The following is a 281,133-nucleotide window of genomic DNA, read 5'->3' on the forward strand; positions in this document are numbered from 1 at the left end:
GCAAAGGAGTAGCTCATGCTTGTTGTAATGGTCTATGCGTGTAAATGTCGTTTGAACATTTGAATGGTTGTTTCAGTGCTATGAACACCTACTGGCACTTCACAGCAAAAGCTACTGTATCTGAAAAACATGAGACTGTGAGGTACAGTGCTGTGAAGCAAAATAAATGTGCCGCTAGAAAAACACCTAAAACTCAATATTGTTTTATTCCTTTTCTGTCACCATTTAAAGCAAGTGTTTCAACTTTCAGGCAGACGTTAGCAGCGGTATGAATACGGCCTGTGCAGCACCATGTTACAAGATACCCAAGCCAGCTCTGAATGAGTTGGTATGGATGAGCAGCGTAGGATGGCTCCTGTTGAGCCATCTACAGGAAATTTAATGTAGCTGCCTACATCTGGGATGAACTTGGCCTCTAGTAAGATTTGATACTTGGCTGCAGGGAGTTCTATTTTGGGAAACAACTGACTGTCATACTGCAAGAATAGAAGCGTTGGCACTCGCGTCACCCTGGCTGCATTTTTTAATGTTAACTTTTCAGATCTTAGGGAGGTGTCCGATTTGGGAATGGTAAGGCTTCAGCACACAGTTATCTCAGAGCTTTTGTCACCATTTGAGAAATAAGAGTATGTCTTTATCACAGGAGCCCTCAGGAAGTAGGGCAAGGATTTTATTTCTTGTTGTGATTATCCTAACTGAGGAACAGAAGGGGCAGGAATGCCAGATGCTCCCTTGAGACGGTAACTCTTCTACCCTCCAGTCCCACTAAACAGAGTGGAGAATCCGTGTCCCTTCCTTTCAAATCTGTAAAGCTTTTCAGGGAAATTTATTTCAATGTCAGTTTGAAGAGTTGTTGTGAAGCCTTCTGAGCTAGAAAGTTAGCAGTGATGAGCTCACAAATTAAACGTGTTACTGGAGAGAGGTGAGATTGGATATGTGGGCTGGCTGGGTGTGCATTCTCCCTAAGATACCACGCTTGATCACTAGCTGAGAGATTTGGTGACTGTGCTGACTGGTGCAGTGGGATTCCCAAAGCTCTGTACTGAGCCAAAGCGTGGTTCCCTGCTTTGCATGGAACTGCTCTGGGTGCACCATGGCTTTAGGGTGTTAGAGAGAAAGTAGTGGATTCTTCTCTAACTTTTTTCTTTTTGGATATGTTGGCTGGAGAGCCATGTTTGGGAAAATACTGCTTCCAATATAGTCAGAATAAACGTACTTCCCTTTAGCATATATTTGAAATGAACATTTATCCAGTGAATTTCATGCAGGATCATTCCATTGGTGAGGCATTACCATGCTGACATGTATCATCCATCCCACCTCCTCTTGGGCTTTGACCAGGAACTACCCTATGCTCATGAGCAGCTTGTGTCCCTGCTCACCACTTACTTCTGCCTGGTCCCTCTGACAGGAATGTCTGACGTGAGAAAAAATTGTTCCTTTTCTGACAAGTGCTTTACAGTTAAATAGTTGTAATACAAAATAAAGAGAGATCTGTTTTCAATAGGGGATAGATGTTTCCCCCCACCCAGGGGCTAACACTCTGCATGTCTGTTGTGTACACACATGCTGTAAGATGTCTGGCCTCTTCCTTTCCACAATAAAAAACAATAAATGCCAGAAGGTGTTTACATACTTTTTCCCCTTCAGACCCAAGTCTGAAGCTGTTACTTTACAGCGATTGCTTTATCCTGCTTCCATTAGGTCTGTGACATGTAAAGCGGTCAGGTGATGACCTTGAATCAGAACAGACGTCATAGCCCCAAATATTTGTTTCCAGTGCTACTTAATTCTCACTGTTTGCCCTAAGATAGCAAGTCAGCCTTTCTTATGGTAGTTTTCAGTTAGAAGCTGGCCTGCAAGAAGCTCCAATTTAAAGCTGATCTGATGCAAAGAAGTAAGCTAAACCATGGAGAGACTGCAGATAAAGTGAATGCTTTTCTGAAGTCAAGAATGGCTTTGACAGGATACACATACCAAAACCTCCTGTGTCCTCATGGCTTGGAGGGGAGAAAGATTCAGGTGCTTGGTTACGATTCACCTTTGAAGAACCGCTTCAGAAAACAGAGTCAACTTGATTTGCTCTTGCAATGCGAATTCTGAGGAGACATTATAATCTATACAGGATCTAGTGGTTTAGGCTCTGAACACCTGGGCAAAACTTAATCAAAGAGGAGAAAAGTAGGAACTGCTGAAGGTGTGTGGCATTTTGGTACTTGCTTTCGAGTGGCCTGTGCTAGGAACTCAGCTCTGCTGAGGTTCAGGATCTGTCTTAGATGCTTCCCCCAGCCCCCCCTCAGGAGTGCATGCATGAAGTACCTAATAAAAGTTTCATTCAGGCCAGGGAGATGGAGATGAGATGGAGAGGTATGTGCAAACTACCTCCACAGCTTGGGGTGGTGTTCACATTTGGCAAGAGAGGAGTAAACTGAGGTTAAAGAATAACTATTGAGGCAAGTCTGATATGTAGAGCTACAAAGTCTGCCTAGGATTAGTTTTGAGGGTTGTTGACAATTTTTGATCTTCATTGTGTAAATTTTGCCTCAAACAGTTAGTGATCTTGTCAATGAAACTTTATTAGTGATTTTTTTTCATTTCCCTTGGTGCAATATTGGTTTTGTCTACTGAAGACTTTATCAAATGAGTTTTTAAGTCCTAGTCCTCAGATCTTGTTCAACCCTGATTGAACTGATTTCTGATGGAATAAGTAAGTTCTTTTTTCTTTACTAACTAAGAAAATGAAAATTTGGGAAAGTGACTTTCCTCAATACCCTTTAATGTTACAGTCATCACTAATCTGCAAAAATCATAACATAAAACCACATAATAGTTGCTAAAACATCACAACTGAAACAGTGGCATTCGATTCTTAAAAACATGAGCTACTACAATGTAGGTTAGATCAGTCTTTTTGCTCCACAGCATTCCTTCTTCTGCTTTTTGGCTTCATTTCTAATACCCAAAAATAGCTAATACTTCTGATCATTAGGGTACTCGCAGAGATGCAGAAGGAATGGGTTTAAATCCTGCTACAACTGACGTGGGTAAGTGTCAAGTCTATTTTTGCATTTGCCCTGACTGCCTTGACAGGTATTTTTAGGATGGCTTCACTTTGGGTTGGGGCCTACTTAGAAACTGTGTCATAACCATGGCCAGAATTACAAACCCTTACAAAAAATTTCCCTGTCAAAAACCGATACTATTCTGTCTGGGGTGGGGGAGGTGGGAAATAGTCTAAATCTTCTTGTGAGCACTATAAGATCAGGCACTAACTTTCTTCCCTGAGTTTCATTGTATTTTGGTATTAATCAGTCACTGTATGAGGACCTGCCAAATATCCAGTTTAGGATAAAACTAAACAGCACCTAGACATTTTCTTCTGCTCTGGTACATGGACAAACAAAATTAAAAACTGTGAAGTATTTACTGGTGTCTGTGTTAGGAATTCAGGATAGCGATAAATCTTTCAAAAACTACCTTTATTTCTTATGTACTTTGAGTAGCTGGCATTTGCAAGATACCTTATGACAGCATGTTACCTTACTGACCTCTTCTGGCACAACGCACTGCAATTCCTTCATTATCTTTAATCTCTTTTTAATGCCATTAGTGTAACCAGTATGTTCTCTACTGCCAGTAGAAGTGACCAGTGATAATCTTAAAATAGTGTAGTCTGACTGTACCTGCTGTCTACCATCTATTCTTTTTGTGGGCCTCCAAAAACTGGGACATGTAAGCGTCACAAACCCTGGCTGTCAGTTGGCACGGGTACAGCCCAGTTGCTTATCGAGACTACAGTGGGTGAAATTAGCTGTGCCTTGAAAAATGTCATTGCATCTGCTAATGATTCATTCTGCAGCTGTACTCTCCGAAGTCAGGTAATATTCCTATGCATATGAGGCAGATGAACATTTTTGTTCCACTGTGTAGATGCTTTAATGTCTTCAAACTTAATAAAACTGAGACATAACAACATTTACCAGTCTCCGGGGAAAAAAAAAAAACCAGTTAATATTTTTCTGTCATTCACGTTTATCACTTTAGGTATTCATTATCTATGAGATCAGGCTCGGTTTGAGCAAACTTCATTAATTTCTTTTACAGAATATACTTGGACACCTCAGTGAAAGTGCTTTCTTGTATTTTTTTTTTAATGACAACTGCTGCTTTCTTGTGTTTTGGGCTTGGGAGGGTGTGTGATTTGTACCACTTTTTAAATTGCAATGTTTACAAGAATGGCAGAGCTGGGAGGTTTTGGAGCATCACCAAATCACATCACCAGAAAGCCTCAGGATCAATGTCCTAATTAGCACCTCTCATGAGGAGGTCACTAGCCAAAATTCACTCTGCTGTCACCTCTATTGGCTTGGTGCTATGCAAATAAAAAGGAAAGGTACTGCAGGTTGATCATATGGCAGTCTTGCCTCAGTAGACCAGAAATAACAAATGGAAAGAATCATCTCAGAGCAATTTCCTTCAGAACAAAAAGACTTCAGTGTGTCTTCTGAGACATCTGCTGCACTTCTGAACTAGCTAGTTCATTTGTCAAAACTTTAAAAATAGTTTGGGTTTTTTTCTTCAGGGTAAGATTGCCTAGTACGAAGGGACTGGGTCAAATTATACTGTTCTTCCACCCATGTGTGCTCTATTCTTTCCAATGTGATAGGCTTTGTTCCAAGCTGGTCCCTAGGTAAATGGTGATAAAAAACTGAAGAGGGCAAAGTGTGGGAATGTCTTGGCAGGAGACTTTGTGTTGGGGAAGGACTTGCTTTGGCTGCTTTACTTCTGTGGGACTTCTCTGAACGGGAAGGATCAAAAATCTGCTATTCTGGCTGTTGTATCTGAAGCACTGGAAAGGATATTGCCCTCCCGCCCCCCGAGTTTACACATGCATTCATTCCTGATGGCACATAACAGCAATCAAAAAGCTGTGAAAATGAGCTTCTTTCATAAAATGAAACTTGTAAGTTCATCTCCTCCAGAAATCCAAAGCATGATGGTGCAGCGTTGACCACTTTGTTGTCCTGTGAAAAGATGCCTTTGTTTTTCATAGTGGTCTGGAAGCCAAAGGTTAAAGGCTGAATTCTTCCTATGCTTTTTCTCAGGCTGAATCTCACCCAAGAGATCAACCAGATCCAGGCTTTGTGTCAGAAGCCCTTGCAAAAAAGGATGAGATCAACTTGGGAATGTGTGAGAAAAGCCAAGACATAAATGATTGATAGGAGAAATATGAGGGGGAAAGATTCCTTTTAACATCTATTTCATTTTGACATATAAACAAAGCATCTACTTCTTCATTTAGGTTTCCTCCAGGTAATGGAGGGAAAAATTGCTCAGTCTCACTGAACGTGTTATCCCACTTCCTCGCAAGTGTGCCCAGAGTACAAGGTCTCCCCTCCAGTGCTACTCTTGACCCTCACAGAAAAGCCCTAGGTCTCTGAGGTTCTGTGTACACTCTCTTGTTTATCAGAATAAGATCCCTTTTGTTTGGCTTCCTGACTGGAATAGTACCTGTGCCCTTAAGTTAGTAATGGCTGCTTCCCTTTTCACTGAAAGGAAAACACAATGCTGGGGGTCAGTCACTGTCACTTGATTCCAGCCCTTTTCCTCTGTCTTTGGGCTTGACTGTCACACTCAGCCATCCTGGAGGAGATTGTATGTGTGTCTAGGTAAATGATGTGCAGGTAACCAAAAGTCCAAGATTTAAGTTTAGAAGCTAATATTTGAATCAGCATAAGGTGTCTGGGGTGTATATGTCTTCAAGGCCAGTCTTTATTTCAGGGAATAGCAAGTGATATTTGAAGGTCAAACTTTGACTGCATCTTAGCATTTGCCACTAACATTTTTGCACTGGCTTAATCTATTTATTTATTTGTATTGTTGTAGAGTCCCCGGCTTGGACCATAATAAGAAATCTGTCCCATACTCAGGGAACATTTTGATGTATTATTTTCTGGAAGTGGTCCTTAGGGTAACCCTGTAATGAAGGCACTTTAATTTTCTGCACATATGGCTTTCTTGTGAACAAAATGTCATAAAATCAAAATAAAAGCCCTTCTAGAATGATCAAAATGCATTTAGAGAAAGGCTTTCTACCATCCTGGAAACAGGACACTTGCCAACTGCATCCACTAACAGCTGCTCCGAACTTTTTGTACAGCATTTTCTGAAAATGGTGTATTAGGTTTTGTGGGACTATGCATTCTTATCTAAGTTCAGATTTTCAGAGCCAAAGTAAATGGTTGTGGTAAGATTCAGAGTACTAAATTAGCAAGTAGAGTATTATAATAGTCCATTAGCTAGTAATACAGTACCTTCATATCAAGCCTAGAGCTGGAATTCAATAAAGAATTGTAATGAAAAGAACAGTACGTAATAGGTAATGCTTTTATATGATAACATTTTCCTTTGCCTTGTGAAGGTGTATCTTACAGGCAGAATACCTGCATGGAGGAAGCTGAAGTTCTGAAAGAACTGTGAAACAGCATTTATTGGTGGGGTTAGCCCCTTTTTAAAAATGTGTATGTGTGTGTGAATGCATAATAAAAAATATATATATCATTATTTTTTATTATGTTGTCTCAGCTATCATTGTACTCCCAGAAGTCCAGTTGTGACACTTTCAGCTGAACTGAATCTCTGGAAGTTCATTATTCAACAGGTCTAGATGCTTTTACCATCTATACCAGAACAAGATGCTGGTGTTCTGGAGCCTCATGACTTTTTGAAAACTGAATCTCGAGCAAGGTTCATGGTTTCCCTTTCTCTTAATGAGCCCTATTATTACAGAGCAAGAGAGGACAAAGCGCTGTGAGACCAGAAGGCATTCCGTGCATTTTCTGGAGTGTCCAAATAGCAAATAGCCATTCAGGGCAACAGTGAGCCAAGGACTTTTTGTTAGCACTTAAAAATAATAGTGAGGATGATCACAAAGTGAGAGGCATCATTTGTGCAACTCTTCAACCTCAAGATCACTGGTTCATATTGATTAAAAAATAACATAGTTTGGTTTTCTCTGGTTTGGGGGCCTCTTGGTAGGGAGTATTTCTGGTAAGCATGACAGTTTGTTTGAAAAAGTGTCTCCGCAGACAGGAGGACAGAGAGGTGAGTATTAAACCCCTGGGGAAACAGACCAAAAGTTTGCACTGAATCTATGGAAAGTCATAATAGTGTTTGTGCGAGTTCAGGAGTGGAATGGCTTGTGATATATTTTTATTTTTTAAGCTTGTCAGGCTAGCAATGTTGGGACACTTTTGGCATCATAAGCCTGTACTGTGTATACAGCCCGGTAAACAAGTTAGCTTGAGGCCTGACAACAGCCTGCTGTTTCACATTGGTTACCTAGATCTGTTTCTCTTCTAGTTGTCCTACACTGTGAGAACAGTTCTGCCATTTCAGGTACCCAGATACCTGTGCTAGTTATGAATGAAGTTGTTACTCCACCACTTTTATACAGAGAAGTGGATAGAAGGCATGGTAGGAAGGAAATCCTGGGACTGTCTCTGTTTTTTATTACTCCTTTTCTATGAAATGACTGTCTTATGTAGATAGCCTTTCAGGCTGTCACATGAACCTAGTTTTGAATTATTAGTTTTAATGTTTTCTAGATTTTTCCTTTAAATCTAATGAATTAAATATGTTATGGAAAAGCAAGTGTCGTTTTCCTCCTTCATCCAGAAAAACATACTGTAAGCTTACAGGAGTGCTGTCTGGGCAGATGGGCAGGTGCTCGTCAATCAAAAGGTGTCAGCCATGTTGGACACCTTCAAGAGTCGTCTGGACAGGGTGCTGGGCTATCTTGTCTAGACTGCGCTCTTCCCAGAAAGGTTGGACTAGGTGATCCCTGAGGTCCCTTCCCACCTGGGATTCTGCGAAACTTTATTAGCAGTCATAAATTGCTGTATGCTGTAATTTGCTTTTGTTGTACTTTCGTAAGCCTTGGGGCAAGGTATTGTGTGTAGGACAAATACTGCTCTATGTCCTTGTTGTTGTGTGTCATTTGATTAACTTATGGTGTTTAATCAATCTTGGCTTGAAGGACAGGTCCTGGTCAGGTGATGTTGTCAAATATACCGTCAGAGAGTTCTTGGGGAAGAAAGAGGAAGAAAATTACAGGTTCTTCATTGTTTCTCTCCTGCCAACAGATACAGGAAAAGGGGATAAAATGGATGTGAAAGTCTTGAGCATGTTCTCTATTGCTCTTGCTCAACAGATGTTTAAAAAAATCAATTACCTATTAAGCATTCATGCTATATACTTTACTTCCTTTGAAAGCAAGACTTCAGCTACCTTACAGCTTCAGAAGAGACCAGAGATTCATTTTCAATATCCTTGTCCGAGCATGTTGTCTGCCAGTTAGTCTTTAGATATCTGAAATTATATAAGCAGAGAAAACAAAAGATTATGTGAACTCATATACCACTTCATGTTGGCTGCAAAGCGTAAAAGGAAACAGGGAAGAGATTCAGAAAACAAATTGTGGGAAAAAATGTATTAAAATATGAGTGGAAAGGACCCATAATAGACACCAAGGCAAATATCTTTTAAAAACAAACAAAAATGCTGCTTTGGGGTATCACCGTGGTCTAGTTACCTTAATATACATTTGAGGAGAACCTCAGAGCTGCAAATAATATTGGACTACAGATTTTATCAGTCAGGAACTGAGTGCACTGGAGATCCCCACTGCAACAGGGCCCCCCTTGGGTCCCTGCCTGCTCCTGCAGAGTGCCAGCAGGGGTGAGCAGTGGTGTTGGCAGCCCGGTATTCGTCTGCAAGGATCAGCATTGAAAATGCAGACGTCAATTCTTGTCAACAAATGTGATAATATCAGCACTGAAATTTAGGGAAGACAGCGCTTCATGTTGACAGCTCCGTAACAGTTCAGCAACAACACTGAGAGTTAACAATCTGGTCAGACTCCCAGTTTGCTGCCTAAAGGGATTTTCACCTTTAAATTTGGTGTTCCTTATTTTTTCCCCATTATTTAACCAACTTCTATTCTGACAATGCTTAAGTAACCCACTGTTAAATCATAAATACAGACTGACATTTCAATAACTTTTGTATTTTAGAACAACTTTGTCTAGAGCCTTAAGGTAAGTGTACATTGAAATAACAAGGGAATATCTTATTTCATTAAAACCTTTTCAAATTTAAAGAGAAAAGCAACAAAATCTGACTTTTAGGTTGTACTAGTCATAGAGCTATGAGGGTTACTCATGAAGGTGACTTCTCAGAAGAAGCAGCTAATAAATGAAACTGAAAAAGCCTTCAAGATTTTGAAGGATAACTTTCCATTTGAGGTGCTTGGATTTTGATCCCAGATTGAGAGAGTCTTAGGAAAACTGTACTATGAGAAAAATACCCTGGAATGTTAGATGGTCTGCATCTGGATGCTTAAGTAAATATGGAAATTCACCAGTAGTTGGTTTTGAAATGTCTATGCATGTAATGGGTGAAGAGGGTTTGGAATAACCTAGGGAGGTGGGTGTTTGCATAGCAGTAGGAACGATCTGATCCAGATCAAAATAAAGAGAAAGACGAGAACAAGACATGCATGAAATTGTATGGACATGATGAGACTGAAATATCACCCAAATTAAAAAAAAAACCAAACTCACCATGGTTTACTTATAGCTCAGAGTTATGTGGATGGTAAATTCTTGGGCTAAAACAGGCTCATTTATGCAGGGTACTACCAAATAACCCATCTTCAGTGTTACCTGTGTACTTGTGGGGTCTTGTCATGCCTTATCTTCACAGGACAGGAGAACATCACAGTGCAGTCCTATGGACACCAGTCAGCACTTCTGAAGGGACATAAGAAATGGTACAATATATTAGGAAACTGTATTTTACAAACTCAGATATTTCAATGTGCATTGATGCTTTTTTCTTTCTTTTTTTTTTATTTTACATTTGGTCTATTCAGTGTTTTTATATAAATCAGCAGTCATACATATAGAGGCAGGGAAATGGGGAAACATCATGCTTCTGTGTGGATTATTCTATCTCACTTTATATTTGTTGCTTTTTCCTTGGCAAGAAATCTTCAGAAGAAATATAGTAATATATGTAGGTGAAGCACTAACAATAACAAACATGCCTCCTGGATAGAAAACACAGACTACCTTTGACAGCCCTCCAAGATTTATGCTATCAGCCAAATTAGTAGGGTTCCAATTAAAGCAAAAAGCTACCTTGCCGAGCACATTTCACACTTGTGAGATAGGGTCTCAAAATTACTCAGAAGTTCTCTGTGGTGGCTGCTGCTCAGTGTCCTGAGCAAGCTAGTGTGATGCAGAGAGCCAGGGGAAGTGGCGACTCCTCTGTCCCTTGCCACTGCCCCTTTCTTCCCTGTCGCCAATAGACCTTGCCTCCAAGGGTCCAGAAAAGAAGTTCTCTGGGTTGGGGGTTGGGGGTTTTGAGGGGTTTTTCATTCCTTGTGGGGAGGGGTTCACACATACTTGATGCAGTTTTACATTTGAAGACAGAGGAACTATTCTGAGTAGCCAGAGGAAGGTGCTGCCTTCAGACACCTCAATTTGGATGCATTGGTGCAGAAATGCTTCTTCCTTAATGATGTGGCTTGAACATTTATTGATGGTGGTAACTATAGCCTGGCAAACACATCTTTCCACAAAAATTTATTTGACTGCTTAAGTGTGCTTTGTTTGTACTTGAGCTCTGTTTGTATTTTCTCTCAACAAACACCCAAGCAAAAAGTATTACTTGCAGGAATCATCTCAGGAACTTTTAATTTTTAAGCAGTGATTGGAAAGAGTTCACAGAAAGCAAGACTTGATTTCAGAAATGCAGCAATTAATGTAAAAAAAAAAAAGTTGGTTAATCATCTGAATAGAAAAATCAACATGTGCTTGTGTGCATTTTCAAAATAGCTTATATTTTAAATGCTGTGATGTACGGTTCATGAATTATCTGCTGTATAATTATCATACATAACTTTCGTTTAAAAATATTTAACATGTAAAAAATCTGCTAAGAAGAAGCTCACAGCAGGATGGTATTGTTCTTGTTTCATTTACTTAAATTATCCATGTAGTTCTGAAATCAACTGTTGAATAAATGGGCTTCTTGAAATGCCAATGACATTTTCCTCATGTGAGCAAAGCTACTTCTATTGAAGCTAAAGACTTGTTCTTAGATGTTAGTAGTCGTTCTATAGTTTTAATGTGATGCATAGATATCAGTGCAACAAGAGCCACGAGAGGGCAATACTTTTGCATAGCCTGTACAGGGAGCTAGGGTTTGGGTGGCTTTCCCTATCTCAGTCTCCATTCCAAAAACTACAGGGCAGTGTAGCTTTCTTGGGAAGAGATTCATATCTTCCTCCATTAACAATGCACCTAAAAAGAGTACATTTTTTTACAGGCTGCCTACCTACGTTTCAGAACCACCTGCAGTCCCAGTAGGAACTGATGAAACTACTGACAGAAATGTCTAATTGGAGAATATTAAATTATGTTTTTAATCAAGTGGGGCTTTTTAGTAAAAAGAGTCCAAATGAACAGTGTAGTCTATTCACACTCCCAGCATGGGAGTAGTCTTGGCACAAAAAAGAATAAATAATTAAAGGTGGATTTGCAGTCCAGCTTGGTCCAGACTTCAGCTAACTTTCTGCTTCAAACACTGCTTTAGACCTCACATTTTTTTTCTGAAAATAATTATTTTAATTCCATACCACTGAATTTGCTGTAAGGATGTACTCTCTTCAAAGATTTTAGAAGTTAGTCGTATTCTTTATCTACAGGTCATTTGGTTGAATTCTTTTGAAGAAAAACTGTGAGAAAATAGCCTTAGATCTCAAAAGAATTCTTGACTTTCCATGCTTCTTACAGGTTTTCTTTTTTTTTTTTTTCTTTTTCTATATATCTGTAGGTGAGGAGCCCAGATCCAATTCTCTAGAATCTAACAAAACTTTTTCTTAATGAAAACACGTTAGTTGCTTTTTGGGGGGATTGGTTTTGGTTTTGCTTAATCTAGTCATAAGGCCTTTTAAAAAGTTAGAGATAAAACTACAGGCTATACTGTGTTGAGAAGCTAATTATTCTGTGTTCTTTTTATTTAAAAACAAAAGTGCAGATTAATTTCTCCTCCTCACTGAACCTTTTATGAGAACCATAGTTTACTGTTTTTTTTAATTATTTTTGCTGTGTAGAAAAATACCAGCCCACAAGTTTGATTTTTTTCCTTGACTGAAGGTATTATTTTAATTACTTTCCTCTGACCTCCTACAGATTTCTCTCTCGATAGTTCCATTATGCTCCTTCCAAAATCAACGGTTTTCCAACGTTTTCAGCAAAACCTCATATTTATCTGTGGAAAGTTTAATCTGAGCAATGTTGAAGAGCCTGCAGAGTTGGGGATCTCAGGGCAACTGAAGGATAGTTCCCTTCTCTGCCTCCCTACATCCCACTGATGCATAGTGAGATGCTCACTGCATCTGGGAAGACAGCGGTGCTGTGCCACCCTGCACGGACGCTGCCACTCAGCCTAAGCCACATGTGCTCTGGTACGTGCCGCATAAGGGCAGTCCCCAGAGAACTCCCTCAAGTGCTGGCAATAGTGTAGCTCTTGACCAGATTATCTTGGATCAAGAGGAATACTTTCTATAAAAAAAGGATATTGAACGTGTATTGGTCTACAAGCAATAAAGAGCTGACTTTTTTTAAAATGGTAGTTGAGTCTTATCTCTAGACTGCAAAAAGCAGTGATAGCCTTTCAGTTCTTGGAAAGAAGAGAGGCTCAGGTGAAAACAGTCAGGTTTTATCAGAATTTGTATCACTTTTGTAAACATGGGGGTGGGGGATCACAAATTTTGAGCTATGTGAAATTATACCCATTTTTACTTCTTAGTAATGAAATGATTTGCATGCAGCAAAAGAAGTTATTGCAAACTGCAAGAAGTAAAATGGGGAAAAAAGTAGTCTGTGGGAGACAAAGACTCTTTGTGGCATCTACAAGAGCCAAACAGAGCTTGTTTAAACCAGTTGGGCAGGTAGAGATTATCTTTCTTTCAACAAGAAATCCCCTGGAATTGTCAATTGCTCTTAAATCTAGACAGTAAGTCATTGTCCACTGAAGAAACAAAGTAAAAAAGCAGTTGTGAATATCATGGATAAAACACCTTTGAGAAAAGCCCAGAGCGTTGAGGACTGAGATGTAGGTGACAAACTGTGGTCCACCTCCAGCCTTAACTTCGCAATAGCTCCCAGCCTTTTCCAAAAGGGGGGGGGAGTTCTCTCTCACACAGCACCATGTTTTAGCGCCTACCAGACTAGCACTGCGTCAGGTGTGTATTGGGCAGGGGAAAAAATGCCTGGGGAGAATACATTTTTTAAGTTGAAGTGAAGGTTTCACAATTACTCCAGCTGCATGTTCACTAAATGCCTCCTGATGTTTACACAGTGAAAACCATTTGTATTGTACGATAGCACAATGGTGCTGAATAGAAAAAAAAAATCTCCAAATGATATTCCCATCTCAAGAGTGGTCTGCCTTTACCTGAAGCTAGCTGGTTCCTATTAGATGATTCGTTTTTAAATTTGCTGATAAAAATGCAGTGGGAAGAATGAGTTGTGCATTAGCAATCTTGATATAGCTCCTGTTAGGTATTCTAACTTGAAGTGAATACAAAGGCAGAGTCAGTAACAAATTACTTAAAAACTTCGGCCACTTCTCAGGTAAAAAACACTTCTTGGCAGAAGGACAAACTGCTCTTACTTGGGGTGTCTCTTTAAGAGCACTTAATAGATTACAAGCAGAGAGGCTATTTCTAGTCTAAACTACACTATTTCTTTGTAATCCATACCGACGGATCTAGGAGAAATGAAAGAACATCTGCCAGAAGAGCTGTTCTATTGGAAAAATAGGAATATGTGCCCTTATCTCTCTGCAAACTTTTTTTAAAAAAAACTTCTGCCTGTTACTGAAATATAGAGAAAAAATGATAACTTTCTGACTGAACCAGACACTTCAGCACAGCACGTGAATTCATCTCTACCTTGGGATGAAATAATTTTCTAGTACATAGAGCTCCTGCCAGTGTATGAAAGCATCTGTTGAAAACAAATGCTGCGGTTGTCTAATGGGTAGACTCTGTGCATAAAGTCTGAACAAAGATCTTCCAGTAAACAGCCTGCTTCTAGGCAGCACCTGCTATCAAATAGGTGAGCTTATATCTTAGAAAAGCTACAAGAAAGGCTTAGGGTGAAAACTGTGGCAATGGAAAAGACCAAATTGTCTGCTTTTCTCACAAAAATAAAATCTAATGTACATGAAAGAACAAAGAAGAAAATATTTCCTACTGTTCTCCAAAACTTCTTGCCAGTTATTGGTGGCAAGAGATCTGGTTCAAAAAGAAAAAAAGTTAGTAAAATAAGGGAAAAGGAGCACCACTGAAGTATTGCACAGTTGTTTTGAGAAGCATGACTGGTATCTCTTCATTCCTGATTCAGCTTTAAACAAAGTGCTCAGAAACATGCATTTGGCCCTCTGTGTTCATTTTTGGTTTAACTTTTATGACAAATCCACCCCTGAAGAGTTGATATGAAGTCTGAGCACCTACTAGCAACACTTTGCTCAAAGTATGTGTCGAGTTAATAGACCACTAATTTAATAAATTCTGCCAATGAGTAACAGTCGGCAATAAAAACTCAATAAGAAAAGCTGCCCTCAAACTTCAGGCGTGATAGTCTTCTGATGAAATAAACTCCTCCTCTACCCAAATTGTATAGTGCCATTAAAGATTTATCTCTTGTTGTGACTAGGTATTAAATTATAAAGAGAAGGCTGGAAGATGGTATATAAAGACTGAAGCTACTGTTTCAGTGTCTTGTTCGGGCACTGCTCACCAGCTGATTTACTTATGCCCTGTGCCGAATTACATAAGAGCGTACTGAAGACACAAGAATGTTTTTTCTCTGTGCTTGTGACTGGTTACAAATGCACCCAAAAATAGTTTCCTGAGCCCCAGAGGTGTTTTACTCTCTCTTAGCTGCAAATGAAGAAATGTCGGAGGTGAAGCACCTTTATTTTTAAGTGTGAAATGTGAAATAGTGATGGTGAAGTGTCTGAGAGGATGTAGCATTCTTTTATTTGGTGGAGGCAGAAGAAACTTAATGTCAAGTGCTTTTAGCATTTTTACTTCTTGCTTGTAAAGTAGCTAATAGTATCCCATATAATAATGCGCTTTGTAAAAGCCATCGCCTTCAATAGGTGATGTTGTCTTCACAACTGAAGAAAAACAGGTTATTTAGTATGTGTATACTGTTTGAAAAACAAAAAAACCCCCATGAAAACAAAGAAACAAACAACAAACCACCCCACCCACCCCCAAAAAAAACCCTGAACATCTTTTCCTGCTGTCTTGAGAACCTGAGTTCTCAACTGCTGGCACTGTTAGCCACCATAACAATTAAAGCAGTACAAAAAAGGAAGTTCCTGTCTGTTTTCAGATGCTGATGTTGAGAGAAAACCAGAGAACACTCAAGCAGTTTTTTCCAGGCACAAGTCTTTAGGATCAATACTTAGCAAGCTTACAAGCCTCCCAGTGGTTTAGATGCTAGACTAAATTAAGCCGTATTTAAGATCAGTTGCCTTAATTGAGCACTGCTGGCTCAGAAAATCCAAACTGGGGTCTGCTTTTCAGAAGTAGCTAAGTATGGGTGTTGTAAGTAGTCAAAATTGGTTCAGTGCAAACCCTGTCTGGCCAATGCATAAGAGAAGTGTAAGCAAAATTGCAGGATTGATTATGAAAAGGGCAGAGCAGCAGCATGTTTGGGCTTTCTTCTTTCCATCTCCACCTTGCTAAAAGTTCATATGCTATTTCTGCGCTTTACTTCAGTTGCAGGTAATAAGATATTTTACTCCTGATACCAAGCTCTTAAAATTGCAAAATGTTCCATTTCTTCTACCAGTTCTGTTGGGGAAATACACTAATTGCCTCCTTCACAGTCGTGTGCTAGAGCTATTCTGTTGGCAAGTGTGACCTTTTGGATTGTTCTGCAAGGTGCAAAGAGCTTCCTTTGGTCTTTGTTGCCCACTGGAGCCAGTAAGACCTGAGATGACAATGCACAGTGTAGGGATGTCGTTTGCCTTATGGAGAAACTCATGATGAGCAGCACATGCAGTACATGTTCCATGTATCTTTATCTTACACGTCAGTGACTAGGTAGTTGAACAGCCGAGGATGTTAGATGCCTAACTATTACACAGCAACTAAATCCAGTGTTGATCTGAAAAACACAAAGAGCTAAGAATTCATGTGGCTTGACCCCATTTTTACTGGTATTTCTTGTGGCCTGGGGTGATAAACCTATTTTTGTTGGCTCACTTTCCTCTTCTGTAAAGTGGACATAATACCTGTACTATTTCATAAGCATCTTCTAAACTTGGGTAAAGTGTTAACTGAGATGATTTGTAAAGCATGTGAAGATTTACTGGTGAGAAGTGCTATAGTCACTCGAGATATACTAACTTTTGAAACCTGCATGTGCTTATTAAGGTGACAAGACAGTAAGTTAAATACTAGAAGACAGGAACAGAGGTCCTGTTGGCATGCATTTGTCTATAAATCAGTAGGAAGGAATAAAACAAGTAAAGACAGCACTTAAATAAAGCCATGTTTCTCATTCCCTAGTGCTTCACTAGATATCAACATCTCCTTAGAGCTTCCATAAGGCTAACATTTCAGCAAAATTGTAATGTTCCCAAAGCCTGCAGGAAGAAATGTTAATGTAAGATGAGACAGAACCCTGCTTCTAAAATTTTGCATTTTTATGCATCTGAAAAGTACTTCCTTTCTTGCTGCTTTATGAAGACATAATTGTTTGTATCTCTGGCAGTTTTAAACTGTTTCTGTTTGACCCAAATTTTGATTCAAAACTTTATCTGAGTGCCATCACTCCAGTACAGATCTTGTTGCTAACTTTTTTTCCCCGGTGCCTTCTACAGCATTTTGCCTTTTTGGTCTTTTTTCTCACCACTTAAAAGCCATTAGTTTGTTTGAAACAGTCACTCTTCCAGCTGAACAGATGCAAGCATCGCATGGAAGCTCAGAGGAATGTTCCATGGCAGCATCTGGTGCTTCGCTTTAAAGCTTGTTTTTAACATGAAATAGTTATGAGCGTTCATTTGTAGCTGAAATTCTGTCTTCTCAAAGCAATGCAATTAGGTCTGACCCTTCAACAGGAGGGGAAAAAATATGAAGACATGCATTTTTAAGGTAGAGCTGTTACAGGCAAGCCAGAGATTTTGCTTTGTTATTCATCACATGTTTGTGCAGTGGTGCATATCTATGTATCTTAGATGCTAACACTTTCTTTGAAGTCAGGCTGTGTCAGGAGGGCTGCATCTTCAGAACCAAATGTCATCAAAAGCTTTGGCAAACTCTTTTTTATTTTTTTGGAAGTGTTTCTTATTCTAGTTTACGGTCTCCTTGTTGAAGGAAATCAGGTGCCTTTCATAGGTAATTATCTCCTTCGTCATTTTAGTGTGGCATCGCAGCGTCATTGGAACCACTGCAACTACTGCTGTGCATAAAACCGTGAGTCACAAGGGCAGGTACGATGAGATGGGAACTGAACTCCTAGGAAGCAGGAAGAGGCAATAAAAATGACTTTGTCTCAGTTTATAGCCCCTGGGGAGTCCGTGTGGGCTTCAGCACGGCTGGAGCACTGCAGGAAAGAATCACTGGGGCTGCCAGGGTGAAGCAGAGCTGCTCCCTGCTGCGCTCCCTCTGCTGTGCCCTCTCTTCAGGGCTGTGAGAGAGACAGAGAGGGTCCTTTCGCTGCCCGGAGCAAAGTGGCAGTTCCTGTCATTCCAAGGGAATCCTGGAGTGTGGCTTACAGCAGTTTTCCAGTCCTTCCGTGCCAGGGCTGGTGTAGGACAGAATCTCCAGCCCGTTATTTCCAGCCATGCAAAAGGACTGACAGGAAACATATTTAAGCAGATGTCTTGTGTTTTTAACAAAGTTTCAGTGAGTCATCCGCATGCCCTTAGACATTCAACACACCAGACAGCTTTTTAATGGCCGTGGCACCTTGCTCACAATCTAATATTATGCACACATTCCATACAGTTAAATAAAATCCACATCTTCAGCTGGGGAAGGTCTGTAACACTTTGCTAACCTTGGTAAAGTTGCTGTGTAACCGAGGACTTGGCACAAGAACAGGATGCCCAGTACAGCCTCAATCTGATTTGGTGTTAACAAGCAGAACCTGATTCTGGGCTGCAAGTGACATCGCTGTAGCAATCTTTTGGGCCACCAGCATTTGTTGTCGTTATACAGCCCACGTAGACAAAAGGCTTTCTGTGAGCTGGCTGGCAGCCTGTGAGGTACATATGCAGCTGTGCACTACATGCCTTTTCCCCCTTCTTTGTCCCAATGTGCCACTTGGAGACTGACTCAAAGTGAATTAAAAGGAGAGCAAGATGTTCTCCAGATTAGTATTTCAGCTGTTAACAACAGCAAGCTCTTTTTCTTCCATGGGTGCAAAAATGAATGTCCTAGATTAGGTAAAACATGGTCTTGCTGCATTTGACAATCCAGTGCAGCAGCTACTGAGGGCGATAAGGAAGTTTCTCTTTTCCATCTGGCTTTTTGATACTCACCTGCATCTTTTTTCTCCTCCTGTCTGTAGAAGTACAGCCTCATGTGCTGCAGTCCCCAGTTAATGCATTCTAATTCATTCATGCCTTCTAATTGATCAATCTTTGATGCTGAATGGAAGCAGTAGAGGAACACATATACGCAGGTAATGTTTTGACTACTGAAAGATCAGGGAGCATGTTTATACATAACCATGGCCTGCATAGCTGATAATGAACAACCCTGCCTGCTTGGTTCCATACTTCTGGCCCACCACTAAGCTTGGATGTGAAGCTGTGATTTCTTTATCAGCAGGAACAAAGCCATTAAGTATCTGCCTGGATGACTGCAGAACATTTCTTTGCACATCTGCTGTGTGCATACACCTGATAACCTGATGTCATGAAACCATTCCTAGGAATAAACCCTAGCTAAATCAAAACATGTTACAGAAGCATGAAAAAAAAAAAAACAGTTTAACAGTGCTAACCTGTGTGAGAAATAAACAGAGAAATTTATGGCAATGTGATGCCTAAACTGAATCTTACGCTGTTGCAGAGCTGACCTTGGATTAGTATAATTTGGGTTTTTTATAGGCATGCTTTCCCTGTTTCACACAAGCAACTCAATTACTTCCCTCTAAAAGAGAAATTAATGTTTTTTCCAGTCAGTCTCCTACTTATTCTGTTAAAATAGTTCTCATCAAATGTCATTTTTACTTATGATTATTATACCAGACTCTCTAAAGACACGTTTAAGTTTGCTATGCTCCTAAGTATGTTTATCTCCATAAACTTAACTTTAGAGGCTGCCTTGCAACTGCTGCTCTTGGGTTTTTTTGTTTTTCTTTTTTTTTTTATGTGGTCTCAAACAATGCACACTGCCTTTTTGACTAAGATGCATCCATTTGGGCAGTATAGCCCAGGTACTATGAATAGTTGGTTAAGCAGCCTCAAAACTGAGAGTAATTTCAAAAAGAATCAACCAGCAAGGAAATAAGGCCTTTTAGTTTCACCCTTTAATTAACTGCAAACTAACTTTAATAGACCTTAAGCCTTGACTAGGCTTTTCTCTGAACTGTGTGGAAACACTGCACGGCCTCAGTGTTGCTGAATTTCTGACTGTTGCTTTCTCAGCTGACTGGCACAGAGACCTTCAAACCTCAGGTTACTTCTGTGGCTCAAGCCAAGCCTAATTCTTCAGCATCCTGCAGAGAATTCATATTGAATCCTAAACTGATGGAGAAGTGATCTCACTTTCACATAGGGTGGTACCAAACCTTTTCTATTTGAAATCTCAAACTGCTGCAGCCTTTTTCTGAAAGGCTTTGACTTGCAAATACTGTTCCTGTATTGCAAACTGAAGTCTTGCTGTATCAGAGGATGGCTTGTCCTGCTATGTATACTTTAATTTAAATAGTTATCAAGGAGAGGGAGAAAAGAGTGCAGTTAATGTAAAGAACCTGTCTTTTGCAAATCTGGTTTATCACTGTTCTTGTGAATCTGAAGATAAATTATTTCATACCCATTTACTTTTGCAAAGTCTGATACAGCATGACATCTGAGGTTACCTGTATGAATGCCTCGTGCAAGTGTGCTTTTCTGGCACTGGTGGGGAGTGAACTTGCATGACTTTCTTTTAAGAGCCACTAGTGGAAAAAACAAAAACATGATCCAGATGAAGCCTTCCTTGCTCTTGAGTTGGTTTGCTATGAAAGTGGGAACAACAATTCTTTCCTGCATGTTGCTTGTGAGTTGTTCTCTTGCTGTGAGAAGGGGGGAGAGTTCGTGTTCATGCTGAAATTAGGTAACAGGCAGTGTAACTTACTCTGCATAGTGCATTTCTTTGGCTTCATTCTTTGGTATGAAACTAAAGGGAGTACCAAAGCTCCCATGGACTACAGTAAGCAAACTGCATTGGAGACAGCGATGAACTTGACATCCTAAAAGGCGAAGCTGAATGCACTGGACAGTGGCATCTCTGCATTATGCCTGATTGAAAGCCTCATTATTACATCCTGTACCAGAATTTTAAATACCTTAGCTTTAATAGAGTTATTTGAATCCAAGGTTTGTTTTTTTTTTTTTTAACATTTGGCAGCAATCAGTAACAAATTTTTATACTGACTCTGAAGATAGATAGAAAACTTGGGTTTTCTGGTTTTTGGCTAGGATCTGCTTTCTGCTCATACTGATGACTAACAGGACTCAGTGGTTTCAATATTTTCCTGAAGGAAAAAAAATATTCAAGACATAAATTGCATTTACTCTGAATAGAAAACTGTTCAGTAAGGTCCCTGAGGACACTGGCTATTCATCGAATAGGGTGATACTTTGAATCTGTAACCCCACTTTTTTCACATCAGATGTGGGTAAAGGAATATTGGCATCTGGCCCACTAGCATCCTTAATCATTGAGATCCTGCTCAGTACAAGTAGGGCTGACTGAAACAGGGTCTTTGTTTGCAAAAGAGCCCAAACAAAATCCACTGGACTAATTCAACAACTAAAGATACATATGAAGCCTGAAATATCAACCAAAGGGGTATGAACGAGGAGAAGCTTCCTAGGGCAGCTGTAAACTCCTTGTCACTTTACAGTAATAATACATAAAGTTTGCACAAATACTATAACATGTAAGTGTCTCTAACATTTATGGGAATTTTACAAAGAAACTGTTATAATAATTGAATTTAAAATGTTAATAGGAAGGGTAGTATGCTTTAAGAGTGCTAAGGAAGCATTGGAAAGATTGTGAAGTTTCAGGAAAATCTGGATAACATAGAGCTGTTGGTAAATTCCGCCCTGGGTTTGAGGTCAAATATTTTTGTTCACACAATGTTTAGTGGAAAATAACTTAGCAAGATGCACCATGCTGACTTCATCTATTACATAAATTACATTAGCTGTGGAATCTGTTACTGTGTTACAGAGAAGAGTAATATTATCCACAATGGTTATCCTTGAGCTGTGTGGAAATCAGCTGCTGCTGCTGGAAAATGTTAAACGGGAAAGAAGTTCTGTAGAAAGGTGCTGGTTTTAATGGAGAACTAAAATGAGAGAATCTTGACTATAGAATGAAGTATATGAACAAAACCTGCCCCCCAAAAAATGAAAAAGAATGTCATAAAAACAAATCCTCCAGTGATGTAGGAGTGAATAAATACACTTGATTCAGGCAGAATGCGGCTTATGATCAAGGTTTCCTTCATCACCACTACAGTCCTAAGCAAAGGGCCGGTTACTAGTGTGTAGTGAAATATGTCTCCCTGAGGTTTTCCCTCCAAACTTGAAGAGGATTAAGTTTCTAACTAATGTAGAAGGTGAACACCTTTGGTATTTGAATTTGAATAAGATAAAGGTATTTAATCTCTAATTCTGTGCTGAGGACCAAAGAATTATTTGCTAGACTCTTGCAAATGTCCAAACAATCTGCAGTTATGTGCACTGAAATTAAGTCCATTCTGGTTCTGAGCAGAAGGACCAGCATGACAATCCTTTTCAAGTATCATCAGTTCTTTAATGCCCTTTAGCTTTTGATCAGACGTGTCACGGTTTATCAGAAAGACATGCAAATGGAAGAATCCATCTTATCTTATATACACTATAGGTAAAATTTGAACAGCATTAACATGTATCATGAACATTATATGCCCATTGTTCTAGTATCAAGGTTCCTAGATCTGTAGGACGGGTGTCCATCTCCTATATAGTATTCTGGCAATTGGTTGAAAATTAATCTGCTTCCATTGTGTCAGTAACAATAGGCCCTATGTATGTATTTAATATTTAAACTTTGTAAGAATTGGCTTGAAATTAGCAGGAAGTTTTGGGGGGCTGGTGCCATTTCCTGAAATGTGCATCTGCAATATTGTCAGTGAATATCTTTTGGCTAGAAGCTTTACCTGAGTGAGTCTGCATTAGGAAGCTGCTCCTATTAATTTTTTCTCTCTCTTTTTTCCCCCATTTGCTTACGTTCTCAATAGTTGCTGTACAGAGGTTTCCTCTTCCATATTATTTGAATAGGTACCCATGGGATAGGTCTGATGTTTTGTGGATCCTAACATCCAGCAGTAATCTAAGCACTTTGTGACGAGGTACAGATTTATGTTGTATTCTTTTTTAATACCATCACTTCTGATAGACATCCTTGAATTAGTGCTTGTTGAATTCATTAGAGAACTGGTGTTTGATAAACAGCAGATTTGGTTAATAAATGTCTTAAATTCTTTTCAAGTCTCTTAAAATATTATTTTCGTCTTTGTAAATGTGATTTATTTGCAAACCAGGTAAGCTGACAAAGACTGTCTTTTGACAAGGAAAAGCACAATATAACAGCAAGGAATGGATTAAGTCGAAACGTGAGAAGCTGAGGTAAAGGACTACAACATTCAAGTTCTAGACTTAAATGAACTTTCCTTTTTATGCCTTTAAAAAAAAATTCTTTTGGCCTTCGGTTATTTTGCACCTTATTTGGACTATCTTCCTTGCCATTTGATATGACTGAAATTCCAAGGACATTAGAGAAGACCTTGCTGGTTTTTAGGCAAGTGACTTGCCAAGAACTTCTCTCTGCTGTTCTCAGTCTACACCAGTATTACCTGGACTAGATTTTATTTATCAACTACAAAGAGGTCCTGATGTAGGTTTCCACCCTGCCTAATGTATACGTTCTCAGCTATCAGAATATCTCCCTCCATACTTAATGGAGAAAGAAAGAGGGATTAATCTTTCCCTACAAATGAAGAAACTGGAGTGCTCTGAACTCAATTCCATCTCCTGGAGGCAATGTCTAAAGTAAGAGAGGAAGAACCTAGTTACTAAAGTTAAATGCCTGAAGGTAACAATCACATAATACCACTAAATTCAGTAAGAGTTGAGAGTATTAATTAGCCTGTAAGAAGTACTCAGGTCTTTGAGAGCTCCATGTGCTATCAAATAACCGAGATAACCAGCAGCTACCCTACAGCAAACAAGACTTACTTTCAGAGCACTTGTACTTTACTTATATTTTCCTCTCCCTGAACGTACTTCACAAGAACAACCTGCAGTAGATTTACTGCAAAGACCAACGCAATGGAATATCAGCTCTGCAGTCGCTGTCAAGACACAAGCACTATTACAGGGCAAGGTAACTGAGGGCATCACTTTCCTCTGCTTCTCCCTTCTCTCTCTTAGGCAGTAACTGTGGAAAGAAAGACTTTTTGCAAGGATCTTACACAGTCTAGTGAATCTTAAATGAGCTGCGGACTACAGCATTTAGAAGTGTTTTGAATGTCCACCATAAATTTCATCTTACACATAAGCATCTAAAGGATTTGAGTCTCCATCCCTGGAGGTATTTAAAAGAAGGGTAGATGTGGTGCTTGAGGATATGGTTTAGTGGTGGACTTGGCAGTGATAGGTTAGCGGTTGGACTCAATGATCTTAAGGATCTTTTCTAACCTTAACGATTCTATGATTCTATGATTTTTTTTTTTTTTTATTAACAGCTTAAGAACTGTCTGCAGGAGGAACAGGGGTAAAATGGGATTATCTGCAATGCTGTTGCTCCTATAAAGCTGAGCCTCGCAGGCCACCTGAAAGAGAAGTGGTGAGTATACAAAAATGAAAACAGTATTTTATAGCTGTAGTGAACCTTAAATGAGAATTACTTCTGTGAGCAAAGCATTTTCTTTAAGGAATAACTCTTGTCTAAAAGTAATACACTGGGCTTCATTCTGCCATTGGATGCTTACCAAAAATCCTTTTCAGCTATTGTCGTTTGCGCACAGCTGCTCCCACTCTTCAGCAACTACATGTGCATGCTGGAAAGACTGTAAGAAGAAAGATGGAAGTATGTTTGAAATGTTGCGCTGTTTTTCTTATTATCTGGTAAAGAAAGTTGAGTACCCACGAGCATGCATGTTATCAACAAGGTACACGCATTAATTACTGATAAAGAGGTTAAAGGTGATAATGCAAATTATCCCATCTAATGATTCTGCTGTCTGAGGGCTGATCAACAGTTTACCTATTTATTTGACTTCCACATTCACTAAATGATTGTATGCCTGGAAGCATACAAATGATCATTGTTTCTGTGTGCATGTTACAGAGAGCTACTGGATGTAGTTTTATGTTCCTTGATGTGTTTTCCCCAGTATGGGCCTCCTTACTGCAAAGGTGTTTTCAGATGTATCTGAAATGGGCTACCCTCTATAAGCTCTGAAACTAGAGGTAGTGAAACAAAAAAGGAAAATAAAAAAGCTTTCTTGTTCTCTATGAACACATGGAGCTGTTTGTCCCTGGGAGGCAGCAGCTGCCTGTGTGAAGATGATAGTGCTGGGTTTGCTTTGTAGGGCTCAAAGTGATTTTTGTCCGGGCAGTATGGGCATCCTCCTCACTTACTGGTGGGGTGTCCTATTACTCTTCTTGAGATCAGCCATGGTACCTTAAGTGCTTGTCTGTGTAGAGAAAAACTGATGGACAAATGGCAATCACCAGGAAAGTGTGACTCTCAGACTCAGCTAATATGCCTGGGAGCCCAAGGATACTTATCTTCAGAAACAGTACGAGCACTTCAGAGCTAAACATGCAGACATGAGCAGAGTGTGATGTGATGTCTGCACATGATCTTATCTCAATGCTCTTGGAGAGAAAGGGGATTTTTTTTTCAGTTGGTGGGAATCTGATACCTCCTGAGTACTTGTTAGAAATCTCACTGTGAGGCTTATCTGCTTAGACATGCATTCAGCAAAAATAATTTTTGTTTGGGGGGTTTTTGGGGGGATTTTATCTGACTAAGGATGTGAGAGGGCTACATTCCAAGTTTCAAACATTTTTTAATGTTGTAACAGGTTCACTCTACTTATTACAAAATATAAACAAATTCAGCTAATGAAATGTACTTTAAATGAACAGCTGTCTCTCTGAAGAAACCTGATGCCAGTTAGAAAACATTGCTACTTATTTTATAGACACCTAAGACATGAGGAAATCGTGTGGCATGGCTACAGTACCTTTTCTTTTCTCATGATGGACAATACTGTATTTTGCCTGTGGGCAAAATGTGTAATCTGTTTGCATAAGTCAAAGAATGGAAATGGAAACAATTTCCTTGGAGATACAGGATTCCTTATGTCTACTCTGGTCAAATATGCAGTTCATATTCAAGTAATTAAATCTGAAGAGACTGGTACTATGTCTGTGAGTGCAGTAATAGCAGCTCTTCTGTATTATCCTTTTTTTTTCCCCCAGATGCTTCTGGATCTTCTCTTTCTTGTTAAAACCAAATAATTAATGTGTGTGTGTGCGGTTTTCTACTGTGTAGAGGATGAAGGAACAGAGACCCTTGAGCACCATCCAGCAAACTGCTTTAGATTCTGAAACTGAAACTAGGATTTCGTTCAAGCAATCCCTCATACTTCTGAATGAAGCAAAAAGGCTGAAAAAAAGCATGGTAAAAAGCGAGTGGGATAAGAGAGAGGCATGAGATGCCACAAAACATTATCCCCACTTTCCATTGGGAATGGAAGTATCTCACTTGTTCAGTCGCATTGCTTGCCCAGACACCAGGCGAGATGGGTGTTATGCAAAACTCTTATGCATATAAGAAGGCTCCATTTTAAATTCTGTATACTTCTTCCAGTGTATTCCTGATGATGGGTGGGACCTTCTTCCCTTGAAATTTAAATATACTGGCTAGTTGGGTTCCATTTGTCTTTAAATGCCATGAAACATATGCTGAGAGTGTTCTCAGTAATAGGAGATTATTTTTTTAATGGAACTTAATATTTCCAGAATGCTTGAGTAATCTGTGATGCTCTCAGATGCTAATGTTTGTGTTCAGACACTGTGTTAGCACATATGCAATGTGCTCCATCCCATCCACCATACCAGCAAGGCATCCATCTGCCTAGTAACCCTTCTCAAATGGGGTAGCTGAGCATCATTTATATTCAGATCCCATTTCTGCTTGAAAACAGACAAGTACAGCACGGTCATGTGCAGGGGTTGTAAAAGCAAAATCCACTCTGGATCAGACCTGCTACCTTTGTGGAGATTTACCTCCTTGCAGAAAATAGTGAGCAGCCAGCATGAACTCTTGTCTGCAGAATGGAAATATCAAGCTGATCAACGTTTCCGCATTGCTAGCAAGATAATCCTTCATTTGAGCTGCTTATCTGAAATCTGTCTCATGAACCTGATGGGAGGATTTACCCTGAGTAGTTAATTATGGTGTTGCTGAACTTCCTCCTCTCTCCTTATTCCTTCACTTTAAGAAAAATTATGCAACTATGAAGACTGTAGTCTTCAACTAAAAAAATGAAACATCATCTAGCTGAACACTTATTAAGGCACCTGAAATTATCATTTTACTTTTGTTCTGATCTTATTACCTTCCCCAGATGCTCGCTGTTGGTGGCCTCTTTCAGAGCCAGGACAGTGGGCTATGTGGATTTTTAGTCTGAGCTAATTTGGCTTTGTAAGGACAAAGTGGTGGAGTTTTGGTTTTTTCCCTTTTTTAGTATGTTTGGGGTCTTCTGTTGCTTGGGTCTTTGGGTTGTTGGGGTTTTGTTGGGTTTGGTTTTGGGGTTTTTTTGGTTCAGATCTGACTTAGGGCACTTAGCTGGAGAATTCCTCTGTGTCAGACTAAGCCCTGTCTGTTGTCCTGGCTTGAACCTTGCTGTGAGGGAAGTGCAAAGACAGAATAAAGACATTGCCAGATTAATTATTTCTAGGGCATGTGAGAGTGTTATACTCTTCTGCTCTAACTTAAACTGCAGAGAGGAACCCTGGTTAAGGAATTTGGGGTTTTGTTTTGGTTTTGTTTTTAAGGTATTTTGTACCTAGCTAAGACTTATGAGGAAGCTTTAGTATGTTTTGCAATCGAAGTGCCACACTTGACCCCTAATGTAATGGTGATAAAGAATTGCAAAGACATGTTGTCATACATGAAGGAAAAGTACCACGATAATATGCTAAATAGTTTGGGGTTCATTTCTCATGCATGTAATATGTTTTGTCCATGAAGAAATGTTTCACTGGTTCAGAGTTCTCACCCAACCTCTTTAGGAAGATCCTCTTTAGGTTCTGTTTGCACACAAACTTTCTTTTCCCTCAGGATGAGCTAGGGCAGTGAGAACAATATATTTGTTTCGGTGCAGCTGCTGAATGAACATCCAGATCCACTGTGCAAGCGAGTCTGGTTTAGGGTGGGGCTTTTATGTAGCTTAGCAAAAAGTGCATCACACGAGACATGTGACAAAAACTGGAATTCAGGTAATAAAAGGTATCTTCATACCAGAGAAGAGATACCCATAAGGTTTAATTCTTACTCAAATAGTTATAAAAGCTTTCACTCTCCTTCTACTGAGTTGCTAAACAGGATAGCTCTGGATTTCATGTGGTGCCACTCTGGGCTCTTGGGAAGCTGTTGGGCACAGCCTTCCTAGAAAGCTCTCCTGCCCGGAGCTGGGTGTATCACTCTGTGCAACACAGGCCCTAGAGAAAAAGGAGCAAAACATACTTGATTGTTCTGGGCATGAAAAATTACAATCTCAGAGGGAGAAATGGCACCTGTCCAAACTCTCCTCCTACTAATTCCTAAAAGAGGCTAAAGTTTCTCCTCGGAAAGTTTAAGATTGGGGATGTTCTCAAATTGCCTTTCATCATCTTTACAACTATAGCTTAATTCTGGATGAATCCCAGAAGTTCCCACTAAATCCTCAGGAAGTTTCAGACTAGTATTTCAAAAGCTGGGGCATAAGCATTTTATAAAGGCACCTGCTTAGGCATTTTTGTGATTTTGGGGGTTTTTTTGCACCCCCATTCCCACATTCATCAGGACAGGTATTACATTGTTACCTCTTTCTCATGTTCCAGGCTGTTGTAAGATTTTCAGGAGCCTTTTGGTATGCAGTCTATAGAGTTTTTCCAAAGGTGAACTCATCTGAACAAATCAAAGCTTCTGGCTAATTGCTCTAACCAGGCGCTCTTCAGGACATGCTGAAGTGTTACAAGAACTGTGCCTAAACCATGACCGTAAGCTTTTTCCTCTCCCCCACCCCCAGATTTTGGCAATATTTTCTTTCACAGCATGTCAAATAAATGTTGCACAGGACCTGGCACTTTTACATCACCATGCATACAAGACCAAGTACTGAATTACAACAGATTTAGTATGAAACATAGCTTCAATTTTTGTTTGGTTGTGATCAGTTTCTACTGAGACCTGTGCTCAGAGGCTTTACCAGCCCTGAGGCCGTAGGATCCTACATGTGTGACCACTAGTTTGATGCCAAAGACTCATCAGTTCATGGACACCTCTGTGGGACCTAGCTTGGATTCCAGTTATGTTTTTAGCTTCTCTTGGTCATTGCTACACAGGGTTGTCTTTTATTCTTATATTTCATAGCAGCTTTGTAACTTGAGCAACACATCCTGCAAAAAGAATGTGAGGAAAGAAAATTACTTTTCTCCTCCTTTCTTGTACTAAAAAGTTATTTCTTAAGGCTATCAACTTAACTGCAGCTGCTGCCTGTGCCTGGGGATATTAGAAGAAATGACATTATGGCTCAGCACAGCAGCTTAATCTTTGGTTTCGATTTCTTCTCCATTTACCACCAGGCCCTTTGGGGCCCTTATGCTACTGAGATTGAGTAGATTGTTAAACGCCCATGCAGTGGCTGCTTTGTTTCCTCTTAACTGTTTTTCATGGTTGGTGGCAGGAAAGTTTCTTGCCACTCCCTTATCTGAGGTTTATGTAATGAATTGATCATACACAGAGCTGCCTCTGAACTTGTTCCAGTTTGGCTGAGCTCAGCTGTTCCTGAGTCACCACGACTCCCAGAGGAATTTTTCCTGACTTCAGATGTAGGTGGGCAATTTCTCCCTACTATGGGCATCTTGAAAAGTGTCCCCAGTGAGAATCCTGCTCTCAGATACTGAAATGGCACTGTTGTTCAGGCATACTCTGAGGTTATAGAATCTAAAAATATGGACCAGCTGTGACACAGGGACACCACCTCAAACTTTCTGCTGTGTGTGTTATACTTCACTGGACAAGATACTTGCTCTTAAGTGCATATTCTAGATACCTCTGCCTGCTGGGGTCAGTCTGAATCTCCTAACACTAGTCTTTTAACATGTGTTGCCATTTATGCACTCTGCGTTTTCTCATGATCACTGATTTCCCACAGACAAGCTCTAAGTGTATCCCCACCAACCCAGCAAATCACCAAACTCAACCTTTCACGGAGAAGTAATGATACCAGATGTAATACTTCTTGACAACAGCTCTACTGGCATCTTTTCCTGGAATCCTCTTGATACTGAGCAGATCAGCCTGGGAGAACAGCGATAAACAGCCAAAGACTCTGCAAATTGGAAGCTTTTCTTAGCGTCTACCAACCTGGGGTTAAACAAAAGCCAGAACACACTGTGAAACAATGAACAGTAAGTCCTCTCAGGAGTTAGAGGATGTGATACCCTGCTGACAGTCTGGTGGGCTTGCTTTGCAGCCAATGGCCAAAGCACTCCCAAGTAAGAGCCCTGGACTAAATCACTGTCACCCCAAACCAAACTGTGTGGTTTGGGCAGTGAGGTGCATTTGTCTGAGTATCCCTCTCAAGTTGTAACTGTAGGCCAGGCACGGTTGCTTACTGGCAAGAAGGTAACTCCCTCTTCTCCTCCTTGAATCTCTCTGGGAGTTTCTGATTCACTTCCTCTTCTCCAAAGAGACAAAAAACCCTCAGCTTGTGTGATACTATTGCTGCACACTCCCTGCCAGCCACTGGCAGACATGGCTGTTCACTGTCTTCGGTTCTCTTTCGAGGACTTCCTTTTTTCCTCTCCACAAACAGGTGGAGCAGAGACCTCTCATCTGCATTGCTCTCGACAGGAACCTTGCATTAAAAATAGTACACTTGCTTGTTTTGTATCCCCAGAGATGATCCAAAATCTTTACATTTTTTGCCAACTTGTTTTTACCACTTGTGTGTCTGTTCTCCTCCACTGGCAGAATGCAAATATACCAGATGGGGCCAGTTGTCAAGGTCTTTTTTTGCTCTCCTTCTAACAATTCAATGGTTGTAACACAAACTTCAGGGCACCGTCACTAAAAAAAAAAAATAAGATTGTTTACTCTTGAATGTTTGTATTCCTATACCTTCTGTAGGAAACTTTCTCCCAAACCTATGCTTTGATCCTAGATTACCAAAAAGCACCCTTACACATTGCCAACAGATCCAAATAGCATGTAAAAAGGTTGCACAACATACACATTCCTAAGAATTAATGTTTAACAATGGAGTGCCACTGCTGAGAAGATATCGGTAAACAGTGCTTGTTTATATGGGAATTCTGGCACTGAAGAGCAGATCTCAATAAAATTTACACTTGAGTTATACTTAGAGTTGTTCAAATCTTCTAATGCAGGAGAAAGCCAGCTTCCTGCAAAATGAGCGCATGACCTCACAAATGATCCCAGGGGACTTTTTGTTCACCACTCCTTTATTTGTAATTTGTTTTAAAGTATCCTAAATAAGGCTGCTGCATTTTAGTTGTATTTTGTCTTGTGCAATTACCTTAAACCAAGCAGAGATGTTCAGCTGTGAGATTGAGATTGCACTCATGAAAACACATATAAACTTCAGGAAGAGTAGAATTCAGGTGCATGCACATGGGCACATACTTGGCCTATGTTTACCGAGTTCAGCTTGGGCTCCCTGACATAGGATTAACAACTCTAAAACATTAATTGAGGCCAATGTCCCATGATTGAGTTCAAAGATCAACACAGGGGTTGAAGGGTGTCAAGAGCTTAACGGGCCAAACAATTTTAATATCTTATATACATGCAAAAAAAAAAGGAAAAGAAAAAAGTGCCTTTTTTCCTACATAGCTGCATGTATTTGGGCAATTCACCAGTGGATTGGGGCTGTTGGGCTGTGACCTCTAGAAGTTAATGAGTTACACAGCAATAACTCAAAACAGCATTAAGCTGGCAAATGCTGGAACTAGTGCCAGCTCCAGGGCATTTCAAGTCCAAGTGTCTTAGCTGCTCCCCTGTTTTACAGTACTCAAGGTACGCATCACTGCTTGAAGCTGTCGCTGCACCACCCTCCAACCACACCCCAGTCCAAACCGGGAAATCTATCTGGGTTAGCAAACCCCTTCTCTGTTGCTTATAACAACATCCCTCTTGTTATCAGATGGCTGTAACCTGGAAGGGGGCACAGGGAGGCTGTAAGCATGCTTGGGAGCAGCGGGGCTGTCCCTCTGGGCGAACCGCCTGCCTCACTGCATGCCATGCAGAGACAAATAAAGCTTCCCTGTGTGTGAAGGGGGGGGAAAAGAGGGATAGCTTTGCTGGGGACAGACAGGCAGGCGAGACTGCTTCTTTCATAAATGGTGCCAACTTAGATTAGCTTGAAGTGACTATGAAACTTTAGTCTAAATTAAGTTTCATCCAATGTACGCAGCATTATTAATAATTGGTCAGAGACAAGGAGTCTGTTGCAGTCTGGGATGGTATTTAGTTATTTTAATACATTGCCCTTTTTTCTTCTTATAATCTCCTTGTTCATTTCCTTTTCTAACTAATGAGATAGGCTATACTGCCTTAGTATATCCTCAGACTACATATCCTTCATCCTCCGCAGCAGTGGTAGCAGGGATCCTCTGGAAAGAGAAGAGTGCAGTCATTTCATTGAAACACTGCTCCTGTTGTTCAGAGGTAGCCCTCCTGCCAGGATGCGACTGGCAGCAACAAGGTCTGTGTTCAATTCGAAGGGAGTTGCTCCGAAAGCAGTGACTTGAGGTCACACCTGGACATCTGGGAAAATTATACAAAACTAGCTAATTTTTCCTATTGGCAATCATGAATCAAACAGTCAGCGAAGTTTTTTGTTGTTTTTCTAAGAACAAAAATCTGACCAGGTAGATAAACAGGGTGTTAGTAACTGACTGTTATAGTTATTCTTTAACTATAATAGTTCATAGTCATTTTTTCTAAGGAAGTAATTTCTAGGCTAGACCTTTTCCCATCATCTGCAGTAAGTGAAAGCTAAGTTTTGCTGGGCAATAAACTGCCCTGTGAAGCGATGCTCTGCTAGCTGCTTGGCTCCCTGCCGGCTGTGCCTCCGGCTGCTCCCTCTCCGCAGGCCCTGGCAGCTCTGCCGAGAGCCCCCTGCCCTCCGCTGCCTGCTCCCGACCCGGCACAGCCACGTGTGCGACTCCTGCAGCCCAGCTAACAGGCTTCAGGACTTCTCCTACAGTACTTTAGTGTTGAGAACTACCCACAGCCATCAGCTGAACTGAACTGAATGGGGAACTGGACATAGACCTTCAGGAGGCAGGGAAATTGTTTTTCTGCCTCCTGTGCTTAGACAGTCTGCAGCAGAAAATCTTGTGACCCCCCTCAAGCTAGCTAAGCGTAACTGCTAACCTCACACCCGCTGCTGGACACTAGTTATTGCCTTAGGCTGGGATAGCCATTTACCCAGATACATTTCACAAAGTTACAAATAAATTACGAAACTATAAATATTGTTGTTATAGTTGCAAACTTTTCCCCAGTTTGTAAACTCCCTTTCTTAGCAATGCCTTTCAAGCCTAGGAACACAATGTACAAAAAAAATCTTTAGGGCATGTCTATTGGGGTTTCCTGTTCGCCTCCCCCCCACCCCACTGGATGGCAAAAGAGCTTCTCAGCTGGGGCTTCCCTCCCCCCTAGGTTTCAGAGGTGTCGGCGGGGGGGAGGTGTTATGCTTTGATTTTTGGACCCAGCCATCAGGTTTAGGACTCAACAGGACTGAATTAAGGACCATTCTGCTTTCTAGATGTTTTCCGTTTATTTTTTTTTTTTTAAACGTAGAGTGCCTGGGTGTAAAAGAGACAGAAATACAAGTCCTTCACAAGTGGCTGAAATCCTTGTCCCACTGAAACAACAGGTGAAACCTCTGACTGCCGGTGGGTTCAAACTGGCCGCTTTAGCTCATCAAAGCAGCCACGAGCTCAGGAATTCAAAATCCTTTTACTTATTTTTGCACCTCTCCCTCATCAAAACTGGGAGCTCCAATGACAAATCTACCCAGGGCGTCCTTTCAGCTTCCTGCTGCAGCTTTGCTTTTATGATGGTGTTAGCAGGATCTTTCATCATCCGCCTCCCTGGAGCGTCCTCTTCATGCCCACGCATTTCGTTCCCATTTGAAGTAAGAAGTAAAAGCTGCTGTGCTTTGCTTAGAGCATAGCTGGGGATTACAAACGCAGATATCATGATTAAAATAAAAGAAGCCCGTTCTCTTTTCCAGGAGGTAGTGACACCCCACTTGCTTTACCACCTTGGGAAAGGAGTTTACCCCTCCTCCCAGAGCTGCTTATGGGGACGATCGGCCCAATGTCCCCGGGGAGCCGTGACAGAGGCCTCCCAGTGGAGGGGTGCTGGATATGAACATTTTAAAGCCTAATTCTGCAATAAGACCTTGGGGAATTTTTTGTTGTTTGGGTTTTGTTTTGTTTTCCTGCAGATTCCTCTCTTCCCTTTCTCAATCGTTAGTCCTTTCCAAGCCTTAATCCAATAATTGAAATGTTATTAAGACTTTCATAGGCCGTTTTCTTGTTACACATTGTCACAAGACTGTTGAAGAAAGCATGCTCATCAAAATTTTCTTCCCTGAGTTTTCCACAGCCTGTTTTTTTTATCATATTGTTGGTTACCAGCCCACTGCAGAACCACTGATTTAATTTTGAGCTTCTATGATAAAATTTAAACAAGGGAGGAGTTCCTATCTATTTGGTTGGTTCTGCTGTCGGACTCTATTCTGCTTCCCTTGAAAATCATCCATTTAGGAATAAGGGATCTGAATCCTGGGGTTCAGTTATGAGTTGCCCTCAAATGCCTTCAGTTTGCCAAAGATGAATCTGATATTCTGACTTGCGTGCACTCAGATACCCAAATCCTCACTTCGGCAATCAAGAATCACAGAGCAGTTTGGGTCAGGGGGCCTTTAAAGACCATCTAGTCCAACCCCCCTGCCATGGGCAGAGACATCTTTCACTAGACCAGGTTGCTCAAAGCCCCATCCAACCTGGCCTTGAACACTTCCAACGATGGTGCATCCACAACTTCTCTGAGCAACCTGCTCCAGTGTCTCACCACTCTCATCTTAAAGACTTTCTTCCTTATGTGCAACCTAAACCTACCCCCTTGTAGTTTAAAACTGTTACCCCTTGTGCTATCACTATGGGTCCTGGTAAAAAGTCCATCCCCATCTTTCTTATAAGCCGTCTTTAAGTATTGAAAGGATGCAATAAGGTCTCCCCAGAGCCTCTCTTTTCCAGGCTGAACAACCCCAATTCTCTCAGCCTTTATTCATGGGGGAGGTGTTTTATCCCTCTGACCATTCTTGTGGTCCTCGTCTGGCCCCCCTCCAACAGGTCCATGGCTGTCTTGTGCTGGAGGCCCTAGAGCTGGATGCGGTACTCCAGGTGGGGTCTCAGGAGAAGCCACAGGCACCTGGAGATTCCAAGTAAGTCAGTAGGTAAAAAACCCCACCCTAAAGAAAACAAAACTCTAGAATCATAAATTTATATATGTATGCATAAATGTATGTATTTACAGTCTATGTTACATCCATCTGAAAATTCCAGGTTTAGCCATGTTTAGCCTTTATTCATTAGGAAGGAATGAGGCATTCCATTCATAAAGCAGTAGGGTAGCAAATATAATTTTCAAGATCTGTATTAGACAACAGTTTGGAAATGTGGTTAATATGTATAAATGAACTGCATTTTGTCATTTTGTGAGGAACCACCTTAAAACTGAAAACACAGGAGCAATGTATTGTGGAAGTAAATTAAATTTGCAATGACGCTCTTGAGAATGTCGTTCTTTTCCAAAGGGTTAAAAATGCCACACCTCAAGGTACACAAATATTCTGCTGCACTGTGACATTAAAATCTCTCAGAAGGGGAAGGTTATACCTGCACTGGGGTGACCGTGCACTGGAGGCCTAACTGTTGTTTAAGGTACGCTGTGAGCTTGGCAACAGTTCAGCTGGGATTGGGCAACCCGACAGAGAAGGGTTTCAGTAGCAGCGAGACGAGGCTGCGGTGGGGGGAGAGCATGGAAACCTTCAGTTTGCGGTGCACACAGGCGTCTACAGGTGGGAGCCCACCATGTTCCCTCATCAGGGCAGGACCTGAGGTTGTCTTCTGCACGTGCAAGAACAAGGGCAAGCAGAGTGCTGCTCGCACTGAGCACCCTGAAAAATCTTCACAGAAGCGATGACTTAAGCTGCAGAGGTTGCTGCAAGACCCACAGCTGGTTACTCTTTTGCACACCTACAGGGTGTGCTGGAGCAGGCCCTTGCTTCCTAACCACTGGGGTGGTATGGCACGTCATGTGCAAAGTGCACGTGAACAATTGAAATGTCATTCTCTGGCCTTGTGTTTTCCCTTGGGAGCTGCAAGGAAGCTGTAGACAGTTTTCAAAATATGTTTTGAGTGAACGCCTGCAAAGATTTCCATGTGTACTTTGGTTTGATAGCACTCGCTGAAGCCAACATGACTTTTGTGACACTTAGATTTAAAGCTCCAACCAATGCTGTGAAAGCACCTCAATAGTGCATTAATCGAATGCATTTTAGGAGGATTTACATTTTCACTTGTCACCTTTCATTAAAAGAAAAAAAATGCAGGTAAATTTGTGAGTTTCTTGACTATTTCATCAGGTTATGAATAAGTATAAAAATTAAACAAACCAACATATTCCTTTAAATCTCTACAGGCACTACAGAGATTGTGGTTGATACTCTAAAACCTTTGTGGCTAGTAAGGCCTTTCTGTGATACTTGCATCGTATGACAAGATGGGTCTCTGCAGGACTGTTGTGTTCCTCCCTTGCCATCCATCTGCGTTGAGGGAGGAAAAGGTGGGGCTCTGGCTCGCTGCCTGCTCTGCTGGAAAACGGAGTTGTGCCAAGAGGCTGGGCAACGAGCGCTGTGCCAGACACCAGCTGCTGTGGGGAGAGCTCTTGCCATGGGGGCAAAGGAGGAACCAAGTGCAGCCCTTTGCAGCAGAGTTTGCTTTCAGGGCTGTCCCTGAAGCAACATAGCAATGCACCACCCTGTGTAGCAAATTCACAGGAAGCTTTGTAATCTGGTTATTCTAGTCTGCTACTGCCAACGGTAGGAAATTAGTTTTCTTTCTTTACAAGTTAGAGGTTCTCCATATTTATATTTCCACAGGAACTCTACAGAGCTACTTCATACTCTTAATCCCCTGAACTGGAGGTAATTTTCACGCTGTACATTTTCTGGATTCCTGCAGATGACTCACCTGAAGAAAGGGAGTGTTGTTTCATGTTAATTATGTCATAATTTATACCCCTCCCCTCAACTCAGATTGCAGGGTGAGGAGAGCTGGCAAGGCCAGAGAAGACAGAGAAATAAAAAGGTTCCTAAAGGTTCATCAACAACCTCAAGTCAGGTACAGGGCATTTAAAACACATGAGAGACTTTTTCCTTCATGTTGTGCTTTAGGGGCCAGTAAACAGCAGGTTCCTGTGAAGGTTCATGTAGCACCAGTACAAGTGGCTAGAGGTAGGATTAAGATGCTGTTAACCTCATCTTCAAGAGGAAGAAGGGAGGAAATGAGAGAAGAAGGGTTGTGTAAAATACCCAGTCATTACTGCCCATGTTTGCAAGTGATGTGAAAGACTTGGAAAAACCAGTCAGAGCCAGTAGAAAATCTCTGATTAATATCAAGTAGGCTTTGAATCACGCCAGTGATGTTCTCGAGATAATTCATATTTCCTCCATCCCTCTCTGCTGACAAGTTTAGCTGATCCCTTCCTTGGTAATTCAAGGAGAGTTTTTCTTGTTTCTAATTATGTGTTGCTTACAGGAGCAGGGTGAGGAAGGTGACTGCAACCCTTTCTAAAGAGAGAAGCGTTACCCTGTCTTGTGACTGCGTCTGTCCAATGACACCGTGGTGAAACAACCGTGTGCTTTGTCTCAGCCCAAGCTCTCCTGGATTAGTACCCCAGGACATCTCTGGAAGACCTCTGTTCCTCTTCCTTTGCCATACCCAGCTAACCCATATCTTCTGGAAAAAGAGATAATCAGCAGGATTGGTCTCAAGGTATGTTAGCAAAAAGAGAGAAGAGTATTACCGTCTTGTCACTTACTGATATCAAGGTGTAGAGCTTCTGAAATGTATGAAGGAAGAGGTAAGAAATCCTTGCTGGCCTCAGAAGGGTGGGTGGTGGGGAATCCACCCTCTGCACCAGTTATTGTGTCATGACATGGTGGTGGCTAGAAAAAAATTATTGTACATGATGTCAATCCAAATATGCCCAGAGAGAATTCTTCATGGTAAGTTATTTCATTATGTACCTCCTCACATTTGTAACCTGGGTCTGAATTATATATAAGACTTTATGTACGACAGTCTTCAGACTTCATCTGCCCTCTTCAGATGCTTTCCTGACAATAGCATCCATCGATGCTTTATCCTTCAGGGGTATGAGTCTCATATTAATATAATTCAGTGATTTTAGCATGTTCATGAGATCTACATTTGGGGTGGGAACGCATAAAAGGTGGGCCTTTGGGAATGCATGTAGTAATTTAACAGCACACAGCTATTCAAGTCCCTGTTCAGTTTATGAAGAATTCTAGAGATGATATGTCAGAGAGACTTATTATTTCTAAACAGTCAAAGAATATAAGTTAAGTGCACTATTGGCAATCTTTCACATGTGTGTAAAAATTCGTGTGCTTTGAGGTGTTGTTCAACTAAGGCAACCACAAATTAGGTAACTCAATAGAAATCGCAGCAGCACCGAGCCTGCTAGTTTCCTATTTTTACAAGTACCTACATACTTATCTATAGCCTATTAATTTTGATTTAAATACAGAACCAGGTCCTGTTTTCATTTATGTTGCTATCAATCAGCATTAACTGCTTTAAATGAAAGTTGCATCAGATGATGCAAGTGTGAAATGAGAATTACATACGTAACTATGAAATTCTGCAAAACTTATATTATTTACCCATCCCAAAACTTGAAAAGGAAACCTTGAGATACCACTACCTCCTAACCATGGGAACTTTCTAAATTTCAGTGAAAGACTGTACTGAGAATAATCTATTTAGAAGTGATAGAAATTTTAACCCAGTCTGTGAGCTAAAATACAGTTGTGGACTTTGTTAAAAAAGCTTATCTCATACAGTGTTAAATATTTATAGAGAGGACTCTGAGTGGATATAATTCTCCTGATTATAGCTTGGCTATATTATATACATGAAAATAGAAATAGCCTTCTTGAAATAGAAACCCTGGTATTGACTATTCAGCACAGACATAGCTCACTTGAGAATGGTTTTAGGAGGACATTTGGTCACAGTAGGGACTAACTTCAGGAGCGACTTCAGCAGTTAGTAGCTGAAGCCCCCCCACAAAAGCCAGGTTTCAAAGGCGGCAGGCACTCCTCGCTGCCCGCACTTGCCGCGCCAGCCGTGCGCGTTGGGAGGAGAGCTGGGTACAGTGCATGGGAGAGGCGCAGGCTGGTTGCAGCGCTGGAGCCACGTGGTGTTGTGTACACAGTGTGCTTAAGGAAAACTGGGAACATGCCATGTCCATAGCTTACAGAGAGAGCTTTCTGTTTTCTTCATCGCTGCACTAGGCACGTGTGGAGCGTCCCTTCTGCCGTCTCCTTGTCAGTCCTGCCCGGCTTTACAAAAGCCTGGCCTGTCTGTACTCCACTGACTGGAAAAGCGTCATGCCAAAGTCAAGTGCTCTGCTATGACTTCACGCCACTTCTAAATGGACTGTTTTCAGATCTGTGGAAAGTTATTTACGCAGAAGGCTCATTAAGTTTCCCCTACTGCTAGTTCTGCTGGGCTGAGTGGCCCAAAAGCTGTACTTCTCCTTCACAAAAATGATAAAAGAGAGGGTAACTCTAAGCATAGCACAACTCATTTTCATTAGAGTAAGAGGTAGGATGAAGGGAGTTTTAGTGGCACCAGCATCTGGGAGGCAGGGAGTCGCTTCTCTGAAATGCTATTTCACAACACCAGACTCTCCTTGGCATGGCAAACAGAGAGCAAAAACCTCACAGTGAGGAATGGCTGCGGCTGGGTCACCCTGACCATCACGCTGAGTGGGATTACCCAGTTCAGCACAATGAAGATACATTTACATGAATTAACTAACGTTTTGATTCAAATTTGGTTTGTAAGCTGCTCAAGGCGGCCCAAAGGGTTTCTTCAGTCATATAATATGACATGGTCTTGAAGACTAATTTTATATTTTCCTTGGATAACAGTGTTGTCTTCTCTGACACTGTTCTTAGATGAGTATGAGTCATGCAACTCTGATTTTGGGAAGCATCTTACATTAGTGTCTTGCCTAGGAAGGTTCTCACCACAGCAGAGCCCAAGAACATGAGCTCTGGCCCACTGAGTCTGCCTAGGTAAATATCCTTTCATTAATGTCAGTTTAACTGCAGCCCAGGCCTGGGGTCTCAAATCCTGAAGAAAGTTCACATAAGAGGAATGGTATAAAAAAGAGAGGAAACAGAAGGCTCCTTGTCCAAAATACACAGAATGACATGTTAGGGAAAAGCAACAGACTATAAAACTGTTGGGGAAAAATGAGGAAGAATGGGAGAATAAGCATATAATCATTATCTAGGCTTTAAAACAAAATCCCCAAAGTTCTACGGTTTCTACATTCAAGACTTTGTCAGCATATTATAGAGACGTATCAGCTTCAGTGTGGGTTATGCTGATGTCTGCTTTGTCCACTTTTAGCCACATTTAAAATAACCCATTTTTAATTTCCTGACGGCTGCGTCATTCACAGAAATTCCTCCTATCCTATTCACATCATGATTTTAAACCATTTCCCCATCTCTGTTCATGTATATCACATTCCCCGCCTTGCAGGTGTGCTCTGAAATACTGTCTAAGGCAAAAGGACCCTCCCTTTCCAGAATATTTTTACCTGGCATGACAGTGCTCGATCTGCCCTGCGGCTCCTGAGCGTCAGCGTTGGGCTGGCGCTGCACCACGCGCCTGCTCATCTGCCACGCTGCGCCATCCCTCGCTGCTTTCCAGACCACACCGCGGTTTGAAGGCAGGAGTGAATGGTCAAGCAGGGGTTTCCTCGGCAGCCTTTTCCATGCAGAGGTGGGGAAGGAGTCTCCAGCTCTCTCCATCACACTCCCAGTTCCTTTTTCTAGGTGTCTTAAGGCTAAATACCCTCCAAAGTCTTCAGTGACTTCAGTAAGTTGGGGAGATAAAAGAAAAAAATTCTTTGAAGGGATCTGTCTTTCAAAACAGAAGAGACTGAGAAACAACAAGACAAAGGGCAAGCTTCAGTATTTCAGAAATAATATGAACTATCTCAGCTAAAGCTACATAAACCTGTATCTGTATCCACGTGCTCTTTCAGATGGCTTCTTTGTCATGTTTTGGGGTGACTAGTATCTTTTTGGGTTCTTTCCCGGGGAGCTTTAATTGACATCACAGACTTCTTACACGTAAGGCTCTAAAACCGTGAAGAAAACTAAAATTGCCATTCTAAAACCCTCAGGTTGTTCAGGGCAGGAACTGCCTCTGCTCTCTTCTGGCTGCTGTACAAGTGCAGTTTGGTGCTGGGTCACAAAGGAGGCTCCTCAGCATGACACTAGATAAATAAGAGAAACAAAAGATGGACCAGAAACTTGCCAGTGATTCACTGTGCGGCTAGGGGCAGATCCAAGCACAATATCTTTGTTCCCCCTTGAGTGCCCCACTCACCGAGTCACAGCGCCTTTCTGAAGCAAATTCAGCCTCTTCAGTGGTACCTGATAATGTTGCATTAGTCTTGTACAGACCAGCAATGATGTGATATTTGTTCAAAACTACTCGTTGTTTTTATTTGTTATTTTGACACAGGCTTCTAAAACTGACATAATTTCCTCATCGTTATTTCAGGTTCCTAATAAAAACAATAGGACATGTAGGGCTAAATCCCAAAACAACTTTCTGAGGAAGGGGTGCTCTGGGACTCAAGGAAATGGTCTAGCAAGCCCTGAATATCTCATTTCCCTTATTTTTTTCTTCTTTTTTTTGTTCTGTGGATAGCAAAGTAAAAGAATTTTGTGAGCTTGAGGCTACACAACTCCAACTGATATAATTACATAGCCAGGAATTTTGTAATTGTACAGTAAGTCAGCTCTCTTACAGGGACTAATGCTTAAATTGCAATTTCTAGATTGCTTAGAATGGGAAAAGGATTTATGTGGTTCAAAATGTGTGTTTGCTGTTAACTAAACCTAACCACATTAACTAAATTCTATTCAAAATCTTTTCCTGCTATAAATTCAGGTTTGCTATTTTTGCCTTGGTTTTTAAGCTCAAACCTAATTTCCAATTCTAGGATGGTCCTCAAACAGCTAAATCATAGGACAAGATATGTGCTAGAGTGGAGAAAAGGCTTGGGTAACTGGTGCATGTTAGCTAACGCTAATTTTAACCTCTTTTTGCTACATTAGAAACAAATTCCTTGGTATTAGACTTGTCTTACTAGATTCCTTACATGTTTGGTTAAGTTTATAGTATAAACTCAAATTCCCGAAACATTACAGGCCAGTTTTAGCAGAGTTAAAATGTAGCCTTAAAGGTTTGATTCAGTAATACTACTAGCTGTGAAGGTGAGGAAAAACAGGAATAATGTTTTGAAGACTGTATAAAAGCAGAAATGTGAAACTGCACTGGTGATTAATTTTCTATTTTTAAAGGCCTAAATTATTTTGCAGCAAGGATTTTGTCACCTAAATGACTTAATTTTCTTAGGAAATATATTGAGGAGGCGCATCTAAACAGAGATGAAGCTATACAGACAAGGAAGGGTTAAAACCAGTCCTGGGGGTGGACTAACCATGTTCAGTCTCACAGACCTTTTATGAGATTGGCAAATACTCATGCAGCCCCTCTCCGAACTAATACCCTTTGCCTAACAAACGAGCACAGCACCCCGAATGTGGGGATTACAATGCACACCAGAAATGCCCCCTTTGACCAGTTTTTGAGAGCCGGGCCCAGTGCCAAGGAGCCTGGAGAAAGGCAGATTCCCGTGTCGTATCGCAGAGTGTGCTCCCTGCATTTCACCCAGCTTTTCCATCAGCTAAACGGGACTGAAGAACTGGGGCCCTGGGCAGCTGGCACTGCTGGCGCTCTGGAGATGTATTAGGATCATGATTAGGGAGATTAATAGGCTTTTGCTCTTCTGCTGTGCTGCATAAAAAGCCTGACCATAATAAGCAAATACTATTTTGTTCTGTGCTTTACACCTCCGCTCAGGTGTATCACAGGTAGAGCAGAAGTTACAGCTGAAGCAAGGGAAGCTTTTTCAGGTTATTGAAGTAACTGGAGTGGTGTTGTTTGCTAATGATGCAGGCAGGGGAAGGTCTGGGGGGTTCTGCAGAGGTTTTGTGCCCGTGCAGCTTTAACATCTGTTCTAGGATAGGGAAGAGTTCATTTGGATTTAGGTCTAAAAGGGGGAGATGAAAAATGACTGACTAGATGATGAACAGAGCTATGAAATCAAGCTCCTGTGATTTAATAGATCACCATTCATTCCTGGAGCTATGGTAACTGACAGCGTGCAGTCTCTGAACCAATCCACTTGCAAAATAAAGTATGTGAGAGAGCCTATTTATTTTCATAAGGGCGCAAATTAGGAACATGCATGTGGCTCATTACCGTGGCATGTGGCTCAGATGACCGGGGTAATTACTGAAGTGTGGTGACTCAGTCAACTCCTACCCATGGTAACAGGGAAATTAGAGATCAATGTTTTGCTTCTGCAAATTCATATTTTTGTTTCTCTACCTATGGCTAGGACAGCCAGCTGCCTCCCTTGCCCTTATGCCATCTATATATGTCAGGGCTGGAGGGGAGGGAACGGAAAGCAGCATTCTTAACTCTCTGTTGACGGGAATTAAGGGGAGACTTCAAGCTGTCAAAGCGAGAGAAAAGAAAATTAAGGATGACTATACCACAAGAAGCATTCTGTTACACATTGGGGTAAACGCACAGAAACGGATATTTTGATCATAATGCAAAAGCTTTGGTACAAGACAAAGGTGGGCATTTCTGGCAATCTTTCATTCACGTAGTACAGAAAAGATGAATACATTCTTCTCCTGTCTGTTGCTGGCAAATTAATCCAACCTCTGAATGTTTCAAAATATTTACAGTCTGCCTGGGATGGGGGTTTCTTGCAGATAGCAACGCCACCGCTCGCATGCAGCTTGTGACGCAGATTTGCCAAGTCTTGCTTGCTGAGAAAGAAGCTCTCACTTTTGGGGCCATTTTTGCATTTATTCTGGTCACCGAGCTGGGCAAGACACATTCCGATAGGCAGAATATGCAGAGATAGGAGCCCACGCCTGAGAGGAAGGGTTTGGGGAAAGGGGTGACCATTAACCAGAACGTGAGGGATGGTCACCAAGGCAAGCCTGGCAGCAGCTCCCCTTCCCCTCGCAGTCCCTCGCCCGAGTTTCTTGCTGTCACTTTACTCAGCCTGCTTGCTCCCGTCTCCTGGTGTCCATGTTGGCTGGTGGCCTGACCTCTCCACCATCTCTACCGTCCTCCCACCATGGCCGGGAAAGCAAGGTGAAGCAAATGGAGAGGGTTGGAGGGGAGCAGAGCAACTCCTGAAACGCCCAAAAGAGGCCAGGGTGCCCAACGGCGGGCAGAGCCGCGAGCAGGCCCACACTGCAGTAACGTAAGCCAGGCTGCTCAGCCTCCAGCTCGCTTCTCCTTTCACACACGAGCCTAGCAGTCGCTCTCCTTGGGGGCACGGTGCGAGGGGGAGGCGGCGCACTGAGATCGCAACGTGTCGCCCAGGCAAGCGATGTGAGCCTTGCCCAGGGTGCGAGGCCGAGGCCGCCGGGGTCCCCCCGCTGTCGTCCCCGCTGCCACCGGCTCGACGCACTGTGGGAGAAGTGGGCCATGCCCTGCCCGCCCCGTGGCGGCCCTTCGGCCCCGCTCTTGACTGAAGCCACTACTAATTTAAAAAGAAGTTGTTTGTGCTGCCTCCAAGAAAATTAAAGTCTGTAAGAATAAGGGTACCAAGGAGCAAGCCTCAGGCTGCAGCGCTCCGTGCTGGGCAGGGCACAAGGCTGCGGAAAAGCCTCTGCTCCACGCGGGGCTCAGCCTCGGGGGACGCCGCCCGGCAAGCCAAAAGTTTTGCCAAGTTTAGCGCCGAAGAGGTTGAAGAGGGTTTTCTGAGCTGAACCACCGCGGTGGCGGCGAGGTCTGTCGCTTCTCCCTCCGGCGGGTCTCCCCCATGCCCGCCCCCCCCCCCGCCCCGGCAGTGCCCGCGGGGCCAGCCACCGCCTTTGCCTTTGCCCCGGCCACTCACAGGGAAAGGGGTTTGCAGCGCCCCCGCCCGCCCCTCCGGGCCGCCGCCAGCCCCGCCGAGCCGCCCCGCTCCGCTGCGCTCGCCCGGGCCGGGCAGACCCTTCCTCAGCGGGCGCAGCCGAGCTGTCCGTGCCCGCGGAGCGGCGGCGCTTCCCGGCCGGCCCGGTAAGGCGGGCGGGGAGCGGCGGGGGGCCGCCTTGTGCCGCCCGGGCAGGGCATCCCCGCCCGCTACCGGCGGCCGGGCTGGGGAGCGGCGGCGGCCGGCTGGGCAGTGCCGCCCGGCGGCGGTGCGGGGAGCGGGAGCGGGGCCGGGCGGGGGAGGTGGGGGCGAGGGCGGGGGCGAGGCCGGCTCTCACTCCTCTCCTCTCCTCTCCTCCCTCCTCCTCGGTTCTCCCCCCCGCTGCCGCCGACCTTCGCCGCTGCCCCGCTGCGGGACTGCGTCCGGATCGGCCCGTCCCGTCAGAAGCGGCGAGGGAGGCCCGGCCATGGAGACCCTCCCGCGCCCCGGGGCCAGCAAGCCTCCCAGCGGGTAAGCCACCCGCCGCGACCCGGGAGGGACCGGCCGCCTCTCGCCTCCGCGGGCAGGAGCGGCAGCGGCGGCGCTGGCCGGGGCCTTGGCGCCCTCCCTCGCTCCCTCCGTCCCTCCTGCCGCCGCGGCCGGAGCCGGCGCGCAGGTGCCGGCGCCCCGCCGTGCTGGGCACAGCCCGCCCCGGCGGGCAGAGGACGCGGGGCATGGCCGGGGCTAGGAGGCGGCCCGGAGTGAGCGAGGGTCGGGATGTGGGGGACAAGTGTTCGCCTTTCCCCTTCGGAAGGGGCGCCCCGACCCCGCTGCCGTCGCCGCCCCTCCGCCTGCGAGACGGGAGCGGCTGGAGAGCGGGGCTCGGTTTGGGGGTTGTTTCTCGCCGAGGGGTGTCGGGGCTGGCCAGGCGCCCCCCGGGCAGCCGCCACCCGCCGCTCCCGTCCCGGGCCGCCGCCGCCGCTTGGAGCCGGGCGAAGGGGAGCCGGGCCGCGGGAGCCAAAAGCCTTCGAAAGGTTTATTGAGGCGCCCCAGCCCGGGCTGCCCCGGCCCCGCGGCACAGCCGCGGCAGAGCGGGGGAACCGCTGCCAGTCTCGGATTAAAAACGGCAGAGATTAATTGTCCGGGTTCGGTCGGTGGCGGCCGGGCCCCGGGCAGCCGCCGGGGCTCCCCCAGCGTGCGGTGGCGGGCACCGCTCTGGCAGCGGTAACGCTGCGCGGCAGCCAGCCCTGGTGGGAACCGCAGGTGGATTTGGGGTTTTTAGACAGAAGAAACAAATACAGAATATGCCGGCAGTGAATTTATTAGTCTGTTAATGAAGCGGTGAGAGCAGCGGCAAGATGAAGCCCTAAGTGGTCTCTTTTGTCGGAGCAGAAGCTGGGCAAGTTTTAAGAGCTGTGTGCTGCCTGCTCGCTGCGATTTACTGCTCTACTTCACACTGTCTGCACGGACTGAAAAGGACTGCGATTGCTTCAGCAGTTTTTTTTTAATTATTATTTTTATTTCTAACGTTTAAGTCATAAATTACTTTTCAGATAAATAGAAGACAGCTTTAAAGTATTTGCTGGTGGGGTGGGCTGCAGTACTTTTGGTTAGGTTTAATTTTCTGAGTTTCTGTGTTCGATAGCAAGTCATGTACTGCCTAACTTGGAAAGTAGAACAGAGAGCGGTGGGTGAAGGAAAGATGCCGTTGCTAGTGCTGTACTGATGAAACCCTATGTGTGCAATGTTTCCTCGACTCACAGAGCATGACATAGCTTGCTGCTCTTTTTGTAAATAAAATGCCTAATTCCTGTTAAAAATGAGCCTGTTGGATCATGACTTTTTAAGCTAACCTGCTATGAAAAGCAGTAAGGTATAATGTACTTCCCCTCTCTGTACCTAGCTGAGGTAATAGCATAGCTGCTTTCTAAAATCCTGATGAAGAGGAGATCTGGGATGCCAATTTACAGCTGTGCTTGGAAGAGTAACCAGCATTTCTCAGATGCAGCGCTGATTAAAAATTTGTCTTGATTGCTAGGTAGCCAAAGATTCATTGAGGTTTAATGTGAAATGAGAAAGCGTGTTGTTAGTGCATCTCAGAGGTGAGCACTGGAGTCTGAGGGCATTTCTGAACAGACCTCCTGAATCCTGTGTACCCAGTTTCAGCTGTGTAAACCCATCCATGGCCAGACTCGGACATCACATACGTGAACAGAAGTTACAGTAACTGCATTAACCTCGGTCGGATCGCTCCTGACCTAGCTCAAGGAGGCGAATCCAGCCGAGAGGTGAAGACGCACTTGCGATACTGTGCAGCGAAGCGCGTGGGTGCTAATCCGCTCCTGCGGAAGCTGATGGCAACGCTGGCACGCGCGCTGACGGGGACTGCCCGTCTGCTTTGTCTGAGCTGAGTTCAGCCTTGAGATACTGCTTGTCGTCTTTTCTTGCGAGTCAGAGGTTCCCAGCCTGGATGTGCCCGTGCTGTCAGCCGTGGGTTCTGCTGAACGGTGCGTAACTCCCTGAGTTGGTAACGTCTGTACTGGCAACCAGTGGACGTTGGGTCCCCAGTCGGGTGTTACTCGCTCAGTGAGGAAATCTGCGGGGGCCAGGAAGGGAGGGCAGCTTCGCCTGTCTTTGTTGGTTCCCGTATGAATCCAGACGTGAGCTGCATCTGTGGAGCGCGCCCGGGGAACGCTGGCCTTTGAGGCCACTGTGGCAGAAATACCTTCCTTTCATGGCAGAAGAAGTGCTATACACATTTCCAGATTATTGATTGAGTTTGCAGTTATGAAAGGGAGGTTAAAATGACCGCAGCTTCACAATTTTTAACAACATTTAGGCAGAGCTGTTTTGTCTCTGTGTAAATCATTAACAGCAGCATTACAAGTTTCCCGTGTTAAACAGCGTACAAATTTAATGTGTCATTTTGTATAGGGTAGAGCTGCTCTGCTGTGTGCTTTACACGGGCAAACTGACTACATGTGTTTCATGGTATGGCTGCTTGAGAATCGCACATTTAAAAGCAAGATACTGTTATGTTTTGGGGTGGTTTTTTTCTTTTTCTTTTAAATGGCAAAGAAAAAACACACTTTTCACTGGTGTTGCAGGGTTTTTCCCATTTCTCAGTTTCAAAAATAATTGTAGACTTCAGTACCAAGAATTTTGTAATTATTAATTGCTAGGCATGAGTTCTATCAAGCTTTACCAAGTCCATAATGCTTTATTTAATTAACATTTCCTTTTGCTTACAAAAGTGAATTTAAGACATTTAGTAGCAGTAGCAGAAATTAGGATTTATTCTTCTGATATCACGCAAGAGGTGCTAGAAGAGAGGAAAACACTCATTTAATACCTACTGCCTTGGTGCCTGCGTCTAACCTTACTTCATTAGGGAGAGACATCATTAGATAGGCCTCTCTGGGTATCTTGGTTGGTGACTTTTTTGACCGTAATGTGGCATAGGTGACCCACATTGGTCACAAGTGGCATAGAGGGCTCAAGCCCTCTATGAGGACTTAGACGATCAATTCTGGTTTGCTCCATTAGGAGCCTCACAAAGTGCAGAGCATCTTCCCCTGTCACTGAAAGCATCTCCATCTGCCATGGAAACCTGTGATTCCTGGGTCCTTCTCCATGCCTTTACGTCTGAGCACAGAAAAGCTTCCACTGGAGTCCTCACCAAGTGTGGGGAAAGTCTCTATATTAAACAAGATGTATGAGTCCTTTAAGCAGGACCTTTATTTTCTGTGCTTCAGTTTCCTCCCCTACCTCACAGGGCCTTATAGTACTAACAAATTGAGGCGCACACTAGCACAGATACTTTGGAGGGACTTACCTGCGGGATTGAAGTGACCCTGGAAGTCGGGTAAAGGCTGCAAAATGTCAGTAATGCTTACGTGGAGAACCTGGGAAAGCAAATCCCCAGGTACCGAGCAAGCCGTGCAACTCAAATTGTTGAAACCATTTCCTATTATTTTATGCCTACTCCACATAGTTAAGCGGGTTTCTTCGTGAAACTGCACATGCAGCTTAAAAAAATAAAATAAAAAAGAATAGTTGGTATTATGTTTAGTGTATTATTTGTAAACCTTGTAAACCTTTATAAACTGTTGTCCACAAAACGTCTGTGTGAACGGCTGCGTAACACTGCTTACACCGTACGCTATCTCCCCTTCAGCTGTTACGAGTTTTAGGGTATACAGAAAAAGCGATGAAGTAGCCTGCAAATCAAAATTGGAAAATTGGGCAATTTCTATATATTTCCTCTGCTTTGTATTTATACAAGATTTCAGTGCAGCGTGCAGAGGACTGGATGGCAAAGGATGGTGACTGCAGTTAGAAAGGTGGAATAGCGGTGTGGTTCCTGCTTCGAGGGTGGCTGCTTTGGCCAGTTGCAAGACTGACGCTTGTGCTTCTGGCATTATCCTTCACGCTGTGCCCCTGTTGTACGTGCACCGCTCCTGCAGAATTCAGGCGGTGCTTCATATGTGCACACCTGAGACAAGGAATTTCTCCGCAGAACGTTTTTCCAGTACTGCAGGCAGCATTAGCCTTATCCTCCTCTGACAAGTAGTTTGGGTCCGAAGTGTGTGTTTTTGTGTCAGAGGAGATACATCACATTAACTCGGGTAATGGTGACAGAATAATTGTACTTACTATTGCATAAAATCAAACAAGGCAATTTTTACTGTGTTTTGCACCTCCATATGAACGTAACTGTTGATGTGATATACTGGAAGACATTTGTGTTTTCAGTCATTACTAATATCTCAGGATTGCTGAAGATAAGCAAGCTAATTGTAAGAGTAAGTTCAGTGGTGAGATAAACGCAATGCAACCCAGTCCTGACAGCTGTTCTTTCTGAATTCCAGTTTCACACTTTTCCTGTCTTACTTTTCCCCCTTTTTTCCTTTCGCTTTCTTTCAGAAATCTGTTAGTCTTGTACCAGAGTAGAGGATGAAGTAGATATAAAGTCTCCTCCATTTCTGGGCTGCCTAGAATATTCAGGATTTGTTTTCACTCTTCCAGTCTCCCAGTCATCTCTCATTATTTTCTTTCCTGTGGATATCTTTTGTATTTTTTCATCTTGGCCTTTTGTGCTGCTCCTCTCACTATTAAATGAAATGGAACCTTCTCCTTCCTGCTGCCACCTGTCTCGTTTGTTCATGACTTTCCTTTGCGATTCCAGTTTCGTTTTTCTGCAGGTTTTGCTCCTATAAGTTTATATCTTAGTCAAATTGCTTCTCTTTATGAAAGCACTTCACGGCTCAGCAGGAGGTGGCGCTACGTTTTGATGGGACAGATTTTGTTTGCCACCCCATGTGGGCAAGCTGCAGCAATTCCAGGGAATTGCAGGATGTTGCACTAGATAAAGGTGAGGAGAGGGGGGAGTTAATTACAATTCAGAGCACTCTCATGGGTGCACTTTTAGATGATGCTGACCATTAAGGAAAAACAACTTCTTAAATACTTATTTTGAAGTCAGCTCAGTAAATACATGGCTCCTTTGTGTGTAGTTAATCTTGCTAGAGAAGTGGGATATTGCTTTTTGCTGAGTAATTCAGGTCACAGTGTATGATTATGGCCAGAATGAGGCAATTTTTTTTCCTTCAAAGGCATGAGAATTTTCTTGAGTACATGTATGTATTCTTAAACATCTATGGTGTTATAAATACTTAAGACTCCTGTTGTCACAGGCTTGAATTATCTTACAAGCATTTATGAAGGCTTCTTAACATTATTTTGAGTTAAAGAAATACATGTAGGAGACTCCATTTTATTTATATAGACAAAAGTGTGAACACATTTACATGACCTGCTCTGAAAGCAGCCAGGAGGCCTGTGGCAGAGTTAGGGAAGTACCTCACTTCTCCTGAATCACAATTCAGTGCCTTAACAAGTATTCCTCTGTGTCTGGCCTTCAGCTACTATTCTGTTAGCATCAGCAAACACTTGATTTTCTGGCAACAACTGTGTTCTGTATACTGCAGCCTTTTGTGTTGTCCTGGCATTGTGATGTCCATGAAAATTGACAGCTTTCACACTTTAGTGCTGCTTCTAAGAGATTGAGGGGTCTTTAGAAATTTATTTTTCTGTAGCAGCTTAAGCCAGCTCCTGCATTAGAGTTTAGGAATGGGAAAAGACTTAAAATCTGTGTTTCCAGCTAAAATTGTGATTTAAGGATCTTTTGAAAGTGGCTGCATTTCCAACTAATAGAAATTATAACCCTTATTAACATACTAATCCTTTTTATGTATAGAGTGTTTCCAGAGCTGTTAGTTGCCCAGTGAGCCAGGCTGCTTATCATTAAATAAGTGATGCTGGGAATAGTATATTGTTGTCATAGTTTCAGCATGAGAGTGTCAGCGAAGAGCCAGGGACTTAACCCATGCCAAGGAGTGAGTCACAGATATTGCGTGGCAGGGCTGTGCTGCGATGGCACTGACACACAGCATCTCGTACCCGCTTTGAGTCCCCATGCACCAGAAACGTTGTCTTTTCAGTTTCGTTATTTCCCCAGCTAACAAGCTGCCTAAGGTGCTGTGCATTTGTGCAGAGCAGTTGTTATAATCAGTGAAGTGGGGAAAAAAACGGTTTGAAAATGGTTTTTCTGTTTATGTTCCTTTGTTCTCACTACAGCTTCCAGATTGAGAGTTTCTACAGGATAAAAAAATTTTACTTCTTACTGCTGACCCCGTAAATTCAACTGGATGTTTGTGCACTAAGCTGTGCTTTATGTGTTCCTTGCAACGTGTTGTATAGAAGAGAGTTTACGGTCTCCTCTGACAGTTTCAGTGATGAAATGTGAGTTATAAAGCTTTCTCTGGTGGTCAAAAAATGACACAACACTGGCATATTTATTTTTTAAAAGTTTTTTTTTTAAGGCTGTGAGCATCATTAAAGCAAGTAGGATAGGTGCAAATGAAGGGAAACTTGGTGTAGGCTAGGCCTGAGGCACTTGCAGAGGTGCAGCCGACAGTCTGCGTTTCTGGGTTCAGTTCTGCGTTCTCTGGTGTCTTATTTTTATTAAAGGAGATTGACCTGTGCGTAAGTTATAAAGTTAGTTTGTGAGTTGCTCTGCCTCTCCCTCTCCATGTCACTGTGGCATATACAAAAAGGAATGGCTCAGGAAGGTGTGATGGAGAGTCCCTCACCTAAGTAGCCAGTAGCTAGGTAATTTGGGAACTTGCTGACAGAAAACCAACATTCACCGGCCTGCTTGGCACGGGAAAGGCTGAGGATTAAACCTGCAGTAGCTTTGGCTACACCGAATTGCCAGGACCACCCGGCAGCCTGGAGTCCTGTTTTCTTCAAGGAAGAAGCCAAATAAACACAAGCCTCAATATTCCTGAAGCTGCTGCATTGCAATCAATGTTTCCATAGCAAGCCCTAGCAATGACCCGAAGGCTAGAAGAAAATATGGTCTTTCTAAGCCATGCTGGTTTTGTGGTGCTAACAGTGAAAAATTCCTCTGGTCCATAAAATAAACAGATACCACACAAAGTCATACCTCTGGCATGGAGCTTGAGGAAGAAAATTACATTTTATGTTGTCAGTGTTCTAAATACAGCCATATTGCAAGGTTCAACAGCAAGTACTGATCCAGAAGTACTTAATCAGGTAAGTGTTACTTCATGTTTTCAGCAAGAGTGACTAGCAAGCAGTTGATTCTCTCTTTGCTATACCTGTTTTCCTTCGCTGTGCGTTGGGTTTTATTTATATTAATGCACGCTGATCTGATCGACTGTTACTGATGTGTTATTGTGAAGTTGAGCCAGAAGGGTAGAGCTCTGTTGTTTTTTTGGTAATCGAGGTTAATGACTCTTTGTTTTCTTCTTTTTTGAAGACCACACAGAGAGATTTAAAACAGGTAACATCAATGGTTGATGAGATCCTTTCTGAATTTTCAAGCATTGTTTTAATACGTGCTGTCATTCATAGTAAGATGATATAAGACCTCTTTATATTGCCGCTCTTTTGTTAATAATATTTTGATGGTTTAGTTAGACTAGAGAACAACAAAATTCGAGGCCCTGAGTATGAACGCACCATTGATGATCAGTTGCCACCGTCTCCCAGGTCTGGTAGTTGTTCTTGTTAAGTCTGCTGGTCCCCTTTCCTCTGAAAAGGCAGTTTGGTTTTTTTGGGCATGAGGCTGCTGGATTTCTCCTTGGTACTTGTGTTATGTGGTGTCAGGAGATGGTATGATGGTGACATGAGGAGGAGTTTGTCCTCTGAGGCTGCATGAAGGTCCTCATGTTGTAGTGTACATAAGATCCACCAGATGCAGAATCAGCTCGGTTAAAACCGACTTCTCCAGGGACACAGGAGGAAAGCTGCAAAGAGCTCTGGTTTAGATTATCTAGGTGACTTTTGTTTCAAAAGATCTTCTCTTCCCACCCCATGCATCCTGCAGTGGTCATTCTCCTGTGCTCGCCCCTGAGGTCTGTTGGGAGCCGTGGCAGTGGCTTTCAAGTGTAGCAGAAAATAAAGCAGTAAATTATTTTCAAGACCCTTTAAAATACTAATATTTCTTTTATTTTTCTTGTGTAGTTATTTTGGGGTATAATAAGCATTTTTTTCTGCTTTAGCAGGTTCCAAAAATATAATAAAAGCTCCAAGTTATTTTACAATACAACATATTTCATTTTGTTCTTACTTCTGTACTTAGATGGCTTTTCTTTCTGCATTTTTCTTTTTTGTTTGAGGTATCTTGCACATGCAGCAAAAATAACCGCCTAGGTAAATACATCAAGGACAGCATGTCTGATCATACTGTGCACGGGACACGTATTTTCCCTTCTGGTTTCGTCTGAGAGTGCCATGAGGGGATTCTCCAAAATCAATAAATAGGTTCAGCCAAATTGGAAGAAAAATTCTTTTCTGTGCTTTCCTTTGATCTCGCCTCCTGTTGCAGTGCTTTATTTCTGAACGGCACAGCAGTGGTTCTGGGTGTTGAGGGAATATCTTGGTGAGACTCCAGATTCCTTTTTTTTTTTTTTTTTTTTTTTTGAGGAACTTCTCATGGTACTTGGTACCAAGCCTACACTTTTCATGGATGCCAAATAAATTACTCCTGGGTTCCCTGGGGGTACAGCTCATGTTTCAGTGTCAGCACAGCTTTCTCTGCTCTAACGGGGCTCCTGGTGTTGCTCGCAGTTGCTGCTGACAAATGCTCTGATTAGTCCCTGCTAGGATGGGACTTTCTCCTTGGGAGGGAGATCAGCTTCTGGCTTCTGCCATGATTGAAATCTCGGTACTGTGACACTTTCAGGTGCTCCTAAGGCTGACTCTACCAATTCATTAAATACAGCTACAAATAGGTCAGATCATGTTGCTAAACTGCCAGTGTAGTAATTAACACAATTATTTATTTTGCTTGCTTTTAATTACCTCTCTTTCTCTGCGTGTACTGAACTGGAGAGTCACTTGGTCATCTCATAGCAACGCAGCGCAGCATCGCATGCTGAAACGATGTGACGGTGTCAGATGTGCATAACCTTGTGCTTTTTGAGACGCACAGAGTCTTTTTACTGTTTTGGTTTACGGCTCCTTAAGGTCTGTTGTGCAGCTTCATTCCCCGGGTGGTGCCTTGTCCAGAGAGAGACAAACTGGGACCGGTTTCTGTCCTTAGTGAGTCCCAAACCCTTCGTGTACCTGGGGAAGCTGCAGATCCTCCCGCACTGGGCTGTGTCATAGTGGACTTGCCTGAGGTCAGCCTAGCACAGGGATGCAGGGGAGAAACCAGAGTGTGCCAGGACATCATCCTTGAGCTCTGTCAGGGATTTTATGAACCAAAAGATATTTTTGCTCCTGCACTTACCATTAGTAAGTCGAGGATTGCTATCTTCAGATCGTTTGTTATTCCTGAATATAACGTGTTAATGCAAAATTACTTTCTTCTCATCAAACCTAACTTTTCTGTTGTGAGACAAATGCAGATGTGTCTCTGTGTGATGGATAAAGAGTCCAGGCCCACATTTAAAAATAGCAAGAAAAAAAGACAATAGCTGTGCCTCACCTTTTATGTGGGTGATTACAGAACAGTATTTTATCTTAAATTTAGAGAATTGTGAATTTTACAAAATACTGTGTATTTAGGAGGAGGATAAAAAGTTATACTGCAGTTTTAAGTAATACATTTAGTTAGCTTGTTTTGTCCCTTCATTTCAGGTCTTGTAGACTGTACCACCTTCTTAAAACTGTCTAGAAAGAGACTATCCAAGATCAGTCCTAGGACTATACGGTGATGATTAAACAATTTCATGACAAAAGTAAAGTTTCTTTTCTTCTTACCTTTTAAGCAAATACAGTTAATTAAATCCTTCTTCCAAATTTTGCATGGATTTGTAAGAAACAAGAAGATACCTTCCTGGAAGAGCAGTTAGTTATTCTGCAACTTGTATTTACCCAGTTTTCAACTTCACAGGTATCAGGAAAAATTAATCATCTAATTGCTTATACTTTTGGTGAAGAATTCTTCTTTCTGAAGAAGATAAGTTGTGAATTTTGGAAATAATTGAATACCAGTGGATGAAAACTGTTACTTTATTTCTTTGCTTTTAGTAGTTCTATTTTGCAATTAATAAACAGTATCTCAGTTGGTTTTAGCACTTGATACCAGGATCAAAATACAGGGTCTTTACCCCAGCTATATTGTTTCTGTTCATTTTTTGGAAGGTTTGTTTTCCTTACGTAAGGCAAATCAGGGATTTTGGTTTTTCTTAGAAGCATCCCTTTTTTTCTTTCTTTCTTTTTCTTTTTTTTTTTTTTTTCCCCAAGGCTGTTAGTGTAGTATTGTACAAAATTACTAGTAGGGGCTAGGCAGATTCAGAGTCTCTCTGTTCCTGTGGTTTACTGACCACTTTTGGGACAGAGAGTCTGCTTGCATTTGCCAGAGGATGAAGTGCAGCAAAAGCAGTGGTTAATTGTTTAATGCAATATTGGAAATGGGCTTTGGTCAGCTGCTCTGAAGCAGCTTGAACTTAAAAGGTGGATTTAGCATGGAGGCGAGCAGGCCATAGCTATGTTCCCATTGCCTTAATATTCAGCTTTGGAGCTGAAGGGCCTGTGGAGTTCAGTTTTGCTCTGCTTCACTTGCCAGGCTGAGGTGTGCAACTCCCAAGCAGCTCTGCTGAAACCTCTGGGTCTGCTCCTTCATTGAACACTGCTCTTGTCTCTTTACTGGAGTTTGGGTTTATATTTTATGTTGAAGTAACACAAATCAGGTATCTCATTCTAAAAGGGGGGGGGGGGGGATGTGAGCTTGTGTATGTAGGTAAAGATAAGTGAGTTCAGTGCCTGTATTCCCCTGTATTCTCCACCTGTGGTTGCTTTTCTTTATTTACATGATGGTAATCTTCAAAGTGCCATCTTTCCACTAGTATTTTAAGCTTAAGACCTCTTGGACACTGACAAGATGTTGCTCGTACTGGTTGAGGATAAAGAGGTCACTTGTTTCTGTTCTCCCTTGTTCTTTTTGCAAGACCAGATAGTGCTAATATTTTTTTGAAAAGCCCACAACTTGTCATGCCATTACGCCAGCCTTATTTAAGGATGCTGCTTATCTATATAATTGTTTATTTTTCATTATTGTGTATTCTCAAATTAGCCGTAGTTATTTTGGAATGAAATCTCTTTGCATTCAAGTGGTTAAATACCGTACTTTCTCCTATTAAAAATGAGATCCAGGTCTACTGAAAAATATTTTACAGATATGAATTGCCTGAAGTATAAAACCTGTTTATACAGATACTGTGGGTTTCTTGCCATGAAAAGCACCGTAAATTCCCCATGCTGCTTCATTTTCATAAGGAGTTACTTGGAAAGAAATACTGCTTGCGGTGCATTGCCAATTATTTATATACTAATTTGCTACCTGAGAATAATTTCAGATTTTTAAATTCAGTTTAATATTAATGTGATAGGGGAGAAAAAAGTTCTTGAACTACTTCATATTTTACAGTTCAGCTTAAATTTACCTGGAAAGAAACTGGCAGCACTGAGGTTTCTTTCAGGGGGGGCAGCACTGAAGTTTTTTCTGGGGGGTGGGGGGGATTAACCTTTTTTAAAAAGTGTGTTTCTATGAACAGTTTTCAGTCAATTTTTAATGTAAATTCCCACTTACCTGTATTGTTACAGGATAAACAACCCTGTGCTGTATATAAAATATTAAGCTGTCCTCACCTAAGTAGGCTCTGCATGCAGAGCTTAAGTGCCAAATTTGAATAGGAGGCCCCATACAATATCTGGGGGCAGAGCTCTGCTCTGCTATCGTTAGTGGGGACACGCATGTCAGCCTCTGGGACAGATCAGCCCTTCAAGTGAATGACCCACATAGCTGCAAAAGGGGAAATACATTCTCTTTCTTGTCTTTTATAGGTTGTCTTTTGTACTTCAGCCTTTTGATTAACCTCGGAGAAATAGTCTAGCCTGTGCTGTTTCTTTTTTTTCCGAGCAGATGGTAACGAATGTGTCACTAGCATGAAGACTGAATTTTCCTTCCCGGTGTGGCCAGGAAGAGGTAGGCAGAGTTACTTGGGAAAACCTAATGTGGAAGCTCAGATTGCAAAGAAACCCCTCGTGCCCCGTTTAGCACCTGGCTATACCTGTGCAACAGTATTCAAATGTTTATAAATCTTTCATAAGCATGTTTATTTGAAGACAAAACCCCAAATCAGCAACAGGGGTTTTCCTGCATTAAATAGCTTTCACCAAGCATTATTTAAGGTTAAAACCTTAAAACTCCCTAGAGATACTTTTCTCAATTTTCTATGCAGCTTTTTCCTTTTACCAAGGATATCGTCACTGTGTATAGAAAGAAAAACAGTAAGTTCAGTGGTATTCAGTTGTACCGTAGCGATGCGGTTAAGAGAGTAACAATAGTATTGTCTTATCTTCTAGCAACCAGATGAACATTCTTGTAAAACCCAGGGAACTGAGTGAATTGGTGACTTCGTGTTCCTTTTGTGCCTTCTGAGGTGCCTGAGATTTGTTCCATAGCGCTCACCACAGAAAACATCTCCATTCTTTAGAAGTAGATTATATAGGCATAGAGAGGTCCACACAGGAGCTGTTTTGGAGGCTGCTTTGTGTCGTGTTGGTGAGTAGTACACGTGCAACTGCTTGGGAGTGGTGCAAGGGAGGCTTAGGGTATAGATGCTTCATGCACAGCTTTAGTCGTTGCCCACAGGTAGTCTCAGTAGGAAGCCTTTGTACCAATGGGTAGCACGATGGAGGAGGTGTGCATGGCACTGATCTGTCTTACTGCTCGTAGAAGAGAATAGATTTTCCTTTGATCCTGCTGGTTTGGTTAAAAGGAAATGTGTCACTATTTTAGGATTCTTTGAAAATTGCAGCCTATCTCTGAATTAATGCGGTCGTATTTCACGTGGAGCTGCAGGTGGAAGATTAAAAGCTGTGCTTTGGCAACATGTGTTGAGTAATATTGGAAATAAATGCTACCATATGGGACCTTGCTTCTGGAGCCAGCGTGTCCACTGTGTCATACAGCTGTGCTGTTCCTTCTGGAATTGTTCTGAGATCTATTTACATCAAGCAAGTGTTGAAGTCATGGATGGATTTATGAGGACAACGATCTGACAGAGCATGCAAGCTTATCATTAGGAAATTTTACACAAGTAAAGTGTTCCCCAAAGAAACTCCCTTATTTAGAGTGGTGGTGCTGTGAGTTGAAACAAAAATTTGGGAGGTGGCTTGTGTTCCTCAAAATGTGCGTGTAAGATGAGGACCGAGGGATATCCGTTCTTATTGCTGCACAGTAGGTTGCAGCCGTGTTGACATCCAGTGCAGTCTCAAAATTGCCTGAAATTCTGTATTGGCTTCTATCACTCAGTGCTTACAAGACACAGTCAGTGTGTTTCTGCGGTTTGGCAATGGTGCCTCCAGATTTCACAAGTGGTAGAGTTCGGGTCTTAATGGTTTTCTTAAAATTGTCTGAAAGTACATGTATGACACTGGTGGCTGAGAGTAGAGGTCCCTGGGAGAAAACGCTTGGAAAAAATGAAACTGTCCCTTGACAGTGAAGTTTATTCCTCCTGGTCTTTTTTTTTTTTAATTCTCTCATGCAAGTTTCTAATTTTGTGGCATGACAGAAGAGGAGAATCACGTACTTGAATGTTATCTGGAGTAAAGTTATCGTAGCTCGGGGGCTGTGTTATAAAAGCATTGGAAGGAGCTCCCTCTGCCATGGCTTGTTGTCTGACAGCCACGCTCTGCTTGGTCTTGTGCTCCTTGGTCTTCCAGGTCTTGTCCACAAACCCATAGCTCTGAGCAGAGCTGTGACTCCCCAGGCAGGCTTCAGCAATGCTTTGATGCCTCTAATGGTGTCCTTATTGCTGACATTGGCCCAGAAGGTCCCGAACCCGGCAGACCCGAGGAGTGTGTGTAAAGACACAGCTGGGCATATGATAAAGGAAAGGTTTAGAAGTGCACAGCTATGTAAATCGCTTTCCTCAAAGCAGCTTCCCCCCCCCGATATCTTTCAGTCTCCCACCAGGGGTTCCTGTGCTGCAGAAAAAAGAGGGAAAAAATGTGTTGACGAAACAACAAATTAACTTGTCTAGGTATAGCAATCATAAAGTTTTACATTATTAGATCTAATACATACAACCAGTTTGTTATAAGAAACACTTAAAAACCTTAAACTTAAGCTTATAGGTAGGATTTAGGTAAGAATAGACTTCCTTTTTTTTCTTGAGTAGTCTGATTCCAGCTCTTTTCAAGCTTAGACAAAATGAGTATATCCTGACACACACTTTCGTAATTATATAAAATTGATACCAAGCCATACGACCTCAGATTACAGATCTAAATATTGGCATCAAATAATTTGCTGTGTCTGAGTATGTCTGTGCTTAAATAAGTCTGTAATTCATAATGCGTCATCTTTTATTACAGTTTGCATAAAGAAATATATTCTATTAGAACGGTATTTCGAACACTTAAATGAGAGAACGGAGTAGGTGATAATGCACTTATTTCTTTACAGTGAAAAACATTTTCCTTTTTAAATAGCATTTAATACTTCATTGAATTAAAGTATTTTTGTCACAAAGTGGCTCAATTTGTGTGCCTGTATTCAGTAAATGGCGTTATATTGTTTTAGTACTTCAGTATATTTTTTTTCACCCCTTCTCAAAACTTATTATTAATAAAAACAAATGAACGTTGTGTAACTTTATGATACATATGATTATATAAGTCACAAGGTCCAATTTCAGCAATGAAATTAAATGTAGTATACAAAGAGCAGGGACCTTTTCGTCTACAAACCTGACTTAGTCTTGAGTGAAAGTTCAGAACTTTTCTTTACTGGTGACAGTTTCATTCTCCAGCAAAGTTGAAAGTAATGTTTTAATGTCTGAACCCAGTTCTAAAAAAAAAGATACTTGTGAAAATACAAGATTTTCCACTTTATACAGCAAAAGTACATGGCATAGCTTGCATGTTTTGGTTCCATAGTGAAGAAATTATAGTTTAACAAACTGCAGCAAGTTGCCTTTTACAGAAAGGGGAGGGGGAAAAATTATACTTTTTTTCCCTCGCTAGATTAAGTCATAATATGCAAAGCTTTTTTCCCTCCTTCAAATCTTTCTTGAAATGACCAAATCAAAGACTTTTGTTTTGTGAAGCCTGCTTTTGATTAACTTGAGTTTTATTTACCTACTTAATCTGAACCATGCCTCCTCCTTATCATGTAAAGTCGCTTACTGTTGCTAAATATACCGGTGTATTTTAAAGAAGCAAAGCCGTGCGTGAGTATGGCCCATTCAGATGGGGTTGTGGGGTAGGGAGGGACCTGCTGGTAACCCGAGAACAAGAGCAGATGCTAAATTAGCAGCTGGATCGTTAGTAACGAGCCCACAAATGTCTGCTGGGAAATGATCTTTGGATGCATGCAGCGTGGGTGTGTGGGTTATTCAGTTTCTAGCATCTAGCTGCTCTTTACTCATGACTCAAAGGAAAGCCATGGAGCTGTGAGGATTTTTATTTGTGGAGTGACTGGCAGATTGTTTTCATTGAAAGTGCAGTCTGCATTTATAAATTGTTATTATCTGTGGCATTTTTTATTAAGGTGTGAAACTGGTAAATGACTACAAGTGCAGGGAGACTGCTGGCAGTATTTTAGTTACAGAGTTAAGTAAAAAACTCTAAAAGACCTGTGGAAAAGCAAATAACATTGTAAGGGCACCATTAATAATCCCAGGGTTATGTTCTGTTTTCGCCTTTAACGTTAATAGGTATTGACCATTGGCTGCAGTCAGAAATAGATCAGATGGTGACTGGATGAGACTCTAAATTGTGACTGAATAATGATGACTAATAAGTGATACATGTTAAATGGTAGCCAAGAAGGAGAATCCAAATAAATAAACATCGGGGGGAGGGGGAGAGTAAGAGAGCTGTCAGAAAAGTGCTATTTTTTTGGGAGACGAAACTTGAATTTGTCTAAGTCTCTTGCTAATATGTGGTTGAAATCCATCCAAATGTTTAGTGTAGCTCACTGCAGTCTGCTCTTTCGTGCGCCCTACGACAGCACACCTTTGCCCACTGCACTACCGTGGATTCAGCTATGACAAGGAGTATCTGTCTGGCTTTACACTGAAAACCGATGTATTTCTTTATTCCTTATGCCAATGATTATGTAAGTGTGTGCATCTACAAGTCACCATTTCCCCACATTAAAGAATGTTGGGGTTTTTTTTCAGCTTACCATTGTAGTGAAAATGATTCAACTTTCTAATATAAACAAGTGCAAAAATGATACAGATAGCAAAATGGTACCTGCATACCATGGCCCTAGTGTACACCAAAAGCTTCTGTAATTTATTTGTTAGTTGGGGGAAAAACGCCTTCTAGCTGGCTAGCATGACTATACCAGTGAAAGCCTTGTCATCAGCAGGGATATACTCAACAAAGTGAGATTGTGGTGTTCTGAGACAGTGGCTGTGGTTTAAAAACAAACAAACAAACAAAAACCAAAACAGAACAAAAAAGGATCCCAAATGAACCCTCTCCAAATTCATGTCTGGACACCCACACAGTAGTGGTGTAACGTATGAAGGTGCTGTATCCCTTTCAGCTATCCTCCTCTGCTATTTCCACTGCAGTGCCAGGAGCTGACTGAAGGTCAGGTGAAAGTTAAGGCTTTGGGGCTGGCAGCGAGGTTTTCGGTTAAGATGTCAGGAAAGGCTCTGCAGGTCATAAAGATGATTCTGACAGGAGCCCCCTTCTAGATGCAAATCCCTCAGCTGTTTCAGAGGGGGATGCACAAGCTGGATCTCCAGTTCAAGGCTTTTCTATGCTGGAGAGGAACAAGAAGAAACTTTCAAACAACTGTTTTCATTTTAGAATCCTTTTCTGTTAAACAACCCAGGAACTGGACTAGATCTTCCTTCCTTTTCCCTGAAGAATTAAGCATCAGTGTGAAAGAGAGAATGAGTTGAAGTCAGTGGGTTTCTGTGGAAGTACAGAAGCCGAAGGAAAAAAAAAAAGCATAACCATTTTTGGATTATGTAGTAGCTATTTGTATTACCCTAAACATGGAAAAATGTTGAGTTCATATAACTTGTCAGAAAAAGGCGGTGACATCGCATGTTTTTTGTGTATGTGTACTCACACATAACATTATCAAGTTTTAATTAACACGTTAATGTTTGTGGTAGAATAGTGCATGTGTGTGAAGACCGTATAGTGTTACTGAGTTCCAAGTACATGCATGGGGGTGGTTTTATTTTGGGAGGGGGAAAAAAAAAGAAGTTACTCTGGTAGGTTTTTTACAGGGAAATAAAGGAGTGTGATTCTTAAGTTGCCTTTTGGCGAGGAATTGCTTTTCCATCTTTGTACAAGTTACTGTAATTTAGCGTTAATGGAAAACCTGAGCAGCTTAGTGTGCATTCTGCAGACAATACGTCCTGTTCTGGTGAGGATTCAAAATGTTCTGCTGTATAGCTGATATGCTGGATGAGACTGCTGTCTGTTGTGAAGCAGGTGGGATGGAGAAGGGAGAGAGGCGGTTCTTTGTGATAACCAGGCCAAGAGCAGCTTCAGGTTTGGTGTTTGGGATTTGCAGGAGGGTTTTGTTTTGTTTTTTGTTGGGTTTTTTTTGATGTAATGTAATACTTTTTAAAAGAAATGAGTGTCTCCCCCATACGGCAGTTTGCCATGAGCCTTTGTCACTAGCAAAGAAGGTGACACTAATGCTCAGAGGGTGGTCATACTGTTTCTGTGTACAGTTGTACAGGTCAGCCAGTTTGTAACTTTTGTCTTGCAGTATTTTTCTAAATGACTGCTCCGTACAGTTTTCTTATATATACCCTTTAATGCTTTAAGCCAAAACCAAACTTAGCCTTTGCATTGCTCCCTGTAAAATCATGTAGTTATTCAAATACTCATTGCTGTGTTGATTTGTATCTGCTGTCTTGTATCTGGCATGTTAGTTTTGAAGCTTTGGGTAGCGTCTGGGTTCCCCCCCTCCCCCCCCAAGTGTTTAATGTCAGGTCTAAATATGCAAATGCACTGCATGGTCTCTGCATGTGAGACTCTCTGTATTACAGAATTTCATGTGAGTCTGTTCACTTTCCTGAAGGCAGCGCATCTACTATGTACCTTAACACTTCTCAAACAATTATATTTGGTTCATAAACAGGAGTAGATATTCAGGTCCAGAGAATTCCTATTTCGCCAAATTCTCCTCAATTTGTTTGTACCAGTGTGCCTGTTCTTTTAGTGCTTCCTAATTTCATGTATGATGTGCAATTACAACATCATGAATGACCTGTAAAGCTCTGGATCACTCCTGTGTAATTTTGCAATAGGGTGCTGTCAGTTGCATGTATAGGGAAGAAACCAACAATAAACTTCACTCTCTGCTCGTTTATATCAGTGTAAATCAGGAGTATTTCAGTCTAAATTGTCGATTTGAGAGACAGCAGTCACTGCTTTTTAAGTGACGTGAATCTTTAAAACAGCATTTTAATATAAATTATATATAGTCATTTTAGAAAGCACTGTTAATGCAGAGAAATATTTATAATTTATCATAATTAAACACCTCTGGGGATTGTGGGAGCTACCCTGGAAGGTCTGGCTCTTCAGACTGACGCTTTGGTCTTCAGCCCTGAGCTTGGGTTGTGTACAAGAGCCAGGAAGGTCAGTTAAGGAGTCTGCAGAACATACCTTTTAAGATCACATAGGCATGAGCTTAAACAGCACTTTGGATTAAACTGTTTACCCAGGTGTATGCATCCATATTCTGTCAAATTTTATATCCTTTGAAATTGTGGTTAAAACTGACGACTCCTTGGAAGTGGCTGATTGAAGTTAAGTCTCTCTGTGGAGTTTTATGTAAAGATCCGGGAGCTACTTCAGTGCTACATCCTCTGGGAGACAAGCAGCACAGAAATAGCGAATGCGTGGTTTGATGCTTCCTTTATCCTTATTTTAGTTACTGAGCTGCTGTGGAAGCTAAAACACCTCAGGTACAAGTTAGAGCAGCCCCTTGAAAAACTTTATTTGTACATCTAAATGTTGTATATACCAATAATTTTTTTCAGCAAACCTTTTGCGTTGGGTTTGCAGTGGGAAGTATTTTCCCTTGGCTTACAGCCTAACGTATTTTTGTAAAACTTCTTTGCAAATTAGAATTGCTGCACAAGGGCCATACTCAGAAATTGAGTCAATTTATGTCTTTAGGCCAGGTAAATTCTGAAAATGCAGGTGCAGCAACAGATGCCCTAACTGTGTGAACCTGTTCCTGTGCCTCCCTTGTGTCTTGCTGGTTGTGGGTGAGGATGATGCAGTTTTATGACACAGTCTGGGACTGCAAAGCTAAACTGAAGTACTACAATAGTGAGCAAAATTCTTTCCAGTCTGCCACTGCCATCAGAAAGGAGGAGGAGGCTCTTACATTGCATGTCTTTTGGTTTATTTATTCCAGTCATTATAGTATTGTTCTTGACCTTGACCATAAGGTAGGCATCTGTAACAGATGAGCAAAGGTGGTGTTTTTTGCTGTTGTAAGTTGCAGTGGATTTTCCAACAGATCCAGCTGTTGGGAAATACAGTTTAAGCATTCAGACAGAATCCTTGTAGTTTTTTAACCTGTGTGAATGGAGGTGTTGAAGACCGAAGTAAAAAAACGGACATGGCCTGGGCAGCAGGGTCTAGGTGGCCCTGCTTGAGCAGGGGAGTTGGACTAGATGACCTCCAGAGGTCCCTTCTATCCTCAACCCCTCTGTGATTTTGTGTTTTATACTGCCACAAAGTTGTGCGAATTCTGTTCTGGTTTCCGTGAGGTAGGATAAAAAGGAAGAGGGGGCCTGATGGGCTTTGGTGAGGAGGAAGGGTATTAAGAAATGCTCATTAAAAGGTGTTGTAAGTCTCCAGCTGGTATGGGAGCCTCTGCAGATGTTCCCTCCTTAAAGGCGTTTCAGCGGTGTACCCGTTTCACTGCATGTTTTAACACAGACCCAGTATGATGTAGCATTTCTCCTCCTCCCATGCTCCCCCCAACACATTTCATACCCTTTCAAGTCTGCCTTGTCCATCGTGTTTCTCCTGCCAGCTACACCTACCTCTCAGGCCTCTATCCCGCTTTTTCGCTGAGCTGAGTTTCTGGCATGTCACACCCTGCCGAGTTACTGCTTTGACTCCACTGCTTTATAGGAAAGCCCATCGATGCTGACTCCAAACTGCTTGGCTGAGTTACGTGCCCCTCTGTGCTCAGCAGGCAGGTGTAAAAAGAGTCTGCTCCTCTGCACAGTGTTTTCTTGGCCAAAGCGTTTCTACAATAACACAGGTGTTGCCATGCATAAACCCACTTCAGAGGGGAGGGTGTGAGCAGGCTTTGAAAGGAACAGAGCATTAGCAAGGCAGATCCTGTGCACTTCTGTGGCACCTCAGTCCCATGAAACCTGCCCAGAAGAGAAGCCAGCTTGTGGAGAGATTGCTTCATGCTGTGTAAACTGAGGTTTGGCTCTGGGAGAGAATTTCTTTTTTCTTTTTTCTTTTTTTTTTTTTTTTTTTTGGGGGGGTGGGGGGTGGTGTGTCATTTCCCTTTCACATCCTTGCTGACTGCAGACAGAGGAGCTGTTGTGATTTAGCTACCAAAGACTCATTGATGATCAGCCACAAATATAAATCCAAGATCAAGAAAAACAAAGTAGGGCTCTGGTCCCACTACGGAAATGTTTTCTCTTTCATTGCCCTGGGAGGATGAATGGAGGAGGCGTGATACTTCAGCAGTTGGAATTAAGCTGCTGTTCAGAGTGATTTTGGGCAAAACTCTCCCCAGGTGGATCACATGGTGTACTGTATCTACCTGAAAATAAAAATACTGTTATAGAGAAAGTGGCATAAATATGTGACCTCAGATGTGTCAGAAAAGTGGCGTAACTGTCTGTATTTTATATTTGAAGAAACATGTACAGCAATAACAAGATAACAAGAGAAGGAAATCTGTCCTTCCACTTTTTCACCCACAATTCAGTTGTGATTTTCAGCTTTAAGCTTCCCACCACTTGTACAAGTCACCCTAGGAGGCAGGTAGGTGTAGATGTTAACTTTTAGCTTTGTGATGAAATACGGTGGTGAGGGCACAGAGGGAGGTGTTCAAAAGCAAGCCGCTGCTTATAATAGTAACTCATGTGCTTTGTACATCTTGGATCCTCAAAGTATGCGGGATTTGCATTTGACTGGAAAGGGCAGTTGAAAGCAGAGACTTTACAGAAGGTGTCATTTGCCAGTCTTGATTTGACCAGAGGTAAAAGTGCACAGATAGTTAGCACGGGAGACCATCCACTACCACAAAACAGAGGTGATGCTTTTCATCCAAGGTCTCTCGGTGACACTGCTATGAAAAGTTAGGGTTTAATTTTTGGATGTTGAATCTTCTTATGAGACGACCTGAACAAATACAGTTCCATTAACTTTTTTAGGCATGGTGTTTCTCAGTTTGAGAAAACAAAATACACGTGTTTTATTGTGTGACAGCTGTTTAGTAATGTACAATATTGAATTGTCTGGCCTTTCTTAATGTCAAATTTTCATCATAAAATAGAGAAGTAGTACAGATTATCTTGGAGATTATGACAGCTGGGGACTATAAACTTTATATAGAGACGCAAACTTCGGGAGCATTTCTAAAGTGGTAGTGTTCAGTATTTAGTCTGAGACCAGACTAGGAAAGGGAGGGAATGTGGAGCTCACTTCCAGGAATTAAATTAGACTAATAGGACTAAGATTGCTCTGCCTATAGCAGAATATCAGTGGCTTTTCTAAAATAAATGTATAATGATATAAAATATATTAAAAACATACTTCAGTGGGATTCCTTTTTGGCTCTCAATGATAGCTCATCCATTACCTCTCTGTGATCTGGGAATCCTTGTTTTAGCATATATTATTCTTTGGGACTTGCATGTTCTTCACCTGCTATGTGCTTTCTTGGTGAACTTGCAAAGTAATAGCTTAAAGAAGTCTGGCTGTAACTGTTAAAAAACAATTTCTGCCTTTTTGAACTAATACTGCAACATGCCAGCGGGGTTCTTCAGTTTTCAAGCTGTGGATCTGACTAAGATTCAATTAATTTTGTGTTTGAGTGTATCAGAAACTGATCCGCACTGCTGCTGTAGCTGGTGAGAATGTTATTTCTAATCTTGGGCAGATGTCAACTCTCTTTCCATCTATTAGTCCATCTTTCAGCTTCTCTGCTAGTGCAATTTTAAAGTTCTGTTACATGCAAGATCTAACAGTAGAGTGGGAAACAACAGCTTGTTTTAGGGTATCCCTAAGTGCAGAAAGTATTAACGTGCATGGTTTATTCCTGTCCTTTGAAGTTCGTATTCAGAGTTGAGTATTCTGTTAGTTTTCTGTGGTAGCAGTTGGCATCAGATGGAGAGATGGTGAGAAATCATGAATTATGATGCTGATTGACTTCAGTTCAACTACTGGTGCTGCCAGGAAGTCCTGCTAACTAGAACAGAACAGAAAATGAGTTAAGGATATCTAGTCAAGAATTAAACCAGAGATGAGTAAATTGTTGTGAGGAAAAACAACCAACCACTGCTTCAGGATCTGGATCTAACTGTAAAATAAGTATGACTGATGCAATATTAAGCATTTTTCTCTTGGTGAGCACTTTCCACAAAAATACTAGTAAACAGTCAGGAAGTTGAAGATGCTTAAAGAGTCTTTTTAAAAAAAAAAAATTAATCAATTCCTTATTCTCAACGACATGAAATGGATGTGCCCCATGATGCATAATCCCATTATAAGGACTCTAAAAAACTTCTTCCGCTTTCCCTTCTTGCTCCAAAATGGGGTATTGTAGAATAGTTATTGTATGTGCAACAGCAGCAGAGACAGTGGTCTTTTTTTTTTTTTTTTTTTGCACACAATGGCTTACTTGTGGTACTGAAGATTAGCTTTCAGCAGATTGCTGAAAGAAAGAACAGATACACTGAGTATCTGGCAGTACTAGGTTTCTCTGCAGACTCTTCAGCCAGAAAGCGTGGCACTTTAAATGGCCTTCGGTTAAGTCTGTATAGAGTGTAATTTCCATTCCTAAAAAATAATTAAAAACATAAAAGTGGGTTGTTCTAAACTGAGGGCCAAGTTGCAGAACAACAGATTTCTTAGTATTAGCTAATGAAAATATTTGTAGGAGGTTAGGTTCAGAAAACCCCAACCTTTAATCCCCCTGTGTGGACAAAGCAGCAAAATCTAGTAGTTCATGTCATCAAATTCTTCTGGCAGCCCTGCTGTTGGTTTTTGGAGGGAGGGAGCACCTTGCTCCCCACTCTTTTTCAAAATTTTCATCTTAAAAAAAGGGGTAGCTTGCCTGCCTGTTATTAACGGCAACAGATTTTGCTGAAAATGTAAAATGTTACTCCTTATTAGGACACAGGTAATTCAAAGAAATAAAGTGTGATGAGAGTGAGTGGTTCAGTAGTAATGTATAATGTAAAATAATGAATGTTTTCAGAAAAAGGGACTTAGTTCCTCTTCCTTGTTTCCCAGCTGGATTTAAGCTTTTTCATCCTTTTATCAGTTTTTTAGCTTTGCAGTACTCCACCATTCTTTTTAAGCATACCTTCTTACTAGCAGTTGACAGGAGAGGATCGATCTGGCAGGCCATATGTCTGTCTCTTCCTTCTCTTTCTGTCTGTGTCTTTCTTTAATTGTTATTGTCTTTGTTCCTACAAGCTAATTTTCCTTCTTTTTCCAGTTTGTACCAATAGAGCTTTCATACTCTTTCTTTTTCTCTTGATGCCTTCCATCCCAAAGACATGATTAACGTGCTCCTATTCTGTCCCAGACTACTAGATTTTAGAAGGGAAACACTGTCATTATTGTATCTTTGGTTTGCTGTACAATCAGGAAACAATAATAGAAAATAAACCACTGGTTTCCCATTCTTTAAGTGATCATAAAATACTATAAATATATTTCATACATATTCACTTAGATTTTCAATCATACACACTTTTAGTTCCGTTGGTGTAATGACAACTGGAAGCAGTTTTAAGTCTGCATGCCTTGTGCATAGTTTCCTTTAATAATTTTCATATGATTGTATTTTTGAATATGAAAAGAATTAAAGCCCTCAATTTCACTCTTAGTTTGACACATGGACATTTTGCTCAGAAGTATTTTCATAATAGGATGTGTGTGTTAAAGAGATCCCAAGAGCAGATTATATTGTTGGTTGAGTTAGGGTTATTCTAATATTGTAATCAACTATGCTAATTCCATGTACCAAGGGAATTAACCATTTATCTATTTTATTTCTGTAGGGATTGTTACAAAATCAACCAGACTGTTGTTCCTCCCCCGCCGGCCAATATAGTTGGCTGAGATGCCTGTTTGCCTTTTGTGATTTGAGTAAGTTCATTCTCTAATGATGGTGTGATTAGTACAGTTTTGCCAAAGGAAAGGGGATTTCTTTTTTGGCTCTTGTATTTGTTTTTCATCGTTAACAATAAGAACACGGTAGCTAAAAATAGTGTTTAAAAGAACAGGAGTTGGAGCGTCTCCTCCGAAACACTGGAATAGCACAGGGTATGAGCAGCTGCTGCCAGGCTGCTAAAGATTGGGTTTGAATTCGGGTGGAGGGAGGGAGGCCTGTCTGCTCATTGTGGTCCCACAGGTGGCAGAGCTCCCCCGGCCGGCGCCTTGGCCTCACTGGTCCTATTTCTGTGCTTACTTAACACAGCAGTCAAACACTTGACCAAACTGTCGAGTTCTTAAAAATACTTACCAGCATCGAGAGATAAGTGGTCGGTATCGATATGAATAAATAGCCTTTTTTTTTTTTTTTGACCTCTACTTTTCTTCCCTCCCTTGACAAACATAACAGGTTTTAAAGCTCTCAAAATAAAAACAATGCTATAAATGTGAGTCATTTAAATAGATACGTATACCTTGATGAGGTTTTACACAACCATTTTACCAACAGGTGGCCACAGCAAATGACCAGGAAACTCTCTTGAATTCAGAAAGCTGTGTTTGAGCCATTGTAGCTCTCAAGTCAGAAAAATGATTTGAGGGTGGGAGCAGAAGGATGGCTGCAGGAGTACAGGTGCCTTACTAACAGTGACAGGTACCTCTATGTTGTGAGTTGCTTTTTTAAAACAATGTGATGTTTTTGGCAACCCTGAGTTTAGTCAGAGTATCAGAATTTGGCTCTTTGTGTTTGACTGCCAGCTTAACCCATGTGAGACGTTAGTATTGTAACACTTGCAATCCTTGGTTTCCTGGCACATATTCAATAGCAAGGTAGTTGAAAATTTGAATTAAAAATAGGGACATGGGGCTTTGTAGTTTGGGCAGTTTGCAGAGCCTGCCTGCCACCATCCAGATGTGCTGCTGCATCCCTGTGCTGTGTTATTGTAAGAGGAAGCTACAGTTCCCTTGCTTCAGCGTTTGGCAATGAAGTAGCATTCCATGAGTTGGCCTTAAGAAACTGCTCTTTATATGCTTCTTTAGGTATCTGATTTGACTGGGTACTTGGGTTGTTTATTTTATTTCTATGTTCAAGAAAGTTTAGTAAGTTTATTTAAATTAAAGGGGTCTAGCTTGTTTGAATGGTAGACTTTCAAAGTTTGAGAAAAGTTTGTCTGGAAGTATTCATAACTGAGCACTGACAGATAAAATATTTCTATATCACTAGCGTGCTAGATTTGAGTGAGGGGAAAATATCAGGGCAAAAATGAAATGTAACTTCATTTTTCTTGAAATAATTGGAGATTCTGTGTTGACAGTGACTCTGTAGGTGTACTTCCAGTCAAAGCTGCAGGACACAGATAAGGCTGAAGTCCTCTTCCCAAAATCCTGAGGCAGTTTATCATCCCACGGTGGTGGCCTTAGAACGAGGAGCTCAGCTATCTCTGTGCCATAGGTGAAGCTTCTCATTGGCCTCATAGAGTTTGGGGTTTTTTTGTCTAGTTTCATAAAGTACATACTGTGTTCGACATGGCATGAAAGTGAAGTGGGTGGCTCAGGGGGAGAGGTGAATTGGCCCAAGAAGTTCTGCGTTGTTTTTACTGCATAGCCGCCTTGGGCTCAGCGTGAACCTGGGTTTTGGTGGGATCTGCTGATCTTGGCTTCAGCTGCCCCTGTTGGTTTGTGTTCTTCTATAGCCAGAGACTGTATTGTCTTGCACAAGGCTTCTTGCAAGCAGCCTGACACTTAAACCACCTCAGGCAGTCTCAGCAGCCCAGGCACTGCAGATTGGCCTGTTAGTAGTTCACTAGGCACATAATCAGGAAACCTTGTTTCTCTCTTCATCTCTCCACTTCCACAGTGTCTGAGCACTTCACTGTAGTATGTGTTTTGCCAGAGAAGGAGAAACTGGATGACCTGGAAGAGGTGGAGGGATCTGCCTGGTAATGAAGGGATCTGCCCGCAGCAGAGAAGTGGACGGGACCTCACTGTCCCACAGCCTCTACTCGTGCCTCAGCTGTAGGCTCCCAGGCGACTTTCCTTGACTGGAGAAACCAAACGGAAAGTGAAGCTTCTTCATTTTAGCCAGGGGTGCTAATTATTAACCATACTGTGTATAACTGGCAAGGTGTTGGGGTGGGGCCCACAGGGGCGGCCCTGTGCCAGACCCAGCCGGTACTAGCTGGCTCCAAGGGCCCCACCGCAGCGCACGGCTGAGTCCCTCAGCCACGGGCGGGCACAGCTGTGGGGAAAGCCAGGGGAAGGAAGGGCAGAAAAAGCTGAGACAAGGGAGCAGTGGGGCCAGCACCGTAGGAGGCACCACGGCTGAGCTGGCAGCACCCTGAAGGGACTGCAGCCCGCAGAGGAGATGGGTGAGGAGGAAAAGAAGAGTGAGGAAGAAGGAGCAGCGGGAAGAAACAGCTGTGCCCAGCCGCTGCGCTGCCTGCGCCTCACCAGTGTGAGGCCACCGGTCTGAACCCTGCTGGGTGGTGTCGGTCGGGCTCTGGGAGGAAGGTTTGCCTTTCTAGTTAGACGTGCAGGCCTGTATACGTGTCCTTTAAATACTCTTACCCTCCACCCCTCCCATCTACCAGTTGATATTAAGAAAATTTCTGGGAAGATACTTGGAAATATGTAGTCGCGTTTGGGCTGCATATGTCTGTGGCCTTTCTTCAGACTGGCTGAAGTAGAAACTGCAAAGTGGTTGAATTAATTAGCTCTAGAAGTTACTTTTTAAATAACACCAAATAAAGCCAGAATAAGATTTCTGTTAACATTAGTTGTTTCTTCTTTCAACAGTGAAGATGTTTAAGGATTGACAGAAATTCTCTTTTTGTATGTATATGCATAATTAAAATGCAAAAGCACACTGCTTGTCTATTTGACACTAGTTCCTCATGGGTGTAAGTTTGCCGTTTCAAGGGAAAAACTGCTAAGTGAGTTTAAGGTTAGGCTATTTTATTTTTTTAAGTGTTTTTTTTTTTAATGTTGGGACTGATTATTTAATCTTAAGTTCATATACAGAGGTTTTCTCCTATCCTAAGCCTCTCCCATCCTTATCTGCAGTAGAAATTGAAAAGAATAGCATGCTACATACTATTTTCTCATTAACATCATGAGTACAGGAAGTTTTTCCTTTTCTGTGCTTTTGTTTCAGATTTCTTCTCTCTTTTCAGTGCCATCTACGTCTACCAGCTATGCAGACTGAGTGCGTGAAAAGGGTGTGTGGAATTACTTTGTAAGCCCAACCCAGATATTTTCAATTGTTAAGACTCTTCCAAGTTTAAAAATAAGTGGTTAGACTTGTTATGTGACACCATTTCATATATGTTTAATTTAGTTGTCATTTGCCAAGACTACCAACATCCCAGGTATTCAGTGAAAGATTAAACTTTTAATTCATTATTTACTTTGGGAGAGGAAGCCATGGTGAAATGAAGTTATCACTCTTCTCTTCCTACCCCATCTCTCTGGACCTAATCCTGTCGTCAAGGCCATCTGTGATAAAAAATAGCTTGCTTTTAACAGCAGCGTGGTCAGGATAATTGGAATAAGGTTGATGCACTTACAAGTCTTTGGCTATTGACAGGGAAGCAGGACTGCTCTATTTTGGCTAATCTCTGTATGTGTGCGCTTGCAGGTATGTATATGTTTGATTCACTTGGCGTGGACTTTTTGGGTTGCTGTTTATGTCAGGGTTATGTTAGAAGGCATCTGCTTCCAGGCATTCCTTTGCTGCCTCATTAAAAATGCCAAGAATATGTGCTGTTTGATAGCAGGGAACCTAGCAGACCAACTGCTCTGTCAAAATCAGTGCAACTTCTTGTGAGAACTTGGTATTGACAGTGTAGCCAACAAATTACTCCATGGTGCATAAAGCCTCCAGCGTATCTTTCCCTAGCTCTGAACGTGGGCAGTGATGACACACAGATGGTTACGGATCTCTCATGCCTTCCGTTATTTCATGGTGATATTTTTGGCCTACTCGATCAGAGTGGGAGAAGAAAAGTTTGGTCTAGCAGTTTCCTGAACACATCCATCCTTTGCTGGCTGATCCCGTTCCCTGACGCTGTGAGATTGAACTTAGCCTGCCAGGAGGCCTGGGGTGGCTGCAGTCTGAGTTGGAAGCATCCTTGCTTTGCCAGCAGCATTCAGTGATATCCTTCCATAGAGCAACAGGGAGCTATCAGCCTGCTTTGCTCGTGCCTGTGTCAGTAGATGTCTCTAACAATTTCTTTATTCAAAGTACTGTAGAGGGATATTGTATCAGAAGTTGCACAGAAGATAAAGCAGTGCTGCACAGGAGTATCTGAATCTAAGTAATAAATGCAGTTTATATAGTATTTAATGCTACTTCTCATATATTACTAATGATTAAGAAGCAGAAATGATGGCATATAGCCTGGTGGCATTTCTGCTACATCAAATACGTATGTGTGGTGTTCTTTAGGTAAGGGGAAAGCAGGATTTACATGCTGTATGTCCTGTGAAAGTGAGAAGCATGTATGTGCTGTTCTCAGTTACACTGTGCAGCAGCTATGGGTGTGGGATGCTTCTGTTTCCCTGAGAGTGCAACAAGACATTGCACCTTTCCCACGCTGGTGTGAGTAGCCCGTGCTCATTCACTGGCATTTATCCTGAAGGGCACTGGCTGGCTGAGCTTTCAGGAGTAACTCGGATGGCATTGCTGTTGTTTCTTTGGGGCTAGAATTAGACTTAAGACACAAAGTTCAGTGGTGGGTGATGGCCTGAGGAAAGAAGCCTTGTGGTACTAGTGCCTGTATTTGTCAGAATTCCTCCTGACTCCTCTACCCAGGTCTGGTTGGTTTAGTCGCTGCTTTTTCATTGGGTTCTGCGTTCATTCAGCAGCTCAGGCTGATGAATGGTCCATAGGGCTAAGGCTGGTTGCTGCTTACCTTCCTGCTCCAGGACTGGGTTAATGATTCATTGTAGGCAGATATGCATGGGACTAAGGACATGTACTCTGGCACACCTGAGTTAACTGGGTAGCCCGCTGAGGAGGAAGCTTTCTTTTTCAGTGCTGGTAAGAAACAGAAAACAAAATTTAGGTTTGAGTAATGAAAGCAACCAATGTTTTTGTTCAGTTCCATCAGTGCATGAGCCACACAGCAGTACTGCTTTGGGATATGTCATGAGCCTGTGATAGCCCGCTGAGTGTAAGATTTTACATGCTCTGTTGTAGTAAGATAAAGAGGGCTGTCAAAATCTTGAAACAGAGCTCTTGTAATGACATGATGATTAACTAACCTGACCTTTTGAGAAGTCTACCTTTTGAAGGTAGAATTTTGTGGGGAAAGCAGGAAGTTTTATTTATATAAACCAGTAATTTTTTTTTTTTTTCTGCAATTTGTACAGTAAAGGGGGTGCGAGAGGGGGAAAAAGCTATTATGCTTGCCTTTGCTATGGCCTATATTTCAAGCATGGCACTCAAACAACATTGTAAAGATCTTATACTGGGGGTTATTACTTTTGCTTCAGGAAGTGGGGAAAAATACGCATGTCTCTGGTTTAGTTCCAAAATAAAAGGCGGCATATTTTCTGGAGGATCTGTCAGAAATAGTGGAACCCTATATTATTTGTTGAGGGACCAACTATGACTTTCAAAATCTTGAAATGCTGTCTTTAAATCTTTCAGCTCCCTTTTACCATCTGTGCTTCTGTATTCAGTGTGGACAACTTGTGACTCAGCTAGGGAGGTGTCCCGTAACATGCAACTCAAATCACAGGCTACAACAAATTAAAGGTAGACCATTACAGAAGGACGCTCCCTTTCACTTTTGTTTTGGTAAATGTCACTCTGTGTTTCTCCTGTCTTGCCACTTTGCTTGGGTGCAGTTTATGTTGGGCTCCACAGAAGATAAGCGTTTGGAGGAACCTTGTTCTGTAAGCTGCATCCAGGATTTTCCTGGCCAGGAAAGTCCAGTAAACATCAGAGAGGATGCTAGATCTGCTAGCAGTTGAGCGTCCTCATCACTCTTTGGGAAGAACAGTGCCAGTATGTGTCAAGTGAGCAACTGTTAGACCCTGGCTCAGGGAGTGCTCTCTGTATGCTGGTAATTTCACCAATTATCACTATGCCACTGACCTTCCTATTTCAGAGGAGGTGACCAGAGAGATTGTGGTGTGGCAGCTCTGACTTTATCTTGCATCCTCAGATTTCCTTGACCTCTCTGACTGATTTTAGAATCGGAAATGATAAAAGGCAGGGTGGTGATGCATGAAGATAGTCTTGTTTCCTTTTTTTATTGATTTTTTTCCCCTCCTTTTTTTTTTTCTTTTTTTGATACATTTGTTTGTTATATTTGATTCTTTCAGTTTTCCATAAGATGTGGTAAGAACATAAGAGAACTGTGCCTTTGCAGACCTAAAGGGCAGGTGGTTGGATGCCCGGGGCAGTACCATGCAGTTGCTCCCAGCATCCCAAAGCTTCTCTAGATGTCATGCTGCCAGTGCTCGGCTTTGTCCTGGTGCTTGAAAGTTGTGTTCAAGTGGGGCTGTCAACACAGAGATGAAACTGAGCTCTGCTGAGGTTCTGCTAGGCTTTCTGCAAGGTCAGTGGCAAAACTCCTATTGACTTCACAGAGTCCAGGATTTCTTTTAGTTTTTTTTATTGATTGTGAGGAGGAAAATCCGTAGTTAATCCCTTCCCTCTTCTGTTTTCATTCAGTGTTACCAGGTGGCAGCTGTCAGATGGGACGGCCACCCTTATTTCAGCATGGTCTGCCAACAGCTTATGTAGCCATGCAATGCCAGATTTTAATGTGATTTTCATATAAGATAAAGATTATTTTATGATGTTCTTTGGGTTTTTTTTTTTGAAAAAAATTTGTTTCTTTATTTGTTTTTTCAGGCATTGGTTTGATTTCTGTTCAATTGGCAGAGGGAAAGATCAGCCTAATATAATAGCTTTTTATAAGTCTTTGGAAAGTTGGTGGCAGGTACAGAAGAGAGGCCTTGTAACCACCCCACTCAGAGGATAGCAGCAGGACAAGGTCTGGAGTTGAAGACAGTCATTAAGTGCTCCAGAATTGAGAAAAGCTCCAGTGAGACTTCTCACCTTTTTTGGTATCAAAATGAATCCCAACAAGACAAGGAAGCTGAAGGTAGTCAGACATGATTAATATTGCTGTTTCTGTCACCTTGTCAGAAGCAAAGAAATCTTTTTCTCTTGGTTAAAAGACCAGCTCTAAATTACCATGGGTTTTGGTGCCTGCATTGGAGGTATGTGTGCCTTTTGCCATTTCTAGTATAACTATGGCAGTTTATGTTATAAGGTAGTCTAATATGCCCTGCTTCTTGGGTGGGTTTTGTAGGCTCTGCTGAGTTTGCAGCTAGCTCAGGCATGTCTGTGCAATCTTGCTGTCACTGCTGTGGTGCCCCATCAGTACTTACAGAGCAGCCTCAAGCGTGTTTGCATTGGGTTATCTCTGAGTAGCATTTAAAGTCCCTAAGTGGCGGATACCTTTGCTCTCTTGGTAATGTTTTCTCACTTATAACATGTAACACCATTCCCATGGCTTCCAGTCTGCCAACAGGGGTGATACAAGGTCTTGTTTTTACTCTATAAAGTCCATAATGGCCCAGGCTCTTGTCTGTCTCCTGTGTCCTGAGCCAGGCCACACCAGTAAAATGCCAAGAATACTCATCCCTGATTTGAATGTGTGTGATAAAGAGGGAGGGTATTTGGCTGCTTCCTCTCTCATTTGATACTGTCTGGGTGTGTTGACATGCCTGATTTATCAAGATTTGCTTCATAGTGTGCTCTAGTTTGCACTGCATGAGGCTGTTAAGTGCTCAGTTGATAACCACATCCTTTTTTGTTTTGTGAGATTTAAAATACGTTAAGTACCACATGTGCCTGCAGGATACATTAAACATAATTTTAAATGGAAACTAACTAAACAAATGTTTTTTGCTGACATGTAAAAATCATTAAAACATTTCTGTTCTTACTTGATAAGTCAAGATCAAACTTCAGAGTCCTGCTAATCAGCTTTTTGGTGTTGTAAGCATATTTGTCTGTGTTAACATTTGCAGTTTCCTTTTTAATCAGACTTTCTGTTTTTATGTTAATGTAGGTCTCTCAACTCCAGTGTAGAGTTGGAGTAGGGTTTATTACTTTACAATTAAGTTTGTGATTTGCTTTTAATAAATCAAAATACTCAAATTTCAATTTAAACAAGGACATACTTGATTCCTTGAGCAGGAATCTTCTTCTAGAAATAAGGCAAAAAAAGAAAGTATATGGAAGGTGGAAGCAAGGCAACATGGGAGGACTACAGAGATGCTGTTCGCCATTATAGGGAGGAAATTTGTGCTGCCAAAGCTCAGTTGGAGTTGAAGGTGGCCAGTACTGTGACGGACAATAAAAAGGGCTTTTTAAAACACATTAATGGCAAAAGGCAGGCCAGAAATAACATTGGCCTGTTGCTTGATGAGAATGGTCACCTCACAAGCAGGGACATAGATGAGGCAGGGATGGTCAATGCTTTTTTTACCTTGGTCTTCAACACCAATGATGGGCTCTGGAACCCCCAGAGCCCTGGGCTGAAGATCCATGACTGTGGGAATGATAAACTCCCAAATAACCCCAAACTTGTGTGGGATTTGCTGGTCCCGCTGGATCCCTATAAGTCAAAGGGGCCTGATGGGATTCATCCAAGGGTGCTTAAAGAGCTGGCTGATGTCATAGCAAGGCCTCTCTCAATGATTTTTCAATGCTGTTGGGAATCTGGAGAGGTCCCAGTTGACTGGAAGCTGGCAAACAATGTCCCAGTCTTCAAGAAGGGCAACAGGGGTGACCCCAGCAACTACAGGCTCATCACTCTCACTTCCGTGCCTGGCAAAATTATGGAGATAATTCTGGGAGTTACTGAAAAACACCTGAAAGACAATGCAGTCATTGGTCCCAGCCAATATTGGTTCATGAGGGGAAAGTCCTGCTTAACAAACTTGATTTCTTTCTATGGCAAGGTTACCTACCTAGCTGACCAAGGGAAGCCAGTCAACATAATCTTTTTGGATTTCAGTAAAGCTTCCGATACTGTCTCTCACAGTATTCTCCTGGACAAAATGTCCAGAATACAGCTGGATAAGCACATAATGCAATGGGTGAGCAATTGGGTCAGGCTCAAAGGGTCAGAGTAAACGGGGTTACATAGGGCTGGCAGCCCAATGTGGAGTTCCTCAGGGAACCATCTTAGGGCCAGTACTCTTTAATGTCTTCATAAATGACTTGAATGCAGAACTGGAAGGAATGCTAATTAAGTTTGCTGATGACACAAAACTGGGAGAAGCTGTTGACACTCTTGAGGGCAGAGAGGCCCTGCAGAGGGATCTGGACAGACTGGAGAGCTGGGCAGTCATGAACCATATGAAGTTTAACAAGGGCAAGTGCCCGATCTTACACCTGGGGCACGGCAACCCTGGAAGTACATACAGACTGGGGAACAAGAGGCTGGAGAGCAGCTCTGCAGAGAGAGACCTGGGGGTTCTGGTCGACAGCAAGTTGAACATGAGAATTTACAGAAAAACTGTAGATGAAAAAAGAAGGTAGATTCATGTCTTTGGTGTTCTGGATTAGGCAATCCAAAGTAAGTAAATTGTGCCTCCTTGTTTATCCTCCGGTGTGTCAGTAGACCTGGGCTTTTGAATACCTAGGAACAGCAGACAATGGACTTGGATGCAGCCTTCCCCTCCCCACCCCGAGAAATTTGATGTTAGGTCAGCCATGACAAGATCATGAGTGCTTTTCCAAGGGCAAGTAAACATGAGAGGAAGCACAGAGGCCTTCCCTGTTTTAGGAGAGTTCAGTGCTGCTGAAAAATAAATGGCTTTGGTAGGCCTGCCTGCTGTGCTCTGTGTCTCTCGTGCCTGGGACCATCTAGCTCAAGAGATCAACTCTAAGTTTCAGAAAAAGCACAGATACCTTCTGGTTTGCAGCCTGTAAAGACACAGAGCTAGTTGCTATTGATTAATTTCTGCTTAGAAATATTATTTCTAATGTTTTGGGAAGCCTTTTTGGATCTAAGGGGTGCTCTGGAATTGAGCCAAGATGCATCTTTACTCTGGTCCATACCCTTTAACATTTTGTCTGTGGCCTCTTTTTGGTATATAAGGGTGTGCAGGCTTTCTGAAGTAACTGTGATCTTGCACCATTTGTAGTCAGATGAATTAAAACCTTTGTTGTGGAGGTAGGCAGAATAACATAGGTTTCACAGAATCACAGGTTGGAAGGGACCTCAGGGATTGTCTAGTCCAACCTTTCTAGGTAGAGCAGAGTCTAAACAAGATGGCCCAGCACCGTGTCCAGATGACTCTTGAAGGTGTCCAACATGGCTGAGTCAACCACTTCCCTGGGGAGATTATTCCAATGGTCGACTGTTCTCAATGTGAAAAATTTCCCTCTGGTGTCCAATCGGAATCTCCCCAAGAGCAACTTGTGTCCATTCCCCCTTGTCCTCTCCATGTGACTCCGTGTAAAAAGGGAGTCTCCATCTTCTTTGTAGCTGCCCCTTAAGTACTGGTGCATGGTGATGAGATCCCGTCTAAGCCTCCTTTTCTCAGGGCGGAACAAACCCAGTTTTCCCAGCCTATCCTCGTATGGCAGCTTCTCAGTCCTTTGATCATCCTGGTGGCCCTTCTCTGGACCCCTCCCAGCCTGTCCACATCCTTTTTGTATAGCGGGGACCAGAACTGTACACAGTACTCCAGGTGTGGCCTGACAAGCACTGAGTAGAGTGAGATGATGCCTTCTTTATCTCTGCTAGTGATGCCCTTTTTGATGCAACCCAGCATCCTGTTGGCCGCCTTGGCCACAGCAGCACACTGTTGGCTCATGTTGAGCTCCCTGTCCACCACGACCCCCAGGTCCCTTTCCACAGAGCTGCTCTCCAGCCAGGTGGATCCCAGTCTGTGCTGCACTCCTGGATTATGTTTTCCCAGGTGCATGACCTTGCACTTCTCCTTGTTGAACTTCATAAGGTTCTTGCTGGCCCACTCCTCCAGCCTATCCAGATCTCCCTGCAGAGCAGCTCTCCCTTCTGGAGTGTCTGCTTCCCCACTCAACTTGGTGTCACAAGCAAAATTCATCAGGCTACACTTGATCCCGTTATCCAGATCACTTATAAAGATGTTGAATAACATTGGGCCCAATATTGATCCCTTGGGGACTCCACTAGTGACAGGTTGCCAGTTTGAGAAAGAGCTATTTACCACCACCCTTTGGGTGCGGCCTGTCAGCCGGTTCCCCACCCACTGCACAGACCACTTGTCTAGGCCATAACACATTAATTTCTCCAGGAGGAGGCTGTGGGTGACCGTATCAAAGGCCTTGGAGAAGTCCAGGTTTAATTCTGCAAAGAGCAAAACTCCCTCATCTACTGTTGCCTGCCTGTTTTTGTAGGATCTGTTTGTATAAGGGTGAATGGGTGAAATGAATGTGGGTATGATGCTCCTAGAGTCCTCTCGTTAAATGAGAAATGATGATCTGTCAGCTCACTGTTGTTACGTGTGTTAGTGTTTACCATAGGGCTACTTATTTAGAATGATCACCTGCTTAAATATAATTCTTCCCCATCTGTACATCACGTGGACACTGTTTTAATGCTGCTGCCAGTTGAAACAAGGTAGGAATCTTGTTTCAGTAAGAATATTATTCTGTATGAACGTCATTGATTTTCCACTGAAGTGCCCACTAACTTGTAAAACCAGGAATTAGTCAGCACAGTGAATCACATCAGAATTTCACTAGCTATATATGTTGTTTTTCTCTGATTCTTTCAAAACTGTGCCATCTTCTGTCCCCATTGTAAACAGGCAATAAAGTAAGCACTTTACTGTGGTACAGTCCTCACCTACAGAGTCTTCAAGCCTCTAGAGAGTGATCCGCAGTAGGTGGTAGTGAGGTTAAAAAGTCTGTGGGCACAAAACCAGAGCACAGTCTGGGATACATTTGCTCAGTAATACATTAGAAGTGCACCTTGAATTTGCATCTTAATTGACAGTGCAAGTCACCATAGGAGTGTTTATAAATCAGTGTTGCTAGGCAATAAAGTTTTATATGTTTATTTAAATTGCTTATGGAAAGTGATTTTGGATAAGATATTAAGAAAGGACAACCACATTGAAAACTGTACAGCACCTGTAACTTCAGGAGGGACACCATACAGTGCAAGTATTTCTGAGCTAGCCTCAGGCTTGCATAATCATATCTTTAGTTATTGACCTCTCTAGAAACAAATTATCTTCTGATTGCTTTCATTGGTTTGCTATTAATAAACATGATGAAGACTAATACAGTTATTGGGTGTTAATAAAAACCTCTTCCAGCTAATGTTACCCTTCCAGACCTAAGAGTGTTACTAGAACGCTCATCATGGAGGTGTGGCGCCCAGCACAGACAGTGGGGTGAGAGCTGTAGCGTCCTCACAGAAACACAGCTGAAGGGTAGTAGAGTTCATTCATTTAAAGGATGCATGTTTGCCCACAATATGCAGAGGGTGCAATGCCAGCAGTGATTCCAGCCTGCTTAGAAATACTCTTGGATTTGTTTTCATGCCAGTGTTTTCCCACAGGTGAGCATGGTTAGTAAGAATCCAGTTCTAGCCAAATGAACCTGGCTATAATGTCATGGATAATGCTGAGAAATCTCAGTAGTATCTCACAGATATTTTAACCTGTGGTTTCAGCCATGGAATTTGCCATCTGCAGGGAACTCTGTGCAGTGGCAGCTTGCATGGTTGTAACCTCCTGTCTGCTAACCTGAGCATCCTTAAAACATCTCGGTGAAGATTTGAGAGCACAGAGAACAGAACAGAGTGCCCTGGCAGCAGGGCTTGGGCATTTTACAGTATAAGCAGCAGTAGTCTAGTGGTTTCTCTAAGTACATTTGGGATGTTAGCATGCTAACCAGTGCCATTGTGCTTAAGCTTAAGCATCAGTAACATAAAAATAACATCATTCTCTCTTCCTATTTAAGCATACCAATCAAAGCAGCCTGATTTAGTCACAGGTGAAGGAACTGGATAACGTTTCAGATAAGCATGAGCAACATGATGTTTTCCTTAGTGTTTTCATTATTATTATTATTATTATTGCTGTTTGGAATGGAATGAGGCTAATAGCTCAGTACTTGATAAGTGGGAAAAAACAATGTGAGTGTGTAGAAATGGAGGAAGAAGTTAAAAATACTGGTAGGAGTAGGATTGGATGGCTGGTCACTGAATGCTTTGCGCTAATTCATTGCTGGTTCTGCTGCAAGTCACTCTAACAGCCATTGCTTGGCAATCTTTTGATTATGGTCAGTGTGGAACTTGCAGGTAGTTTTAGCTCAGATACTGGTGGCTAAGCATTTGCATCCCAAGGCCTGAATGTGTATTGTCTTTATCAGTGCCTTGGGTCATCTGAGCCTTCTTGTCTGCCAGATGTCATTGTGAAAAGAGCAAGGTTTTACCATCCCTACCTAGTGTGCTATTTTTCAACTTTTACTTTTCTAGATTAAATATTTTTGAAGGTGAGGCTTGTTAACCCAACCTCCAGCATGAATTATTAGTGGGGTTTTGTTTCAATCACATCTCCCAAGCTAAAGAGTTAAAACTATTGGTGAATCTCTGACTCATAGATGCGATAGTACCACAGTTTAGATCACAGGAATTTAACATTCCAAAATAGAGTAACTCATCCATGCTTTCTTGTCTTTAACCACAAAAGACTTTGGGGTTTTTTTTAGCCTGTGTTTCAGCAGATATGGCAAATAATAACATAATATTAGCTGCTCTCCTGTTTCATTCCTCTTTGTTGATGTGCAAGCTGATGGAGTTGCACATGATGGCATCAGCTCATAGTGTGGTCTTTGCCACACACTGAACATGTGGGTGGTATCTCAAAAGTCCTGTGATAGAGCTGTTAGACCAGACCTTACAGTGCTTACTGAGGCAGTGTTTTCACTAACTGCAGCGGGCATCTACCCAAATCCTGGGATTTGGCTGCTTTTTAAAAGATTTTTCTCTAGGGCTTGTGTTTTATTTTCTTCTGGGAACTGATACAGATAGATCTGTTAGGCTCCCTAGTGTGACTGTGGTTAATAGGTATAAAAGCATTTGTAGGCTGCAATGTTATTCCTTGATCAGCTAAAGCCCACCCTATGTACAGGTCCGTCCTTGCTTTCACTCAAAATGAGGGCTCTCTACAGTAGCAGTGGGGTGAATTGTATGGCTCGTGTGCTACAGGAAATCAGGTTAGTGTGCTTATGGCTTCTTCTGGCACTAAAAAATTACTGCATCATGAAACTGGTATGTGAACTGCTTTGTACTGGATCTTGAGGGAACGCCTCAGTGGCTGGAAGGAGGATTAGGCTTTTATTGGAAGAGAACACATTCTTAATCGAAAGTGTGGGTGATATATAAAAAAAGTGTATTTGAGGATACCAGCCATAGGCTAACAAATCATTTGGCATTCCTGCCAGAGGATGAGCTCTCAATAATTTAGTTACGTAGCGTCAGTGCAGGAGTCTTGAGTCTGAGCCAAATAGAAGCTGGTTTTCTCTTGTTTGGCAGCTGTGCAGTGCTTCACAAGCAGCAGAGAGGCCAGGTCTCTGCCATGTGTTGGGATGCTTCTCAGCCTCTTGTGAAATGGGTCAGATCTGGGGAGGTGTCCCTGGTAGCAAATTTTATAACAAAGAGTTTATTCACTTGTGCATTTGAGACCGGGAAGCTGCAGCACAGTGCTTTTCAATGACTGGCTGATTAAGTTTGTGAAAGGTTTGAGATTAGAGATACAGTGTTAGGAACCACTTCCATTAGACTGTATCATCTCACCTTTACTTCTGTTTATTTTTCTTGGGCAAGCATGGTCATGTACTTCCATCCCTGCTTCCTCTTCCACAAATGCTCTCATTCAGTTTGCTTCTGGTCTTTTTTTTTTTTTTGGCATTAAAACTTTACTTTTAAAATACGTAAAGAAAGCTTTAGGGTTTCTCATCAGTAGAATCAAATGGAAGATCAAAAATATAATTAAAAAACTTTCATTTCTTTGCCAAAAACAAATTATTTTTTCTTGTCTCTTTTGGGTGACTTTATCATGCCCGCAAGGGGATCATTTTCATCATGCCTGTCAGTGTGATCTTGCCTTAGAAATGGAATGATCTTTTAAAAGTAATATGGAATTCAAATAAATGTTTGAAAACAGAAAAGTGTAAAATAACTATATACCATAATATCCAGGGAATTCAGAGCAAAGACTGTTTATTTTTTTAAATATGTTGGTTTTTTTTTTAAAGTAAGGTAGGGAATCCTGATTGTTCCCTTAGCCATATCAACATGGGAGTAAATCCAGTTCATTAGATCTTAGCGTCTGCTGAAGATTTCAGCTGTTTAGCAAGTATATTATCTTTGTAATGTCATAAATGTTATGAAATGTTGTAAAATAATACTGGAAACAAGTTTCTTTAAGAGTAATATATGTTAGACCTGTAATTTATATACTATGTATGAGACATTTAAAGGCATAAGTTACCTGTGTTGCACATACTTGTGATGAATCAGTATATTTTGCCTGTGATAGACTAAGTAAACTTGAGAATGTTCTTTGATTATTTTTTTTTAATTCTCCCCTCACCCCCAAATTAAGAGCAACCCAAAAACTCAGTTCAGTTGGTTAATTTAAATGTTACAGATGGCAAAGTGGAATGGAGCTCTAGTTTACGATGTAGGGCTGTCCGGATGAGCTCCTGCCTCTTTAGTAGTAGTAGGACATTATCATGCTTTCCTGGTTTCTGTTCTCCATCTCTGTGGGTTCATTTAACTTTTGTTTCCCATTGTCAGAACTCTTCAGGTGGCTTTATGATGGTGCTAATCTGTTTGTATTTCTTTTACATTTGTGTTGTGTTATAATTCTTCTGAGCTGCTGCATCCAGAAGCTGACAGGATTTTACTTAGGAAAAGGGAACTTGGCATACCATTAATTCCCATATACTGGGTGTCTTTTTCCCAGCCTGTGATCTGGATTCTCTGTGCCTTGCCATGAGCAACAAAGAGTGAAAAATAAATGTTCTCTGGAGGATATCTGCTTCACAGGCTAGATCACTAGGCAGGAGCAACTTCTACCGTCCTCTGTGTGTCTTGATGGTTTGGAGTGTGAGGTGGCCTCAGGGCTGGGTTTCTGGCTTTGCAGTGCAAGTTGCCAGAGAGAGAGTTGAGTGAGTGAAGCTACTCATCTGCTTTTTTCCTCAAACAGCAATATGCATAGATTTCCCCTCAAAAGACTGTAGGAGTGCAATCACCTGAAAGATGAGAACGTTTACTTCAATGTCTCCTGTTTTCCACCCCAAGGGACACTGCGTTCGTGTACTGCGCTCATCACTGAGCACTTGAATGTTGATTTATTCCTCCTAATTATGAGATGGGGTGCACAGAATGTCACGGGGAAACCCTCTGCAACTCTTCCAGCGTTGTGCATTGACAAGATTGCAAATAGACTTCACTGGGTAGGGGGTCCTCTGCTAGTTGTTCGCTATATCAGAAATGAGTGTTGCCCATAATTCTGCTATGTTGAGAGTTGGTTGTTGTTTGGTTTGATTTGGGGTTGGGTTTGGTTTTTTTTGTTAACTTTTTTTTGTTTAAAATGAATGGTTAGAAAGACAATTGGCATAGAAAGGACTGTATTCTACCAACTGGAGTAGTATGGAGCTTCTGCCAAGCTCCTGCTGGCATCCATGCGATAAAGTCTGCCCCATACCTGGTAAGTTGCCTTTGCCTTATAGGGCAGAGAGGGTTCCACATTTTTCTGAGCATGGTGGGAATGCATAGGATCACTTTTTTCTTTTTTTTTTTTTTGGTGTTAGACCTTACCTGAAGAAAGACAATCCCTGCATAACATTGCCATGAGGGTGTAAGTCCCAGGACCACTTCTGCCTGAAACAGAGATCATGTTTTTTTAGCATGAGATTATAAAGTCCAGGTTACATCCTATTGCTTGGTAGTTACATATTAATAAAGTGTAGGTCCAAAGGGCTTGTGTTACCTTGTCTTGAAGTTCTTCATCTGGTGAAACTTTTCTCCGGTTCTGTTGTATTTGTTCTACGTGCTGTACTACAGAAATGCTGGTCGTGGTGGTCAGTTTGCTTGTTGTTTTTCCTTTTCCGTTTTGGGAAGCCTGATGCTGTTGCTGAGATCAGTGCTGGTAGGTTATTTATGTATCCTGCATACTTATTTCATGGCTATATACATTTTTTCAGCTTATCGTAAAGTGAGATGAATTATTTCAAGCCTCAGTAAAAGGCACTGTACATTTGTGAATTAGAATCAGCTGCTTGTTTTTACTCTGTCTCCTTATCAAGGGCTGGATTGAAGCATTCATGTAACCACAAGTCAATCATAGGTTTGAAGTGTTCCCGTCTGTAACTTCATCTGCAGACTAATAGCAGGTAGGGGGGGCTTTACAAGTATCTCGGTACTGAGCAAAAAGATGTTTGTGGGGAAAAAAAAATTGCTGTTGAGCTAAATTCAAAATAAATACGGACAAATGGTATGCAACTTTTTTTGTTGTATGTTGTGTTTGTAGTGTGGAAAGTACCCGTGCTCAAAAGAGGCTTTTAAATCACACACTTTCTCTATGCATTATTTTATTGGGGGAACCAAAAGGCTTTTACTATGGAGTGCTTTTGTATTGTCCTTTATAACTGCCATAACTCTGACAAAGAAAGCTGAATTCTTTTTCTGACTCGAATTCAGTAGTATTAGCAGGCTTCTCAGCACCTTCTGACTGCAGTTGCTGGAGCCCATCAGAAAGCAGCTGCCCGTGCAGATCTAAGGTAGAGCTTGAGCTGTGAATTTCAGTCTGTGGTTCATGGAGCTACTTTCTATGATGCTTCAGAAAGTTGGCTAGGAAATGCAAATCTGTGCCACATATCGCTCTACAAATGTGAACTTTAAAGGGATCTGCTTCCACTGAAGTAGTTTGAAATCCGTCATTTGGAGATTGTTGAAAACCAGGCATTTAAAGCAGCTGCAGTGTTTCAACAGAATGTGTAGTCGCTATTGTGGAAAAGTTCGTATGAGGTCACCTGAACTGTTGCTAGGTTAGAGAGACTGTGGTGGGAATGTTTTCCCTTTTCCTGTCTCTGAAGGAAACAGACCTGCACTGTCCTTTCTGCACAAAAGAAAAGGAGGATTGTAGTGTCTAAAAGGCCCTGACCATGTAATGCCAAAAAGAATACACATCATTACATATTTTATGGAGGTAAAGTGAACATTGCTGGCCAATGTATAGCTGATGCTTTTGAAGGTATGATGCCTGATTCCCTGACACACACCCCTGCCCCCAGCAGCGTTGTACAAGGTCTGTAGCTGCAGAATTGGCTGTAAAGAGTACTTAAACAGTAGCCAAATAAAAATTGCACTCCCACCTCAGAGCTATAGATTGGTATTAAGGTGTCTGACCTTGTTTGTCTGTTCCTTCAGAAAAGCAGATGCAGCTTTATGTTATTGCTGGGGAATGAATATGTGGGTAGAATACTCCCAGTTCACTTCCAGCTCCTTCATTGGTTTCAAAACTCAGTCATTCTTCACTTCTCCCCTGAAGTTTCAAGTTTCTTCAGTTTCAGCTGGTTTCAGTTTCATGTTTATTTTATTACCACTGCTTTATTTCCTCTGTGTCTGTTCACTGTGAGATCTGGAATTTAAATCATAATTAAAAAACCCCTAGTTCTGCCAGGCTCAGGACACTTGCCTGCTTCTTTTCTTGCCATGCTCTTTGGTACTTTTCATTGGAGATTGTCCCCCACGTTATAGGACAACCTTCAAAACCAAAAAAGAAAAGCTTGTTTTAAGAAACAAGTTGATGTGAATCTCTGTAGCTACATACATTGATGCAGTTGATATTACGGAGGGCAAGAATTATATAATTTGTAAATTCATCTGAAGTCCTTAACTGTTGCATCGCATGATTGTAAAGCTACGTTGGCAGATCTGGATTTATGCAAAACTCTCATGTCTGTCACCACCTGCTTATAAATAACAATGGTGGCCAAACATAAAGGGATCTGAGCAGAAAATTAATCCCAGTTTCTTTTTCTTTTCTTTTATAGACAAGTAAATAAATCAAGAGTTTGGTTCATGGACGTATAGAAAGTCAAAGTAGTTTGATAAACAATAAAGCCTTGAACTCCTTATTTTCACTTCCATGGGGAGGAGCGTAGGAGCTGCGAGTTTGTGACTGGTGACTGCATGACTCATTGGGTGTATGTAGGATAAAAAGTGAATGTTCAGGGGAGATTTCCCATGGAAGAGAAATTGCTGTATGCTCGTAAATATGGCGGTAGCTCTCCTTGCATATTTGTAGGGAATACTATTTGTTATGCACAAAGGAAATTAAAGGAAGTATCTGCATCGCACCTAATTTTACAGTGTCCTGCTGAGGTCTCACTGAACACTGAAATGTGCATTTTCAGGGCAGTGTAGTGCTTTTCTTCCAAGTTGAGACGTGTCACAGAAATTGTTGGTCAAACACAAGTACTGATTAAAAGGTGCAGAGGATTTGGATTGTTTCTGAACTCTTTTTTTTCTTTTTTTTTTTTTTTTTTTTGTGATGTGGTGCAGTTCTTATTTTTTTTCTCTGCCAGGAATTTACACTGTTAATCCAAACTGTACGTTTACTCTTTTTATCAGTGAGAATACACATCACCTCTAACTAAAGAAGAGCTTGGTTTGGTATTAATCTTGTTCAGTTTTAATTTTTTTTTTCCCCTAAATACAATTTTGCCCTGGGCTGATTCAACCACTAAGTTTTTCAGGTTTTTAAGGGCTAGAGCCCTTCTTCCATACCCTTCTTTTCCGGATGTCTGTTTATGTTGTTCACAGGGTGAAAATGATGTGCAGAATCATCATCTCTCTTCCTGCACCCTAAATCCAGGCAGATTAAAAAATGCAGGCAGTAAGCCTGCGTAATAATTTCTCAGTAAATATTTTACTGCTTTTTCCATCTGCTGAAATCAAATCTGACTTAAACTAGGCATAAATCTAGTCAGAAGAGGTCACTGTGATATTAATCATCAGAATTAATCTTCTTAGACGTGCTTGGTATGAGGCCAGCTATTCAGAAGTTTAGCAGTGCACATATGTTGCTTATCTGTCTGGCAGCTTGCCAATGAAGTAAACTTTGAGTTTGTGGTGGGTTTATATCTCTGTAAAGTACACTGCTTGTTTGGTGCAAGTTGATGCAGCTTTTCTGTATGTCGCCTATGGCACATAGCCTGCTACTGAAGAATGAGTTCTCTTCAGGGTGCTTTCAAAGAGCTATAGTCTCTTAGCGTTGCATGATAAGAAGTGGTATCATTCATGGTTGACCTTTTCATGGTGCTTCTCTATGAAGTATGATGAGCCAAATTTAATACTACTTAGAGCAGAAGAAGAGACAATATTTCAAGTAGAGTAATACTGTGGAACCCAAATATAGCTGAATGAAACCTCACCCTGCCTCCGCTCCTGCCGTTCTGACTTGGAGGAAGCATTCATTTACGTAAATACAGCTCTTTCTTGAGTCAGGTCTGGACTGGACCCAGTATTTCTGTTTCTCTTTTCATAGGAGCATGCTTCATACTTGACAGAATAATGATTATTTCATATCCTAATTATGGAAGTGATTCATCCCCTGGGGCATGGAAAGCAAACAGTAGGAGTGAGTGCATCATTAAAAAATTAGCGTATTTTTAGAGAGGAGGTAAAAATAAAATGCAACTCTGTTGAAAAGTGTCATGATAAAGAAAAACGGCTTGCATTAGAGGAACTTTTTAAAACAATCTGAGGCTGTGGCTGAAAGAACATATTTTCTTATTAATGTGTTTATACTTTGGTCATAAGAAATTATTAATTTTCTTCTTGCCTTCTCAAGGAGAAGAATGAAAGCTCGCGCTCCTCCACCACCAAATCAAGCTTCGGCAGCAAATAGAATTCACAGTGAGCACAAGTCACCTGCAGAGACAGCTGTAATTTCTGATCAGAACCTTGTGAGCATGAAGGAGAACATGATCAACAGATCGGTGGACTTAACAGTCATTTTACCCAGCGGGGTGGAGCAGAAGAGCACAGTACAAGGAGGGTAAGGCTTTGATTAGCTCCCACTTTCTGGAGCACTCCGTTCCCAGTGGGATACTTGCTGATACTAATGTCTCACTTCCTGCGTTGATGGGGTTTCTCCGTCATGCTTCTTTCTGCATTTTAGGCAGCTGTTGTACCAGCGAGTTCCAAGAGCAGTGTGTAAGGGCCTCTTTCTGCTGGGGCAGGAAGGATTTAGCAGCTGTTGTGTCACTGTTTTCCCCATGGATCACCCATAGCACATGCATGAATCCCTCTCCTGTGTGGTGCCACTGGACTGGTCTTAGGTTGTATCACATCTCATGATACAGAGGGGTTTTGGTGCAGTGGAAGTAGGTGCTGCTGGCAAACAGCAGTCCTGACAGTGTGCCTGTCTGGAGTCATGCTGAGAAGCAAGCTCAGAAGATGAGTGATTCATCATGTTCAGAGATCCTGTCTTCACAAACACATTGCGATTGTGTAGACAGCAAAGCATCTGCTGGTATTTAGGAAGCCTTTTCTATATAAAAGTGTTTTGGTTTTTTCCATAGGAGGAGTAAGAGGTTTTCCTTGTGACTGGGTACAATCAAGGGCAAATTGTATTGGAAAGGCAGTTTTGAGATAATCTTCTTCACTGTAGGAGCTCTTCAGTTTCATTTTCTCTGTGAGAGCTGTTTTGAAAGAGAGAAACATTACTTAAAGATTTCAGAAGAGTTTTAAAAATATATTCAACACTATGATGAAACTGGAGCAAATAATGGTGTGGTCAAGAAACTGTAGAAAGTGGTAACACCAGATTAGGAAGATATGTAGATGCCTGTTGATAAATCAGAGCCTGTGCTGATTTTACATTTGGTGTTTGCAGTAGTCCGCATTCCTGTAAAACTACTCTTCTTGGTCTGATATATTAGTCTATTTTGACTATGTGTCTGTTATTGAATTTTGATGGCTGAGGAGGATCACAGAATGGTAGGAGTTGGAAGGGACCTCTGGAGATCATCTTGTCCAACCCCCCTGCTTGAGCAGGCACACCCAGAGCAGGGGGCACAGGAACGCATCCAGGCAGGTTTGGAATGTCTCCAGGGAAGGCGACTCCACAGCCTCCCTGGGCAGCCTGTGCCCCTGCTCTGGCACCCTCACAGGAAAGAAGTTTTTTCTCATGTTCGGGTGGAAAATGTAATCTGTACACAGATGTGTACAGCAGTGCATAATGTCTGGTACTTCATTCTTCCCCTTGCTTTTCTTGTAGAAATTAGTGTTTGCTTAGCCACTCTCAGGAGACTAGTGCATCTTCTGTGGGTCAACCCCAAAGCCACAGTGATGTTAAAGATTTTAAAGGAAAGCAGTGTTTATCAGAGTTCTCAAATTACACATTTAGAGATTGAGGTTTTATGGGGAGATTTAGACTTAAAGAGAGAAAGAAGACAACAGGCCTGGAAAGTAGAACAAGACATGAAACCCACTGACCCATTAGAACCCAAAGAAAGCTGGTATTTCATTGGCAAATGCAAGCCACCTGGGAGCTAACAAGAGGCTAATCTTCCTGCAGCATTCTGTATAGAGAGATACATAATTGCCATGTAGTTAGAAAATATTTTCTTTTCCCTCAAAAACAAAACAAACAAACAAACAAAACACCCACAAATCCAAAACAAACACTCCAAGAGCACTACAAGAGTGGTGTTTTAATGTGACCTTTTGAAGAACATACAAGCCACAGGAGCAGAGAACAAATGGAAAATACCTGTAAAATAAACCTTCTCTCTCTCGCATAGGTGTTTTATTATCGCTACCGTTGCTATCACATACACTGAGGCTGAGTATTTTGATTATTAGAGTCTTTAGTTTGTGGTCTAAAACCTGAAAGAAATGCTGAAAATGAAACTGTAGATGTTTCTGTAGATTATTTATAGCATGGACATTAAGCACTCTAAGCAACCAAAATGTGCTCTTCGTTGTTGTGTGAAGGTGCCCACCTGTCTCCGTTGGCTCCATGACAAGCCTAGGCCCCTGACTTAGGCAGCAGTTAAATTTCTGCTTGTGCTAATCCGCTATTCTGAGCATCACCAGTGCCTAACCTCGCTAGTAGGTGTTCTCCCTCAGCACTGTCTTGAGCACTTGGAGTGGAAAGTTAGTGACAAATGTCAGGCACTGGTAGCCAGCTCTGGGAAGTGGAAGATTATGGAAACTGAGAAGGGGAGTAAATAATCCTAACAAGTTACGAATAAGAAAAGGATACCCTATAATGAGCCCTGTATTACAGTGGCATCAGTCTGTGAACAGACCTTGTTTGCGCTGCTGTTCTTTCTAACCACTGGAAGATGAAATTTGCTGTCCACTAACACTGGTTACTTTTTTAGGGATGTGGAATACAAAAAAAAAAAATAAATGTCAAGAGCATCTGAAATTTTTAGGGATGGACTGTCTTAAGTCTCCAGGTTTTCGTGAAAGCCCAGGCTTTTTCATCTTTTTACATTGTTTTGACATTGCGAACTGGATGGCTACAAAGTACAATGATACTCAAGCAAACATTTGATGATAAAGATACTGGATTACAAAAAAATACGTGTAGTTTGAAGCAGGTATGGGAGCCAGTGCAGGTAATAAATTCATTTCCCTGTTCACTCTTTTTATCTGTGGTGATATCATGGAAGGACATTTCAGACAAATTCTGCTGTTGTTTATACTGCTACAAATCTTCAGTATTTTCATTGCAATCATTAAAACTGCATTCTGCAAAATCTGTTCTTGGGTGCCCTGGGGAAATAGCTTTTCTGTTGCAGAATAATTTGCAAAACTTTGCCCTGGGCATCATCATAATGAAAAATGATTCTGTGATTTCAGGAAAGCAGTTCACAGAGCAATGAAGTACACTAGAGGATGTTTGAAAATATAACTACTGTAGTTAATTGGTATCACTTAAGGTTATTATAAATGAACCAAGTTAAAAGTCAGAATTATCTCTTTCAGTTTGTTCATTGTATGTAAGCAAAGCAGCATGTTGTTAATTTTACTTTGTTCTCTATATAGAAAGTTCCTATAAATATCAGCAAGAGGGCAGGAAGTCCTCATTAAATTTTCTTGAAAGATGATTCAAGAAGAAAAGAAAGTGTGTGCTATTTAAAGATATTTTATTGGAATCTGGAATTTTTAAGTACGTTTATTTATAAAAGTTAACTCAAGCTGACAGTCTCTCTCTAACAGTTTATTGCCATCTTGTAACATACAATTTATTCCAGATTTTGGAAATATGTAGTGCAGATTTTAGGACAAAGTTGAGTCCTTAAGGAGTGCGTGCAGCCATAGAATGGTGTTAAAAAAACATTTTTCTTTTTGAAATAAGTGGTCTCTGTGAACTACTGCAAAACATTTAGAAGTATTCATGAAAAACTGTTAGCCTTCTCCCCCCTGAAAAGGATTATAAAACACCCCAACAGTTAATCTATGTTTGTACTGTTGTATGAAAACTACATCTTGCTCTGAGGGAATAGAGAGATCATTGGCTACTTACACAGTTTATGCATACAGATCTGTAGCACATCCACACAAACTGTTAGCAGGTCTGACAGAGGCAATGACTAGATGTTTAGAAAGAAGATAAGTGGAAAAGCTTACAAGAGTTGCCAGAAACCTTTTCTGTTTGTAATTCTCACAGGTAATAGTTTCAATGGGTAACCTATAAATAAAGGGATCATGTGTCTGTCTCCATTCACATGGAGTGGCACTGAGGAGGACTTCCTGATTAACACAGATGCAGACCTTTAGCGTTAGCAGCTTGAGAAGTCAGTAGTATTTGAAATATACTGCAGAAAACCAGGGATTTTTGAAGCTAAACGATGTTCGGTTTGGAGTTGTCAACACGTGGGTGACCGACAGGCAGAAGAGGAGGCTAGACAGTTGTTGCTCCTGCATCTTACATGTTACATGTTCATGCGATGCACAGAGAGCAGGGTACTAGAACAAATAATAAACTAGCTAAAGCTGTAGTCCCGTTCTGCGAATACTGGAGGACAGAGCTCAGTGCAGAGTATGAGTTCTATGGAGCTTAAAGCTAATGCCGTCACAGAAAGAATATTCGCACATAATTCTCAGTGAAAGAGACTTAAGTGATATTACTTGTGTGCTTAGAGCTCAATGTACAGAATGCTGTCTCAAGAAAGACTGAAGGTGTGAAATCAGCCCACATTGGTACAACATGAAAGGGTTGTTATTAGAAGCAGATGAACAGGGCACATAGAGCAAAAGGGTTAAAAATGAGCTTAACTAAATAGGGGTCAGGTCAGAACTACGGTAGTTCAATGTAGGCTTAAAAATTATTCTAGAAATTATTCTAGTAAGATTTATGTTGGAAGGGGCCACTGGAACTCACATGCTCTAACTCCCTGCTCAGTGCAGGTCTCACAAGAGCAGGTTGCTCAGTGCTGTCTCCAGGCAAGTTTGAATACCTCCAGGGAGGAGGTTTCCAAACCTCGCTGTGCCCCTGTTCCAGGGCTTGACCATTCTCGTGGTGAAAAAATGTTTCCTTGTACCTAAATGGCGTTTCCTGTGTTGGTACTTGTCGCTTGACTCTTGTCCTCTTGCTGTTCGCCACCGAGAAGGGTCCTCCTCTGTAACCCTACAGGCTGGTACTTACAGACAGCAACAAGATTTCCCTTCATCCATGTCATCTTAAGCCTCAACAAATGCAGTCCTCTGCTTCTTCTTGTGTGTCATATTGACGTTCCTTCTGTGGACTTGCTTAGTTATGGAAAATAAGAGCCCAATATGCATGAGCAAAATAAGAAAAGAAATAGAAAGCATTATGAATATCTGTTTATCGTGCTTCCTGTACTACTTTTGTTGCAGCTTGGTATTAGTGTATACATTTCTGGTTGTGTAGGAAAACTTCTAACCTTTTCATTAAGTGCCTACTCTGCTTTGGAGCATGAGAGAATAGTAATGGCTAACGCTATTTTCTGTTTTTAAACGCAGTTAATGAAAGCGCTGGAGACTTCAGGTCACCCCCCTTACACTACTGTGTTTCTTTTCCGATCAGTTGTCACTTTAGATTCCTCACATGTGGTTGGCGTTGACCTAAATAAAAAAGATTCTTTCCTCCAGTTTGAGATTTTTATTACGGGCATTTGTAGCATGAAAGTAGAAGGTAACAGGAAAGTCCATGTCGTTTGATAGAGTACAACTTTATCCTACACATTTATTTCCTAGACGTACAAGGCTGTATTTTAAAATGGATTTCTCTGTGTTATCCAAGGAGATTAAGCCAAGCCACACCCAAAACAACTCAGCTGGTTTCTGGCTTTTAAACTGTAGGTGCCTTTGCTTCATTTTACTGGTGAGCAACAGGACACAAGAGGTCTGATGCACTCAAACTTGATTAGGACTTCAGCCTGATGAATGTTGCTGACAAAGTAGTTATTCTTTACTATCCAGAATTGGTGTTAAATGTCAAACAGCTTAGAAATAGAATATCGGAACAGATCCAAAGTACTCTCCTTTGCTAAGAATAGTTGCCTGGACCATCTTGTCTAAGTGTTAAATTGGGCTTATCCTCCAGTTTTATTTCTGTGCTTTAGTATTTGCTTATCAGTCATTAATGCTTGGTGTCTGTGACACTATGTTTGGTATCTCCACCCAAAATTTCAGCAACATCTTATTGAAATAAGAAAGTAATGTGTTTCTTAGCTGACTAGTAGGAAAGGCAGGAGACATTTAATTTCTTCATTTCGGCTTTAGATTTAATCCTTTATTATCAGACCTGCCTGAATTTCAAAATGGAGTATGATCTCTACCAGGTCTCAAAAGCAAGTTAAAATGAAGTGCAGATATGTCTGCAACAAGATGGAGGCAAAGGAAGGACTGGCTCTTCGCGTCTTCCAAGAGCTGTATTCAGCCCAAGGTTAGAAAGAAAAGTTGTTCTAGATTAGTAGATGGCTCAGTACCATTCTCTTGCAGTGTTTAGTGGCTCTCTCCTGTGTGTGGCATATACGTGGAGTTACTTGAAATAAAACTCGCCTTTCAAATCAAGCTGAACTGTATTACAGTTTAGAAGGACAACTTTTCAAGTTGGTGAAATTGAAATCTGATATGAGAGTAACTTCATTGCAGGGACTTCCCAGCTCTCGTATTTCTCTGGAAACACATGAATTTTGAAATTTGATTGTAGAATTCCTATCTTTTTCCTTTTTTATTTTCTTTTTTTTATCCTTTTGAAGTTTTGTGGACACTAATTTCCCAAATTTACATTTTGGGAAGAGCATAGTATTCACTTTGAAGTTATTTCAAAAGCTTCAGAGATATTGCTTAATTTGTACTCCTAAATGGTACAGATGAAACCTGGGGAATGCTGTTCATGGAACGGTTGTGTATTCTGAGCAGCATGGCTCAGGAGGGGATGTTGCAGACCTCTTGAAGTGTTATATTTAACACACATCTGCTCTGTAAACAACAATAAGATAAAACCTCAAATTTGGCTGGATTTTTGAATTGTTCATTGTCTGGACAAATTTGTTCAACGTGCATGATTGTCTGCCACCTGTCTTCTCAGATGGCTGGTGTGGATTCTAATCTTGTTGCAATTGTGGTATTGTCACTGCTGAACATATTTTATAATTTCAGTGGAAAAATGTGAAATCATAAAGTGTTCTTTTGCAGAACTATATTTTTTTAAATCCTTTTTAAAGGGCTGTTCTCTTTTTTTGAAAGTGTTTTTAATGTAATCATTTACATGAGGTAAGCTAACTGTCCAAATTTGAATGAATTATCACAGTATTATGCACTACAGAAATATATTAGCATTCTACTTTAAATAGAAAAAATGTTGAACACCATGTATTGCGGTTCTGCCAAGTTATTTGCTTTGCTCTGAAACAATAAGTCTGAGGGTCAAAAAAACATGTAAATTTTACTTTAAAGGAAATACGTCTGTAAACAGACAAGCTGAGATCTGTATCAGGAGGACCAACACTTCAAAACGTTCACTACTGCACAGCATAATGAATATTCATGTAACGGTGTAGGTGGGGTTCTCCTGTAGTTTGGACTTAGCAGGTGTAAATGTTTCTGTTGAATTCAGCATGGTTGTGAAATACAGATGCTTGCAACTTGGGGAGAGTGCCAGAATAAGTCATCATGAAATGACCTGATACAGTTTCAGTTTAGATACTGCATGTATCTCTTCAGATGCTCTCTCTGTTAGCAGTTACCACAGCGCTCTATTTTTCTGAAGCCTCCTATGCATATTAATGACATCTCTTTCCCTTGTTTGATCTTCAGTCATCATCTTCTCACTGTGTTCTTCTCTTTTCAACGCAATCACCTATTTCAAATTTTCCACGCTTGCCACTTTTTCAGCTAACACTGCATAACTCAGTTAAATTTGAAATACGTTCCTGTAAAGAAGGCCCTCCCATCTCTTGGGTGGGAAGAGCTGTCACCTACGTATGTTTTAGTCTTGCGCCTGTTAATAAGGGTTTGTTCTTTGTTTCCATTGTCCTTGACTTTGCCGTTAGCTCTCCAGGGTTCTTCACCAACTTCTTGAGCAGTTGTTGGCCAACAACATGCATGTAGAAAGATGATGGGCAGCTTCCCACAGAGTTGTTTCCCAGGTGCAGACAGCTTGCAGTAGAAGGGCAGTTCTTGAGCTACAGGTGTAATGGTGGTAGCTAATAACCTGTGAAGGATTTTATTTTCTTTGAATTTGCTTCCATTTTGAATCTGCATACAGTTTTTCCAGTTTACACATTAGAAGAAATGCCAGTTCCTTTGGCAAATATGCTGTCTGTGCACTTATTTTCACTTCTGCTAGAAGGAAAATATCCCATGTAGGTGACAGGCTTCAGGTACGGTTGGTAATTTTCTTTCAACTCATGTTTTGTTGATGACAGACACCAAAACTTCTCACAAACATAACCAGTTTTAGTAAACCTGTTTTCTCTGATCCTGGATGGAATTTTAGGGAGGAAGGTTGAAAAAAAAAAAACAAAAAAACCAACCCTCCAGTACCTTGGTAAAAGAGAATTTCTGGGTGTGGAGGAATGTAGTTTGTATCTGCTGTGTCAGATGTTTTTATAAGGCTTAATATCCTCACGAAAATAAATATGGAAGGGATCTCTTGTACTTGAAAAAATTGCTGGTGTCAAATGTGTGGGGCGGGGAGGAGGCAGAAACTCAAAGTTATAACCTGGACAAAAAAATCCTGCCTACCTTTTGTAACAGATTTAAATTCTTCATTTTGAGTTGTATTATGTGATGATTCAAATCTAGGTAGAGTTTACCATACCGTGAGTACATAATTTATTTATATCTTGTCTTCATGTTAAAGAACAGGGTTTGAATTGGAGAGTTCAATGTATGGATTTAGCAGGTAAGATGCACTTTGTCTGCTCTTGGCTTATGTTTGTTAGTGCTATTATTGGCACTGTTGTCTGCCTTATAGGGAATACTTTATTGCTAGCTCATAAACACACACTGAAGTGCAAATATATTTAATTCATACCATTTTATCTGATGTGTTTAGCATTTCAAACCGTTAGCACTGTTCCCTCCCAGAGATGGTTAACTAGTGACACATCCACAGCTTGTATTGTCTTTTTTTATTTCCATATTAAAATTGAGGTAAATCTTTTAGCAACTGTTTTTGCTCATGCTAAAGATGAACGTCTTCTTCCCTGCAGTAAAGCTGTGATGGATCTGTTGGTTGATTTGTGCAGCCAGTATCGCTTAAATCCATCCCAACATAGTCTTGAGCTGAAGTCTTCAGGAACTGAACAACCTCTGAGTTACAAGCCAAACACTTTGATAGGAGCACTGGATGTACAGACAGTACTTCTGAAAGAGAAGGTTCCCGAAGAGAAGACAAAGCGACCTCTGCCAAGGGTCCCTGAGGTCAGTACTCTGTAGGGCTGAAATGGTGCCATGAAACATCATTTCATTCCTATGATTTCAAGCAGTTCTTCCAACCTTTGCATCTTCAAACCAGATGGGAGAGGCTTGAGATTGACTATAACCTGCATTACTAGCTTAACTGATTTGCACTGGCAGGTGCTAGTCCAGACTCCAGCATTTAGACAAAATGTTATGTTGCATGTGATTGGGTAGATGGAAGTCTGTTCTTATAAAGACCCTTGGTTGAAAACCAGGGTAACTGAAATTTATAGTAGTGGCTGAAATGAGGGTTGTGGGATTGTGCAGAGGTAGGTGGGGTTTTGGTGGTATTTTGTTTGCCATCTTTACTGAAGATATGGGAGAAGACTGATTGTTAATAAATGTATTTCAAAGTATTGTGAAGATTCAGAAGCAGCCATTTTCCAAATATGTTTGCTGAAATTGTTATTATTCTGAATCCATACAGCTAATCACACTGTCATGCCTTTCAGAGTGGTACTTGTAAGTATTCACAAGTTGCTGCTGCCTCTGATTCCTTTTCCTTATTCACCTGTTCTTGTGAATGTCTCCTTGGTGATGGGGCAGTTCTGAGGGGTTTTAAAATTTTTTTTAAATAATATTTTTTGCAACAGTATGCATGTGGGGTAAGTTTGTCTAAGAGGAGTCAAGACAATATGGACGTCTCCAAAGCCTTTCTGATTGTAAGAGAGCCTAGCCATCACGGAGGGAAGGCTGAGAGTTTGTGTTTGTTTCTACAGAAATCTGTGAGGCTGGTAGTGAACTACCTGAAGACACAGAAGACTGTGGTTCGCGTTAGTCCAGAGGTGCCTCTCCACAACATCATCCCAGCTATTTGTGAGAAGTGTGAAGTCAGTCAAGAGCACATTGTTCTTCTGCGAGATGGCATCACTGGAGAGGAGCTGGAGCTTACCAAGTCCTTGGAGGAACTGGGGATAAAGGAGTTGTATGCCTGGGACAGAAAAAGAGGTGAGCTGAGACTGAAAGCAGCCACTGCAGGGCTAGATGATGCCAACAATATTATGGGCAACTTAAAAGCATTTGTCCTCTCATTCCTTTGGGGCCCAGCTGAAACAGCAGAGTGACATCTCAGTCCAGAGAGCAGAGTGGGTTTGTTCAGTGAGCTGTGCCCAGAACAGCAGCCAGGACAGCAGCGTGTCCCTGGCTGCTCTTGGGCTTGTGCCAGGTTAGGCTGGACCCTGGCAGGGCACAGGTTGGCAAAAGGAGGGCAAAAGGAGGGGCTTTGCTGGAGCTGCTGTCAGTACAGGTGTGTGTAACACGGGGGGCTCAATCAGACAGAGCCTGTCACTCACCTCTGCTGTGGCTTGGAGAGAAAGAAGGAAAGAAGAGACGTGCCATAGTCATGGCAGCTGTGAAAGCTGAGAGGCAGAGGCGACAGACCAGGGCTTATGCGAAACAGACGAAGGAGAAGCTCAGAGATGGTTCCTCCAAAGAGTGAAGTCATTGACAGTTTAGTGAAGAGGAGCTAAGAGGTATTTGTATTTAAAATTCTGTTCTCTTGTTTATTCACCCTCACTTTCTGTTCTTGTAGGTAATATTGTAGTGGCAGCTCTTGGGCTTGAGTTTTGTCAGCCTAATTGTGTATTCACATAGGATAATTATGCAATGTGCTTTAAAATATACCTGCTTTCAAAATACACATTGGCAATCGCTACTTCCTTTGAGGTCAGAAAGTGATATTCATTAAAATTGTCTCCTGCAGTTTGTCTGAATCAATATCTTTTCCATCCCAATAAATGTCCTTATTTATTGTTTAGATAATGTCAGTCTTGTAGGTGCTGAGCAGTAGGCTTATTTTTTATTTATACAGTTACTTATTTATGTTGACGTTCTGTCTCTTCTTTCAAACTCCTTTGGTAAGTGAATCAAATTTCTGAGTTTAGACTTTTAAGTAAACTAAGTGTCTCCTTTTCCTTTGATGCTCAAAAAAGTAGCTGACAACATGTCATAACTCAATTGTATAATTGTCTGGTTTCTTAGGATATGTTTACTGTAATTAAGCTAACCGTTTTGGAGCAACATATTGAACATGCAGAGTATTCAAGAGGATTCATTCCGCATACTTCAGGGACAACTTACAGAGTAATTAGCCTAAGCCTTCCTTAAACTCTTTTCCTTTAAAATGAAAGTGATGGTGTATATACTGCAATAATGGTCCTCAAATACGTTTGTAGCTGGTACAGTCAAAACCAAGACTTTACTTCAGGGCTGGGATTACAGCAGCAAATGATGTAACACTTCATAGTGTGCTGCTCTCTGCATCAGAATTTTTTTAGTATTTTATTCTTTTTTAAATTTTCAGTATACCTTTCACTGTGATAAAATCCCCCTGATCCTGAGTGTATTTCAGCTTTTTCTGCCTTCCTCTTACTCTGCACCATGGTGTCTGATGAGAAAACTGGTAAATACACCTAAAATTCACAAAAGGTTTCCTTTGTTCCAGCAAATTCCTTCCTTCTGTGTTCTCATCTGTAATCCCCAAGAGGAATAATCCCATTGGTTTCAGTAGCAGTTGGTCTATGAATTGTGCGTTGAGTAGATGTTCAGTCTAGTTATCAGAACAGACAGATTTTTAAAACACATTCCCACTAATAAGTAAGGCATCAGAGGTGCTGAAAGCATAGGCTGTGCTTTAAGAGCAGGTTCTAGAGAAACTTTGTGCTCATCATTTCTCTGTCCCTGAAACAGAAATACCAAGTGCTGAAGCCTTATTAAAAGACAAGCTCTGCTGCCACCTGCTTACATAATTTGATTTAGCAGTTGAAGCAGCTTCACAAGTGAATCGGGAATGAATACAACTGCCTCTAGTAGCAGCTCTGCAAGTCTGTTGTTGGTCAACATTTTTTTCTGTAATGCTTAGGGAAACAAATACTGGGAGTAATTAATGAAAATTGTGGCTTACGAAGCAATACTAGAACCTTAATGTGTCTTCTCTTGTCCTTTCATTGCCTGCCTTTTCCAGTTCCTCCATCAAAAACTCAGTCTGAACCTTCTCTGAACTATAGAGGTACTGTACAATGCTGCTGAGGGAAAACTGCCTTTCTCTTCACGCTATGTTTAATGTGGGTTTGGTGGATGGATCTTTAAGAATGTCATGTAAAGTGCTGTAGAGAAACTAGCTGTTTTCAATCTGTATTGTCTTTTGCAAAGTGTTGTTTCCATGTCTGTGCTTTTGGTCAGAACAAACATGCTTCTGTGCATACTGCTTCTTCAGTAACTGCCATTAAAAAGCCAGCAATTAACAAATCCTGTCATTTAACTGTTGTGTGGTGTGGTATGCTACTATAGGATTCCAAGCCTTTTCAGGTTACCTAAAGCATGGTTAGCTGAATTTCAGAAATGCTAACATTTTGGAAGTCTCTTGGGTTCAAAATTTATGTAGTAACAAAGACAGAATATTTTGAAATCTATGAGATTTTTCACTAATTTCAATTTACATGTAACAAAGCATTTTAATATGAAACCTATGTATACACCTTGGATAACTCTGAATAGATGCTGACTTCTAATTGCTACAGTAGGTTTGATTACATTACATTGGTGCTTCTGCTTCTAGTCAAGCAGAAAATGTTTATATTTAGTATATCTTTTTCCTCCACTGAGTCTGTTGTAATACATTGCTTAAATTAATTATCCTCAAGAAAGGTGTGGTTGATTTAACTGATGTAACTGTTTTTACTTCTTTGCATTACTAGTAAACACAACCTAACTAAAATATAACTGTGACTAACTTCTTTAAATTTTCAGGAAGGAAGGAAGTCCACCTCCAGTAGGTGACAGCCATCAAGTGAATCTTAGCTCATGGCCTATTGCCTCTTGGCTTCACTAATGCCAGTACTTTTCCCCCTAATCCTGTCATTATTTACTGTGGTGTTGTGGTTCAGCCCCAGCTGGCAACTAACCACCACGCAGCCACTCACTCACTCCCCACACCCCTGTGGGATGGGGGAGAGAATCGGAAGAAAAAAAGCAAAAAAAACCCAAAACTTGTGGGTTGAGATAAGAACAGTTTAATAATTACAATAAAATAATAATGGTAATGATTATGATAATAACAATAATGATAATATAAGGAAAAGGAAAAAAAGGGGAAAAAAACCAGAAACACAAACGATACAGCCACTCACCACCCACCAACTGATGCTGCCAGTCCCCGAGCTGCAATTGCTGCCTCCCTCCCCCGGCCAGCCCCTCCCAGGTAACACACTGGGCATGATGTTACATGATATGGAATATCCCTTTGGCCGGTTTGAATCCGCTCTCTCCGCTGTGCCCCCTCCCCTCCCGGCTTCTTGTGCACCCGGCAGAGCTTGGGAGGCTGGAAAAGTCCTTGACTAGTACAAGCACTACCCAGCAACAACTGAAACATCGGTGTGTTATCTCAACACTGTTTTCATACTCAGTCCAAAGCACAGCACCATGCCAGCTGCAGTGAAGAAAGTTAACTCTATCCCAGCTAAAACCATGACATGTGGCTTCCTTTTATACAGAGCATAATACTAGAGAGAATATCTACTGTTTTTATTTAAGAAAAATTCATGACAGATTTATAAAGATTCCGTGTTGTTTTGAGATGATATACTGTGTTTAAAATCCTGATTTATTGGGATTGTACAGTGTTTAATGGTCATGCTGATGATCAGCAGTTACTGACATAGCTCATAGTTGAAGACTGTATAGAGTAAGGGATTCATAATTCACACCTAGTTGTAGCTTAGCCCTGAGCATTGAAACAGCTGTTGCTGGTGAATGAGCGTAGGCAGTGCTTAGTACCCGAGAAAGGTATTAATTTATTGTTGAGGGTTTTTTGCAGTGGGCTTGCGGCCTTTCTTAAGGATAGTTTCTCCCTATTTTATTCTGGGTTCATCATCTGTACTATTCTACTGTGCTTTGAACTACTATATGTATTTAACACCTTCTAACACATGACATCGTTGATGTGCAAGGTGGTCTGTGTGAAAATCATGTGCTTTGTGTGAAATGCAGATCAGTTTACAGGAGTTCTGGGATGAGTTTTTTTGTGAAGTAAACATTTTGTGTCAACAAACAAGTAATTTTGCATTTGTTTCTTAATTGGTATTAAATAGAGGAAATACGAGACAGCAGTTTTTCTCTGTACATTAAACTCTGATACTCTGTGTGGGATACTCTGATGTGCTTGGAACCAGGGTGTGATCTTTATAGCATTATGTAGTGTCCATTAAAAAAAGTGGGAGAACTTTACAGTCTGTATATTGAATGTCAAGCCAATGGTTGTTCTCTGTAATGCATGACCTTACCATGTTGCTCGTCCAGCTTGGCTGGTGTGGGGGGAATTGAAGGGAGACTAAACGGATACAGTTCTTCAGCTGGTTCAAGGAGGACATGCATGTTTGAGCTCTTAAAGCCTTAAGTGTATATAACCTTGCCTCTCTTCCCACCTGAAGTAAAAGGACCGAGATGAGAAAAGGTGACCATGACCGGCTGGTTTAAGTCCTAAGGAGAGCCCTTTTTCCATAGAAGAGGTCTTTTAATCTTCATGGAGCTTTATCCAAATCCACATTGAGAGTCTTGCCATTAAATTCACTGTGTTAAGTCAGGCCTGTGGATTGTTAAAAGGCATTCACCATCATCTTTCTGAAAAGACTTTTTTTTAAGGTATTAGAGTACTCCATGAGTTTTCAGTGAGACCTCTAACAAGCATTTCTAAAGGCTAAGCAACTTGGTCATGTTTTGCCTTTTAATAAAGGTTACTAAATTGTGATTGAAAACTCACTGAAGTTTATTAAATTATTTCATTTGCCTCCATTAGAATTTGGAATAAACTCAGAATAAATAAGTTTGATGAGGAAGGAAAGTACAGAATCTGGCAGTTACTTAGATAATTCAGTTCATAACATCTCCAGCTCAAAAAAAAAATACAGCACTAATCCAGGATGTTTTAAAATACTCATTTTCTGAATCTTTATTTCAGAAGTGTAAAATATATTTCATTATAATTGTTTCAGAACCAAGTCGAAAGGCTTCAGTAAGCAATGATGCAATAGAAAAAGAAAAGACAAGACTTCTGGGATCGTTTAAAGCTGATAGAAGCAGCAGCAAGGTAAGTGTTCGACAGTGTCCTACCTCACTAAAGAGAACTGTTTTCTTTCCAGACGTATTTTACTTGTGGGTGGTGGTGTTTAGGATGGATTTTTGGTTGTTGTTTTTTTTCCCCCCCTACCAAGGAGTAATCTGTTAGCAGATGCATAAACTGTGTAATCAGTGCAGCCTGATGGAGATACCAGCTGCTTATTGAAGGAGTCAGGCATGTTGACCATTTAAATTTTTTTTTTTAAATGCTGTGAGTTCAGTAGATGTTAACAAAGAGCAGTAGCTTCAAGCGACTGATGTCCACTTAATAGTAGTGTTCAAATTACAAAATGCATTTAAGGAAAGAACTGATATAATAAAGAATGCATTAAAATATCAAGTAGAAGTGTCTTATTAGCTTTTCTGTGCATGGGTGTGCATCTGTTTTAAAGCATTTATATCTTTTGGAAGCTCTGTGCAGTCATGATATTGTCACCTCCAAGTCTGTAAAACCAATGAATCAGGTGTAGAAGAAATAACTTGCAGTACTAAAAGGAGTGATAAACTGAAGGATCAGTATCTGCTGGGGTGCATGTTAGGCATATTTAACTTTGTTTTTAATCTTGAGTGGGAAAAATTAAAAAAATAACTGTCAAATAAAACAATTTTCTTCTGTTGAGATGCCTTTATGAAAAATTTGTCATTCATCAGAGAAATTAAATAGAGAAAAACTTTCTAACTCCAGAACATATAAAAATATTGGGCTTTTAACTTCATACTTTTTGCATCCTTCACTACAAATATCAGTGTCATCTGATTTTGATAATAAAGTATTTAATACTCTGGGGTGTCAGAGTAAAAAGAGAATTTTCTTTTTCTGGTTTAAAAATCCCTTCAAGGCATTTGCAGTGAAATCATAAAACGTGTTTCTGATTAGCTGGTACTATGAAACATGCTTGTTAATGGTCGGTGTTTCACTTACCCTTCCAGTCTTCAAAGGCATTTTTTTAAAACTGTGAAAGCTTTCCAAAATCTTTATTAGCTCTCTGCCCTCTTGATTATGATCAAGTTTGGAGTTTTGGTGGGCAATATCTTCCTTTATGGACACTGGGAAATACAGTGTTGAAAAATCTCATTTGTCATGGGTGCTGAAACTTTCTTAGCATCGTAAAAGGACACATAGAGACTGTGTATTATGAGAGAGGAGGTCCTTCACTTTCAGAGTGTTTATTCTCTGTAAGAAAATATTTCCCATTTAGAAGGGAGAAAAACCATAACTGGAGCAATAATGCTGTATGTGCCTGGAGGAATGGAGTAAACAAGGGAGCTCAGCTTGAGCCTCTGTAGAGCACGCTGCGGCGCTGTAGTTCCTCTGGAAGAACCAAATACGTTACAGCACGCAGTTTCTGCATTATAGTTTGTCCTCTGATTCCATTTTCCTGAACTTTGGTATGAAGTGTGTGCCCTTGGAGTTTCAGCTCTTGACACAGCTCAGATTTAACTTTTAAAATATTTACTCCTGCAGCCTTAGACAAAGTTGCAGTGAAGCATCCCAATTCAGTGGTTACTGCACTGGGTTTCTCACAGCCAAGTTTGGGATGAATGTCCCAAGTTTGCGAACTCCTCTCTTTTTTTCTGTTCCTTTTGTCATGCTTGTTAATCAGAGGCATGGGAGGTGATACTCTGAGGGCTTTTAAAATAGAAATTTTAATAGATGCTAAGGATATTGAGGATCAGTTAACAAGTTCAAGTAGTATCTGACCTGGGAGAAAGTAGGAACTGTACAAAGAAGTACGAGAAACAGCTTCTAAATCTGAGGTAAAGGTGTAAATCTTTCTTGCTGCTAGTTCTGACAAGTTAACTGATTTTTCTTGGTCATTTCTTTATTGGACTCTTACTTTCAAATAAAAATACTCTGTAGGAAAAAAAAACCCAAAACCTAAAACAACCGCTATGCTTAGTCCAGCAAGGAAGTCTTTGTTGCCTGTTCAATACAAATCTCTCAGACTTTGAACTCACATAGACGGAAGAATTACTGAGAACTGAAGAATAGTTCAGCACACAGGAGCAAGGAGGTGTTAACTGGCCATAATACATCTAGCTTGGTGTTGTGGAAGATTTCTAGACAAAACAACAGTGAAACTGCTGAACAGACTTAGCAGGATGAGGGCAAATTAATTAAAGTCTCTTAAGAAAGGATTTGGTAGGTTTATGAAGGGATTATATGATGGGATGTCCTGGGATTTCAGGACAGTGGAATCAAAGGCCCAGAGTTCCTAAACTCTGCTTTTTAGTTATTCTTACAGTTTTACTCCTCTACAAGACTTAAGTTGGTTCTGCCTTTTTTGTTTACTTTGTTTGCGTTATGATTTGCAGTGATTCTCTGTGTGTGTGTGTTTGTAGTCACGCACAGCCTGTATTTTAGAACTAGTTGATAGCAAGAATTGTCTAAAGTCTTGCACAGTAGTAGCAGTGCAAAGTTGCAGGCATTTATAAAGGGAAGGCAATTTCTTTTGCAAGTGAAGAGTATTAGCCTGTGTTGCAAATTGTCCTGGATCAGGTGTCACTGCACGCTACAGGCCTACGCTCAGATTTCCATGCCCACACACATGCTTTCTTTCTCAGCTAGGTCACTGAAAGCAATAATCATGGTATGACAATGCACTAGATCTAACTTTTTGAAAAAACTTCCTGCTATATTAAAAACTCCATGACACAGAGTGAAAGCAGAGTCCTATTCTCATGATTAATACAAATTTGTTGAAAGTATTTCTTTGGTTAACTTTGTACTGGCAGGCTTAGTGCCAGATCAGGTATCATCTTGTTCTTCCATTCTAATTTTATGCTGGATCAGTTACCCTCTGTTCTGCAGCTGGCATAAAAAACATAAAGGTGGCATGAACTCCATGTCTTTTTGATGTGAAATGTAGTCATGTGCCTGAGGCTAAATCCAGATCAAATTGGCACTGCTAAGCAATCCAGTAGAGCAGAGGTCCTGTGCAGACAATCATGGGATCTTGGTTTAAGTAGGGTATATGCTAGCACACAGAAACAGCCCCATCATTGTCAAGTGGCAGGGAAGAAGTTCTCTGCTTTTCCCCTTGTGTCTGTGGGTGTAGCAGAGGCTTGCAATCTGATCCCTGGTGCTACAGGCTTACTACCTGTTTTCCTCCTTGCCCAAGAATTTTTCTGTATCTTTATATTCTTAAATCTTTCTGCTAAGGGATTTCTTAGGGCCTTGCCTACATCAGAGAAGTTTTGCAGACTGCTTCAGAGTTTCCCATCAATTAGGTCCAGCACTGCTGAGACAGTTTGTCTTCATTCTGTGATGAGGTTTGATGCTTTGCTCTGGCATGTTTCTGCTGTGTTGTTTCCTTTGCTGCTGCTGTGCGGGATACTTGTTTGTGTTGCAGACAGAAGAACACTTGAGGATGAACAGAGATTGTGGTGAGGAGGATGTTTTTAGTTCTGCATCTACAAGTGAAGGAAGCTTGGATGTAAGTACTAACATGGCTTGTAGACGCTCTTGCATTCCTATTAGATCCTGCAGTTTGAATAACCAGAAACCACTGCTCTTCTGATGCTTAGCCAAGTAGGAGTAGACATAGTTTACTTGTTAGCAGGCTTAGTTACGTGAGTGCACAGTTCGTGTATCTTGATGAAGTTAAAATGCAGCGTGCTGTCTTCAAATAAAACTTGCTAGCTTCACTATAAATCAAGTTTCTTTCGAGCTTAAATTCTAAGCAGTTGTGAGCAGAAAGTGCTTTAACCAAGGGCATAGGTATAAGACAGTGACAGTACTGCATGATGCAAGAGTATGTTTGCCTTAGTGACATTTAGGGGGGGGCTTTTTTTCTTATGAAAGCACACCTCTCATTTTTATCCCTTTACATGTCTTCTGCAGCATGGCAGCATTCCATTTGTTTCTTAAGTAGCTTGGGGGTGGAAAGTACTTTTGTTTTAAACTCTGGAAATAACAGAAAGGACTTTTGTTAAGTACTTCGGTAGGTTTTGGGGTACTAAAAGCCTGTGAACCACATCCAGAAAGGTTTTTAAGTGCCTGACATACTACTAAATTATGAGGATTTAGAGATCTAATTAGGAAGTGTGAATCCTAAATATTTTTGTAAGGCTGTTCTGGTGGATTAGTAATCATCATAAATGGTGTGTTTTGTTGGTTTTTTTAATCACTCGGCTTCTTGTTACATTTTCAAAACCTCGAGAAGACTCTGTTGATGACATAATAGAAGCCTGAAATGTGAGGTTCAGCTCTGAATCCCCCTTTCACAAAGAGGTATTTGGAAAAGGAGTGCTCATCCGCAAAATGTACAGCTCACTAGCCACAGAGGAGGGTGACAGACACTGGGGAAAAAAAAATGGAGGAGTGGGAAAAAAAATCCCAGATAAAAAGGATAATATAAAAGAAGTCAAAAAGGAGAAATAGATGGAGAAGTGGTTGGCTGTGAGGTTAAAAAACACCTAACTCTGCAAATCTGTGAAGACTTCATAATGAAAGAGTACTGAAATAGGAAAGCTGCTATGACACTAAAAATTTGGGTAACACTATAAAGGTTAATGTTTTAGTGAGAGAGGTCTGTTAATACAAAGACCCATTAGAGGGTGATGTGGGTAATTGAAATATACTAGGTAAAAGTATAGAAAAAACATCACAAGCTCTGTCAAAATAAAATAATCTTGTGGTTCGTATTCACTGCCATTATAAATTGCTCTCAATATCTTGATACCCAAGTACTAGAAGAGGAGGAGGAGGAAGGGGAGGGATTCCAAGTGAGGATATGAAGGTGGTTCAGATACTCTGAACTGCCTTTTACAGTAGTGTGTGGTGCTTTCCTCAGAAGAGACACATCTCTTAATTTATTTTTGTAGGGAATTTTATAGGGCAAATAATAAATTAAGATGTTTTTCTTTTCCTTTGACATTGATGGAAAAAATGTTTTCCAAACTGTCCTGGACATGTAACTTTGTCTTCTAAAGGCACGGGTGATAGAGAGCAAAGGGGTCTTGAAGAGGTAAAAAATGTTTTCTTTTTATTCAGCTACACGAACATGTCAGGGATTTTTTCTTTTTTTTCACTTTCCTCTTTGGAGCAGTTAATCTTCAAGAGCAATGTAGCCATTGTTCAGTGTTTACATCTTTCACTTCTGGCTTGACACATGTATTTTTATGAGTGCCGATCTTGCTAAGACATACGTACATACTTAAATGAATGTATTGACATAGTTCCCTTTAGTTTGGTACTATTGTGTTAAAGCTTGCAGAAGATATATAAAGTAAGTCTAGCAGATCCACTCAGCAGCACAGAAGGTCCATCTTTTGAACAAGCTAGATGGGCTTCAAGAAAAAGGCCAACAATTATGACGTCTTAGGTGAAAAACTCTAAACTACTGTAAACTTGGCGTAGATAGTTAGCATGGATAACTTCTGTGAAGACCAAATTCAAGCGGAAACACCAATGAAAGAACTTTATAATTCTTAAAATTCAGCTTAGCAGTTCCTTATGGACTAGACATTGAGACCCTCCATCATTCTAAGTAATTATTTATTCCACTTGCTCAAAAGTTAGCCTCACTTATTTAATTCAGTGGAACTGAGTATCCTTATATATATATAAAAAATATATATGTATATATATATATTATATATATGTATATATAATATACATATTATATATGTAAGTGGTATCTTACATAGCCATATATGTGAAATACACATTTAGAGCTCATTATACAGAAGTTTCATTGAGCTAAGACAGGGCTTTCGGCAAAATGTCATCCAGCAGAGCCTTCTTCTTTTGCAATTTCCTCAGGTCTACTTTCTGTTACTGTTTTGGGTCATCTTCAAAGTATTTTGCATTGCTGTGTAGGAATCAAAGCCAAAGATTCAGATCCATTTCTGCAGGGAAAAGAGTTTGCCAATGCCTTCAGCACAGTGCCGGGAGATGCACTGCCTGGATCAAGAAAATTTTTCTTGCCTATAAGGAAATAGGCAACTCAAGGGCATGAACTGTGGTATGCTTAGTTTAAATCCTTTCCTTTCTATTATGTGTAATAAATAAGAGATCCTTAGTATTTATTCAAGAAGAAGTTATGTTTGCTTTTTAACCACCAAACCATTCTCAGTGCCAGCTTTATCTAATTATTATTGGAATTACTAATGCATCTAAAAATACTTTGGACTGTTGATGAGGCAGCAGATTTTCAAAGTTAAGATGGGAAAGTCAACACTTACACTTGAGGTGAAAGGACATTTGTTCCCAGTATCAGCAAAAATAAAGGTAAAAAAAGAATTTCTTAACACCCTAGAGAGTGAGTGTAAAAATGCAGAGAAAGAATTCTTCATAACAATCCTCAGAGTGCAGCAATTCATTATACCACATGTCAGTAAAGGATCTGAAAACTAATGGTGTATTGTAAATGAAGCAGAAATCTTTTCCCTTAATCTGTTCTAGTTTTGTGCTAAGCAGATGAGCTTTATATCCAGGTTAAATTTTCACAAATCAAATGCTGTTGAAATACACTGGTGTATAAATACAACATACAAGTAGAGCAGTTGGAAGTTGCAGCACAGTTAACCATATTCTGCTTCTTGTGTGCCAAAGGCAGACAGAGCTAGAATTTAGACCAGCTGGGGGAAAAAAAAGGAAGTTTAAGTCATCTCTGCCACTTGGTGTCACTGTCCTCAAATAAACAGTTGATCAAGATGAAACCCGATATTTGGAACGCAGTACTAAAATTAGCTGTTTTTATTTTTGGGGCCTTCATGCTTTCATAAATCAAGAGTGAAAAAACACATCCCTAGTGCTGAACGACGTGTATCCCTGATGGGGAATTTGTTTATGTAATAAATCAGCTTGGGAAAAAAATTTAGAAGTACAGCCAGGGACACTTATCAGAGGATTTGAAACTTCAGCACAAAGTCTTATCACATGAGGTTTCTCTAGTTCAAACAGGGCTTCAGCAGAGCAATGTTAGAGGATTTTCATCAGGGCCGTTTTTAGAAAAATCTAGTCTTCAGTATGTGTCTGAATATATCTGTTACTCATAACAGAATCAGTGAACCTAAACGAAGCAGATAGCCCAGTAGTTCCCTGCTTAATGAATCAGTCATGCCTACTATTATGTATGTTAATGAACAAAACTATCAGAGAAAACCAATGTCATTTTAAATTCTAAAGATATGTTTAGGATATGTGTATCTATTTTTTTATTATTATTTCATAGTACCCGTATAATTGCAAGATCACGATCCAGAAGAAAAATACTGTGATAATGTTTGAAAAAAGTCATCAGGACTTCTAGTGCATTAGTAACCTTGGCAGTCACTTCTCAAACGATGGGAACAGCTATTTCCCCTTTAAAGGCTTCTTTAAAAACAACAAACAAGTTTTTTGGTTTTTCAGGGCCTTGTTTGTTCTTAAGGTACTCTAACTTTTCTGCCCTGGTTGATGGCAGGACTTCTTCATGATACACTTTCCCAGTTCAGAAGTGGTTGGAAGGACGATCAAGTACAGTTATGCAAAAGTGGTTGGTAGTGTGATTTCTCTTCAACCATGTCAGGTCTCAGGCGATGGGTTAATACTATCTACTGTCAAGGATTTCGCCTCACATAGCTAGGTACTGTTTAGGGCAGTAGGAATGAGAATACTGCTGTGCCATCTGAATGGAAGTTAACAACCATCTACTTCCAATATTTCCTTGTGTGTCACTCACATTCACTTTAATCCTGTTCTCCTGTTCTTGCTTCTTGGTCTCCTGGCAATGCTTAGGATGATATTGGTTACGTGTGTTTATTTGTACCAGAAGGGATAGTTTCTGTTGAATTTTTACAGTAAGAGCTAACTATGTACACTGTCAAAGGCATAGGTTATTATCTGGCTGTGAAACCATTTTGCTTAGTGTGATTTTGTTTGCAGAACATAAAACTCTACAAACTGAGTACAGAGTGTTTTCTAAATACTACAGCAGACTGGCCTGTCCCCACCAATCTTCTGTTACAGGGTGCCTGTAAGCCAGTAGTTAGATGCCAGAGGATGATGCTAGGGAAGATAACAGTATAGTTATGTTTTCATGTGTGCAACTGTTTATGTGATTAGAAGAAAAATATTTTTATTAAATACCAGATATCTCAAGATAAGTTTCACCATCAGAGTAGAGTTAGTTTTATGTTTATATCCTGTGACTCTCTGAAAAAAAATTATTGCTAACTTTCCTTGGTAAGAAGAAAGAGCAAACTGGCTCGTGACTGGCATTCAGAGAATTCCAATAGGTAGCAAAGATGACGGTGATCAGCTTGCTTTCTCCTTGTCTACTGAGGGCAGCACAAGTAGTAATGTGTTTTATATATAGCAATGAAAATTTACGTTAGAAGGGTAGGTTAGGTGGACTGTGGAGGTGCCTTTCAGCCAGACTATGGCTGCTGAAGAGATGCAGCTGTACCCACCTCCTTTTGTGATGTGCACTTACAGGATATTAACTGTCTTCATTCGTGTGAATTGTAGATACTTATACATGATATAATAACTATAGATTTTTCTTACAGTATGTGATAGGAGAAGGCAAGAGCTTGAAACAGTGGCCACCTGCCACCAGACTTCAAATTCTTGCTCTAAAGTGGGGTGTTACTAGACCTCTTCAAGGAAAAGGTCCCTGGACTTAGTGTTAAAAAAAAAAAAAAGAAAAACAAAAAAACTCAGAACCAGCTGAACTACTCTGGCTCAGAACAAAACAAAAAAACCAACAAACCCCACCCCCCCAGCCCCCAGAAAAAAAAAAAAGAAAGAAAAAAAAAACAACAGCAAAGCCTGAGGCAGACACCTGGAATGAAAAGTCTCAGCATCTATGGTTAAAGCATGGTGAAGTTACAAGCTATTAAAAACAGTATCTGGTGAAGAGACACGTCGGCTGACCCCTGTTCTGTCTGTGCTGCTTAGCTTGTACTACCACAAGATTGCCAACTTCATGCATTCAAAAATCACTTGTCAGCTCTTGCCCTTACCACACAAAAGTGGCTTAAGATCATGAGATTTGAAAACAAATCATTTAGGGTGGACTTCCCTTGCCTCCATTTGGCTCCTGAGCATTAGTTTTGTAGGGGTCACATTTCGAAACATTTTTTTTTTGTGACCATGAAGGTTTTATTAAAAACAAAAGATTATCACATAGTCATTGGTTGCCAGAGCCTGCATCTTTACATAAAATTGCATGGTTCAGAGTAAAATCATGACAACACATTGCATTCAAGTTGTTGCTTTTAGAAAGACAACTTGGAAACTTCAATTCCTGCAGTGGTTTTTGCAGGACGTTTTTAAGGAAATATTCCCAAGAAAGTTCCAAAATGAACAGAGAGAAATGAATCAAGTTAAATCAAAAGGGCTTGAGTAGGGCCGTATCTGCAAAAGGAACTGGGCACAACTACGCCTGGCAGTGCCTGTTTTAACTACCCAGTAGCACAAGCTTCTTTTGGACACTGGATCTAAGCATCCCAGAGTCAGATTTCCCAAGTTTTGAAGCCACTGAAATCTGCACGGCAGGAGTTGCACGTTGAACTCTGCCCATCTTCTATGTCTGCTACCTGCCTCTGCTCAGGGTTGAAACCTTGAGTCAGCTACTAGATTTAGGTCTTTAAAGCTTTTACTCTAAAAGCTTACCACCTACCACTGTTAGCCAAAATGTGAGTTCCCTTCTCTGTGTTTAGAGATACCAGCCAATCTTCTATCTCTCTCAGGACCATTATTGAGAGAATTATTTCCTCCTTTGCAAAGAAAACCAAAATACTTGCTGGGATGGAGAGTGCCTGGAACAAAGCTGTGAGGTATTCTTGATGTGGGAAGCACCCTTTTGTAAAAATACCCAAATATTCAGTGACTCAGAGAGAGAGTGCAAGAGCAAGCTTAACTGTTCAGACCAGTAACGAAATAACTTAAGTGCGGTGGCAGCTCCAGGTTCCAGTGCCAGCGCCAGAGATGTTTTTCTGTTTTATGCTAAGCAGATGTTAGATCCAGCAAATAAGTAGTCACTGAAGCTAGAACTGGAGGAGCCAAATGGCTGTTGCTCCCTGCCCAGATGAGTGCCCTAATCTCAGTCTCTTTCTAGCTAAACTCATATTCATGTCCTTGAATGGAGAATAATTTCACTCTGCTCATGAGGGGGGGAAGTTTGTTTTTCTCAACTAGAAGAACATTTTTAACCTGCATTTACCATATTCCTACTGAATCATTGAACTTGGGACAGGGAGCAGGGGGCAAGACAGGAGAGAAATACCATAGCTGCCTTTTCTAGCAATTATGTTTTTTGTGGAGCCAAGTTTCTTAGTTGTGCTTTAAGCACACCTCTTGGATCAAGCCCCCTTGGCTGATGAAGATGAAGAGATTTGCCAGTTTTATGGATCCTGATGGAGTTTAGGCAGGAGGTTAGTAGAAGCATAGTTTCTCAGCAGTTTTCATGCTCGGCACGCCCAGAAGCAGAAATCAGGCACCAAAATGGGAGCAAGCATATCAGAAGGGTATGCGGCAGGCTTATTGAAGGAAAAGCACAAAGTGGAGTGAGTTAGGGAGGCCCAGCCTAACAGCAGCACAGTAAGTTAGGTTAGTGTGAGGCAATTCAGATTCCAGACCTGGGCTACGTGGCATCGTTCTCTATACTGTGGATGTACCCAGTCGGTCTGGAGTAAGTTGGCTCAGATATCACCCTCGGATGTTTAATTAAGACCTGGTGACACACCCTTAACCACCCAAATCCTTTTATGTCTGATTCATCTTTTGTTACTGATTTCACTGAAAAGTTCTGAAGTTAACTCACTGGAAAAAATAGACTAAAGAAGCACCTAATAAGAGCAATGGCTTTTAATTTGCATTAATAAAAGGACATTAAAAAAAAAAACAAAGACAAACTTAAATTCCATTTGAGATTTTTCTAGTGACATCTCAACCGCTCAGGCTTTGCTTCCTTGGTATTTAATATTACCAGAGCCCCTTAATAGTGTATAATAGTCTTGTAATTCATATTTGGTCATAATTTATTCAGCATATTGTTCTCAGTGTAGCTGGCAAGTATGCAGTGGTGTGGAAAATACCACCTTTAAAGAAAAGTTTATCCCAGGATCAGACTTTTCTGCAATTGGATAAGCACAGATGTAGTTCCTTAAAAAAGTCTTTCACATATTTTTGTGTACATAAAATCCTTTTTGTGTTTAAGTTTGAGATGGTCTGGGAATGAGTCAGGGAATTATTATTTCCACTGCAAAGTACATTTCTGTTTGATTTAATGATGGATATCCAAAATATTTCTTGTAAAGCTTTCCAAATGTAATGAAAGGATTAGTGTGTATTTATGCCAATGCCCTTTACCAGAAGAAATCAGAAATGGCTAATTGTATGTCATCAACTCCATATTTCTAATATACAATGGAATTTTTTTCAGACAGTAACACCTGTATTTGTTGTGTAGGCATAATCTGAATCGCATGTAACCATAGATTTATTATGTTAGTCTAAAATACCCTATTAGCATAAGTAGATTTTAGATACAGTGAAGATTTTCAGCACCAGTTAAGGTATAATTTTGTTTCTTTTGCAAACAATTTCTGAGGCATGAGCGCTAATAGGATTTGGTTCTTTTCCAGCCTCTTCTGTGGACAGTGAAGGCTCGATTTCATTAAAAGTAGTGGCAAACAATAACTTTTCTTTTAATTAGATGATCTCATGATTTCCACACGTATTTGTTCTGTGCATTATTGTTCGTTGGCAAAACTGAGCTGCTTGGTAGCGTGTGAAACCATATGTCTCAATAACATCTTATGGCAGGTGAGGGAGGATTTGCAAAACAACATTTGCTGACAGGACACAATGCGTTTTACTTTGACGGAGAAGTTTTCCGAAGTGAACTTTATGGCTTAGTTCTCTCAAGCAAAGTCAAACCTCCATGAGGCCTTACAAGTCTCCCTTTAACTCAAAGAGGAGTTGTGTGTATGAAGCGAAGACCATATAGCACTGAGTACTGTGTGTGCTGCGCAATTGTTCATCACTGCAAAAAGAGACCTTTTAATGCCTGTAGTCTGTGTAGCTGTTTCACATTCTTTCTTCTTTTTTAATAAACAACTGTTAAATTTGACTTTATTGGTCTTTTATGTGCGGCTCCAATATTGATCTTCCCCTTTGAGCTTAGCAGAAATTATTCCAAATAATTTAAGATATTGCTTTTTCTTTTACTCTCCAGTGCTTAATATTTCATTTGAATTCTCAGCAGCATGTTGGGACGCAAACTGAACTGGGGAAAGAGTGTGGCAAACAGTGGTCAGTCTTTTTAAAGGCTTTTAAAACATCATGAAGTAGTAATACCTTCAGTCAGATCTATTGTCTTGAATTATTTTTTAAATATCATTTACAGTTTTAAGCAGATCTCAGAATACTTGGGAAAACTAAGGAAATTATTTTTGGTTTTATAAATGGTCACCTGGAAGGCCAGAAGAGAAAGCAGATGAAGGAAATAGCAAGACATAGCCCTGCAGAGTTTTTAAATAGGTGGGTAGCTGTAGGTGTAGGAATTGGACCCACTGACTTTTTCAGTGTCATACCAAGCACCTGTTTAAGTGTTTTGCTGGTTCATTACCTCAGCGACCTGGTGAGAGAGCCAGGTGCAACCAACATCTAGGACATGAGCTGTGAAGGCAGTCTCTGAAGTACACTGACATGGCGAGATGGAGAGATGTCCGGCAGATTTATGATTGGTGGTGTTTGGTTCCCCCACAACCCCCTCCTCTGATTATAATATTTTCTTCTTTCCATCCCAGCAAATGCTCACGTACACATCTTGATTTTGATTTCTCCCGGTTTCAGCACAGAGATGGTGTGATTCCATTGGCTTTAAATGGAGCCTGTTCTGATTTACAGTTGATTGAGTAGGACAAAAGTGAGGCCATTAAAGTGCACTGTGGAGGTTTGCCTTGTAAAAACCTAAAGGCAATAGATTTGACAGAAAGTGGAAGGGAAGAAGAAATATTTAAGACTATTTATTAATCAAGAATCCCAGCAGCGAGGCTTTTCTTGCCTTGATTCTGGCAAACGTACTGGTGAGAGATATTGTGCAGAGACCATTTCTGCACAGAGAAAGCCCTTCAAATGTAAACATTCGAGCAGCTGGCATGGAAGATTAGTGCAGCAGTGGGAGGGGTGTACTAGTGGATAGTGGCACTGTCTAAATTTAACAAACATTAAACAAGGTGCTTGTTCTATTTTAAGGGTTATGGGTCAGAAAGACAGTATCAACTAAAAATACTGGCAATCAGTCAAAGTCACTAACTTGTATTTAATTAAAAGCAACTTGCCTTTCCAAAGCTGTGAAATATTCCTCCACCCCAAAAGAAAAAAAAAAAAGGGGGGGTGGGGGCTGGGAGATTTGGGAGCAAATATTCTATGCAACCTGTTTGAAATAAGAAAAAACACTATCTTCTCTCTATGGAAAGGCAGCGCTTTGAGACTTCTTAATGTTTTTGCTTTGGATTGTGAGCTGTCTTAATATATTGTTGGGAGTTTTAATTTCCTGTGGCTGAATATTATATTAAAAGAAAGCATCATGCTGAGGGTGAAAGTAGTGTAGGGTCTGTTAGCTTTGTAGACATGTGTTCATATGCCGTTTAACATCATCCTGGGAGGGCATGTTTTGGTTTTTTAACCCTCGCTAAATAGTAACACAAACAGGCTATACATCAGGGTATCTGATCACACATTGAGTTTTTTTTGATTTTGGTTTTTGTCTTGCATTTTGATCACGCTTGTGAAACAGCTCATTGCTTGTTGGTTGTGAGCCTATTCATGCGTGTTTTGTTGGAGGTGCTTTACTTTCTTCATTTCTTTAGCAGTAGAGGCTAAAGTATGGATATCTAGAGCCAAATTTTATGTTAAAAAAAACAGAGCTATGCATTCTGTGCTGGCGTTGTTATGATTTTCATTGAGTTTGAAAGTATACTGAAGAAAAATATTTCCTGGAGAAATGACAGCAGCAACATAGTTTAGAGCATTACTGTCTTGGCATCATAAAGTTAGAGTGACCATCGGAGGCTTGATGCAGACCTCACTAGAGCCAGTGGAAAAATTCCTGCTGGTTTCAACTGGCTTAGGACCATGTCCTTTATGAGTTGTTAGCCATTGTCTACACTAGGCCATTTTAAAATCATTCCTTCTTTTGCTACTTCAGGTTCTCTTTTGCATGGACAAAGATGATCTAACACTTTCACTGCCACCTTTGAAAAAGTAAGACCTTCATTCCTTTTTGATGGACAGTTGACACAGATAAACCCCTTGAAGTTGCTTAATTTATAGAGCATTTTCTCACTGGGGAAGGAGAAAACCCCAAAGTAAACATGTTAAGTCTTGTAGAAGGTGAATTGCAAACAGTGGCAAAGGAGGGGAGTGGCTTTCACCGTCCAATAATTTGTTGCAAAGGCAGTTTTTTCTTTGTTATCTGAGGCAGTGCATACCCAGAGAAGTAAGCAGAATTCTCAGCACTGCTTGCCCTGTTTAAGATGTAATTGTGCCAGTGAAAGTCCAAGTGTAGGTGTATGTTGTATCTATTTCCACAGTTTTTAACATCAGTGTCAGTTAAATTTGGGACTGAGCTTGAAAATTTTCTGCCACAGCTCCTCAGTGGGAACTGCACTCCAATGGATTGGAATACACCAGTCAGTAGGAATAATTACATGGGAGAGCTGTGATTTCTTAGTGTTTCACACTAAACTCACAAAGGAATCAAGGCTATACACAGTGGGAAAATTAGTTTCTTAGGAATAACATTCACACGTCAAGCTTGTGAAAGTCCTAAGGATACAGTACTGGATTGTTGGCTATAGTATACTGCAAAGGAAGATAAAAGTATGGAATTATATATATAAATATATATATATATATCTCTAAAGTGGGGAAAGGCTGAAGTAGCTTGAGTTCCAGCACACGGGTAACAGGGTACTTCAAGTCACTTTGCAGTATCCTATGTTCTCACTTCAGTTTGATTTAGGAGGTGGGCTGGCCTAGACAAGCTCAGAGTTAAAAAGATAATGAGTGCTCACAATAGGAAAAAAAATAAACGGCCAAGGATGTTTGAAGTAGTGTTTTAATATAATTCTAGGAAAACTCAAAGGGGCATCTGCTTCTTCATTATTAACCTGTTCTTCCACATGCAGTTATTGAACTTGCATGATTTTTGCCAGCATGTTCAGGATATTGATTATTCTCCAAAGAGGATAGCCTTTGGAGATTCCTCCAGGATAGAGAGGAAGCTTGGATCTGAATTTCATGCTCTTGCAAGATTCAGATCCTGAAATGAATTTGCTTGTGACTTTTTCAGAGTATGAGCACATGTATTTTCTACAAGCTTAATTTCTGGAGGTACTGATCTGTAGGTATTACAAAACAGAAGATGGATGCAACACCTGGATGTGCTCTATCCATTGTCTAGCAGGAGAGTGTTGCCTTTAAGCCGCCTTCACCTCTGTACTCCTGACCACTGATGTTGATCTGGGGTTAAATATTCAGCTGTTATATTTCAAAAGGGTTTGTTGTCCTTAATACCAGAGCATCAAGCTGTGAGCATGATGTGCGTGAGTTTGTCTTTCGTTTTTGTCTTCTGCAGCAAGCTGTCATATCTTCTTAAAGGAGTGGTGTCCTTCAGTGCCATTAGTTGCTGCCAGAAACTCTGAGCATGGAAGCTGCAGATACAGTTTGGGGGCTTGCTTAAGCCACCCCTTAGGGTTTCAGACTCAGCCTGTTGTACTCAGTGTGTGTAAGTACATGTACATGCGCACACAAATGTGCATACAGACGACTGAAAGAGCTAACTGAAGTGATAAATCGTCTGTGTGTGTGTATGTACCTGTGTTTGTATGTAGGTACATGTATAGACACACACAGGTTATGTACACACACACGCGTGCGCATCCAGACATCTGAAAGAGCTATTTGAGACAGTAAAATTCCTGGCTGTTGACTTCTGATTCATGTTGCTAGAATCCTCTTAGTGACTCTGTAATTAGGATTTGTGTTAAGATTTGCACTAATTTCAGAGTTCAAAAGCTGATTTGTTCTTCTAATTTAAGTTTTAAAGACTTCAGAAGTTGCATTGTTTTTCAGTAATATTTTTGGCAGTATTTTATCATTAAAAAGCGTAAAGCTTCCTTTCTGAAAATGTACTTTGACAGTTGGATGATTTTATTTGTCTCCCTCTAGCTAAACACCTACAGTTACCATAGACTTCAAAGGGAAAAGTAGTTGCACAACTTCATTCTAAATTAACAAAGTATTTGTGTGGGAATTGGATTAGAGGGACTGGAGCTAGAAGTCAGTTCTCTGAGCTTGAGTAAATCAGAGCAACTCCTTTGACTTTAGAAAAGTTCTGCAGATCTTGGTGAAAATTTGCCTTTCAGTTTCGGTACATATTTTATCCATTCATCAACATCTATAATAAGTAGAGATTTTTCAGAAGCCAAGAGTCATCTGTGTCAGAATTTCAGCAATCACTGAAAGATAATGAGAATTGATCATGAATGTTTCTTGTCTCTGGAAAACTTGCATAAAGACAACACTTTCATTAAAATGGGGGGAAACCACTTTTTAATTTAACTGGAATAAAAATACGTTCAGTAAAAAACAGAAATTATTTCTTTAAAACCAAACAAATACGCAGCCAAAAAACTCATGCCAGGAATTATTCCATTCATAATTCTGGTCCCCATGAAAATTGGCTATGCAGACAGTAGAGCAGATATTTTTAAAATTGTATGTTTTGTGCAAAGTTTCCATCTTCTCCTCCAGTATAAATTGGCATATCTACAATGAAAATATATTGAAGATGATCAACTCCAGTGGTTTGATAGTTACTGTATGTTAAAAAAATTTATTGCAGCAAAAGTTCTTCTTGGAAGGACGTATATCGCGTATATAACTTCTGTCTTCTGTGAACCAAACACATTGGCTGATAGAGTTAAGCCTAGAGAAAATAAATTCATATTGCAATGATGAATTCACTTATCTCAAGACCTCTGATCCTTTTTGTGGTTATTTATGATTGACAAATGCTTAACACCAGTTGAAATTATGAAAATGTCGTCTTTGCTGTCCTTGGTCTTTGACCTTTTGAATTCCCTGTTTCCTGAAGCCTGTTGCCAGACCATTTAATAAAGACGGATTTTGATTTTCGGCTAGGTTGTTCACCACTATTTGGTTGAGCTAATCTATGTTCACCTAGTGCAAAAGTGTAAGTGAAAGGAGAAACCAGCCTTTTCAGACTAACAAGGCTTTGGCTTTTTCCACCATTACTCTTCCAAGATTGCTCTCCCTAGATCTACTAATGGCCTTTGAAGGCCAAGTGTAAATGGTCTCTTTTCAAATGTTCTTTCCTTGTTTTCCTTCTGGCTTGGTATTTTTCTGTCGTCTTTCTATACCAGGATTGAATTGAATTTTGGAGTTCATATGAATTTTCCTCTGTAATACTTCCTTCTTCATGTTTCTTTAAAATGCATTTTTCCATTGGGGTCTGTCATTGGCTTTTAGACCTCTCCTCATATGTTTTAAGATGTTTCTTTGGTTATTTTCTTTCATTCTGCCTCATTCCATATATGCGTTAAATCCTTACCACAGAAATATTTATTACACATTCACAAATCTATATGTTAATCCCCTTTCCTTTCAGTCCTGAATCTTTACCAGTTTGAGTTCTGTTCATGTGACTTTTCCCCAGATGTCTTCATGTCAACAAGTGAGCATTAACATCACCGTCTTTCTGGGCTAACATGTAAGCAGTCATTCGAGTTTTCTTGCAGAATATGGTTTCTGCCCTGCAGTCTCCTTGGTTCATTGTTCCTTCCCCAGGATATGAGCCAGTACTCTATCATCACATTCACTGAAGTCTTCTGCTTTTTGGTTTTTTCTCTCCTCTCTCAGATTTTTGTCTTTGAATTTCTGCAAGGACTTCCCCTCTGGTCAAATCTGGTGAACATATTCACTTCATTTTTCGCCATAACGTTTGTGTTTTTATTTCTTTCCTTGCTTCTTCCTGTGTTCTTTCCTACTCCTTTCTTGTCTGCTTTTGTACCACTTGGACAAATATCCAAGAGAGACTTGCAGTGTTTTCCATGTTTTTTCCCATTTCCTTTTATAAATCACCGAACTCCCTGTATCTGTCTTGTTACAAGCCCATCTTCTGTCCCATTTGATGAGACATTTCGTCTTGAATAGATAACCCTTTCCTTTTCTTAATATATTAGCTTTTCTGTTTCATTTGGGTTTTTGGTTGGGTTGGGTTTGGTTTTTTTTTGTCTGGCATAGTATGTGACAAAAATTCTTCTTTGTCATCTATCTCTTGCACTATCAGGTAATGATACACTTATTTAGCATATATGCACATATAAAAAAAATTATAAGTAATGTGAGTAGCTGAATTTGCTGATGGCCTATTTTTTTTGTTAGCCATTCCCTCTAGGGAATATTTTGAATTTAATGTTTCTCCCCATCTTGGCTTTACATATTCGTATTTTTGACAGCTATGAAAAAGCTGTTCGCAGAATACAGTCTTTTTTTTATAGGCTGACGCATTTTGACAGTGCGCTGTGACAAAAAGTGTTGGACTTGTGGAAGTTTTTAGCAGTCTAACCAGAAAGAAGTAAATCAGCCCTGAAAGGGTGCATTTTATATATAAATTGATTCTGGTATTTTCCCAAAATGATATTCAAAAAGGGAGAAAAAAAGTGACATTCTAGCAAATGAGACACAAAGTTGCCCACACATTCTGAAAGTCAAGATAAATCATTTTACACTTGTATGAAATGCAAACAAGCCTTATTCTAAGCACCTGCCAGCATCCCAGGCTGTCACCGGCAGTTCAGCTTGACTTTGGAATTCACTTCAGATTGTGTCTGCAGCCTGCACCCCTACCTCCCACCCGAGTGATGGACAGTAAAGTTTCCCTTAAACTACCAAGCGGCGTAGAAAATACCCAATGCAGAAATGTTTTCTGTGCTATGTTAAGGATGGCTTTGTCTCACTGGGGTTTACTACAAAAGCAAAAACATTTTTGTTTTAGGGGTATTCAAAATGCATCTGTCATCCAGAAATTAAAAAAAGCCACATGCTTTGTGTGCTATCATTTAGCCTGATGGTATCATGTGCATAGCACAAAGGCATAAAGGAAGTTGGCATGTGTCCGGAAGCTTGTGGTATATGTCTGATTTCTCTGTGATGTGTCTGTCACCTTAATGTGTCGTTTTAAGGGATTGGATAGACATGTGTTTTTTTAAAAAGTGTTGTGATTTTAGTATATCCACTTAGGAAAATACCTATAATGCATACATGCTGAAGCTTGTGGCTATTTCACAGATGTCTTTGGATTTATGCCAATGTTGAAATACCTTCTAATAATTTTATGTTTCATAGGTTTTTAGCTGTATTTTTGGAAATTAAGAATCTGGTGAAAAGCAGAATATTAAGTGGAATATTATCTGGAATATTAAGTGGAAAATATATTGGCTTGTGTGGTTATGAGCTGAAGTTTGCTTTCTTGAACATGCACCTACTTGCTCTGCTGATCATGTTTGTTTAGAGAAGAATGTTTAGCAACCTAAGTTTCTTTCATTTGTGGCTAAATAGCTTCAGATTTCAGCAAAACAAGTTTCATCCTTCATAGGACACACAGTGACTGAAATTAAACAAATTACGCATTAGAAGGATTTGTAGCAAGTATATTTTCACTGCACTGAGTTGAGGCTGACAGTCAATGCTTACAGCTCTGAATCAAAGAAGATATGTTTATCTTCTTTTTAACAAGTTCCTCAGCTCTAATTCACGTGGTCCACAGGGTACATGCTTGCTGGTTACTGCAATGACTTCAGATTGATAGGAGAGGGCAAAAATTATTTAGGTGTGCCTTCCAAACACTGATTAATACGCTTCAGTCTTCTCATTAGCACCAGGCAACATGCTGCCTGCTCCCACCTTCTGAGTGGTTGAGACATGGCTCTGCCTTCTTTCCCTTTGTCTCACAATTCAGAAAAGGTAGTGTCTACCCTCTCCTGTCAACAGAGGTTATTTTTGCTAATTCTGCTGGGTTGTTACTTCTTTTGAAAACTACTAATTTATTTGAAACACACTGTCAGTTAAACAGAAGAGATGATACAAGCACACAGATGTAAATCAAGTTAGCTTTTCTTCCCTTTTCTGCATGTATTGCTGTGATGGAAAAAAAAAAGTTGCATCCATTTCCCTTGATACTATGACTGTCGCCTTCATTCTACCAGGGAGACTTCCTCAGATTGACATGAGTGATTTTGGGTACAAGTAATAGACAAAGGTTTTGTTAAGCACAAAGAGTAGTGTGACTTGTGAAAATCTGAGGAGTGAAAGGTGGAAACAGGAGAAATTAGTTAGAAGTAGTACATTGAATTTTAAATCACCAGAGATGATTCAAAAGCTCCTATTCTCAAAGCATTGAGGAAACACATCTGTCATAAAATCTTGAAAAAGTATGGACGATTTGACAGTCTGAGTTGCTTGAATATTATATAAACATTGTTGAATTTGTAGATCTGTATTCCACTGCTTCATATGTGCCATGGTAGCTTATTCACTTTCAGAGAACTCAGATTAAATTTGTGAGCTCTCACTGGCTGAATACTGAGGGAGATGGTAGCAGTAGGACATTGATATTAGCAGTTAGGCTTGGTTTTACTGCATCTGATTCTTTAGGCTTGCAAGATTTTACAGGCACGTTCATGTTTAGCTGGAATGCATGTATTCCCAATCCATGTTTTCTAACCTACTGATGCTTTGAGTAAAAAGTTTATATTTCTAACCATCAAAGTAAAATATTTGACTGCTCGTTAAAAAAGTAGTCAACATATTTGTAATTTTCACCGTATTCAGTCTTTATCCATCTGATTTCCAAATGGAAAAGGAGTTTTGAATTTTGCTTCACACACAAGAAGTATAACAAAAACTGAAGAAGGTTCTTGGAAGGCCTCTCTGGTTGGGCACCCTCTTTGTTCTCAGTGTAGTGCACGGGCCTTGAGTTAATACCAACACTTGTTCCCTACGCAGAAATTCACAGTGAACCCAAGCCCCTTGGTCTGTTTCAGAAAGCTTTATTCCTGGAGGCTTCCAGTTTTCTAGTTCCTGCCCTTGGATAGTTGTTCTTGCAGCTTTTCTACTGGGAAGGAGGTTGGACACCACAGAAGGTGCAAAGTGAACATGACTCAGTCGGAGCTGGAAACCAAGGTTGCGCTCCTAGCTAAAGGGAAGTAGAGATACTTTACATAACATGACCTTACCTAAGTGAGGACAAGAAGTAATCAGATAAAGTTCTAGGAAGGGAAATGATAGTTAAGGTACAAGGAAAAAAATTCTAATGATAAGGATAGTTAACAATAAAACAGCATAACTGCAGATGGTGTGGACCTGTGTCACAGGAAGGTTTTAGTAACCTCTGCAGGGACGGATTGGTCATGCTACTTCAGTGCTGGGAGATAAAGCAGATGACTTTGTAAAGGAGGTGACCTCCTTGCACCTGGCACTGCTAGGATTTCTGATCAACAAACTTTGTACTGAAAGGAGAGGAAAGTGATCGGCCACAGTGAGGGAGAACTGGCAGGGTCACAGGAGAGAGAATGTTCTCAGACATTTCTAATTCTGGCTTTGTCAGTTCTGGTGTCCACCAGATGGGCCCTGACCACAAGGTCTGGAATTGCTAGCTAGATACTATATACTATAATAGACATATGCAAGCATAAGGTAGCACAGTAGTTGTACAAACTTCAAAGTATAGCTCAAAACGTTTACAGTAAAAGCTTGAGAGCCTACTGCCAGACATATAAAATCAACATGGTACTGCCTCTACAAGTTACTGTTGTGGAGAATAAATAGTTGTTTCTGCTTTAACATTGTGATGGGTGACCAGATCGTTTCCTACCAATAGCAAAATGCAATGAGATAATAAAGCAACGTAAAGCAAATCTCATAAAAATGCATTTTATTTTTTTTACTTCAGATCAGGAAAAGGTTAACATTTTTTCCTTTCTGACTGCAAACTCTGTGCAAGTAACAGAATCACAAGTGCCTCAGGGAGTACAAAAAACAAACTGTATTCAGTGTGGCTGGTTAGAAAGGAAAATCTGAGCAGTCACAATTTTGGTTTTTTTTAAAACTATGTCTCCAAGCAATCTCATGACCACAGTATTATGCTTTGGTTTTGAAGCAGGAGCTTGGATTAATTTAGTTTTTGGTGTTGTCAAATTTAGTGCTAGTGTAAGGAATTTCAGTATCATGTCAAGGAAAGCAGCCTTCAACTTTAATTTGTACAGTAGGTCTGACATAATCTGTCTGGAGTTTTAAATGGCCAGTTGTAATCAGTTGTGGCGTCATTCAGCAAATCAATAAAAGTTTGCATTAATGGAGCTTAAATGTCCAACAGGCATAAATATTCTGGCTGTCACTGGGTAGATGGATTTGTCTGCCTGCTCTAAATCTTACCTTTTGTATTTACCCGCAGTGTACTTACAAAAAAAAAAAATTTCCTTTATGATACCTTTATTTTTTGTCTCTGTTTTGGAAAAAATAAAACCCCTTACTTTTTGCTGATACATCTAGTACTTTGAGTGCTTAAAAACAGCTCAATTGATTACTTTTGATTTAAAAACTTCTCAGAAGGAAATTGCATAACAAGACTGGGAGCTCAAATATGTGAGTTTTGGCAAAGAGCTGCGGAAGAAAGGCCTGGCTGTAGCAACCTCACAAGAAAAGAACTTGACATTTTGAAAAATTTTTATTGACCGGTGTGGACAGGGAACGGGAAGTCAAATCACTCTCACAGGCAAGCTGCAGTCTCTTCCTTGCTGACCTTTAAATGCCACTTAGTGTCTTCAGAAAATCAAGGAAATGCTAATAACAGGGCTTTGGGAAAGAGAGTTATATATGTGGGATATCTTTTGAAAACAAACGTAAGCTGACTTCCATTTTTATATGCTTCTATTTTTGTAAAATGGAATCCTCACAGCAGTACAGTTATATTTTTAATAGATTAATCTTATTAATAATAAATTTTTCAGAAGTGCCCATAAGATATCAGAGGTTCTGTTCATGCTTGAAAAGTTTGCAAAAGATGCTTTATTATCTAGGTTGATTCTACATTATAATCTAGGTGTATTCTAGGTTGATGACCTTGGAAGACAGACTGGCCTCTGCTGTAGGCTCTTAATCTTGCTTGTGCTGAGTTCATCAGGCTGTGGACTTTGCTAATCTTCTAGGAAGCCGACTTCTTGGTGTCTTTTGAAAATGGGACTGGTATGCCTAAGGTTACTTCATACTTCTGTGTTTTTAACAACCCTGCTTTGCCCTTTCAAAAAGTCTTTGAAAGCTAAATTTCAACGAGAAGAACTAGTAGGAAAATATCCTAAAATTAAACTGCTTAACCCCAAAGAAAGCATCTTGTACATTAGAAAAAAAGAAAGTTTCTTAGATTTCAGAAGTTTAATGAGAAGGAAAAAACTAGCTGGCGAGTATAACATGGAACAATGAATCCATGAAACCTAATGGCACCATACGTGGGTACTGTGGCTGTTTCTTGACTCCTTCCAACATCTACTTCATGGAATTGAAATGGACTTTAGTCCACGGTTGTAGTTCAGTACATGTTCCAAGACGTTTGCTCTACTTGAGTCTAACTTGACTGCTGACCTATGCTGCTGGATTTGCTTCGGTTTAATTCAGGGAAGAAAAGAAAGAGGCTTTTTTTTTTTTTTTTTTCTTGCTAGTTTGGATTACTGAGGTGTTGCTTGAACTGCTAGCAAAGTGCTCTAACACTAGCGGTCTACCAAAGACTATGATTTTACTAGTTGGGAGACATTTTTAAATGCTGTCTATATAACTCATTACCATGAATTTTCTTCATCTGACATGATTTTTTTTTAAAGCAATGCAGTTACAAAACACAGATTGTAGGTACTGATTTTGATTCTGAGCAGAACATTCATGCTAACCTGTTTGTCAAATGAAACAGAGGATAAGGGCTGACTTTTTTAGCCAGCTACCTTGGCTGCAGTACTTGAGCTTGGCTTTCCTCTCACTTACACTGCTGTAATTTGAGTAATTCTGCTGAAATCAATCCATCGATAACAAATTAAAACAACAAGAAATGAGAGATGGTTTGGGTAAATGGCATGTGCGTATCAGGTCCCTCCAAGTTTGCTTAATTATTGTTGTATGCTCGTATAGTTGCCTTGCTAACCTGCCTGAAAACCAAACCTCAAAATCCAGAGATGTGCAAAGAAGCTGCACTGCATCTAACACAACATAAAACAGAAAAGCTGGGTAAGGCATTGTCCCTCTAGATTAGGTTTACAGCAAAAGATGAGTCATGCCAGAAACACTTGTGTCAGTTCTTTGTGTCCAACAGGTTTTTTGTTTCTCTTAAAGCTTATGAAAGGGACTACACATGGGAGAGCTTGCAGGTCTGCCTCCAGTTAGACAAAGCTCTCATTGCTGAATGATGGGGCTTTCAAACATACTTTGAAGTTGTCCTCATTCCGTTCCCCTGGAAGCCGTAGTGAGTTTTTATTTTAGGGGAAGAGTCTTAACATGAGCATTCTTGAAATGCTCATTCAGTAAATAATGGGCTTGATATAAATGTTGGTCTTGAAAAATAAAACATATATGAATTTCCAAATTTTTTATTTTTTCTTTCATTACAGACTTTTTACTATAAACTATTTATGGTGTAATGTAATTATTACTTTTTTCCCCTGTATCTTCGTTAGGAAATCCAAGCCTTAAAAAAAACCCAACTTTAAAATGTTTAGTTGTTTATCACTGTATTCTTTCTCAGTGATCTGTTGCCTGGAAAAGGTTTCTGATAGCTCTTCAGCCACAGGACCTTGAGGTAGAATTCAATAGATATATTAATTTAAAACTGGATACATCCTGTCTTCTTACCAGTAGCCTGTATTTGTAATGCTGGGAGGGAAGTCTTAAGGGTTTTTTGTTATTTATATACATCTTTAAATCTCTTAACAAAATTTCTCAACCTTTTTATCCAGCAAGGCAAACAAAGAATTAAGAGAGTCACAAAAGCATCCCTGTAGAATACACTTTAAAATTATTTTGTTCATTCATTTTATAAATATGTGAAAAGAGGAAACTGCTGTATGTTTCACCCTGTGAACCCTGTCATTTCTTTAGGAGTAAACAAACTTTATTAGATAGAACCAGGTACAGTGAAAAAACATGGTAAATACTGCTTTAATCCTTCAGTAAAACTCTAGTCAATCGGAGAAGACCGGTAACATGCCCTGTTTGTGCTAAATACACTATGCCAAGATGAAGTCTGCTGTGCAGTGTGCACATAAAAGATAACGAAAGCATCCAGCTGGTAGTTTTAAGTCAGTGAATGTTACCATGTGTGTAGTAAATGCAGGACAAGACACAAATGAGTTTGCTATCTGCATTTAGCATTTTCAGTTGCTTTCGCAGGAGTCTAGAGAACATTGAACTTTACCAGGCAGTCAGGAGCATGTATTACATACCTCTTTTTGCATTGCTATACTTTTTAGCTCTTTGTACTTCATCAGTGCTTCCTCAAAAGTCGTAAAATTAAATTAATTGTCTTTTTGAGCTTGCGGCCCCATGTTTTTCATTTTTACCTAAGATTGTTCTTGGCACTTGTGGAAAGGAATTATCATGCCATGTCACAGTCAAGTTCACTGCAAGCTACACTCCTACAGAAACCCAGATGTCTACCACAACGAGGCAGCAGCCATACAATTGAGGCAAAGCATTTTCCAGTGCTTTCCAAACTGGAGAACTTAGGTTCAAAGAACTGCCTCTTTTATTTGGAAAGTGATTGGCTTTGTGGTGGCCTTTTGACTGGTGACAGTTTCCTGCCAGTATCTATTCTGTGGTCTTGGACAAAATTCTGCCTAAGAGCTTTATGTCCTTGATGGGTGCGTTTTGCAAGTGCAGTAGCACGTTCTGTTGCAATAAGAACAGGATTATCAACCATGGTTATCAGGATGCAGTGGTATGCTGCTCCAGCTCATGGGAGACTGGCATCAGTGGTGATTTCACAGAAGCTGTTTCTGAGATGTGACTGTCTCGTAACTTAATTAAAAAGTAAAAATCTTCAATTTAATATGGAAGCTTCTCTTAATTAAGAGTAGCAAAAGGTGACTCACAGGTTTTGAGGGAAAAGTATTTGCAAAATCTTTATTAGCAAATTGAAAAAAATTCATTATGTTGAATTTAAGTGTCAAAACTAAAATGAAAATGCACATTTTCAAGCAATCATGTTTGCAGCTTCGCTGCTATATGGCTGCATATATTTCTGTTTGTATATTAATATAAAAATGTATTAAGGTCTTGATCCGCTCATCATGCCTCCTGAGTTATTAATATTGCCTGTAAGCTTTGTTCCAGTTGACCTTTAGAAGAGTCCAAAAGTTACAGTTTGCAATTCAGCAAGTTTGGCAGAGGACATACGTGATTATTCCTATCATTGTTTAAACGGTAACCAGATGTGTATTGTTTTTCTTTTTTCTTTCCCATTGTTTTTTAAGGAGTGATGTTAATCCAAGATGTTAATCCTTTTACAGGGTTTTTCCACAGCGCCAAATTCCCCTTCGGTGAATTCTCGTTCTAGTAGCCTGGGTCCATCACTGTCCCTTGGTAACATCTCAGGAATGACAGCAAACCCAGAAGTGAAAAAGCGCAGAGCACCTCCTCCACCAGTTGCGACACCTGCATTGCGGAACGTGGAGATGAGTGGACGAGAAAAGACGGCAATACAGGTAACAGTGACAGCACAGAATGGGCTTCTTTGCTTGTTGTGCTGGCTGCCATCAGCTCGTTCATCAGAGCTAAAGTAATTCACAGATATTTTGGCTAGACATTAATTACAGCTCACCAAAACTCTTGATCTTACCAAATAAAATTATCAGAAGTCTTACAGTTTCATACATATTTACTGAGCTTTCTTGAGACTGCCCCTAGCTTCCTCCTATGTCAGGGATCTTTCTAAATCAGGAAAGTTTTGCAAGACATTATGCTAAAAGGAGGAGGGTGAAGAAAAAGTAAGGCAGAAAACCTGGAAATTGTAGAGGGTGACTAGATACCCCTGTTGGCCAGGGCCATCCTGGAAAATGGATGACAGTTGTAATGACTAACAAAAATCTTCAGCATGATCTTTTGCCCAGATATTTGTCAGGCTGTTGCCTACATCCCTACTTCCAGTGCTGCCGTGGGATACCAGAAGATCTGCTCTGCTTTCTGAGTTGTGCCATGTGACCTTTTAAAGCAGTGCTCTGTTTTTGCGTTTAAAAAAGGTCACTGTTCCGCAATACAGCTATCGAGAATTGAACAGAAATGAGGGGAAACCTTTCTGAGGACCTAACTCATTGAAAATAATAGAGTTAAAGGAAAAGGAAATTGTTCTTGTTTTTGTAGTGACATTCAGGTATGTATGTTACTAAACGTGCACAAGCACATTAAGACTTCTGGTTCTGCCATCAGCAAAAACTATTACATTCTAAATGTATACTATAAAAGTAAGTGGGTAACGCTATATATGGATGCCAAATAAAAATGCGAGGAACCAGTACCTTCAAGGTGGTGTAATGTGGGCTGACTCTTACCTGCTTAGTAATCTTCACCTCTACAGCAGACTGATTTTTGGAAGGCAAACTGTATTAGTGCAAAATGGAGACAGGAAGGAATCTCTGAGTTCAGTGTAGCGGAAGAGGAGGAGTCTAGTGCGCAATCTCACTCACTGTCATTCTTTTATTTATCTGTGTTAAGACATACCTTAGGTGCCTTCTCCAGTGAAGCACTGTGTAAGCAAAGTTGATGAATGCTCTTGTTAAAGGACTGCAGAATCTTATTTTCCCATTAGGATATCTAAAAGTGTGATTGCTGGAACATAGCAGTGTTTCATCTTTCAAAAGTAGAATAGGTGCCTTTGAAATAGTCCTCATTTATAGACACAGCTGAAGAGATGCGACGATGTTCTCTTGCAACATTTGGTGCACTTTTTTCTTAAAAATTTCCTTTTGAAATTCCTACTGTAAATATTTTGATGAGGTTTCTTGTGCCCCCCAGAGTTAAATATTTAATGTGTTTAAGATAAACAGATTTTTTGTACAACAATACTATGGCATTATAACTCTATGGTAATCACAGATTGTATTATTCTACCATTCTCTTAGGCTTATCTTTATGCAGTGTGGGACTAAGATTTTAAATTGTGTTGCACAAAAACATTGAAAAGCTAAACTCTCTTTAAACATGTTAACATTTCTTTTCTTAGCATTGCTGCAAATAGACTGAAGTGCTGGATTTCTGAAGCCATTGGGAGAAAAGTGGGTTTTTTATTTATCACAGGTAGCATACAGTACAGTGCCAACTTCAAATTCTCTTAGTCTAAAGTAAAAGCTATTTTGAAGAAGGGAAACAGAAGAAGGTTGCATCAGAGGATTTTCCATGACGAAGTTAATTTTGGGCGATAGAAATGCCTTGTGTAGCTGACAAAGCCAATGAAGAGCACAGTAGATGATGAACACAGTTGTTAGAGTCTGTTTGGCTGCATTTGTTGAGTAAAGGACATGTTTCTAAAAATGATTGCATGGGTCAAAATATTAAACAGTTATGGTGTGCTTCTGAAGCTCCTGGGCTGAAAGTTCCTCAGAGGCTGCCCTGTGGAGTGATGTGTGGAGTACCGTTGAAATGAAGCACAAGTTCCATGAAGCAATCAAAAACCGAGGGAAGAGATTAATTATTCAGTATTATGTGGCAAGGTAGCAACAGGGATATTGTTTATAAGAAAACCCAAACAGTTCTATTTTATCTACGTGCAGACTATCCAGTTTGCTGTGAAAATAGAGTAAAAAATCTCAGGGTGTAAGTTTATTTCTTTAGTTTATGGGAAAGAATTAGCACTGGTCTTTTTTTTCAGGGAAGGACGTCAATTCCGTATTAATGGACTTCCTTCCATAAAAAGATAAGATGTTTGTTTAGAAAACTTTATTTATGTGCAACTGTTACTAACAGGAAGATCCTGCAAAAGGGGAACATGTTTATTTCCAGTACCACATTAATAGAAAATGAAAAAGGTGGTATTCTGAACTTTCAGAACATTTTTTTTTCTTGAACTATCTGGATCCATAAAGTTTTGTAGAAAAGCACATACTGTAGCTGTTATGAATACCTATAGTTTGACTTTCCAACCCAATAAGTTATTTTTAATCCATTGTTAAGCTCCAGGGCATTCAATTTTCTTTACAGCATAGATGATGCTTTAGGAATATATATCTCATCTCCTTGCCTAGTGGTTGCCATAAGAAATTTCCATGTGTATGAAGACTTGGGTGTTTTAATTTATACCTTAGATTTATGTTTTCTCCACTTGCTTTCCTGGATAGGTGGATTACTGCAATATAACTTTACCATATTGCAGCTTTTGTTTCTGTGGGGCTTACAGTAATTTACCTCCTTGAGGGTAGGGCCCCTGCAGCAATTTTAATTACTTTTTCGTGCAGCATCATTTGTTTTCCATGTCTGTTTAGAGGTAGTGTTCCCTCTCTAGCTGCTTTAAATCTCCTGTAGCAAATACTATTTCTCTTCAGAGCACAATTGAGCAATGTTTCAGGGTGTGCTGAACATGCAGTGAGTAGTTTGCAAAGGAGCACGGAGTCAAAGAAAGGAGTATGGATTTCTTCCCTGGAGACTTCCCCCCTGTTTTTTCAAACATCTCCAAAGTGATGCTATTTAGAATAATGAGAGGTCACTTGTAAAAATATTCTTCAAAAGGCATGGGTATGGTAACATTTCCAGTATGAAATCCAGAAGGTTGGATGCTTTAGAAGCAAGGAGGTCCCCTCCTTTCTAAAGTTGCAACACGGAACCCACATCATTGAGAACAGTGTAGAGGGCGAGCAAAAACTGACCCCGCTTTGCAAAGGATCTCTGTTCTCTGTCACAGCACTTTAGATGATGTGCTAGAAGAATTTGGGGCCACCTTTTGGTAGGTATAGTATAAAATGAGTCCTCACACCAAAAAGCATGCACCATATAGACAAGATATAGAAAACTGCATGAGTATGCCATTGTAGATAGAGCACACAGAGAAAAGCCACACATGAAGTCTGACAGAATTAAATGCATCTCTGCAGAGACTTATTCACTGACCTCTCTTTAAAAGAAAAAGAAGTGTGTTTGGGTCATTTCTTGGAAGAACTGTAGAACTGAGTATTTGAGTCTTTTGAAGGTCAAGAATATTGTGCATTGGTGAATGAGTTTATGGGAATAATTACTTTCTTGGGTTGTTTTTTTTTTAGTGTGTATGGGGAAACACAGAAACAAGAGTGAGGGGAGCTGATAAAGAAGGCCCCAGGGACTTTCTGTAAGAGCCTTTTCTGTGAAATGGAGTGGCTTAGTCTGAATAAAATCATGAGACTTTTTGGAGACATGAGAATTAAAAGAGGGCTCTTCAGTGCCTTCATCTGTATAATAGCTCTGATGTCAACTCCAGAATCCAGAAATGCAACTTGTAGCCTGTGCTAAAGGAGCCATGTGCTGTTTCAGCTGCTGTGATTTTCAGAACAGAAGCACTTTCATATAATACGTAGATGTAACAGGAGGCAGTTGGGATTTGTTACTAGGCAGTTAAATTCCTGTACTGACAGAAGAATGGGGTGATACACAGCAGATGCACAAAGGAAGAGGCAGAAGACAGTAAGCTGGGAAGAGTATGGTGCTTATAGAGGTGATCACAGCAGGTGTTAATAAAGCAGGTCTTAGACACTTGCCTACGATAAATCTCCGTTCCGTAAGTAACCACGGTACATGTTCTCATCTGGTTGTGATTCTTCTGTCCCTCAACTTCCCTACAATTGCGTTGCCTGCTGTTATCATGCCTCATCCGTAAAATTGATGCTTCTGATAGTCCAAGAAAATCTGTGAGAAAAAAAGGCTGTCATCCACACAAGCACAGGTTCTAAGAACTCAGCTGTTTCTCAGAAGGAAAGCCAACTGCAGGAGTATTATTATTTGAAATACCAGGTTTATCCAAAATACCCAGGGACAAGTAGGTCCAAGAAACTTTAATTCACAGGGCATGCAGATGGAAAGCTCTATTGATGGCATCTTTACTGATACAGCTGTGCATACTAGGAACATACCTTATTCTACACTGTTCTGCAGGATCTGTATTCATTGCTTTAGGGCTTAATTTGCAGCCACAGGGAAATATGTCATTTGGAAAACCTGAGGACAAAAGGAATAACAGTGTGACTTCATACCAATCAAGATTATCCTTGCAGTCAGCTAACCACGAATCTGTGGCATTAGATGATGAAGTAGTAAGGTGGAAGATGGTAATCACTTTGTGCAAACATGCAGGAAGGATATCTGCAAAAAAACCTGCTATGCTGGGGGGACATTAGTGGAAGAAATGCTTGCTTTCCTCAGATTTTTATATTAACAATCTCAACTTAAACTCCTTTCGCAACAGAAGGTGGCATAGTGAAGAATAATGTGATATTAAAATCACAGTGGCCAGATACTGAGTTGCTGAGCAACCAGACGTAGCTTCTGACATCTTAAAAGTTCAGAAGACGTCAAGCTACAAACTCAGCTTCCTAATTACAGACAGCTGAGCTAACCGTTTCTAAAAATCTTGGCCACTGTTTTAAAATACATTTTAGTTCTAAGGAAGATAATGAGTCACATTTCCAAGTGGCTTCCAAGTCCATGCCTGTAGCATACACACATACACATGGGAAATTTGAGAACTGCAAATTCAGGGACTGATTCTGGAAATTTGGGTGAGCCTATGGTCCAATAACACTTTGAACAACTTTAATATGTTAATAATGATTTCAATATAATTTTATACATATATTTCCTTCACTGCCTGTCCTTTATTTTTACCACTTGAACACTATTCTGTAGTTCTTGCTGGCAGAATGAATTCCAGGAATGTATTCACTACGTTGTGCTCATTTGCAATGTCATTTAAAGTATTTCAGGGTTGCCTGCAGATGGGCACAAGTTCAGTGGCTTTCAGCAGGACATTTTATTAGAGTAGTTTCTCTTTTTGACAAACTCTTAATATGCTCCATCAGCCAGAGGGCACCTAAGGTTTTAATCGCTGATGTATTCTATTTATACTGGTTTACATATAAAAGGACGTTGAATAGTACTGTATCACAGATTCTCTTGTGAGAAGGGCATCCCTACCAAAGGCATGAAAATGCTACTAAATGGCTAGGAAGCTTAACCCAGTGTCCTGCCAGCTCCGCGGCACTCGTATCATCAGTTCCTGGCAGAATCAGAACTCTTTCAAGTGCAATATGCACTGGAATATGGGAACATGCATCACAGGAGGCTGCTGTCTCCAACAGGAGTACAGAAACACTTGAAAAGGGAAAAAAAAATGAAAGAAGAAGAATAAAACACATGTGGTGGCCAGTATTAGAAATTATCAACTAGGATGGCAAAAATAACATTTGCTATGCATTTACATATTTTGAATTTCCTTCTGTTCAATAAGACATATGGCAAATACTGAAAGTATCTTTTCTGTATAAACTAGAAATTTCACAAATTTTTAGTGTGCATACCTTGCTTTCTCCAGGGAAGATATGAAAGTCTTATATCTATTTGTTCATGTTAAAATGGTTCTCTTAAAGCTGAACTTTTCATTTAGGCATAAAATTGGTCAAAAATAAACTGGAGGTAGGGAGAAAGAAACCTGCAAGCAATCATCTGAGCAAATCTGTGACTCTGGCTGCCATTATTTAAACGGACTGTTTTGCAGTATTACAACTAAGATTAAAATCTATAAAACAAATGTTAGAATATTGTATTTTGTACTGCAGCAGAATAGCCTTCTGCTGTAGGTGTTTTCTTCCCTTTTACCTTAGACTTTTTTCTGTACTTCTGAATAAGGTGAAAGGTAATGAGCCGTTCACACTGGAGACCATCTGACACTTGTATTCTGTTTTAATAAGGAGTCTAGAATTCAGCAAAAGGGTGGATGGACTCAGATTAGTTATCTCCCTTTCATAGGTTACACCTAAGCCAGAAACGTCTACTAGAAGTCAACAAGATACGAGTGCATGTTTTTTTTATCATCTTTTAGAGAGGAAGGGAGGTTTCTTTTGACTCAGAGGTCTTCTGGGTGAGGTCTTCTCAACCTTTCTCTTATGACACATTTCCTTTCCCCCTTAAGTGTTCTGTGAATGTATTTTTGTTTTGCTATGGTATTGGTTTTTTTTTTTCCTGTGGAGCATCCAGAAGTTGCTTTGAGAATAACAGGTACTTTTTTCACATTCTGAGAAAGGATGCAATGAATCAGTTTCTGCTGTAGGAAAAAACTGTTTTTCAAAATGTGTTTTTTACTTTTACAAAATATTGCATCTTCTAGTCACTTGTAAGGTTTTTATAAGTTGCCTGAGGATATGAAAGCAAGATTTGTTCTGAAAGAGCAGGGAGAGCACTTGACTGACTTTTTAATTTTTTTATTAAAAATAATTTAATGACTGGGTTTATACACCTTTTTAGTTTGTGCTGGTTTGGTTTTCTTTTTGTGTACGAAGAAGGCCTGACATGTGAATGGTGAATATTATTTTTAAAAGTTCCTTTTCCTTTGTTTATTAACTGAGGATATCATGAGTGTTAGCTCTGATCTTCTTCAGTTTTGGTAGCGGACTGGTTAGAACTCAGGCAAGGTGTGATACATTTCAATAGCATTTTGTGATGATGGCAGGGATATTGAATCTTCATTAAAGGAAGATGTTCTTTCTCCAGAATACTGGTCAGGTGTCCAAGCTGTGTAAGTATAAAAGAAGAATTTTATGCTGTCATCAAATAAGCATAAAATTATGCTTATTTATAGGCTTTTTTTTAAAGAAGTCAGCAGGTAGTCAAGGCTCTGTGAGATGTCTGATTGTGGTTTAAGAATAAACATAATGCTAATTTCCAGAGTTCTTGAGGCAATCGTGAGGTAGTACAACTGCTAAGAAAACTGAAGTCATGCTCTCTCACTAGTTTTTGTATTAGAGTTTGGATATTAGATGCTGGAGTGCACACAGTACTGCTGTATGATGCCAGATTAAGAGGCTGGGAACTTATTACACAATGGCATGAGGCAGTATTTTGATACGGTCAAAGAGTAGCTGAGTCTATCTCTGTGTGTTAATACAAATAGATTATTAATAGATAAAACCATTAAAAATTGAGATTGTGTTTCTTTCTATGTATTTCTCATCAAATTCATGTACTAATCACTTATTTGGGTTGTACTAGGCTATAAGTACTGCATGGTAATTGCGAAACTTTCTATTAGGCTTTTAGTATCCATCTTCCTTTGGGGATTTTATTCCAGTCATTCTGTCTGAAATTTTATTTAGAAGCTTATTTACTTCATTTATGCATTTCTGTAGGTGTTGAGAGTTTACAGATAAGCTGAGGTCTTATTCTTTTGCTCATATAGACATATAAAAATAATTTATTTTGCCACAGTGACAAAACACGGCCTTACTCATTGGCCAAAGAATTGCCTACTATTCTCCTACGATGGTAAAACAGTTCAACTTTGCTTTACATTTTCACAGATTAAGGTTGCCCACATAGGCAGTTAATGAGCATCAAGCTTGTCCAATAGCATAGATAAGGAATGCACTTTAGTTCCTTTGCCTGAGCAGTAGCTGTGCAAAATATTCTCAAGATGATGCTCTGGAGACTGCAATGCTATCTGAAATGGAAGAGGTTGTATAAAATAACTGTATCCATGGTAAGTCTCTTTCTACTGTGTGGAGCAAAGAAATAGAGAAAATATCACTGAATACTGTTACTGAACACTACTGATGCCACATTTTGGATTTTCTTAAAGAAATTCAGAGAAAAGATGTGGAAGTAGAATTGTTTTTTGCAAAGTACGAGGGAAATCAAGAATACTATAAGCCTCCTAATGTGGCTTATGTACTGGAAAAATGACTAGAAATGTAGGAAGGAATTAAATTATTCATTATCTTAGTGAAGATAATGAATAGGGTAAATACAGCTTTAGTAAAACAGAAACCCTGTCTTACAACTCTCATAGAGTGCTCTTGACACATTCAGCAAACAGACGGATATGTATGATCTGGTTGATACAGCCTGTCTGGGTTTCCACAAAGCTTCCACCAAGGTCCCTCACCAGGCATTTGGATTTCTTAAGGAAACCCAGTCTCCATTCCATCAGGAGGAAGATTGTGTAACTCTCAAATAACTGACAGTAAAGAAAAGAAGAGGAATCACAGGTTAGGAGTAAATGATCTGCTCATGTAGCAGTGGACTGGTGCAACAGCTTTGGAGTATTTGATGATCCATGTTCATTGTATAAGGAAGTGACCTGGAAGAAACCAGTAAAGTGACAAAGTTTGTTGCTGGTACTTGAGTTATCCAGCTAATAAGGACAAAGGCTGAGTATGAAGAACAACTGTTGAAAGACCTTATGAGATGGAGTGCTGGCAGAACTTGCAGGTGAAAGCAAGTGAAAGTCTGTGTGGGTAAGTGTGAAGTGATATACATGAGAAAAGACCACTCTTAATTTTGCCTAATACCTTATAAAATACTGGTCTCTCAGCTGGCAGTAACGAATTAGGAAGGCCTTAGGATCATAAGACATACTTCTTTCAAAAAAGTCAGCTCAAAGCTCAACAGCAATCAAAAAAGCAAATCAGATGCAGAGCATTTTAGGAGAGAAAAAGAGAACTTTATTACCCCACTGTATTGTGAGCTTTATTATGCCATCTTAAATACTGTAGTAGTGTTCCTCTTATTTCAAAAGGGTATTACAGAATGAGAAGAGACTCATGGAAGGGCATCAAGGGTGATCAAAGATGTGGAGTAGCTTAACAGAGGAATAACTGTACATCTTAAGTAAACCATGCTGCTTCATCCTGAAAAAGTGGCATGAAGACTATGGATAGGGATTTGACTGTTCAACCAGCCATTACGAGAGCATCTGTAGCTAGTAAGAAACAGGCAAGGTTCTTCACGCAAGCAGTAGATCTGTGGAACTCCTTGTCAAGGGTTGATATGGGCATTAAAAGTTTACGTGGGCTTGAGAGGAGACGGAACAAATGCTGCAAGGACGACAAATCCGTTCTGAATTTTTAAATATAAACTGCACCAGGAAATCCCTGACATGAAGATGGTTGGTGGCTGCAGAAGTACTAGGGAGAAGGTGGTATCAAACGTACCTTCCCTTCTGCTGTCCTCTAGGTGCTTGCCACAGTCTGATACAGAAACCTGAGCAGAACCCTTGATCTAATCCAGTACAACTGTTTTTGGAGCATACTGAAGAGATTTGTACCTAAATATTTGTCTCATATGATTTGACACCGCTCCAGGAAAGTCACTGGCAGCATTCTCAATGACTTCACTACATCTTCTTATCACTGGTAATTTGATAACCAGACAATATATCTCTTGTTACGAACAGAAACAGCTGTCTTTGCTATTCCAAATAATCGCTCTCTTTCTTTTGTGTTCATGAGTGCAAGACTTTGCACTTGCAGAATGAGGCTAAAAGTTTTGCCAGAAAAACATACGCGCAATAAGAATTTTCCAGCATGAACCCTAAAGTAACTTGCCTGGTATACTTGTTACAACTTAGTACTGTAACTGCAGTATCAAAGAGCCCTACAGGACTCTCGGGGTCATATCTGCAGCCCCCCTGGGCTGCATCTCAATACTGAGATGCAGGTATGCAGCTCAAATTACAGGTAGGTAGGAGCTGTATGGGTGATGTCCAGTGCACTCTACTGGACATGTGCCTTCCACTGACCAAATAAAAAGCAGCATGAAAGACCTGATCCCATTCCATTTGAAATCAGTATCAGATCCAGGTCCATGCCAAATATTGTCTAGATTGCAAGTCTTTTGAGGAAAGAATTGTTGCGGCACTTCTGTCTTGTGCAGTGATAGGGTTATTGTTTTGCTTAGCAAATGATGATATTTCTGCCTTTCAGGACATAGCAAGTCAAATTGATGTCTTTTGGTGTGCTGCTTTCCTGGATCTATCCAGTTTTGCCCAAAGGATTGGGCAATACTTCATTAAGGAGAGTGTATAAGGGTGGAGCTTTTCTTAACCACTTTCAGTTAATTGCCTTGTGTTGAAAAAGCCATGTACAAACTGTTGCCCTTCACAGACATGAAATTCTGTGTTGACGTACTAAATTAAGTTTTACAGAAACAATGGTCATCGTAACAGGTCATAAACTTTAAAAGTTTTATCTGTTTCCACTAGAGCTGATCCTGGCTAGTGCTATCCTATTGCAAAGTCCATTATCAAGATGTACCAGAACCAATTAGTAGAAACAAGAGGGAGTAGTAGAAGAGGTCTGTGGTCCTTAAAAAGCCCTACACTGCAATAAATGACTAAGAAATTAGAACACAGAACAATTACTTTCCAATTTGAAGGTGATTTGTTCATTTTTGCCTAAGGAACTTAAAACATGACATCCAGTTAGTTGGATGAGAAGTATCCAGACTTGTTCTTTTCATGTCTAACAAAACAATGCTCAGATGGCAAACATGAAACCAGCCAACAGAACATCAGATAACGTTTGCTGTACTGTCTGGATGCTTAATTTAGCTAGACAAGTACACTCTAGTTTGGATAAATGATGCAGGCCCAGATTAAAAGAAAAGACAGAAAAGTGCAATGATGGCTGAAGGCTTATCTTGCTGTCATGTAAAGCATAAAATTTAGGAAGGCTCAAAAAAAGCTGCTAGTGAAAGGAAGTAATTTCTACCTCTTTTTATGGGAAAAACAGCTCAAACCTTAATTCTGGTGTATGCACACTTTTTTAAAGTAGTTATCAAAGGCTACAGCTAGATGATATATGCACTGTAGTGACTACTTTCACAATATCTTCAGAGAGTATCAGTTACATTTTAATATAATATTATAGAATTTTCTTCCCTATGCTTCTGAAGAAATTCCATGGTTTGTCCAAATTGCCACCCATTCTCTTTAAAACTCCTAATGCTCAACTTTATGTTGCTGCATATTTATTTACTAGCAGCATGTGTCCCATTTTAAAAACAAAATTTCAGAAAACATTTTAATAACTTCAGGCAACCAACTTATTTTCCAGGAGGTTTTGTGTCCCCCCTTTTTTAAAAATTTGTAATTAATATACTTATTTTCCAACTCTTTTGTCCCATAATTAGACATAGAGATAGAGTAAGGTGTCCCAGTGTGATTGATTAATTAAAAGGAATCTTCTCTTTCTCAGTCACGGAGTAATTAAGTGCAGTCGATTGTATTTTTTTCTGAAGTTTAGCCAGTGTGAATGAGGATGTTAGTGTAGAGTTTCAGTGGAGGTTTTGATGTTAGCCAGAAGGTGCAGCCTCTCAGAAGTGCAAGGGGAAGTCAGACTGCCTTTACCCTAGCCCTTTGAGAATCTGTCTTTACTCAGGTAAAGTTCACGGTGAATTAGTAGATTTTGCACCAGAGGAACCCGAAATTTTAAAGTCTGCTTTAAAATTCTGTCTTTATTGCTTCTTCAGCTTGGGGAAAAAAAGCTGCTCCTCCATTAAAGGAGTCCACTGTGTGGTTTTGTTGCATTTTTATAAATAGTTCTTTTTTGCAACTTTGTCCAGGAAATAGTAGCAATGTCAGTTCAATAGTGATTTAAATTTCTTACCTGTTTTAACTGAAGGCTGGACTGTGTGAAGTGCTGAGTGTTTCACACTTTGACTTGGATAGGCTGTTACTGTAGAGGGGTGGGAGAATGTCATCTACAATATTTTGTAAGATTCCTCCGTGGTCTGCTTTCCTGTGTTCTCTGCAAACTAGTCCAGTCCTGCCCTCTAACCTGGGTGGATAAAAATCTCTGAATTGACATCAAAGTCAGAGTGACCTGGTGATCTTCAATATGTTATAAGAACCCAAGCAAGGTGAGCTTGCAGTGTCTTTATTTTACCATTTGACATACAATCACATAATAATCAAGCAAGAATACAAAATTTCTTTGACAGGAAGGCTTCTGATTTAAGATAGCAGTTAGTAAAATAGATCCCTTCATTTTTTTTGCTAGAAAACGTACATCTTGCGAATTGAGTGCTTGAATTACGTGCAAGAAAAATTCTTGGAATAGTCTTTTCGCCAACATCAATAATGTTCTTGATCTTTTGCAATAATCCAGTTGCTTCTGGCTGTGAGTTCATGGATCACCTGCCAACTGTTTCTGAACAGACTATACTACCTGCCTTGGGAATAATACCACAATTTGCCATCTGGTGAGATCATGATAGTATCACTTGACCTCCACATGTGGTCTCTGTCAAGCACTTCATTGAAAACTGGCAAGACATCAGGGCCTGAACATACTGTTCTATGCAGCCCTGAATTTTGGCAGGGTTGCAACATTTAGTAAGTAAACTTCATCTGGCTTGCAAGTCACAGACAAATAGGACAGGCTGATGTCATCGTAAGCTTTAACTCTCATTAAAGAGAAAGTATGTGTCAAGTAATTATTAGGCTTTGTTGGGCAAGGTATTTAGGGGAAGTTAATAGACAAAGATCATTTTAAGCAGCAAGGCTTCTGAAGAACTGGCATTCAGTAAGCAATGAAAAATGACCCTAACACCACACTTAATTTAGAAATCGGATTTGTGTTGCTTTTCAGATTTTGCTTGTAACTGCACCTTTCTTAGATCACAAATTAAAAAGGTAAAAATGTATGTAATAAAGAAATTAACTAAGTACATACATGCTGTGTAAGTCAAGTTTAATTTAATGGCTTAATGGCATTGCGTTCTGGTCATTGTTCAGCCAAATAAGAAAGCAAGAAAATACATCACAAATAAGTATAATCTAGTAAAAACTGTTCTCTGCTACTTAAAGCTATGTTTCATTTGAATTAATTCACAGTCATATCCCAAAAGTAATAGAAGTGGGGAGAGGGGAATGGAAATCCTGTTCCTCTGACGGCATTTCACTTCGGTTTTTCACCTCTTCAGAGGATGGATGGTGGAGCTCACTGGGAGAAATAGGGACCTCATTTTGTTTGTAGTGTGTCACCCTAATCAGAATATAAAACCTCAACAGACAACCCCTAAGTCCTGCTTGCTCAGCAACGTGTTGCTGACACTTCCAGGCATGGATAGCAAGTGAAGTGCCATGGTGGTTTTCTCCAACAAATCTTCACAGCAGAGTCTATTTGTAATTTTGGCTGATAAAAATCTTACACTTGTGGGGAGTAGCTTGATGCAGAGCCATGTTACGCTACAGTCCCTAGTAAGACATCTAATTGACTCTGTGGTACCACATTGCTACTCTCACCTCTTCTTCGTTTCTGAAGATTGTGGAAGTAGGGGATTCTGGCTGTGCTTCATAAGTGCTGGAAGGAACTAGACTGAGTGGAAATTTGCAGGGGGCAGTGGGAACGGATGGCACAAAACTATCACTTGATTTATTGCCCAAACTAGGTTTCCCAGGCATTCTGTGTGCCTGCAGATGGAGAGGGCTGATATGAAGGGCGTGAACACTGGAAGTAAGTCAGGTATGTCTTTGTCTAAATTAAGAAGACTTCTGAGGTGATTGCCTAGGACTTAGCGCTAAGCACTAGAAACTCAACTTGGCTATCTCCACAGAAGAAAATTGTGAATGTAAAGGAAAACTTAAGCTCCAGGGAAGCATGTCAGTGGCAGTAGAAAGGTTATGGTTCTCCTTGTTCCTGGTAAAACGTTTGTGTGATTGCCTTCCACTTTCTAGCCCTAACAGATTTTAGGCTACAGCCCATTCTTTTGGCAGAAAATTGGACAAAGATGCAAAATAGATTTTGCATATCGTCAGTTGTCTCATAACATCTCTCAGATTTTTAAGGACAGACAAGGAGACCAACCAATCAGCCAGTCTGTAATCCTAGATGTGAGGCTGAGGAAGAAAAGATGATGTGTAAAATCTTTATGCCAGTGCCTTTCCCAAAGGCAATGACTCAAGGAGATTACATTGATCATGTCAAATTCATTTGCAACATTATCAGAAGAAATATTGAGCTGCAGTCCTACTATGTATTTTAAACTCTTACTAATGTTCATTTGCTCTACTAGTTGTATTCCTCTAACTAAAAAGATAAGCACAAGTATTAGAGGGAAAATTGGAGGTGGTTTTGCTGGCTTTGTTTGACTTCTCTAGAGTAGAAATAAATCTTCGTAGCAAAATAGTTTGTGGTGGTTTTTAAATGTAATTTTTAAGTGTTGAGGGTTTTTTGTTGGAGGTTTTTTTTTCCCCTCTAAATGAAGACATAAATGAGGAGGATTACATTGTATTCAGAGAAACAGAGGAAGTTCAATTCTCTGCCAAAGCAAACATCCGCAGACTTGTGTAGTCTACATGTTTCAATGCATGTGAAAATATTTGGTGTTGTAGAGTGACTTCCTTGAGTGGAAATAATATTGCAGCTAGTAATGAGATTTTGCAAAAGAAGGAAATCACAGCTATCTTAGTAATTTAACATCTCAAAATTGTTTATGGATAGTTTCCTGTCTGACACATTTAACTGAACAAGTTGAAGTGTTTAAAGAAGATTAGAATGACATTAATTTTTAACTGCCCTTGACCATGACATTTCACAAAGGGTGTGTTCAATAAAAACAGATGGAAAAATGAGCTTGCCCCTTCACCTTGTAGTGGCTTTCTTTTGTCAACTGATTTAACTTTCTGTTGCCAGTCAGCTGAATATTCAAGGACATCCTTGGCTTTCGTCTTCTTCATTTTATGAATAGAATAGCACAAGAACATAGCAATTCCTATAAAATCCAGTAATGCTAAGCTTTTTGTCTGTTATTAAGATGGAGATGGTTTTGCAGTCACAGATTCATTTTTGGTAATGAATTCTAAATTTCGTTACAAAACCCTATTTAATACCAGAATTATACAGTGAGAAAAAAATTGTTTGAAATTAAGCAGCATAAAAGTAGGCAAAATATTACAATGTTTTTTGGCATCTGATTAAAATAATAATGGTAAGGGTATTTTCAGAAGAGCAGTGCAGTTTGCACTCTAGTTATAAGCCAGACTTCCCACTTAACACAGCACCTGAACACTTCAGCAGCAAAGCAGCTACGAAGCTCAGGCCATGAGTATGGCTAGGGTGCAGCCATCACACGGGCCAAACACAGTACAAGGGAGCATGGTGCAGAGCTTCAAAGTCAGGAGGAAACACCTTGATCCAGAGCGGCATTGTAGCACAACACAAACGTGGCTGTCCTGCTTGAAGTTAGTTGGTGCTACATTGTGGACTTGAACTCATGCTGGCAGCAGCGTGGGAATCTCCTGTCTAAACTTGTTCAATGTGAGAGTGGTGTGTCCAGTGTAACACAAGTTGTTGGGTCTAGTCAGTCTTCCTATCACAGCATGCATTTCTTAACTTTGTATGGCTTATTTTAAAATCTCTCTTTAAGTTTAATATTATTCATTTTATGGTCAAGTTTATGAGATCCAACACTGAAAAAATCGAGGCAAAAAAAAAATCAAGGTAGAAAAAAAATCAAGGCAGTGATAGGTTAGTGTTTGGACTCGATGATCTTAAGAGTCTTTTCCAAACTTACCGATTCTGTGATTCTATGAGATGTACAGAACTAAACTGGCCGATCCAGAGAAATTGCTTGCTAATTTATAAAGTGTAGTTATTTCTATGCATTTTGTCAAAATGACAAGTTTTTCAACTAATATCCTCTTTAAACTGTTTCCATGTGCCAAATTTTTTACTATCTCCTGTGTATGTTGTTTTTGCAATATGTTGTTCCGTTGCATGGGATCCTAGTAAAAGTTTTAAGTAATCAACACGAATGCATTCTTTAACATAAGGACATGTTTTTGGGAAACATCAGACTGCCTTCTTTGAATGCTGTTTGAAATGTACTTGGGGATTAAACATTCAGTTTTTAATCAGATGAAATGGAATGCTACCCAATAAGGAAACAAGGTAGAGAAGTTCAGTGCTGAATAGACAATTTAATATAATGTAACTTACAGTGGTCAGCCTCATGAATTGCTCATACGCCCAGTTTCTTTGAGAGCTCCCTGAATTTTCCTTTGTCAGTATATGCCAGTGAAAAGCCTAATAACGTATGACCTGTCCAGGGAATATTAGACATATGAGTAAATGTTGTTTAAGACACATTAAGGTTCAGTTGGGACTTCTTGTGGTTTCTAGTACTAGGCATGTTGAAGCATCTGTTGCCCTGTGAAAATGCAGAATCAGCTTGATAGAATAGCTTTTATATCATCAAGTGTAGTAGACAGATTTATGTCTCCATTATGCAGCTGAAAGATTTATCTCTGTGGTTTTCCTAGAATGGCTCTTCTTGGATCAAAATGTTTTCTTCTCAACTGCTTTAAATTACATACAAAATCCTGGCAAAATATTTTAAAAACTCTCAAACCACAAATCTTCCTTACATACCAACCTACCACCTGTCTTTCTCACAATGCTATAGGCACGTCAGCACAGTTAGGGTTATATGAAGAGTTTAAAACTGGTTAATAAAAGTTGTGTCCTTTCTGGTACTTCTAGAGCTTCTTGTAAAATGGCTTTTCATTCTTTCAGGATTTCTGAAAATTCTTTGTGAAGGGAAGAGGGTTGGGATGATCCCACACATAGTTTGGGACGGTACTGTTGTTTGTTCAATTACAAGTTAGCTCTGAATTTTTCTGTGGATCATATTTAAACACACTTGTAATTCGATAGGCATTCTGACCCCACTATCGCCAGCAGGTGTATCTGGCTTGCTTAAATCAGAGTGTGTGTCTGGTCAGTGTTGGATGATAGAAACCAGTTTGTAGTCAGGGCATTCCAGTGATTAAATCCATGTGTTCTTTTTCCAATCCTTTATATTCTAAAAATAATTTCTATAAACAATCACTCACTGTTTCCCCAAACAAGACATTTTGTATACAGATTAGACAGAAGTGGCAAGAATACAAGTGTTCTATAAAAGAATAAAAGATCCTGACATGTAATGTTGCATAAAAAGGAGAAGGAAGCAAGAGAGTAAATGAGCTTTCTTCACACAGTTTATATCATATGATATACAATTTTTTTATTTGTATATGCTAAACCACCATGGAACATCCCTTAAAAACAACCCTTACTCCAGACGTCATTCTATTGCTGATAGATTATGTGGATCACCTGTAGCTATGATGTTTGAGGAGGAAGAAAATTGCTTTAAGGAGGATTTTGTTAGGTAGCAAACCTGGAAAATTATTAGGTTTTCAAGTTTCTATTTTTCCTTTCCTATGGCAAAATGATAGCAGTGAGAGTACAAGAAAAAACCTGATGCCATAACACAAATGTTTCTTGTAATGTTTATGAAAATATTGGGAAGAGTGGTTTGGATTTTGAAAAATAAACTATGCAATTTTTTTTAACATCTCAGTCCCATATTGACCAGATCCACTTAGGGCTTTTGTGACTGTTTAGAAGTGTCTATCAGTCATCCAGGCTTTCTCCAGCAGGTGTGGACACCAACTACAACAGAAACCTGCAGTTGTTCAGGGAAACCCTGTTCTAGGTAACAAGAAGGTACTGTTCACTTTTTGTGTGCAAGTCCAAGAAAGTCTTTCCATGGCAGTTTTAAAATTGTTCTTCCCTACTTGTATTCTTAGTTGTGCTTCTAAGCTGAGATCACCCAGCATTTTTACAGGGTCTTTCTCAGTCCTGCAGAAAGTACATGTCTCTCGTAAGTCTACTCTTCTCGCTAAACACCAATCTTGGGAGAAGGAAGAAAATGTGACTCATTCTCCTGGTCTCTGTGTTCCAACGTGGTAGTACTTGAAGAGTATTAAGTCCCCCTCAGCTATTGAATTCATGGGTAAAATGCGTTGGTTGAAAGGCAGTAGTTCCCAGAAGACACCAAAGTGGCCTTCAACATCCAGTTTAGGAATTTTTCACACAAGCTCACAAAATCCAGCTGGGCTTCTAGAGTTCACTTATGTTTTTTTACCTAGCCATATCATAATTTTGGAACACCTTGGTAGTTGCTGGGTTCTTCACTGGTCAAGATATAACTGTAGTAATTACATTACAGTACTTAGTTATTTAACAAGGATGCACTGTGTGCACTTTCCAAGGTTGCATTAAGCCCAGTCCCTTTTTCTCTACCATTCACAGAAAGAGTGTGTGGGCTGTCCTTAATGAACAGACTTGGGTATGTGTGGCTCTCTGAGTATGCTATTGTAGAGTCTTTAATCTGTATTTGGAGACAGTGGAGTGGGATTTCCTTCTTGGTCAAAGTAGTTATTCAGACAGCTGAGATATGTAGTCAGTGTCATCGAGTGAGTTGTGATGTTCATAGATACTGGAGGGACAGAGGAGCAGAAATTAATTATATCGTTTCTGGCTTACAGAAGAAGGCTCAGTTTTGGGAGCAATAAACATGCAGTAAATTTAGGGTTAGTTTGGTCAGTGAATAAGAAAAAGGTGGCACTTGTCAGATGACTTATCAAGTACTTACATAGATAAACATTTGTTTTAGATTAATGGTGAAGGGTTGATAAATACAAAACCAGTGTCTGACCTGTAAGTAGAGGACAGGCACAGCAAAGGAGCAGAGCTAACATTGGAAATCTATCTGAGAGCCTCCTTGTCTTTGAATGCTTGATGAATTTTTGGTGGTGGTGGCTCTTGTTTCCTTGGGCCTCCATTAATACTTTTCATGAATTCATATTCAGTGCAACCTAACACAAAGAAAATGCTGGACTTTTATGCATGAAGAAACTCAAACCCAATTTACACATCCACTCTTACTGTATCCACAGACCTTCTGGAAGTAAGGTGACTGTCAAATGCTACTGATTGAAAATTTAAAGCATTAGCCTTGTAGGATTTTTTCCACACAATTTTGACACATAGCCTTGCCATGATGTTCTTGTTATGCTCCAAATATATTCTAAAATCTTATCTAAAGCCCTCAAATTTTAGTAAAGATGCTGAGCTTTCACAGAAGACAAACACATTCAGCACATTCCTCAGATATTTAGTCTGCAACATTGGAAGTATTTTTCAAACAGCATGTGATCTATGACATGGATTTAATGGAAAATTGTTTTTTGCATCATATGTGGTGTCATCGGTGTGGGAACAGAAGTGACACTCTTTGTCGGGCTTTGGTCTTTTTGGCCCACTTTAGCTCAGTTGATGGTGTTAATTATAGTCAGAGAACACTTTTAACATCTTTAAAAATTACATATTTGTTGTGTAACAGAAGCTGACCTAATAATTTTTTCTAGTTAAAAATGCTGCATAGGTGAAGCACAAGTCCTAAGACTAGGATTCTGTTATGCTCGGAGAGGGGCTCCTGTAACAAAGTTTGGATGGGAAATTGCTTCAGATAATGTTGTTCGGGATTGAGTCCTTATAATAGAAGCAGCCAGCCATAACAAATTATTTTCGGGCTCTATTGTTTCGTATATACAATTGCAAGAAAGAAACAGAATGTTCTTTGTGTTTTTTCTATTTATGTTTAGCCTTATAGGTTTACTGAGGCTGGCATTGAAGAACGACTTTTAAGAATTTTTATGACCTGTTCTTGAACTAGACACTTCTTACATACATTGTAGTGTGGCTGGCTTTAAACAAGCTTTTCATCTTCTTTATGGTGTTTGTGAAGTATACTGCACTTAGCTGACAGTATAATGAAAGCATTTTTGTGTGTTTATTTGACCAAACTTGCATTATTGCAGTTGAGCACTAGCTAATTTCTAGCCTTTTCTTTAGCTATAGCAGTGTGTTCATCCATACACCTATCTAATGTTCCTCAGAAGATTCAAATAAATAAGAATGCACAGAGCAGAAAAAGATAGGCTGGCTTCTAACAAGGATCCTTTCTTCTTAGTAAAGCAGTAATGTATCTTTGAGGAATTTGACTATACCAAACTAGCATCCTTCACTCATCTGGTACTTGGGCAATGGTGATGAGTGATCTCTATCACTTCAAGTGGAAACGCACATTTCCTTACTTTCCACCAAGATTCTCAAGATTTCCTAGACTTATCTTTTAAATCACCAGTTCATCCATTTGTTGTCCTCAAGTAAAATGACCTTTCTGTCTGGAGAAACAGGAGTGAATATGGAAGCTGCAAAATGCCATTAAATAACCCAAAAAGTCATGGCTTGTGCTTGTGAAGTGTTGAGGAAGTTCAGATTCTGCGTGTCTCCCAGATGATTCCAGTTCTCCATAGCTACTGAATTTTTGAGACTTTGTAGTCAGATTAATCATAGCCTCTACTTTGATAATTTTCTCTTTTTTGTAAGGTAGTGTCCTGAAGAATCAAGGTACAGTATTAAATGCTCACATCTTTAGTTATTTAAAATGCAGTGCAGAAGAATGATTTTTTTTTTTTTCCAAGTACCTATTTGCCAATTGCCCCAAATAGACCTGGAGAAGAACGCAGCATTAGGTAGCTGCCCCCCATGTAATTCTTCCTCTGTAAACCAAAGCCTGATGAGTCTGTTCCACTGAAGTGTTTCCCACGTTCAGCTCAGTATGGGGCATTCTGGTTCTACTGAGGGGCCGGGGGGCAGGGAATTCAACCTCAGTCAATTGCAGTCAGTTCCTAACCACTGGCAGGCAGTTTCTTCATCAGCGGAGGTGCTCCGTCATAGTATGGAGTAACACCATAACTTTGGGCAAAAGTTTTTCAAAGGAGCTCTAAAATTTTGCTGTATCTGTTCCTGAACATTTGGCCTGGTGCTCTTTTCTGGGTGTAAGCCTTAATTTTTCAAATGCCATGAAGTTTGTGACCAAAATTGTCACAAATCACTAGTTACTATTAACATTCTTGCCCTCACTTTATCTAGATCGGCCTCACTGGCTTTAGTCATGCACTGTATTTAGTGGACATTTAATGTAAAATGCAGAAATAATCCATGGCAGTAGGAAGCAAGACCAGGACAGCTTTGTTTCCCACCCTCCATCCCCTCTGTCTTATAGAAACTGTTTGCCACAAAGCTGCAGCTCATCCCAGTTAACGTGCTCTATGTCCAGTGCAGTCACTACCAAATTTCTCCATATGCAGGATGTAGGTTCACCAAAAATGGGCGGAGGGTGTCCAAATGTCATGTTGCACAGTGGCTAAAATTCTCCTGAAAGGTGGGAACTGAATGAACAGCCTCCTGAGTGCTTTTAAAAAGGAAGGCTAAGTGAGGGAGACTCTATTCATGTCCTGCTCTTTGTACAATTTATTTATTTTCAGAGTTTTCACTTAGTGTAGGAAAGGACGCATCTAAATAAGTGCCTTTCCTCTTAACTCTGATAATAGCTTTGAGTGGTGCGAAGCTACTATTTGTTTAATGAAATCTCCCACAACAAATGTATTTTAAGGGTTCATTAATCCTCTGGATTTAAGGAAAGGTTATTATTGTTGTTTAGGCCTTTGAAATATTAGAAAACCACTAGGTAGTTCTGTATATTAGATATCTTCAGCTATGGGGAGTATCAGGACGGACAGAGCAGCGAAATGATGCATGTGAAGACTGAGAAGTGCCAACAGCATGCCATGTGTGGGCAGCTCCCATTACCCTCTGCCTCGGCCAAGCCCGGTTCTGTCTAGAGTTGTCAGTACCCCTCAAATATAAAAACTCAACAGATTTTCCTACATGTTTTTGTTTTTATTATTATTATTTTTCCACGAAAAGGAAATAGAGCTAAGTTCCAACAAACTGCAGAAAATATTATGCAACCCAGTGAAACCCAAGTCTCTTGTAATAAAATTTTTCCTATTTTTAAAAGCGGTGTAAACAGTAACGAAGTCTTGGCTTGCTAACCACCATGTTGCAATTATTGGAAGCTGAGGTGTTACAGATCTTCAAAAGTATGTCTGTGAAGTCCAGTAGACATAAATAGACTACAGTATGACCTCATATCATCATGCAAGCAAACTTTCAATTCTGATTCTTCTCTTGGAAGTCCTTAAACAAGAATTTGAGAGGAGAATCAAAGAAATGAGAGTTTATTTCCTGCACATACCGATTGGAGTATTTGGCCATAATTTAAGGTCTGAAGAAACCAATGGAAAAACAAGATCATGCTATGGCTCAAGCTTAACAACACATGTCGTGTCATACTCTGAGTGTTGGGCTCTCTAGTTCCCCTTTACCAAAACCATCAAGTGTCTACCAGACTGGTATTTCTGCAGTGACATTCATCTGCAGTTCTTGTCCCTGTCCTTCTCAGAGTGCAGTATTACTATACCTCTTCTGAACTGTCTTTTTAGTCTACTGTTGTCACTATCAATACTCATCATAAATATTCTGTGCTGAGAAGTTAGGTCATATGACAATCACTATTTTTCTGCTACTGGCAATTTACAACATTGACAAAGCGTATCCTTTACTATGCCTATTTTTCAATTTTGCTAGATTTCACAAGGAGCATCCCTAAATGATTTACAGAAAAAGAAGAGGCGTGCCCCTCTTCCACCAGCTGCATCTGCTCCACCCACTCCTGCCATGCCAAACAGGACAGAAGAGAGGGAGGATAAGAGGAAGAGCACAATGGGTGAGAGGCGTTCTTTTTTCCTGTATAATCCTATGCATGTGCTTTCAGTGCTCGCTGTTGGAGATTTCCTTAATTCTGTTATGTCGTGAGTTCAGGAACTTTTGTAACTTGTGGGAAAAAAAAAGGCAATTCTCTGCAGAATGAAAGTCTGGAAATAAGTGTTTGTATATTACCTCTTTTTTATGCCACCATTCGGACTACCAGTGAAGTTTTTCTTTTGAATTTAGTCCTCAGTTTTGTTATAAATCAATCTCTGCTGAGTCTTTAGCTAATCAGTAGGAGAGGAGAACTGATGGTCTCAAAGGAATGCTGGACGTAGCTGGAGACAATAAAAGAAACATCAGCTGTATGTGACACCGCATTTACTCTCATACAGGAAGACTGTAAAACGTCCTCCCAGCCCTCTGTCGTTATCTGGCTGCTAGCTTGTTCAGATTGGTGGGAGCTTTGCCCAAGTGAGGACCCCAGGATTATGCTTTTAGCAAACAAAGTGATTTTATGGTGGGTAAAGATATGAGATAATAACCCCACATATTGGAACTCGTTTTTCAGTACATTAAGGGAGTCTTTCTTCAAGTGCCGTAATGCACTCAGTGCACTTCAGTTCGTGCCTTTGACCTCATGTTTCATAAAGTGCCTAAGACATACAAATATGACATCCTGTCACACATAATTGCTTGCATTACAAATGCCTCACAGTTTAGAAAGAAACCTCTTGGCTTTGTTCCAACATTTATTTTCAGTAAACGCTTCACATTTAATGCCTCAGCATTTATGTAGCAGCAGGAGTCCATTATCTTGTGACATGTTCGACTCCATTGACATCTCTTATTTAAACCCTCTAAGGGGAACGTTATCGCTGTGCCATATAACACAGGAGTTTACAGCAAATTGGCTTACTTTTAACCATTGCAGATGTCTCAGTCCGTTGCTCCTCATGCTTTGCCCTACTGCTGGTCACTTACTGATGACGTTTGGTACTTAAACTTTTTGTAAGAGTTCATTTTATTTTCTATCAATGCTTGGAATGTTACAGGTGAAATAAAGCACAGCAGACCCACTTCTGGTCCGTTCAGTACTGTGTACGTAAGTGCTTGCTGGCCAGACCTTGCTGATGTAGGATTCTGTAGAATTGTTTACTTTAATGGAGCCTTATTAATTTACACCAACAAAGAACTCATCCCACAGTAGCCCTATCTTCAGTGCTTCTCATTTTCTGCTACTTTCTTGAATGAATGTGTTCATTAACAAGAAAAAATGTTAAGCAAGGGAAGGTTGGTAAAACAGCCTCTCTTCAGGGCCCTTGCAAGCAAATGATGAGAAGGCACAGATGGCTCTGAAAGCAAGAGAGAAAAGCTGTGAAAAAAAGCAAGACTGTAGTGAGGGGAAAAATGTGCTGCAAGAAATAGGCAGCCGCATAATGGAAAAAGGATTAAAGCTACCTATGTATCTCCCAAGTTAGCCACGTGAATCAAAGCAAAGCTCCTATCAAAAATATTCTCCAACTGTCAAATTCGTTTCAGTATTCAATACTGAATCACTTATTCTGACCCCAAAGGGTTGTGCCCAGTTTTCTCCAAGCAGTGAAAAAGGGTCTGCATGTTTGCCAGCATTAAATTGTGCCCTAAATCTCTGGAAGCTGGTGACTCCTAAGGAGAAAATTATAATGGTTTAATCTTTTTTCCTCCCTCTCGGTGCTACTTCCCTTCTCAGCAGCCCCAGAGCATGAACCTAAGAGCATAGGAATGATCAGAATGGATCAGACCAGAGGTCCATTTCTGCCAGCATCCGTCTTCAGCAATGACCACAGCAGATGCTTAAGGCAGGGTATGACAGCACGATGAGCATGTAGTCGTGGTTCCTCAGTGGACTTTCAGCCTCTAAGGACTTTTTAAATTGCAATTAGCTCTAGGTCTGTACACTACAAACTGGCAGCAGCTTAACATTGGAAATGGTTAAGAGAGTATAGCGCAAAGGTGCATGTGTTTCGTTACTGCACATCGTATTGAAATAAGCCGCCAGCCACAGTTCTGAACATTTCCTTTGATAGCTTAAAACACCATTTTTAAAAAAAAACTACTTAATCATCTGCTTCTTCACAATGTCAAAATAATTAAAAAATCTACTCAAGAAAAAGAAAAGAAAAACCTGTCAAGATATCTACTTCAAAATGCTGACCTGAGGCATTTTCCTCTTTCTGTCAAAGAGTCAGGAAAATAGTTAGGTAAAGTATGCTAGAAGTCAACAAACTTAGGCAGTTTGCCACTTTAGAAGATAAAAACAAAACACATTTTTCACATTTCCTTACATAGCTTTTTTTTCAGCTTTTGTTTTAATTAAACTTTTTTTTCTGCTTCTCTATGTCTGCCCAAACTCATGATTTTAACCTTTAGCTGTGATGTACATGTAAGTGCTGGGCCCAATTCTGGTCCCATTTCTGTGGTTTAAAAGAGACCTAGCTTTTCCTCCTCCCTTAATTATTTGGGGATAAATAAGAGCAGAATTAGATCAAGAGAGACTTTGGACGTAGGTAAGGGAAAATTAATGTGTGTTTAAAAAATAACAATGAGTGGAGCGATCATAATCTTGACAATGAAGTAACTAGTCAATTGATCCCCCTGTAGGTGATGGACGGCAGGTGCCACAAAAGCCTCCTAGAGGCACTACTCGAGGTCCACCCCAGTTAGTGATACCCCCACCCCCACCTTACCCTCCTCCTGACAGAGACATTGTGGATCCAACACTCTGTTACAGAGAAGCAGATGTTACCGCACCAACAGAGCTGGTACCTGAACGTATGTTTGAAAAGATATATATTTACATTTCCACTCTTTTGATGGTTACTCTCAGGGGTATCTTTTCCAGACTTTCCTCTCTGCTCTCTAGACATACATGTCTGTTTTTAACCTTTTTTCCAGCCTGTTGTCTTTAAAATGCCCAATGCAGTGTAACTAATTAATATAAAGTAAACAAAGCCCTTGTTTGGAGACAGTTTCGTGGATGATACCTGGCCATTGTATGGAAGCATTTAAAAACAACCACCCAACCATGTGACTTTGTGCAGCTGGTAGCAAAAAATCTGTTGTCTTGTATTAATTCTCCGTGTTTCTTTTTCTGTACTAACATGTTTTCTGTCTCTCCAGAGATTAATTCCTTTGAGAGTCAATAGGTCTATCAGTCTAGGTTGAAAACTACAAGGTGTATCCCTTAGGAAAATGAAACCATTTACAGGAGATGTATGTTATTAAAGATCGTCCTGTCCTAATGGGTACCTCTTCCTTGCCATCTCTGGATTGTCCTTTGTGTGCTTTTCCCTTTCGGGCGTAACAGTTGTCAGAGAAAGAACTATTGTATTTTCCACATCCTTGTGTATTTGTGAAAAGCATGTTTCCATGCTACTTTTTCGTGCTTATCTATCGACTGTCTTTACATCTATGTACGCAATCCAAGTCTTTGATCATGTATTATATTCCCTGTGGGCTTGCCCTGCACACCCATGTAGATCCTGCAAAGGCAGCAAAGCTCTGCACGTTATGCCATCTCATGGACGCACTTCCTTTGAAGGTCAGGAGGGCATCTGCTAACCATGGGGTAGAGAAATGTCTCCATTGGTTGCTAATTTGACAAAAGATCTTTTTCCATGACATATTCTTTACCAACATTATTCTGCAGGTAGCCATTACACTGATGCATTAATGTTGGTGTGTTTGCTGTTGGATACCAGCTAAATCTAAAACATTATTTCTCAAACCTGTGCTGAGGAAATACAGATTGACAAGTTTTATTGGGGGGGAGAGAAGGAAATTAAGGAGATCCATACTAACCGAATCTTATTGAGGATTAACCCTAATTCATTCTTACCAGCAGATGCCCAGAAATATTATCATACTTAAAATATTATTTTTTTTTGCTAGATACTATCAGCTTGCCTACAATGTTTTCTTTATTAAAAATCCATTGTGACCTTCTTTGCATTAATATTTCTGCTTCATTTGAGTTTCTACCACTGTTCTTTTGCAATGCTTTCCTGATCTAACTTGGTGATCAAATATCCTTTAATCAATGCAGCTCTGATTTTATCAGCCTGATCATTTGCTCTTAAACAAACACAATATCCCAGCCAAAAGGATTTGATTAAGCTTGTACGTAAAACATAACAAGAACTTGTATTATTCTTGGTTTACTGAGAGCAGAAGAATAGTGCTTAGTGGGTACTTTTTTTAGACTTAAAGCATCAGTGTTGGAGAGGGACAAGTTTAGCTTTATAATTATGCTGTGCTCTACCTAGATAAAGATACATGTATAGATTTACACAAGAGAAATGTGTATAGATGTACTCGTGAGAGAAAGCAGCACATATGACAGATGCTAATTATATTGCCTAATGCCAGTCTGAAAGGTGCTTAGATACTGCAGTGCTTGAGCGGTGTAAGAAGAGAGTTTTGCAATGATGTTTTTTATTGCCTGAGAATGCCTCAAGCAGTGCAAATAGGACTTTGGCGGTAGATTCAAAGAGGAACAATATTTTCAATCTTCCTCAGTCCAACCTCAGTAAATGTGTTTTCTCATAGAACAAGGTGGGAAGGAGGATAAGGTACTGATGCCAGCTATTGATGAAAGGCATATTTGTTCCAAAATCACTCTCTCTCAAAACAGCTTTCTCTGATGAGGATTGTGGTCTTCCTTTGCTGAGTGGGTGAATGTCAGCAGCAGATTGTCTTTCACAAGATGAGATTCCCATTCAGAAATTAAAATTCTGTGATCGTGTGGTCTTTAAACTTGTTCCTTATGATCTGCCCCTGTCTGTGGGGCACCGTGCCTCAATCCTCATTCCTTCCCAGCAAACACACAGTTGTCCCATTGTGCTCTGGGAAACCCATGTTGAGAAATTTTCATTTCATAGAGGATAGTGGTAATCATCACTCTTCACGGAGTTTTCCAAACTTACGTGGAGTGTAAGTCATTCATGAATAGGGCCTTTAGTAAGATACTTGGGCTTTTCTGACTCTAATGGTAAGAATCTCTTCCACAAACAAGAGTACAATTGTTCCTCACAGTGTTTGCTCTTTAATCTTTTTATTCTCATTACATGACCTTTCCTCTTAACTTTTGGTCTGGTAGCCCCTTAGCCGCATGTTGTGTGCATGTCTAAAATGATGTTTATGGGATCCTTTCTCCTTCCTTATCTTACTAATCAGATTGTTCATGGCCTGTGATTCTCAGATTGACTGTGCTTGGGGAATGCAGAAATAGAGGATGTCACCTCTGTTGCATGGCATTTTGTTATGTCACATAGCTTGTGAAGTTCTTAATAAATAAGTCAATAGTAAGTTCTGTGCTACTTACCTCAGGTGAAGAATGCACATGCTGAAACATTGCTGCATCTAGACGAGCAACTAAAACATGGTGCCTTGAAATGTTTTCAACTAGCTCATTAGAATAAATGCAACATTCCTATGAACCTCCATGATTAGCCCTTTATTTGGCTTGTTATGAACTATCATTTAAGAAATGCAGTAAGAAATTAAAAGCTGTTTGAAAAAGAATAAACAATTCCCCTTCAAACAGAGTGAGATCCTCAATTTAAATTCTTCACTCTGACACTGGATAAAGTACTAGTGAACTCAGGGTTCGCACTGGGTAAGGGCTTGACAACTGATTGATTTTTAAATTTTGGTAAGTGTTCTGTCTTTAACGAAGTGAAATCATGATTTGAATGTGTCTTTATTTTTAACTGTAGATCAAAACAATCAATCGTCACTTAACTGGAAAGCTCGAAAGAGATAAATGAGTGGGTATAAGCATTTCCCAGTGATTTTGTATAGGTGACATCTATACTACTAGTTGATGGATGATGCCAGGTTAATTTTAAGGAACAAGACAAACAGAAAGGAGTCTTATCCCCATATCTAATTTTTAATGTTTTTCATTATATCATTGATACATTAACAGGTAACACAAGCCACTTGACAACAGCTGTGACAGTTTCACAAGCAGTTCGGTCAATTCAGTCACCTTAGATATATATCTAGTCTTTCACAGTCAAGGGTTGGACTTTGTTAACTTGAAGCAAAAACAGGTAGAGAAACTCACAGAGAGGAAACTACATTTTCTTACACATAGTTCTAAATTAATTGAGACCTGCAGGCTACTGACTGCTGGCCTGTCATAGTGCGCTGCCTCAGAAGGCAGCTGTCAAGTGACCCAGGCTTTCCTTTCTTAGAGGTGGTCTTCTAAGCCAGAAAACTTGCAAGTGTGACTTACGAGGCTTATACTGCATCCGCCTCTTACTCTACTCTTACTCTTCCAGCCGTCTGAGGCTGAGGCTAAAGAATGAAGCTGAATCTCCAACACCATCTATCTTGTACTTTCTGGAGAATTAAAATTCAGGCCACGTAAAGCAGAATTCTTAGACATGCCACGTATCAGCAGGCGTTGTGCTGTTGGGACTGAGTTAGTGTATACATGAACCCAGGGAGTTAGTCTCAGAGCATCTGTGGGATTCCAAATTTTAATACATGTGCCCATGCACCTACACCTCCTTTGGCCATCTGATTCTTTAACGTTACTGAGCATGCTAGCCATTCTGCTTTCTGACCTACACAATATTTATAATTTTATCCTTTTACTCTTTTCCCCCAACAGTTTACTGTTGTGCATCATTCCCTTCATACACCAAGCGCGTCTGACAGACCTTGCCTCTTCCTATGACCTTCATACCTCTGAAACTCCTGTTGCCTCTTCTACCCTGATTCTTCTGTTGCCTTCCTTCCTCCCCTGCTGGAAAAGAACCTTTTTCTCTGACTGAGATTTTGGCTTCCTTTCTTTTTGAACTTGCACATTCTCTTTTAATTACTATTGATTATTTTTGGCTGTGGTTCATACTTACTTGTGAGATCTATGCTCCAGAACTGAATGCTGTGTTATATAAATCTATATATCAGCCTCAGAAAGATTACCCATACATTTGTCTGTTCTTTTTCCAAAGATTCTCTTTATTTTGAGCCATGGTTTAATTTGGTGTTTCAAAGAGTGTGTTTTGGGGACGGGGTGTCTTACTTTCAATACTGTCTAAAGATTTAATGAAAAATTTCTAAAAACATTTTTGTGGGGTTTTGTTTGTTTGGGTTTTGGTTTTGGGTGTTTTTTTTCCTGTTAGTGTAGGTATAACATTTTGCATTCTCTGATATATTCTGGTTTTCCTTCATTGCATATGTTTTGTTCTTTTGGAGCAAAATTAGAACCGGGCATGACCTAGTCAAGTTGAAGGGCAAGATTCTTTCTGTATCTTGGCTATCCATCAAGCTGCTGAGAGAAAAAGAAATATCTGTTGGATCTATAAGGGGCCTAAAAAGAATACTAAGAACCAGTACCAAACGCACTAATTCATAGGCTTTACATCTACTTTCATCCTGATGCTTAGTATGAGTAATTTTATCTTGATACTGGAGACATCCTGTGCAAATGAAGGTGTGTGTTCTATTTCTGTAACAAAAGGTGCAAACGCTGTTTGCTGAAGATAAATCTCGCTCTACAAGTCTCCATTTTACAGTTGTACTAGGAATAGTCAGTAAGTTATGATTAAAATATCAACTATAGGTTTGTACTTACCAAAAATTTCTTTGCACTGAAGAAAGTTCTTCATGTGAACAGCCCATAAGGCATGTATTTTTAATCATTCTGAACTATAAACATAAGTTTTATGAGTTGCAATGGTGCACACACCCAGAACTATTCTGACCTCACATGTACTGATATTTAAGACATTTATGTTATTTAAATGAGTGAGTTGCAATACACAGCTCTAATTTAAATGACGAAAAATTATTGTTTTACCCTCGAGCAAATAATCATGTTCATCTTGAATCCTTTCCAGGTAGGCAAAACAGAGAATAAGAAAGCAAAGCATTCCTACAGATAATGTGAAACATGACTAAAAAGGGTTTTGACGGTTTTTAATACAAATATGACATGTAGTTAATAAGTTTTCAGTGATGCTTCAGAAAGTATACTTTATACCCTGAGGGTCTTCTAATAAAAGCGGAGTAGAATTGAGCACACTGCGCTGCCAGATACTTTGTAATAGCTTCTTAAGACAGGACAATGGTTTAATTGTAAGTCTTCTCCTAAAAAGAAGAAACTAGTAGGTGTTCACAATGTGAAGATTAAGAACCTAATTTACCCATTCTCATTACTCTATTTACATCCTATTTGTAACTCCACTGAGTTACATGCCCCATGCAGTTCAGGCTCGTATGAAAATGGAATGATGAAGTGGTGAAACAAAATTTTTTGTGTTGAGTCCAGTGTAGAAGTACAGTGTATTGTGAAAGCAGATCTTTGCATTGCATTGACACATGTTGAGCTTAAAGGAGGCTTAAGTTTTCAACAAAATTCTATTTTCGATGAAAAAGTTTCCTTGCTTTGAAGGAATACAGCTATGATCCCTCTCCACATAGCTGGCAAGTTTGCTAGTAAAAGCTGTCTCTTTTCACATGTTCTGCTCAAACTTCTAAAAAGCCCTTGGTAAAAACTGAAAGTTCATTACTCATTCTTAATTTACTTTTTTTCATTAAAATGCAAAATTTGCCTCTAAAACTATGTTTGTGGAAATTAACATTTTCTGTGAAATTCCTATGTAAAATATTTTAATGACTGGTTTAAGCAAGCCAGCTCTGCCTTTCCGAACTTAAAAGAAAAATTCCTTGCTTATGCTAGCTCATATCCTTTGTTTTGTACAATTTCATGAGTATTAAATGGAACTTAAAAAAAAAAAGAAGAAAAATTGCCGCATCTTTCCAAGAAATCATCTTAATTATAAGGAATTACACTTATACTGTAACGTTAGCATGTTTAAAATGTTCCATTACTATACACAGTGTGGGAAAAAAATTTCAGTGACACTCATTGAGTCCAAATCTATTCAGTGGAATTGCATAGATACTCTGTTTCACAACTGTTAATTCATTAATAGTGTGTGTGCAAGGGGGTGAAGTGTTTAAGCAAAGTGTGGTTATGGAAACGTGAACTTGCCAGGAGTTCGCCTCAACAAGCACAGCTCAGCACCAAGGTACAGTCAGGGAATCCCTCCTTGTTTCAGGCTTTGACCCAGGATTTCTAACATCACCTCGATTCAGCTTCTGGAAGAGAATGAGAGTTTTTCTGTCATTTTCAGTGAGAGGAAGAAATGTCAGTTTAGGTAGGTTTGATGGAGTCTTAGGTTAGCAGTGGTGTGAAAGGACACCGGCTTGATTTTACTCCTTTTATTTTAACCATGGAGACATTAGAAGTGTAATGAGAATGGCTTGGAGAAGTTGATAACAAATTGACTGCTATACTACAATTTTTCACCAAAATGTTCTTACCAGAGTTAGTAAGAAACACATTTAATGCATTCAGGATTTTTCTGCACTACCAAACAGCACTGCTTGAATACTGTCCTTCATGGTAAGATATCTGGGGTGAAAAACAAATAAACAAACAAAAAAAACCAAACCCAAACTGGAAAATATTATTGAGCCCTCTCAGGGGGGCATAGATAGCTTATAAATCAAACAAATTCCAGTATTACGACTCCAGGGTCGGTGACATTCAGTGCTCTTAGGAAATCAGGACAGATGTATAATTTATGATTAAACCCGTTCTGATACATGATGAATGTGCTCAACCCCCATGAAATCCAGTGAATTAGAAACAGATTAAGCTTCCCGGTGCACAGATTTTACAGAATGGCCATATAAAACTTTTTTTATGTTCACCACCAGAGGGAGCCGATGTTGCCACATATCTGCAGTAGGTAGCAAGTAAGGAAAATGCTAAAGATTAACCTCAAGCTAATAGGTACCACATTTATAGAAAGATTTTCAGTTCATTAAGAATTCCATAAAATTAAACCTGATTTACTGAGTTGTTTTGTTCAGCAAATAAAAAGAAAAATAATTTTTTTTTACTGATTTTTTTCTTTAAATCAATTTCATCACAAATATGAAAATGAAGGTAAAATTGTAGTTGCAGGTAATGTCACCGTGATGGTATCTTCCAGATATAAGCTCAAATTTTTACTCTAGGCATTCTTGCAAAGGGTGGTGGTGCATTGGATTCGCTATTATATTGCATAGATACTGCCTGTATATTTATGGCACATGTGTTGAAGGTGTGGAAATTAGTGCATATAGCTGGTGTATGTGCTTAAGAACAAGCACATAGGAGTAGGTCAGGTTTAGTGCCAATATAGAAAGATGTGTTCTGCTAGAAAGGTTTATCAGCTTGAGTTTTAGCATTTTAAAAGCATGAGCAGATTGTTTTAGTATCCATCCTCTTTGGCAGACAAATTACTTCGTTACCATCAGTTCAGTCATTCAGAGACTAAAATCTAGGATTCAGAGACTCTCCAAATGTCCTTAAATATCTTTTCTACATGTAACGCTTTCTTTTTTTTTCCTTAGGATTGAAAAGTTTGAAGATTGAAATGAATGTTGTCTTTCTCACTGAGCAGCTGGATTTTTTTTCTTTTCCAGTGACAGGGCTGCAGAATATTAAACTTTGAACTCATTCCATTTTTATCTTTAGAAAATGTGCTACTGGTCCAGAACTGAACTTATTCTGGGCAGGTAAAATGGGGAGAGAATATTCTGAATATATGAATGGAAGAAGGAAGTATTTCTTTTTGTTCATATTTAACTGGAACCATTTAAAGCTGTCGTGGCATCTAGAGAACCCAAAAAAATGCCAAGGGGGAGAGATTGGTAGAGAAATCATCCAGTCCAAATTGTATGATGAATCGCAAAGGCTTATGATGCATTTATTTATTAAACATATGGCCATGCAATCTATCATATGCCTATCATCTGCCCCTGTATTCTGCATTTTTAAAGTAAACGCTGTGGTCATGATTCTCATACATTCATCATTTATGTTTACAGTGACTTTAAGCCCTCTTTATTGTTCCGTCCCAGTATAAAAGTGCTTCTTTGTGACAGTTGGGCCGTGTGTGTGTATATAAGACACCAGTTCTGTCTTCCGAACTTGGCTTCCAGTCACTGCCATGACTCTCGATATATATTTAGTACATGCAGTAGGCACCATTTAACTTTCCATACTAAAATACATGTTATTTTAGAAGACAGAATGTAACTTATTCCACCCCTCCGAAATTACAGCCATGTTGTGTTCTAATGTCATTGCAAAACTATGAACTCCCCCCTCAAGGACAGTGAGACGAACTTGCTGTCACTGTTTACACACTTCTTATTCAGATATCTCATGTATAGTATGCAGCTAGGCTTCTGTATAGCACCTGTATGGCTAGACAGGTCCACTGTTAAAATTCATAAGAAGGTGACAGAACAAAAAGTGACATAGTTAATTCTTTGTTTATCCGGAAGAGCAGAGACGTAATAAACTCTGCTGATTTTTGCTGAGGTGAAGGGGGAAGGTGATTTTGTGTTTTTCTATGCAAGAATCAGCTGCTTTATTTCTTGTTTATTGCATATTTTTCTGTGATGCTTTGACTTCAAGTGGTGAGTGACTGTTGAAAGGATCAAGCCCAGTAGCAAGAATTAACTACTTTATAAGCTGATAATGTACTGAATAGGTTTCAACTACTGAGTCCTTAATAACCCTTGAATGATCCCTGAACATGAAAGATTTTTTTTTCCTGTTCACTTCTAATAAGAAAATTGTAACTTTGGGTCACCAGACCTGCTTCATTTTCTCATGCCTTGAGAAAGTTAAGAAGGAGACTCAGTCCTGGGTAGAGGTGACGTCAGTTGGAAAGAGGGTATTTTGTATTCCCTTACATGTTCACTCTGCTGCCTGCCATGGTATTGGAAATAATACCTGTGATTTTGCAGACTTTTGAGCCAGAAGTCAGTCCTACTCGAAGGGAGCACAATTCCTTTGATTATAAGAAAATATTTTATGGTTACCTTAAGTATGGGACTGGCCTCCAGTGAATAAAATAGTCTTTCTAGCCCAATTTCCTGATATTTAGTTTTTTAACTGTTTATTTACCTATTTCTTAGAGTGTGGAATAAACCGTACCTTCTCATTTCCAGTCCTGACTAAATGTAAAGACATTTCTCTTCTAATTCCCTTGCAGCCCAGCCCAGCTCTGCAATCCAAGTGGTCTGTGGATGTTTATTCTAAGTGAAACCAAATTCCCTGTTTTCCTCTTCCTTAGTCAAAATAAGATCAGTTTAACTCTGTGAGCCATACCTTTAATAACTTAGTGGCATCTTAAATGTACTCTGTTGTATTTGAACAGTGGAATATGAAGAAATTGTCACACCCCGTACAAGTAGGGACACTGTCAGTAAAAAACTGGAGACTAAACATCTGTATCCCACCCAGTATGTGCATGTGGTGGGAGTGTGTGTGTATGTGTGAGAACTTTAATCCTGGGCATGAATCTGAAGTTATGCTTGATTCACACATTATGAATGGTCCAAATCAAACTGGAAGGTTGGTATTTGAAATGACATTGAAATTTGTACTGCAGGATCCTACTGATTCAAATGCAGGCAATACACAGAGAGCTACAAAAACCAAACTGTTGAAAATTTTTGTATTCTGTGTTCTAGGTAGGTGATAATACCCATACCAAAGTGCTTGTCCATCCTTAGAGATGCTCATACTCAGCTTTTCCTATTACCACTTCTAAGTCAGTAAACACTGACTAAAATGCCTGCCTGCTTTCTTCTAAGAAATTGAGAATTCTGGCCATGCACATTCACTTCTGAGTTTTAGGGCCTGAGGGAGCAAAAGGCTGAGAGCAGAGACAGAGTCTCTTTTGTCAGCTCCTTTTGTGGATTCCATAATTGGCTCCTGGCATGGATAAAAGAATTACTTTCCAACCTACTGTACCATAAGCAAAGGTGGGGTGTAATGGAGGACAAAGACCTAAAACAAAAGAAGACCGAGGAAAGACTGAGAAAGGAGGACTGTGACTGACAATTTTTTTTCTTTTAAGACTATTGTGACTAAAAGATGAAAGTAAAGTTGCTAAATATATGGTAACCTCCCATGAACAGTGAGGGACTGGTAGGGGCGTATCTACTTACTTGTTAGAGCAAACAAACAAAACAACTGATTTTTTCATTTCAAACATCTAATGAAAATTATTGAAAACTGATTTTTAAAGCATGTAAGTTAGCATTTTTCTTCTTTTCACTCCCATGTTTGTTTCTTTCCTCAATTTTTCACTTGACCAGAAGTCAAAAACTATTTTTTCAGTTTGTAAAAACATGAAAATTAATGGAGAAATATTTTCAACATTTTTTTCTTAACTAAGTGAAAACATGCAACCAGCTCTATTTATAAGGTCTGTCTAGAGGTGTAACAATAGACCTGAATGTAAGAATTTAAGAATTCTTATAATTCTTAAATTATAGGAATCATGAAGAATTATATATGAATTATAAAGACTATAAGAAAAACTTATCTATTGGCTTTAAGTTCAGATAAAGAATATTCTTTACTTGACTGCTATTCATGAGAGACGGAGCATTTTGGAAGTTAAAGAGACTCTTATACTTGACTTGCTGTACAGAAAGCCTCACAGAGGACTGATAAGGCTTTTTGGGTACTACCAGATGCTGAGACATGTTAAATCAGTGCTCAGGAGTGACAGGATTGTTTTTTTTACCATGTAAAACTTATTCTGCTTTCTCCCCCAAAAGAGGAAAGACCGGGTTTTTTTTCCAGAAGAAATCTTATTTCAGTTAAAAGCAGCATATGTGAACATTTTATTGATCATTTATAATTTTTTTTTTTTACTTTTAAAACCTTCTCTGCTTGCCTTCAGAAAATGAGAACAATATGCTGATTAACTGACCAGTTAAAGAAACTTAGAGGTTTGAGCGTCCAAGTTTTCCAAGTGAAAACATTTAGGGAAAAAAAAAAAGCAGCACGCATATACTGTAATTTGCTTGTTTGCTCCACTCCCTTGTGGACATGCCCAGCTTCCTCTGTACCTGGCAGCTTTCCTGTTCTGTATTCATCAAGCTAATCAATGTGATTCAGATGTTCCTCAAATAAAATCATTTGTCTTCAGTCTGCTCTTACAAAGGACACAGACTGTACTAAAAAGGCTTTTCTTCACTTTCAGGGTACATTAAATACATGCCACTGTTCATAATACAAGGCTTTGGCAATGTATTGATTGCATTTTTTTACACAAAAAATCCTTGCACAGGGAAACTCGTTGCGGTTTTTCCACGGAGTTAAATTAGTGCCGCTGAGAAAATTAGCAGGCTGAAGGCAATGGAGACAGAAGTCTTTAACCTGACATGGTGTAATGTGAAGAGTAACAACAAACCACCAGTTTGGTTCTGTGCTGCTCTGATAGGGGCCACTCTAAGGTGAGAGGAGAGTTTTATATTCTCATGTTTGAAATTGTGAGCAATCAGGAGAACGAAGATAATGTTTGAGCATTGCTGTACAAACTGTACTGTACGAAGTGGAACAGCGGCCACTCACACCTGCTAAAAAATTTTCTGAATACAATCCTTGTGTGGTGTTTTTATGAAAAAAAAAAAATTAACCAATTCTTTGCAGTTTTAAAGAGGTGGTGCTTTTTTTTTAATTAACTTTCTTTTTTAGTTCAGGATAAGAATGGGAAAGAAGGAGATAATGAGATAATAATGGATAAAAAGAGGGAAAAAGTAGATGGAGGAGAAAATCCCAGAAGCTTCACCATCTTGCTTTTCAAAACCAAAATGGATGTTAGGATTTGGGAATTTTTCCTTTTTTTTCTTTCTTCTTCCCTTCTTTGTTTTCTTCTTCTCAGACCCTATCAAGTAATTCCTTAAACATTTCTTTTAGACTCAGTTCTCTGGCAGCTAAAACCCAGCACAGTCTGGGTTGTAGCTTTGCTATTGTTCATAGCGTCCCTCCCTTAGGTATCTCTGGTAGATAATAGAGAATGAGCTTTTATGTCAGCACATATATGAAGGAAGTCTCCTTGCTCTGTCCTTCTACCTCTTTATGAAACTTTTGGAACTGAACTTGAGAGTGTTATCCTTCCTGACTAATTCAGGAGAAGTTGGCAGCTGGTTTAAAAGTTACTGGAGGGTTTCATAGACAGACTTATAAACCTACAGCAGTGTGACCTTCTCAACCTAATTTCTGTAGGAACTGAGGTTAAAAAGAAAGAAACTCAGACATTTCCAAATCTCCCGTAGGAAAAATGACCTTTTATGCTGATCCTAATTAAGCCCATTAACTCAGGTGAAAAATTCCCTGAACTAGCTTGTCTGTTTTGAGGGTATGATCATAGTGAACCTTCAAATTCTAGAAATGGCCCTGCTCCAGCAAAGCACTTAAGCATGCTTAATCAGGTACCCCATTATACGGCATGCACATTATTATTGAATGAACTGTGTAAATGAAAGCCTTAAAATGCTTCACATGAATAAAAATGCAGACAAATTTTCCCTGTGGGGATTCATCCCATGCAGGAGATATCTGCAGCTTTGCATTTTAATCAGCGGGAGGTCCGATCCTGCTCCCATTGAAGTCAGTGGCAAAATGCACTGCTGAAGTGGAAGCAGGTTTTGATACTAACAGCGCAAAAGGGAAGATTTATTTGAAGTGGGTGTTCAGATGATGACCCATTTCTTGCATCAGGCTACTGTTCACCGTAGCGCCAGAGATGATACTGCCATTAACATTTTACTCTCCACAAATCAGTACAAAGCATAACATCCAGTTACCACTCTTGCATGTTTGCATTTCTTTCTCCTGGTATTTCAAGTTAATAGGGAAGGAGAGCCCCAGGGCAAAGCACGATTGATAAGATAATTGACTTCACAAGAGGACTATGAAAGAGCAGACCAAATTCCGCTCTGACTTAAGTATACCATCTCTGCTTATGTCTGAAATAATCTGATCTAGTCCATCTGCTGTCAAAGAGGAGTGGTGGCATGACAGCAGAGTTCTTCCCTGAGTACTTGTTCTCCACCTGAGGCTCCAGAGCAGAGCTTCCGTGTGCACTGCTGGAAAAGATAACCTCATGGCTAGAGCCTGAAGCGGAGTTCACGATACCGTGCATTTGGTTGTCGCCCCATGGAGTGATTTCTTGGCTATGCCTGTGTTACTGGAAAAGCAGTCTGTCTCTTGCCATCCCTCCATACGACCAGTTGCCTTTATGGGCTTCTGCAGCATCTCTGTGGCTCTTTGCTGCTAGCATAGCCCCAGGGTGCCTGGCAGTGTTTTAGGTGGTAAGTGTGCTTGGCATGCACTGTCCTGGCCTCATTGCCCTCGATTTGCCCTCATCCCAGTACTAGAGTCTGGATTTCAGAGTGCCTAGGAAATGTCCTTTGAAAGTGGCACGGTGCCCTTGTGGAGGGTAACAGGCAGGATCTTCAGGGAGATACAGTCCTCGGTTTTGTTCTCTGCAAGAATAATTACTTCTTCACTGGGCATTTTCAGAAGGCAAAATGTCTTAGTGATGACAATGTCCAGGTACTCCAAGCAGTGTCTCTCCAGGTAGATACTCTGTTGACATTGTTGGACGTCTTAACAGCTGTGAGAAATATGATATCAGAGTCATTGATTGTGAATGTGCGGTAAAATGTAAATAACAAAACTCAGAAAAGGAGCGTGGTTTTCTAGGTTAAAATATTTCTAGAAATATAATTGCCAAAGTAAACCACCAGCCAAAGTATATTGAAAAGCCTGTGGTGATTTGAACTTTGGAGGGGGAGGTAGGTATTTCATTGATCAGGAGGTCCAAGAGGAGTCAGTTAATGTACATCAAAAGAGATCAGAGTAGAGGTTTCTGTCTTTATAGCACAGAGGTGTATGAAAACATTTTCAGATCTATATTTGGAGTTGGCTGCTGAAAATCTTCTGTAAAAGTATTTATGTTATTGGTGGTTTGGCTGAAGCATGTTTTGGCCAATTAAACTGAGTTATTTTGTGCTGTCCTAATTGTAAGTTAGACAGGTGGTTTATGCACGAAACATTTAATTTTCTCAGGGCTCTCTGTCTGACTTCAGATGATACTATAGATACTAGCCTATACAAAGATAGAAGGTGATGTAAGGGAAAATGATGGATGCACTGATGGGGGAACTGAAGGGTGACATCACAGATCTGAATGGACTGAGGTGCTGTGAAGGTGGATAAGAAAAAAATATATGGGTGTGATGAAATCCCATTTTGTTAACCACCGCTCCAGCCTGGAGCTCACTCTTAGCTTTTGGTATTAAGCAAATCCAGTATTCGTTGTCATTACTGCCTACTAAGTCTGCATTACTAGGAAGGTACTAAAAGTATTGTTTTCTCATTTGTGCAGCAGTTCTCAATAGAAGTGCTTATATGCCCAAGGCAAGTATATTTTGTCCCCATAAACAGAAAGCAACTGTTCAAAATTTCTTATTTTTATGTGGCTAATACCTAATGGTTTCAGTAATAGATAGCTTATTACAGATCGACCTGGTTCTCTTCCACACTTCCTAACTTTTAAATCACTTTTAATCAGAAAGAAATACACAACTGTGAGTGGAATCGTGTCTCTGTGCTACGGAAAGAGCTCTTGAATCCCACAAGCGTGTGTGTATGTATGTGGATGTGTGTTTGGTTTAGGCTTGGGGTTTTTTGTCCCTTTGCTGAGTTTGCTGGCAGCTAGTCTCTGGGGAAGGAAAGTATAATTACAGTGCAAAAGTGTTTTATGTTTTTCTCCTCTGGATTATGCTAGAAATGTGAAACTGTAGAAGAGATTTTATGGAATTGTTAACAGACAAACTAAGGGAGACAATGAACTGATAGAACAGAGTGCATGAGGGGGAGAGATGGTGAAGTTTAAAAAGAAAAGTTGAGCAAATGGATTTTTTTCTGTGGTCTTAAAAATCACCTAATAAAACATTGTTTTATTGCATAGGTACGCTAATCATTCCCAGTTTTAATCGTTACACCGCATGCGCTACTCAGGCAATTTTACAGAGTGTGTTCTCTAAGGTGGCTCATGAAAATCGCCTTCACAGTCCATTTGTTTAGATTCTGCAGTGTGCTTGAATGGAAGCCGCCCACCTCTGTAAAGGATAGAGATTGCCAAAATCTACCACTTAAAACCAATAATTGCCAGCAAAATGTGGAGAGAGGTTTATTTCTTCACCAGGCTCATTATATTGGGCAGTCTCTGGTTTTAGGTCTAGATTTTCCTTTCCCTCAGAGGCCTTTAAAGAGCCCCATGATCGATCACAGCATGTTACCAGTGTTACACATGGTGATTTATGAAGTACAAGTCTGAAGCTATCTATTACATGCTCTTAAATATATCTCCATGTTATCCTGCTCCTGCAACCTACATCGGCTCCTTGTTTGTAGTCTTTTTGGACTGCACAGATTAAGCACGCTGCCCCTCTCCTCACACCTAAGTAAGGGACCAGCGAGAGCCAGGAAGGCACCTTGTGAGTCATTCTAGCTTGCTGTTAACTTCAGGTAGCAAACACCAGGAACTGTTGTGAAAGTTTGCCCATCGTGCTTTATTGTGTGTAAAAGGAAATTAACAACTCATACTACCAACTCATTTTTTTAAAATCTATCCTTCCCCAAGCCAAGTGGCAATGTTCTCCAGTTAATCAAAGAAAGATCTACTTTGACATACGATCCTTTTCCTGTCCCTGTCAAAGAGCAGTTTGCTCTTTGTGTTGCTTTTCTGACATCTCATCCCTTCGAATAAGGAAGGCTGGTTACTGGCTGTAGTGTGGACTCATCAGAGCCTTGAAACAAGGCTTTTATAAAAGCAAGGAACTAGTAGGTTCCAGAGAGTGCCAAAAAGGAGAGGATGAAAAGCAGTTTAGCAATAGTGGCATCATTCAAGGTCAAATGTGCTTTGCAGAGTTCAGAGAGGCTTTTTCAGTCATTGAAGAAAGGATTGTGGAAAAGAAATGGGGACAATGAAGTCCACTATGTTAATTTTTCCCATCTGAAAATCTGTATTTCATCAGTTCAGAAATTTTTGTTTGCTTGTTTTGCAGGTGGTAAAAACAAAGGTCTGAAATGGGGGGAGAGGGTAGCAGACATTTACTTGAAGTGGTAGTTTCCTCTGAGTCTTTGAAGAGCCGGCAGACAGTCTTACGTAGTGTTGTTTTGAGAGAGAGACTTCACAATAATTTTCAGCATAGGTTTGAAAGGAAAATCAAACATTAGCGCACAGACTTTCACAGTCTAGAAAAGCAGAGTACGCGGAAAAAACAATGGAGGGACTGGGATACTCTTCAGTTCCTGCTCCCTCGCTTGATCCTATCTCGTATTGCCTTTGGTGTAGGAAACACCACTGCCAAAAAAGCTTTTGTAAAAGTTACAATACCTTTGTGTTCTGATATCAACTAACAGCAAACAGGTTTAACCTCAAGGGAAGTGCTTAACTACCTCACATTGGTAAGGCAGGTTAAATCAGTCCACGTCGCATTTATTTGTCAACCATAGGCAAGTAGGTCTAGGTAGCTAAGTTAATCGTGATTAGCTTGGAATCGACTGTGGAAATGCTGAAGATTCACAGGGTGTATCTAACAATACTCCATAGGTACCTTTCTGATGGTATGCCTGGTGAGGCATGTCCTTAGTGAGTCTTTTAATTTTTGTTATTGGCTGGCGTGTAAAGGAATGGATTTAATTCTGTTTGCAGGTTTTGTGCAGTAAGAATGACTGCAAGAACCTGTTGGAAAACATGAGCGTGGGGCATAAGACTAGGAAGGAGACTGAAAGTATCTCATTAGGTGAGAACTGGGAGTCACATGCAGGACTGCGTGAGTCAGCAACGTGCCCTTAGAGTGATGAAGCACTAACCACAGACTGGGTTGGACTAACAGGAGCATAGCAAGCAGATCAAGGGAAGTGATTACTCCCCTTTACTTGGCTGCTATGAAGCCACGTCTGTGTCCATTGTCCAAAAGTGGGTCCAGTTTTGAGTTCTGTGGAACAAGATAGTGACAAACCAGAGCAGAGGCAGCAGAGTCTAGCAAAAGGCATCAGAGATGTACCTGAAGGTGCTGAGGCAACAGGGCTTGTTCAGCTGGCAGAAGGGAGGGGTAAGGAGGATTTGAATGCTGTCTTGCATCTGAAGGAAAAGGAAGAGTGAGCCAGACGCTTCTCTGAGATTCACTGCAAAAGACTAAGACTGCAACAGTGACAAGTTGTAGCTAGAAAAATTTCAATTTAGCACAAAAAAAAAGTGTTCTTTATGGGGAGAAGCATTAAACATTGCCCAGGGAATGATTTGTGATTTCCCAGAGAGGCTGTGAAGTCTCCATGCTTGGAGATTTTCAAAACTCGGCCACTCAAGGACCTGAGGAACCTCATCTAAACTGGAAGTTAGCCTTGCTTTGAGGAGGACATTGAACTAGGTGACCTGAAACTTTCTTTCCAAATTAAATTATTCTGTGAATCTGTGAGGTGAACGAGCTGAGCCAACTTTAAGCTGCTTGACATTCTCATTTTGGAAGAGGGCTGGAGCTACAGAGCATGGTTCCGCATCTCGGCTTTTCCTGGCCTCACCTTCAGTTTCTGCAAGGCAGTTACAGGAACTGGGAGAGGAGTGCCTCAGAGTTTGATCCATTCCCCTGCTATTGTTAATGTGTTACAGTAGTCATTTGTTTTCTCTTCGTTTCTTTTAATTTAAAAGAAAATTAAAGGATGCATGTAGGCTTAAATATTCTAAGAAGCATATTGGATTAAAACAGTCTTAATTGTGATAAATAGAATTCTGCCCATTCTGTCTTGTGCTTTAACTGGTCACTGAAGAGTTTTTAATACCTATCCCTACGTATAAGTTTTCAATCAATGAGCAAAATTAGTAAAATGCAACCAGAACACATTGTACCTGTGTGAAAACTCTTAAGCTAATCCTGTGTTGTCCATTTTCATAACTGCTGTTAATCATTGCCCTAATAAATATTTTCATTACCAAATTTCTTCCACCAGCCTCTTCCAAGTGTATGAAAAAATGTACACTTTCTTAATATTGGTCTTTTGTGATGGTCTAACTTTTTACTGCCAGTACAAATAATGAAAGCAGTGTTTCTTTCTCTTGCTAGAAGTTTTTTAAGTACTCTCAGTGAAACGATTGTGTTGTAATTTGGGGATCATTTTAAGAATTAATATTCTTTAACATCATGAAGTTTTAATATTTTTTACAACTTCATTGTAATAGACCACTTGAACTACAGAAAAGCAATTTTAGTCCATGAAAAGAAAGTTTTTTGGCAGTGGAACAAGTGATGAAAGAAATTGGAAAATCATTACCAACCTTAGCAAGAACACATAGAAATTAGAGGAACTCTGCATCTCTGAAACCATTATGAAGTTCAGATTATTCACCATGTACGGCTTAAATCAACTGTTTCCTCTTTAAAAATGCTTTTCGATATACTGTTTCTGCCATTACTGAATGTGATAGTAAACCACCAGCAGTGCTGTAAAACCAGAAGGTCACAGCTCTTAGCGAACAGTTGTAGTCTGACGAGACTTACGCCCTGGGCCCCCTGGACTCAGAGGGAGTGATGGCTTGGGCTTTGGTGGCTGATTTTGTAAGTCTGGGAGGATATGCTTCTTTTGAACACTTAGGTCTGATTCTAATCTCATTCAAAGTCGGTGGTGTTTGTTTTCATAGTGGTAATAAAAGTGAGTATTTCACCCATGGTACTCTTCACCTATTGAATTAAAACTTCATTTCTGAAAGTGCTGATTCGCCTTTAAACCAGGTGAGATTTATCTGTCTCCCCATCATTGGCATTCTGTATAAGTAATGTGTACATATACGCAATATCAAACTGCACGAGTGCAGATATGATTCCTCTAAACTCGGAGTTCAGTGTTTTCCTAATTACTTACAGCCTATTGAGATTAAAGCAACAAGATCTCTTTTGTGTTAAACAAGAAGCTCACATTCTTTACTGATGAGCTACTCTCCTCTTTCCCTTTTGGTGATCACGGGCAACATTCTTGCAAACAGACGTCCCAGTACTCCCCCCAGGAAAGCCTTTGTAACTTGTGGTTGACCTAATTGTGCAGCAGCAGCGCTGGTGCTGCTGCTGCTGAGCGAAGGAGATCCCTGGTATGGCACTCGCCTGGGCTTTGCACAGTCTGCAGCCTGCAGCAGGATGTAGGTAAGCAGCAATGCAGGGCACTGAGGGACACTGTCCAGTTTCACTTGTGCGTAGATGTCCCACGGAGATTTCAGGATGGCTCAGAGACTGCACCACGTCTTCCACCCCTTTCAATATCGCACCCCTCCTAAAGCCAGTGAACAGGGTCACATGTTACTGGAAAAAAGATCTTGGCATTGTTATATATTTGGAAATGCAGACAGTCTTCTGAGGTACACCAGTGTTTCAGTAATACATTGTGGCAATTGTTATTTGTGTGTCCAGTCCTGAAGTACTTGCTGAACATTCTGAATAGTCTTAACCTTGTTGTGTCTACATGAGGTCTTGAAATCTTTTTAGTGTCATGACAGAGAAGAGAGAAACAAATGTTGAGATTTGTCTTTATTCGACCAACAAATAACCTCAGTAGCTGCCATCGTTGTGATCACACTGTGCTTAGTGTGTGGTGGTTTTCTGCGCATGCACTCCCTCTGAGAAAAAACTGCAAAAATCACAAGGCAGAATCAGACCTACTACTGCGCATTAACCAGTCATCTGTGTAGAATTAGAAAGTTTTAAAAGGCATTTTCTGACTCCTGGAGTTGAGAACGCTCAGTAGAGTTGAGGTAGGCTTTCTTCATGTCATGTATCATTACCGAGTAATGCCCATCCATCTTCAGTTTGCACCAGTGGAGACTTAATCAAGCATGTAGAAGGAAGAATAGATTCTTACTTAATCCATCCAAGGATGGCTCAACTTTAAAACGGGGGTGTTTTAGTGCTGCTCTTAGTTGAAACAAGGTTGCTAACATGACACAGAACCATAGCAGTCATGTTTTATGTGTGTGCTTTCATGTTCAGACGAGTAGTAGTGGCAATGAAAACGGTTTGCCTCAGCCAACAACTCTGTTCAGTGCCATGTGTTAACTGTGTTAAGAATTAATCGATCTTCTCAGTGAAGATAAAAGATTATGGAAGAGCTTTGACAAACCGATAGGCTTGAAAAAAAGGGGGACATTTTGGTTTTGCTTGAGCACAGGGAATTTAATCGTTAAATAGAAAGATGTCTTTCTTTAGTTCCATGCTTCAGGATAAAACTGCTGTTGAATGAGGAGGTTCCTACACTGGACTGGATGATTCAGCTGCCGAGATCCGGATGTAACAGATAGGGATCGATTCACATGTGGACCCTGATAATAGGAGAATTGGGTTTTGTTTTATTTGTCAATATTTGGGAAGAATGGGCTGGGGGATGGAGATCCTGCTGTAGAGCAGCTTGCTGAATCACATCAGGGAGAGACTCAACTGTTGTTACTACAGTAGGCAAGTAGGGCTGTGTGACCAAAAGGATCTAAATCCCTGAGCAGAAAGCTGCAGGAAATAGTTGCAGGCAGGCAAGAAGAGGATGAGGAAATGGGAGAGACAGCTAGGGAGGAAAAGCCTGCCATCCTCATGTCAGCAACTGGAAGTAGGTACTTTGTTATAAATTGCTGTGCCAGCTATAGGGTGGAGGTCATTTATGACATCCTGGTGACAATAGATGTGGCCTGTGTTATATAGAGGTCTCTTTGCGTCAAGTTATACTGCATTGTGCATTGCTTCAGAATCTTCCTGTGTGCTTCCACTTTTCAACTTCCACTCTTTAAATTGATTGCTTTGCTATCCTACTTTGTTCTGGTTTTAACATATTGTAGCTTTTACTAATGCTTTAGTGGTGGGTTGTTAATGGGGTTTTTTGTTTGTTTGTTTGTTTGTTTGTTTGTTTGAAAGCAAGCAGGCTGTGTACTCTTACCTGTTCGTTTGCTGTCTGTTTTTGTGGGGTTTTCTTATTTGGAGTTTAATTTCAAATTATATGTATTTCTCCTTGATGTTAGTGTTTTCCTAACTGTAGTTCTTTCATGAGCATACTCTAATCCATTCAGTGACACATACTTAGTTCCTGCAATTGCCATTTTTAGATGGAACAATCTCTTGGATTAAATCTGGTACCTAGAGCTAATGTTATAGAAAATAAGGTGAAAGAAGTCAAGTAACATTACTTCCAAAGTCACAATGGTCTTTGGATCATCTTCCATCATTAATATCAATGCTTGACAGCACTTACAACTTTAATCATGATTTGTAACCCTCTGAATTTTATTGCTTCTGCTGTCAGAAATCAATTTCAGTGCTTAATGGCATCTTGTAACCTCAGTCAAGGAGAATGTTGGTTTGATTTTTATTTTAGTTTTACTCAAAGCTTCACTGCTAAGCTACACCCTACAAAATTATTTCTATGACAGTTTTTAAGTTCTCTGACTTAAAGAAAATACTTTTGTGTATACCACATAATACAGAAGTATTTCTCTCTGTTGGTCATTTTTGTTGACCTGAAGCTTCATGTATGCTTCAGAAAGTTGTAGATTCTGACCCTAAAAAACAGTGGAGCGTATGCTTAATCTTAGTCATGCTTGTAAACCTGGGACTTCTCATATAATTAACATCCACCATAAGTGGATGCAGGTCTGCAGGATCAGACCATAAATTATTGTTTAACCTTCCTTTTGCTCACTGAGGTTGAAGAAGGGAACGGAGCACACTTATAATTCCAAATTAAACATTTAGATTAGTCTTTATTGATTCCTTTTGATCAAAAGAAGTGTGTTTGGGCTTGATTCTGTCTTTAGTCACTCAATAATTTCAGTCACTGAAATTATTGACGTTGTTGGGAGTTCCCCTTTAATGGCATAATTGCAGGATGGAGTCTAGAGTTGTTCATTTCTTAAGGGAAATAACAAAATTATATTTTTCGCCAGAAAAGAAATCCCAAAACAAACAAAACCCCAGGTACCTCACAGGAACCGAATTAAAACAGAGTACGAAAAATTGTGCCGTGTCTAATCTTCTCTCAGAATTTGCAACTTTTAATAGAGTTAAGCATGCAAAGGGCATATCCCTTGATCTCCTTTATAAATTACTAAGCATTGGAAAGGGTTCTGCTTTAAGCACAGTAGTGTCTACTTTTCTTTACGCTTATTAGCAGGTTTTGTATGCTTTGAAGAAGAGACAATTGTTACTCTCCCACTTAACGCATAGGAAATTAAATAGGAAAGTAAAATAAAGTGATACCCAGTAGGCCAGCAGTAGATCTAGTATACAAATTCAGTGTCCTGACTGGGAAATGCTGCCCATTTTTACCTGTGTATGGACTGCTTATTGGAAATGTCATGATCTGTTTGGCAGCATGGAAGAGGAATAATGAGAATATGTTGTCAGAAGCAGTAACAGGAGTGATTTCTTGCACCGCGTCATTTAAACTTTGGTCTAATTCCCCCAGGAAACTGTCCCCTCTTCCTTCATAGAAGTAAGGAAACTGATTTACTATGCAAATTATAAAACACAGACTCCACAGGGCACGCATAGCAAACCACCTTTCTAAAAGCAAAGAAGGACAAAATTTTTGTCACTTTCCAAATCAACTTTATTCTATATACAAGTAACCTATTTCTAATGTATTTCTTGTGTTTTTTTCCAATTACAAAGGAATAGCTCTCTGTGTTTGATCTATGTACTGATGACTTTCAGCTAACTTTCCTTGCTATATTTCATTTAGAGAGCCTGCCGCCTGCACATGATAATGTTTGTGTAGTGGATGACATGGTTCTGGAGCTATCAGAGGTGGAAGAAATGGCATCAGAAAGCAGCTGTTTTGTATCTGAGGACACCATGGAAGACTCTGGTGTTGTGAGTTCCCCATCTGACATTGTATCTTTGGATTCACAAAATGGCAGTATGAAGTTCAGAGACATCAAGCTGGTCAATGGCTACATGGACTCAGCTGAGGCAGATGCAGTGTGTGGCCCAGAGATGTGCCCCATAAAGAACACCTACTCTGATAGCGTGGGATCTGACAGTGCTCCACAGAGGTAAAAATTTATTTGCAACCAGCTCTTGGAAAATATCTCACATGTCTTCCTTGTAGGGAATCATTTAAGAAAACCAACTACTTTCTTCTGCGCTTTCATAAACCAGTACCAATGCCAAGTGACTCCTCCCAGTGAAAAGCTCACTGCCAAATCCCCTCCAGTAACATACTTGTAGCAACAGGCAAAGGTCACTTTTCTGTTTGAACTTGTAGTTACATTTCTTGCAAAAGACCGCTGCCCTCCAGAGTTGATTTCTCCAAGAAGTCTAAAATAATTTTGTTACAGTCTAGTTTATTTTGTAGCTCTGATAGCATATGAAGTGCTTAAAATGTTACTATATATTGATCAAGAAAAATGGCATGCAAGTCATAAAATGGAAAATTTATAAAATGGAAAAATCCAAGCCAATGAAAGCCAGGTGGAAAAGGATTGTATTCAGTGAAATTGGGGGATTGGTTTGTGGGTATGTGCACGCATATATGTGTTCACCTAACGCTAACCTTCACTGGCATTATACCTTGGGGGGTTTTTTCAGCATATTTCCCTTTTTTAAATTTTTTTTTTAAATTGCATAAACAAACATTTTCCTGCAGTTTTTGCAAGAAAATATGAGAACCTGGAATTTAACTAGAAACTGCCTTCAAGCACAAGTGACTCTGACACTGTTTGTTTGCCAAAACTCACATAGTTGGTGGCAGGGCTGCAAAGGGAACCCAAAATTTATAGGACTTTGCAAATACAAACTGGCCAAATAGGAAGCTGTGCCTCCAGCAAGGAGGGTGGCCTGGTAATACTGACAGGGATCCGCTCTGTGTGATGCTGCAGAGTCATGGGACAGGGGCCAGAAATTCCTCTGAATTCTCAGTTGACACAAAGTCTGTGCTTTCTGGTCTCTCTCCATTCAGCTGCTAATCTGTAGCCCCTTCATAAGAGCATGTATCATGACCTAGTTATTTCCTTCCACACATTTCTGAGGGAGAACTTCATCTTGGATCATGCAGTGGGTGATAAATTAGGGAAAATTAGGCCAAAGTCAGTATTTAACCTATTGGAATGATCTCAGGGCTTTTCTTTATCCATCAGTATCAACAGGGACAAGATCAAGCCTCGCTTAGATACTTGATCAGCAATACATTTTTCTTGTGATTTGTCCTTTTACAGTTTCTTGGGTCCTCTATTTGATGGATTAGATAGGCTAGTATAGTAACTGCAATTAACATTCCAGTCCTGATCCAAAAAAGGAACCCATTAATTTCAGTAGACTTAGATTGGGCCTTCTAAGATAACTGAGCAATCCCGACTTTCCTCAAAATGCAGGATTTAAACTGGTAAGGAAAAACACACACACGTTGAGTGGGGGTGGGGAGAATTTACCATGTAATGTTATATATATATACTTATAGTGTTGAGCAAAGACATCAGAGCAAAGAACAATCCTAATCAGCAAAAAATATTTTGGACTTTTTTGGGTTTTTTAGTCAAATAAAAGACTGGCCGCAGGTCATTAAGTGACACACTCTCTCACTCCCTCTCACAAGTAAGTATTCTCTCCATCTTTCACTTCAGCCAAAGATATATGTACTGTACATTGCATTGAGATTTACCTTTGCCACACAAACACACACAATTTGTAATGGTTGGAAGGAGTGCACATAGACGAGACAATGGGACATTTCATAAGCTGGCCAGCAGGACTGCTGCTCAGGGGTCCTTGCTGCGCCAAAGGAGTAGGGAAGCTGGAAGGATAGTGCGGTGTACTGCCCATTGCAGTCAGGGAGGTAATTACTGCCCCTGCTCAGCCGCTGTGAGGCTAATGCTGCAGTACCATGTCCAGACTTGGGCCCTCAATTCAAGGGAGAGATTGGCAAACTGGAGAGTCCCTGGAGGGCTGGGGCCCCGGAGCACAAAAGGTGCAAGGGGGAGAGGAAGCAACTGGTTGTTCACCTTGCAAAAGCAATGTGGGTAAGGAGGACCTGATTGCAGTCTTTCCCTAAACAAAAGGATGACTATGAGGCTTCTCAGGGAAGCACAGTGAAAGAACAAGAGGCAACTGTCACCAGCTGCTGTAAAGGAAATAAAAATTGAATATAAGGAGGAAATTCCTCCAAACGGGAGCAGTTAAGCAGTGGAAGAGGTTACCCAGAGAGGCTGAGGAATCTCCATACCTGGAGGTTCTCAGAACCGAGCCAGGCAAAGCCTTGGGCAGCGTGGTCTGACTTTGAAATTAGCCCTGCTTGGAGCAGGAGGTTGGGCTAGGCTTCCAACTTAATCTTTTCTCTGGTTTTGTCATGCTAAATATTCTATATTTATCTAATATGTCCATAATTGAAAAAAGAATGGGTTTAGACTGAAGTAGGAGACAGTTGTTGTTTGGGGATTGCAGTTATTTTTCATAAATTCTATTTATTTCTTAGGCTCTGGGACAGCAAAATTGCTTCAGGTCAACTTTGGGGTATAGCAGAAACTTAACATTTGTGATTTATTTTATCCTTACATCAGCAACCACTTTGATTGCCACAGCAGCAGCACTGATAGTAATATCTTTCAAACTTTTATGCTCTGAGTGTGCCAGTAATATATGAAGGTAAATCCAGTTCCACTCCGAACATATGTTTGTAAACAAACCAGCTTTGAAAATTGTGCTCGTCTAAATCCTTTTGAGGTCAACTTGCTAAGTTTTCAAAAGCCACTTCCTAACTGTAGAGAGAAGGATAAAAATACAGAGTTTTTTTAAACCTGTTTGTATGAAATTCTTGTTTTAGTGGGATGTAAATCAATTCTGAGCACAATTTTGAGTACAGCCAAATTTGGAGAACGTCAGTTCCAACTTCCACTGTCAGAACAGCTGCCTCCCAACTAATAAAATCTGCTGGGAGCTCTGAGATTGTATGTCATTCCTGTGATGAACGGGCTACTTTCAGGACCACACTAGTCTCCTAAATTCCCAGACAAGTCAAAGTGCAGTTCATGTTTATGACTGATACTGAGCTATACAGAGTTTTAAATATGTTTCATAAGCTACAAAACTTAAAATTTTACATGGAGCTTATTAATTCCTTTCTGTCTTCTTCTAGTCCGTGTACCAAGATCTAACTCAATTCTGAAAGGAAGAAAAAAGAAATTGGGAGAACATGTTGCTACTGTAAAGTAGCAGTGGTTAGCAGCAGCGAATCAGAGTCTCCTTGAGTCTGAGCTCCACTGAAGCCAGAAATTTTATTTAGTGAATAATTCGGCTGAGGCTTGGGGAAAAAACTTTAATAAGAATAATGGAAATATTTACCTTGTCATTTTAAATTGTAAATCTGACTAAAGCTTGAGCTTTTCACCGAGAAAACAACTAATTCCTGGGAGTTTATAATACTGTCTACTAAAATCATTTTGTACCCTGTGGGCTGTGAACAGTACCCTTAAAGTGGAAGCAAATTATATTTGGAGTGTGAAAGGCTACAAAGGAAGTCCAAGTGGTATTTTGCACATGCACTGTGAAGAACTGCAGTGAAGAGCAGAATCAAGTCCACAGTTCTTACCTAGGATTGGTACAGAGGCTTAGCCTGTACTCCAAGAGATGAAGAGTGTTTTGCCCTGTTGCTTACTTTGTTTAATTGTATGTTTAGTTTTGAGTTCATTTTTCTTAGAGTTTCTGGAATTGTTTACTGGGTGGCCTGGGTGGTCTCTGTGTAGCTGAAATGCCTGATAGCGTTAGAATATCATAGCAGGGTCTGCACCTCATCTGCTGCTGAAGACAAGGAAAGTTGTGAGCATTTAAGGGTACAGTCTTCAACATGCAATAGGATTGTCTGCACTTAGCAGCCTAATAGTATGGCCGGGTCAGAAATGGCACGTACCGTGGGCTTTGCACACACAGAAATGACAACCACAGCAGAACTTAAATCTCATTCAGTTCTCAGAGCACAGAAACAGAAATTTCTGAAAGAACATCCCCGGATTCCAGGGTTTCCAAGCTGGGGTCTTTCCTCTGTGGTTTTGTTTTCCAGTACATGGGAGCAACTTGCGAGTGCGCTCGTTTTTGTTTTGATTTGTATTGCTTTGTTTTGGGATTCTTGTTCACGCAGTCTTAATCCAAATACATACATTAATTAGCATGTAGAATAGCAGATCAAACGTCAGAACACTCTAGTTCTACTCTTGGCTCTGCCTCTAACCTGTTAAACCATCTTTGTCTCTCTGCATCTGATATCCCCTTCAGCCACTGGCTGGTTTTTGATGGTAAAAACCATAACACAGCTATCATATCTCACGGTATGTTTGTACAGTGCCTGGTGGAGCAGAATCCAGACCTCAGCTGGGGGTGCCAAGGGCTAACATCGTACAAATAATTGACTACATGCAACGTTTGGCTGTGAATGTTTTAGTATTAACTGCTGACTGAACACTGTACTGCATAGTTCACTGTCTTCATATCCTTTCTTACGGTTGATTTCTTTGTGTTATGTATCTGTTCACCAAATTTTAATATATAGTGTTAAATGAGTAACAAGAAAACCACAGAGAAGCTGAAATGTTGCTTATGTAGCAGTAAGTACATCTCATGATCTCACAGTGTTGCAACTCTGTCCTCCCATACCCCCTCCTTTCCCATCCCTTGTATGGTGTCATCACGCAAGCTCCTAGGGGCAGGGATCAGTCAGTTTTATATGCCTGTAAAGTATCATGCACACCTACTGTCTGGAGCTTTATAAATAATTACACATTAAAAATTATGTTTAAATAATATTATTAGGGATGCTAGGTCATGCGCTTAAAGTTAGGTAAAAATGTTAGGGTTGTCTGTGTAACCTTAGCTTCCCCCTTTAACCTTAATTTCCCCCCCTTTTTTGCAGTATGACAAGGTCTCTAGTTAAAGTGATCATACTCTGTTTTGGTTTATTTTCCTTCTAAGTTTCAGAGCTCAATTAATAGAGCAGGTATACCACCATTCACTCTCAGTTCAAACTCTCTTTTGGAGACAGGACTATTTAATTTCCCTTTGCTCTTTTTATCTTACTTATCACACTAGTATCCATGTGCCATGCAGACCTCAGTTCATTTCTCTGCTCACTACTCACGTGGGATGAAAAGGTGGCATTATCCTATTTTAGAGAAGTAGAGCTGATGCGCAGAGAGTCAAGGCAGACTAGTGACCACTTAGACCACGCAGGTTCCCGTTTCTTCAGAGGACTAAGCATTAAATAGCGTTTCATGTACCAGAATGCAGCTCTCCTTTTCCTCCAAACTCTGTTCTTGGAAGACGTTTAACCATTTTGGCTGAAATAAAATAATGGAATGATCATGGGCATGATGTAAATTGTCGCATTTGGACTGCCACCTATCAAAGATGTATAACTCCTCGAAGTTATAAGCAACTGAGATCAGGGGTTTAAAACGGGTCTTAAGAGTGAGTGGTTCCACCAGCCTCTCTCAGAGCAGGAAAAACACTTTAAAATACAAAAGATTTTTTTTTTCATTTTGAAAAGGTTTTAAATGGATTAAAATATTTTTAAAATAACAGTATTTTAAGATGTAAAGGGAACTTGGCACTTATAAAGTTAAATAACTACAGGCTTGTCTAGGAAAAAAAGATAAAATACCTTCCAAAGGTCTGAAAGGGATTTTCCCCTCCCTTGGGTTTCTGTTGCAGTAGCCATGAGAGAGGAATATTTCTTCACGTACAGCTAGTGGAGGGCATAGGGTGGGGGTGGGGGAACCCTCCAGAGATCTGTTCATGCTGTGGGTCTGGACAGGGATAATCCTATTTCCTCCCTTTCTCTTGGGAGAATTTGTTACCTTTGGCTCTGGTTGGGGTAGCTGGAGCTACTGGGAGGAGAAGAGTCCTCTTCATTACCCACCTGAGAAATACTGGCTGTTTGCTACAAAACTGTTAGACTTTGGATGAGTTAGTTTAAAACAAAAGCTTGAAAGGGTAGGGGTGGGTGAACTTGTTCTGCTTAATTTTCAGCCCATTCAAATTCAAATGTTACAAGGTTTTGTATTCCACTTGGGAAGAACAGGAGGGAAAGAGAAGTCAGTAGCTGGAGAGAATTCAGCAGTGAAGCTGGTCAGAGGAAGAAAAAATATTATAGTGAGTGGTAGAAGGCAGGAAGCAAAGAGAAAAACTGTAATGAAAAATAGCAGTTTGTGTATCATGTATACCTCTTTGCACACAAACACATCCTATATAATTACATGTCACATGTAACGATCTCTGAGAAATAAAGGAAACTTTTGTTCTGTTGTTTCTCTATAGGACATGTTTTATTTTAGCTGGGTAGGCACATGTTTTACTTTTTTGAAAACAAATGTAGTTTCAGGGAGGAGGAAGGAAGAGAAAGAGTTAAAGCGACATGGAGAGCTTCAGGGATGAAAAATTACTTAATTAAGACCCAGATGTCTGACAGATTTGCAAGCCTCTGCTGCTTACATAGTTCTGCTAATTTCCTTCCTTATCTCTGGCTTTCCCTTTCCCCTTGTTGCAGAAAACTCTTTGAATTTGGATACTCTCATGCACTTTTTTGCTGGCAGATATTCGTGGTTAATGATATTGTGGTTAAGTAATAGATACTCACAGTCGTTATAGAGCAAGAATCCAGATTAGCCTTTCTGTTAAACTCATCCAGTGGAAAAATATGTATACTTTGGAGCTGTAAAATACTTTATGTGCTAGGAAGCAACTTGGGTTGCTAAAGATGTAGTGCTGTCTGCCAGGAGAGAACAGCTCTGGTCCTTGCTCAGCTTCTTATTTTTCTTTGTAAACCAAGAAAAGTTATTTAACCTCACCATGTCATCTTTTAACTTGCAATTTTGCGTTGCACAGGTGATGTGGCTGTATGAAGATTTAAATCACGCTAGTCCACTTTCCTGACTATTTCTGGCAGTGCTGTCTGCCTGCGGGCTTTCCCGTTGAGGAGCTGTTGCCAGAGGCCCGTGTGGGGAGGGGGGAGTGGGGGCATGCTTCCAGCCGTATAGCAACTACAAGCTGCTGCTTATGCAGCAGGACCCTGGAACCCGCATATGTTGGGGGACTCTGGAAGCTTAAATCACCCCGGTGTCTAAAAAGCTTAGAGATGTCTCACATTAAAACACAAAATGATACCAAGCAAAAGCATTTTTATTTGCTTTCTGTTTAGGTTTTTGACCAGTAACCATGGAGGAGAATTGTAAAAGGACCATAAACCCAGCTGCCGCTGAAAAATTACATCGTTTTCCTCCTCATCTAGATTTACAAGTTCTTATTTTTAATTGGGTGGGTTTATGTTACTGGACCTCTGTGTTCTAGGATTGGAAAATAGTTTAATTCAATCTGTGATGGTTTTTATTCAGCACAGATATAAATGCTGTCTAAAGACCTTTGTCAGTTTGATGCAGTCCCAGAGAGCTAGAAACAGAACACAAACTAAAAAACCTGGAATGGAAATTACACTTGTACCTTGCTCTCAAAAAGCGTGTGCAGCTTTTCTTTTATCACTCATTGAAGAGCATGAAAAGCACGGTTATCTGGCATTCAACAGAATATGACGGTGTGCTTTTTCCTTTTCCTAGCTGCCCGCCACTTTCAGAAATCTCGCATCAAGGACAAGTGATGACTTTGTTATCTAACCAGTCCTAAGTTGGTTGTGCAGTCTACAGATTCGGCATTTTAACAGGCTTTGGTCACTTGAACATTAAAACTTTATGCTCAAGTTCACAGGAGGCAGCAGAAATGGTGAATATCACTGGTCAGGTAATAGTTTAGGTGATGAGAATGTTCACCACTTATCCTAGCTGCTGTCCTGGTGCTGTTATATTCCTTTCTTGAATGGAAATAAAAAAAAGTCACCTAGCCTAAGAAACTGAAAGAATGGAAACATGGTCCCTAAGATTTTGTAAGCTGTTGGCTAATCTGGAAAATAGTAACCTCCACTTTTGAAGAGTACTTTGCTGCATCAATCACAAAACCAAATATATAAACACTGTGAGTTTACTTAATGTCATCTTTCTGGCCTGGCTGAATAGAAAGTTGTATTCAAAAAGGATGCACTTTCAGCCGTACTGTCTACAACTTAAAATACTTCTGCATAAATCTCCTCTTTAACACCCACCTTGATACATACCCAATGTAGAAGCATTTCTCTTTCCAGCATTTTTGTAAGAGGAGAATATTGTGGATGCATTTTGAAGAGGAGTAATTTGGAAATGCATGTAAGGGTTAAAGTAGTTCTCCAGTATTGGACGGAGAAGACCATCAGAGCTGAGAGAAGAGCCCAGGTGCTCCAGAGCTCACTCTGGAGAAACCATAATATCAGCTTTCCACATTGGTCAGTCCTTGTTAGCTGCTTAAGACATGTGTGAGAAGCTGAATGCTCTTGATGTCCATTGAACTGCCTCACAGCAGTCACTGCTTCCCTGTGCGCACTACTGCGTGGTGTGCCTGTCTCGATTTGACTCTGTCTTCCCTCCCCAGCTAGTAAAATTCACAGGAGCCATGTTCTTGAGTCTTTTGATACAGCAAACGTGGTACAAAACAAGTGAGGCTTTCAGGTCACATTCAATTAACCTGAGAGATGTCTACTGCCATTTCATCTCGCCTGCTGCCACTCCAGCAAGACATGGGTCTCCCTATGTTCCATGTTATGTCTACCAGCCCCAGACAGATGTCTTGAATATCCTGCAGCATTTCAAATGGCACCAAGTGCCTGAGTTCAGACAACTGAACTTCTTCGTCAGTCTCTGCAGTTTACGTAGGTCTGCGTTGTGTTTTCACCATTAGAGTGGGAGTTGTGGTCTCTGCCCTTCGTGCCATACATGAGGCTCACCAGAACTCCTGAGAAGTGCTCAAAGACACTTGAGTCAGTTTTATCATTTGCAGACCGGCAGGTAAAGATGCTGTAACTATAACAAAATGGCAGTTTCTATCATTGCAAATCCATTGTCTTACCACTGTTTTGGGTTTCTTTTTAATGCAGCATTTCCAGCTGCATTCCAGGTTTATCAGAGGTTTTTTTTCCCTTTCTAGAATGTAAACTTCCTCATAAATGGCAGTCTCCCATGGAACTAATTTGACAAAATGCCGCTATAAGTTTCATTTTGTCTCCAGCTGCACAAATGACTGCCGAGGAGTAATTATGTGTTGTAGCCTACACTCAGTGGAGCACTAAAAGCTGTAGTTTAGTAGCCACTTTGCTCCATTCTGTGCTCTTGCACAAATCTCTGCTAATCTAGGTAAGTAATAAGTGCGCAGGCTTCCAGGAACTGTGCACGTTGCCATTTCAAGCTTGGCCTTAATTGCTCACCGGTATTGTATTTTTAGCACCTCACATTTTACCAGAAAGGCAGCATAAAGGTTATCAAGTTCTTCCCTAAGTCAAAAAAAAGTGGTGTGAGAAAATACCACTGGTAATGTTTATCCAGAATGTAAAACATGGTATCGGAATAAGTAATATTTTTCTTGGATTCTGGCCAAAGCAGAGCTGTCAACAAAAGAAAAGTGTATAGGGTTAGAAGGGAAGAAGGCTATGAAAAAAAAATTAGAAGCTCCTTTGTTTTCCTTTCCCGAATACTGTTGTGAGAAAGAGTCTTCTTAGGCATATTTATAATTCATGTGAGCTGCTGGAAACTACCAGACCTTCGCCTCACAAAACACATATCACATATCACATTTTAAATTCCCAATGCTAAGAATTTTAAGATGAGCTCTGTGATTAATCTGTACCTTCTAGCTTCCTTGGTAGGTGAGTTTGGAGATGAATTGAACAATAGCTCTTTTAGGAATTTGGAAATGCAAAAGAAAAGATCTGCTTTTTCTGAAGCTCCCTCTGTAAGAGCAAATAAGAATCCTTTCATTTTCACTGCATTGTTCTCCTTTCTTTCAGAAAAATTCTGTGAATTGGATATCATTATCCCAGTTGTCTAGATAAGGAGATTGAAGCAGAGATTGAGAGGCAAATTATGTACAGTCACTGCATAAGTGCACAGAGGATAATGAAGAGACCTCTGCTGACTGTTGTGCCCATCAAGGAGAAGATAATTTTGCTCTAAGAGTCACTGAAAGATTCCCATTGATTGACACAAGAAAGGAGCTGGTCAGTGCAATGGAACCACACTGCATGTTTGGAGCCCAGGAGTCCCTGTTCCAGTCCCAAATATGTTTTCCTAGGTAAATTGCCTATAAATTCTCTAAGCCAGTAGTTTCCATTATTTCCTGGAGAAAGCCCATCACAGACAACCTTAGTAATACAGATTTTGGCTGTAATGTACAATGGTCAGGCACTAGAAAGGTATGACCAGGTACCAAATAGGTAGTGAACTGGCCTTTGTCAAATGAGGTCTCGTTCTCTGATAGATGCAGGTTTACACATTTTTCTTCCAAGGTTTTGGTAACAACTTCTTCACAGTAGCTTAGAGAAAGAGTCTCAATTTGCATCAGTAATTTGCTTCCACCTGTGGACAACTGTCCCACAAGATCAGCTTTGTAAAGTAGAAAGCAACATTTGCCTTCCTCGCTGGATAGACCTGTTGCTTAGCTGGTGCACAGTTCGAATGATTCTCCAATCAAAAATGCTCTTTTGGAGTTGCAAATAAATTGTTTAAAAATGCACTCAGAGAGCAAGTATTTTTATTAATTTTAGAAAACTTCCCACTGCAATAACAATATGAAATTCAGTCAGTTCATTCTTTCTGCCACCTTCAAGTTGAGAGTTTTGTTTGCCAGACTTCTGTCCCAATCCAAATGCTGCAATAAGCTCAAATCTTTTACTCAGATTGCTCAGATCAGTAATCTCATTGATTTGTGTGTGTGTCTGTGCGTGCGCGCACACTTCAGGGTACAGTAGGACTGCAGTCTTACGGCACTAGCTGCCTCTGCTGGAGTCTTCGACTGATTTGTGCAACCTTTCTCTTAATTCATCGGGGGGAAATCTCAGTTTACCATGAGTCTTGCAGTGTGGATGCTGGCCCGGAGCATCATCAGTTCATGTTGGCTTCTGGGGAAGTTCAGGGCCTGTCAAAGCTCAGGTCAAAGGCAAATGCTGGAAGAAACTGTATTCCATAGAATCATGGAATCATTAAGGTTGGAAAAGACCTCTAGGATCATCAGTTCCAATGGGTTTCTGGCATAGATTCCAGTTTAGGAAACCACTTAGGCACATATGTAGCCTTGCCATCTTGAATTCATCCCATCTGTATGTTCAGATACATAAGGATGTGTATATGAAAAAAGTTTTGGAAAGCTTCTTTGCAGGTGTGTTTTGCTGTTTTCATTGATCCCACATACATAAACTCAGCTTTGTAAGTGCAAGGCAGTTTAGGTGCGAGTAGAAGAATTGGGCTCCAGGACTACCACAAAAGACATAAAGAAAGGAGAGACAGAATGCTAAATAAATAAATAAATAAATAAATGAAAATACCATACCTGATGCTTCAACATGTGCTTTCAGTTGCTCCTGGTATGAGCAAAGGCAAATCAAACAATAAAATAGCAAAAAAAAAAAAAGGAAATTAAATTGTTAGACATAATTTAAATCAGTGTCAGGAAACATCCCTGAATTTTTATTCAGATTATTATCTTAAAGGGCAGCAGAAAAATGGCATTTTTCAGGTGGTGTTTGGTAAACTACCAAACAAATATGCCATCTGTCACTGTATCTGTGCTGTTAAGGGTTTGATCTTGAAAAGGGCAAATCTGCTTCGCCTGACCAGAGTTAATTTAAGTGTGGCTAGAATGGAAAATTATTTTTTCAATAGGCTAATCACAAGGGCAAAACTTAGATACAGTGTCACAGACGACAATGTCTTAAATTCAGGCGAGGAACAGGTAGCTGGAAAAAATGAATTGTCTAGTGCAAAATCCTAGCTTCAGTGATTTAGAAAAGCTCTGCTGGTCAAGATTTATCTTCCTAAGAAACCGAAGGTCTGTTGTGTAACAGGTTGTCATGTGTATTTTTTTTAATTTCAGTTATTTTTTGTTAGGATTTTTTTAGTTTCAGCTTTTCTCTCTTTTTTTCTTCTTTCAATAAGCCAAGACAATGCTTGGCACTCATTCTGATTTCAGATTTGGTTTAGATCATTGTACAACTTCATCAAAAACCATGGAGTTATTTTCTGGCAAAATCAGGCCCCTTGATATGTTTCATTAGAAACAGCTCTCAAGGGATTAGTTCTCTTTCCTCCTCCCCTCCCTCCCCTCAGGATGCAGAGTGATTGTCTAACAGTACTTAGCTGTATTTATTTTTCATTGCCATGCGATTTTTATTTAATTAAGGTGCAGATATATTCGCAGAGTGGGTGCACAGGATGGCTAGTGGTCTGCTTTAAAATTGTACGGATATGGAAAACCTCTGTCTTGACATATGCTGTTTTTATGCAGCCCAGCTGACATGCGTAATTCACAGTGAAGCCAGACCACTTCTTTGCAACAGGCTTTATTAATCCTAATCTTTTGATCGCCAGCACACTGAGTATGCTGAGGCACCACAGATATCCTTCCTAGATGTGGATGTGTCATTGGGGTGGTGTGTGTCTCTCAGGTTGCATATTTTTCATACTTTGGGGAAAGAGTGTCAGAACCCCAGTGGAACCAAAGAATGGTCCCTGAAATAAGAGTGTATTTCAGAGCAACAGTGCAAAGCAGAAAAAAGGGGAGACCCAACCTTTTTCTTCTCTTTCATTTAGCAGGAGAGATGAAGAAATGGCTTCAGCTAAGCGTGAGAATGAGGATATATTCATTGCTGCACAACTCCAGCAGACTTTGGCTGACCTGGATGAAGATTTAGAAGGTAGGGAAATATGTTGCCTCCAAAGTACAAAAGAGAGAGGCATAGCCAGGAGATGCAGAGTCAAACTGTGCTCTGAGACATCTGCACATTTCTCACTAAGATCACTGGGAACAACTCATAGGTTTAAGGCAGAATGTGGTCAACCCAAAGTGGTTGCTCTCCCTTCACTTCTGGGGCAGCCACACTTTACAGACTCTCACTGAGTATTTTTCAAGCTGTTTATTGGATTTTCATTGTATTTTGGTATTTGCTACCAAAAAGAGACAAACAGCAGTTTATGGACACATTTTATGGGCCAAATTTGGTATAGTTTCATTGACTTCAGTGAAGCTAAATCAGCTGTGAATACAGCTCTGTGTTTAATGAACGATGCCTCTGTTTTGTGTTTTATTGTAATGAAGTGGAGAAGGGGGGGACCCAATGCCTACTCTGCGCTAGCAGACGTATTTTAAAGCTAAAAATCAAAAAAACATGAAAAGAAACAGAGGGAAGAGATAAAGTGTCATATTGTGCTCCCCTTTTTCCTACTGTGAATAAAAATATTTCTCTATTAATGGTTTGTCACTGAATTGTGTTGAATACTTTTTTAAAACTTTATTTCAGTACTTCTGCAGTAGAGTTGATTCTGACTGAATTTCTATGCGTCCTCTAACACTGCAATTTCTTAGCTTCTGTGTTGTAACCCTTGATTTATACCAGCAAATTTGAGAGGAGAGTTAAGCTTCTTGCACAATGAGGCTTCTGGAGTCACTGGTAATGAAGGGTGAGAAGAATGGAGAAAAAATACAAGTACTGTTTCCTTGTTTGCTTGCTCAAGGAAATCCTTCAGCTGGGCTGTTATTACTAACCAGGTCTGGGAAACATAATTTGGAGTTGCTCGTTGTTTCTCAGAAATGTTTCTCCTTCGGAGTCATGTGGTGAAATGTTTATCACTGAGAGAAGTTAGTCAAAGATAAGGTATGAACAATAGATTAAATTCTGCTTTCAGCTGCATTTGTATGTTTCCCACTGGCTGAAGCAGGAGGACTGCAGGAATATTTGGCTGATCTTAATCAGCAACCAGACAACAAAAAGGACCCAGATCTCTCCTTTTTTTGTAATACAGGCATAAATATATTCCTGTTAGCTTTAGTGTAACTAAAATATCTGATCCACTTAACATTGTACTGGCTGTTTGTGTAATTTAAAGTCATATTGCCTAAATACTGCCTATATGTAATGTTGTATGTGTATTTTGCAGCAGTGGATGGTATAAGTAACTCTGACTCTGAGTACATCAATGAAGTGCTGAGCCCACATATAAGAAAAGTTGAGGCTGCCCAAGATGTTACCATTTCTGTTCCAGTAACAGTCATAGATGATGCTCCAGAAGTTAACACCTCTAACTCAGCTGGAAATCCAGAGACAGAGGCAAGAGTTTCACAAAACATCTCAGCTGACTCTATTAATACAGGAAACTTTACAAATAAAAACAACAATGCAGGTTCCTTTGAGAAGGGACACACAGATGGTGGAGCTGTATGCATATCCAAGGACCTAATACACCAGCAACCATCTGAAAATGAATTCAGTCACTTGCCTGTGGAACAGAGGAGAGGTATGTTTGAATCTCTCACATCCTCCTTCGAAAAAAGAAGCGAAAAGAACTTAAGACTGGAACCCACCCCCAAACATGGTGTGAAGTCTGAGGAATGTAAATCTAAGCTGACTCCTTCTCACTCCAAGGTCACAGCTGAAATCAGTACAGCAAAAGAGAAGATTAGTCCATTAAATGAATGTAGTAACAGGGAAAGATCTCTGAAAAAAAGTAAATCAGAATTAGAAATCAAATGGCCACCAGCAAAAAAAATTGAAGCAGCAGAAGTCTCATCAACACCTACATGGTGTCATCGTGCCCAGAGTTCAGGAACAAACTACGAACCTAAAATGGGTTTGACAACCTTTAAAGTTGTCCCTCCAAAACCTGAAGTAAAACATTTTGATAGAGGAGTCTCACTGTCCACGGGTGCCATTAAGATAGATGAACTAGGCAACCTCATAGGCCCCAACACTGGTGTCAGTAAGCACATACCAGGTGCCTCTACTGATGAAAGTGAGGAAATTCATCTTGGGAAAGTGAAGGCATTCTGGAGGTCAAGTTCTATGGAAAAGCAAAGCGATGACTCTGCTGAGCATCTTCCTAAAAAGTCAGCAGTCACCGCAAACTCTAAGCCCTTTACTATAAAACATGAACACAGACCTGTCTGTCTTGCAGCTCCAAAACCTGTAGCACCACAAACTGTTACTACCCAGGTAGCTGAAAGGCAGTCTGAGAATGAAAGGACCAGACCACCTTTTCCAGTTACACAGTCTCAGGTAACACCATTAGTGGCCCCAACCATTAATAAGGACAAGCCGGACCTTCCATTTCTAAAGCCACATAGGAGAACTTCAAGTCAGTATGTTGCCTCTGCCATTGCAAGACACATCAACATAACTACCTGTAAGTCTGACTCTATGGAATATCATGAGAAAGATGAAAATAAGCAAGGGGCAGGAGAGGTTAAAACTGAAGCAGAACTTTCACCAAAAAGATGTATTATTGTGGCCAAACATAGCCCTGTGGAATCAGAATCAGCAGAAACAAGAGAAACACTTCCGAGTATTTTTACCTGCAGTCAAAAAACATCCCACAGGTTTACACCTGGTGATAATTCTGGTGTGGAAAACAAAGTAGTTAACATCAGGGCACCAAATCAAGCAACTCCTGCAAGTTTCTATAAAAAGAATGCCAGTGTCCCACTTACTAAATCCTCTTCAAAGGATAACAACAGCACAGAAGATGATCATGGTTTAAACAGCAAACAAAGTATAGCAGAGAAAAAGATGCGTCTTTTGCTTGACCAGAAATGTGAGACTTTGACCCATGCTAATTCAGCCTCACCTCTCAAGTCTCCTGATCTCCACGGAGTCCCATCCTCTTTCAGCTCATCTTTGCGAGTCACTAAATGGCCTCCTGCTAACGGTGTGCAAGTTGGTTCACTTAAAGCTTCACCCGAGCTAAATGGTGCAGCAGCAAATGCAGAGTCAGAACAGGAGGAGAAAGCTGATGATTTGGATAGTAATACTATCACTGAACTGGATGTTAATGTGCAGACCAATATCTTCGGGCCAAAGAAGAAGTTCAAACCTGTTGTCCAAAAACCAATTCCGAAAGACACGTCACTGCACAGTGCCCTAATGGAAGCTATTCAAACAGGAGGGGGAAAGGAAAAACTCAGAAAGGTAAAGTAGAGACTTTTTTTAGCCTGTTCAGAATGCAGAGCCCTGTATTCACCCTGTCAGGTACCAGAGGTTTTATAACTGGTACGGTTGCTGGTGAGCTGGAGTACACGAGGCATTTGAAAAATTTATAATGGCAAAATACAGACCAAGCCACTGCTTATCCTGCACATCCTGCATATTATGCAACGCCATAACTGCTGCACTAGCTAGAAGAAGCAAAGGGTGCAGAGTCAGAGCATAAAGGAGAGGTAATTGAGGTTAGCCTGGGAGCCGAACCCTCATTTCAGTGTGTTATGTAAAAACAGAGGAACACACAGCATGGAGAAAACTCGTAAATACTTGCAATGAAAGAAAACTGCATTTTGTATTACTAGGCGATACTAGTTTGCCACTGACTTCATGCTCAGGGGATATGAGACTGCAGCTCTAAGTACAGCATTACAGTCTACACGTATCCTCACGATTCGGTGTGAGTAAGGGCTGTAAAAGCAGGCCCAAAAGAAGACAAACTGATCAGTCTCCACAGCTTGCATTCTGGTATAAGTGCCAAAAATATTTTTAATAGTGTTTCCAAGCTGCCTTTAAGTAAATATCTAATAACAATGTGAGGTTTATTCTTTTCATATTCTAGGTTTCAGACAGTGCACTAAATGGCAATCACAGGAAACCCGTATATGCTGAGCCAGAGAATGAGCGCTCAGCACTACTAGCGGCAATTAGAGGCCACAGTGGCACCTCAAAGCTGAAAAAGGTAAGAAATCAAGATGGTAAGTGATCTTTTAAATCCAGGCTGCTCCTACTGGGTGTTTTGAATAAACCCAGATATGCCACAAACTAAATGTTGTACTGCAGAGAAGCTGAGGGGGAAGTAAAGTGACTTAAGACCAGATCTGATTTGAGCAGATGGCATAGCAGGTCCGACCCTATCTTCTGCTGTTAAAACTTAACACTCTCAAATGGTGTGCTTTTAGCTGAGAAACAAACACAGAAATCCAACCGAATTACAGGGAGTGTACATAGAAGACATCAAATGTTCACCATTTTCACATCTAGGTGGGGAGTTTTTGTATTTTAGGAGTATGCAGTTAGGTAAATGTGTTTGCATTACCTACTGTATGCACCCAGACCCAGTTATATGAAAACACACTGGGGCTTCTTCATGCAGGCGTTTATCTGTTAACATGAGCTGGTGCATGCAAGCTGTAGGCAAGTAATTGATGTTGATGGAACATCAACTTTCACCACAGCAGGATGATTCCTTCTGTCTGAAAGATTTACCTAATCATTAAAGCATCTCTTATTCCTAAAAGCCAAACCCTGCATTGTTCTAACCTTAGTTTTCACTCAGTTCACTAACCCAGCCAAGGATGTGTATTTGGCAAGGAGGTTCCCCTTTCCCTCGTGCAATGACTCAGGCCATTAGCACATATCCAGATAGCTGGCATTAGATAGAAGGGATCTCTTGCCTGTGTTAGGCAATTACTTCGTCCCTCAGATATCTTACTACCCTTGCTGCAGGGAGGGTACAGCTTCCTCTGAGCTTGAGAGCAGGACGTGCTAGGCAGCAGCCATCTTCACACATACTTAACTGCATTCTGATTCTTTGGGAATAAATGTAGATTTGTGTAAAAGAGTCTCTGACAATGAAGTGGTGGTGTATTATCACAGAGACTTTTTGGAATACTTCCCTCCAGCAAAGAAGCTTTTGCCATCATTTTAAAGGAAGTTGCCTAGAAACCGTACGCTTCTTTTTCACACCGTGTCACCTGTGCTAGTTAAAGCACCATGTTTGTATGTGTACAGGGCAAGATATAGATGTGCTATGATGAAAGGGCTGTCCCTTTCATGTTATCTCAAATGTTCATATTTTATCTGACATGACATTATTACCATATATTGTGTGTGTGTCTGTACAGTGAAGGAATAGAATAGAGGAGCTCTCTGGATTATTTGATAGGAGATGAATCATTTCATTTTTTAATAGAGAAGTTTTGTGCCTTAGCTTCTCTGAGAAAGGAATGCTAATGCATCTGCTTGAAAACCTCCCATTTGGCACGTGATACTGAATTTCTTAATAATCGCCAAATCATTGTAATTACTAACACTTTATCATGATTATTACTAGTAATGTTGTTAATGGCAAAAATATTTGTTGGGACAGTTGATGGAAAAGCTGGCTTAGTCTGAATAATTGCCCCCTCCTCCTGCATTCATTTAAAGTAGGGTGAGTTTCCAAGCTGGTAATTCATGCAGAAATTTTAGTTTCAGAAATTCCACAGAAACACGCTTGGAGCAATCAGTTTTGTTCTCGGTGCTTTCACGTAGTTCTCCCTGGTCCTATTTTCTTTTCTTTTTTAGTATGGCTGGAAACTTTAGGTTTAACAGCAGGTTTTTTTCTATGAAGCTGTGTCTGAGCGCTCAGATCTAGAAGAGCCTCCCCGTCATCTGAGATTATTTCTGTGGAGCCCAGACTGCAAAAAGTAATGAGATTCCTGGGTGGCTACTGCAGCCTTAATATATCTTCCTGATTCCAAAACCCTTGTGGTTGCTTCCAAATGAATACCAAGGCCAACTCTCTCTCTTACCTTACATGCCAAGAACAGTTACAGGATGCTGGAGCTCACAGTAAATAAAGATTGAGTTTCTGAGACAGAGTCAATGCCAAAACCTTGATGCTGGTAGTCAGCCCAGCTGAGTGATGTGAGTGAGTAGTAACAGATGTTCAACCCCATGAACAAACAAAAGTTCTACGTGTTTTACATCATTTAAGCAAAGTGAAATTGGGGTACTGAAAGTGCATCAAATGTGACATAATTACAGTTTAGTCATGCTTGATATTAATTGCCTCCTTTTAACTGCATCATGAGCAGGTCTCCTCATTGGCCTCCGAAGAGCTGCAGAGTTTTAGGAATGCAGAACTGTCCTTGCGGAAGGCAGAAGACCCTCAAGAAGAGCAGCCATGTATCCCACCTGCCCCTGCCCAGCCACCCCCACCTCCTCCCTCTCAGCTGTCAGCAGCAGCTCCTAAATCCTCTGCCATGGCTACAGGTAACCCTGGGGAGGCAAGGCAAGCCCTAATGGAGGCCATTCGCTCTGGTGCTGGAGCAGCAAAGTTAAGAAAGGTAAAGGTACTTTTATAATTTATTGTGGCTGAAACAACGTAGGCTTGCTGTGCTTTGAGAGCTATTTATAAGCTGTTCCAGCCACACATTTCTTTCTTCCATCAGAAGAAGGTGCATGCACTGTTTCCTCTAACCGAATCAAAGATCAGGAGTGCATTTCAAACCTTTGAACAGCTGTTAAAACATACAATTAAGACTAAAACATGTCTGTGCATATATGCAACCATATGAATAGTCAATATGGTGTTTTTTTTAAGAGAACATCAAGAGCATGAATCTCACTTCAGAAAGCATTTTCATACCCTTTTTATTCTCGTGAATCTGAGATAATACTGGATGTCCTTTAGACAAGGTGAACCTAGGAAAGATGAGATATGAGACCCTGAAGCAAATTTAGAGATACGTATTCTTTCCGAATTTCAGTACTGTGTCCTAGACCTTGATTCCCAACACTTACACCTTGGTTGCACATGCTGACAGCTGTTAGTAAAACTGTAGGGTCATTTTAATGTCTGTCTGAACTTTATTAATTGGATGATGTGTGTTTCACTTCTGTGGTCAGTTATGGGTTAGTCAGCTCCCAGATGGCGAAATGCTCAGTTAGCCAGGTGTTATTTCTGGAGTAAGTTCACTTATCTGTTTGATCAAAATTTGTTCTTCCTAACCTAGAGTTGCACTTCATTTCTTGGTAAAGAGAAATAGATCATTTAGCCTTAGTGGAGTCATCCCAATATTACACTGCAGTATCCAAGAACAGACCTTGATCCAAGGACTTTAGGGAATGTACAAAAGCAGATGTACTTTTCCCAACACATGATTTAGCTGATGCCAACCATAAATGTGTAAATAGGCTTTAACCTTGCTTACTTGTCCTCTTTAAAATAATTCAAAAAATACAATCAAATTTTAATATTAGAAAGCAGCCCTAAAAATCTTGTTACTAGTAAACCAGAAATTCCACAGAATCAAACAAATGACACAAACAGATCACTGTTTCAGGGAACTTTATATCAGCATACAAACAGAAATCTGGATGTGCAGTTATTTTGCATTGGAAAAGTCACACCTATGTTATGCATACTATTATGAGGAGCAGCTGATGTCACTTGGTTTGTTCAGCTTGAGGAGAAGGCTGAGGGGTGACTTCACTGCAGTCTACACCTTCCTTAAGGAGGGCAGCGGAGGGGGAGGCACTGATCACCTCTCTCTGTTGACCGACAATAGGACAGGAGGAAATAAAATGAGGCTGCTTCAGGGGAAGTTCAGATGGGGCATTAGGAAAAGGTTCTTCACCGAGAGGGCGGTGGGTCACTGGAACAGGCTCCCCAGGGAAGTGGTCATAGCACCAAGCCTGTCAGAGTTCAAGGAGCGCTTGGACAGCACTCCTAGTCATATGGTTTAGTTTTAGGTAGTCCTGCGAGGGGAGGAGAGTTGGATTTGATGATCCTTATGAGTCCTTTCCAATTCGAGATATTCTATGATTCTAAAACTACAAATTATGAAGAAATAATACTCCAGGCCTTTATTTCCCCACTTCACCAATTTACAGAAAAAGGGGGATTTGGACTCTCAAGAATACTTCATGCAGTTGTTTTCTAGGTCTTTCCAAATTCTTTATTCTTCCAACTACTTTACTCCTGGCAGAAGTCTCTGAGGGGACCCATATCTCTACTCATTAAAACGAGTCGTTACCATATCCTTGGGGATTTATTGCAAAACAGTTGAATAGCCAGCACAGACCATGAAAGTAAGCTTGATATACTGATGTATTCTGCTAAATACTGTGCCTGTCTTCTTTCATTTTCAAGACAGAGCAATTTTTGGTAGTTTTGACATTGAAATGACAGAAGGCTACATCTCTTATTGTATAGGTCTTTTCTGAAAATAAAAGAGAGCATTCTGTCCAAGACAGAGTATAATTTTGTTATTATTGTGCTGTCCTTCATGATACTGGATATTCAAGCTAAGTCTTGTATATGCCAAAGACATCATATCATTGACATCTGAGATCTCATGCCCTTGATCACTGATAAAAGTAAAAATGTTGCCAGATTTCTCAAAGAGTTTCTATCCAGTGCATATTAATATCTCTCCTAGCTTGTTGCGTTAAATGAGAGCCGAATTCTGATTCTTTCCTGCAGTTGGATGACTTGTGACAGCAAAAGTTGACTCGGTAGAGGACACAGTATGTAATAGCTGCATGTCAAGGTTTTCTTCCTTTACAGCTGAAGAACATTTCTCCAAGGAACACTGAGTTTTTCATAGGCAGTGGCTGGCAGGTGGTTTTGCGCCAGGGCAGAAGCAAGCTTTTTTTCTTTGTTTGGTGTCCTCTGTCAAAGATCTGTGATGTCATGATTTGGAGGTAGGAACACAGAGCCATTTTTGGCTTTGTTTCCTAGAAGATTTTGGTTGCAACTAGACAGTAGAGTAGGTAGTTCAGTTCTGTAATTGTGTCTGTTCCTCTTCCATTGTCTTCTGGAAGTTTGCTGGAACAAGGGCTTCTGATGGTGAGTCATTTATTTAGGTAATATTGTAGAGAACTCGGAAGAATCTGCATTGCTTAGTTACGTATGGCTCAGTTTGTGCTTACTTATAGGGGATTAGTTGCAATGGAAGCAGATCAAACGGGGCTGTTAGGGGAACCAAACATAAAAAGCAACCAATTGCCTAGATAAGGAGCATCCCAACAAACATTTGAGCTCTGTTAATATCTGTGAAAAGGCACCTCCTTCACTCCACCCCTGATTACGCAGCTGTTTGCTGAAGTCATGAACTTTGAGGTTAAAAGATCCACTATGCAGGAAGGGAGGAGAGAAATTGCTGCAGGCTGACCCTGCCTTGCAGAGTCAGGGACTGCACCACACAGGCTGTAATTGGGTCACCCAAAACAAACCAGAGCAAAAATAGGTACTTGAGGGGAATGCCACGTATAGGTAAGACAGTATGCGCATAGGTCTCCGGGCTGTTCTTTAGTCCATTTCTTGGAGTAGTCTGCCTGCTTTGGCAAATAAATCATATTTTGTTTTGAAGAAAAGGCTTCTGTTTTATTGCACACCATTGCTGTCCACAGACTCCTGAAGGAAAATTCTTGTGGGTGCCAAGCCCAGTTGGGCCTGCTCAGTAAAATGGTTCATCCCCAGTGCAGTGCAGTTCAGAGACGTGCCAGAAAGTGCTTAGACTACAGATCCTACCCAAAGGGAACGGAGATGCAGACGTGTTATTGGAAAGGGATGAACTTACCAAACTGGAAAAGACCTGACAATGTGCAGGAAGTAACCTTTTTCTTCGGTTTTCAAAACAGTCTGTCCAGGAACCTGGCAGGTGTTTAACACGTCCACAGTATAACACCAAGTCAGGGAGATGGCGTCAGGTAAGGCCACCAACCAGGACGGCTGACCTAGTGCCTTTGGTGGTTAAGAAATGAGCGTGTGTCGCTAGTGAGGAGCCTGCTTCCCAGCTGTGCGGTCTGCCTCCAGTACAAAGGAGAATCAGTTGATCTAGGAAATAAACAGCTGATCTGAGACCAAATTTTTGCTAATTCTGGTGAGCAAAACTCAGGTCATAGAGCTGTACTGTTTGAGCTTCTGGAGTTAAAAGTAAGCTAGTGTTTTCCTAAATTGAATCAAGCAACTTTTGTCACAGTTTCACATACTTAAGATCTTTATGTTTAGTTTCTAAACTCTCAGTCTCAGAAAATGCAAAATAACCAAGCTAGATTTCTGAAATTGTGTATATCGTTGCATGTGTATTTTTGTGTCTGTGTAACTTGCCTTGGGATTTACCATGATTATCTGTGGAAAAAAACCATAACTACGCATGCAAATAACCCATTAGATGTCTAGCTGTAGGTATAGTTGCAGCACAAGCCCATGCAGGATTGAATATCTTACCCAACAAAGAGAAGCTGTAAAAGTTGCCTTAGCTTATAAACCATCTACTCATTTTAGGTAGAGTTGTACCCAGGGATTTGGTAGAAATATTTCAGGGGAATGTGCCTGCACACGGTGGGGAAGGCAGGTTGTATGTCTGAAGAACAGGCTTTTGCTTATGGTAAAGTTATTTCTTTGGACCACTTTTCAATGGTACATGCAAGAGAGATTCTACAGATTTGACGCTTTTTCCAAAAAAGGTTGGAGCTGTACCTAAAGCAGCCTTTTCTGTTCACTTGCTGCAATTTTAAAAATTAATTTGGCTCCATCACAGTATCTACAAGCGTTCTTGCCAGTGTTCAGCATCAGCATTTAGTCCCTTGAGCTCTTGATACGTGCAGTGTATCGTTCTGTTGGCAATCAAAGGAGCCAGGTAAGGTAATTACTGCACCCATTACAATGAGTCCCTGGTATAGGCTGGGATATTTTGAAGTTGGTTGCCGACAGGCAATGCATCGATCTGCATTACGGCACGTTGAGTGTCTTCTTGGAAGCATGGCCTGGTTCCATACCTTTAGGTCAAGCAGTGGGCTATTCTTCTCATATAATCAGAGATATATAATTGTGAATGAAGAAATGCTGTTCCTTATCATCAGCATCTGTGGATGCTGCAGTGACAGATTACAGACTCAAAGGCACAGTTGATGTTAGCATTGGTATACTGGAAGTGGAGCAGGAGGCCCCACTGAAAGGTTGGCTGAGCTTGATATACAGGTAGTCAAATGAGCCTATAAAGTGATTCTAGTTCCCATGCTCACTGAGAGGCAGTCATTTGCATGCTGTTACTCCATTTGAATTGAAAGGTAAAATTTAATTTGAACTCTTCACCTGGCTAATAATTTGTACTGTGACCTATTTTTTTCTCCCAGGAATAAAGCTTCTGCCATGGATAGTAAGGCCAAAATGGAAGGTTTAGACTTGATCAAATACATTATTCCTGTTTAGCTTTTGTGGTGACCCTAATGTATATCTCTCTGATAGAATCAAAGCTCAGTAACTTTGATTTTGGAAGAGCACCCTAGCATATATATTTAAAACTAAGCGTATGCTTGGATGACCTGAGGACTAGGAAGGAAGATGAGCATTTGTTTAAGTATTTTCCTGAATCAAAGCCTTTGGGAGTTTCCTTCATTCAGTCAGGAAGCAAAGTACTCATCAATTGATTTTTGACCAGTGACAGCTAACCGATACTGAACAAACTTTGACTGTCAGATGCTGCGTACTTGCAGCCTGGGTTTCTGTTTTTGCCATGAAAAGAAGGAAGTTCACAGAAAAATACATGACCTATGTTCCAGTAATAATGTAATTGCAGCCTTAATACCTAAGGATATATAAGATGTGGGGTTTTTAGGGAAGGATAACACTTTTCATTAGACCAACTGATACAGCTAGAAAAACACAGATAAGCTTTAAGTAGTCTCAAGACGCTGATGAAGAGACTAAGCTTGCAAACAGCCCCACAGGAGAATGTTTGGTTAACAATGTCAACAGTTGAAGGTTTAAAAATATCTTGAACGATCATGTGCTTTTCTTTGTTATAGGTCCCTCTGCTCGTTTGAATCATGTATAAAGAACAGGTAACTGGAAAATCTAACCCCATATGCACCCGTAACCATCATTCGAGGTCTGAAGTGGCAAAAAAACATCAAGAAGTTTAGTTTATTCTCTTGTCTACAAGCCAAAATAAGTTGTAGTTAATTTTCTGTGTGTTCCTGCATAATGGTTCTAAGGGGAAAATATGTTTGTCTGCTGTAAAGCTTCTGTGCCAAGGAACTGTGTTTTGCCTCTGAATATTTAAGGTTGCCAATAAACTATTCTTGTTGGCAGGTTAATAAGAATATAAACACTGTGCAGTCCTGTGTTAATACTTACTTGTGTTTATGGGCAAAATTAAAAGACTTCGCTAGCTGTCTGAAAAGTAATACTCATTTCAAGTTGTTAAAAATATGTAACTATTTCAAACTATTTGCTTGCTGCTTATTTGATTTGGAAAAGGGCTGTAAGCAGTTAGGGTGAGAACCAGAATAAAGATCTATAAAAAACAATCACAACAAATAAGTTATGGTACAATATGAAGGACCTAAATTGTCATATGCTGGAGTCATTGTTTTTTAAAATGAGGTGAACTTTATATCTCTGGTGGAGCTCTGAGAAAGCAGGCAGTCAATAATGAATGTGAGACAGTGTCTGCTGAAAAGTTACTTATGGGAAATGACATACAGAATGCGAATACACAGAGATACACTGAACCCTAGTAACATTCATGGCACTTCAAAAATATTGAAACACCTTAAGGATCTCTTTCTGCAACAGACTGTGAAGGTTATAAATAAGATTTAGAGTACTGCATAGAGGTCCAAGATTTAGAATTCATTCCTGCGCTGCAAAGTGAAGTGAAGCTGGTTTATATCAGCAGCCAGGACTTTTGTGGTCTTTTGTTCAGGTCAGCATAAGCTGGCCCTTGTTTCCAATTCATATGGATGTTGTGTGTTGTCTCCCAAGTATTTATAGCAGCACCTTTTTCAAATGGTAACTACTTCGGTAGTTGTTGTTGTACATATTTTGAAAATATTTTGTTAAATTGATTAACTTAAAAAGGATAAATGAAAATGCTTTTTCACATTTCCTATGTTGTAATGAAACTGAAGAAGAGGAACTTTGTACAGTTACATTTTTATAATCACAGACCAGAGTGGTGGCAGATTCTTTTTTCTTTTGGAGATGAAATTTAAAATGTATAGCGATGTAAAGTTGAAAGCATGAAAATGTTTAGCCATCTGCATTTAATGTGACTATATATTATATATTGTAAAATATTGATGTCTGTTAGTGCCACAAATAAAAACAAAATCAAAACCTGACGTGGCTTGAAAGACTTTTTTTTGCCAAATGTTTTCCATTTACAGAAACAAAGTAGGACTAGAGATGGATGTAGGCAAACCAGTATGCTGCATTTGATATCTCAGGTCTAGCACAAAATGTCTCAGGCCAGGAAGGGGTCCACAACTAATCTGGGAACACAGTAGAAATCACCAGCTAGAATCAAGATGTCAGGGTTACGTATATTTCAACAATAATGCAGTACCGATAATGATCCATTTCCTCATTAGGGAAGCTAATATATTCAGAATTAAGGTGCTCTGTCACCCCCTAGGATAAATAAGATCACCTTTGTTGACTGGTTAGCCTTCTTTTGCCTTAAGAGTCTTCTCAGTATGCTTTAGATCAGAAATAACATGTTAAAAATGCTATCACAGGAAAGGATTCAGCCACTCGTAGGCTTGAATGCTGTAGAGAGTCCCACCAGCGGCGAGTACAGCTTCCTCGGTCAGGTGCTGTAAGACAGAGTTCGGTGCAGGTCTCCTTCTGCTTGTTCGTGGTGTTGCCTGAAGGCCCTGGGTCTGTAGCCCCTCCTTACTAACACCTCTTTAATAAATGTAATAAGTTGTATGGGTACATACATCCCAATGTAAGGGAACCAGAACTGGATTTTGAGACAATAAGATCCTCCGGGCTTTGCGATGCGCAGGGTCTGGGTCTGTGTGCTGGCGCTGCATGGAACTGAAGTTTATAAAAGAATTATTCATGGATAAACTTCTGAGTATCGAATTCCCATGGGTAAAAAAATGTAAGATTATGAACAGCTGCAAGATGAGATGTCACCTTCACTGTGACAGCAAAAAAATTACGAAAAAGCCTGCTGGCTCAGTCACAGCTCAAGCTAAAAATGGAGGGGGAGTTCAGCTGTCTGCAGCAGGAAGCTAGACTGGGTGCGCATTCCCTCCTCATGTTGATGGGAGATGTGTATGCTCTCACATTGTCATCCAGGTGCTGTTGAATTCCTGGTAGCAGCTTAATTTAATCCTAAGTGAATGGATCTTTTAATATAAACTTATTTTCAATGAAGTCTAGTTATAGACATGACCCTTCCATGTAATAACTTTACATTAATGCTTTAGCAGCCTTCATTTGGGAAGTAAACATGTGTCAGTGTTTTACTGCGTATCAGACAAGTGCTTTTGGAGCTCTTCACCCCATCAGTCCCTCTTCCACCCCACTTCAGGACTAGGGAGCTAGGTTCCTACTGGATTAAATGAATTCAGGGGACGCGCTCCAGCACGAATTGGCATTCAGTCGGTGGAACCAGACAGGAGCTCATCCTGACTTAGAAGAAAAAAAAAGAAATGTGTCTGGTAAAGACACCGTGTCCTCATCACCAAGTATTTTGATCTATGTATCTGCTTTTACTGGTCCACCACTGTGCTGGTGCAGACACAGCCTATGTCTAGAGGTAGACATGCTGCCTAGGTTAGTCCCTGAGGGGTCCTTTCATGGCGCTGCTAGCTGGACATCTGCAGGCTGGCTTCTTTTTTGAAGGACTGAAAGAAGGACAATCGGCAACCCTTTTCCCCAGTGTATCTCTCAGCCTAGATGTTCCCCAAATACTCTTGCCTCACTTCAGCCAGAGGAAGGAGTCTGACACACGCCCGATTCATCTGGCCCTTTATACTGTCGTCTTGAATAAGATATTTAAATGAGGTGAAAAATGGTATCACCAGGGAAATTGAATGGAGAATTTGGGTTTGGTATCTTCATTCCTTGTACAGGTATAAATCAGTGTTCAGGGCTGGGAGAAATCTAGCCTCATGTCTCAAATAAAATTTGTAGGTCTCCCATCCCCTTTTTTACATGTTTTGATTAACTTTTTTTTTTTTTACTGAGCTCAGAATATTACTCAACCATAAAGCCAGCATTAAATCGTTCTGATTAGATATTTAATTTTAAATACTATTGGCTGTCTGCATGAGCTATTTGACTTAGGGGGCTATATTATAGATTCTTTCTTCTCGTACAGACAGCCTGCTCACACTGGATGTGCAAAGTATTGGACCAAAAGACCTTTCGACACACACATCAATCTACAGAGTTTCAAACATGGCAGGATTCAACTTCCCCAGCTCATACAAGTGATTTGCACAATTTATGCTACATTTACGACAGCCAAAGATAGGCACTTTATCAGTGTGTAGGAGAAGGAAGGGAACGAGAGATGCATTTATGAAACAGTGGAAAATGGCACCCTGAGGTAGTTCATGGTTATTTTCCATCTCCAGAAAAGAAAGTAGCAGTTCTGTTGTTCGGTGCTGCGTAGCATTAAGCATGTGGTTTAATTTGAATGCAAAATTCCACACAAATCTTGATTCGAGTCAGTTTGTCTGAGTGAAATGTTCATAAATTGGTTCTTTGTTGGTGCAATATGAAAAATAGTTGTCTTCTACAAGAGCTAATTAGCAACTTTTACATATTCATAGTATTTATTTGTGTGTATTGTTTCTCTACTCATCTCTAATCCTCTGTTGAGTTACGTGTGCGTTATGTGTACCAACACGCTTTGCCTCTGAGACTTCTGTTAAGGTTTATGAGACTATTCTTATTCTTACTCCATTTGTTGCTGTTGAGCACACAGAATAAAATATGCCATACTCCTGCTGTAGCTATAGCTGCCGTAATGGCCGCATTTCCCTGCTTGCAGAAAATGACCTTTGCAGTGGCAGAGTTCCTTTATTAAAGAGAAAATGAAAAAAAAAGAAAATCCTGATTTTTCAGTAATGTTCACCTGGATTTGGTACAACATTGTTCCGATCTGCTTTTATTCTTTTTGCTGGGCAGGGTGTGGAGTTTGATTCACTGATGATGTCTTCATTTGGCTGGAGAAAGTTTCCATGTAGTTGAATTCCCAGGGTTGTTCATCAACGTGTGCTAAGAGGGATGAACCTTTCTAAGAGCAAAAAGGTCCTGTTTTTTTGTTATTGTTATAAAACAGTCTTAAGTATTTCCTAGAGAAATATAATTTGGTTAAGTACTGACAGCCTATTGATGCTGCACTGCATATAAAAGTCACGCTCTCGTGTTTGTCTACCAGTTTGAGGATTTTTTTTGTTCTTGTTTAAACATTTTTCTGACCTGTTGCAATACTGAAGGCTTTTTAACAAGAGGCATAAATTGGAACTACTTAACAGGAATAGTGCATGTTTTTCACATTTAAGGAATTTAAGAACAAGCTCTCTTCCATTGTCTGTTCCCCCCCATCACTCGCTCCACGTGTACGGGAGCGCGCACGCGCGCACGCACACACAGAGTCTCCATTGTTTCAGGAAGTCAGGAGTAGTTCTAACAGTAGCTTTTTTTGTCCTGTAAAATAGGGACTTTCAGAAAGGGACTAGGTTTTGATGCGGTCCCAACAGCTATATGCGGTCACTGCTGGGTCACTGCAATGTCAAATCCAGCTCCAGATAATGCTGGCCAAAGCCAATTTCTTTTCCTTTCGCTTTTTTCTTCTTCAGTCTTTTTGTCTGTAGACTGATAAAAAACATGTGTATGCCACGTCTGTTTTCCGAGGTCTTTATTGTGCTCGAAGCCCTAAAGGTTTCCCCCTGAACAAAGCATAGTGGTGTTGCAGTTGATCATCAGACGAAAGAGGACATTATTCGTACACAAACACCACTGTCCAGTTTGCAATTCAGGAGCTGAAAAAGGAAGCGTTATTGAAAGAACGGGACTGTGGAACATCGTTGTCTTCTACATCGTAACCTGTGTTTACTGCAATAGGAACAAAGCGAACACAGTGCAGATACGCATGGGTTTCCTTTGTCTGCTTTCGCGTGTTCAACAGAGGCGTTTCTGTCAGAAGCGCTGGGATCTGTCCCGCGTAGCGCTTGGCACGGGAAAGCGGGTCACGACTTGAGGGCTCGGGTTTGGGTCGTACCACTGATCGTTTGCACCACATTTTTTTTTTTTTTCTGCCTTGCAATAAACCAAAATGTGGTTTGATTTGGCCGGTGCTCGAGATGGCAAAGCAAGTGCTTCCACTACGGCGGTGAGCAAAGGCTCTTCGGGTGAATGGCAGCTGAGGTGGGGAGCGATGCGTGATTCCGCCTTTGCGCAACCGCAGTACCCAGATCCCAAGAGCTGGTAGCCCACGCGGTTTCATCTCCTCCTTAAACCAGAGGTAATGGTAAAGAGAGAGGGAAATGGATGTGTCTGCCCTCTGACAAAACCTAGCAGCGAGGCACATGTAACGCAAAGAGCCGTGGACCTCCCGTCCACAGCAACACCTGACAGTGCAAACAGCACACCGGAGGCACCTCGGTAAGCCGTAGGTCCACCAAAACTACTGACGCGTCTGGATCTTGGAAGTCACCAAAGAGATCCTGCGACTGCGGGTATCTCTGCTGATACAGCTACGTGGTCGGCTAACGTGCTCAAGACCGGACTCAACTACCCCCGTGGTAGTTACCCCCTTTGCTGATAAAATCCAGCCCTCAGTCAATCCTCCCAGCCAGCCCTGGTGGTGGATGTACCCGGCGCATCGCCTCAGCGGCCGTCGCTGAGCACAGAGCGGTGGTTTGGCTGCCTGCACAGCACGTGTCCCCTCATTCCTGAGCCTCGCTGCTAATGTTCCAAACTTCCCAGCTTACGGAAGGAACTGTCAAAGGTAATTTGCAGATAGCCAGTGCTGCAGAAGTGCTAAGAGTTATATTTTCATGTGTTGATGAATAATTTAGCAACAGTCCTGTGTTACGTAAAATTACTGCTTTACTGCTGCTGGGGCCAGTGTTCACACAAAGTGTTCTTCTAAGCCCAGCTATACAAGTTAAAGCTTGCTAGTTTTATCCTATGCATCTGTCATTAGACAGACTTTTTCCAGGTTCAAACTGGGAATCAGCAGGTCTTTCATTCCGGGAGAGGGCTGTTCCCCTTCCTCATTGTTATTTATAGTCCCGATCACCCTACCTATTTTCCAAATAGTCAGTTTTGCACTGGGTCGCATGTTTCAGTCGGCGCCGGTTTTCCCCACAGGACGAGAAGGATGCTGTCTAATGTTTTTCCGTATAAACGCCATGGAAATCAGCCATCCTCATAGACCTTTGCTTTATATTAAGGAGCAAGCGAAGACACCATTTCCATGCAGAGCTGGCACAGGCTTCATCCCTGTACCCTGTGGCTGAAGCCTGTGGGCTTACAGGGGCAGGGGGCCCGGAATATGGACAGGTTTTGGATCTGTCTTGTTTTGGTTTCAGGTTGGAAATTGTTCCGTTGAGATGTTGAGATTCTACCCCTTCTGTGCTCGGAGGGGGATTAAAAGATTAGGGAATGAAAACAAAGAGCAACATTATTGCCACCGAAAAGCACGTTTGTAAGGATGAAGCGAGACTGAAAAGCTGCCGTAATTCAACACCAGGACGCATCCAGAAATGGAGAAACTCACGGGTTTCCTTAGGACGCTGCATCTCAGCTACTGTTTCTGCCATATTCTACAAGTGTTGCCAAGAGATGCTTAGCTGAAAATGCAAATATGTTCAAGGCTGAAGGATCAAAGAGCAATTAAATTAAAAACTGCTGACAGGTCAATCTTAATAGTCATTTCCATGCTGAAATAAGTCAATAAATCTTAGCTTGCAATAAATTTTACCACATAAAGGTGGGCTTGCATAACAGGAAAATGTAGTAAAATATAGCAATATATTTTATGCAAATGCTTTTTAAAAGTAATGAGTAGCATGTTTTATTCATCTTGTCCTGTCATCAAAGCGGTCAAGAAGACATTGGACTTCTGGAATGGGTTAATCCTTTGCAGCAGCTGTATGCTGAGCAGGCAGAACGTCTTCTATTTATATTACTATTTGCTTATATTTGTAAATACAAGCCTTAATTGAGCTCCTGAGCCCTGCTGTGTTTGGTACTGTGCAAACACAACGTGAGTGACTGTCCCTGCCCCAGAGACCTTTACAGGCTAGACAAGTCAGAAGAAGAACAGGCTGGGAGCAAAGCGGTCAGGCGACTTGCCTGAGGTCACCCAAGATGTTAGTGGCGGAGGCAAAACAGGAGCTCGGGACTCCTGTGTCATATTTCGGCCCCGTTCTCCAAGTTATGCAGCTTCCTGGCCTGTATACTAAATGCAGGAAGTATGGATGAAATAAGAAACAAACTTAACCTCTCATGGTATGGTTCAAGCTTCAGAGAGACAGGGAAAGCAGCTGTTCAGCTGGCTTTCATACCGGGCACCTTAATGTACCCTTGTGGTGTTATTTATTCTCCCAAATGCATGAAGCAGGAAATGTTAGATAATATTCCTAGGTACTTGTATCTATAACTAGACACATCTCCAACAAACACATAATACAAGAGGGAGTTGGGAGACAGCTGCTAAATTTAAAGCAGATTTTCTGGATGGTACAAGTCCCCTGATTGTTAACTAGCTTATATCTCGGTTATAGCTTCCTGCCAACCTGTAGCTACACTCCCCGCTGTCCCCAGGGGGAGACCGGAGAGGAAAAGATTCCTGATATTGCCGCTTCAGCAGCGCCCGAGCGCTTTAACAAGGATCTTTCTATTAGCCCCTGTATAAACATAGGATGGCAGCCCAGGAGGCAGCTCCGGGTGGAGGGAGCATGGATCACTTTAAATCATTTGCACGTTCTAAATCATTGGGCACGATCTGCAAAAAAGTAGATCCTGTGTTACACACTCCACATGGGAGGCAACGGAGACTATTTCAGGGTAATAAAATTCCCAACAAGTGACCCAGCACAGGAGAAGTCCTGTTCTCAAAGCCTTACATCAGCACCGGCTCACAACTCGCCCTTCTTTTCACGGTGGAAAGACTGGGGATTTTAATCCCGATTCTAAAACAAGTCAAAACTTGGTGAGCGCAGTGATTGCACAAGCAAAGAAAGGGCTTTGGGACAGTCTGTACTTCTCCCCCCGCCGCACCCCCCCGCCCTTTTTCTTTTTTCTTGCATTGAATCAGAAGAGCTGTCCTTAGGTTTGTGTGGTCTCCAGCAAGATGCAGTACCTCACTTCCAGAGTGTTTTTCCTGGCGCTAACAGATCGCACAGAGCCCAGTCCAGGGTAATAACCTGCTGCGTGTTCCCAAAACTGGGAACAAAAGGTGAGGATTTCTTGTTTTCCTCAGGATGCTGATCTCATGTTACGCTACTGAGGGTGCAACAGGAATGAGATTTCAAAACTAATTGCAACCAGGTCCCTTCACGTACCTTTTCCTTTAACCAGAATAAATTTTTTGACTGTTACCAAAACCAGGAAAAATGCACATTTGCCTCATATTCCCAGGACATTAAATTGTCACCAACAATCAAAGGTGGGATTAGAAAAAACAGGTTAATTTTCAGGGGAGGTTTCTCACATGAGCAGGTAACGTTATTCTCCAGAGCAGCAAACCAGTCCAGCACTGGAGCCTGCCAGTGAAATATCAAATGGAAGGCATAAACCTGGTTTTATAAGATCATCCCAGCTCTGCTGACCTGTGCCTAGGAGCAGATTTTATTTTTAAGTGTGTGAGGCAGAATTATCGGAGATGAAGAATCATGAGTCAGACCCGCAAAATCATGAGACTGGTCTCCAGCATGATGAGGGTTGCATTTTTTTCTGTTTTTAAGGCAACAGCTTCTGCCGTGTGGTTTGGTTTGCCTGACTTCTGAAGCTCCTTTGTCTGTCCGTGGGGTGTGGACACGACTGTCAGCGCTGTCCTTTCCTGCCTCATCCCCCAGCTGCGCTGCGGGGCCAGGCAGGGAAGCCCAAACCAGCCCCAAAGGCAGCACGTCCAGGAGAAGGGATGTTGTGTCAGCGCTTGGCCAGCCCTGGTGAGCACGGCTCCTTGCTCGGCCCCCGTCCACCCTAGTATCCCCACACAGGCTATTAATTGCTGCTTAAACACGGAAAGAACCAGAATAAGGAGGATTAAAGCACAATATTCCCTGCAAGCACTGCCATCAAGCCGGGAAGCCTCCCTGCCTGTCAGACTACTGAATATTTGACCCACATTTGCCAGTGAGCACTGAAAGGTAGTCCAAGCCAGTGCCCCCAAAAAATCCAGCCAGATTACTTATTAAGATGTTTTTATAATATTGGGGGGGGGGGGGGCAGGGAAGGAGCCTGTCTTTACAGTTTTTGCTCAGGCTTGGTCCACTCATAGGTTTTGTACTGGTACAACTATTTCCATTAGAGGTGTGATATTTTTTTTACTGAAATAGATAAACCAATATAACCACCAGTTGGGGGACACTGTTCTACTGGCACAAAGATGCTTTATACCACTACAGCTTATTCGCCTTCTTGTATGGAAATAGAAATTTCAGCATAAATAAGCATCTTTATACTGGTATAGCTGTTTCTACCCTAGGGAAATTATACCATTTTTACTATAGCAGTGTAGTTACTATTTTGCATGTGGCCAAGCCTTTGCAGTGGTGCACCTTCTGTGTAGAAGAGCCCTCGTGGTGACCAGTGCCTCACTGTGCCAAAAAGCTGCAGACAATCCATGAGATTATTCAGGTATTAGTTATTCCTTCTATTAGGCTATCAAAATCTGGAGGAGGAGGGGTGCTTTTGTTTGCTTTTGTTGGCTGGTAGAATAAGCCATGTATTTGGCATTGACTAGCAGTGGGTTTGCTGGTATCTAGAGACAGTGGACAGATAAAATGAGAGTCGGTTTTTGAAACACTTTACAATGAGGAAGAGTCGCTCTTACAACATCTGCCTAAGTCCATTTTATGGAAGGGGAATAAATCTTTGGTAGCAGAAGGGTGTCACTGAGTGTCTCTCTCCTTTGGAAATGAGCATCATTCCCTTGCTCACACATGGGTATCTCCAATGTGCCTCAGCACCCTGCAGGAGCAAAAAGCCATTGTCCTCTGGGAGACTGGCCTATCCAGTTGTCATCACTTACAGGCAGTATATGGTAGGGAAGAAAAAGGAGAAATACAACTTTTAAGGGTAGTCAGCAGTTATGCAAAGCTTTTCACCTTAAAATGCTTTGCAAACTCTATTTATATTTAAACTCATGTCACTAGAGTATGTATGTGCGAGTCTATCTGTGTGGGTGCTCTGTCCTTTTTTATATGCTCTACATAAACATACAAGGAAGATAGACAACACTCAGTAGGTCAGTATATGTAACAGGAAAATGAGTGAACTGTGCATAGCAGTGGTTGGAAAACAGTTGAGCTCCTGCTGTCAGGGCATCTGTGGGAGGCAAGGGAAGGGAAGGGCATTGTCTCACAGCCTCTAGATGAACTAAAAATTGAGTTAGCTGCCCCATTTATGTGCTCAGAAAGGTATCTTGAAGAATGGGGTGGAAAATATTTTTAAATACTTGTTGACAGTGTGATTGCTTATGGTATTATTGATGGAGTACGCAAGTTGGTGACCCAAGTCCTATCCCGCTGTATACAAATGAACAGTTTTTGTCTCTTTAGCCTTAAAAATTTAGAGGTCATTTTGGCAGTGTGAAGAAGATATTAATTCACCTGCTGTCCTGATGTCCATTATGAGAAAAATCACAAAATCAGAGCAGTAGCTTGCTTTTTATGACTGAGGTCTTCTGCAGACATGAGTCTATTATTGAGCTGCAAAGCTCTGTAGCCCTTGAAGCTGAGTTGCAGGGGTGAAGGTCACTGGTCTGCCAGTAACCACGTTGCCATTACATGAAGTTTTAATCAGCAAATACTGGGCAAATATAGCTCTGCTACTGTACTGTTAAATATAATGGAATTTGCCCCATAGATGACTGCAGGTCCTTGTTGTTAAATCAGCTCTGCCTATTTACCTTTCAGTTGCAGCTTAAACATGTGAAATGTGCCATAATCCATCTTTTCCCACATCAGAGGCTTGAAGAAACCACGTTCCTGTAGGATTGCCTATAAAGCGGTAACGTTTCTTCATTTGCCTCGCATATCAAAATTCAAGGCAATCGCTCATTCATTCTACATCATAAATAATACATGTACCCAACCAAACACAAAAGGCTGTACTTCTGTCTGCTTTTCCTCTACACTTTAATAAGATCATCTGAATTTCAAGATGAAATGTGCAGTCTCATATTTAAATCATTAGGTCCCAGTGTGGTATTTCATCTCATTTTTGCAAGGTCGGGCTGGCCAACGTGGTCAAAGAAAGAAAGAAAGATAAAGACTTTATCAGCAGAACAAATGTAACTGATTCATGTTGAAGAGGAAATAGGTTACCCATAGAGGGTAAAGACTTGCCAGAGATTTTCAAGGGAGCTATAAATCAGTGTTTTCAGACCACAGTGAGGTGCGCCTCCCCTGTGGAACAGTGTCCCACAGTAATGAGCCCTCAGCTCCTCTGTCGGCCCTTTCCAGCGTTTCAATGTGTTTTGCTGAACGGGTGGAAGTCCAGCTCCCAAAATGCATGTGGCAATTTTTGGGAAACCGGAACAATCGCCCAAAGAAAACAAAATTTCACAATCTCAATATGTGGCCAGGAGCTAAAACCTCCTGGTTTCTGAGTAGTTTCTAGCCGTGACTCCCTCTTTGGAACAGAGGATGGTCCTGAGACCCAGCAAGCCTGGGTTACATTTTTCCCTCCTCACAGACTTCCTCTGTGACCCTGGGCAAGTCACTTCATTCTTGCATACCCCAGTTTCCAGTCCTTTGTTTGCACAGGATATCCTCTCCTGTCCCATTTCAAAAGAAACCTGGCAAAGAAAAAGGAGGCATCTGAACTGCTGTGTATTTATTAAGCACTGGGGAGGTCCAAGTCCTGGGCAGCAAGACTTCTAACATATCACTATTATAATAAGAAGGCAATTAATTTAACCATTCTATGCTGACTCCCCTGGATGTGAAACTGCAGATATTTATGGTGGGTTGCTGACTCATAAAGGTGTTGTGGGTAATGTTTGTGAGGCTTTTTGTTGATTAGAGGTGCTAAGTATTCTTTACTACCAAAAGATCTCAGCAAGCGCTTGTACAAATGCATTGGGCACAGGAGTATCTAAGTAAATGCTACCACTCTTACTAGCTTTAGCACAAGCAGGAGCAGGACCTCAATCACAATCCCAAAAAGAGTGAGACAAAAATTTGGCAGGTAAAGTACAATACATTCTCATGTCATCTTCATATAACCACTTAGCCAAAAAAATGTTCACCTATAAATCCAAATAGGCCCAGACAACTGAACTGTAAAGCTAGTTTGCAGAAAAGGTTTCCAAAGCCCACATGGTCTTTTATGAATTCGATTAAAACTGGACACAAATGTTACCTTGGATCACAATAACCTGGGCAATGCCAGGATCATTCTCAGCAGTGACATCTTAGGCACAGAATAGCTGTAGAAGCACATGATTAAAGCATGTAGAATGTGTAACACCAGCACAAGTGTGACGCCTCACCCCCTAGTTATACCCAAGGTAAATTCTTCCAGATGCCCAAACCTGCCCCCCCCCCCCCCCCGCCCCACTTCTGTGATGCCCCTTACAGGACCTTTCAGGAAGAAGAGAGGGGATCACAAACAGAGGACCTTTAAGGAGAGCTAACTAGGCTGCGGTGGAGGACTACAAACTGCAACCACAACACAACTCTAACCCAAGTCAGCTCATTCAGTACTAGTCCAGTTTGAGCTAGTTGTGGTCTCTTTGGCTGGTTGCTTGTCCCCTCCACCATGAGAAGCTACTCTAGGAACCCGCTGGTGTGGCGCTGAGCTGTGGCACGATGTGCTTTGCTCCCACCGGCTCACAGGGAGCCCCATTTCCAGCTGTGATGCTGGAGGCAAGAGCAGACCTTAGCAGCTGGGGTGGAGCTCATGGTGTCACTGCTTGGGGAAGAGGTCAGGGATTTTCAGAATTTCGTGTCTCCTCACAGCCAACACAGCCAGACCACGGCAGTCAACAGACCGCTGACCACAGAGCAGTCACTGGCCCACGCTGAAGATTATTCATGAGAGGAATAGGGTTGTTTCCCCCTCCAATTATCTTTTTATTGCTGAAAGCAAAAAAAGAAACAAAAATAATACAATAATATGTTTTTTCAAGTCCATGGGTTCAAGATAAACTAGCAGGCTTAAGAAAAAAAAATGTCCATAGAGGACAAAGTGAAGAATTATGACTATTCAAAACAGCACATATTCTTTCCTACTGCTTTTTCTCTCTTCTCTAAGCTGCTGAAAGAAGATAGGCTGACAGACATTGTACAAACAGCGTTTTGTACATGAGGCATCTAGAAATTTAAATAAATACGTAGAATGAGCTATATTGACTGCCTTATATCTAAATTAATCACGACAGATGGAATGGGGAAGATGTTACATGCTTCCTCACACACACACACACACACACACACACACAAGCAGGAGTCATACCTCCTGAGGAGGTTAAAAAGGAAACCTGTAAAGTGATGGATGAAAAAATAAGTCCTCTCTACATTCATTTAAACATGCATCCTCTGCAATGCTTATCTGAACCCTGAGCTCTTAGAGGCACTGATAAGCGAGACAGACCTATTAAAGCCTCATTTGAAAATCTCCAGAACGTGCACCCAGCCCTGTGTCAGCTGAAACTCTGCTGTCCCCAGAGCCCCCAGGCTCATGTAGAAGCATTAGCAATGTCTAAAATAGCGTGGTATGTTGCTTCCCTGTGCCTCACCCCTCCCAGGCTCTGCCTCTGTAACCGGTGATGGTCCATGACTCCCCTCTCTCCTCTGCAAATACTGCTCAAGCATCAATAAATATTTTCTTGTCTTCAGCTCTTGACTCCCAGCCCAACTTCATCCCTGGGTCCTGTGCCACACATTTTAAGCTGAAGACTGAGGTTTTTCCTTATAAACTCCCTCCCCAGCTTCCCCTGCTCCTTCTGGCAAGCAACCAGGTCAGCTGCCAGGATAACCCTGGGTTCTCCTGGAAAACAACCAAATGAGCCTGGCTTTCTTCCTTGCAGAGGCAGCAGGTCTTTCCAGCTGCCTGGATGGCTCAGGCTTCCTAGAGGGATTTTTCTGATGCTCAAGCAAATCTTATGGAGAGAAGGAGGAGTCACAAACAGAGCAAGGGCAGGAAGCCTCCCTTCAAAAGCAGCCCCATGCAGCACGCCTCTTGGAGTGCAGTGGAACCTTTCAGGGTGGCCTTAGAGTTGCTCTCACTGTCCCTCAGCAAGTGGATTCACTGGTGATGGCCTTAAGCCTTTTTACACATGCAGTACTAGAGCCAGCTGGGATCCGGGCCTGTTTCTAGAATAATTGGTGTCCTAAGCGGTCATGGTAGGAGTTGGAAGGGACCTCTGGAGATCATCTCGTCCAACCCCCCTGCTTGAGCAGGCACACCTGGGCAGGGTGCACAGGACTGTGTCAAAAGGACACAGCAAGGGCCTGCTCATACTTAGTCTCATCTAAGCACAGTCCCAGTAGCTGGGGGTTAGTGAAGGAATGGCCACAAGTGCCCCCCACAAACTGGACCTCCCTTCTCCTACCCTGCCACAGATGGATCAATTAAAACCCCACCGTGGCTGGTTTGCCTCGCAAAGCAGTTCCCTTGAGAGTGTAAGCCTTGCTCTTAACTCCTAGACAAAAGTTTGTCAGTGACACATCTCCCATTTTGCCCCAACTGTATACAGATGGTTTATGAGCTGTCATTCCCTTTTGCCAGGTCTTGCCTATGTGTTTGCCATTAGCTTGAGAGCTTCCTAACACAAAACTTCCCATGGGGATACAGAGCTGGAAAGGGTCTTTTCGCTCTGCTGCTGCAAGCCACACTTACTGTGATCCCATTCACAGATCATCGCTTCTCTAGCACTAATGTTTAGAACCTTAATAGCAGCTGATAAGCCTAGTCAGCATGTGTTCATGGGCAGTTCATATCTCGTCTACCCTTTGGAAATGTTGGAGAAATGCTGCAAAACTTGCAAGCTGAAAAAAGGTCTAAACCTTGACTTTCATTGACTTCATCCTCAACCACAGTGAGCTCCCAGGTGTGGCCCTGCCTCTCCTCTGCAAGTCCAAACCTTATCCCTATGGCAGGCAGCTGCTGCAGCAGGACTGAAGAGGTGTTTTCTCACTTACGCCGAGATCTGAGCTCGCTTGTAGACATGTAGCTGAAGAGTGTATTTGCACAGCAGAATAGCTGGTAGCTATTGTGGTAGAAATGGGCTCTGTAGTCTGCTCAGCCTTACAGGTAAGTACCTGCCTGCTTAACAAGCTGTTGTTTTGGAGCAATTTTTAGGATCATCTTGTATTACAATAGTCCTGGCTTAAAAGCTTTGATGTGTCTGTGATAGAAACTTCTGCTCAAGACAGGTTTTTTTTCCCCTTGTTATAATCCTCAAAGTGCATGAAAAAGTCCTAAAAGGTTTGCTTAAATTTTTTGACCTGTACGGTAGTTTTATGATAGCCTTGTTCATGCCTGCTGAGAGGACTAATGAAGTGGATTAAGAGATTTCTCTACCACTTGCTGAAGAGGCAAGGTCATATATTTTTTTAGACATATTCTCTCTGAACTGCTGGGAGTTCAATGTGTATAAACAAAGGGCTGGGCACATTTGGGTTCGCTTGCATGATTGGTTTGCTAGCGGTAGTGGTACTCCACAGGCTTTCCCGCTGCAGGGCACAGGTGGTTGGCTTTCCCCAAGACCCCAGTGCTCACATCAAGTAAGCCAGAAAGAAGCATGCCTGAAAGTCTGAGCTGAAGGAAAAAGAAAGAGAGAAAGAACGTGAATTTCTGAGCTAAAGCTTAAAGAAAATAGATACACAGCTTTCCTATCTTTTATGAGATGAGAGAAGCAGTCAGGCAGGTAGGTAGACTGGATTTTTTGTTATGGTTCTCTTTAAGGCCTTAAAGGAGTTGCATAAAAACCACAATCTCATATCTTTCTTTTCTAAGTATACTGAGTATAGTAAATGGTCTTATCTGATTAAAGAAGCAAAATCCTGACAGAAGGGGAAAAGATGTATCATTTTGTGAGCAAATGTTCCTGGCTGGTTTTTGTAGCCCCAGTACCAGCCTGTAAGCCTTTGGACACAATGAACTCTGTGACCTCCTCATGGGAATTAAAGGTGGTTTGATATTTTTTTCTTTTCTGGTTTTTTTTTTTTTTCCTTACTGTTCCAAGTGATAGGAAGCTTGGCTGGAGACATTAAAGGACATTAAATTACCCAGTTTCCAGAGCTCACTTTCCTACTTAGAAGGACTGCTTTTCCTTTTTTTCAGTTTGATAATTTGTTGCTGCCATCTGTAGAAAGGTCAGTCTTGCTCACATCGTACAGCATTTCTTTTAGACTTCTGGGTATTTTGTTAGATGAGAAAAGGCTCAGAGCTGTCACCCTCCATGCTGTACAGGTTCTGTCTTGCACTGAATATTGGAAAAACTTCTCATAGTTGCATTAATAAGATTGAAGTCCATTTGTAGAGGAAAATTGCTCTGTAGAGCATTTGCAGAGGTGATTGCTGTATCAAATAGAGTTGACATCTTAATTGCTGGGTGCGGACAAATCCTTCTCTTCTAGAGTAAAGGCAGCCCCTGGTGAGTCAGCATTCACAGCCTTCCTGTCCTGGCCTGAACACAGCGTCCTGAACGTCTCTCTCTAATATACTTAATCAATTATACATATGATACTGGCTAAGATAAAGCATGAGCTCTTTCATGGTGGAGGGAGCAGTGTGATAGCTAGGGTCCTTTCCTTCTAACAAGGAATTGTATCAGGACAAAGAAAACTGTGGTACCCCCAAACTTGAGGTTTCCCTGCAACACTGTAGTACCAGAACTTTCCTGGCTTTTTTCTAGCCATCCTTCTTTACACTTCGTTATAACTCATACCTGCAAAGCAGGCTCTTTAAAATATCTTCAGCATGCCCCATCCATGGCCACGCTGGTTACAGCACAGGACTTCTTGGACCACAGTGGGGTTTTTCCACAAGCTCTTGCATCACCCCAGCAAAGCCCTGACAGCTTGCTCTCCCACCCAACCTGTCCACACAGTGCAGCAGCCCATCATGCAGTGAAGCAGCTCTGCATGAGGACCGCTGCCTCCTGCAAAGTCCCAGTGTCCATAGCCACCTTGCTGGTTCCCCTTATGGGGACGCGCTGTTAGTATGTTCTAAATAAAGGCAGAGGGAGCAGGGTTGTTTCTCAAGAGAGCTTGAGGAAGAGGCAGGGACATGAACGACTGCTCCATATACATTCCTATAAGGACCTTGGTCAGGAGCTTACACCCAGGTCTGGGGAGCATGCACATCCTGGGCCAGAAGTGGATGAGCACTTTGACCCCATCATATCACTCTACATCTGTGATACCAAGCCGTGATATCAGCCAAACCATTCTGGACATTATCACCAATTAGAACTTCTGTGGCCTTACATCTTCTAAACCATCCTCAGCTGGTCGCTGTCTGCGACATCCCGAATGCCAGCACTGCCCATGGGAGGCCCAGTGTGCCCAGCTGCGTGTAGGCCAGGAATATGACACAGGTCTCCCACCACCATCTCCCTGGGTCCTGCAATTACTGTGCTTGGAAGGACATTATGTGTTTTACCCCACAGTCCCACTGATTAGCCCAGGCTTCTCCCCTACTCCAGTTGCCTTAGTGCCCACCTCCACAGTAGCTCAGGCGCACCCCAGATGACCGTCAGGTATTTGTTCAAGCAAGCTATAAGGTGGCTGAAGGCTAGCTGATGCTTCTGACAGGGCCAGCTAGCTGGGAAGTCCTGACAGGATTGCCATGGCTTGCTGTGTGCTTTCCAGCCTGGGTCAGCCTTGTCAGTCTCATGGCTCTGGGGAGATCACACAGTCCAGAAAGGGCTTTCTCCTGCCTGACACCAATTTTCAGCATAGATTGATCCTCAGAGATGTGACCCTGTGAGGGAATAGTTGGATAAATGTGTGCCTTTTCTCCTGTCCCTCCACCTTGCCTCCAGATATCACATCACTTCTTACAGCCATGCCACTTGTTTGGCCTCGGATATACTGACCCTTTCTTCTACCTCCTTCAGATAATGTCCCCCATCCTCCTCCCTTTCCCACCTCAGCAGCCTGTGTCTGCTCCTGCTCTCACTTGCATTGGTTCTTTCCTGCCAGGCCTGTCCTCGAAACCACCCATGTCACTGCTCCTGTTCGCAGCTGCCCTGATGGCTGGGTTACCTCCCACTGGCATGACCTGACTTCTCCAGTCCCGCTTTCCCCAGGATTGCAGGAATGGGATTTCCAGAGACTTTGGATAAATACTGGTATTCTTTACATGATTCAATCACTTCAGGAAAGTACTTGAGCTTCTGAAACAAGATTGAGAGGTACATTTCATCTCACCAGCCCAAGTAATTAAAAAATACGTTGGTTTATTCTCCTAAATTAATGAGCTTAACTTAAACATCTGATATTTCAGAAGTATGTATTTTAGTTCTCTGTTTCTTTTCTAGTTTTGCAGTCCTTTTGAGGGCTACTCAAAACTACCATTTCAAAAACTGAAAGTTGGGCTTCAAATGAGATCACTGTACCCAGGCAATAGGCTGAGAACAGAAGGGAAAAAAATGAAACCTGCAATGCAAAACCCATTATAAGATCCTGAGCTGTCAACATCAAATACTTCAAGCTAATTAGAAGACCAGACATGTCAAGCCCAAATGGGTATTTGATTTACTGTGTACCATCACAAATATATACTCATGGGTGGTCTAATCATTGCTCCTAAAGCAAAGAAGAGACAGTAGTAACTGCAGGCAGGCATACCGCGTGCTGGGGCTGGGGCTGGGGATGCGGAGGGGGACCCCTTTCTCTTTGTTGACTTTCAGCAGAGAAGCCACAGGGGAGCACAATGTGAATTGGGAAATCGCGTCCCCATCATCTTTCACTGGCACTTCTTGCAGCACAGAATCACAGAATCACAGAATCCGAGGTTGGAAAGGACCTCAGAGAACATCTAGTCCAAGAGCACAGTCTAGACAAGATAGACCAAGTGGGGTTCCCCAGGGATCAATATTGGGCCCAAAGTTATTCACCATCTTCATAAGTGACCTGGATAACGGGATAAAGTGTAGCCTGATGAAGTTTGCTGATGACACCGAGTTGAGTGGGGAAGTAGACACTCCAGAAGGGAGAGCTGCTCTGCAGGAGGATCTGGATAGGCTGGAAGAGTGGGCCAGCAAGAACCTTATGAAGTTCAACAAGGACAAGCGTAAGGTCTTGCACCTGGGAAAACATAATCCAGGAGTGCAGCACAGACTGGGATCCACCTGGCTGAGCTCTTTGCAGCACTCCTGTGCTAAAGGATTTTGGGTGGGCCTCGGTGCTGGGTGTAACCTGTGCATAGGGATGAGGAATGCTGGACTACCCTTGCATGGGGGGTCTGCCCAGACTTACTCCTCATGGTGGGATCACACAGTCTGCAAGCAGCAATGGAAAAAGTCACCACACAAGAAACACAGTGCTCAGTGGCATTCATATCTGCTTGGTTTTAATCCCAGTTCTGCTCTATTGCCCCTTCTTCAAGTCCACAGAGGGTGGGGTGATGCTCTGAGGTAGGTGAGGTATTTCTGCATCAGAAGGAGGCTGGAGGCATGGGCAGGGTCTGGGCATGCTGTGTGGGTCAGGCACAAGGGCTAAAAGGAGTAGCAAGCAGGTTTTCCACCGCCCCAAGACAGTTAAGTGAGAAAGTAAACCCCTTTGTGAGCTGAGGAAGAGCAGAGTGATGCTGGGCTGGGACAGGACTGGAAAGTCACCGGTTGTGCCCCAGCACTGAGCAAGGCCCCCGTTCCCCACCGGCCCTCGAGGGAAATGCAGGGAGGGGACAGGGAAGGAACAGGCAGTTTTGGTGCTGGATCTGTGTGGCACCAGCCCTCTGCCCTTGGTAGCTGTGCCTTGGGGGGAAGCAGATGGGACCCTGGCCCAAGGGGTCAGTGGGAGAGCCGGGGAGAAGCCATGGGAGGTGAGAGGCTCCGGCAAGGGCCATGAGAAGGAGGCAAGCTCCACCAAAGCACTGTTTTCAGTCCCTACTGTCAGGCAGAATCTGTTCAAGGACAATATATTTCTCCATCGTGACAGCTCTGACAGAAGGTGCAAGTGTGGCTGGTGCAAAGCCCTGCCTAGAGGCTCACTTCCTAATTATCAAGAGAATTTAGGAAGAATTCCTGAATATTTGTTGCTGTTTACCAACACCCTGATGGCCACCTTGCTAGGGCAAAGCAGTTCTGGAACCTGGAGACCTTTGTTAAAAACATGCCAGATAAAGGCTGGTGGAGAAAGTATTCATGGTACAAATGGGCACACGAAGACTCTGCACACAAAGGGATGCACAGGCTTGGAGCTGACAAAGGAGACAAATGAGCAATGATTTTCTGGAGATGTATTTAAAGCAGAATAATGAACCTTATAGAGGAAGTAGCCATACTCAGAGTGCAGGAATGGGAGGGACTCAAGCAAATTAGGAGGCAAATATAAGTAAAATACAATTCTTTTAAGGAGGGTGTTTTATACACAACCAGTAATTAAACTTGTGGAACTTACAGCCCCAGCTGCTATTATTGAGGTCAGCAAAGAAATAAGATTTAAAAAGGCCCATGAATAATAAAAAACACCAAGCATTGCACTCAGTAGAATAACGAATTACAAGGGATATAAATCACCATGCTTTAGATCATAAATAACAATAAATTGCCCAGTGATTTGAAGGCAACTTTTGCTATGGGCAGGTTCCTTAGTAATTGTTCATTTTAGCACTTCTTGTCCTTTTTTTCTCTGAGCGTGTGGTGCTGGCTACTGCCTCAAGAAGAGAAATGGGTTTAGCTGGCAAGCAGGTATTTTCTGTACACGGTGTATTGTAGTGAAGAAATTCAGCTTCTTCTCTCAGATAAGAACTATTCAAGAGGGAGTTTCCCTTACAGAAACACTACAGTAGCAGCTGAAAACCTGGGGTATGCTATTGTAACCCGTAATGTTGGGGAAAAGCTTAAATAAATTTTGAACTATTGTAGTATTTTTAGCCTTCCCAGGTCAGTTCCTAGTTTTTGTCATAATTTTATTTACTTGTTTATTTGTTTGGGGATTTTTAAGTAAGTTGTAACACAATTTCAAGATAAACACTGTGCTTAGACTATTGTATTTTTGTGGCACTTACTTTCAGCTGCTCTGACAGAGAAACTGATTTATTGATTGGATAAATGCATGTTGCTTCAATTGACACACCAGAAAGCCTAGTCTTGAGCTATTTGGATTCCAGATCCTTGCTAATAGAGATTAATACAGTTCTCTGAGTTAACATTTAATTTCTGGGCTGCCAAAAAGAAAGTAATTTGAAGCAGCTAAGAGACAGTCGTGGAGCTGAGCTGGGTACAAATTGAATCAAGGCTTTCAGAGCTCCTCTCGCTGAAGTGTTGCTCCCTGGCTTGCTTCCTAGCAGGATGCAGGGCACTGTTACTGGCATAGGCGCTCTACAAAGACATTTTGTGCTGCACCCCCATCCTGAGGTTTTCCATATGCTTTCTCCATACTCAGTAGTTAAGGGAGGCTCAGGTGGCACTACCCAGCTGCCCTTGGGATGAGGAACGTGTGCTTGGTTCAGACCTTTTGTAGCTTCGGTCTGTCTAAATAATGAGTCAGACTGGGCCAGCGAACAGTCTGGTGCCACTCAGCTCAGCAGGGCATCTCTGGGTATTTTAGCCTTTCAGCATGCATAAGCCACAGTCCTTCATATTAAGTTTTTTCCTATAATGATCCATTACTGCCTTCTTATTTTGAATAAAAGGTTCTGTTTGAGCAACAATTGCACTATTTTTCTGTCTTTCCTCCAGCACCCTCCTGAAATGCAAAACGTCACCCTCCCAAATATCTCTAACCCTTTCCTCAAGCTCAGCTTGCCACCAGCTGAAACCAAACTCAGTCATGTCCCCTTCGCTGGGCAGCCAGATTGTTGGTATGGTGAAAACCAGACCTCTGCGTGACATCAAAGCTGCTCCTAAACTACATCTGCCTGTTCTCTCCATAGGAAAGCATGATCAGTCCTGCCTCAGAGAGAGAAACTAATAATACAGTCTCCACTGTTTTGGACCAGCTGCTTTCCTAAAATTAAATACATTGGAGTGCCTGGCGTTTCTTCTGAGGAAGTGTTTATAAATGTTAGGCAAGGACTTTACAGCACTGGTTATCATTTTGCAGGATGTGCTAATAAGGCAATGCTCAATAGAGCACATATTTTGCTCATACTACACAAGCAAAACTGGTGGCAATGTTCGTCTCCTCAGAGGGGAACAAAGTGAACAAACTGGTGGGTTTAGATTCAGTCAGCAAAGAAACTAGAAAAGATATACTTACACTAAAGGTAGCCTGCATCTTAACTCTGTACTGAGGACGTGATTTTCAGGTTTTCCATAGTATTTTTCATACCTGCCCTACTCTTCTTATGCAACACACACACACATACATATTTACTGTTTGGAAAGGTGGGATAGTCATGATCTTTTAAAGGCTTTTTGCAATTCAGGACAATGCAGTACAGTAGTCTCCTAGCACAGCCCTGGCCAAAGTCAGCAGCTGGCTCCTGAGGCCTGGGTGGGAAGGGGACACAAAGGGGAATGGCTGCGCTCATGCACGATGACCTCCCGGTGCCACCTTATGAATGGACAGCATGTGGCCACCTAGTATTTGCCTGTGAACACAAATGTTTAGCAAGAGGCTTTGGGGTTTTTTACATAATGTTTCTGTCTCACTACAGGGCACTTATCAGCATTTACGTGATTATTCGATGTCAAATAATGGTGTCAAATGGTTCTGCTAACTTTATTCAGCTGGGTTCTTCTCAGGGAAGGACGGCTGTTCCCATCCACTGAGTCCTTGATGGAGCAGTTAAGTCAGCATGATCCAGCTTTTTTTCTGGGCCTCCAGATAGTGAGAAAGTAGATGAAAAATAATAGAGCCTTGAGACCAAAGGGACAAGACGATTATCAGGGTTAATGAAGTCTTGGACTGAATCGACGCAATTTCGGCAGATCACAGGAGGAATTTATGGTACTCAGGGATGAGGCTCTGCACCCACACAGACAACTGGGCATTCCTCCCACGACTGTATTATCTTGCCCTGCTGTGTGTAGCATGTAAATCCACTGATGGTTTTCTGTGCCAGGAATCCCACGCAGGACCAAAAAGACTTGTAGCTGTCATTTCGCTGGTCGGCTCCTCTTCCGAGAGCCTCGGCTTTCGGTGGTGCTGGCAAAGCATGGGGAGCAGCAGTGGGCACGCGTGCCCACGTGTGTAAGTGTGCACACATGTGTGAACATGCACAGGCACACAGGAGAAGGTGTACGTAGAGGGTACAGAGGTCCTGTCCCAGATGCTTCCGGGAGCCTCTTCCCTCCTCTGCCACTGCTTTTCACTGCAGCTCAAGAAAATCTGCCTTTTCACTGTTGGCTGAAAGTTAGGAATATTGTAGCATCGACAATTACTGTGAAAAGAAACCCTTCCCATATGGCGCTGCAAACTAACTTAGAGAGCATATAGAGACAAAACACCATCCACAAATGAAGTAAAAGGGATGGTTTAAAATGATACTATTAAGTACATTTTTTTTCCCTGTTTTTAAATGAGTTTTTCTCCATGACAGAGTTTTGTTGGAAAAAGACTATAGATTGCAAACAGATTACCCGAAAATGCTTGCTTATTTGTTTGTTTGTAGAAAGAATCTCATTCCCCCTTGAGAATGGGTAAACTGGCAAACCGCTCACAATGACTATTTGCGCATCCTCATTTAAGGCCTGTAATTGATATGCTAAATGACATGATATGTTTCTATTCCCCTGGTGCTGTGATTACACAACTGGATCTCTTTTAAACAGAGGAATAATGAAATAATGACTAGTGAATAATAAATCCTTGTTTGCATGCTAATGCTCTGTTGCATATCAGGTGTGGTATAAAAAGTGGCTATTCCCCAAACAATTTGCTCAAACAAAACCTTGTTCTGAACTTAAACGCTGTTTCTGCCATATCCAGTCATCTGTAGCCAGAGGCTTTGCAGAGAAAGTGTGTTTCAAGGAATGATTTAAATGAAAATGGGCGGCTGCTTGGATCATAAAAGAGGGAAGGAGTTCCAAGAATGAGAAACAGTGTGGAAAAAGGGCCAAAATCATAAAATGTAAATTTGTGCTTTTAGGGATCGTTCACTACTTTTCAGACAAAAGGAACCGCTTACCCTCCGCTCGCTGGGAAGCGCGTCCCCGGCTCTGTGAGAAGGGGAGGCTGTGAGTTTGATGATCGATATCGTAAAGGGGGGAGCTCCAATCCAAGCATGTACTGCCTCTTCATCCCTGGGTTCAGGCTCCGCAGGGCTGCGCCTGAAGCCCAGCGCCACTGGCAGGCCAAGGAAAGGCTCCAGTGCAAGCCCAAGGGCCTTTGCTTCTTGAGCAGGACACGAATTCGGCATCAGCATGGCCTGTAAGGACTTCACTGCCAAAATTCTGATAGAGGTTAAGGAGGAGCGTGACTTTTTAGAAGTGTTACAGAATATGTACACATGCACAAGCACCATGCATGTAGATAAGATGTGCCTACGGAATGTGGGTGCACGTGTGTACGCGTGTGCGAATAAAGCATCAGATTGACAATTGAAGTTGGTTTCTAAGAAACAGTTTGTTTCTAACACAGTTTGGCGATATGATAAGCCTGACTATTTGCTGAGGCTGAAGAGTTAAAATTGTCACATGCTGGGCAAAGGATTTTTATATCATTATAATAATCTTAAATTAATTTTAATAACTTTATTAGATTTACTTAGGTATCTGCTTTGTTTGCTTGATTGGATTACCCATTATGAAGACTCAATTTCCCCCAAACGTGGTGATACACACGTTGCTATAGCTACCCCGGTTCTGGTTATTTTTTCTGTAAAGCAGGAGTTCTGAACCGCCTTCCTATTCCAGCATCTGAAATGGTTCACCCATAATTTTTGTATTCAAATGTATCTTGAATTTAAGACTTCAGGAGTTTGTGTTTCATTTGCCTCTTGAGAAATAGTAAGGACCTTCATCTGAGGATGTTTAAACTTCACTTAGGTACAGGAGGCGAAAAAAGGTGTTTGAAGAATACCTTTGAAATTAAGAATTCACAGAAGGGACAGCGAGGAAACCCTGGGGAAGGAGAAGTAAAAGCCCTCCTCTGCAAGAAATAACTAGCAGAAAAGTAAGGAAGAAAAGCCAAAACCTAAAATGCAACAGAGGCATAAAAGCCCATCAGTTGGACAGTTATCTAAAAAGGGCCATCCACTAGGAAATCCTAGAGATGGGGGAAAACATGTACAGCTTCTTGTGTGTGCTCTCCCACCGGTGGAGTACATCACTGGAACTTGCTCCCTACCAGAAGCAGGGGAGGAATCTGACCTAAGGTTCAGCTTCTCCATGCAAAGCTTCACCAGAAAGAATCCTCTGGAGATGTTCTCTGATTCCCAAGGATACGTTTCATACTGTGTTGTCACACATACTGTATAGCACACGCATACAAATCCAGGTGACCACTGCAGTCCACCAACTACCCTCTGGCGCTTGTGCTCAGATGTTACTCTAAGGGAGACTGGAGGGGCATACAGGCAAGTGGGTGAGGGAAGGCATGAGGAAGGTGTTTTGTGACTACTGTGCAGACAGGACAGATGAAATTTTACTGCCTTGGCAACCACCATCTGCCCTTGTGGCCACAAATCACACCTAAGCAATCCTTCTTACAGGGCTCCTCATGTTGCTTCACCTAGAAGCAAACACAATTTATAGCTCAGAGTTTCTTATGCAATGTGGATACCAACAGGCTGACTGAGAAATATTGTAGAGTCGGTGGCGCAAATGCGGAGTGTGGGCTCAGGGGGTGCACCAGACTTTCCCTATTTGCGCTTGACAAGCTGTGTAGACATAGCCTAGAATTATCACCGTCCTCTACTCCATTGACATCTCTGGTATTTCCTCCAGGCTCTGCAACTGGCAGCACTGGATTCTTATTTTACCTGGCATCTGTTGTTTCCTTCAGACCAAATGGTAGCCAGTGTGTCTCATACACTTTAATATCATATTAGCAAAGCCCCAAAATATGTTCGAACACTGGGAATGTGGTTTCCTAAGGTTACACGTTGTCAACTATTTTAAAGTGCAATTCAAGGTTTTTGAGTGAGGTAAACAAAATAGTTGGGGAGAAGAAGTTTCTACCCAAGCAGGCATTTTTAGCTTTCAGTCTGCCTGAAAACCCTTGAAATTGGTTCAACAAATAGGGAAGAAACAGTTGGCTCTGTGAGGCATGCCCTCCCCCCTTGCAGTGACTGACCGCCTCACCTCAACCAGCCCCAACTGTTTGGACCGAAGAACTGACATTTAACCTTGATTTCACATTTTGTGGAATGCCAAGTCCAAAGGCTTTTATTATACAACAGTTTGTCTAAGCAGAAGGGTGTGACTCTTTGCAGAAACTGAGATTTCAGACTCGATGAGTATCAAGTTACACCCTTATTGCGCATTGAATTACTTTATGATTTCTAACAGCACAGGGTAGACTGCTCAGGATGTGCAGTAAAATCTCACCATTCATCAGCAAATACTATAAATGTGACCTTATGTTCCTCGAATGAGCTGCAGATGCAGTTCACATTTCCCTGACCTCATCTGTCACCCATCTCGCCTCTCCCGAGACCTCTCCCAGCTCCCTAAGGGCACCCTTTCCAAGAAGTAGGCATGTCCCTTCACTTCTTTCTCAGTTACGAGCTAACGATCTCCTTACTTCCATCTCCAGGCTATACCTTCATGCCAGCTGAGCATAATGCTTGCCCTTTACATGCTATGGGACCTCTGCCTGGAATTCAACTCACGCTTTGGGTAGGCATGTCTCAAATAGCCTCTTTCTCTGCAGAGCCCAGTTGCACTTTGGGGTCAGGCTCTCTGCATGCCAGATTTTGCAAGTGACAATTTCCTCTCCCCTCTTCCAGGAAGCAGGCCTGTAGCAGGCCGCTGTCTTCGCTCCCCTCTAAGCTTTGGCAAACAGCCCTGCCGTGGGGCTGAGGAGCACGGACAGAGGAGTCACCTTGAAGCTGTAAATCTGTTTGAGGGGATGTTGCTTAATTAGGGCACTGTTTTTATCTTTCCTGCACCTTTTTTCAGCACTCATGATCTAATGCTAATCATTCAGATAAGGATACTCTGCCACACAGATACACTGAGGTTATATGATATGCAGCTAAGTAATACATATTAAAGTTCAAACTTTGTGTCAAGAAGCTAACAATCGATCGAGTAATCCACGTCAAGGACACCTTGACCGGGTAACCTTAATAGACACAGCTTCCCTTTTACCATGGGGCAATGCAGAGGGCTGTACTCGTGTGCCAGTTCCTAATAATCTTAAAGTGGTGCTTTGCCCAGAGATCACTATTTCTCCTTCATGTCCCCCAGGCACAATCTTGGTCACCACCCGCCACTCTGCTTAGTCAAATGCCTTCTGGATATCAAGAATTCAAGTATACAGGATGTGCATCAGAAAATCAGTATCCTGCTAAAACGTAGCAGAGACTGACTTCCGTAACCTCTTCTACACAAAGGTATTTTCATCAATGTGTTTGAAAATCAATGGTAACAAAGAATTGGTTCCTGTCCCAGCCACTGATGACCTTTTGCCTAGAGAGCTATTGCCTTCCTTTCTTTATCCATGATAATTTCATGTTCATTTCTCTCCCACCCTCCCCCACTGGCATAATTTCCTTTGAAACTAGTCGCTCTCACTGTTACCCTCTGGGTTTTTTTTCTCGTGTACATGCAGCCTTATAGTACAGAGCACCTTACCCCTCTTTTATGCTCAGGCAAGAATCCTTGAATAAAAAAGGACTGAAAACCCTGACCTTCCGTTTCTCTAGCTCCATGGATTTAAGTCTGTTTATACTAATGGTGTCTCTAACACAGTATATGTGCCTCTTGTTCAAAGAATTTGCTCATCTCGGTCCTCACTTTGTAATCTGTATTTTGAGAACTAGCACTTTGCCACTATGAATAAACTTTGTTTAAATAGGGAAATATGATTTCTTTTGAACATCAGCAGTATGGGATATTCAGCACTAAAGTGTTTCAGAGTGAATTTGTTTACCTTAACTTTTAGCAACAAAGATATTCTTCATACTTTCTTAAGCTAGCCCATTGTGCAATCCATATAGCTGAATAATACCATTTAATTACGCTGGGATACACTGAACTCCCAGCACACTTGTTTAATCAAAAGTAAATGTTTTATCTGCAGAAGTTTTTTAACAATGTGTTATGACTACAGCATGTCATATAATATGTTATTAAACACAATTGAGAAAGTAATATAAAAACATCTGTTCTGTAGAACAAGGATATTTTAACACAAATATCTTTTTGTATTACTAGCCTGCTACAGAAAATGAAAAACTATAATAAATACAACTGAATTATTTAATGTTTTATCTCCTTCTATTTTCAAATATGGCTTTGGCATCTTTCAACTTTCAACTACTGACTGCTCAGCATGGCATTTAAGTTACCCAAAGATATATTATATAATTTATGTCGTTGGTTCCAGCAATACGCTGAGTGTTGTTTGAAGCACAGTGATAAAAACAGCTCTTGCTGCAAATTATTTACAGTCTAGATAGAGGCATGGTCCAATTCCCTCACAGCTTATAAGCTCAAGACACAAACAGCCTTTAAAAATGTTAAGGATCACAGTGGTTTCCAGAAATTTCACCCAGTACTAGCAAGATGACTGTGTGCCTTTTGCCCAAAGTCTCTATGGTGGACTGTTACCTTCCACTCAGTGGACTTACACTCTGTTGACTTCTTCAGGCACCCTCAGCCTCTTGCTGATGGGCTCCAGAACTGGACAAAGGTGATTCGGGTTGTAATCCACCTCGTGTCCAGTTCTTGCACACTGGAGGCAGGAGTTTGCCAGCTCAGAAGAGAGGCAAGGGTCCTCCTTCGTTCCTTACATCAGCAAGGAAAAACCTGTGTAAACCATGAGGGGAAGGGACGGTCCCCGCCTCAGAAAAGGAGTCTTCTGATAAGCAGGTGAATCATATAAAACACAGCAACATGGCGACCCTTAATTAAACCATTATGCAAAGAGGGGTTGCTTCAGCCATTTCCTTGCATCAGGCATTTCTAAAATATATGCTGTCCCACCCAGATTTTTCATGAACTGTGATCTCAGGACATGTCTCTATTACCAGCTGTGCAGGGGAGATAGCATTTGTCATGCAGCGAATCAGAAGCAGATGAGCCGGAGACGATTCCTGCAAGGCAGCTTAAACAGGTTACGGTACCTTATGCTACACCACGAGCAGGCCTAATTGCAAGCAGAGCTTTGCATGAAGCAAAGCTTCTGGATCGCTGCTGCTTTATTCTTACACGAGCCAAGCATCAGCTGGCACTCACCGGCTATCTCTCTCTCCCAACAATGTTTAATTTATTGAATTGTTTCATTTATCACAACCACAAGGGTGCTTTAAAGCTTGAAATGTATTATGTCACTAAGAAATGCATGCTCAGAGAGGACAAACTCTCCTGCTGTTGCTGTCATTACTATGGTCATTAAATAAGATGGTCGGAGTTTTAATTGTTCCCCTAATCATTGCATCATATCTTGTTTGGGTTAGGGCAAAATGCTTTACGGGCTAGTCACCATTTGAAAAAGTGTCAGAAATGAATCATCTGCTGTCTCACTGTGGTCTGGGGACATCGACCCTAAGGAAAACAAACTACAAATCACGTCTCTATCAGCACGCGAGGCTACTGAGCTGTATGGCTCTGATTGCCCGTGTGCTCGTAGGAGAAGGGGGCTTGACACCACCGTCATTAATAGGGGAGTCCTCCATCTTGGAAAGACTGATAAGCACACAACCCCAATGTCCGCCCCTTATCCTCTGCCCACCAGGGACTGAGGGCATGATGGAAAGAGGACCCAAAGAAAAGGCTAGTTTTCTTGAGGGCACTGCCCAAAAGCTGAAGATGAGACCATATTGGTTTTAGATGGTAGCTTTCCTGAGGGAGTCGGCATGGGTTTTATCTGCCCAACTGCCTCAAAACGAGTTGCTCTAAATTGGTCCCCTGGAATCCAGGCAATGTAAACCTTTCCTGTCCCCAGCACATGCCAGCATTCACAGCTGCTGAGATGTGGGCATACTCCTGCATCCCAAAAATAAATTGTGACCATAGCTGTTATACCCAGCCCTGCACCCATGGCTGCAACTGTCTTAGAGGCCAGCTGTGGAGAATGCAAGGCACTTAGACGACTAGGAAATGCTGGCTATAGAAGGGAAGAGGACACAGCAAAATGTTTTTCATAACTTGTGAGTTGAGAAGCTGGGGAGACAACAGATACAAGTTAAGACAGGGCAAGAGCTGAGGCAGACAGAATAAAAGGGTTTTGGAGGGCAGAAAACACTGATGCATTGAGCTATCTCCAAACTATTGCCCATGTCTAATCTGGGTGGCTTTGATGGGGATGTGCTGAATTACACCACCCGGAGGCTCTGACTTATGGGGTCAGGTTGGCTGAGAAGCTTTGTGCAATAATCTCTTAGTCCTTACGAGAGCCAAGAGAGGAATGGGAGAGCAGCACCCTGCTACAGCCAGGCAAAGTGCCAGGTAATGTAGAATGCCTGCTGGAGTGTCCCATCACCTCTAATGTGGACGGTCTCATGACTCCAATTGACAAGTCGTTGGAACTTAGTGAAAATGAAAAAGTGGTGACTAGTGATTTCAAACGCACACAGCTCAAACTATGAATGTTGTTAGAACTGCCTTGTATCTTGAAGAATATTTCCACTGCAGAAAAAGAAATCATGCCCACAGCTCAGTAGTCAGCCTTTTCTGTCCTCCTGATCCCAAGAGGTGGGATGATTGCCAGACTCCCATTTTATATTGGTAAGGGCTAAAGCCACTCAGCACCTCGCAGAGGCAGATCCTGTGGCTATTTATGAGGAACATTTGCATGAAGCAATGATCTTAACCACTAACTGAAAGAACACTGCAGTCTGCCATAGTCCCAAATGCATCAGATAAAAATGGTAGTAAAAGAAGGATTTGCTGGGACTGACTGTGTTTAAATACTCAGTTCTCCAGCAGGAAGGAAATCTGCATAAAATACAGCGTATAAAAAAATTATATATCCTACAAGAATAGCCTAGACACCTTTTGTAAAGACAAATGTCGTAACTATAAACTGCTGCTACACAGAGTATATTCTCCTGTTTTTACGACTGTGACTCTTGGAGCTGAGGGTTTGTGGTTATTCCTTTTAATTTTAGTTTTGGGTAGAAGGTAACTCTGTTAGGAAAGGTAACAAAAGAAATGAGGTCAGGGAATTTAAGAGAAGACATCACACAGCAGTTTCCTTCCTCCTCCTCCTCATGAAATAAGTTAAGTAATAGCTCCTCTAAATTCAGTGTTCACCTCTCAGAGCTGGGGATGAGAGTTACACAGACAAGACCACATGAACCTCTGTCTCCTTATAAAGAAAATGATTGGGCAGGTAGCAAAAAGCTGACTCAGGCAGTACCTTGCCACTCAGAAAAAAAACAGACACGGTCAAAGTGTGCTGCATAGAGATTGTTGAAGGGGTGATTAGTCAGTTTATGAACTGCCTGAAATCTAAAGGCCATGTTCAATGATGCACCCCCCTTTCACATGTGCCCTGGTGTCCGACTTCTCCCAGATCTGTTGTCTAATGACATAAAGTACTGCTTTTCCCCACCCCCACCACCCACCTACACTTTATAATAGGCAGCCAGTAAAAACTTCTTGAGAAAACAAACCAAATCTCCATTTCCAAATGGCATAACAAACATTAAGCATAAACGAGGATCCTGAGAGAAGAAGAATTTAATTTCACTGCACATGCTTAAATCCATAGTCTGTTTAAAACAGAACATTTAACCACAAAAGTAAACTTTAGAATATTTTTAGTTGAGAAGACCCACATCCTAGTGTGCTATGTACCAAAAGGCTGTGTCACTTGAGATGTGATGTGTACAGTTACTTATACATTTGGAAATCAAGTATACATCAGGAAAAATGGAGCCATTTGAATTAATAGCAGCATCTGCCTATTTTTCCTGTGTTTCCTATGTATAAGTGGCTTTACACTGTGTGCTGTAAAGGAATTGTTCAGTTCACTGCTGCTCAAAGACTATGGCACCTTGTCTTGTGTTTGGTATTATCAATAACTTTGAGTTCACCCTTTCTGTACCTTAATTTGCCTACTAGAAAATCTGAAGTAATTATACACAGTCACTGCATGCATTAAAGCAATGGCAGAACTGTGGTACTAATAATATTTAGGGAAAGGCATTAAGCAAAAACCCCAGTGTCCGGCCACACTGGCACTCTGCAGAGGATTTTATTTCATCCCCGTTTTTATTTACTAAGTCCACTTTCTGACTTATCTGCCAGTTTCATACCCCCTCCAGCGCACGACTCCTCTCCCCTGCCAGCCCCAGATGGAGTCTAGGTGCACAGACTCGGCCACCCCTTTGCATGCACGAGAGCCACCCATTGAGGTGCTGAGACCTGGCTGCCTCCTTTCCTGCTGCAACCACCCACAAGGATTCCTCAAAATAATAAGATAATTACACTGAGAAGGAAAATTCTGGCAGAGCTGCTACCATTTTACTATCCGCTAATAAAAGGACCGTTCAGCTGGTCTCTTGCACCTCTGTGTTTGCCTGGAGGATGCACAGCTTCTTTAGGCTCCTACCAACTTCACAAACAGGGCTTTTAGTGAGGTTCCTCCATGAGGGACTCATTTCACTCAAACACCTTAGCACCTGAGAATAAGTCAAGCTGATCATCTCTATCGGACACAGAGAGACAGAAACAAGAGGATAACGTTGCCCATGCATAACATACTGTCTGGGCTGAAATGTAAGACAGCGCAAAGCAGGAGGACGTACTGTGAGTCTTATGTTCACATGTGACATAGGATTATCTCACCATAAATTATTATTGCTTTATTTTTTATAGTTCTGACAGATACAGAAATGAGTACAGAGGGCAACATGGGTCATTGAGTTTCTTTGCATTTGCACATCATAGATATTCATCTCTGAAATGTCCAAAGATTATCCATTTCGTCTTAGATGACCTGCAACATCCTAGAAGAAGCGCATTTTAGTTAAATCCTAAAATAAAAACTCAGATTCTGCAAGAGGCAGAACAAAGAAGACCCTGATCATGAGGTTGAATTTCTAGCACAGATGCTCATCTTGGCTTCATTTCAGGAGACTCTGACTCTACCATGCAATTAGGCAAACCCTGACCCGTCACGTCCCAGCACTGGAGTGCTACTGACTTGTGTCAGGCATAGATGATGCTCTGACCCTGCAGTCCAGCAGCCTCCTTCGAACTGAACAGAACTAAAGCATTTCACTTTTCTTGTTCTCCCTGCTGTAGTTTTAGGAAAGATAAATTTTGAAGTGGACAAGAGTAAATAGTACCATTTCATTCTTGCTCTAGATCTGGTAGCCGTTCTTCACTTCTGTGCCAAGCAGCTGAACTCTCATGGGATGGTTTCTGAGACACAGAAGCTGGGAGCTGAACAGAGCAAGCTGGACTGGCAGGTGGCTTGGGAGATTTTGTCGTTTCCAAAACTGGGACAACACTGGAGAATACAATAGACATCCTATTTCTCTTAGCAATAACCATGTTCCCATGTAGGGGCAAAACTATTAATCCCTTCAGCATTCATAGTTTATTCAGTCAGGAAACGTATTATTGACTCATAAAACAGGACACCTGTCTCATTGTCCATTAAATATTAACAGCAGCACCATAGAAATGAACTGTAATAGTTTTATTATCCTAATGTTCTGGGTAAATCTCATTACAGTGTAGTGGGGATGTCAACAAACAGAAAAAAAAAGTATGAAAACATGACTTTTATATAAAAATTGCAGACTGATGTGATTTAGACACAACTGCATCCTTCTGGCACAGGTAACAGTATCAAGTGCTCCTTCATCCGCCAGTACTGCGCTGCAGAAATGGTCATGCTTATCAGTTCTGAAGTACCTTTTTTATCAGTAGATATCAAAGCATTTGACTAGGGCTGCAAAACGCCTCTGCAGTATGCTCCTTGTGGAGCTGAGGAAACCAAGGTACAGACGGCACCTGGAGCCGGTTGCATCAGCCACAAGAAAAGCGGTGCAGAAATAGGCCCGGCACCCTGACGCCTGCTCCCCGGCACCCTCTTTTATCCACTTAATGCTGCTTGCTATATAAGGGACAGCACTCCACGTCTACTGGCGACTTATATCCCACACAATCTCATTAGCTTTGCTGCCTGGCTCCTGACCTTTGTCGGCAGAGTACACCAAACTGGGGTTCTGAGAATCTTGCTTTAAAAAGCCATGTGCTTTCCGCTTCCTCACTTCAGCCGGGGTAGGAAGCAGCAGTACAGAAATACGGCACCAAAGGCTATTCCTGCTGCTTTCCAAGCCTGACCCTCACATCTCTGTTCCTTGTGGATAAGGCTCCAGAAGCCTCCAAATTGGGCTGGGAGTCTCCAGGATTTCCTGGGGGCTTTCCAGTCAGTCCCAGGTTTAGCTGAGCTGGGAAATCGTCAAGAATGGCTTTTGTCCTACTGCTGCTTTATTCCTGTTTCCCAGCCTTGCTGAAACCAAAGAAGCATGGGCAATATTTTTGGTATCACAGATGAAAAAGGTTTTCCTGGAACGAATAAAAAGGTCAAATTCGGTTCCCGTCACAACTCCTGCACATTTCTAGCTGTGGGCCCTCACCAAGGTGCAGCCGCTTTATGCTCAAAAGCCAGCCATTGCCTTTTCGCCCAGTTACTTTATACAGTAATTTATTTAAAACACTCAAGCAAATAAGTGGTTTGTGATAATTTTGTGGACCCAAATCAGTAGTTGATGCTAGAGACATGAAAGACAAAACCACTGAAGACTCAGTTTTGGAGTGTCTTCATGTTTCTCAAACAATTCCAGACAGCAAAACTTTCAGACTAGAGCAGGGGGAGATACCCTGGACCAGGCTAAACCATCCTTTATGTGCCCTGCACACTCCGCTGGTATCCAAAAAGTGCAGCCTGGAATATGGTAAAAATTGGGCTGGGAAATGGTCTCTTCAGTTGAAATGTGTAAGTCCATAAGCCTATCAATAAAAGACAAATTACCCCAAATACTTGGTAATAAAATCTTACCTATACAGTACCTTCATACACTCTCTTATATGCTATGTCCTTAAAAAAAATTTTTGAAAAGGCACCACTTCTGGAAATAGTTCAGAGAAGTCTTTATTTAATATTAGTTCTATTTTTCATGTGAATTAGTCTGTGATAAATTCAGACTTTGTCGCACTATGCATCTACCACCCAGACCTTGAGGGGGAAAAGAAAAGTTATGGTAAGTAAATTCCAGAAAGACAGAAGCTGCCTGCAGTAGGTTTTCCGTATGTTGTAACAGCCCTTAAAGGGAAGGAATATGAGAAAAATATGTAACTGCCTAGTCTCTATTTCTTGCCTTGCTAAAGTTTATACCTGGGTATAGTCCCAGACTAAACAGTGTGTGGGAAGTGGAGGGAAAGAGGGAACTCCACTGTTAAGGAAGCACATGTTTTGTAGAGATTTGTGGGGCGGAGTTAAGAATACATGGTGTTTGAAGCTGATCAGGGGCTTGTCAGAGTCAGTTCCAGGACAGAGGTTCAAGAGTTTTTTACAATTATAGGTGCCTGATAAATGCTGTGTGGGACTATCGCAGGAGCTGTCTGAATGATGAGGAGATTTACAAATGTATGTGTGATTAAATAACCTTGCAGCTGGTTATAGGGTAGCAGCTTTTGTTATTTGAACTGTTTGTAGGGTCACAGTATTTATCCCTTTAAAATATTTATCTGACCTGAAATTGTTAGTGGTGGTTAGTTTACTGGCTTTCTTTTTTTTTTCCTAATTGCTCTTGAATGCTATCCTGTTAAACTTTTTCAGCCATCTAGTCCAGGTGCTACAATTCTGCATTATAACCCAGCACGATAAAGCCAATAAACAACCAGAACAAACAACCTGTAAAGTAACTATGGGCAGACATACTACTCAGCCAAACCAGCTAGCAAATTTTCACAACAAATGAAATTTACAGGTAAAAGCAGGAAAGATTTCATAACTGGTGTGCAGTTCAGAGAAAAGAGAGAATGTCACAGAAATTTATGTAATGCTGGCTTCAATGATCTTAGTAACTTTTCTTCCAATATATGCTATTTATACACTATTTATTGAATTTGGCCTTAAAGTAGAACAAGAACCCATCAAGTACATTCTGTACCTTACAGAATTTATACTCTGTCATTAAAAAACAGTACTGATGGATACTACCATGTTTCAGATCATAAAGTTCAGTTCTGGATTAATGAGGATCATGTATTCATGTTGTATTGTACTTGAATAGACAAATTTCAAAGGATTTTATTTCCGCACAAGATCAGTGCCACATTTAATGCCACAAATGCCTCAGACATGTCTCAAAAATGAACTTTTTTTTAATTTCTGGAAAAGCTGTTGCTTAATAAGTTATTTATACATAGCAAGGAAGACAAAAAAGGGAGAATATGGAGCTAAGTTCTATGTAACTGCTCTGTGGCTGAAAAATGTAAACAAATAAAAAAATAGAAGCAATAATCCAGTTCAGTTGTGTCTAATGGCAGATAATGTTGGTGATAAGTACTGTAATATATTCTGCCTTCTTATCTGGAAAGACCACAAATAATGACTAACTACTGATAAAAATAACAATTCCCTTCACAGACTCACTTTTTCCCCTCCAACTACGTGTGGACTCTGTGAACAAGAGCCCTGTGATGATGATGATGACTTCTGAGTAATTTATGTGTTGTCTTGGAATAAATTTTTAATTTATGACTGTGTTGATTACCCTGGCTGAGGGGGAAAAGGTTCGGAGCTCCTAAACCCCCACCTCCTCTGCTTTTTCATCCTCCGATGTTTTATTTTCCCAGCAGTCCAGCTGTACTCTCCTCATACTGTATGTATTGTCAGGATTATCTTCAGCCATGTGAACTATAAACACAGCTCACTGCAGCCCAGCTAACAGAGTGGCAGAGGGCCAAGAAGGAAAATCGTCCTCTTCGTCTGCGAGGCGTCTGGAAAACAGACCCAGGAAGGGGCCTTCCCTCACTCTGCTAGAAGATCTCTGACACCGCAATGACAAAGTAAAGCCCCAAAATATGAGAGCAGGTGTTTCTAAGTGATGGGATACTCCTGGGTAATCATGATGGCCAGAAGGATTTATTCTTTTTTTTTTTTCTTTAGATTATGAAGGAAAGAAAGACTTGTCTCCATTTCCCACCAGAGGTAGGCATGTTCTTCAGCAACACATTTTCAGAGACCAAAAAGCAGAACTCGGGGCACTCAGTTTCCAATCGCTATGAATCTGGATAACACAATTCTTCTGTGTCTCAGGTTCCTTCCATGTAAACATGGAAAACAAATCCTTCCACTGGTTTGTAATGTGTCCTTGTAGCTGTCATGTCCAGTGCTGAGCTTACTGCCATGGATAAGTATTTTATTTTACTGAAGTTGACAAGGTGATCTCCAGAGGTCCTTTCCAACCCCTACCATTCTGTGATTCTGTGATTCTGTAATTGTCTGAAGAGTAAGGATAAGGTCTGCAAAGGTTTGAAATCATTTCATACCCCTGTGGAAACCTAACTCCCTTTAAAATTATTGGGTAGTAGAGGCCAAAGTGGGAATTAAGAACATAAAGAGTTCTCTGTATCTGTGCCTGTGGTGCCACCAATATAAGAAGGCATACCAGAGCCAGTCCCTAATTAACAGAGAATAGTTTTCTGATTAATGGGCAGAACCAGATGGCATCAATGGAGGTGTCTTTTTTAGCTTTACTTAGCCTTTCTTCAAAAAATGCTTATTTCAGGCTGTGGTGAAATTCCCTTCTGTAGGGTATCACCTATAAATATATGCTCCGTGCGTGAATTCCTCCAATGCCTGGGAAGTAGAGTTCAGAATAGAGCAGCTTATCAACCTTAACAGGAGCTGCCTTTAAGTCTAGAACCATATTTTTGCTTCCTTATGTCACACGCACTTACTTTATGGCTTGGGGAAGGAGACAGAGCAGGGCTTCGTCTCCAGCCCCAGTTACTGATGTGCTGCACAGCCACGGTGACGCTGGAGTCAGCAGCATCGGAGCACATGTGAGAGTCCTATCTCCAACAACCCCCAGCATGTATCTAAACTTTAGACTAGATTAAAGGTCAAACTTTGCTTCTGCCGTTTTCTGACTTGGAGAGACGATGTCCTTGGGCAAGCAAGCTATTATGTTTTATTTCATCAGTCAGTGGAAAGCAGCTGTACTGCTTAGCATAATTAATGAGGAGGTCAGACAGTAATGCTTTGTATACAATAGTGTTATATGCAGCACTAAAGCAAGTAATTGCCCATAAAAACAGTATCTTGTAAAAAGGGAGAGGAAAATCCACCTCCCTTGAAGAAAAAATTATGACCACAGTACTTTCTTTTAGTCATTGCTCAAAATATTCCCCCTTCAGGTCATTCAAGGCCAGAAAATCATTTACCAAAAATATTCGGGAAGTAACCCACAGCAATATTCACAACTGTTTACTGAAAATTTACAACTGACTGTTGCAAATATACATAAAAAATGTCCATGTAAAAGGAAGGCAATTGCAGACAGTGCTGTATTTACTACCCATCCTGGTGTGTCCAAAGGCAATTTAAAAGATAATGCAAGTTGATGTTCCAAATAGTTTCCTGAAAGTTCTGTTGTGGAAGAGTTTTGTTCAGCTTTTCTTTGACTGCAAAATAATACATTTCTACAAACAGGTGGGAGAAAAGCCATTGGTGTATGCTTATTCACAATTAAGATGTCTACACTCCTGCTGAAGCCAACCATTTATCAGAAACTGGGAGTGCTGGAGAAAATGGCAGAATGAATGGTAGCCCTCTCAATCCCAGCTTTGTTATCTAATTTGCTTTTAATCGTTTTTGATAGAAAGGCAGCATGGCTTCTGAAGAACACAAAGGTGCTAAAACTGGTGACGTATGAGCATCTGTCTGATTCATGCCACTGAAGAGATGATATTCAGGTCCAAGGAAAGGTATCACTACCCTGAGCATCTTCTCTTTTTACAGTAACGATAGACACAAAGCATTGCTCAGACGTTCCTTTACTTCAGAAAGCTGTTTCTGCCTTTGCTGTAAACCAGTGTCACCTGAAGACTGTTCTGCCAGACTTCCTCATGCTGACTAGTAACTTGCTCATGCACAAAGGTATTGAACAGAACCGGAGGATGCCAGGATCACAACGTGTATTGTGTAGGTTATGTACAAAACGTCTGTATGGAGCCTTGCTCTGCGTGAACGCTGTGCCCCAAATGCCAGGCAGCACATTACTCCACTTACAGCTTCACTAATTTTGGTGAGGATGTTCCCAGTGCAATATTGATCAGCACAGCTGATTTGAAAGGATCTAGTCCTGTGTAAAAATGTCAGCGCCCCATATAAGAAGGTATATTAATACATTAATTCCTCTGGAACAGTCCTTTTTTTATACATTTTGTTTGCATGTATTAGATGGTACTAACTGCACATGAACCAAGCTGTCAGAAAGTAGAGGAATCTAGTCCTGTGTAGTATGTACAGGAGGTCATACCATCCTAATGTCCTCATTGACTATAGAGGCAATTTAGACAATCATTTTGCATTAGACTCCCAACCTTTGGGTGCCCAAAGCTGGTTGAGCTAATTCCCCTCCACCTTGTCAGTAATATTTTGCATGCACACACACACAAATAAAAACATTTACATATGCATATATGTTATATATATTTTAATATATTTATGTTATATATATCTTGGATATATATATCAGCATTACAGAAAGCTACCGGGTACTTAGAACTAAAAAAATAAAATAAAATAAAATAAAATAAAATAAAATAAAATAAAATAAAATAAAATAAAATAAAATAAAATAAAATAAAATAAAATAAAATAAAATAAAATAAAATAAAATAAAATAAAATATATTAACTAGTGCTGACCGGCTTTGCAAAGGGCTGCAGAGATGTAAACCATATGCTACAGAGGCAAGGAGGTTACTGCCTCCCTATTGTTCCCCTTCCCTCTCTCCCGGTGCAGGAAGGCGGCTCTCCCTGGGCAGGTTTTGACTTTCGCTTTCACATCTGTATTATGCAGACTTCTGCTCACCATGGCTGGGGCACCAGCTCTAACGGAAGGAGCATCTGGAAGGAAACGCACATGTTGTGATGTGTGCAGTGAATATTTTACTTTAGGAGCACTCTTTTATTTCACAGCTGTTTTGGCATGTCAGTGACTGACTTGAGGACTGTAAAATGAAGCTGGAGCTTGGTTTGGGGCACGGGGGGTCGTTGTTGAAGCCTAAAACATTAGGTAAAATCTTCAGGCACATTTTTCAGTGCATTGAAGAGACATGCTAGTATTTTAACCTAAGACACAATGTTAATAATATCCTTATGGCTGGCTCTTGGAGTCCCTCCTCGCTGAGACAAATGCTGCCCACACATTCCTTCGCCCGATACACAGGCAGTCATAACTTGGCGATTAGTGTGGTTCCAAGGCCTACTGAGATAAATCAGAGAGAAGCACCACATTGCTTTATATAGACTAATAACTTGAAGCAAGTTAAGAATGCAAAGAAAGCCGTAGGAAGGGATATTTCTGATGAACAGCTCTCTGTCAAAGGTGACAGCAAGGAGGACAAGTGACGGGTGGCACAAGCAGGAGATGGAATGTAGGAGAACCGGGGAGGAATTTGAAGCCCAAAGAGCCAAAGATATAAAAGCAATTTGTAAATTCTCAGCTGATTCTGCCATCTCTGAGACGTGACTAATGCGGAGACAATGACAGCATGTGGATGTCTCAGGGAGAAAGAAAATGGTGCGGGGAAGAGAAGCAGAGTTCAAAATTTCTAAACCAAAAGACAGCAGTGCCTATTTCTTTTTTTCAATTAAGCATCATTAAGACAGGGACATTACTGATTTTCAGAAGCAAGTACTCTCCTGGGAGTGGCAAAAATCGGTATCGTGTATGAGCAGCATCCTTGGAAAAAAGCACAATCACCACATAGGAAAAAAAGGAAAAATCAGAGCATTCATTTGGCCCTCGCAGGACATCTGAGCACACGAAAAGGATAGTTAACTGTCCTTAAGTACAGAATAAGAGAGAGTTGTGTTTTGACCCTTTTGCAATAATTCAAGGCTAACAAAAAGAGGGAGAGAAAACTGCTGATTTTATATAAAGGTTCCTTTTTTTTTTTGCATCCATACTGATTTGACGCATTTTCTACTAGATCTTCCCTTCTCAGAAACAAGGACATATAAAACATTGCCTGTAGATTTATTCTGATTGCCGCTTCATTGATTCTGAAGCTGAAATAATGTACCCTCCAAAACCACTAATATTTCTATTGTGACCAGACTTGTCCAGAGTTTTACAATCCTAATTAGTTTCACAGTTGTCTTGTTGTTTTCCTGTACTCCCCCTCTGTCTGCTCATCACCATCTGCTGTCGTCCACGGTAAGATCTTAAAGGAAGGACCATCTCTTTGTTCTGCCTTTACACAGCACTTCACAGAAATAGCTCATTATGGGAACCCAGGGCTGAAATTCCTAAATACCATGGCAATAAATGTAGTGGACAGAAAGAATAATGAGTCTCAGAAACAGCGGAGAAATGACCAACTCCTGGGTTTTGGACAGGATCTCCTGTTTTCTGACTCGATCTTTTGTTCCTGTGCCATTTCTGCCCTGCCCGTTACAGGAACTGCTAAAAGAGAACTCAGAGCCTGATCACAATGCAAGCACAATTTGGGAGGAAAAGGCAATGACAGATGTGGGAAAAGGAAAAGTGAACATCAGACCAAGTCCTCTATCAAACTCACACGAGGGCAATAAGGAACCATCACCTTTGTCTGCACCTGTACTTCAGACTGTCAGTTTGGGGGTTTTGTTCTCTTTTTAGCAAGTTAGAAATATTTGAATGAAGACACATTAGATGCCAGTCTGTCCCGATACTGAACATCTGGTGGGCCCAGTGACTGTGTACTAAAATGGAGCATTAGCCCTAAGGATCAGCTCTCCTTCTTCAGCAGCTCCTTCTCTCATCTCTCCAAAAGCAGACATTAGCTTGGCATAACATTCAGTGGATGCTTCCTACTTACTACTCTTCTGTCCCCTGTGGCCCACGGGAGCTTTATGTTTGTCATTTATATGTACTAAGAACATAAGACTAGTTCATTCAGTAACTGAAAGAACTGATTCCATAGGAACAACAAAACAAAAATATCATTTCAGCTGCTAAGTGAACGGGTGACCAGAACTGGTGCCTCTGCAATTTAGTTCTATAGTAAATTCTTGTGTTTTGGGGTCAGGTGGGTTGCTTAGATTTTTGATGAACAATACGGAATATCTGAAAGAAATGGTTCTTTTCACTACTACTTCACAGAAAAGCCTAAACACAGTGGAGGCAGGTTAGTTCAAAAGCCTTGCTTGGATTGGATGTGAAATGTGATTGAATTACCCCCAAAACCTGAGGTTTGTGTCTATTAGATATACAGCTGTTCGGGAAACAGTGTCTTGAACCTATATGAATGGGTTTAGGCACTTGAACAAGTCAACATAAAATGGTGAAACTAAATATTCAAGAGCACTGGTCTTTCAGAATTCCTTGAGAGACACACATTTTCATAGCTGTTCACCTTAAGCTGTGGTCCATGGAACTCAGTTGCTCATAAAACTCACTAAAGGAAGTTGCATTTTCAAATAAGGCTGAAGTTGTTACTTATAAAGGTATATTAAATTAGTTCAATTAATGCTTAATCAATTGTTACAAAGTTCATCAAGTCTATATGTTGCTTACATCCATGGTTCATGCCCATTTTCAGCATTCTCTCATAAAGTACTGAATCTATACAGTACTATCAATTATAGAAGCATCATGTCAAGACCGTAATATTCTTTTAACCCTATAAAAACTTCTAAATGTATCATTACTATATAACATCACCTTGATAGGCTTTTATTTTTAATGTTTTGGATATTCACTTTTTAAATGAGTGTCCAAGTCTGTCCTATTATTTTAAAATTTTATGACCGATGAAGTAAGTTAAGGCCCTGTTTTAAAGAACTAGATATCTCTGCAACATGTGCAGTCTGTCTTACTCTAGGAAACTGCAAGATGTTTGAGCAAATGCTTAAGTCATATTATTTAGTTATTTAAGGTGATTTTAAAAGACTGAGATGACTAGTCAGAAGATGAGAGTGTTCCCTGCGTAGTCCTTAGCAGGGGCAACACAGCAGCCCATTGTGCAGGGCAGCAATTAGGAGTGCCAGTGCTGATGGGGATCCTGGGGCACATTGTTCTTCCACCCAATGGGCAGATTCTGGCAAAGTCATAATAAAGATTATCACTTCTGGGATGCCACTTCAACAGAAGACCACGGGTGAGTGTGGGATTTTGACTCATCTGGACTCTTTGCTAGAGGAAATAACTGCATCTGAGAGGAGAGGAGAAGCTAACTACGGTGAACACAACTATTTGGTGGTGTGTTTGGGGAGGTAATTGCCAGTGTGCCTCTGGCACCTTGGGGGAGCCATCCGGGCTCACATTCCTTTCCCTCCTGACACCCTGTAATCACAGGGGTAAAGACCATCATTACCTGCTCCCTGCAGAAATGTTCCCAGGACATATTGACTGTTGCACCTAAAGCCTATGGATACTTGAAAAACTTCAGGGCAGCAGTAAATGGCCCAGAAAATGTTTGCGAGCAGTCCAGCAGGCTAGCTTCAGGCAGATTCCCTGGGAGCTGAATGCCTCGCTACCCCCCTGTCTGTGCTGGCGATGCTCAGAGGTCAGCGCAGTGCTCTCAGTGGGGTGTGAGAAAGTAGGAATCGGAAGTGAAGGGCCTCCAAGTTCTGCCACAGAGAGACCGGTTGGTGAAACTGATCTTTTGCATAAAGTAGGGCCCCAGTGCAAGAGAGGTCAGTGGTCAGCATTCCACGTTGGAACGCTCCTTGGGGAGCAAGTTTTGTTGAGCGACGTCAGCATTTTCAGACCATCCTCCTCCACCTGGGATATTTCTGTCTTCCCCTTGCCCCTGGGGTTTGGACCAGACCAAACTAGGGTCTCTTGTGTATTCTCCTCCCCTTCCTTTGCCTTACTCTTTCTCCCCATTTGAGCTGCAGTAAGCACTTCCCAGTAGCAGCGTAATGACTATTGCCTGTGGGGTCGATGCACGGTGTGGGTGTGCTGGAGGTTGCCTTAGCCTTGACCCTGCGTCAGGCTCCTCACCGGGTAAGACAGGGTTAGTAGTGCCCACTCCCACTGCAAAGGGCTTACTCCCATATAGCGCAAGAATAAAGCAGACACGTGGAGGCAGTATTCAGGAGCGCAGTGACCTGAGCAAAGACAAGGAGTAGTGGCACACAGCTAACCTGACTGGGTCTCCAAGTGCAAAGCTGCTGTTAAGAAGGCACATGAGAGTCCTTAGGTGGATGAGAGAGCTGGGGAACTCTGAGCTGGAGCAGGGAAGAGAGATTCCTGTAGCTGCCTGAGGCAGTACAAAGACTGCAGTCGAAAGACTGAGGATTTACACTGGAAAAAGGGCCCCCAAAAGTTGGGAAAGGTCAGAAAAGGGCAACAAGAATGGCTGGGAAGACTTTGCCTTATAGCAAATGACTTAAGGATGCTAATCTGTCTAACTATTTAACAGTGAATGTAATTAATTATTGGTGCAATTTACTGAAGGACGGTCAAGCCTAAATGACCTGATGTCTTTAAATCAAGCTGGCTATCAATAAGAGAGCTGAAAAAAGACTTGAAATGATGAAATAACAAAATTATGTCCTGATGGGTAATCTAGTGATGTTTATACTGGCATCTCAGAGCCTAAACACGCTCTGCATCTTCATTAAGCGCAACATATCATTCTTAGCTAAACCCATACCTGTGAGTTGAGCAAATTCCCTATGCCTGTAAGAAAATATCTTTAATATCAAGCCAAAACCTTTTTTTGTGCCAATGTTTTGCAAATTTTTCCACTTGCTGTACAATAGGTCATGAGGTGGCAGGGAAATTTGTGATCAGGTTTCTATATGGGTGTATAACTGTGTAGTGGTAATGTATTTACTTGCAGCAGATGGAATGAATATGGGAGAACATCTAATGCGGTAATTGACGCTAAAATCTAAGGCATTAATTAAATATGTGTTCTACTTAAGGAGTCAACTGAATGATGAGTGACAATTAAAAATGATGTCTTTATAATTATTCCAATTCCTATTTATGAAAGTAGAGTGTGACTGCATATTAAAATATGATTGAAGGTTTTATGACTCCTTATTCTTTCACAGTTAAAACGTTTGCAATTATTTCTCCCTCAGATTAGAGCAATGCATAGTGATGTAAAGTAAAACAGCGTAGGCTTGATTCTCCAGTCACTTAACACAGGTTTTGTATTGGCATATGGTGACTCCCTTAAGCAGAGCACTCCTCAGTTAGGGTGATTTGAATGGACAATTAAGCTCAGCATGCTGAATACTGCAAATTCAATATGAACATCTGGGGATGTATTTACGGATCAATGATTCATTTCTTAAAATAATATTTGGTCAGGTTTGGAAAGTCTGTTGCAGCTGTAAGAGTGGAGATTTCTCCTTGCAGATGAAGCAGTGGGGAAAATCCCTTTCCTTCACAGGGTGCAAGATTAGCCCATTCATAGAAGTCAGGGTCCTTTCCTTCAATCTGCGTGTGTCTAATGTATTTCTTTGAAAATTCTTAATTAGTATAGCAGATTCAAACTTTGCAGAAGGGCTGCATACAGCTTGCTTTGGATTATGTTAGCTCAAAGCTGTAATTGGTTGCAATACCAAGAGACGTTCTCAACTCAAATCTCCTATACTTCCACAATGACTCCCTAAGACATCAGACAGTGGAAAATTCCCTTCTCTCACCAAGTGTCTGAAAACTTCTCACAATTGCAGCCAGAATTATTTTTTTCTTGTCCATTATATAACCATTAATAATCCCCATTTTCATTTATTTTTCAGAAGTTGTTTTTCAAATATTTTCATCCAGGAACAGAAGCTTGATTTTATATCACACCCAAGATTTACAGGGTAGAGAAGATGAGCCCTTCCTTTATTTGAATTTTTCTTTTTAAAATTTGTTTCTACTGTGCATATTTGTTTGCTTTTCTGTTACCCTCAGTACTTGTTGTGGATGTGCCGCAGAACCACTGGTGCATATCTGTGAGAAGGCAGTAAGGTTAAAGACAGCTGGCAACACCATTGATTATTTTCACTGCAACTCTGAAAAGAAAGAGAACAAAAGGTGTGTGTATGTGTATATATCTACACGTTTATATACACACACTAAAGATAAATAGTCACTGAAGCTTTAAAACCAGTGCCAAGCTTGAGAAGCTGCTTTTGTACTGGAGTCTTTCCTAGCACCCAAGGCAAAGGACTCTACCTTTCACTGCAGAGCAGCAGCAGGGCATCCTTGCAGCCCCTGCAGCTGCTGCTCTCCTGGGTGGAGAGGACATCAGCCAAAAGCCTGCTTCATCTGTCTGCTTTTCTTCCTCTGGTACTATTATCAAGCCTCTCCTTCCAGTCTCTACAGCTCTCACCTCTTCTCCTATTTAAATCTGCTTGGAATTTGCAATAAAAATGCTACCATCTCCCCACTGGAGCCTCTTTGCTGGCTCCCCCACTCTGCTCAACACTAGTGCCTGCTCCCAAGTGCTGCTGCAAGACACCCTCGCTGCCTGCCTTGAGTCTTACACCCTGCCCGGCTCTCCTTACTCTTTCCAGGTGCTACACAAGCGTTTCTACATTTTCTTGTTGTGTTTCTGTCTAGAAAACATCTTCTCTCTTCCAATCCGTCAGCAGGTCTAAGACATCTCTTTTGTGCTGATTCCCCCAGTCACCCAGTACATTGCAATAGAATAGCTTTTCTATTTATCTTGCTCAATTAGTTTTTATTCTGCTCCAAATTGGATTTCAGCAGCCCATAATTTGTGAGTATATAGAATTAGATATATTTTTGTAAGCCATTTGAAAAACAAGGATATCAAGCTTCCAGATGGCATAAAATACTGGTTTCTGGATTTAGTACTTCTCAAGATAGAATCTGTTAAAATCGTGCCTGACTGGAAGGGTGGAAAAAAAGCAAGAGGGCAGTCCAAGCACTGTGCTTCTGGATTTGTTTTGTTTTTTTTTTTTAATTTTCTTCTTTTTCTTCCAAGTGGGCCTGTTGCAGGTGACAGTTACATGGAAATAAACAGAGAAGAGCAGGACAATCAGTTCCGATATGCAGAAGATGCATCTAGAAGGTGGTTAGGACGTGCATGAGAAACTAACCAGATGCCTAGAGCCCTCATGCTCCTCTTCATGTTAAACAAGATGAAATGGGATGGCGGAAGTGCTGACATTGTTACTAGTGACATTAGTTTTATTCACATCATAATGCAAATTCACTAGTATAATCCTATTAATGATAAACAGCTGTATAATTTAGGATATTTTTTAGTCCAATATATGTTAATGCTGTGAATTATAAAATTAAAAGCCTAAGTTCCAAATAAGGTGATTTTTAAGGTCAGCTCTCCATAACCCATTCAACCCTTAAAACAAATCTTTCTTTTTCATTAGTGCCACTCCATTTAGGTCTTTTCCTGCTTCTAGCTTCCTCCTTACTTTATAAAGCTTCTGCTCATCAGCTTATCTCCCCTGCAAAGCTCCCCACACCTTTAATCTGTTTAGCCCACGTGTTATGGACTTTCTCCTTTTTTAATTGGTGGAATTTGAATATTCTCACTGACAGCCTATCTTTCTCTGGGGAGATTAGATTATCTCAGGATCTCATAGGCAGAATTATGAATTGGGCACAAAATCCACATCACAGCTTGCTCCTGCTGTGGAGACTTTCCAAGTGCTGCACCCTGAAGCTCTCTTTGCCCTAAAGCAAAGGGCTAGGAACATTGCCTGGCTTTCCTCCAGCAGAAGACTGACGAAACAATATAGGAAAGAAAAACCTAATCAGGAAGTTCCTATCTGGGGAGGGGAAAAGCACTTCTTCCACATATGGCAGGCCTCCAGAGGAAGGCAGGTCTTGATAAATATCAGAAAGAGTAAAGCTGCAGGATTTTGGAGCCAGCGGAGAGTAAATGCCATTATAAGTCCATCCCTTGGTTGGCCACAATATGACTTTGCATGGAGGAGAGAAACCCACCGACTGGCAATCCCACGGAGCAGATGTCCTACAAGAAAAAGTCCTTTATCTCTGCACCTGCTGCACCAAAAACTCCTCTGACAGCACAGCACTGAATGCCCACTGGAAGAATCATAATTATATAAATGTGTATGTTTCCCTAACAATAATGTCCGCCCATGCACACACGCCAAGCAGCTACGTGTGAGCTGCTTCGCAAAAGCCCCAGAATATTGTACATGAGATATACAGCCCCAGAAGCACGTGCTGGTGGTCTTTCATTCAGCGATCTTCTTTTATAATGTTGACAGAGAAATCTCTCCATGTTTGCTTGCAGGTCTGCTGTCAGTATTGTGGTATTTCTATTTTAGATGCATTTACATAATATTTATAAATTAATATCGTATGTATACGTATTTTCATTAACCAGCTTTCCTACCTGGCAGTTGGCAATGAGGCTGTCACCCAGTAACTGTAGATTTAAATCAAACTGTTGTGCTCTTTGAGGTGACAGGTACATACATTTTTGGTGGATGTAAAGGCCAGGTAGTAAGGTAAGTATGTGGTAGTTATGTTTATTTATCAATGCCTACATACTAGGCTACGGGAATCTGAACAAGTTTAAAAATGTATAATGCTTCATTTTTCTGCCTGATGGCAAGTCAGAGGATCGCTGGCTTTGAGTAGAGACTTACCCCTTCCAAAAGTTAGACGTGCCAACAAATTACTGCTCTCAAGTAATAGCAGCGTTGAAGACCTCTCTGCTAACACTATCAGATAAATACATCTACAATCTCTGCTTCCCACATTTGACACTTCTTAAGGGCTTGCCTACACAACAAAGTTGTTCTTACATTGATTTTTAAAAATGTCATTTGGTTTATGAGTGATTTAGTTCAATGCAGTTTAAATAGATTCTTTTGAAACAAAATATGTGTTTATATAAAACATTGCACATACGCAAGTATAAAAGTTCTGCAGAAATCAACACCATCCAGGTTCTGACTTGGATAGAAATTGGATTGTTGTACAATTTCCAGTCTTGGACTCAGATGAAGGTTTGTGCTTTGTTTTGGTTTTTCTAAAAGAAACAAAAATGTCTCTAGGCATTTCAAATCACTGCTAAATTAAAAAAAAAAAGTTTGATATACATGTGTCTGTGTACATAAAGCCATACATATACACACACATCTTACTTCTGTTGGCATGACTAAAGCTTTTATTTAGATGTCCTCATTTGCTTAGAGGCACTTTCACTGAATAAAATGAAGTATGTGCTATCTGAGACACTCTCTCATATAATCCTAGTATTTCTAGACTGAAGTGTTTTCCTCTGTGAAATACGGAATGTTTAACAATTCCTTATCATTTATATAGTTGTAACTGATGTGACACATCCTTTCTCTGTTGCCCACCCAATGTTCTAACACCAAACTTAACTAAGAATCGGCACAAGTGGGATTTCTCTTGTTCTGCGATGCAGAAGAACAGCCAGTCATAGTTTGTATAAATTACTTCATAGTCACAGTTATATATGATATAGTTTCCTAATGAGGCCAATTCCCTAGGCAACAGCCCAACCCTGTAAATGTCTAAGCACAGGAATACAGCCAGCAGGCTGTCTAATTCAGATGAATTCAATGGAGATGATTCGGTACCCATAATCACCTCACCTCCACGAGCTGTATGCCTGTTGTAAGTAATGTATGCAGAAAGAAAAAAGTATTTAAATACTCCTTACGTGAATTATTTCAAAACCTCCTCATTTTCCCTGTGTATTTTACCATTCATATTTTGAAAAATGGCTTCTCTCCTGAAATTCAAAACAACCTTCAAGAAAAACAAATCAGAAATTATACTGAAGTAGCTCTAAGTATATTTAATACAATGCCTTGTGGTTTGAGTAACCGAAGAAGTCTGCTTGTGACCATTTTATGTGCCTGAAATAAGAATAAGTTTCAGTCTTTCAGATCACAGGTCACAAATGGATCTACTTTTCTTTTGGCTTGCCTCTCCATCATTCCACCTCTTCTCCCCCCCGTCTCTCTATTCATCTGTGTGCAAAGCAGTGTAAAGACACTTTCATTACAAATCAGTGGGATATTTTGTCTTGTTTGTCTTTTCAGGCACACTTTTGCATATGTTGCAACAGATGCGTGTATTGCACCTTGATAAGAGGCTAGGCCTAACTGATTTCTTACAAGAAGGCTGGACAGCTATGAGATACCTATGCACAGTGATGATTTAGGTCATTTTGCATGCACTGTATGTCTGGGGCACCACGAAGTTTGCCTATGTCCTGACAATATCCACAAACCTGAAATCCACCATCCGTTGGAGCTGATAATTGCCAGTGTAGGTCACTACTGTATTGTTGCGAAGCCCTGTGTGAAATGGCCCCGAGAAGGAAGGAAAATAGACTTTGAAGAAGTTATTTCTGTACCACTGCTTCCCAGACATGCTGAATGCTGCTCCCTGTCCAGGAACCTGGTGTCAGACCAGCTTTGCAAAGCTAATAAAAAGAACAATCAATTTTTACTCCTCCTGAAGGACAATGCAAAGCATATATGCCTCAAAACCAAACTTTAAAATAGACAGTGTGAGGGTTTTACTAAGTCATAAATGTGTAATTCATTATAACCCAGCTTATGTGATAGGACAGAGCTCACCTGTATGTTGGTTGCACCTTCATTCCCAATGAACGCGCTGTACCACGTCATATTAAACTGATAGACACACTAAAGGAAAGAATCTACAGGTACATTGCTCCCTGTTTGTCAGAAAACTGCCTAGGGAAGTGAGGTCAGCTATCTGCTCAGAAATTGTGCTTGAGCATAAAGGAACCTAGATTTTTTTCTGTAAATTACAGGGGGTTTGGCCTTGCTTCTGCTGAAAGTGAAGGAAAATTCCTTATGCATTTTCATTAAAGTAGGGTCAGCAGCTTTAAAAAACACAGGGTACAAGAAGCATAGGGACTTGCTATTTGAGCTGAATATTAAAGTTTCTTGTAAGGTTATGTAGTGTTCAGTTGTGTAATGGTAAGCAAAGGACTGAAAAACTCACCTGCTTGGTTTTACCTAAATTATCCTTCCACTGCCTTGCATTTACCCTTGATTATCCTACTACCAAAATCATACGATCCAGTAGAGAGATATCATCCGATATAAACGTATGTTATCAGAAATAAAGAAAAAGGACTTTCCTTCAGTTGTCTAGGGGGACTGGTAAGGTTTTACGCTTAGAGTTTTGGTATCATCTTTAATCTCCTATTCTGGAGATTTTCTTTTCTGCCCAGGTAGATTTGAACTGCCTTTTAGTAACATAGGGGAGGAAATCCTCCTAGCTATGGCTACTCTTTCTGCAGGACCATCAGTTTACTACATGGACTTCTTTTAGCTAATTGTAAGCTGGGGAGAAAAATAAATAGCTGTTGAAAGAAAGCCTCTATGATTATGTCTGTTTGGAACCAGAATATCCCAGACCTACATAATGTGCAAAATACCTGCAATTTACTCACCCTTCTAACTCTTATAAAGGTAAGAAGGAACAAAGTCTGTTCTTTTACAAAAAAATTCATAGGGCAGGTTAGAGAGAGATTTCCAGCAGATACAAATGGAAGAGGCTTTTGAGGGAATGCCCTTCCACCTAAAGGCCTTTAGTGGGAAAGTCCTAAAAATGGCTACAGAATCTAGATGACTAATTACTGAGGTTGGTTGAGGACTTAACCACAACACAATACAAATATGTAAAGTCTGCAGTACAGGCTGCAAGGTCTAAGAGCTAATCATCATACAAGGAAGAAACTGTTTTCCATTTCCTCTGTTTAGCTTTTTGGGTAGTCTGCCACTGAACTGTGAACTAGCCTGGGAAAGCTGGGACTCTTCCATCTCTCGTATTTTATGTCATGCTGTCCAGCTCCGGATTTGGGTGCAGAATGAAGCTTCTCATTCTGGGGCAACTCACTGACGGCTGGAAGACATTAGAGTTGTTGACATCTGTAAAGGATTTCAGAAAAGTATGAGGATATATAGCGATGAGCAACACAGAGGCCACATCAGACCAGAGCTTCATGGTCACCCAGGAGTTGCGTAACTGAGGAAGATACATGGATTCTTTCCACAAGATGTCAAATCCAGTCCATCTGTACTGAAGCAGGTCTGAAAAATGTGTACTGTGCTCAAGCAGCCATTTGAGCAAAAACTGAGTTAGAATTTCCCCTTTACAACTCTGTCTGATATGTAGTTCTGCCTTTACTCCGGTGGGCTATATATGTACTCTATAGCAGTACATTTCTCCTTGTTGTCTTTAACAAGGACAGACTTAAATCCACATATTAAATCCCACTTTCCTTGCACTGATTCTTTATTGTATTTGCATTTCTCCACAGTACCCTCCCTCACTGGTGTTTGTTCTCATTCCTAGGCAGGTGGGAGAGCTAATTAATTAATACTCATTATTGGGAGGTAGAAAGATGTTTCTGAAAAGCAAGGGCCGTTACAAGTAGTCAGCTGAGGTATTGTAGGCACTGGGTGGGAAATGCTTCATCAGAAGCCTGGGACCTCATAGGTTTCAGGCAACAATGGTTTCATCCTTGGGTCCTGCTGTTCCAACCACTGCAGGAGTTCCCCGTTGGATGGTTGGTCTCTTATGGAGATCATAGAGGGATTCTCTGTTCTGGGTTTGCAGAGGCCTGTGTTGTTTTGCAGCATAAGGTAAGGCTTTCTATATGGTGAGCTGCTACACTTCACATTGTATTTTGATTGCATCTCACTTCTTTCCCACCCCTGCCCCATGCACTGATGTGTTGATTGCAAAACTACTGTTGTAGCTTGCCTGGTGGCTTATATCCCTGTAAATGAGGCATAAAATCCCAGCAAACCAGGCTGCCATAAATTTGTCCATGTCTGATGAACACATTGATAAGCATGGGTAACCAAGACAGAGGAAAGCAGTGAATGAGACTGGAGAGAGCTTACAGAGGCCGATGTTGCACAGGTGCTAATTGTGGTGTCATGCTTTGATTGTACAGCAAATTATGATCTCTCATTCTATTGCTATAATAAACAGATTCTACCTGTCCCCCCATGCTTCTTGCATTTTTGTAAGATGTTTTTCTTTGCCGTAGGTCCTCTTTCCCACATGAAAGACATCAACTAGAAATTAAATTATCTTTTTTCTTCAAGGAGTGAACCAGAAATATGGCTACCTGCAAATCCACCCATTTTCAAGGGGAAGAGGGTTACAATTATATTTGCCTGTCTTTCTAAATGTTGTTTTCTTTTACACACCATCATGAATAGGACTTGCACAAACAAGAACTGAGTAACTAAAGAGTAAAGACACTGAAACTTAAAATATCAAGAGAGCTGTCAAACGTAGTAAGTGGGGAGGAGTAGAAATTTTTTTCTAATCTCTTTCAGCTATTGTAAACACATCTCACTCGCAACAGCACATCTTATCAACAGATGTTGGCTGTTCTTGTCTTTAATTGCTGCTGTCACTTTAGTTTCTAGCAGTTCCTGCTGCTATGGCTCAGTCATTAAAAGGACACTTCTTCACTAACTTCTTGTTGCTGTGCTATCCTGCTCCCCCTCTCTGGGGTAGGGGTGGGGGGTGGGGGCTGTGTGCTTTCTTTGCAGCTTCCCAACCCTGCTGCTGTACTTGCACCATGGTGTGGGTGTGCGTAGGTGAGGGCTGTAATCCCTCCATGCTCAGGCTGCACCGCTGACTCGAGGGACAAAAAATGTTGTCTCCCATCTGGTCCTGGCCCTGGGAGGCCACAAGAGAACTGTGTGGCAGGTGCTACTTAAAGAAAGTGCTTCTCATGCTCAGACAGGATTCCCTTTTTATCCTGCATAAACAGTGGCAAAGTATTTTTCTCCACATCATCCTCTCAATTCCTGCCTCTTTGCTGCTCTTCTTTTCCTGCCCCCACCACTGCCTTTTCTTTCTCCCATGGGACTGGCAGAATCTCAGAGGAAATAAGTAAAGCTTTCCTAATATAGAAGCTCATCTTCTCTGAAACCACTTCTCATTCTGTTAATGGAGTTCTGGAAATGTTTCAGTTCTCTCCCCACACTAATACTTTATTCTTTTCCTCTGATAGCTGTCCAAGCACCAGTGTCATCAGTTTTCTTAGCTTTATTAGCTCATTTTGCAAAGAAATGCACAGGCAGTCTAACAAAATAATAATAAAAAATTGGCTGGAAAGTTTTATAGCTGTGTACTCTCTTTAAAAAAAAATAAATATGCATCTAGAGACATCTTTCTGAGGCCATTCCTTTACTGGGGTTTTACACTTCAGAAATATATGTGCTCTACATATAAATATCAACGGAAGGATAACATAGGATGCTTAATAGATTTGCACGTTACTTCCCATTTCTCTCTTACCCTGATATATGTTTGGCCCAGGGCTCTTCTTTCAGAGCCTTTCCATCTTTGTAGACATGACATCAGTGCTGAATATTTGCAAATCCACTCTTAAAATTTTATATAACAAAAGCACAAAGTGCCTGCAAATCCTCTGTGTGGAAGGGAGTGCTTTTTCTGTGCCTCCCTCCCCCACAGTTACACTCGTTCTGGGGAGAAGCAAGGGATGTGCAGAGCAGCAGACGTGGAAATGCTCTTGTGCTGCAATGAGAATAGGGTTTTCCACCAGGGAGAAGGTGGATCTGCCGTGCCCAGCACTGGTTCTACAGGGGTGCAGCAGAGGCACAGGGAAGCTCAGGTACCTACTACTACCCTCAAAACCCCAACTTCAAGATGGGAGAGAAGGGGTTGAGCAGAGAGCCTTCCACCCTCAAAATAGAAATTGTGGGGAGCAAGGACATGCTAAGGAGGAATGCTTGGGAGGGTGGGTAGTTCTTCAGAAAGGTGGCATCTGAGGAGACTCGGCTGAATGCAGGAACTACAGGTGGCTGACAATAGGAGAAATGCCTGCAGTCACCCTTGGAGAGAAGTAGTTATATGAGCATATGAAGCAGGCTCAGAAAGTGCATGCTCAAAATACTCCACCTGCATTTTGGAGGCATCCGTTACCACCAGCTACCTTCCTTGTGGTTTACTGTAGCTGCCCAGGGCATGCTTTCCTGCCTAACCTTTTCCAGACAGAACACATGCAAAAATAGGAACTGACCAAGATAAGCACCACGCAAGACACGGACAATTGCTGGCAGGCAGTGCCCTGTCTCAGTGGCTTCTCCCAAATGCACAGGAGGGGGAATAGGAGAAGAGTTGCCCAGCATGGGCTTCTATTCCACACAACCTCTTCCAGTGAAGACTAACGAGCGCCCTAGTCAGAGGGTGCCCCGGACCAGCACATACAGAGCTTCCTGGCAGGTTGTAGCATCTGGCCTGTTGAGAATCCTGTACCTTCACAACCCATGAGGATGCCAACAAGACAGTTGCTTATCTGTAGTAGGGTCCACCCAAAACTAAAAGTGGGGGAAAGAAAAAGAAACTGGATCCCTGCTAGCGCAACGTGGTTGTATAAAGTGTAGTTTGGGAAACTAATTGGTCTTGATAAAGGCTAGCTATGCCAGCCTCAGAAGTTCGGAGTGTGGATTTGGTGATAGCTGTGTGCACAGAGACAGGAAAAACCTGAGCCAAAAAAGTGTGCTCTCCAGCAGGAACACAGAACTAAGGTGCTACTTTTATGCTGCATTTTTATTAGTGGCATCTCAAAAATATCACTTTCAGCATGCCTTTTTCACTTCTCCCACAGACGCATGAAAATTAACATCAGCTAACAAAATTTTCTATTGCTCTGGAGGAAATGTTGTTGAGAGGTGTTTAAACATTATTTGTCTTGTTTGCTTTTTTACTTTATCAAAGTCTAGTCATAATGAAATTCTTCCTTTTTTTTTTTTAATTTTAAGGCATCATTTAATTCTTTCCCCTCTCGCAAAGTTTGACACACACATAGCCCAACAAGCGAAACACAAGACCCTTCATGCAGAGTCATTTCCTATCAAATTTCACGCTGGGCATGATATGCCAGCTCCGATAAAATATAGAAGTGAAAGCCACGTGGTCTGGCACACAGCTCCCAGGCGCAGTCAGCAAGCTTGCCCCCTGGATGGCTTGAGAACATCTTCACCGATCAGATTCTGCCATGTGCAGGAGAATAGCTGTGCTGCTCATGGAAGTGAGGTGGGGTCACATTTGGGGGTCACAATTCATTCCCCACCTGTGCTTTATGCCAAGGGAGAGGTGTTTGACCTCATGTCTTCTTCTGGATGCTGCTGAGCCACCTGGAGAGGTCAGAAAGGGCCTGCCCCCACCACCTCTGGCCTTACTTTCCCCCCAGCACCTCTCCTTCCAACCCAAGTGGGCTAAGGAGACATTGCAACTGCGCATCCAGGTGCAGAAACCTCTGCAGCTACCACGGGAGAAGAAGGCACGGTCAAGTCCTAAGCTTCTGCAGCCCTTTCCCTGCTCACCAAATGCCCAGGCCACCGCACCTGCCTGTCTTTACCCGCTCCGTAGCTGCACAGGAGCAACAACTTCTTGTTTTTCCCTGAAAGGAGTGCTGAAGTGCTACCACTTACAGGCAGCTTATGCAACCCCGTACGTGAGTTAGCTCTACCCCAAACAGTAACCTAAGCAGAGTGAAGGTCAATTCCTGTGAAAATATCCTATGCTGCTGCTTGGTCTATCGTTCAAATTGCTCAAGGTCAGTTTTTATTTAATCATGCTTCCTTCCACGATTTTTTCCCTTCAATATTAAAAAAAGCAATTAGATAACGAAGCATATGTAGCTTGTTTTCTTGGATTGTTTCTCAGCTTTTTCCTAAATTGTCACTGCCCCTTTGGACTTCGGCAGTGGGGTGGCTGCCAGGTTTCCACAGAGATGCGAAACAAATTCTATGCAATAAAATATCATCTCTACATAATTTAAGCCCCAAATGTACATGGTGACAGTTTTATGCTTGAATAATATGAAAATCTGAGATATTGGATGTGAGTATAATTTAGGATCGAGAGCTGCAAATATTTCTGTGCCCTGGAATCCTGTTAAAATGCACCGTTGCACATGCTGTGTTTTGGTGGTGAAGTATTGCTTGCCTCTGATTGCTGCAGGGTAAGAGCTTTATTTTCCTAACCCATGATTTAGTGCTTTCCACCCCCTGTAAAGTGTAACTAACAATGTCCTCTATGTGAGCTCTGGTAGCTAATGGGACAAGGGGGAGATGGCTGCAGCAGGGAGAGAGAAAGAGGGGAGAACAGAAGGGGAAAAAAAAGGAACGTCTGTAATGGGTAAACACAGCCACAACTTGCCTTCTTAAAGAGCTGAAGACTGGATATTGGGCCAAAACCCCAATTAGATTGCGGCAGTGGAGCTCCGCTGATTTTGAAGGAGCTGAGCCAGATGAGGAGCTGGCCTGCAGTCTCGCATTTGGTGCCCGAAGTGGTTGGAGCAGGAGAGGTTTGAAACTGTACTCCTCACGTACCGCGGAGGGGCCTGTGGGAATAATGTTTGCTTTGGCATGGAAGTAGGTTAGTGTAGACCTAGCAGGTCCTGCAGTGAAAGGCTCCTTTCTGCCCTGAGTGATGGTAACTTCCATAAAGGGAAAAAATTCATTCGGAGAGATGGCTTAACCCACATCCTTCTTTAATTCATGGGTCCTTGCACAGTGCAGACCTCAAGGTGAATCTGTGTGGATACTCTTGTCCCTGTTTTCATCCCTGGATGCCCTGTGTTTCCCTGTGGGGCACAGATCTTGCAGCATTTCCCTGGATACCGATTCCAGACATACTCTTTAGGTACCCATCAGCAGAGAGAGTCCATGCTGGGAGCTGATAAACTCTGATGCATTTGAAACGCCTCCTTCCACAGCTGTGGATCTGGGTTAGGGAAAAGGAGCTGCTGCATTTCCTCCATCTTCCCTTTGCCATACAGAAAGCCCTTAACAGAAAGCTTGTGCTGAGATTTTCCTGTTTATGGCATGCTTTCTGAAATCTATTCTCTTATTCCCTCCTGTCCTCTCTCTTTTCCCATGATACCTCCTCTGGCTCTGGCTGGTTAGAAATATTATCTTCGCCCAGCATATGAAATTAAGAAGTAGCTGTGATGAAAAAGTGAAGGTAGATAGGAGACAGCCCAGTGCAAAGTCTTTCAAGCAGTGCAGGAAGGCCTGAATAAGGGAGGGATGCAGCAGAGCTAATATCTCAGGATCCACCCCACTAAGGCCACTTATTTCAAAGAGATGATTAAAGGGTAGAGGACAGATGGACAGGGAATGGTACCTCATTTCTTTTCTGATACAATAACTACAGGATATAAGAAAAGAATAGCAGGCAACAGGTTTAAAATAGACAGAGATACCATGTTATGTGAATCATAATAAGTAGTTCCCCAGTTTAATCACAGAATTTCATGAAGACCCAAAAATTTCCAGTCCTGTTCAACATATTCATCAGTGATCTCAACGAAGGAATAGAGTGTAACCTCAGCAAGTTTGCTGATGATACCAAGCTGGGAGGAGGGGCTGATACACCAGAAGGCTGTGCTGCCATCCAGTGAGACCTGGACAGGCTGGAGAGCTGGGCCGAGGGGAACCTCATGAAATTCAACAAGAGCAAGTGCAAGGTCCTGCACCTAGGGAGGAACAACCCCATGCACCGGTACAGGCTGGGGGCTGACCTACTGGAAAGCAGCTCCACTGAGAAGGACCTGGGAGTGCTGGTGGACAGTAGGTTGACCCTGAGCCAGCACTGAGCCCTTGTGGCCAAGAAGGCCAACAGTATCATGTGCTGCATTAAAAGGAGTGTGGCCAGCAGATTGAGAGAGGTTATCCTCCCCCTCTACTCTGCCCTAGTGAGAACACATTTGGAGTACTGTGTCTGGTTTTGGGCCCCCCAGTTTAAGAAGGACAGGGAACTGCTTGAGCAAGTCCAGCAGAGAGCTACCAAGATGATCAGGGGACTGGAGCATCTCCCTTATGAGGAAAGGCTGAAAGACACGGGTTTGTTCAGCCTGTACAAGAGAAGACTGAGGGGGGATTTCATCAATACCTGTAAATATCTAAAGGGTGGGTGTCAGGAGGATGGGACTAGGCTCTTTTCAGTGGTGCCTAACGACAGGACAAGGGGAAATGGGCGCAAGTTGGAATACAGGAAGTTCTACCTCAATATGAGAAAAACCTTCTTTCCTGTGAGGGTGCCAGAGCAGGGGCAGGCTGCCCAGGGAGGCTGTGGAGTCTCCTTCCCTGGAGACATTCAAAAACCACCTGGACATGTTCCTGTGCCCCCTGCTCCAGGTGTGCCTGCTCAAGCAGGGGGGTTGGACAAGATGATCTCCAGAGGTCCCTTCCAACCCCTACCCTTCTGCGATTCTGTGATTCTGTGAAATTGCACAGTTTCAAAAAGTGATTGGCAAATACATTAAACTAAAAGAAAACAACTCTGATGAGGGGAATCCCTGAGGCACAAACCTGGAGAAGAGGGAACTACTGAAGGAAATACCACTTTGTGTTTGCCCTGCTACTATGCTTTCCCATAAGAATCTGTGTACTGGCCACCTTCACAGGTAGGGCACAAGGCTGGTGGGCCTTGGTCTGATCCAGTACCACCACTGCTATATTCAAAGGCCCAGTCAGTCAGGTGCATACGCCACCAGACCCTTGGCACTGTTCTCTTCAGGGAATCTGAAAATAGTAGGCTAGATCAACTTTCTAACAAGACCAAGCACTGTTGTGGAATTGACAATTCCAGAGACTCTGCCAGAAACTCTGAAAGCATTTTCTTTCCAGGTAGAGGAAAATGAATGCCCATATAAATACTGACTGTACTTCTCTATGAAAATGCACCTCATTGATGCATATTTAGTATGAGAGAGTCCTTATACATATCTGATTCAATGGATAGATGGATAAGATGGATACACTGCTGGTCCTAGAGAGATACGCCAATCATTCTTTATTCGCTTCCTCATGGTATGCCCATATTCCTCACCTGACTGCAGCCATGGAAAAGCATCACAGGTAAGAAAAAGAAGGTATTTTTGAAAATCAGCACTGGATGCATTTTCTGTGGCAAAGCTCCAAAGACATCCTTTTCCCATTAGCAATTCAGAAGGGTGGTGCTGGTACGGACTAAGGACGAACGCATGCCGTGTTCAGGAACGGATGCTGATCCCTGAATGACCATACTGTTTACTTCTGATGGCACATTATCTCTTCCGACGTTACTAAAACAGAATCCAGAAATCCCAATCCAGAACATGTGTCCCTTGCCTTGTGGAGGCATTTCAAGCAGCTGCAGTACCTTGGTTTTATTGCGGGCTGGTAAATGGTAATCCCATATCGACTGATATTTGTTGATAAGTTAAACGTGACAACTTGAGCAAGCCTCTGGGCTCTCAGTTAGAAATGCTTTATCACCAAAGGAGTTGCTTTATTTGGGTTAGCTGTTATGTCACAGCACACCACACCACAATACTGAAATGGTGCCGTTCAGGCTTCTCAGGATCTTAGGGATGTGAGTAATATATACTACTGAAAGGTCATGCTAGTAGTGTGTCCGGTTTCTTGATAGTTAGTAAAACCTCTGCAGTTCTGCCTTACAAGTATCTAGGATTTCTTTTTAACAAACGCAGAGCAGATGCCACAGCTTACTACTCACGGTTTCTCTAAATTATAGAATCTATGTCATAACGTCAAGTCTGCTTGTTAGGAATAATTGGAAGTATCTCACTGCTATCTGTCTAGAATAAACGTCTCATGCTCTGAATGCCCTGGTGTCAGCTAAGGAATATATTAATATTGAACATGTGAACTTATTAATTCCCTGCTGAGCGAGGATTTATGGCCTGACAGCATTTAACAGTAGAACAGATCATTCATCACAACAAACTGATTATGAGCATTTATAGGAAAATGGGACAGTATACGCAAATTCTAGATCCTGTCACCCTTCCTCGCATCAAACCCTCCCTTGTTGAGTGGCTGTAACACCTCTTGCCTTCCAGAGCTACTCCAGGAGCAGGGATTGCTCAGTGGAGCAGCAGTTGTGTATTTGCAAATAGGGGACCAATGACGTGTTTCTTGCACTCCCCAGATTCTCCTGCTTCAGCTCCCTGGTTCTGGGTACGTAACACAAAACAGAAGCCATATTAATCCCAATTCAGCATGTTTGAATTGGCAAAGGTTGTGTGATACCTGAACTATGAGGTGTTGCTTTAGGTTGTTGGGGGACCTACCTGATGGTCCTAAAGCTAATGGGGACAAAGAGGGAAAACTCTTTTCTTTCAAGGATTTTATGTGATTGATTTCAATGGGATCTTCAGAGATTCAACTCACACTACTTGCAAATTCACACCACTTCATGAAGAAACATCAGATTCATAGGAAAAATGTATGACTGAATTAATGTATTTATTTAGTGGGTCTCAGTTTGGTGTTGAGGTCTGTTTAATTCAACTACATGTTTGCTCCCTTCATCCTTTCTCTGTTTATTAGTGACTGTTCCTCACACACCCCTTTTAAGAACGTGACATCAGGTCCTAGGACTTTGTGTACCTTAATTTATATAGAGATCTATACAGCTATTTACCCTGTTCTGGGATATCAGTAATTCTTTGGATCGTGCCAAGTGTGATGTGTGAGACTGCCACTTGCTTAAACTATTCTGTAACAAATCCAGGATTTGGTTGTTTAGTTTTGTCTTCATTCAAGTTCTCACTGCTCTGTAAGTATAGGGGGAAAAAAAAAGCATGAATGTGGTTTGAGCATGAAGATTCTTAGACTAGATGACTAGATGGGTCTAAAGGTGCAAAGATTTTGAATATTTACTTTTTTTGAGTAAAATCCATCCAGTCTCTTTTAGTTTGGTCAGTTATGGATCCGATCTCATTTCTACTTATATTAGCAGGAGTTTCACCACCACTTCAGTTGGCAGAACCTGCTACTATGGTCAAGAGTAGTATAGTCAATTTTATATCAGAGTTCATGTTTTAGCTTCATTTTAAAATCTTTTCATTTTATAAGTGTCTCTAAAATCATGATGTGGTATACCAAAGAGCTGACCCCGTGCAGGTAATGAGATATTTCATAGAGTTTTATTTGTGGGGAGAGGGAGAAAAGGTACATGTCTTGAACAGTAACTGTCGAAGAAAATGGGAATTTTACACTAGGATGGAGAATTGAGAGACATGAGGGAAGATGAAAGAATGAGAAAAGGGAGAGGTCACCTATGTGTTTTGGGAAATAAAAAAACATGTTGTATAGGCCAACACTACTATGAGAGATGGAGGATAACAAAGAAGTTTTCATTACCTTAATCCTCCTGGCCTTTTTAAAATAAACCACCATTTCATATGGTGAGTCTCACTTTCTTCACACCCATTTCCATCATATAGAATTACGTAACAAATTGGTTGTCTTCTCAGAAAGAAATGTGCCAAAACACATACTAAATCCATGTATAAAACTATGAGACACCAGTCTTCCTCTTACTTCAATCTAGATATCCTTTATTTTTTAAATCTGAACTTGCTGGTTTTGCCTGCCTGGTATTGGTTTCTGAAAGAGCTTTGATTTGTGAACATCGCAAGATGTCCTAAGCTAAATTTTGTTTTCCTCTAGTTATGTTTTTTTTTACTACTGCTCAGAATTGCTCAAGGTAATATCTCCAGAATGTTTAAAAGATAAGTAAAAAAGCATGCACTAGCTTAAGATCCTACAGCTATCACCTTACCCTTCCAGCTTTTCTTTCCATCTGAGTTTTCATCCTTTCTCTTTTTCATTTCTTTGAGAATGTATCAAAACCTGCAGATAGGGAGCAGACAACTTCCCGTGGTAGAAAGAAGAACCAGTTTTGTTCTCTGATCTCCTGCTTGTTGGTCACTTATCACAACTGCTCCCATTGCACTGCAAATCTGTCTTTCTGCTCCTTCTTGTCCTGTTCTACTGTCCTTCCTGATGGCAAACTGTCTTTCCTTCCACAGATCATCTCTTCCACCTTTTCAGCTTATTTTGGTTACCTGCTTTCTTTCCAATGTAGTTTTGCGGCTTGACTGTGCACATGTTATTTCCTCTAGAAACACAAATTGATGGGTATGGTCTACCATGTGTTTACGTTGACTTTAGAGATTTTTTGGATGCAGTCCTCTCCCTGCAAAGTTTGGACTGTAAAGCAATATGTTATTTCTTCCTTGTTGGTTCTAGAGTGTTCCATGTAATACTGCAAACTCAGTCCTCGCCTTGCACACAGCTTTCAGAAAGTTGCTGAATGTTGCTTCTGTGCTGTACATTTATTGACTGAAACATTTGAGTTGTTGCTTTTCACACTGGTAATTTTAGAGCGCAGATGCCTAGCATGTTTACTCACATACCAGGGCTCACATTTAATGAGCAAAATGTCAAGTATATTGTTATCCACCATAAAAACTGTGAAAAATATCCTTGCCATCTGCAGTGTGCCTTCTGCTTCAGCCTAAAAGACTTTTACAAGCAACTACATGAAATTAACATTAAAGTCAATATTTATAAATAGAACCACCTCTAAAGGGCCGGATCTTCTCCCCTCCCACACCCCCCATTCCTCTGGGAGTTAATGAGCTGGGGAGGATGCTGGGTGCGGGAAGGGGAGACGAGTCGCACTTGACTCCTCGTTACAGTCAGACAGAATAATCTCTCCGCACTAAGGAAGAAGCGGAAAAAGAAGAGTGGCACTAAATGGCATTGACAGCGTCTGAGGGCCAGATCCTGTGCTGATGTCAGCTGGCGTAACTTCATTGTCTTCTCTGAAGTGACACAGCAAGCATAAATCAGCACAGCTCGGCTGACTTACGTAGCATGATGTTTGATTTGTGCCAGCTGAGGATTGAGCCCAAAATAACATTCATGAAATAGATGGTGGATAGCAAAGCTGAAACTGGGATTTGATAGACTGCCATGAAACAGGACAGCATCTTCCAAGAAAATGTTTTCTATTTCTCCACCAATTGTAAGCCTCTCTGGGGCAAGAACTGGCCATTTGTTCTGGCTTTTTATGGTGCTGAGGACAATGGAGATCTCATCTGTTGATAAAGCCTCTAGCTTGTCCTGCAAGAATAACAAAATGAATAACTACTACTAAAATGTCCTTCTCCAGACAGGCTATAACCTCTTAATTTTGCTCTTGCAAAGCCTTCAATCTCAGCATGACTAGTGTGTTGCAGGACTGAGATCTAAGCACATTTTGAAAACATGCTGTTGTCCACTGCTGTTATCCCAACATCCAGAAGCAGCTGAAATTCCAGCCGGACCTTTATGGGGCAGAGCTGACGAACCAAAGCCAGAACACGCTCCCTCGGAGAGGCAAGCAAAGATAACTTCTGCCATTTGTTCCAGCTGTTCTGCCAAGTCGCCCACATACCCTTGGCTCCACCAAGCTCATCCGAACCACAGTCTAGCCCGGACATCATGAAAGCTGGGCACTCCCACAACTGGAGGGTAATGAAACAGAAAAAGGTAGCGTAATCATATAACCAACACTGCCTTGCTTTGTTCCTTGTACACATGTTGAATAAGAGGATCAGGGAGAAAACTGCTGCAGTAATTAGCAAACATAGCATAAATATTTATCAAGGAAACTCCAGGTCAAATGGATTTTAAAATTTTTATTTAGAGTTGTTTAGATGTAAACATATTTCCTTAATTGGACTTTAAGAAGGGCACTCACATGTTTCCTTTTGAGCATTTCTAATATAATCATCACTTGGGCAATTAGGCCACTTGCTAAGCCACAAATCTTATCTTTCACACTGGTGAGTCATAAATAAGGACTGAGTCACAAATAGACCAGACAGACAAATGGTGGCAGGAAGGAAATAAGATTGGCTGTGAATATATTTAGGATAGAAATTAGAAGATGGCTGCAGACTACCTGAAGAGCGCAGTTGTGATACAGTTCTTTAATGGGGAGGAATTGAGGGGAAAGAAGTAACTTAAATTGCTTTATCATTTAGCTTGATAAGCTCATGAAAGGGATTGTATGCTAAGTAGGAGAATTTCTTAAGACTGAATTGGACAATAGGAGTCCTCAACTCTTCAGAGTTTCTGCCTGCCGCGACTAGCCGCAATTAGAGGGTTAGTGGCCTGGTTACCCAAGTTGTCACAGCCAGTTCTGTTGTTATCAGTGGTCCCTAGGACTCATACACAGCAGGGGCAAATCGCACAGAATCAACCATGCCAGTGTCGTCGTACATTCAAGGCTCTATTTAATGCAGAATCTAGTGTTTGCCTTGCGAGTTTGCAGCATGGTGGCTATGTTGCAAAACCCTCCTGTTAGAGACAGTGAGAAAAACCTTGACTTCATACGATTGCATTTGAGGTTAAGTTCAATTATGGGGTATTTCAACGATGGGGTGCATCTAATAAGATGGAGATCAGCTAATAGCTCTATCAGCTAATGAAATGTTTTCCACTGTTTCACCAGCACAATGACTTTCTGTTGTGCAATCAGTGTTCCTGGGAACTGTTGTAACACAAATAATGGGATTTAGGATTTTTGGCTATTCTTCACTGGCTTCTGTATTTTTCAAGGAGAAAGGGAGACTGCAATTTTTACTGGTCATGGAAGACAATTTACTTACTACCTTTGTGTAAGCAATACTGAATATGCTGAAGTAGCAAATAATATTCGCTGGAAGGGTGTCTGAGTATGTGAAGCTATCTGTTAAATGAACAAAGTCCCATGTCTGGCAAAGCATGGGTTTCACTGTGGCTTGCAGTTCCACATCATCTCTGTTCTACACCAGCAGCCTCATTTTAAATGTGGTCCTTGCTTTGCTGTGACATGTTGTGACTCAAAAATGTTGTGCTTTTAATCAGTCCCTAGGGTGTGGATGCACATCCCGTACCATATTGGCCACATCAAGCGTTTTTATCCCTATATCCAAGGCACAGCCTGCTCCCTCTTGTTCCCTTTCCTTCATGCCCTTTGGTCTCTGTCCTATCATATGATAGAGGTACTGGTGTTTCCCAGAGATATTCATGCTTGGTTATGCAGCAGGAATGCATATGACATGATGTTGAAATTATATAGCCATGTATGATTATCATGTGATACCGGATGCCTGCATTTTCTTATGATGAGGGCCATGTTCCCCAGCCGGTGCTCTACACATCTGAATGAAAGGATCTTTCGACAGCAAATATCAGGGCTATCTGACCACAAGGTGCAGTACCAGTATTTTAGGATCAGTTACTGCTTGTTTTCTGCAAACTTAAAATTAGGTAGTGTTTTACTATCCTAGAGAAATGCTGCTATTTCTTGCTGGTTTTTTAACATTTGGTCAGTCCAGACATGGCAATAGAAAGGTGCTCTACCTCACTGCCTCAATGCGTGGGAAGGTTTTAAGGAGACAAAAAATATAAAGACCTCAACATATCTCACTTCAGTTTCCTTGAAATAAAGAACAACTAAAATATTAGCATGTAAGCAATTAAAATAAAAATTAACTCTTAACTATACCATATGTGATGCAGAGTTTAGAGATTAAGAAATCAAGTCTACTTGAACTTGCACTTTGACCTCACTGGGACCAGAATTGCATCCTAGTATGTAATACAGCCTGCTTTCTTGAAAAGTAGCCTGTCAGGGTGAGTGTCAGCATTGAAATACAATTGCATTAATACATGAATTAAATTCTATAAAGCAAAAAACCCTTTTTTTTAAAGTAAATTTGTTCTTTGTATACTAATTTTCTGAACTGCTAGTTTAAAAAAAAAGGGATTTGTCCCTCCAGAAACTTGTATTTTTTTGTTTCCTATGTTTTGTCTCCCATTGGTTCAGCTTTCTTTTTCTCCTTTGCTACATGGTGAATATCATGCTAAAAAAATTTCTGGTTTGAAAGAGCCAGCTTTCAAAAATCCTTGAGAAATCACCCTTCCATAAGCACAAAAGAAAATCTTTATGAGCTGAATCCCCACTTCAAATCATGCCAAAGTTCCCGAATCTGCCTAAGTGGTACTGTGAGCTTTGCAAACCTTGCCACATATTTCACACAACATACACCTGAAGACAATGTTTGGCTGATACATGTTTTTCTAGCTCCACTTTTATAGATTTTATACCCCCTTAAGGTCTGCTGCTGCCCATATGCACTATAATTTATAGCTGAGCTGTTTGCTGTGTGCCCAATGTTGTTCATGCTTGAGGGTTTTGCTTTTGACCTCACTACATATAGAATAAGTTCTGAGAAGTATCCAAGCTTTCTCCCACTCTCAAATTAACTTATTTATACCGTCCCCCAACATTCGGGCTGAAATTCTTTACATTTCAATATCATGACTGTATTGGTTACTGTATCAGTGTAAAAAGTAGGAATATCTTGCTGATTTTTCCATTGTAAAAATGCCTCATTCGTTACTGAAGAGTTTGCTTGGCCCTGACTAGGGAAGCATACCAACAGCCTGTTTGTGGAAAGTTTCACCATCTCAGCAGGTTCCCTGTATCCAGCCATGCTGCAGGGTATAACGCCTAGCTGGTATGCGCTTTCAGAATGTCAGTGCTACTTTAAACAAGTGCTTAACTTGTCCAAGAGGTGCTTTGTGTTGGCAAATAGTTTCAGGAGAAGCTGGGTACTCCCTGTGGGCTCGTGGGGTGAGCCTACACAGCACAACCCAGGACCGAGCCGTTCTGGGTCCTGGTCCTGCCACGTACTTTCTTCCGTGACTTGGGGAAATCTTTTTGCCAATGGCTTTGCCTCTAATTAGCATACCTTAATTTCACATGCTTGATATTTGGGTGCCAAGCTTGTGGCAGAATGCTGGGATTTTAAAGATGCTGATTTTTCTTCAGATGGAGAATGGGATCTCTCAGAAAACTGTGGGCATGGGAATGGTGTAAACCTAACTTCCACATGCATCAGTTACCCCACGTGCTAAGGCAGAGAAATCCTACTCACTGTGTTACCAGGGCACTATAAAATTACATTTGTTACTGTTTGTAAAAGGCAGCAGGTTTCTTAGATCAATACCGCTACTGAAGTACAAAGTAATAGTACTTCTTGAGGAGGAAGAGGATTGCCTTTTGAGTTGCCATCTGCTCCTGGCCTGACTCCAATTGCTTCCTGGTGAGTAATCTGAAGGCAATTTTTTAGAATCAATTTTGTATCACATTTTCACAATATGACATATGTAGCTCTAGGTCTTAAATAGGGAGGAACAATCCACCAGTAGTCTGCCTCCCACTGTAGAAGCAAATCCTCTAAATTAGAGGATAGTAATTAGACAGATTCACTGGTTTGCTGTAAATATCTTTGCTGTATCCTCACCCCATTGTCGTTCACAGAATGAAGTATTTTTCTTTTTTTTTTTTAATATGGCATTTTCTGAACGATCTCATCCCTGAGGCATGGGTGAAATAAAAGACAGTTCCTATGCTTCCCAAACAATAACCAGTGTAAGAGTATCACCAAATCTTTGAGGGGAGGAGGGAGAACCTACACAGCGATCAATGTAAGACCAGAAATGTCATCTGTCATCTTAGAATGGGGCTGTGTGGAACCTAACCTATGCCCTTGAGGTAGGCACGTGCTCACAGAGGAGCCATGTTCCTGCTTCAAAGGAACCTCCTCGCTGGAGCCTCAGTCCTGCTGAGGCCTTTTAAGCCATCCAGCAGCACCTATATTTCTTCACAAGAAAGTGTATGTTAGAAAGGTGCTTGGTCAAGGAGGAAGAACTGATCTTGCCTGGTAGGTGTAATTGTCCTCAAAGTCTTTTCTGCAAAGATATTTTTTGTTTGCTTTCACTAATATTTTTGAGGTCCAAATGGCTTATATGGTATTGGGCAGAAGTGCACCTTTACACTACTAAGTTTAGAAAAATAGAGTAAACCATAGCTAAATCTTGGGCTACTGGTGACAAGCTTGCACCAGTAGATCTCCTCTCAGCTGCTACAGTAGCTCCTGTGAGGCTCTCTAAGACTTCTCCCTCCATTCTTCTTTCCTGTGAGGGTGCCAGAGCAGGGGCACAGGCTGCCCAGGGAGGTTGTGGAGTCTCCTTCCCTGGAGACATTCAAAACCCACCTGGAAGCGTTCCTGTGCCCCCTGCTCTGGGTGTGCCTGCTCAAGCAGGGGGGTTGGACAAGATGATCTCCAGAGGTCCCTTCCAACCCCTACCCTTCTGCGATTCTGTGATTCTGCAATTCTTGGACCTACAGTGCTGCTGAAGATGAATGTCTGGGTTACTGTGTTGTACCATGTCTTTGTTTTTCTACTTCGCATCTGATAAAGCATCAGAAGAAAACAATTAGGGGCAACTTAACATTAATAATTTTAATTACATTCTTTGATAGCCAAATGGAAAATCCCCAGAAATTTACTTCTTAAGAATGTTACAAATCACACTAAAAATATATGCAGATTATTTGCATACATCTGATAATCACAGAAAGGATGTCCTTTGACAAAGAACAGCCTTCACAGTTTGAGAGGAGAGGAGATCTGCATTTTGTCAGGATAGCAACTACAGGGCAGGCCTTTCTGTTTTGAAAGATCACTCTCTTAACAAAGGATGTATATCACAAGGAACAATTTGTCCTCCAAGTTTTTCTCTGTAATAAAGATACGGTAAATGCTTACTTCTGGCCAGACAACCTGCAGTGCAAGTCCCATCAGGATTTGCAAGTTAGGAATGTGACCTCTGCTGACTGAGGCGTTCTCTGAGCACACCTACCAAATTCAGCCTAGTACAGGTATTGGGAAAATATGACAGGTCAGGCCATTCTCTTCTTATGATTAGATTAAATGACCCGTACCAGGTGGAGAAAACTTACTTTAAAATCTCTTCTTTGCTTGAAGTGAGATACACCCTTCCAAAGAAATGGATCCTCTCACCAGGCTGGGTGATATCCTGGAATGAGATTCTTTCAGTCTGTCTTTTTTTGCGTTGCATTAAATCATTAACTGAGAAGAGAAGGAAGAGTTAAAACAGTACATAACAGTTAAAACAGTAGGTAGTAAACCTTTCTTATGTTGGAGAGTGAAAACTGGGTGTCTCCTGTCCTAGCTGGCGTGCTAACTGTTAAGCCTGGGGGTTGTTCTCATGCTCTCTCCTTGGCTGATTAAATATTTTTCCATACAAAAGGGGATCATTTAAATGGGAGAATGACTTCTTGCTCCTCTTGTAGTGTCAAATCAATAGACAAGACTTGTAGAAAATACAATTTTAAATCACCAAAGACACAACTTGTATTTTAACGTAAGTTCTCAGTCCTCTGTGTAAGCAGCCTACCTGCTGTTTGCTATGCATGGAGCAGGGGAATCTCCTCCTGCCAGATGATTTCCGAGAAAGGTTTGGCTTAATTGGCTAAGGAGAGTTTGTAAGGGATTACAAGTTTATGACAAGGGATTAATTTAGATGGTAATGCAGTGTACATTTGTTTTGGTTTGAGGAATTTTTTTTTAATTCCTGCACCAGGAAAGCAAAATAAAACTTCCTTTTCAAATGGCAGTCTAAATACAAGAAGTCCAGTCCAGACTTGAACTGACTATTAGACATCTGTGTTTTGCTGATTTAAAGCCACATGATGGGAATGTTCTCAGAACTTCACACTGGCCTGCACTGGAGAGCGGCAAGACGTGAATTGACTGCTGAAAGAGACTGGTGGTGTCTACAGGACACACAGAGAACCTGCCTAAGGCATGCCTCAGCTCTGCATCCTTACCCCACAAGCCAACAAAAGACACTCTGACACCTTGCAAGGCTGTGTTATACAGAGGCATATTTTAATTCAGAGGATGCTGGGATCTGCACACAGCTCAGTGCACAAACTGAGGGAAGATCTGGTTTGGGTCCAGCACAGCTGGGTTGCTGTGTCTCTTCTCTCAGCTTGGTAAAATCTACCTCTGTGTAATCCCTTTTTGTTTACATCGACATAATGTTTCTGGTTTTCAGATGGCACGAAGTAGAATACCCTGCTATGGCAGTGGTGAAAATCTGCTCCTAAAAGCTTCAGCATGTAGGGCAAGCTATGGCATTGAAGATTTTATTTGTCTTTGCTTTCATTTTAATTTTTTTTTTCCCCAGGAACCAAGAAAAGGCTTGAGATGAAAACATGGTTGCACTAAGCTCCCTACAAGTTTTGCCACTGACTGTAGCGTGGCTGGATTTCATTCTGAGTCACAGTTCTCATTGCATTCTGTCCTCCTCTGTGCAAAGCTGTGAATGAGCACTACAGGTTTTGAATAAATCCCGGTTTCTTATGTAGAAAATGAGAATATATAGTATAGATTGAACTGAATCTCCTTCTATTGCAGTATAATTTTGAATTTTTCTTCACACCAGTGGTATCTGGCATCCCAGTTGAAAGCTTATTATGCATCTGGAAAGCAGCTGACTTTGATTTGGAAACAGCAAAACACTTTTAACATGTAATTTCACTTAACATTTTTGATGTCCAAAAGTACCCATTTTCTTTATCACTTTATTGGAAAGGAGAGAATCAGCAATTTATAGTTATTAAGGTTGAATCAGTCAATGTGTTAATTGTGGGGCTAGTACTGGGAACAGATGTGTTTTTTGTAGAAGGGTGGGCTGAATTTATTCATCTTTTTAATGCTGTTGCTGTTTGGATGATCAGTATTTCTTAAAATTCCCTTCTCCTCTCTACCACCTTGTGTAACCACTCTGTTTTGTACAGCCCAGAAAGAGCACATCTCTCTCACTGGAGCTTAGGGCTCCATCTCAAATTACAAAATGTCCCTGACTATTCAGCCTTTTGAAAAAGCTGTAAATAGAGATATAACTTACCTAGCAACAAAAAGTAGATCTCCACAATGTAGTCTACAAACACAGTGAGTTTATTCAGCTATGGTCATGCCATAGCTCTTCTTTTTCTGTTGCTAGTCTTTTAGAGACAGACTATAGAAAAAGTCTTTTCTACACTCAGCTAATGTTAAGCAATCCTCTCGATAACAACTAGGCAGAAGATGAACTATCTAAACTTCTAAAATTAATATACCTGGTAGAGTTTCTCCTGGGTCAGGTAAAACCAGAATTGAGTGAATACTCGGGGGGGAAAATATATCAGGTTTTGAAAATGTCAGCCTTTTGGTGAATATTGGAATACAATCTGTATCCTTAGCTCATACAGCTATATTTAGTGAATGTTTTTATAAACATGTTTAGTTTCTTTCTTAGCATTTTCCTTTCCCCTTTCAGCTTCCAATCTCTGTCATAGAGTTATAAAATAAGTATAATGGGAAAGGATGCAGACAGAAAGGAAGGGGAATGTTTTTCTCTCCCCCAACTTAATATTACAAAGATTTTCTTTTTTATCTGGATAGCTTTTAAAAATTTTTTAAACATTTGCTTCAGCTACAGTAAAAGCATCAGAAATATTAACATTGAGTTGGTTTTGTTTCAGATTAAGCCTTATTAAAATTCTAATGTGTTAGAAGACATCCTGTCTATTTAAGGTGAAAAGCCTTGTCTACGACAAAATTATTACCATTTCAAAGGTTGGTCAGCATTTTTGCCTATATAGGTAACAATGATCATGTTGACCCTTTTTTGATCACGGAAGTCTTTTATCAGTGCATTTATACTAGTTAAAGATGATGCTAAATGCCAACTTTCATATAGTGCTTTCATGAAAGTGCCTTTGAGAATGAAAGCAGCGGCCAGATTCTGATCTCTCCTCTTCAGATCTTCTGCTCTTGGATTTTCATTTCCTAAATCAATGTAACAGAAAAGAAAATCATGCTTGTTCTCTGAATATATATGAAATCTAAGAATGTTTCTAAAGAAAACATCATATCTACTAGACAGTTTTCATTAGTCAATTTAATAAAACTTTAAAATGACCTTTTTCTCCTTTGGAGCTAACTGAATTGTAGGGCTTAGTGTCCTTTGGATAAGTTCCAAAAAGGAAAGTCACCCTGCAGAGTTCAAGTCTTAGTGGAAAGCAAACCAAGCCCACTGTACTTGATATCTAGCTGCCATTTATTATTAGGTCCTGCATCTTTAGTGTAGCGCTAAATAGATACAGAACACCTATATTCTGCTTATATTTCAGACCTGTTTCTAAAGCCTTAACACATGAGAAAAAAATTGTGTTAATATAAGTTTTCTGAGGAGTAGAAATGGCAAAGAGAGCATTTTCCGGGCTTTCTTGGTATGCTGAGAGTAGTAAATTGGAGAACAAAATGACGGCCTAAACCCAGTTGTACCACAGGCTCTGAGCTCGGTAGCTGTGGGGTAGCAAGACCCTTCGGCAGCTAGGTAGGGGACGGCATGCCCCATCCTCTTCTCCCTCAGTGCCCTCAATGCCCCTGAGCATGGCTGGGGGATCTCATGAGTTCTTCCATCAGAGGCCAGTGGAATAAGTCTTCTCTAACCTAAACCTTAACTGCTGCAAAGAAGAAAACAGGGAGTTGGGACAAACTTCTCTTGGGCACAATCCCCTTGCCCACAAGTCCTGAGGGCACCGAGGCTTCTGTGCTGATGTCTGCTGTTACTTTTTGGACTGTCCTTGGGCAGGAATAATGTTTACACAGTCGCAGAACATTATGGCCATTGCTATTTCTTGTGTGGTTTTGCTTGCAGAAAATGACAACATTTTTTTCCTTAGAGAAAATAATTGGCATTTTAGGCTGTTATTTTCATGATATGGCATACAGCAGGGGTTTTTTTCAGAGATTATTTAGTTAAGGGAAAAGAAGACGACTATCGTAAGTATGTCCTTGACTGCCATTGAAAGGACGCATCGCTACATCTACGTTTAACAGTTTTAATGGTGCTATTTTGGATAAACAATTTTATGACAGTACAGTTTTGTCTTGAACGACACAGCTGTAGCCTAGGAAACTAAACATATCTTTCCTAGTGTTTTCACTTGTCAGAGGAGTATTTTCAATACTCACGTGTATCTATTTTTTTTTAACCCACCACAAAATGAAAAACATTATATTGTTAGGACTTGGGCAGTCTCTTATTTTTGTATGTGTTAGAAAGAAACTTAAGTACAGACACATGCTTAGTAATAATCCAATTGAACATTTTATCATTGTCAAAAGCATTTGTAGAGGAATCCATCAACTCTTCTGATTTCCATACAAGTCAATTTACTGTCTTCAAAATGTAATGTTAATGGCACTCAGTGTACACACTGTAATCCTTTAAAATAATGTACATGGCAAATGGATATGTTCTCATGCATTAATAATTTAAAAGTTAATTTTAGGTACTTAATATGATTAACTGATGGATCAGCAGTCTTATATAGAGAAACAGTGAGCACACTTAGAGAAAGAGCAGGCTGGAAGACAGCCAGGTAGCTGCCTGCGTGATGGTTCAAAAATACCTGGGCTTTATACCTCCAGATGCCGCACGACATGGTTGTACGGGCGGCCTCTGGTTTTAAGA

The 281,133-nt window shown here is 40.9% G+C and overlaps 1 protein-coding gene across 11 annotated transcripts; it reads left to right on the plus strand.

Moving 5' to 3' along the window:
• Positions 1-44,946: 44,946 nt before the first annotated feature.
• Positions 44,947-207,565, plus strand: COBL (cordon-bleu WH2 repeat protein). 11 transcript variants are annotated; one of them, XM_064443297.1, is made up of 17 exons: positions 44,947-45,186; positions 45,485-45,550; positions 90,893-91,099; positions 99,747-99,957; positions 100,716-100,944; positions 102,959-103,003; positions 105,984-106,078; positions 109,461-109,544; positions 132,682-132,876; positions 155,509-155,647; positions 158,272-158,442; positions 181,331-181,643; positions 194,286-194,389; positions 195,630-197,653; positions 198,285-198,404; positions 200,524-200,775; positions 206,246-207,565. In XM_064443297.1, exons 1-17 carry the CDS (start codon positions 44,948-44,950, stop codon positions 206,261-206,263), a joined length of 4,512 nt encoding a protein of 1,503 aa, XP_064299367.1. In that variant the 5' UTR covers position 44,947; the 3' UTR covers positions 206,264-207,565. The 11 variants fall into 11 exon arrangements, with proteins under 11 accessions (XP_064299367.1, XP_064299368.1, XP_064299372.1 ...); XM_064443298.1 differs by having other exon boundaries at positions 194,289-194,389; XM_064443303.1 differs by lacking the exon at positions 44,947-45,186 and adding an exon at positions 51,659-51,823 and having other exon boundaries at positions 45,372-45,550.
• The last annotated feature ends 73,568 nt before the right edge of the window (positions 207,566-281,133 follow it).

The sequence above is a fragment of the Phalacrocorax carbo genome, chromosome 2 (genome assembly GCF_963921805.1).
Source record: "Phalacrocorax carbo chromosome 2, bPhaCar2.1, whole genome shotgun sequence".
Taxonomy (NCBI): Eukaryota; Metazoa; Chordata; class Aves; order Suliformes; family Phalacrocoracidae; genus Phalacrocorax; species Phalacrocorax carbo.

What these genes read in the sequence shown, in the direction of transcription:
- COBL (XM_064443297.1), top strand. Translation starts at nt 44,948, where the DNA reads ATGCCCGCCCCCCCCCCCGCCCCGGCAGTGCCCGCGGGGCCAGCCACC. An exon ending in GGCGCTTCCCGGCCGGCCCG is followed by an intron (nt 45,187 to 45,484) that starts GTAAGGCGGGCG and finishes CCGTCCCGTCAG; the next exon opens with AAGCGGCGAGGGAGGCCCGG. An exon ending in GCACCTCAAAGCTGAAAAAG is followed by an intron (nt 198,405 to 200,523) that starts GTAAGAAATCAA and finishes CATCATGAGCAG; the next exon opens with GTCTCCTCATTGGCCTCCGA.